Source organism: Oncorhynchus kisutch, linkage group LG19 (genome assembly GCF_002021735.2).
Source record: "Oncorhynchus kisutch isolate 150728-3 linkage group LG19, Okis_V2, whole genome shotgun sequence".
In the NCBI taxonomy this organism is placed as follows: Eukaryota; Metazoa; Chordata; class Actinopteri; order Salmoniformes; family Salmonidae; genus Oncorhynchus; species Oncorhynchus kisutch.
The window spans coordinates 51,947,286-52,229,222 of record NC_034192.2 but is presented as its reverse complement, the minus strand read 5'-3'; the positions used below and the strand labels follow the sequence as shown (position 1 = coordinate 52,229,222).

Below are 281,937 nucleotides of genomic sequence, written 5' to 3'. Positions count from 1 at the left end.
CATACCTCTCTCCCTCACACCTCTCTCCCTCACACCCTCACACCTCTCTCCCTCACACCCTCATACCTCTCTCCCTCACACCCTCATACCTCTCTCCCTCACACCTCTCTCCCTCACACCCTCATACCTCTCTCCCTCACACCTCTCTCCCTCACACCCTCATACCTCTCTCCCTCACACCCTCACACCTCTCTCCCTCACACCCTCATACCTCTCTCCCTCACACCCTCATACCTCTCTCCCTCACACCCTCATACCTCTCTCCCTCACACCCTCATACCTCTCTCCCTCACACCCTCATACCTCTCTCCCTCACACCCTCATACCTCTCTCCCTCACACCCTCATACCTCTCTCCCTCACACCCTCACACCTCTCTCCCTCACACCCTCATACCTCTCTCCCTCACACCCTCATACCTCTATCCCTCACACCCTCATACCTCTGTCCCTCTGTCCCTCACACCCTTATACCTCTCTCCCTCACACCCTCATACCTCTGTCCCTCACACCCTCATACCTCTCTCCCTCACACCCTCATACCTCTCTCCCTCACACCCTCACACCCTCACACCTCTCTCCCTCACACCCTCACACCTCTCTCCCTCACACCCTCATACCTCTCTCCCTCACACCCTCATACCTCTCTCCCTCACACCCTCATACCTCTCTCCCTCACACCCTCATACCTCTCTCCCTCACACCCTCACACCTCTCTCCCTCACACCCTCATACCTCTCTCCCTCACACCCTCACACCTCTCTCCCTCACACCCTCATACCTCTCTCCCTCACACCCTCATACCTCTCTCCCTCACACCCTCATACCTCTGTCCCTCACACCCTTATACCTCTCTCCCTCACACCCTCATACCTCTCTCCCTCACACCCTCATACCTCTGTCCCTCACACCCTCATACCTCTGTCCCTCACACCCTTATACCTCTCTCCCTCACTTTCTCACAGTTTGATTCCAGCTAGAGCAATGTATATTGTACATGTGGGGCCTGATGAGTTCTGCTGCATTAAGGGTTACATGAATACTTCACTTTCTCACAGTTTGATTCCAGCTTGGTCCTCAACGGGGGCGGTAACCCATGGATACAGGTTCTGCCGAATTGTCACCCTATTCCCAATGTAGTTCACTCCTTTTGACACAGAGCCATATAGTGCCCTACATAGTGAATAGTGAGCTATTGTATTTATACATTGTTTAATTTGACCTTTATTTGACTTGGCAAGTCAGTTAAGAACAAATTCTTAATTACAAAGACGGCCTACCCCGGCTAAACCTTAACCCGGATGACACTGGGCCTATTGTGCATCGCCCTGTGGGACTCCCAATCACGGCCGGTTGTGATACAGCCTGGAATCAAACCAGGGTCTGTAGTTACGCCTCTAGCACTGAGATGCAGCGCCTTAGTCCGCTGCGCCACTCGGTAGCCCATTCAAAACGGAACCTCACTAATCTCCCCTCGTCAGAGTCATAAGTAATGGGCAAAACAGTTCTAAACTCAATGCACAATACACAATTAAACAATTGAAAAAATTACTAAGCTTGGTTGACTCTGTGATTCTATAAAAAGTCTAACAAACATAGATTTCCAGGCAAATATATATATTTTAATCCGTGTTGAGGTTGTGTCCAACTAGTCTTAACTGCTTCTGGGACTGTGGCGGTGCTGCTGGTCTTAAACTGGGGCTTGGGGGACTGTGGCGGTGCTGCCGGTCTTAAACTGGGGCTTGGGGGACTGTGGCGGTGCTGCCGGTCTTAAACTGGGGCTTGGGGGACTGTGGCGGTGCTGCTGGTCTTAAACTGGGGCTTGGGGGACTGTGGCGGTGCTGCCGGTCTTAAACTGGGGCTTGGGGGACTGTGGCGGTGCTGCCCGTCTTTAACTGGTCTTTAACTGGGTCTTGGGGACTGTGGCAGTGCTGCTGGTCTTTAACTGGGTCTTGGGGACTGTGGCAGTGCTGCTGGTCTTTAACTGGGGCTTGGGGGACTGTGGCAGTGCTGTGGGCTTTAACTGGGTCTTGGGGACTGTGGCAGTGCTGCTGGTCTTTAACTGGGTCTTGGGGACTGTGGCAGTGCTGCTGGTCTTTAACTGGGTCTTGGGGACTGTGGCAGTGCTGCTGGTCTTTAACTGGGTCTTGGGGACTGTGGCAGTGCTGCTGGTCTTTAACTGGGTCTTGGGGACTGTGGCAGTGCTGCTGGTCTTTAACTGGGGCTTGGGGACTGTGGCAGTGCTGCTGGTCTTTAACTGGGGCTTGGGGACTGTGGCAGTGCTGCTGGTCTTTAACTGAGTCTTGGGGACTGTGGCAGTGCTGCTGGTCTTTAACTGGGGCTTGGGGACTGTGGCAGTGCTGCTGGTCTTTAACTGGGTCTTGGGGACTGTGGCAGTGCTGCTGGTCTTTAACTGGGTCTTGGGGACTGTGGCAGTGCTGCTGGTCTTTAACTGGGGCCTGTGGCGGTGCAGCTGCAGTTGCACAGCTCTGTGTCTTGGGGGCAGTGTTGAAGCTGAGCAGCTCATTATCACCTATTAGGGCTCTGTGTGCATCTCTGGTAGTGCTGCTACGGTTCACATAATGAGAGCAGGCGGACAGAGGATCCAAGGAATCTGGATGATTCTGTTACATAAGATGAAGACGGCAACAACCTCCTCAGAGAGAGTGACAGAGAGGTAGAGGCAGAGGCAGACAGCGACAGAGAGAGACAGACAGACAGAGCAGGTGGCTAACAAACACACAGTACCTCAACAGCGATATACTTTCAGGGTGGTGCCCAACAGGTGGAACAATGCCAGCATCATCATACGGTGATGCCAAGCGGTCCTGGCACTGTGTTTTGGCCTTGTTGATCTGCTCTGTGTTCTATGTTTTCAGTCATACAGTGTTAACAAAGATATATCAATCACCTCCAAATACAGGCTTCTGTGAGCTGGGAATTCAATTCCCTCTCTCTCTCTCTCTCTCTCTCTCTCTCTCTCTTTCTCTTTCCATCTCTCTCTCTTCCTGCAGTGCTAACATAGATTGTTCCCTGGGGGTATTCTGATCCGTCCAGGCCAATTAGTTAATGCTTATGTGCTTCTCATACGTAGGGTTATTTTTGTGATGCTGGGGAACAAATGAAGAAATAAACTCATCCCAAACCCTCTTCAGTACTTATTCAACTCCCTGGGTACATCCCAAACCCTCTTCAGTATTATTCAACTCCCTGGGTACATCCCAAACCCTCTTCAGTACTTATTCAACTCCCTGGGTACATCCCAAACCCTCTTCAGTACTTATTCAACTCCCTGGGTACATCCCAAACCCTCTTCAGTACTTATTCAACTCCCTGGGTACATCCCAAACCCTCTTCAGTACTTATTCAACTCCCTGGGTATATCCCAAACCCTCTTCAGTACTTATTCAACTCCCTGGGTACATCCCAAATGGCACCGTATTCCCTATGCAGTGCATTTCCTGTTAACAAGGAGAGAGGCTAGTGAAGCGTAAACCATGTCTAGTCGTGTGTGTGTCTGTGTGTAATATGGGTCCTTTCTGTTCCTTCTGCTTTCTGTTCCTGTTCTGTTACATGTTCATCATGTGTGACTTACATTCCTGTTGGCTCAGGAAGTCCAACAGCCTTACATTCTGGCACAGAGACTTATTTGGGACTTCTCCTTGGATGGGGGGCTGGTTTTGTGGCTGTTGGACTTCCTGAGCCAACGCTCACAGCGAGTCAAAATAGGTCCCCATGTGTCGGATATATGCAATACCAACACAGGCTCTCCTCGGGGATGTGTTTTGTCCAAACTTCTGTACATCTTGTACACTAATAGTTGTACTAGTTCCCATACTGACAGACACCTCGTTAAGTTCGCTGATGACACTGCCTTGATCAACCTGTTGCATGATGACGAGGAACATCATGGCCTGGTCCTAGATGACTTTGTAGAGTCGTGTGAGGAATCACACTTGGTCCTCAATACCAACAAGACCAAAGAGATGTGCATAGACTTCAGGAAGCGTACAACACCTACCTCTGCAACATCTATCAAAGGTCCTGAATATAGAAATTGTAGAGGAATATAAATATCTGGGTGTCCTTTTGGACAATAAGCTTCAGTGGAGTAAATGTACAGATCTGATCTACAAAAAGAGACTTTCTCAAAAAGTTGGGATCTTTTAATGTAGGCTGTACTATACTGACTCTGTTTTACAAATCCTTTATTGAGAGTATTTTATCTTTTTGTATTGTTTGTTGGTTTGGCAATGCCCCTGTCAGCCAGAGAAACATACTGAGAAGGATTATTACCACAGCAAGCAAGGTACTTGGAGTCAAACAGACAGGCCTGGAGGAGATCTTTAAGGTCAGGGCCCTCCGTAAGGTTTACAAAATCATTTTAGACCCAAGCCACCCCCTGTACCTGGACTTTGAATTGGTCCCCTCTGGGCGCAGGTATAGGGCACCCCTCAGCAGGAAAAACAGAACAATCATTTGTGCCAGGTGTGATATCCCTCCTAAATAGCTCAGGCGAATGTTCCCATCGACTCCGTAAGGCCAGCAGGCTAGTCTTTTATTTATTTTTTATGTTTTATTTCTTATTTCTTATTATTATAATTTTTATTGGTATGTAACTGTTATGAAAGTTGTATTGTCAATTTGGTTTTGTATTTAAACGCCACTTTAAATGTGTACATGACGCTGCAACAACATTTCCCCATGGAGACAATAAAGTCAGTAAGTAAGTAAGTAAGTTCATGTGTGACTTTGCCCAACTGTTCCTGTTCTGTTACATGTTTGTCATGTGTGACTTTGCCCAACTGTTCCTGTTCTGTTACATGTTCATGTGTGACTTTGCCCAACTGTTCCTGTTCTGTTACATGTTCATGTGTGACTTTGCCCAACTGTTCCTGTTCTGTTACATGTTCATGTGTGACTTTGCCCAACTGTTCCTGTTCTGTTACATGTTCATGTGTGACTTTGCCCAACTGTTCCTGTTCTGTTACATGTTCATGTGTGACTTTGCCCAACTGTTCCTGTTCTGTTACATGTTTGTCATGTGTGACTTTGCCCAACTGTTCCTGTTCTGTTACATGTTCATGTGTGACTTTGCCCAACTGTTCCTGTTCTGTTACATGTTTGTCATGTGTGACTTTGTCCAACTGTTCCTGTTCTGTTACATGTTCATGTGTGACTTTGCCCAACTGTTCCTGTTCTGTTACATGTTCATGTGTGACTTTGCCCAACTGTTCCTGTTCTGTTACATGTTCATGTGTGACTTTGCCCAACTGTTCCTGTTCTGTTACATGTTCATGTGTGGCTTTGCCCAACTGTTCCTGTTCTGTTACATGTTCATGTGTGACTTTGCCCAACTGTTCCTGTTCTGTTACATGTTAATGTGTGACTTTGCCCAACTGTTCCTGTTCTGTTACATGTTCATGTGTGGCTTTGCCCAACTGTTCCTGTTCTGTTACATGTTCATGTGTGGCTTTGCCCAACTGTTCCTGTTCTGTTACATGTTCATGTGTGACTTTGCCCAACTGTTCCTGTTCTGTTACATGTTCATGTGTGGCTTTGCCCAACTGTTCCTGTTCTGTTACATGTTTGTCATGTGTGACTTTGCCCAACTGTTCCTGTTCTGTTACATGTTTGTCATGTGTGACTTTGTCCAACTGTTCCTGTTCTGTTACATATTCATGTGTGACTTTGCCCAACTGTTCCTGTTCTGTTACATGTTCATGTGTGACTTTGCCCAACTGTTCCATTTCTGTTACATGTTCGTCATGTGTGACTTTGCCCAACTGTTCCTGTTCTGTTACATGTTCATGTGTGACTTTGCCCAACTGTTCCTGTTCTGTTACATGTTCATGTGTGACTTTGCCCAACTGTTCCTGTTCTGTTACATGTTCATGTGTGACTTTGCCCAACTGTTCCTGTTCTGTTACATGTTTATCATATGTGACTTTGCCCAACTGTTCCTGTTCTGTTACATGTTCATGTGTGACTTTGCCCAACTGTTCCTGTTCTGTTACATGTTCATGTGTGACTTTGCCCAACTGTTCCTGTTCTGTTACATGTTTATCATGTGTGGCTTTGCCCAACTGTTCCTGTTCTGTTACATGTTCATGTGTGACTTTGCCCAACTGTTCCTGTTCTGTTACATGTTCATGTGTGACTTTGCCCAACTGTTCCTGTTCTGTTACATGTTCATGTGTGGCTTTGCCCAACTGTTCCTGTTCTGTTACATGTTCATGTGTGACTTTGCCCAACTGTTCCTGTTCTGTTACATGTTCATGTGTGGCTTTGCCCAACTGTTCCTGTTCTGTTACATGTTTGTCATGTGTGACTTTGCCCAACTGTTCCTGTTCTGTTACATGTTCATGTGTGGCTTTGCCCAACTGTTCCTGTTCTGTTACATGTTTATCATATGTGACTTTGCCCAACTGTTCCTGTTCTGTTACATGTTCATGTGTGACTTTGCCCAACTGTTCCTGTTCTGTTACATGTTTGTCATGTGTGACTTTGCCCAACTGTTCCTGTTCTGTTACATGTTCATGTGTGACTTTGCCCAACTGTTCCTGTTCTGTTACATGTTCATGTGTGGCTTTGCCCAACTGTTCCTGTTCTGTTACATGTTCATGTGTGACTTTGCCCAACTGTTCCTGTTCTGTTACATGTTCATGTGTGGCTTTGCCCAACTGTTCCTGTTCTGTTACATGTTCATGTGTGACTTTGCCCAACTGTTCCTGTTCTGTTACATGTTCATGTGTGACTTTGCCCAACTGTTCCTGTTCTGTTACATGTTCATGTGTGGCTTTGCCCAACTGTTCCTGTTCTGTTACATGTTCATGTGTGACTTTGCCCAACTGTTCCTGTTCTGTTACATGTTCATGTGTGGCTTTGCCCAACTGTTCCTGTTCTGTTACATGTTTGTCATGTGTGACTTTGCCCAACTGTTCCTGTTCTGTTACATGTTCATGTGTGGCTTTGCCCAACTGTTCCTGTTCTGTTACATGTTTATCATATGTGACTTTGCCCAACTGTTCCTGTTCTGTTACATGTTCATGTGTGACTTTGCCCAACTGTTCCTGTTCTGTTACATGTTCATGTGTGACTTTGCCCAACTGTTCCTGTTCTGTTACATGTTTGTCATGTGTGACTTTGCCCAACTGTTCCTGTTCTGTTACATGTTCATGTGTGACTTTGCCCAACTGTTCCTGTTCTGTTACATGTTCATGTGTGACTTTGCCCAACTGTTCCTGTTCTGTTACATGTTCATGTGTGACTTTGCCCAACTGTTCATGTTCTGTTACATGTTCGTCATGTGTGACTTTGCCCAATATGTGTTTTAAATGATCTTATTAAAGTAATCAATCAATCAATATTTTTCTCAATATGCTAGAAGTTGTGTATGGTAGAATACTGTAGGTCAGCTGCTGTCTATGGTGGAATAAGCTATCTGGCTGAGCCATCTGTAAGCACTATCAATGACCTGAGGAAGGCAAGAAGAATATGCCTGAGAGGACATTGGGGGAATAGACAGACAGAGGCTTCATTAACATGGCTCACACACCCCCCACATGCACACATGCACAAGCACACACAGACAGAAGGACAAACCGCACATGCACAAACACACACCGAGGATTAGACATGGTTTAGTCGTGTGTGTGTGTGTGTGTGTGTGTGTGTGTGTGTGTGTGTGTGTGTGTGTGTGTGTGTGTGTGTGTGTGTGTGTGTGTGTGTGTGTGTGTGTGTGTGTGTGTGTGTGTGTGTGTGTGTGTGTGTGTTAGCGAGGGTGAGTGAGCAGGCAAGTGAGTGTGCATTCTTTCTTCACACGAGCGTGATGGCAATTTCAAGCATATGAGGCAGAGGTCCATAGACTGGCAGAGATAATCAGACAGAGAGAAAGGAGCAAATGTACAGCGCCAAGTCACACCCCTTGACTTTTTCCACATTTTGTTGTGTTACAGCCTGGGTTTAAGATGGATTAAATTGAGATTTAGTGTCACTGGCCTACACATAATACTCCATAATGTCAAAGTGGAATCCTGGTATTTGACATTTTTACAAATTAATAAAAAATTCAAAGCTTGAGTCAATAAGTATTCAACACCTTTTTAATGACAAGGCTAAATATGTTCTGGGTAAAAATGCACTTAACAAGTCATATAATACGTTGCATGACTGTGTGCAATAATAGTGTTCAACATGATTGTTTAATGACTACCTTATTTCTGTACCCTTAGTCCCTTAGTTGAGTAGTTCATTTCAAACACAGATTCAACCACAAAGATCATGGAGGTTTTTCCAATGCCTCGCATAGAAGGGCACATATTAGTAGATGGGTAACAAAAAACAGACATTGAATATCTCTTTCAGCATGGTGAAGTTATTAATTACACTTTGGATGGTGTATCAATACACCCAGTCACTACACATATACAGGCGTCCTTCCTAACTCAGTTGCCGGAGAGGAAGGAAACCGTTTTTAAAAATGTTATACACCCTTTTTCACCCCAATGTGGAGATATCTAATTGTGATCTTGTTTCATAGCTGCAACTCCCCAATGGACTCCGGAGAGGCGAAGGTCGAGTCATGCGTCCCCCGAAACATGACCCGCCAAACCGCGCTTCTTAAGACCCGCCCGCTTAACCCGGAAGCCAGCTGCACCAATGTGTTAGAGGAAACACAGTTCAACTGATGACCAGAGTCAGCTGCTGGACTTCAGGGAACAGAAGAGGGAGCACCCCCCTATCCACATTGACGGGACCACAGTGGATAAGGTGGAAAGCTTCAAGTTCCTCTGCGTACACATCACTGACAAACCCACAAAACATGCCACCAGAGATATCTTCACAGTCCCCAAGTCCAGAACAGACTATGGGAAGCACACAGTACTACATAGAGCCATGACTACATGGAACTCTATTCCACATCAGGTAACAGATGCAAGAAGTAGAATCAGATTTAAAAAGCAGGTAAAAATACACCTTATGGAACAGCGGGGACTGTGAAGTAACACAAACAAAGGGACAGACACGTGCATACACACACATGATAACATGCACACATGCTTGGATTAAAGTAATGGAGTTAGCTGAGGAAGAGAAGTTCAACATAATTTGTCCTGAATTTTTTTTATATGGACAGCAGTATCAAATCAAATCGAATTTGAAATCAAATAAAATTTGATTTTTCACATACACATGGTTAGCAGATGTTAATGCGAGTGTAGCGAAATGCTTGTGCTTCTAGTTCTGACCATGCAGTAATATCTAACAAGTAATCTAACCTAACAATTTAACAACAAGTACCTTATACACAGTGTAAAGGAATGAATAAGAATATGTACATAAAGATATATGGATGAGCGATGGCCGTGCGGCATAGGCAAGATGCAGTAGATAGTATAGAGTATAGTATATACATATGAGATGAGTAATGTAGGGTATGTAAACATTATATAAAGTGGCATTGTTTAAAGTGGCTAGTGATACATTTATTACATACATTTTCAATTATTAAAGAGGCTGGAGTTGAGTCAGTATGTTGGCAGCGGCCTCTCAATGTTAGTGATGGCTGTTTAACAGTCTGATGGCCTTGAGATAGAAGCTGTTTTTCAGTCTCTCAGTCCCCGCTTTGATGCACCTGTACTGACCTTGCCTTCTGGATGGTAGCGGGATGAACAGGCAGTTACTCAGGTGGTTGTTGTCCTTGATGATCTTTTTTGGCCTTCCTGTGACATCGGGTGGTGTAGGTGTCCTGGAGGGCAGGTAGTTTGACCCCGGTGATGCGTTGTGCAGACCTCACTACCCTCTGGAGAACCTTGTGGTTGTGGGCGGAGCAGTTTCCGTACCAGGCGGTGATACAGCCCGACAGGATGCTCTCGATTGTTCATCTGTAAAAGTTTGTGAGTGTTTTTGGTGACAAGCTGAATTTCTTCAGCCTCCTGAGGTTGAAGAGGCGCTTCTGCGCCTTCTTCACCACGCTGTCTGTGTGGGTGGACCATTTCAGTTTGTCCGTGATGTGTACGCCGAGGAACTTAAAACTTCCCACCTTCTCCACTACTGTCCCGTCGATGTGGATAGGCGGCTGCTCCCTCTGCTGTTTCCTGAAGTCCATCATCTCCTTTGTTTTGTTGACATTGAGTGTGAGGTTATTTTCCTGACACCACACTCCGAGGGCCCTCACCTCCTCCCTGTAGGCCGTCTCGTCGTTGTTGGTAATTAAGCCTACCACTGTAGTGTTGTCTGCAAACTTGATGATTGAGTTGGCGGCATGCATGGCCACGCAGTCATGGGTGAACAGGGAGTACAGGAGAGGGCTGAGAACGCACCCTTGTGGGGCCCCAGTGTTGAGGATTAGCGGGGTGGAGATGTTGTTACCTACCCTCACCACCTAGGGGTGGCCCGTCAAGAAGTCCAGGACCCAGTTGCACAGGGCGGGGTCGAGACAAGTTTGGAGGGTACTGCGGTGTTAAATGCTGAGCTGTAGTCAACGAACAGCATTCTTACATAGGTATTCCTCTTGTCCAGATAGATTAGGGCAGTGTGCAGTGTGCAGTATGATTGCATCGTCTGTGGACCTATTGGGGCGGTAAGCAAATTGGAATGTGTCTAGGGTGTCAGGTAGGGAGGAGGTGATCTGATCCTTGACTAGTCTCTCAAAACACTTCATGATGATGGAAGTGAGTGCTACGGGGCGGTAGTCATTTAGCTCAGTTACCTTAGCTTTCTTGGGAACAGGAGCAATGGTGGCCCTCTTGAAGCATGTGGGAACAGCAGACTGGGATAAGGTTTGATTGAATATGTCTGTAAACACACCAGCCAGCTGGTCTCCGGATGCTCTGAGGACGCGGCTGGGGATGCCGTCTGGGCCTGCAGCCTTGCGAGGGTTAACACGTTTAAATGTTTTACTCGCGCTGGCTGCAGTGAAGGAGAGCCCACAGGTCTTGGTAGCGGGCCATGTCAGTGGCACTGTATTGTCCTCAAAGCGAGCAAAGAAGTTGTTCAGTTTGTCTGGGAGCAAGACATCATGGGCCGCGATGGGGCTGGTTTTTCTTTTGTAGTCCGTGGTTGACTGTCCGTGGTTGACCTGCCACATACCTCTCGTGTCTGAGCCGTTGAATTGCGACTCTACTTTGTCTCTATACTGACGCTTAGCTTGTTTGATTGCCTTGCGGAGGGAATAGCTACACTGTTTGTATTCGGTCATGTTTCCGGTCACCTTGCCCAGATTACAAGCAGTGGTTCGTGCTTTCAGTTTTACGCAAATGCTGCCATTAATCCACGGTTTCTGGTTGGGGAATGTTTTAATAGACGCTGTGGGTACAACATCACCGATGCACTTGCTAATAAACTCGCTCACCGAATCAGCGTATCATCATTGTTGTTGTTCGATGCTATGCGGAACATATCCCAGTCCACGTGATCGAAGCAATCTTGAAGCGTGGAATCTGATTGGTCGGACCAGTGTTGAACAGACCTGAGAACGGGTGCTTCCTGTTTTAGTTTCTGTCTATAGGCTGGGAGCAACAAAATGGAGTCGTGTCAGCTTTTCCGAAAGGGGGCGGGGGAGTGCTTTATATGCGTCATGGAAGTTAGAATAACAATGATCCAGGGTTTTGCCAGCCCGGGTCGCGCAATCAATATGCTGATAACATTTAGGGAGCCTTGTTTTCAGTTTAGTCTTGCTAAAATCCCCAGCTACAATAAATGGATATGTGGTTTCCAGTTTACATAGAGTCAAATGAAGTTCCGTCAGGGCCGTCGATGTGTCTGCTTGGGGGGGAATATACATGACTGTTATTATGATCGAAGAGAATTCTCTTAGTAGATAATGCGGTCAGCATTTGATTGTAAGGAATTCTAGGTCAGGTGAACAAAAGGACTTGAGTTGCTGTATGTTGTTATGATCACACCACGTCTTGTTAATCATAAAGCATACACCCCCGCCCTTCTTCTTACCAGAGAGATGCTTGTTTTTGTCGGCGCGATGCGTGAAGAAACCAGGTGGCTGTACTGACTCCGATTGCGTGTCTCTAGTGAGCCATGTTTCCATGAAACAAAGAACGTTACAGTCTCTGATGTCTCTCTGGAAGGCAACCCTTGCTCGGATTTTGTCTACCTTGTTGTCAAGAGACTGTACATTGGCGAGTAGTATGCTCGGGAAGCGGTGCGAAATGTGCCCGTCTACGGAGCCTGACCAGAAGACCGCTCCGTCTGCCCCTTCTGAGGCGCCGTTGTTTTGGGTCGCCGGCTGGGTTCCGATCCATTGTCCTGGGTGGTGGACCAAACAGAGGATCCATTGTCCTGGGTGGTGGACCAAACAGAGGATCCATTGTCCTGGGTGGTGGACCAAACAGAGGATCCATTGTCCTGGGTGGTGGACCAAACAGAGGATCCATTGTCCTGGGTGGTGGACCAAACAGAGGATCCATTGCCCTGGGTGGTGGACCAAACAGAGGACATGCTTCAGAATTCCTGGTCGTAATGTTGGTGAGTTGACATTGCTCTTATATCCAATAGTTCCTCCCGACTGTATGCAATAAAACCTAAGATTTCCTAGGGTAACAATGTAAAAAATAACAAATAAAAACCAAAATACTGCATAGTTTCCTAGGAACGAGAAGCAAGGCGACCATCTCTGATAGCGCTCAGTCCTTGGAAATAAGGATGGAAAATATATACTCATACTCTCTCACATACACAGAGACAGAGACAGAGACAGAGACAGGGAGAGAGACAGAGACAGAGACAGAAAGAGAGAGAGACACACACTGGCATAAAGGGAGGAGCGTTAACAATCAGAATCTCCCACCTAATTACTTTCCCCCCTTCTCTGTATTCCTCCATCCCCCTTCTGCACCCATCCTCATTCTGTCCCTCCCCCACATTTACCTCACCCCCCTCTACTCATTGCCTCCTTTTCCTAGTCCTCTCCTCACGGTGCGTCGTTTTTAACAGTATCGTCATGGCAACGCTCGCTCACTCCGATCGGAGACAAATAAACAGAATTCAGATCCAAGGAATCTGGACGATTCTGTTGCATAAGATGAAGACAGAGAGAAGGAGAGAAAGCCTAAGACAGAGAGAGGTAGAAAGTGAGACAGAGAGATAGAGACAGAGACACACAGAGAGAAAGAGAGCGAGAGAGAGAGAGAGAGAGAGAGAGAGAGAGAGAGAGAGAGAGAGAATCCAACCAAAAAACAAATTGGCAACAACAAATTCAATCCCATTTAGACAACTTCCTGAACAAAATATTTCATTGTAACAGCGAAGGTGTAAACTTGGCAGTAGAAAAACCTAAACAGTATATTTGACCTCTCAGCTGACCTATCATATCTAAAAATGTCAAGCAGACAAGAAAATGAAAAACAATGACAAATGTTTTGATGAAGAATGCAAAAAACCTATGAAAGAAATTGAGAAACCTATCCAACCAAAAACATAGAGACCCGGAAAACCTGAGCCTACGCCTTCACTATGGTGAATCACTAAAACAATACAGAAATACACTACAGAAAAAGAAGGAACAGCACATCAGAAATCAGCTCAATGTAAAAATCCATAGAATCTAACCACTTCTGGCAAAATTGTAACACACTAATCAAACAACAACACGAAGAGTTATCTATCCAAAACAGAGATGTGTGGATAAACCACTTCTCCGATCTTTTCGACTCTATAACAAAGAACAATCAGCAAAAACATATACAAGATCAACTACAAATCTTATAATCAGCTATTAAGGACTACCAGAACCCACTGGATTCTCCAATTACTTTGAATGAACTACAGGACAAAATACAAACCCTCCAACCCAAAAAGGCCTGTGGTGTTGGTGATATCCTACATTCAAATATCAAATATATTGGCTCTTTTAACATCATCTTCAGCTCTGGCATCTTCCCCAATATCTGGAACCAATGACTGATAACCCCAATCCACAAAAGTGGAGACACATTTTTACCCCAATAACTACTGTGGGATATGCTTCAACAGCAACCTTGTGAAAATCCTCTGCATTATCATTAACAGCAGACTTGTAAATTTCCTCAGCGAAAACAACGTACTGAGCAAATATCATATTGTCTTTTCATCAAATTACCGTACGACAGACCACTTACTCACCCTGCACATCCTAATTGACAAACAAACAAAACAAAACAAAGGCAAAATCTGCTCATGTTTTGTTGATTTCAAAAACTCTTTGACTCAATTTGGCATTGGAGCCTGCTATACAAATTGATGGAATGTGTTGTGGAGGGAAAAACATATAACATTATAAAATCCATGTATAGAAACAAGAAGTGTGTGGTTAAATTTGGCAAAAACACACATTTCTTTCCACATGGCCAGGGAGACATTGATGCAGCTTAATAAGCCCCATCCTCTTCGGCCAGACCTGGGCCCTGACAGTAAATCTCAGTAGGACAAAAAATAATGGTGTTCCAAAAAAGGTCTAGTTGCCAGGACCACAAATAAACATTTAATCTAGACATCATTGCCCTAAAGCACACAAAAATGCCATAAAAAATTACCTAAAATTTGACATGCAATTAGGATCTGACAAAAAATACTTGAATCAGTTATAGAGTCATTTAATGGTTGTGAGGTCTGAGGTCCAACCAACAAAGAACTCACAAAATGGGACAAACACCAAATTGAGACTCTGCATGCAGAATTCAGCAAAAATATCCTCAGTGCAGAGCAGAATTAGGCCGATACCCTCTAATTATCCAAATCCAGAAAAGAGCCGTTCAATTCTACAACCGCCTAAAAGGAAGTGATTCCCAAACATTCCATAACAAAGCCATCACCTACAGAGAGATGAACTTGGAGAAGAGTCTCCTAAGCAAGCTGGTCCTGGGGCTCTGTTCACAAACACAAACAGACCCAAAAGAGCTCCAGGACAGCAACACAATTAGACCCAACCAAATCATGAGAAAACAAAAACATAATTTCTTGACACATTGGAAAGAATTAACAAAAAACACAGAGCAAAGTAGAATGCTATTTGGCCCTAAACAGAGAATACACAGTGGCAGAATACCTGAGCACTGTGACTGGCCCTAAACAGAGAATACACAGTGGCAGAATACCTGAGCACTGTGACTGGCCCTAAACAGAGAATACACAGTGGCAGAATACCTGAGCACTGTGACTGGCCCTAAACAGAGAATACACAGTGGCAGAATACCTGAGCACTGTGACTGGCCCTAAACAGAGAATACACAGTGGCAGAATACCTGAGCACTGTGACTGGCCCTAAACAGAGAATACACAGTGGCAGAATACCTGAGCACTGTGACTGGCCCTAAACAGAGAATACACAGTGGCAGAATACCTGAGCACTGTGACTGGCCCTAAACAGAGAATACACAGTGGCAGAATACCTGACCACTGTGACTGGCCCTAAACAGAGAATACACAGTGGCAGAATACCTGAGCACTGTGACTGGCCCTAAACAGAGAATACACAGTGGCAGAATACCTGACCACTGTGACTGGCCCTAAACAGAGAATACACAGTGGCAGAATACCTGACCACTGTGACTGGCCCTAAACAGAGAATACACAGTGGCAGAATACCTGAGCACTGTGACTGGCCCTAAACAGAGAATACACAGTGGCAGAATACCTGAGCACTGTGACTGGCCCTAAACAGAGAATACACAGTGGCAGAATACCTGAGCACTGTGACTGGCCCTAAACAGAGAATACACAGTGGCAGAATACCTGAGCACTGTGACTGGCCCTAAACAGAGAATACACAGTGGCAGAATACCTGAGCACTGTGACTGGCCCTAAACAGAGAATACACAGTGGCAGAATACCTGAGCACTGTGACTGGCCCTAAACAGAGAATACACAGTGGCAGAATACCTGAGCACTGTGACTGGCCCTAAACAGAGAATACACAGTGGCAGAATACCTGAGCACTGTGACTGGCCCTAAACAGAGAATACACAGTGGCAGAATACCTGAGCACTGTGACTGGCCCTAAACAGAGAATACACAGTGGCAGAATACCTGAGCACTGTGACTGGCCCTAAACAGAGAATACACAGTGGCAGAATACCTGAGCACTGTGACTGGCCCTAAACAGAGAATACACAGTGGCAGAATACCTGAGCACTGTGACTGGCCCTAAACAGAGAATACACAGTGGCAGAATACCTGAGCACTGTGACTGGCCCTAAACAGAGAGTACACAGTGGCAGAATACCTGAGCACTGTGACTGGCCCTAAACAGAGAATACACAGTGGCAGAATACCTGAGCACTGTGACTGGCCCTAAACAGAGAATACACAGTGGCAGAATACCTGAGCACTGTGACTGGCCCTAAACAGAGAATACACAGTGGCAGAATACCTGAGCACTGTGACTGGCCCTAAACAGAGAATACACAGTGGCAGAATACCTGAGCACTGTGACTGGCCCTAAACAGAGAGTACACAGTGGCAGAATACCTGAGCACTGTGACTGGCCCTAAACAGAGAATACACAGTGGCAGAATACCTGAGCACTGTGACTGGCCCTAAACAGAGAGTACACAGTGGCAGAATACCTGAGCACTGTGACTGGCCCTAAACAGAGAGTACACAGTGGCAGAATACCTGAGCACTGTGACTGGCCCTAAACAGAGAATACACAGTGGCAGAATACCTGAGCACTGTGACTGGCCCTAAACAGAGAATACACAGTGGCAGAATACCTGAGCACTGTGACTGGCCCTAAACAGAGAATACACAGTGGCAGAATACCTGAGCACTGTGACTGGCCCTAAACAGAGAATACACAGTGGCAGAATACCTGAGCACTGTGACTGGCCCTAAACAGAGAATACACAGTGGCAGAATACCTGAGCACTGTGACTGGCCCTAAACAGAGAATACACAGTGGCAGAATACCTGAGCACTGTGACTGGCCCTAAACAGAGAGTACACAGTGGCAGAATACCTGAGCACTGTGACTGGCCCTAAACAGAGAGTACACAGTGGCAGAATACCTGAGCACTGTGACTGGCCCTAAACAGAGAATACACAGTGGCAGAATACCTGAGCACTGTGACTGGCCCTAAACAGAGAATACACAGTGGCAGAATACCTGAGCACTGTGACTGGCCCTAAACAGAGAGTACACAGTGGCAGAATACCTGAGCACTGTGACTGGCCCTAAACAGAGAATACACAGTGGCAGAATACCTGAGCACTGTGACTGGCCCTAAACAGAGAATACACAGTGGCAGAATACCTGAGCACTGTGACTGGCCCTAAACAGAGAGTACACAGTGGCAGAATACCTGAGCACTGTGACTGGCCCTAAACAGAGAATACACAGTGGCAGAATACCTGAGCACTGTGACTGGCCCTAAACAGAGAGTACACAGTGGCAGAATACCTGAGCACTGTGACTGGCCCTAAACAGAGAATACACAGTGGCAGAATACCTGAGCACTGTGACTGGCCCTAAACAGAGAGTACACAGTGGCAGAATACCTGAGCACTGTGACTGGCCCTAAACAGAGAATACACAGTGGCAGAATACCTGAGCACTGTGACTGGCCCTAAACAGAGAATACACAGTGGCAGAATACCTGAGCACTGTGACTGGCCCTAAACAGAGAATACACAGTGGCAGAATACCTGAGCACTGTGACTGGCCCTAAACAGAGAATACACAGTGGCAGAATACCTGAGCACTGTGACTGGCCCTAAACAGAGAATACACAGTGGCAGAATACCTGAGCACTGTGACTGGCCCTAAACAGAGAGTACACAGTGGCAGAATACCTGAGCACTGTGACTGGCCCTAAACAGAGAATACACAGTGGCAGAATACCTGAGCACTGTGACTGGCCCTAAACAGAGAATACACAGTGGCAGAATACCTGAGCACTGTGACTGGCCCTAAACAGAGAATACACAGTGGCAGAATACCTGAGCACTGTGACTGGCCCTAAACAGAGAGTACACAGTGGCAGAATACCTGAGCACTGTGACTGGCCCTAAACAGAGAATACACAGTGGCAGAATACCTGACCACTGTGACTGGCCCTAAACAGAGAGTACACAGTGGCAGAATACCTGAGCACTGTGACTGGCCCTAAACAGAGAGTACACAGTGGCAGAATACCTGAGCACTGTGACTGGCCCTAAACAGAGAATACACAGTGGCAGAATACCTGAGCACTGTGACTGGCCCTAAACAGAGAATACACAGTGGCAGAATACCTGAGCACTGTGACTGGCCCTAAACAGAGAATACACAGTGGCAGAATACCTGAGCACTGTGACTGGCCCTAAACAGAGAATACACAGTGGCAGAATACCTGAGCACTGTGACTGGCCCTAAACAGAGAATACACAGTGGCAGAATACCTGAGCACTGTGACTGGCCCTAAACAGAGAGTACACAGTGGCAGAATACCTGAGCACTGTGACTGGCCCTAAACAGAGAATACACAGTGGCAGAATACCTGACCACTGTGACTGGCCCTAAACAGAGAGTACACAGTGGCAGAATACCTGACCACTGTGACTGGCCCTAAACAGAGAGTACACAGTGGCAGAATACCTGAGCACTGTGACTGGCCCTAAACAGAGAATACACAGTGGCAGAATACCTGAGCACTGTGACTGGCCCTAAACAGAGAATACACAGTGGCAGAATACCTGAGCACTGTGACTGGCCCTAAACAGAGAATACACAGTGGCAGAATACCTGAGCACTGTGACTGGCCCTAAACAGAGAATACACAGTGGCAGAATACCTGACCACTGTGACAGACACAAAATTAAGAAAAGCTTTATTTAATATATTTTTTAATTAACTAGTCAGTTAAGAACCAATTCTTATTTACAATGATGGCTTACCCCTAACCCGGACGACACTGGGCTAATTGTGCACCGCCCTATGGGACTCCCAATCACGGCCGGTTGTGATAGAGCCTGGAATCAAACCAGGGTCTGTAGTGATGCCTCTAGCACTGAGATGCAGTGCCTTAGACCGCTGCGCCACTCGGGAGCCCACTCTGAGTTTTGACTATATACAGAGTCAGTGAGCATGGCTCTCAAGAGAAGACAGGCTATGTGCACACTGCCCACAAAACGAGGTGGAAACTGAGCTGCACTTCCTAACCTCCTGCCAAATGTATGACCATATTTGAGACACATATTTCCTTCAGATTACAGACCCACAAAGAAATTGAAAACAAATCCAATTTTGATTAACTCCCATATTTACTGGGTGAAATACCACAGTGTGCCATCACAGCAGCAAGATTTGTGACCTGTTGCCACAGGAAAAGGGCAACTAGTGAAGAACAAATAACATTGAAATACAACCCATTTATTTCTTTAGTTTCCTTTTTGTAGTTGAACTATTTGTGCATCGTTACAACACTCTATATTGACATGCCATTTTAAATGTCTTTATTCTTTTGTAACTTTTGTGAAATGTTCACTGTTACTTTTTATTGTTTATTTCACTTTTGTTTATTATCTATTTCACTTGCTTTGGCAATGTTAACATATGTTTCCTATGCCAATAAAGCCCTTTGAATTGAATTGACACAGACAGAGACAGAGTCAGAGAGAGACAGAGAGAGAGACAGAGAGACAGTCAACCAGTGAAGAACAAACACCATTGTAAATATAACCCAAATTTATGCTTATTTATTTTCTCTTTTGTACTTTAACCATTTGTACATCATTACAACACTGTATATATACATAATATGACATTTGTAATGTCTTTATTCTTTTGGAACTTCTGTGAGTGTAATAAATAAATAAAGCCCCTTGAATTGAATTGAATTGAGACAGAGAGACAGATAGAGAGACAGATAGAGAGAGAGAGAGAGAGAGAGAGAGAGAGGGGGTGGGAGGAGTTTTAGATTGTTATAGTACTAGTCAACCCATACGTGATGTTGCTCCACTTCTCAATTGCTTGTTTATCAAATGTAAATACCAACATCTGCTCCTCTACAATATCATCTACGCCTCTACAAAATCATCTGCTCCTCTACAACGTCATGTGCTCCTCAACAATATAATCTACTCCTCTACAATATAATATACTCCTCTACAATTGAATCTGCTCCTCTACAACGTCATGTGCTCCTCTGCAACGTCATGTGCTCCTCAACAATATAATCTACTCCTCTACAATATAATTTGCTCCTTTGCAACGTCCTCTGCTCCTCTGCAACGTCATGTGCTCCTCTGCAACATCATCTGCTTCTCTGAAATATAACCTGCTTCTCTGAAATATAATCTGCTCCTCTGAAATATAATCTGCTCCTCTGAAATATAACCTGCTCCTCTGCGTTTTTACGTTTTTTTTATTAACACCTGAGTCAGTGAATCAAGCCATCTGCCGCCTCTCTGCCACTCCATTTCACATGCTACACACACATACACAACACACACACACACACACACACACACACACACACACACACAAACACACACACACACACAAACACACACACACACACACATACACAACACACACACACACACACACCACACACACACACACACAAACACACACACACACACAGAGAGAGAGAGAGAGAAACAGGCACCCATAATACACACACACACATAAAGTACAAACACTACACCCCCCAGACATGTCTCTCTCCCTCCCAAACACTACACCTCCCACACCTGTCTCTCTCCCTCCCAAACACTACACTCCCCAGACCTGTCTCTCTCCCTCCCAAACACTACACCCCCCACACTTGTCTCTCTCCCTCCCAAACACTACACCCCCCAGACCTGTCTCTCTCCCTCCCAAACACTACACCCCCCACACCTGTCTCTCTCCCTCCCAAACACAACACCCACCACACCATTCTCTCTCCCTCCCAAACACTACACCCCCCAGACCTGTCTCTCTCCCTCCCAAACACTACACCCCCCACACCAATTGCGTTAATGCTCTGGGTTAACTGCATACATTCTCAACCCATTTGTAGGTTAAAAGTTCCTGCCCCAAAATGGCCTCACAGCATGTGATGTGAATGCCTTTTTTGATCCTATTGGTGTTTGTTTCTGTGTTTGGATTAGTGAGGAAGGCTTGAAAACGTGAGGTGATTCTGGGAAACACAACAATCCTCTGTTTTAGACTGATCCCACATCAGCTTTCTGTGCAGAAAACATCAAGTGTGTCAAATGCTATCAATTAAATGTGAAAATATAAAAAATATTAACATTGTAATTTACAAAAATATAGAGTCTAACACACTATATAAGTGTGTGCACAACACAAGCACAAACAAATAAAGAAACACACACACACAGGATTGAAATAAAGGATTGAGATCATAGTGAACTGCATTAACAGTGTTTGTCATTTGAGTCTCCGGTTCATTGAAATGCACCAGAAGGAGCGTCTGATGTTGCTTGGTCCCAGATCTTTTGGTGCTGTCTCACCAACGACTTTAACAATTTCATAATAGGAGTTGGAAAGACAACACACACAGACCTGGGACCAGAAAACATTCCTTACCCCCTGACACTTCAACAGGTGACTATCCCAGAAATAAAGACAAAGGAGCACTCTGTTTCTGCATTGATCTGATTATACTGTATATTGACCAGGTTAGATCTGAATGGCAGATTTTCTCATTTGATTATTGACGTGTAGACTAGGTTAAGGACAGATCTGCATTCAGTTGTCAGAGTGTGCGCAACTGGTCGAAGGAAGTCAGGTGCAGGAGAGCAGAGATGAGTGAACACACTTTATTCAGGCAGAGGAAAACAGCCGGACGCAACTGCGTCACAACTCTCCGTCCCAAGGAAAAAGCAGGTGCACAAATGACACACACAGATCTGCATACAGTTGTCAGAGAGTGCGCAACTTGTCAGGTGCAGGAGAGCAGAGATGAGTGAACACACTTTATTCAGGCAGAGGAAAACAGCCGGGTGCAACTGCGTCACAAAGCGATAGGTCACAAATCACACACATAGGTACAAATAACAAAACCACGGGTTACAACAATACCCTGCGCAAAACCAGCCTGAAGCGTCACACACGTAACGAACAAACAATACCACACACAGACATGGGGTGAACAGAGGATAATATACACGTAGAGTAATGAGGGGATGTAAACCAGGTGTGCGGGAAAACAAGACAAAACAAATGGAAAATTAAAGGTGGAGCGGCGATGCGATGGCTAGAAGACCGGTGACTTCGACCGCCCGAACAAGGAAAGGGACCGACGTCGGCGGGAGTCGTGACAACAGTACTCTTTTAGGTACACCTGCAGATACCCTCAACAGTCTTGGTTCATTTCTAGATAATCTGTGTTGGGCTGACCCCAATTAGTCGACTGGTCGATTGTTTGGTAGTTAGGCTGTTGGTCAAACAAGATTGTTTTAGTCAAGCAAACAAATCAATATATATATATATATATATACAGTGCCTTGCGAAAGTATTCGGCCCCCTTGAACTTTGCGACCTTTTGCCACATTTCAGGCTTCAAACATAAAGATATAAAACTGTATTTTTTTGTGAAGAATCAACAACAAGTGGGACACAATCATGAAGTGGAACAACATTTATTGGATATTTCAAACTTTTTTAACAAATCAAAAACTGAAAAATTGGGCGTGCAAAATTATTCAGCCCCTTTACTTTCAGTGCAGCAAACATTGGAAGAATGCTTGGGGTCATTGTCCATTGGAAGACCCATTTCTGACCAAGCTTTAACTTCCTGACTGATGTCTTGAGATGTTGCTTCAATATATCCACATAATTTTACTTTCTCATGATGCCATCTATTTTGTAAAGTGCACCAGTCCCTCCTGCAGCAATGCACCCCCACAACATGATGCTGCTACCCCCGTGCTTCATGTTTCGGATGGTGTTCTTGCTTGTAAGCCCCCCCCTTTTTCCTCCAAACATAACGATGGTCAGTTATATTTTTGTTTCGGCAGACCAGAGGACATTTCTCCAAAAAGTATGATCTTTGTCCCCATGTGCAGTTGCAAACCGTAGTCTGGCTTTTTTATGGCGGTTTTGGAGCAGTGGCTTCTTCCTTGCTGAGCGGCCTTTCAGGTTATGTCTAAAGACTCGTTTTACTGTGGATATAGATACTTTTGTACCTGTTTCCTCAAGCATCTTCACAAGGTCCTTTGCTGTTGTTCTGGGATTGATTTGCACTTTTCGCACCAAAGTATGTTTATCTCTAGGAGACAGATTGCTTCTCCATCCTGAGCGGTATGACGGCTGCGTGGTCCCATGGTGTTTATACTTGCATATTATTTTTTGTACAGATGAACATGGTACCTTCAGGTGTTTTGAAAATTGCTCCCAAGGATGAACAAGACTTGTGGAGGTCTACAATTTTTTTCTGAGGTCTTGGCTGATTTGTTTTGATTTTCCCATGATGTCAAGCAAAGTGGCATTGAATTTGAAGCTAGGCCTTGAAATATATCCACAGGTACACCTCCAATTGACTCAAAAGATGTCAATTAGCCTACCAGAAGCTTTTAAAGCCATGACATCATTTTCTGGAATTTTCCAAGCTGTTTAAAGGCACAGTCAACTTAGTGTATGTAAACTTCTGACCCACTGGAATTGTGATACAGTGAATTATAAGTGAAATAATTTGTTTGCAAACAATTGTTGGAAAAATGACTTGTGTCATGGACAAAATAGATGTCCTAACCGACTTGCCAGAACTATAGTTTGTTAACAAGATATTTGTGGAGTGGTTGAAAAACTAGTTTTAATGACTCCAACCTAAGTGTATGTGAACTTCCGACTACAACTGTATATACATATATACATGCATACATACATACATACATACATACATACATACATACATACATACATACATACATACATACATACATACATACATACATACACACACATACACACACACACACAGTACCAGTCAAAAGCTTGGACACACCTACTCATTCAAGGGTTTTTCTTTATTTTTACTATTTTCCACATTGTAGAATAATAGTGAAGACATCAAAATTAGGAAATAACACATATGTGATCATGTAGTAACCAAAAAAAGGTTAAACAAATCTAAATATATTTTAGATTTTAGATTCTTCAAAGTAGCTACCCTTTGCCTTGATGACTGCTTTGCACACTCTTGGCATTCTCTCAACCAGCTTCACCTGGAATGCTTTTCCAACAGTCTTGAGGGAGTTCCCACATATGCTGAGCATTTGTTGGCTGCTTTTCCTTCACTCTGCGGTCCTACTCATCCAAAACCGGGTTCACAATTGGGTTGAGGTCGGGTGATTGTGGAGGCCAGGTCATCTGATGCAGCACTCCATCCCTCTTCTTCTTGGTCAAATAGCCCTTACACAGCCTGGAGGTGTGTTGGGTAATTGTCCTGTTGAAAAACAAATGAGTCCTACTAAGCCCAAACGAGATGGGATGGCGTATCACTGCAGAATGCTGTGGTAGCCATGCTGGTTACGTGTCCTTTGCTGGACCCCCACACCATCACACCTCCCCCATGCTTCATGGTGGAAACCACACATGCAGAGATCCTCCGTTCACCTACTCGGAGTCTCATAAAGACACAGCGGTTGGAATCAAAAATCTCACATTTGGATTCATCAGATCAAAGGACAGATTTCCACTAGTCTAATGTCCATTGCTCGTGTTTCTTGGCCCAAGCAAGTCTCTTCTTATAATTGGTGTCCTTTAGTAGTGGTTTCTTTGCAGCAATTTGACCATAAAGGCCTGATTCACACAGTCTCCTCTGAACAGTTGATGTTGAGACGTGTCTGTTACTTGAACTCTGTGAAGCATTTATTTGGGCTGCAATCTGAGGTGCAGTTAACTCTAATGAACTTATCCTCTGCAGCAGAAGTAACTCTGGGTCTTCCATTCCTGTGGCAGTCCTGATGAGAGCCAATTTCATCATAGCTCTTGATGGTTTTTGCAACTGCATTTGAAGAAACTTTCTATGTTCTTGAAATGTTCCATATTGACTGACATTCATGTCTTAAAGTAATGATGCACTGTCATTCCTCTTTGCTTATTTGAGCTGTTCTTGCCATAATATGGACTTGGTCTTTTACCAAATAGGGCTATATTCTGTATACCACACCTACCTTGTCACAACACAACTGATTGGCTGAAAGGCATCAGGAAGGGACATAAATCCACAAATGAACTTTTAACAAGGCACACCTGTTAATTGAAATGCATTCCAGGTGACTACCTCAGGAAGCTGGTTGAGAGAATGCCAAGAGTGTGCAAAGCTGTCATCAAGGCAAAGGTTGGCTATTTGAAAAATCTCAAATCTCAAATATATTTTGATTTGTTTAACACTGTTTTAGTTACTACATGATTCCATATACGCTTTTTCATAGTTTTGATGTCTTCACTATTATTCTACATGTTGAAAATAGTAAAAATAAAGAAAAACCCTTGAATGAGTAGGTGTGTCCAGACTGTTGTCTGGTACTGTATATTGGGCAGCAGCCTCTAGGGTGCAGGGTTGTGTAACTGGGTGGTAGCCAGCTAGTGATTGCTATTATACACTGAATGGCCTTGAGATAGAAGCTGTTTCTCAGTCTCTCGGCCAGAGCTTTGTGGCACCTGTACTGACCTCACCTTCTGTATGGTAGCAGTGTGAACAGGCAGTGGCTCAGATGGTTGAAGTCCTTGATGATCTTTTTGGTCTTCCTGTGACATCGGGTGCTATAGGTGTCCTGGAGGGCAAGCTGTATGCCCCAGTGAAGCGTTGCCTCTGGAGAGCCCTGCGGTTGAGGGCGGTGCAGTTGCCGTACCAGGCAGTGATACAGCCCATCAGGATACTCTCAATTGTGCATCTGTAAAAGTTTGTGAGGGTCTTAGGGGCCAAGCTAAATTTGTTCAGCCTCCTGAGGTGCTGTTGTGCATTCTTCAACACACTGTCTGCGTGGGTGGACCATTTCATATTGTCAGTGATGTGTACGTCGAGGAACTTGAAGCTTTTCACCTTGTCCACTGCGGTCCCATGGATGTGGATAGGGGGGTGCTCCCTCTGTTGTTTCCTGAAGTTCAAGATCAGCCCCTTTGTTTTGTTGACGTTGAGGGAGAGGTTATTTTCCTGGCACCTCCTCCCCATAGGCTGTCTCGCCATTGTTGGTAATCAGGCCTACTAATGTTGTGTCGTCCGCAAATTTGATGATTGAGTTGGAGGCATGCGTGGCCATGCAGTCATGGGTGAACAGGGAGTACAGAAGGGGGCTGAGCACACACCCTTGTGGGGCCCCTGTGTTGAGGATCAGTGAAATGGAGGTGTTGTTTCCTACCTTCACCACCTGTGGGCAGTGTCATGGAAATTCAGTACTGAGAGAGATTTGGTCATGTCTTCAAACAATCATCTTTATTTAATATCAATTAATTATTGCAATAATGAGGCTGGTCAACCCTTCACCCTTGAGTGTTGGACCGAGTAACCTAACATTTACACAAATGCAGAGTATTATATAGCTGACACTAACAATGCTCAGTCATGGTTTGTTCAACCCCCCTCATGCAGACCAAGGAGCATCATAAGTCACTCTGGCTTCATCCAGTCATTATCTGCACGTGGGTTGCTGTCTTAACCCCACCTTGACTTAGTTTCCAAGATGCAAGGATGATTTTGAGACCATGATGGATTGTTCTACCCCTAAACTATCCCTAGTAAAACACATTCTTGTCTCTGTAATGCAGTCTTTAACTCATTTGTCAGCTCAAGCCATCTCCAGTGACCATACGCCCAGATTAGCTGCAGGGAACTAGAGTGGAGACCATGAAAACACAGACACTAGTAGGACAGTAATGTCTTACTATTAGTTCAATATGAATTGTTAACCATTAATATCCAATAAATCAGGTAAATATGTAATTTTCCCCTCACAGCGGCCCGTCAGGAAGTCCAGGTCCCAGTTGCACAGGGCATGGTTCAGGCTCAGGGCCCCAAGCTTAATTATGAGCTTTGAGGGTACTATGATGTTGAAGGCTATAGACTGATATAGACCTGTGTTATACTGATATAGTCCTGTGTTACACTGATATAGACCTGTGTTAATGCATGAAAGGCTGTGTTATACTGATTTATACCTTTGTTAGTGCATGTGTTATAATGTGTTATACTGATATTCTATATATACAAAAGTATGTGGACACCCATTGAAATTACTGGTTTTGGCTTTCAGCCACACCTGTCGCTGACAGGTATATAAAATCAGACACACAGCCATGCAATCTCCATATACAAACATTGGCAGTAGAATGGCCTTCCTGAAGAGCTCAGTGACCTTCAACATGGCACCATCATAGGATGCCACCTTTCCAACAAGTCAGTTCATCACATTTCTGCCCTGCTAGAGCTGCCCCAGTCAAGTGGAAGTGCTGTTATTGTGAAGTGGAAACGTCTCAGCCACGAAGTGGTAGGCCACAGAAGTTCACAGAAGGGGATCGCCGAGTGCTGAAGCGCATTGCGCGTAATAATCGACTGCCCTCGGTTGCAACAGTCACTACCGAGTTCCAAACTGCCTCTGGAAGCATCTTCAGCACAAGAACTGTTCGACGGGAGCTTCAGGAAATAGGTTTCTATTTTGAGCAGCCGCACAGAAGCCTAAGATCACCATGTGCAATGCCAAGAGTCGGCTGGAGTGGTGTATATTTCACCACCATCAGACTCTAGAGCAGTGGAAGCTCATTCTCTGGAGTGGTGTATATTTCACCATCAGACTCTGGAGCAGTGGAAGCTCATTCTCTGGAGTGGTGTATATTTCACCACCATCAGACTCTGGAGCAGTGGAAGATCATTCTCTGGAGTGGTGTATATTTCACCACCATCAGACTCTGGAGCCGTGGAAGCTCATTCTCTGGAGTGCTGAATTAAGCTTCAGTTTGGGAAGGCCCTTTCCTGTTTCAGCATGACAATGCCCCCATGCACAAAGCAAAATAGTTTGTTGAGATCGGTGTGGAAGAACTTGACTAGCCTGCACAGAGCCCTGACCTCAACCCCATCTAACACCTTTGGGATGAATTGGAACGCCGACTGCGAGCCAGGCATAATCACCGAACATCAGTGCTGACCTCACTAATGCTCGTGTCTGAATGGAAGCAAGTCCAAGCAACAATGTTTGAAACATCTAGAGGAAAGCCTTCCCAGAAGAGTGGATATTAATGCCCATGATTTGGGAATGAGATGTTCAATGAGTAAGTGTCCACATACTTTTGGTCATGTAGTGCATATACCTGTCTTAATGCATGTGTGATTCTGTCATGCTGATATACCTGTGTTAGTCCATGAAAGGCTGTGTTATACAATAAGGCCCAACAAACATGTCCTATATTCTACGCCGTTATAGTGAAGCATACTGGATCTATTATTCTCTTCCCCTTTCATCCAGGACTTAGAACTGGGTGTTTGTTTTTCCTCAGATCTCTAGGCTCAGAAGGACCAGCCACCAGTCAACGGTTCAGTCAGACTGGTTAATGAGACCAGCTCCTGTTCTGGGGGAGTCAATGTCTCTCACCAAGAAGGATGGAGAGACACATGGGGATGATTGGGAATTTAAGGATTTAAATTAGGTGTGTAGACAGCCCGGCTGTGAGGCTCCTTCAGATCTACGGGGGGGATCTACGTGGGGGGGGTTGGATGAGTGTCCAACCTGGAGTACAGAGTTCCAGTGTAAAGGCAATGAGTCTCTTCTCCTGCTCTTTAACGCCACCTTCCCTGGTAACGCTGTTGGACTGACTTGCTTATAGCCTGATGATGGGAAGCTGGTGGGAGGAGGCAGTCGCTGTGCAGGTAGACTGGAGGAGTACAACAGGATAAGATGGTGAAGGAGTGTGAGACATCTTCAGTGTGAAATGAAGGCTGCAGCTGTAGTATGAAGACAACTGGACTGTGGCTATGCTGTTTCAATAGCAGAGTCCTCTGGTTACAAAAGATCTGGAGATGTAGTTCAAATAAAATCATCAAATCAAATGTATTTATATAGCCCTTCGTACATCAGATGATATCTCAAAGTGCTGTACAGAAACCCAGCCTAAAACCCCAAACAGCAAGCAATGCAGGTGTAGAAGCACGGTGGCTAGGAAAAACTCCCATGAAAGGCCAAAACCTAGGAAGAAACCTAGAGAGGAACCAGGCTATGAGGGGTGGCCAGTACTCTTCTCGCTGTGCCGGGTGGAGATTATAACAGAACATGGCCAAGATGTTCAAATGTTCATAAATGACCAGCATGGTCAAATAATAATAATCACAGGCAGAACGGTTGAAACTGGAGCAGCAGCACGGCCAGGTGGACTGGGGACAGCAAGGAGTCATCATGCCAGGTAGTCCTGAGGCATGGTCCTAGGGCTCAGGTCCTCCGAGAGAGAGAAAGAACGAGAGAAAGAGAGAATTAGAGAGAGCATGCTTAAATTCACACAGTACACCGGATAAGACAGGAGAAGTACTCCAGATATAACAGACTGACCCTAGCCCCCCAACACATAAACTACTGCAGCATAAATACTGGAGGCTGAGACAGGAGGGGTCAGGAGACACTGTGGCCCCATCCGATGATACCCCCGGACAGGGCCAAACAGGAAGGATATAACCCCACCCACTTTGCCAAAGCACAGCCCCCACACCACTAGAGGGATATCTTCAACCACCAACTTACCATCCTGAGACAAGGCCGAGTATAGCCCACAAAGATCTCCGCCACGGCACAACCCAAGGCAGGGCGCCAACCCAGACAGGAAGATCACATCAGTGACTCAACCCACTCAAGTGACGCACCCCTCCTAGGGACGGCATGAAAGAGCACCAGTAAGCCAGTGACTCAGCCCCTGTAATAGGGTTAGAGGCAGAGAATCCCAGTGGAAAGAGGGGAACCGGCCAGGCAGAAACAGCAAGGGCGGTTCGTTGCTCCAGAGCCTTTCCATTCACCTTCACACTCCTGGGCCAGACTACACTCAATCATAGTTAACTTCCATGGTTCGGAGCCTGCTCTCAGGCAGTATTACAAAGGTGATATATCAGCTCCTTATACTGAGATAGTGTGCTCAGATATTCTGCTCCAGCCTAATATCTCCCTGACTGTCTCATTGGGAGGGGTCTACAGGGGCCACCACGGGCCAGAAGTGTTCAGGGGCCACAGCTTCACCATCACCTGCACCGCTCAGCCACAGTACCCAGGAGGTTCCTTCCTCCTCATGTTCGCCGGGCCCAACAGAACCCAAACCCAGCAAGCTGTCAATCACTCTGCTGCCTTCCTCTACCTTGCTACAGATGACTCCTACCAATGGAACTACAGGTGTTTATGAGAAGTATGTTCTCTCTCATAACTTCTCCTATGAGAGTGAGCTCTTCTCCCTCACTACCACAGGTAATTGAGAACAAACCAGACTTTTTACTTTGTCAGAGTTTCCCCAGATGGACCTGATGATGATTTTGGGTTTCTGTTGCAGCCTCTCCTCTGACAGGTTTCACCACCACTGCCCTCTACCTGTACTTCAACACCACCACGGCCCTCTATCTGTACTTCAACACCACCAGGGCCCTCTATCTGTACTTCAACACCACCAGGGCCCTCTATCTGCACTTCAACACCACCAGGGTCCTCTATCTGCACTTCAACACCACCAGGGCCCTCTATCTGCACTTCAACACCACCACGGCCCTCTATCTGCACTTCAACGCCACCAGGGCCCTCTATCTGCACTTCAACACCACCAGGGCCCTCTACCTGTACTTCAACACCACCACGGCCCTCTATCTGCACTTCAACACCAACATGGCCCTCTATCTGCACTTCAACACCACCAGGGCCCTCTATCTGCACTTCAACACCACCAGGGCCCTCTATCTGCACTTCAACACCACCAGGGCCCTCTATCTGCACTTCAACACCACCATGGCCCTCTATCTGCACTTCAACACCACCAGGGCCCTCTATCTGCACTTCAACACCACCAGGGCCCTCTATCTGCACTTCAACACCACCAGGAGAAGAGAGAAGAGGGGGGGAGTGTGGAGATGGTGTTAAGAACACAGGAAAATAGTTATTAATTATTGATCGTTGTTATTGATTAATTTGTTATCAAGCCCAATAAAAAACATGTAAACGTGTGAAGTGTTTTGCACGATTTGCTTTGCTGTCACATTTTGAATGCTAGGTTTTGACTTTAGATTTCTGTGAGATACATATCAGCTGTGTGATTGCTTCATGTCCAAGTAACAGTTTGCTAATAAAGTTCAGTTGAATATTCCAGTTCCTCAGTCTATTTGTGTGCATGCGTGCCAGACAGTACTCATTAACTAGAAGCTATGATCCTCCTGTCCTGTCCTGTCCTGTCAAGAGAGAGAGTAGCAGCATAAACAGACAGGACTTTTTGCTCATTAGTTGTGGGGCATCCCTTGCTAACATCTCAACTATGATTAGCCTTAATATACTATAGTAGTCTGCTTTAATAATGAAGTCTGCTGTTTGAAAGAGTAGAGAAGGGCCTGTACTCTGTGCCAGTCACACACACACATACACACACTCCGTGTCCCAGCATCATCTCGGCAATATAAACAAAGGAAGACCGTCACTACAAACAATAATACACAAACACCTCCCCTATTCATCCAGCGCCCCATCGTCAGGATAACAACAAACAGACTGTCACCTTGCTGTTCCACAGCAGAACCTCTCACCATGGCAACAGGATAATAACAAAACTCAGGATACATCCTTTGTGTTTGTGTCACGTAAACAAAGCTGTGTGTGTGTGTGTGTGTGTGTGTCACTCATACAGTTACATGCAATCTTCATGCTGCTCCTAATAGAAGTTGATGTTTTCTCTGCTTACCAGACCTGCCCTGATCTTCTCCCATGTCAGTCTGGCTAACATCGCCATTGATTCAACCTTAACCTGGCCTCGACAGGCAGACAGACAGACAGACAGGCAGACAGACAAACATGAGGTTTGGACAATGATGTGACGAGAAGTGTATAGTGGCATACATGCTTTAACTGCATTCAAAGAAACACTCTCTCACACACACACACACACACGCACACACACACGCACACACACACACACACACACACAAAATGGTTTAGTTCTGGGTCTGGTTCTCACTTGAAAGACCAGTTGTTCATGTCCTCATTAATTTGTTACGTTCACTAATGCATACATTCCATTGTTCCTTTGTGGAATCCATTCATGCCCTCAGCTATATACTTCTGTATTTTATATCTGCCTGAGAGAGGGGGAGGGATGGAGAGAAGGAAAGAGAGAGGGGGGAGGGTAGAGGGAGAGAGCGAGAGGGAGAGGGAAACGAGAGAAGGGATACATGATGCTTAAAAAACACAGAGCTTAAGCTGGTAACCTTGGTCGAAGAGAGATGGTGCACACTGCCTCTTTTATAACCTAACTCACACACACACACACACACACATTGCCTCTTTTTAAACCTAACTCACACACACGCACACACACACAATGCCTCTTTTTAAACCTAACTCACACACATACACACACACACACATACACACACACAGACACACACACATACACACACACAGGCATTGATAAGTGGTTTGAAGAACGTGTCCTGCATTTAGAGTTGAATTGTTGTCCTTCCTCTCTGTCTGTCTTTCCCTGTATCCCTCTTTCCATATCTATATCTCATACTTTCTTCTTCCTCTCTCTCCTTCCTTCTCTCCCATCTCTCACTCTCTTTCTCTCTCATGCTCTCCCTCTCAACATCTCTCCACCTTTGTCTTGGTCCTCCTGGTAGTCTTGTGCATCCATATGACTCTTCATGCTGAAGATGACATATGGATGCTCCATTCTCATTGGCTACATCAAAGATCTCACAACACCAATTAGATGTGAGATCATTAGTCCTAGGGTCTAACAACGATCTTATCTACCTCTCCTCTCCGTGAACTCATCCCTGCCCTCTCCTCCCTCTCCTCCCTGTACTCTCCTCCAACTCCTCCCAGTCCTCTCCTCCAACTCCTCCCTGTCCTCTCCTCCAACTCCTCCCTGTCCTCTCCTCCAACTCCTCCCAGTCCTCTCCTCCAACTCCTCCCTGTCCTCTCCTCCAACTCCTCCCAGTCCTCTCCTCCAACTCCTCCCTGTACTCTCCTCCAACTCCTCCCAGTCCTCTCCTCGAACTCCTCCCTCTCCTCTCCTCCAACTCCTCCCTGTCCTCTCCTCCAACTCCTCCCAGTCCTCTCCTCCAACTCCTCCCTGTCCTCTCCTCCAACTCCTCCCTGTCCTCTCCTCCAACTCCTCCCAGTCCTCTCCTCCAACTCCTCCCTGTCCTCTCCTCCAACTCCTCCCTGTCCTCTCCTCCAACTCCTCCCAGTCCTCTCCTCCAACTCCTCCCAGTCCTCTCCTCCAACTCCTCCCAGTCCTCTCCTCCAACTCCTCCCAGTCCTCTCCTCCAACTCCTCCCAGTCCTCTCCTCCAACTCCTCCCAGTCCTCTCCTCCAACTCCTCCCAGTCCTCTCCTCCAACTCCTCCCTGTCCTCTCCTCCAACTCCTCCCAGTCCTCTCCTCCAACTCCTCCCAGTCCTCTCCTCCAACTCCTCCCAGTCCGCTCCTCCAACTCCTCCATGTCCTCTCCTCCAACTCCTCCCAGTCCTCTCCTCCAACTCCTCCCTGTCCTCTCCTCCAACTCCTCCCAGTCCTCTCCTCCAACTCCTCCCTGTCCTCTCCTCCAACTCCTCTCAGTCCTCTCCTCCAACTCCTCCCAGTCCTCTCCTCCAACTCCTCCCTGTCCTCTCCTCCCCTTTCTGATTACATTCTTGTCTCTTCGTCAAACTTTTTACCTTTACTTTTTCTTGGAAGAAATTTGTCCTTGAAATATGTCCTTGGAGTGTGTGTGTGTGTGTGTGTGTGTGTGTGTGTGTGTGTGTGTGTGTGTGTGTGTGTGTGTGTGTGTGTGTGTGTGTGTGTGTGTGTGTGTGTGGGTGTGTGTGTTTCTGAGCAGAAAACAGAGATAAATGAATGACGAAAACTAGAAAAACATAATGTACAGTGATTTGTGGGATGTCTACAATCTCTTAAGTGCCCAACAAGCATCTATGTCGCTCCAAACATTTAAATCTCAATCCTCCTCTCTGTCCTCATCTCTGTCCTCCATATGATTCAGATGTATAGTTTTTTTTAAATTGTGGCTATCCTAAATCAACAGGCAAACACAGGCACACCACGCAGTCGGTTTTGGAACGGTGTAAAGCTTCTAAGCAATAATCTCTCTACTGTCAGTTCATCTGTGTTCTCCCTGTGTATAGCACTGCTGCCATCGTGTGGCCATTCATAGGTATACCACCTTAAACCCCAGCTGCAGCCGTGTGGCCATTCATAGACATTCCACCTTCAAAACCCACAACCGCCCAAGTAGGCCTAACGTTTATAAAGCACCTAACTCAGTCATGCACCTTCTACATGCTACAGACCATGTCGTTTCACCACTACTATGAAACATCATGAATCAGACACTGGGTTCTTTGAGATAAATAACAGACTACTTTAATTAAAACAAGTTTAGATGTTTGTTAGGATCTTCAATGACTTGCTGCAGATTTTTATGACAGGTCATTTCTATTGGTCAGACTGACCTTTATGTAGTGAAGCTTTCAGCAATGTTAACATTTACAACACAAAGGTTAATGGGAGAGACTGAACACAGAGTAAAGATCACAGCCAGTTTCCTCTTCCGTCCACACACACACACACACACACACACACACACACACACACACACACACACACACACACACACACACACACACACACACACACACACACACACACACACACACACACATACTGTATACAGACACACACACACACACACACACACATGCTGTATACAGACACACACACACACTCATAAAAGCTTTCACAGACTTCAAAACAATCTCTACACAAAAACTACATAGAGCTGTCCCAACAGCAGAGCTTTCTTTTCCTGGCTATTAGTGGAGCCTTGTCTGGCAGCAAAACAGTTCATTCAGTCTCATTTACTATCTTTAAAAAAAACATAGCTGATATGGCTAAGGGGACGACGATATTGCATAAGGGGACGATGAGCAGATAAGAGGCCATCTCTAATTTAAATTAAGACATGAATGAGCGAGCTAGGATGGACGTAGTCAAAATAACTTTTTGTTCAGCACTTTTGAAATGTACAGCGACAGAATTCAGAATATGGGCCATTCTTACAATATTCTCCCTTATACACCAAGTCAGAACTGTAGGACAAATAAAGGGGGCATATAAGCAGACAATGAAAGCTCTTACAATATTCAATGATTACATTTCTCTAAAACAGGCTATAGGCTACATGTGCACCACAAAGTCAGAACAGTAGGCTAAGTTATGAGGGGGAAAGGGACCAAATTATTAGGATGAAGCACATGGGCTACTAACAGCTTACTACACAACATACACTTAGCATTACTTTCTACAGTATACATATCTCCCTGGCATATTACATCATTTATGCAGCAGCATACAATACATTTTTGGACTCACCATGTTGTGCTGTGCTCACTTGAACAGTAATGTAGCGCAGCAGTCCATATTATGGGCAAATGTTGTACAACTTTTGGCATTTTCTTGGTTTATGATGCTTTCAAGACAACTGGGATCTCTGAAAGGATGAATCACATTGTCAGTGATCTTCAGGTTGGAGCTCTAGAAAGAGGCCTGAGTTCCCGACTTTGAATTCCGAGTCGGAGATTGTTTTTTCCCAGTCGGAGCTAGTTTTTTTCTCCGAGTTCCCTGTTGTCTTGAACTCACTGAAGTCTGAGATTTTCCCGTTGTTTTGAATGCGGCAGAAGTCATGCTGGATTGACAGCATGGCCAATGTATTCAACCTTTTCTGGCCCATAGTGTTAAATGTTTATCCTTTTAAGCTTGGAAAAAGAGACCCTTAAACACAGACTTGGACCACACACCCACTCCACTAGCAGGCTAGTGATGGCTTTGCAACACTTGCAGTTAGCCACTGATTCCTTCCAAACCACTCATTGTTGAATTTGCGATTACCCACTTGTTGTGTAATGTTTATGTCCAATGGCTGATGAGCACTGATACGTTTTATCTATAATTTCTCTTTATTATTTATCTGCATATGACAAGGATTGAAAAGGATTTGCCAGTAAGATTGTCGATTTAATTCATGATGATGACTGCTCGCTTGCTAACTAAGATTTTGAAAGTATTATGTTAACATGATCATTGCAATCAAAGCTACGGTAGATTTAATGTGATTTTACGTCATTTTATCTGTGGCCAATGACCTTGAGCCTTCTTGGATGGGCACTTCTAATGTAACTCTATGCCAGCACCCAAGGGACTTGAATTTTGGAGATCTCCCCATGGATTTTGCAGTGACATAGTGTCCCCATGAGAGACAGAACACAGAGCAAATCACCTCGCAACTAGATAACATTACCAACCCCTACGCTCCGTATTTTATGCTGGCTGCCCCACCACCACAGAAAACACTAAGCTAAGCTGAACACCTGCATTTTGGAGCTGCCTTAAAAAAAAGAAACCATGTTTGTATGCAGCTTTATTAACTGAATGATTATTTTTAGGGACACATCTACTCATTCAAAGGTTTTTCTTTATCTTTACTATATTGTAGAATAATAGTGAAGACATCAAAACTATGAAAAACCACATATGGAAACATGTAGTAACCACAAAATGTGTTAAACAAATCGAAATATATTTGAGATTCTTCAAATTAGCCAACCTTTGCCTTTGATGACAGCTTTGCATACTCTTGGCATTCTCTCAACCAGCTTCATGAGGTAGTCAATGGAATGCTTTTCCAACAGTCTAGAAGGGGTTCCCACATATGCTGAGCACTTCACTCTGCTTTTCCTTCACTCTGCGGTCCAACTCATCCCAAACCATCACAATTGGGTTGAGGTCGGGTGATTGTGGAAGCCAGGTTATCTGATGCAGCAGCCTGGAGGTATGTTGGGTCATTGTCCTGTTGAAAAACAAATGATAGTCCCACTAAGCACAAACCAGATGGGATGGTGTATCGCTGCATAATACTGTGGTACCATGCTGTTAAAGTGTGCCTTGAATTCTAAACAAATCACAGACAGTGTCACCAGCAAAGCGCCCCCACACCTCCATGCTTCATGGTGGGTACCACAAATGCAGAGATCACCCTTTCACCTACTCGGAGTCTCACAAAGACACAGCAGTTGGAACCAAAAATCTCAAATTTGTCTCATCAGACCAAAGGACAGATTTCCACCGGTCTAATGTCCATTGCTCGTGTTTCTTGGCCCAAGCAAGTCTCTTCTTATTATTGGTGTCCTTTAGCAGTGGTCTCTTTGCAGCAATTCAACCATGAAGGCCTGATTTACGCAGTCTCCTCTGAACAGTTGATATTGAGATGTGTCTGATACTTGAACATTTATTTGGGCTGCACTTTGAGGTCCAGTGAACTCTAATGAGGTAACTCTGGGTCTTCCTTTCCTGTGGCAGTCCTCATGAGAGCCCCCTCAGGAGGGTGAAAAGATTTGGCATGGGGCCCTCGGAACCTCAAAAAGTAATACAGCTGCAGCATCGAGAGCATCTTGACTGGCTGCGTCACCGCCTGGTATGGCTAATGCACTGCCCTTGACTGGCTGCGTCACCGCTTGGTATGGCTAATGCACTGCCCTTGACTGGCTGCGTCACCGCTTGGTATGGCTAATGCACTGCCCTTGACTGGCTGCGTCACCGCTTGGTATGGCTAATGCATTGCCCTTGACTGGCTGCGTCACCGCCTGGTATGGCTAATGCACTGCCCTTGACTGGCTGCGTCACCGCCTGGTATGGCTAATGCACTGCCCTTGACTGGCTGCGTCACCGCTTGGTATGGCTAATGCACTGCCCTTGACTGGCTGCGTCACCGCTTGGTATGGCTAATGCATTGCCCTTGACTGGCTGCGTCACCGCCTGGTATGGCTAATGCACTGCCCTTGACTGGCTGCGTCACCGCTTGGTATAGCTAATGCACTGCCCTTGACTGGCTGCGTCACCGCTTGGTATGGCTAATGCACTGCCCTTGACTGGCTGCGTCACCGCTTGGTATGGCTAATGCACTGCCCTTGACTGGCTGCGTCACCGCTTGGTATGGCTAATGCACTGCCCTTGACTGGCTGCGTCACCGCTTGGTATGGCTAATGCACTGCCCTTGACTGGCTGCGTCACCGCCTGGTATGGCTAATGTACTGCCCTTGACTGGCTGCGTCACCGCTTGGTATGGCTAATGCACTGCCCTTGACTGGCTGCGTCACCGCCTGGTATGGCTAATGCACTGCCCTTGACTGGCTGCGTCACCGCTTGGTATGGCTAATGCACTGCCCTTGACTGGCTGCGTCACCACTTGGTATGGCTAATGCATTGCCCTTGACTGGCTGCGTCACCGCCTGGTATGGCTAATGCACTGCCCTTGACTGGCTGCGTCACCGCCTGGTATGGCTAATGTACTGCCCTTGACTGGCTGCGTCACCGCTTGGTATGGCTAATGCACTGCCCTTGACTGGCTGCGTCACCGCTTGGTATGGCTAATGTACTGCCCTTGACTGGCTGCGTCACCGCCTGGTATGGCTAATGCACTGCCCTTGACTGGCTGCGTCACCGCTTGGTATGGCTAATGCACTGCCCTTGACTGGCTGCGTCACCGCCTGGTATGGCTAATGCACTGCCCTTGACTGGCTGCGTCACCGCCTGGTATGGCTAATGCACTGCCCTTGACTGGCTGCGTCACCGCTTGGTATGGCTAATGCACTGCCCTTGACTGGCTGCGTCACCGCTTGGTATGGCTAATGCACTGCCCTTGACTGGCTGCGTCACCGCTTGGTATGGCTAATGTACTGCCCTTGACTGGCTGCGTCACCGCTTGGTATGGCTAATGCACTGCCCTTGACTGGCTGCGTCACCGCTTGGTATGGCTAATGCACTGCCCTTGACTGGCTGCGTCACCGCCTGGTATGGCTAATGTACTGCCCTTGACTGGCTGCGTCACCGCTTGGTATGGCTAATGCACTGCCCTTGACTGGCTGCGTCACCGCCTGGTATGGCTAATGCACTGCCCTTGACTGGCTGCGTCACCGCTTGGTATGGCTAATGCACTGACCTTGACTGGCTGCGTCAACGCTTGGTATGGCTAATGCACTGCCCTTGACTGGCTGCGTCAACGCTTGGTATGGCTAATGCACTGCCCTTGACTGGCTGCGTCACCGCTTGGTATGGCTAATGTACTGCCCTTGACTGGCTGCGTCACCGCTTGGTATGGCTAATGCACTGCCCTTGACTGGCTGCGTCAACGCTTGGTATGGCTAATGCACTGCCCTTGACTGGCTGCGTCACCGCTTGGTATGGCTAATGCACTGCCCTTGACTGGCTGCGTCACCGCTTGGTATGGCAAATGCACTGCCCTTGACTGCAAAGCACTAGAGGGTGTTGTGGACAGTCCAGTACGTCAGCGACGCCGAGCTCCCTGCCAACCAGGAACTCTGTATCAGGCAGGCAGGCTCTGAGACAGCTTCTCCCCCCAAGCCATAAGACTGCTAAATAGTCAATTAATGGTACTCAAACTGTCTGCACTGACTCTACCCTACGCACACTCACTATACAGTTTATACACACACACACTCACACACACTACATTGACGCTCCCACGCAAAACCCACACACATTCACATACACGACATACATACACACAAACACACACACATACCGACACAAAACAAACACACACACATTCACTTTAATACTCATATGCTGCTGCTAAACTGTTCTTTATTTTACTCTTATTATCGATCCTGATGTCTAGTCACTTTACCCTGCCTTCATGTACATATCTACCTCAAATACCTTATTATTATCTATCCTGATGTCTAGTCACTTTACCCTGCCTTCATGTACATATCTACCTCAAATACCTTATTATTATCTATCCTGATGTCTAGTCACTTTACCCTGCCTTCATGTACATATCTACCTCAAATACCTTATTATTATCTATCCTGATGTCTAGTCACTTTACCCTGCCTTCATGTACATATCTACCTCAAATACCTTATTATTATCTATCCTGATGCCTAGTCACTTTACCCTGCCTTCATGTACATATCTACCTCAAATACCTTATTATTATCTATCCTGATGTCTAGTCACTTTACCCTACATATCTATCTATATATCTACATATCTATATCTACATGCTTCTGGCACTCCCTGTATATAGCTCCACATTAATCTGGTACTTGTACTCCCTGTATATAGCTCCACATTGATCTGGTACTGGTACTCCCTGTATATAGCTCCACATTGATCTGGTACTGGTATGCCCTGTATATAGCTCCACATTGATCTGGTACTTCCTGTATACTGTATATAGCTCCACATTGATCTGGTACTGGTACACCCTGTATATAGCTCCACATTGATCTGGTACTGGTACACCCTGTATATAGCTCCACATTGATCTGGTACTGGTACTTCCTGTATATAGCTCCACATTGATCTGGTACTGGTACACCCTGTATATAGCTCCACATTGATCTGGTACTGGTACTTCCTGTATATAGCTCCACATTGATCTGGTACTGGTACACCCTGTATATAGCTCCACATTGATCTGGTACTGGTACTCCCTGTATATAGCTCCACATTGATCTGGTACTGGTACACCCTGTATATAGCTCCACATTGATCTGGTACTGGTACTTCCTGTATATAGCTCCACATTGATCTGGTACTGGTACTTCCTGTATATAGCTCCACATTGATCTGGAACTGGTACTTCCTGTATATAGCTCCACATTGATCTGGTACTGGTACTCCTTGTATATAGCTCCACATTGATCTGGTACTGGTACTCCTTGTATATAGCTCCACATTGATCTGGTACTGTTACTTCCTGTATATAGCTCCACATTGATCTGGTACTGGTACTTCCTGTATATAGCTCCACATTGATCTGGAACTGGTACTTCCTGTATATAGCTCCACATTGATCTGGTACTGGTACTCCTTGTATATAGCTCCACATTGATCTGGAACTGGTACTTCCTGTATATAGCTCCACATTGATCTGGAACTGGTACTTCCTGTATATAGCTCCACATTGATCTGGTACTGGTACTCCTTGTATATAGCACAATTCCTGTGTATTTTATACTTCCTGTGTTACTATTACTAAACTCTGTATTGTTGCTTAAGGGCTTGTAAGTAAACATTTCATGGTAAAGTCTACACCAAATGTATTCAGAGCATGTGACAAATAAAATTAGATTTGAAAGTGAGTTAGGAACTGTACATTTGTGTACACAATGACCACTAGAGGGCACTGCAGACTGCTAGTGTGCACGATGTGTCCCAAATGGCACCCTATTCCCTACATAGTGCACTACTTTTGAACAGGGTTCATTATTCCCCATATGACATAGGGTGCCATTTGGGACTCAGATCCATGACTCATTGATGATTTCACAATTATGGTAAACCACCAATCACCTTGCCTACCCAGGACATCCAGCATAATCACCACACATATCACAATGTACTGTATGACCCTGGAGGATACTACCAAACAGACCTGTTCCCATCCTGGAGTAGGCGGTGTGTGTGTGTGTGTGTGTGTGTGTGTGTGTGTGTGTGTGTGTGTGTGTGTGTGTGTGTGTGTGTGTGTGTGTGTGTGTGTGTGTGTGTGTGTGTGTGTGTGTGTGTGTGTGTGTGTGTGTGGGTCACCAAATGTCAAAAACCAAGGTCCTGCTATAAATGAGTCATGTCTTATTTTGATCCACTGTTTCAATGGTTGGAGAGATATGAGTGAGCAGCCTGTTCTAAAATAGACATGAGCAGGGGCCCTGTCCAGCCATGCCGTATGAAACAGCCTGTAATACAATCCTCTGGGAGATATAAGGGTTTTAATCAAAGAAGGTATGATGTCAGCTAATGGATGTAGTGTATGTGCTGTGTACAGAGGGTTCATTCCTACTGGCTGACTCCTTCTAATGGGTCTGTTCAGACACGGTACACTATTCCCTATATAGTGCCCTAATTTTGACCAGAACACCATTGGCCCTGGTATAAAGGGAATAGGGTGCCATTTAGAAGGAAAACATTCACCCATGAAGGAAAAATATTAGAAAATAGTATACTGTACAGACAAAAGACAGTATTTAGAAAAGGGCCACCTTTCCACCATATGTATTATCAAAACCAATTGAATTATTTTACTTGTGAAAAATCAATAAATAATTATATTTTGAGACATTCCAGTGTTACGTCATCTGTCCCTAACCTCAGAATGCCAATACCCCAAAATCACCTCAGTGCATTGATTAAATAGTGCATCATATGCTATCTTCATGAGCAGTTCAGCACAGCACAACAGCCTGCTGCTGGTTGGCCCGTCCACCAGTGTCTTCCCTGGAGAACATGAATATTAACTAGATGGAGAAAGAGAAGGGAGACGACAGACTTATCGTTCTCTCTCTCTCTCTCTCTCGCTCTCTCTCTCTCTCTCTCTCTCTCTCTCTCTGCCTATCTTTTAGTGCTTCCTCTCTCCCCCGCCCTCTCAGTTTCTCCCTCCTCCCCTCCTTCCCATCTCCCCTCCTCCCTCCTCCCTTTTTCTCTCTTAAACCAACACCCTGGTGCAGACCTAGACGTGCAGAAACCGGAAGACACTCACAGCCTTGTCTACCTCCATCTCTTTCCAACCTTGCCCTGGAGGATTAAAGCACACTGCTGTGTGGAACAAAGGTAAGCCTCAGTCTCTCTCCTCTCTCTCGCTCTCTCTCTCTCATCCCATTTTTATTCATTTAGCTTTGTCTCTGTGTACTGAAACAAAGGATCTGGGTTGTGGCTGAACACTGAAGTGTACTGATCTGATGGAGGGATGGAAGGATAGAGAGAATTAATTAATTAAAAGATAGATGGAGAGAGTAAGAGGTACTGTGGTAGGATTTGAGTAGAGCAGGGTTATGAAGTGAGCAAGGCAGGACTGAGTTGAGTTGGTCTGGGGCTGAACTAGGGCTGGGATGGAGCTGAGCTAGGGCTGGGATGGAGCTGAGCTAGGGCTGGGATGGAGCTGAGCTAGGGCTGGGATGGAGCTGAGCTAGGACTCGGATGGGCTGAACTAGGGCTGGGAAGGGGCTGAACTAGGGCTGAGATGGGGCTGAACTAGGGCTGGGATGGGGCTGAACTAGGGCTGGGATGGGGCTGAACTAGGGCTGGGATGGGGCTGAGGTAGGGCTGGGATGGGGCTGTACTAGGGCTGGGATGGGGCTGAGGTAGGGTTGGGCTATGAAAGGGGCAATGCTAGCCAGGAGTGCATTTTAATATCGTGGAACAGTGCTGAGACTCGGGAAGACACAAGATGGCAAGGATGTAGAGATTAGAAGGTGAATAGAGAGAGAGAGAGAGAGAGAGAGAGAGGGAGAGAGAGAGAGAGAGAGAGAGAGAGAGAGAGAGAGAGAGAGAGAGAGAGAGAGAGAGAGAGAAAGACAGAGCAGGGTAGGCAGAATGGCTGGTGTCATGTTGGAGGCAGAATGGATGGTGTCATGTTGGAGGCAGAATGGATGGTGTCATGTTGGAGGCAGAATGGCTGGTGTCATGTTGGAGGCAGAATGGCTGGTGTCATGTTGGAGGCAGAATGGATGGTGTCATGTTGGAGGCGGAATGGATGGTGTCATGTTGGAGGCGGAATGAATGGTGTCATGATGGAGGCAGAATGGCTGGTGTCATGTTGGAGGCAGAATGGCTGGTGTCATGCTGGAGGCAGAATGGCTGGTGTCATGTTGGAGGCAGAATGGCTGGTGTCATGTTTTAGGCAGAATGGATGGTGTCATGTTGGTGGCAGAATGGATGGTGTCATGTTGGAGGCAGAATGGCTGGTGTCATGTTGGGGGCAGAATGGCTGGTGTCATGCTGGAGGCAGAATGGCTGGTGTCATAATGGAGGCAGAATGGCTGGTGTCATGTTGGAGGCAGAATGGCTGGTGTCCTGTTGGAGGCAGAATGGCTGGTGTCATGTTGGAGGCAGAATGGATGGTGTCATGTTGGAGGCGGAATGGATGGTGTCATGATGGAGGCAGAATGGCTGGTGTCATGTTGGAGGCAGAATGGCTGGTGTCATGCTGGAGGCAGAATGGCTGGTGTAATGCTGGAGGCAGAATGGCTGGTGTCATGTTGGAGGCAGAATGGATGGTGTCATGTTGGAGGCAGAATGGATGGTGTCATGTTGGAGGCGGAATGGATGGTGTCATGTTGGAGGCGGAATGAATGGTGTCATGATGGAGGCAGAATGGATGGTGTCATGTTGGAGGCAGAATGGATGGTGTCATGTTGGAGGCAGAATGGATGGTGTCATGTTGGAGGCAGAATGGATGGTGTCATGTTGGAGGCAGAATGGATGGTGTCATGTTGGAGGCAGAATGGATGGTGTCATGTTGGTGGCAGAATGGATGGTGTCATGTTGGAGGCAGAATGGCTGGTGTCATGTTGGAGGCAGAATGGCTGGTGTCATGCTGGAGGCAGAATGGATGGTGTCATGTTGGAGGCAGAATGGCTGGTGTCATGCTGGAGGCAGAATGGATGGTGTCATGTTAGAGGCAGAATGGATGGTGTCATGCTGGAGGCAGAATGGATGGTGTCCTGTTAGAGGCAGAATGGATGGTGTCATGCTGGAGGCAGAATGGATGGTGTCATGTTAGAGGCAGAATGGATGGTGTCATGCTGGAGGCAGAATGGATGGTGTCATGTTGGAGGCAGAATGGCTGGTGTCATGCTGGAGGCAGAATGATTGGTGTCATGTTAGAGGCAGAATGGATGGTGTCATGTTGGAGGCAGAATGGCTGGTGTCATGTTGGAGGCAGAATGGATGGTGTCATGTTGGAGGCAGAATGGATGGTGTCATGTTGGAGGCAGAATGGATGGTGTCATGATAGAGGCAGAATAGATGGTGTCATGCTGGAGGCAGAATGGATGGTGTCATGTTAGAGGCAGAATGGATGGTGTCATGCTGGAGGCAGAATGGATGGTGTCATGTTAGAGGCAGAATGGATGGTGTCATGTTGGAGGCAGAATGGCTGGTGTCATGCTGGAGGCAGGATGGATGGTGTCATGTTAGAGGCAGAACGGATGGTGTCATGTTGGAGGCAGAATGGCTGGTGTCATGTTGGAGGCAGAATGGATGGTGTCATGTTGGAGGCAGAATGGATGGTGTCATGTTAGAGGCAGAATGGATGGTGTCATGCTGGAGGCAGAATGGATGGTGTCATGTTAGAGGCAGAATGGATGGTGTCATGTTGGAGGCAGAATGGATGGTGTTATGTTGGAGGCAGAATGGATGGTGTCATGTTGGAAGCAGAATGGATGGTGTCATGTTGGAGGCAGAATGGATGGTGTCATGTTGGAGGCAGAATGGATGGTGTCATGTTGGAGGCAGAATGGATGGTGTCATGTTGGAGGCAGAATGGATGGTGTCATCCTAGATGAGAGGAAAGTGGAGGTGTGTGGGTGCCAACGTTCCCAAAGCAAGATTCTGCCTGTGTAGCTTATTTGTCAGCTGGTCTTACAGGGACCAGCCAAGGTCAAATAACTGACACATGATGATTTCTCTCTCCCTGCTCCATCTCCCTCTCTCCCTCCCTGCTCCATCTCTCTTTCCCTCCCTGCTCCATCTCTCTCTCCCTCCCTGCTCCATCTCTCTTTCCCTCCCTGCTCCATCTCTCTCTCCCTCCCTGCTCCATCTCTCTATCCCTCCCTGCTCCATCTCTCTCTATCCCTCCCTACTCCATCTCTCTCTCCCTCCCTGCTCCATCTCTCTCTCCCTCCCTGCTCCATCTCTCTCTATCCCTCCCTACTCCATCTCTCTCTCTCCCTGCTCCATCTCTCTCTATCTCTCTCTCCTTCACAGCAACTATGTCTGACAAACCTGACCTGACAGAGATCACCTGCTTCGACAAGACCAAACTGAAGAAGACTGAGACGATAGAAAAGAACCCCCTGCCAACCAAAGAGAGTGAGTGATCATGTGTTTTAAAGGGTGTCGTAGGGGAAGGTTTGTCTCTGCAGTTCTCTCTCTGTCTCTCTCTCTCTCTCTCTTTCTCTCTCTCTCTCTCTCTCTCTCTCTCTCTCTCTCTCTCTCTCTCTCTCTCTCTCTCTCTCTCTGTCTCTATGTCTCTGTCTCTCTCTGTCTCTGTCTCTGTCTCTGTCTGTCTCTGTCTCTGTCTCTGTCTCTCTCTCTCTCTCTCTGTCTATCTGTCTCTGTCTCTGTCTCTGTCTCTGTCTCTGTCTCTGTCTCTGTCTCTGTCTCTGTCTCTGTCTCTCTCTCTCTCTGTCTATCTGTCTCTGTCTCTGTCTCTGTCTCTCTCTCTCTCTCTCTGTCTCTCTCTCTCGCTCTCTCTCTGTCTCTGTCTCTCTGTCTCTCTCTCTCTCTCTCTGTCTCTCTCTGTCTGTCTCTCTCTGTCTCTGTCTCTGTCTCTCTCTCTCTCTCTCTCTCTCTCTCAATTCAATTTCAATTCAATTCAAGGGCTTTATTGGCATGGGAAACATGTGTTAACATTGCCAAAGCAAGTGAGGTCACACATATTGCTGCTGTGATGGCACACTGTGGTATTTCACCCAGTAGATATGGCAGTTTATCAAAATCGGGTTTGTTTTCTAATTCTTTGTGGATCTCGCCCTCTCTCATAGGTGGTCAGTTCGACCGCTGTCAACCTTCCTTTAGGCCTGCAGTATACAAACACTTGTCTACTACCAATCACTGAATCAGCAACATCACTCTCTCCCTTTAGGCCCAGGTCAAAGTAGTGCACTATATAGGGAACAGGGTACCATCCGGGACAGACACTGTATCTTCTCTGCAATGCAACCACACACCACCGGAGCCCAACTCACATTCAAATCTCTATACAGGTGTGTGCACTGACATGCATGTCTTCCTGTCTTCTGTTTCAGCCATTGAACAGGAAAGGAAAGGGGACGCAACGCCTTGATGTGACTTGGTGAAGAGGCCGTGAGGAGGAAAACAGGAGAGGAGGCAGAGATGCCACCAACAAAAGCACTTTGTTTGTCTCAGTATTCTACTTGAAGTTACTTTGTATTGTATAACAGGGGGCTGTAGGGCCCTGGGAGATGCAGTAGTAGAGGAGGGTACATGGGATGCATCTCTAATGTAACCCTATTCCTTATATAGTGCAATAATATTGACCTGGTCCACTATATAGAGAATATGGTGTCATTTGGGACACAGATTGATATCTTCACAGGGGTCTATCTATCATCAGGGGAATATAGTTGTAGCCTGGCTGCCAATATTGGGCCAGAAACAACACCTAGCCCTTACTCCCTAGCCTCTACCCATTTACTCCCTAGCCTCTACCCCTTTACTCCCTAGCCTCTACCCCTTTACTCCCTAGCCTCTACCCCCTTTACTCCCTAGCCTCTACCCCTTTACTCCCTAGCCTCTACCCCTTTACTCCCTAGCCTCTACCTAGCCTCTACCCCTTTACTCCCTAGCCTCTACCCCTTTACTCCCTAGCCTCTACCCCTTTACTCCCTAGCCTCTACCCCTTTACTCCATAGCCTCTACCTACCCTTTACCCACTTACTCTCTAGCCTCTACCCCCAAGCCCTTACCCCCTAGCATGTACCCCCTTACTCCCTAGCCCTTACCCCCTTACTCCCTAGCCCTTACCCACTTACTCCCTAACCCATACCCCCTTACTCCCTAACCCTTACCCCCTTACTCCCTAGCCCTTACCGCCTAGCCTCTACCCCTTACTCCCTAGCCCTTGCCCCCTAGCCTCTACCCCCTAGCCCTTACCCCCTAGCCCTTACCCCCTAGCCTCTACCCCCATAACCCTTACCCCCTAGCCTTCACCAAATCAAGTCAGGCATCCAGGCTAAGAGAGGTCAGGGAGAGGCAGTTAACCCACTGTTCCTAGGCCATCATTGAAAATAAGAATTTGTTCTTAACTGACTTGCCTAGTAAAATAAAGGTAAAATAAAATAAAAAATTGAGGTGTTTTTATAATTCACTTTTTACTTTTCTTTATGAAATAAAGACAAAATGGTGTAATACAAAACAACAGATTTGAGTCTGACTTTCTCTGATGATTTATGATGTTTGAGAATAATATAGTAGTCTCAAAGGGGGTATGGACAGTCCCTACTGAGAATATATAGCAGTCTCAAAGGGGGTATGGACAGTCCCTACTGAGAATAATATAGTAGTCTCAAAGGGGGTATGGACAGTCCCTACTGAGAATATATAGCAGTCTCAAAGGGGGTATGGACAGTCCCTACTGAGAATATATAGCTGTCTCAAAGGGGGTATGGACAGTCCCTACTGAGAATATATAGCAGTCTCAAAGGGGATATGGACAGTCCCTACTGAGAATATATAGCAGTCTCAAAGGGGGTATGGACAGTCCCTACTGAGAATAATATAGTAGTCTCAAAGGGGGTATGGACAGTCCCTACTGAGAATATATAGCAGTCTCAAAGGGGGTATGGACAGTCCCTACTGAGAATATATAGCTGTCTCAAAGGGGGTATGGACAGTCCCTACTGAGAATATATAGCTGTCTCAAAGGGGGTATGGACAGTCCCTACTGAGAATATATAGCTGTCTCAAAGGGGGTATGGACAGTCCCTACTGAGAATATATAGCAGTCTCAAAGGGGGTATGGACAGTCCCTACTGAGAATATATAGCAGTCTCAAAGGGGGTATGGACAGTCCCTACTGAGAATATATAGCAGTCTCAAAGGGGGTATGGACAGTCCCTACTGAGAATATATAGCAGTCTCAAAGGGGGTATGGACAGTCCCTACTGAGAATATATAGCAGTCTCAAAGGGGGTATGGACAGTCCCTACTGAGAATATATAGCTGTCTCAAAGGGGGTATGGACAGTCCCTACTGAGAATATATAGCAGTCTCAAAGGGGGTATGGACAGTCCCTACTGAGAATATATAGCTGTCTCAAAGGGGGTATGGACAGTCCCTACTGAGAATATATAGCTGTCTCAAAGGGGGTATGGACAGTCCCTACTGAGAATATATAGCAGTCTCAAAGGGGGTATGGACAGTCCCTACTGAGAATATATAGCTGTCTCAAAGGGGGTATGGACAGTCCCTACTGAGAATATATAGTGCATTAGACAAATACAGAACACATATACAAAATTAGGCTACCAATAGAATAAATTTAATAATACATGATTCTTGAATGGATGGAATTATCATGGCTATAGTGGGTTTTTGCAGACAGCTTTGCCTGGGAGAGAAGTTAAATCAGCACATTCACATCTACAGTTTAGACATTTCATGAATCATAATTAATACATTTACAAGCCTGATATCACTGTAGTATTGAAAACCAGGTCAAAAACTCAGTCCAACAATCAGATACATTTATTGCCCGTATACTTCTTGGTATACACACACCTGTAAGGGAGACTGGTATCATTGATAACGAGTTCCTATGACTCTCATTCAGATCTTATTGTATTGTTTTAATGCAGGGCTGGTTCCAGGCATATATGATATAAGTGGTCGCTTAGGGCCCCCAGCTGCTAGGGGTCCCCTGATCAAGTGTTGTTTTAAAAAATGTAGGAACTCACGGTCGTCCTCCTCTTCATCTGAAGAGGAGAGGCGAGAAGGATCGGAGGACCAAAATGCGGCGTGATACGTGTTCATCATGAATTTTAATAAAGAAAACACTGAACACTGAAACACTATACAAAAACAATAACCAAAATAACAACCGTGAAGTTAATGCGAGCTGCGCTGAAACAAGCCATCAACATAGACAATCACCCACAAACAAACAGTGCAACCCAGGCTACCTAAGTATGATTCTCAATCAGAGACCTGCCTCTGATTGAGAACCATACTAGGCCGAAACATAGAAATACCCAAATCATAGAAAAACATAGACTGCCCACCCAACTCACGCCCTGACCATACTAAATAAATACAAAACAAAGGAAATAAAGGTCAGAACGTGACACAGGGTCTCAATTTAGTATTGAGCGTTAGAATAGTAGAATACACCAGGTGCTTTTCAAAATGTGGTAGTGCATAGGGCTGTGCGTTATATCATATTTTACTATATACCGGTATCGATGCACAGACCGGTTTGGGTTTTTACTTTACCTTCTATAACGGTATTTGAATGTTTGGGTTGTTAAAGTGATACGTGTAACGTCCATTTTTATAGTTTACTTCACTACTTAATTCATCTCTCTCGGCTCTCTCTCCTTGACACATTCCACACAGACCAAAGCCCCACCCCCATCACTCAAGGAGCGTATTTGTTGTTGCTTGACCATAAGACACTTGTATTCAGTCTGCATGGTCAATGCAGCACATGCAACAACGTTGATAACAACGATGCCATTTTCACTTTGCTTCTTAATATAAATCCCACTAGTGTTCTATAATATTAGTTTGTGTTTCTTACATCTGCAAACAGCTAGTTTGTCTTTTCTTAGCAAGTTGGGCCTAAATCTTGTTAGTCGTTAATGCTAATCGCTAGTTAGCTTACCAGCTAGCTAATAAGCATACTGAGTCAGAGAAAACATAATTAACTTTACAACCTGATAATACCAGTGATGGTGTACACCTAAATCAGCATGTTGTTTGTGCAACAGTATTTTCTAAATCAAAGAGGAATACGCAAAGCATGAATATGTTAGCTACATGAAGTAGCTAAGAGAAAACATTCAATGTAGTCAAAGATTATAGGGTCCCCTAGGAAACACCTCGGTTCCTACCCTGTCACAATCATTTAAAAATACAAATGATCTGAAATGAGTGCAGGAAATGTAGAAATGGATGGAAATGCAGGAAATGATTTTAGATTTAAGTTTAATTGAACAGTATAAACCAATCAGAATGGAGAAAGACCCATGAAATCACTTAGAATGTATGTGTTGCCACCCTAGGGTCACACTACTCATAAAGCAAATGTAGAATTTGTATTAATCAAAAACATAAATATAGTGTATTATACTGTTATACCGTCCATTTTTTTAAATGCTGTGATATATTTTGGCTATGTCGCCCAGCCGTAGATGTGCATCATTAGTTGTTCTCTTGTTAGGTCTGTCACTGATAGTCATTCAATTAGCCATGTCAGTTAACAATTGTTAGTTGGCTAGACTAACTACCAATCTATCTAAACTTGTAGCAATCACAATCGAATATTGACCGTGCCCAGGGGCCCTGACCTCAAGGGGGCCCCCCATTGATTTTGTTAGTCATTCTCACTCAGATCATGGCAGGAAATTAGGAAATTAGCTTAAACGGTCTTTCCCATGGAAAAATGTGTAGAATTGCAAGAAATGGACTTTAAAAGTTAAATGTTCATCTCCACTGTCAAGAGGGAGGCCACTAAAATGTTTTAAGTGCACTACTTTTAACCATTGCCCTATGGGTGGCAGGTAGCCTTGCGGAATGTTGTGCCAGTAACCAAAAGGTTGCTGGTTTGAGTCCCTGAGCTGACTAGTTGAATAATATGTTGATGTAACCTTGAGCAGTGCACTTAACCCTAATTGCTCCTATATGTCTGTTAATAAGATGTAGGTGTGGGGCCCCCCCAACCAAGCCGTGCTAAGGGCACCCAAAAGGCTTGGGCCACCCCAAGCTCATGTGTAATAGTTTGTGAGGTATGCTTTCTTTTGAACTATCTGCAGTGCTATCGCTGTTTTGGTGGAGGCACATGGGTCGCTGGCGTCGCCAGTCCTGGCACGTCTAGCCTCTCACCTCCAGCTCCCTTTATCAGTTTTATGAGTCCGTTTATCACACCCTGCACCGTAAATATAGCCTAGCCTAGTTCATTTGAGGTGAATAACCGCTGCGTAAATCACCAATCAGCACACCATGGACGCGCCTAATGAGTCTGAAACGTCAGTTAGAACAATTTAATTAAAACGCGTTTTACATGTTTATCTTAATCTGTGATGCGGGTCGATGTCCAGTGCTTTGGACCAGTCCATTGGATAATACACATCACTCAATCAACGTGTACTGGCTGTAGTGTATTGTATATTAATTAGCCCCAGAAATCCCCCATGTCCACTACTATTATTTTCTATTCCTGTTTGTATGCAATCAATGTAAAGCATGTATGTCTGTCTCTGAGAGCCATCCACACTGACCATCAGCAACACCTGAGTTAGTCCTGAGAGGAAGAGAACATGGAATACCTGTGCCGAAAGGTGAGCACATTACTAGGCTATATTAGCGTACTTATTTGATATAATTTTAAATGATCAATATGTGATGTTTCTTTTGAGTTGTAGGCATGATTTATCCATTTGTAATGAATTTAAATAATAGCCCATTGATTCATTCACGATCAATATTGATTGGTTTATTTCGCAATGAGCTTCTGTTTTTGATGAAGTTTCGATGTTTATATAGCATCTATGTAAAATAACGCCCAGATTGATGGACTGTTGTTTTACAGGTTGTTATGAACCCATAAAGCCAGTAGCGGCAAAGCCTATTTGTAAAACAGAAATGGGTTGAGATCAGCCATCAAAGATCACCGTTTAATCTCCTTTTATTTTCCTCGGCTAGGTGTGGGAAATGTAGCTTTCAGCTGCAGTGGAACAGTCAAATGGCCGATATCTAATTAGTGCGGATTATCGTCACCTGCTCGCGCCTCTATTGTCCTACAAGGACTTGGTTATTGTCTGACCGTGGAGTGAGAAGTTGTTTTAGGGGATTTTGAGTGGCTTATAGAGGATTTAACATGCCCCAGCGATCTGATTGAAATGGAAACTATAAACTAGGCCAATGGTAATCAATAGGAATCACAAATTAGGCTAATCTTTCTCTTATCAAATCAGATATGAATGTGAATTAGGCCTAACAGAAAATGACAGATACTAACGGGTGATTTGAAATAAGAATAATGTCAGTGAATATCAAGTTTACCTATCATTCAGAAGACACTTGTGCCAAATTTGTTGACATATGTTTAATCTATAGGATTGAAATTAATATGTTTTTGTTTCAACATTAGGCCTAGGCTATTTCAAATACAGGGTATTGTCAACAATATTGCATTTCTTACAGATCGCCTACATTGTTTATCGTTTATTTATTTTCACACACCCATCCTCTCCTTAGAATCCAGACTATTTTCACACCGACTTCGTTCCCATGGAATCGGCTATTATCTTATTATCGCTACGGTGCCAATGTCGCGGATGTGTGAGGCTTTATTTACATGACTCTTAGCGAACGGGGCTGAATGAATTTATGACTTTGTAGTCACCCAGCCCCCCAGATCGCAGTGTTAGTTCCCCAAGAACAGAGCTCCTACCAGGTCAGACAGACGGACAGGGCGGGAGACTCACTAGGGCATGAAGTCAGTATAGGGGACACACACACATTCAGTCTGATTATAAATACTATCTATTTTTTCTAAAGTAATATATTATGACATTTAATAAATTGGTATAGAGAATAAGCCTACCCTGAAGAGCCAAGTGTATACCTATAGGAACAATATACTCTATATAGGCCTATTCTAGTGTACTTTGAATGGAAATATAGGCTATGTTCTTACACACTACATCCGTGTATATCCAGGTAAAAGACAGCGACGTAAATGCACACATTTAAATGTTGAGCCAACAACCATATAGTATTGTTTGTAATGTGTATCCATGCAAGGGCCTATTTCACATCCAGAAATGGCTGCACGTTTAGGCCACACGTCCTAATTGAATGTGTATTGTAAGCCTATAGATCCGAACCCAATTGAATACTAATCATACCACCACTAATATTAATAATAAACTCTGCAATTTAGCACTTGATACACTTATTCGTGGGAAAAGTATATAAAGAGTGACCTCTGGGAAATGGAAGGGATGGATGGGGGGGCTGATAAAACTGTGTCTGTGCGGAAGCTTTGAAGTGCAGTTATGCACCGACGTGTTTCCCATGTGTCTATAGAACACGGCATTCAATGACATGGTTGCAGCATTTTCACAGTGAAATGTTACCAACAGAACAAATCTGTCAATCAAACACAACGACACTATAAATGCCTTTACGATCCAGTCACAGAGCTCAGTTGCATCTAGCTTACTCTTTCTCTCTCTTTCTCTGACCGCCCGCCTCAGTATTTACGCTTGGGATACTCCACGGAAGCCGTTGTTTTGGACGCAGAAGACTCATTAGCTGCCATGGGACCGTGCAAGCTGCTGACATCACTGGTCCTGTCCATGTGTTGTCATGTTCTGTACGCTACAGCATGGTACGTTTTTTAAAAACCTGTTGTCTCTGGGAGGGGGGAGGGGGGGGTCAGTTTACACGATGGCACAATTACCATGTCTTGACTGGGTTTGCTTTCTGTTTTCCATAGGTCGGTGAATAACTTCCTGATGACTGGACCAAAGGTAGCGGATCTTTATTTACTTTTTGGGCTCGTGCACTTAGACTGCTTGGTTAAAATATCCCTTATGGTTTACGTTGCAAATGTTTTCGCTGTAACTTAACGGGAAATGTGTTTTCTAATAACAACAAATGAATAGCTCAAACACGGAGGCCAAGTTGGAAAACACATAACACATTAAATGTCTGGTTCAATCCTGATAAAGTACGAGAACCTGTGATTTACTCTGTCTCTGTATCCGTATGCCCCTCAGGCCTATCTGACATATGCCAGTAGCGTGCAGGTGGGCGCACAGAGCGGGATTCAGGAATGCAAACACCAGTTCTCTTGGGACAGGTGGAACTGCCCGGAGAGCGCGCTCCAACTATCAACTCATGGACTGCGCAGTGGTGAGAATATTTTTACGATACAGCATGCTATAGGCTACCTAATCCCTCGAAATAAATGTTTTCCAATGGCAAATAGACTAGGCTTGTAGTGAGTATGTCAGAGGAAATTACGCATAGCAATTTACAAGCGTCTAATATTTACCAATGTCATCACACTTACCGTATGTGTTAACCATAACATTGACAACCATGATCTCTTTCAATTCCAGCCACAAGAGAGACGTCTTTCGTCCACGCCATCAGTGCTGCGGGGGTGATGTACACTCTCACCAAGAACTGTAGTATGGGGGATTTTGATAACTGTGGATGTGATGACTCCAATATTGGGCAGATAGGTGAGTTTATATACCATTACCATCTGACTTTATAACATTGAGGGTAGCAACCTATTTGAATTATGTGACCATGTATTATATGCTCAAATAATAGAATTGCGCACATTTACACCATTACGCACAGAACCGAAAATGGGCGCGCAGAAGACAACACTGAAATTTGACAGAAATAAGAGCAGTAATATTTGGACATGGACATAATTACATAGACTAACCCTGCCTTGTCTCTCTCCAGGTGGTAGGGGTTGGATTTGGGGGGGCTGCAGTGATAACGTGAAATTTGGGGAGAAGATGTCCAAACAGTTTGTGGATGCGCTGGAGAACGGGCACGACTCGCGCGCAGCTGTAAACCTGCACAACAATGAAGCTGGTAGACTTGTGAGTGACAGATCTCATACAGGCTATACCGCCGGTCTCATACAGGCTATACTGCCGGTCTCATACAGGCTATACTGCCGGTCTCATACAGGCTATACTGCCTTTGGTAGGCCTATATGTGTATACTGTTCGTGTAAGTTGTTATGTACAGTTGCAGGCCAATGTCATCTGTTTGGACTGGATAACTATTTTGGTTATCATTTAGATTCGTTGTGGAGTTTTTCGTTATTTTTAGCCTGTCAGATCGAACATAAACTTAAAAATGAACTATTGAGATATTATTGAATCCATAACTGACTGAAGCTCTCTCTAGGCGATCAAGGCGACCATGAAGCGAGCCTGTAAGTGCCACGGCGTCTCCGGGAGCTGTTCCGTTCAGACCTGCTGGATGCAGCTGTCTGACTTCAGAGACATCGGCAACTACCTCAAAGTCAAACACGACCAGGCGCAGAAACTGGAGATGGACAAGAGGCGGATGAGGTCGGGGAACAGCGCGGACAACAGGGGCGCCATCGCGGACGTGTTCAGCAGCATCGCCCGGACGGAGCTCATTTACCTGGAGGAATCTCCAGACTACTGTACCAAGAACAAGAGCCTGGGGCTCCAGGGAACCGAGGGGAGGGAGTGTCTGCAGGGGGAAAATAACCTCTCCCAGTGGGAGAAGAAGAGCTGCCGCCGGCTGTGCCATGAGTGCGGCCTGAGGGTCGAGGAGAGGCGGATTGAGATAGTCAGCAGCTGTAATTGCAAGTTTCACTGGTGCTGCACGGTCAAGTGCGAGCGGTGCACGCAGGTCGTGACCAAATACTACTGCGCGCGCAGGGAGAGAGTGCGCAGGCCTCAGAACAGCACAAGGAAAAGTGGGAGAAGGCCTCGCGTGCAGCGCAGTTGATTTGCGCCTGCACAGTCTGTGGTTATCTATACTTGAGGATAACTATGAAGGGGACAGTTTATTTTAATATTCTCTATTTAAAACATGTTTTATTACAGTTCATTTTATCCATGTTCATCTGTCTGGGATTGTATGTCTTGTATGTTGTTACCCAAACATTTTACACGTGATTTCTCCTGTAACTTGTTTATGATCAACATATTCTCATCCATCCCACATCGGGTGACAAACTATTTCCACTTTTGTCCCTCATTAAAAATGCACTTTATAGGCTAACATTTTGACAATCGAATAGATATGTGATATGTTCTAAAAAATATATATATTCCTTTGATAAATGTCTATCATCACAATGTTATTTTGTTAATGCACGTTTAAGTTTACTTGTCACTTTGGGGGTGTACAAGGAGAAATATGGTTGTCTAAATGGGTTAGAGGCCTATGCGTACATTCGGTGTGTCCTCTTTTATATTAATTATGACATTGTTTTAAGTGTCATTATCACGTTTTTATTTTTGTACGGGGAATTGCATATTAAATATTTGAATCTTATTTCGAGTACTGTTCAGAATTTACTTCCCTTTCCGACGAAGTTTGTCGCTTTCAATATTCTGATTCGGCAGTCTGTTTTTGTTTATTGATGGTGTTGAGGGCGAGGTCTCCACGGGAGGCTGGGATCATCTCATTAATCTGGCCGCTGGTGTCATCGCCTGAGGGAAGAAAATAAACTGTCTTGTCCTGACACCCTTTGAAGTTCCCAATAGGCGTTTCCTCCAGTCTTATTTATGTGGCCATTGTCCAATCAGCGTCCTCGGAACCCCGAGACAAAGGACAAGGTTCCCATTTGTTTCTGATTCCTTCTCTTAAATTAAAAGGTGAAAGCTGCGGGTCCTCATCACATTCCCAGATCTCTCCCTTAGTTTCGGAGGTAAAAACACTAACAATGGTCTTCTGTTCGTTCCTTTGGCTCTTGGTGCTTTTCCTTCTCCACAAAACTCTTCTTGGACATGCCTGGTAAGACCCCACTTCTAACACATTTTATTTATAACGTTTTTAGCTTTCATTTAGCTAGTGTCTCGGTTTTAAAAGGTTGTTTCAGGCTATATTTTCTTATTTCTTTCAGGGCCGTGAACAATTTTCTGATGACTGGACCCAAGGTAAGATTTGTATTCGAATTGTTTGCTTTATAAGTAATCTTAGGGAAAACAAGTGCTCCAAACTATTATGCAAAGATTCCCAAAAGGTACTCCTCCATGAGTGCACGAAACATTGATGGTCTTTCAATAGGATCGTTTCAGTAGTGCGTGATGATAAACGAATGCATAGCCTACTTTAATAGCATTTTCATCACAATTTAACGGGTATTCAAAAGTATCAGGAAATTATTAACCTCATCCAAATGTCACTTGGATGATTATTTTTTATTTTTTTAGGATATTCAATGGTGGATTTAACATGCTCTCTCCCTCTCTGTACCCATGTGCCCCTCAGGCCTATCTGACGTATGCTAGTAGCGTGCAAGTGGGCGCGCAGAGCGGGATCCAGGAATGTAAACACCAGTTTGCTTGGGACAGGTGGAACTGCCCGGAGAGTGCGCTCCAACTGTCAACTCATAAAGGCCTTCGAAGCGGTACAGAGCTTTGATACCCAATAAGTCAAATCTAATGCATAAAATGTCATGTATGCGAGTTGAGAATCCCTAACGCCTTGATCACACCTACAGTGTTATTTCGTTTTGGTTCACCAGAAGTCCATTCATTTCCAATGGAAGGCTGCGTTTGCCTTGCAGCATTGCGTTGCAGAGACCGTTGCAGTGCGTTGTGTGTCGTGCATATGTTGGATAAATCGAATGTATGAGTAGATGGCTTGACAGAAATGGTAGCAGAAGGTGAATGTTGAGCTTTTGTTGCACACATATCCAGATTATGCAGAGTACCATTTTATACATAACGTTGTAGGTGTGTTCGAGGCTTTGGCTACATAATGCATAAAAATGAATTGATAATTACCTGACATTGTGAAATATTTGAATACATATTTATACGTTTGATGTCTGTTTCTGTAGCTACGAGCGAGACCTCTTTCGTGCACGCGATCAGTGCAGCAGGTGTCATGTACACACTGACCCGCAACTGTAGTCTTGGGGACCTGGACAACTGCGGCTGTGACGGCTCGAGAAATGGTCAAATTGGTAACACACACACAACACCGAGAGAGTAGACCTGAAGGTGATAATATTCTTGCATCCTGCAATGTGTGCCCATACATGTTTTTGCTTGTCTCCTGTCCACAGGGGGGCGTGGGTGGTTGTGGGGCGGCTGCAGTGATAACTTGGACTTTGGGGAAAGGATGTCAAAACAGTACGTGGACGCGCTTGAGACTGGCCAGGACTCACGGGCGGCTGTCAACCTTCATAACAATGAGGCCGGTAGACTGGTGAGTTATTTCGCTCCATGGAGAGCTATGGCGTTACGCATGGGTTGACCATGGTATTACGCATTGGTTAATCTTGTTATTACACATTATTTGGCCATGTTGTGTGCTTCAATTCAATCACATTTGAGTTAATACCCACTATAACCCCATTTTCTCTGTGTCTGTTGATTAGGCGGTGAAAGCCACCATGAAGCGCATCTGCAGGTGCCACGGTATGTCTGAGAGTTGCTCCATTCAGACCTGCTGGATGCAGCTGTCTGACTTCAGAGACATCGGCAACTACCTCAAAATCAAACACGACCAGGCGCAGAAACTGGAAATGGACAAGAGGCGGATGAGGTCGGGGAACAGCGCCGACAACAGGGGCGCCATTGCGGACGCGTTCAGCAGCATCGCCCGAACGGAGCTCATTTACCTGGAGGAATCTCCGGACTACTGCAGTCAGAACGCCAGCCTGGGCCTTCACGGTACTGAGGGCAGGGAGTGCCTGCAGCAAGGCGAGGGCTTGAACCAGTGGGAGAAGAGGAGCTGCCGCCGACTGTGCCATGAGTGTGGCCTGAGGGTGGAGGAGAGGCGGACAGAGATAGTCAGCAGCTGTAACTGTAAGTTCCAATGGTGCTGCACAGTCAAGTGTGAGAACTGCTATCAAGTGATGGTCAAACACGTGTGTGCCAGAAGAGAGGGAGGACACGGACACAACTACAGGAGGAGATACCGAGGACCTAAATGAATGAAAAGAGGGAGGCCTGTGGTTTTATTCTATGCAAACTATTTTGATGGCAAATGTTAAATCATGAGTTTTTGTCTTATTTCAAATCTATGTTTATTCACAAAGACTGTCCTCCACGTGATTATGTGAAATGTTCTGCACTTCCCCCGTCACCCACCCACGTTTGTCTTATTGTAGGCCTATATGGATGTAAATTATATATTTATGTATGTGACTCATTGGAAATATTTAATAAACAAATATAAAATATACTTCGTTGTTTTTGCTTCAGTTATTATTTATGGGACTACATACAATTCTTCTGATGAATAAACAGTTAAGAAAATGTATTTATTTTTGCTCAATGACTGCATTTTATCCTTCTGTAAAACAAATTAGAACAACACTAAATTCACTCAGTAAAATAATAGGTGAATAGGCAGGCAGTGGTGAATACACTAGAAGGGCATTGTTACCATGTAGCCGTTCACACCTCCACCAGGGCTCAGGTTCAGCGTTGATTTAACAGCGCTTTGATGTGGACGTTGTATCGACGGCATGTTTAAGGATCGGAATGAGGATCAAGCCTTTTGAAGGAAGCCTCCTTACCGGTGTGTTTATAGGTGTTTGCCATGGTAATCCGGGACACTGCTGTGACCGTCTACGTTGTCACACTTGAAAAGTTAATGCAACTGCATCACAATAAATCAAAGTGGAACGCTACATTGTGAAGACACGACTATGGTCAGGAATGCATCTCAATGTAATTAATTGTAGCCTATTATGAAAGATAGCGAGCAGCATTTTGCGTAACCTAGCCACATGCGTGATGAAGTAATCGTCACTTAAAAGCTGCACTCCATCTTTTGGATAGATGCTACAAACTGGATGGTAGTTATCGGCAACATGGGTTTCAGGAACATTTCAATTTTTCCTAAAAAAACAAAAAACTGCATAGTAGTTTTGGAATTGTTAGCTAGATTACTTGTTGGTTATTACTGCATTGTCGGAACTAGAAGCACAAGCATTTCGCTACACTCGCAATAACATCTGCTAACCATGTGTATGTGACAAATACAATTTGATTTGATTTGATTTAAATTATTAGAAGGACATTGTTTTGATTGGCTATGAACATGCACCGACGACTATGATGCGCTCTATTTGTTGCAATGATTTTATGTGACACTAAAATAAATTTAACGGTTTTCAGAGAGATCGAAAGAGAGCATGACCAGGAGAAACATAGCAGAATACTATTCCATTGTCTCTCTCCTCTCCCCTGTAGATCACTCATTCATTCTCTCAACCCTCCCCTATTTCTTCCTCTCTGCTGGACATGCCATAAACCTGCCACTGGGTCCCTGATCAGTGACTGATGGCAAGGATATTACCCCACCCAGGGGTCTGCCTCGGGGAGGAGAGGAGGACCGAGAGGGGGAGGTCTGGCTGGTGGGAGGCAGAGAGGGAGAGAGTGAATAAGACATCAAATACAGGAAACAGGCTGAATAAGACATCAAATACAGGAAACAGGCTGAATAAGACATCAAATACAGGAAACAGGATGAATAAGACATCAAATACAGGAAACAGGCTGAATAAGACATCAAATACAGGACATCATTACAACACTGTATATAGACATAATATGACATTTGAAACGTCTTTATTCTTTTGAAACTTTTGTGAGTGTAATGTTTACTGTAAATTTTTTATTGTTTATTTCACTTTTGTTTATTACCTATTTCACTTGCTTTGGAAATGTAAACATGTGTTTCCCATGCCAATAAAGCCCATTAAATTGAATTCAATTTGAAGTGAGTGGGAAAGAGAAGGGGAGTGTGGTTGTGGAGAGGGAGGTATGGCTGTGGGAGGAGAAGAGAAGGAGGGGAGATATAGATCATGATATGGGAGGAGGCATGCTTTCAATAGTATATTTTACTGACTACCCCACTCAAGTAATGTGTTCCATTAAGACTCAATCAACCTATTAGGGACATATAACATGTCAATTAAGTCATTGTTGTAGGCCATGCCCTGTGTTTTGCACATCATGTGCAAGATTGTATCCTGTATTTTAAGCCTCATTCAGAAATAGGAATTACAACAAAAAATGTATTCAATTGCCTGAGGTGGTGCTGGACCATCTGACATCTCTGTGTGACATTAGTGACACAGCGGAGACCTGCTGAGGCCCTGGGGGTCAATCAACCAACACACTAACACTGTTCTCTAGAGGCTCAACCAACCAACACACTGTAACAATGTTCTCTAGAGGCCCTGGGGGTCAACCATCCAACACACTGTAACCTAGAGTCCCTGGGGGGTCAACCAACCAACACACTGTAATACTGATCTCTAGAGTCCCCGGGGGTCAACCATCCAACACACTGTAACCTAGAGTCCTTGGGGGGGTCAACCAACCAACACACTGTAATACTGATCTCTAGAGTCCCCGGGGGTCAACCATCCAACACACTGTAATACTGATCTCTAGAGTCCCTGGGGGTCAACCATCCAACACACTGTAACCTAGAGCCCCTGGGGGGGTCAACCAAGCAACACACTGTAACACTGTTCTCTAGAGGCCCTGTGGGTCAACCATCCAACACACTGTAACCTAGAGCCCCTGGGGGGGGTCAACCAACCAACACACTGTAATACTGATCTCTAGAGTCCCTGGGGGTCAACCAACCAACACACTGTAACACTGTTCTCTAGAGGCCCTGTGGGTCAACCAACCCACTGTTCTATAGAGTCCCTGAGAGTCAACCAACCAACACACTGTAACACTGTTCTCTATAGGCTAACTTAGGTTTCACATACTTTATTACCTATTCAGTTCACTTTTAGCCAGAGCTGGGCCCTGATTAAATGCAGTTCACAGTATAGGTAATACGGTGCCATTCAGCTGCAACCGTATGAAGGAATGTCTCAATATGGTGGAGCCTGGAGGCTGGGGGGCAGCCTTTGTTAAGACCCCCCAGGGGTATGTATTCATACCTAGACAGCCCTGCATGCCTGGGGGTTCACTGATCAGCCATCCCTCCTCTATCCCCTCCTCTCTCACCTTAGTGTGAGATACCAGACACAGCAGTGGGCTGCACGGTGGGCTGGCTATCTGTGCCATCACAAAAGTCTGCAGGCCTGGTCCACGTAGCTAGAAATGCAGTACAATAGATATTCTAATTTAAATGCTATGATCCAAGTGGGATGCTCGGCCACCATATTGGAGTGTGAAGAATATAATATGTCATTTTATTTCTATGCGTTTGGTTTTCAAATTCAGGCAAATCAAATCAAACATGCTGATAAAGACATCAAATAGAGGAAACAGGCTGAATAAGACATCAAATACAGAAAACAGGCTGAATAAGACATCAAATACAGAAAACAGGCTGAATAAGACATCAAATACAGAAAACAGGCTGAATAAGACATCAAATACAGGAAACAGGCTGAATAAAACATCATTTGAGCCATAGGCTGCGTTTAGACATTCAGCCCAATTCTGAACTTTTTCCCAGTGATTGGTCCCACTAACCAATCATATCAGATCTTTTGACATCTTGTCTTTTTCAGAGCTCGTCCGATTGGTTAGAATATCAGAATTGGACTGTCTATTTAAACGCGTAGAGACTCAGGACACAATCACATGTCATCTAATAATCACTGTTGCTGGGCAGATATTCAACTCAACCTACTATATAGTAATGGAGGCGCAAACTGTCTTTCTGTCCCTAAACAATCTTACAAGAGGAGGGTCGAAAGAGAGACTAGCAACTGTGTTTGACGACACCTATTAGTCTGAAATGTAATGTTATATCTAAGCAGGCTGAGTTACTACACATAGCAGCCAGTCTGATGCAGAGGGAGAAGACCAATTATAATGGCCTTAGATCTGGTTTCCGACATATTGATATTACAGATGATCTTCTATAACCCTTAAAATCACATGGGTAGTGATACATTTTTCCACTCATCATCAGCTTCTAAGTATAGAGAAGTCTATAGGCGTACACAGTGAAGCAGACTAGCTCTAGGTTTGCATCCAAATCGCACCCTATTCGCTATATAGTGCACTACTTTAGACCAGGGACGAGTGGGCCACTCCCTCTTCTCTTCTTTACATCCTCTGTGGCCTATAAGACTTACTCTTTTGACCGCCTGTGACAGGAAAGTTAGGGGTGACAAACTGAAGTCCACGCTGCCTCCTCCGCTGAACTGACAGTTAAATGGACACCAGGCAGCCCTGTAGAAACAGTAGCATCGTCAGTAAACTAATGCTAAGTATTTATCTGTCCACCAACAGTGGGGAGAACAAGTATTTGATACACTGCCGATTTTGCAGGTTTTCCTACTTACAAAGCATGTAGAGGTCTGTAATTTTTATCATAGGTACACTTCAACTGTAAGAGACGGAATCTAAAACAAAAATCCAGAAAATCACATTGTATGATTTTTAAGTAATTCATTTGCATTTTATTGCTTTACATAAGTATTTGATACATCAGAAAAGCAGAACTTAATATTTGGTATAGAAACCTTTGTTTGCAATTACAGAGATCCTATGTTTCCTGTAATTCTTGACCAGGTTTGCACACACTGCAGCAGGGATTTTGGCCCACTCCTCCATACAGACCAGGCACCGCTACACCACTGCATAGGGCCGATGGAAAAACAGCAGTCACACACAGCATGATGTTAAAGGATAAGCAGTCCATAAACTAGGACATAATAAGCTAGTAGGTCCCAATCATAAGAATACAAAAACACAACCATTAAGCATTCCCCAATTGAAATGTACACCTATTACTTCCCATTGCAAAAAAAGCATTCCAAGTTTAAAGTGGAACTACAGCGTTAACTACTTTGCAGATATGAAATAAACAGACAATCATAATATCATTGAAAAATATAAAATTCCCAGTTTATGCTAAAAAATAGGTTGTATTTGACTCAATGTTTAATCACGTACACTAAGGCATTGTTGGCAGAATAGATGGATGCAGTTCAATGCATGATCAATATAATTCACCAACACATTTCTTGGTAATTTAACAAATATTGCTTAGGTTGTAAATCACAGCTGGCCTGGAACATTGTTTGCTGCCTACATTCTGGATGCACTGTTTCAGTTTCAAAGACTCAATATTCTGGACAAAAAATTGACAAAAGTAACTAAGGCTGGGAATGTCAATACAATCAAACTAGCAAGGGCAATGATTACAAGTCGGTTATAACGTGGCTAATAGGCTAGCATATCTATTTATGTAGCAAGCTAAAAACACGAAGCCTAATGTTAGCTAGATAGCTAGCTGCTAGGAGGATGTCATGTCATTGGAGGAGTGGGTGAGTGAATTACTTTTTTCCCTCATATCGTTTCTCGGTGGCTATACACAGCTAGAGACGCAGGTGTCATTTGGTTAGCTAGAAAGAACTTGAATGACTGTTATCCAGTTAGCATATCTCTTGCTTTCGCAAATTCCCTCTGGCTATCTACTCCGATTTCAGAGCACTCTCATCTGAGTGTGCTAGAGCGAAGAACAACTGATGAATTTACGAAAGAGCATCACCCACTAAATATGACCGTTGTCAGTAATTTTAGGCAAAAAAAGTAATAATTAGTCAAGATCGCTCTAGATAACATGTAAACAGCCTAACCAGCTCTGCTACGATTAGTAAAATGGTCAGAGTGAAGTGTTCTCTCATTTGTGTCTAGAAGTACACTACCTGTCAAAAGTTTTAGAACACCTACTCATTCAAGGGGTTTTCTTAATTTTTACTATTTTCTACATTGTAGAATAATAGTGAAGACATCAAAACTTTGAAATAACACATATGGAATCATGTAGTAACCAAAAAAAGTGTTAAACAAATCAAAATATATTTTAGATTTGAGATTCCTCAAATAGCCACCATTTGCCCTGATGACAGCTTTGCACTCTTGAAATGTTCTCAACCAGCTTCACCTGGAATGCTTTTCCAACAGTCTTGAAGGAGTTCCCACATATGCTGAGCACTTGTTGGCTGCTTTTCCTTTACTCTGCAGTCCGACTTATCCCAAACCATCTCAATTTGGTTGAGGCCGGGGGATTGTGGAGGCCAGGTCATCTGATGCAGCACTCCATCACTCTCCTTCTTGGTAAAATAGCCCTTACATAGCCTGGAGGTGTGTTGGTTCATTGTCCTGTTGAAAAAACAAATGATAGTCCCACTAAGCCCAAGCCAGATAGGATGGCGTATCGCTGCAGAATGCTGTGGTAGCTATCCTGGTTAAGTGTGCCTTGAATTCTAAATAAATCACAGACAGTGTCACTAGCAACAACAACAAAAACACACCATACCACCTCCTCCTCTATTCTTTACGGTGGGAAATACACATGCGGAGATCATCCGTTCAACCACACTGCATCTCACAAAGACACAGCAGTTGGAAACAAAAATCTCCAATTTGAACTCCAGAACAAAGGACAAATTTCCACCGGTCTAATGTCCATTGCTTGTGTTTCTTGGGCCAATCAAGTCTGTTCTTCTTATTGTTGTCCTTTAGTAGTGGTTTCTTTGCAGCAATTCAACAATGAAGGCCTGATTCACACAGTCTCCTCTGAACAGTTGATGTTCAGATGTGTCTGATACTTTAACTCTGAAGCATTTATTTGGGCTGCAATTTCTGAGGCTGGTAACTCTAATAAATGTATCCTCTGCAGCAGAGGTAACTCTGGGTCTTCCATTCCTGTGGTAGTCCTCATGAGAGCCAGTTTCATCATAGCGCTTGATGGTTTTTGCGACTGCACTTGAAGAAACTTTAAAAGTTCTTGAAATGTTCCGTATTGACTGACCTTCATGTCTTAAAGTAATGATGGACTGTCATTTCTCTTTGCTATTTTAGCTGTTCTTGCCATAATATGGATTTGGTCTTTTACCAAATAGGGCTATCTTCTGTATAACCCCCCTACCTTGTCACCACACAACTGATTGGATCAAATGCATTAAGAAGGAAAGAAATTCCACAAATTAACTTTGAAGAAGGCACAACTGTTAATTGAAATGCATTCCAGGTGACTACCTCATGAAGCTAGTTGATAAATGCCATGTGTGCAAAGCTGTCATCAAGGTAAAGGTTGGCTATTTGAATAATCTCAAATACACTTTTTTGGTTACTACATGATTCCATGTGTATTATTTCATAGTTTTGATGTCTTCACCATTATTCTACAATGTAGAAAATAGTAATAATAAAGAACAACCCTTGAATGAGTAGGTGTTCTAAAACTTTTGACTGGTAGTGTAGCTAGCTAGCAAACTAGCCAACGTAAGCCAGTTAGCTTGGGTGCTTGGCTGGGACAAGCATGCATTGTCAGGCAAGCTGCAGAAGGACGAGAAGGCTACCGTTCCCCATCTTTCATCAGTGCAATTTTGACAGCCAACTAACTGAAAAAGTATGATAGGGTTTATCTAATGTTCCTTCGTTAGATTTGAGCTCATCTTACTCTGGCTAGCATTAGTTGTTGATCTTGTTGTTGTTGATGTGCATAACTGAGAGAGAGAGACTACCTTTTCTTGGTTGTTTGATCAATAGGACTTTAAAGTTCTATTGAGGATTCCTGTGGTGTTTACATATAGTACAGTGGGGCAAAAAAGTATTTAGTCAGCCACCAATTGTGCAAGTTCTCCCACTTAAAAAGATGAGAGGCCTGTAATTTTCATCATAGGTACACTTCAACTATGACAGACAAAATGAGAAAAAAAATCCAGAAAATCACATTGTAGGATTTTTAATGAATTTATTTGCAAATTATGGTGGAAAATAAGTATTTGGTCAATAACAAAAGTTTCTCAATACTTTGTTATATACCCTTTGTTGGCAATGACAGAGGTCAAATGTTTTCTGTAAGCCTTCACAAGGTTTTCACACACTGTTTGTGATAACATGCGTCTTGGTGAGAGGTGTAGGAGTCAGGCGCAGGAGAGAGCAGGGATGTCTGAGAAGTGTGTTTAATAATATAGTCCAGCAATACAAAAACGGCACAGACCAAAACCCCAAAACTACGCTCTCGAATAATCAGAAACTCGTGCAAACGCACGGAGGAACAAACACAGTTCCGACACTTTACATACATGTGCGTAATAGCGAAAAAACAACAAACATCAAATACACTCGAGCGCAATGCACACAAGTCTAATCCTGCACGAATTACGGCAGGTAACAGGTGCCCTATATACCCACAGAAATCAAAGCAATGAAAACCAGGTGTGAAAAGGAACACAGACAAAACAACCAGAAAAAGAAAAAGGGATCGGTAGCGGCTAGTAGACCGGCGACGCCGAGCGCCGAGCGCCGCCCGAACAGGGAGAGGAGTTACCTTCGGTAGAAGTCGTGACACTGTTGCTGGTATTTTGGCCCATTCCTCCATGCAGATCTCCTCGAGAGCAGTGATGTTTTGGGGGCTGTTGCTGGGCAACACAGACTTTCAACTCCCTCCAAATATTTTCTATGGGGTTGAGTTCTGGAGACTGGCTAGGCCACTCCAGGACCTTGAAATGCTTCTTACGAAGCCACTCCGTTGCCCGGGCGGTGTGTTTGGGATCATTGTCATGCTGAAAGACCCAGCCACGTATCATCTTAAATGCCCTTGCTGATGGAAGGAGGTTTTCACTCAAAATCTCACGATACATGGCCCCTTTCATTCTTTCCTTTACACGGATCAGTCGTCGTGGTCCCTTTGCAGAAAAACAGCCCCAAAGCATGATGTTTCCACCCCCATGCTTCACAGTAGGTATGGTGTTCTTTGGATGCAACTCAGCATTCTTTGTCCTCCAAACACGACGAGTTGAGTTTTTACCAAAAAGTTATATTTTGGTTTCATCTGACCATATGACATTCTCACAATCTTCTTCTGGATCATCCAAATGCTCTCTAGCAAACTTCAGACGGGCCTGGACATGTACTGGCTTAAGCAGGGGGACACGTCTGGCATTGCAGGATTTGAGTCCCTGGCGGCGTAGTGTTACTGATGGTAGGCTTTGTTACTTTGGTCCCAGCTCTCTGCAGGTCATTCACTAGGTCCCCCCGTGTGGTTCTGGGATTTTTGCTCACCGTTCTTGTGATCATTTTGACCCCATGGGGTGAGATCTTGCGTGGAGCCCCAGATCGAGGGAGATTATCAGTGGTCTTGTATGTCTTCCATTTCCTAATAATAGCTCCCACAGTTGATTTCTTCAAACCAAGCTGCTTACCTATTGCAGATTCAGTCTTCCCAGCCTGGTGCAGGTCTACAACTTTGTTTCTGGTGTCCTTTGACAGCTCTTTGGTCTTGGCCATAGTGGAATTTGGAGTGTGACTGTTTGAGGTTGTGGACAGGTGTCTTTTATACTGATAAAAAGTTCAAACAGGTGCCATTAATACAGGTAACGAGTGGAGGACAGAGGAGCCTCTTAAAGAAGAATTACAGGTCTGTGAGAGCCAGAAATCTTGCTTGTTTGTAGGTGACCAAATACTTATTTTCCACCATAATTTGCAAATAAATTCATTAAAAATCCTACAATGTGATTTTCAGGATTTTTTTCCTTCTCATTCCGTCTGTCATAGTTGAAGTGTACCTAGGATGAAAATTACAGGCCTCGCTCTTCTTTTTAAGTGCGGCAACTTGCACAATTGGTGGCTGACTAAATACTTTTTTGCTCCACTGTATTTGCAGAAATTAATTTGGTAATATTTTGTTGCTTTTGGTGAATGCGTTCTAATGATATAAAGTCGGGCTGTTGTAACTGCCTGTAAACGCACAGTACAGTTCAAAGTGAATGATGGCAGACTCGTGTGGCAAATGGCTTGTTTGTATAAAGGCCTACTGTAGCTCTGATTGGCTATAGCGCACCGGTCTGTGTAGACTCCGGTCCTTGACAAGACAGATGTTCTTATTCGGTTGTAGTTACGGCAGTGTCTTAATTGTCCAAACACACGGTTGCTTTCCCACCCTATATTACTATAGAAGTTTCACAAATGGCCTTAGTTTACATCATTCACAAACATTCTATGAATTTATGAAAACGTGAAAATGACCATATCTACAGTGGTCGCTTGTCAGAAACAGTTTTAAAAAGTGTCATTCTTCCTGGGGGTGTATATGAACAGATTTGAACAATATTTCATGTTGTTAAAATGCTTTCAGTTCCTTTAAAATGCAAAAATGTGTCACACACAAGTTAGTTATTTTATAAAAGATGGCTAACAACAGCAAACGCGCTCCAATAAATAACACAGTTCCACTCACCAGATGATGATAGTTTGAAAGTTAAGTTATTCTTGAAAAGGGAGAAGCTAACAAATTAGCAACAACATCTTCTTTGATAACACCTGCTGCAGCTGTTGCAAACTAGCCGACAACAAAAGCTAGCTAGCTAGACCGTGGGAAAATTACTGCTCGCTATTGGGCAGTGACCTGTTGGCCTTCAATAAGGCAGAAGTTTCTATACATTTTTGTAAAAACAACGGTCCCACCCATGAAGTCAAAATGTGATTGGTTGATTCCTCTGTCACTCCAAATTTTGCACTAATAGAGTTGAATAGCAGATGCCTTTATCTAGCTTCTGATGGCCTAGCTAACTAGATTTATCTCCACAGAGATCAGCAGTGTTAACCCTTTACTTTCCAACAAAAACTGAGATTAAATCAGAACATCTGTTACGCCCTGATCTGTTTCACCTGTCTTTTTGATTGTCTCCACCCACCTCCAGGTGTCACCTGTTTTCCTCAGTAGTCCCTGGGTATCTATACCTGTGTTCCCTGTTTGTCCGTTGCCAGTTCGTCTTGTCTGTCAAGTCAACCAGCGTGTTATTCCGTGCTGCTGCTGACCTTGTTTATGATCTTTTGCCTGTCCACGACCATTCTCTTACCTGCCCCTTGGATTATAATAAATATCAGAGACTCGAACCATCTGCCTCCCATGTCTGCATCTGGGTCTCACCCTGTGTCCTTATAACATAATTGAAAATAATATTATAATTATTATTACAACATATTATTATAATCATTACTGTATAAATCCTTAGCGTATTTTACAAATCTGAAGGTGTAGAAGGCCCATTGTTCCTCTCTGTGTTAGTAATGATTTGTAGAGTGGCTCTATTTTTCCTCAACATGCATTTTGTCACTATTCTGAATGTCTAAAGAATCCATATGTTGTTATGAAATATGAACACAGAAATACTGGACGTTTTCAACTCTTACTATGTGTTGATTTGACAAAATTCCAATCATAGACTTGAATTGGACTCGCATTTTTATGGTCTTGACTCGATCTCAGACCCCTTGTCCCCCCTCCCAGTCTCGATCTTGACTCGGTGCCCCCCGTCTTGATCTTGACTCAGTCCACCCCTGTCTTGCTCTTGACTTAGACTCGATGTTCTCCAGTCTCGGTCTTGACTCGGTCCCCCCCGTCTTGGTCTTGACTAGGTCCCCCCCAGTCTTGGTCTTGACTCGGTCCCCCCCGGTCTTGGTCTTGACTCAGACTCGATGTTCTCCAGTCTTGGTCTTGAATGGGTCTCAAACATAACACTGGTGTGTGAGTGTGCATTGGTGTGAGGGGTTGTACTGGTGTTGAGAATGTGTGTGTGTGTATTTGTGGGTGCGTGAGGGTTCGTTGGTTTTGTATGTAGGTGTGTGTATGTGCAGTTGCTCTTGCTCTTGCTTTCATTAATATATTTTTTTACTGTGATAAAACTAAGATGGTCAATTACATTTATTTAATGATCTATGCTGTAACTCTAACATTACAGAAGAGAGCGATATTCAGAATTTTCCCACGATTCAAGTCCAAAGTCAAAACTATTTGAATTCATATTCAGATAAAGTAACAATTGTGAAGCAACTGTGGTCCCTTAAATAAGTCTACCACACAAACAACTCCTTGAAAGTATTCTAATGAGACCATTTAATCGGTCCGTCACAGAGGGTGGAAATTATAGTCACCCACATATAAATACCGTTGGTTTGGACATGGTCACGTGTGCGTGTAAAGGACGTCGCGCTGCTTGCTTAGCGAGTACCACTTCAACCCATACCTGGTGCGAATTCAGGACCTCTGCCTCGCAAACACACGTGACCATCCTCCCTCAAGAGTCTTAGCCGATCGCGACACCTCAAACGCTAGCTAAGGAGGTGAAGCAAGCGGGACACTTCAGGCTGAGTACGTGTCACACATGCCCATGGGATGTGCTTCGCTGCGTGCGTGTACTGTATCAGTCAGTGGTTTATAATAACCGTGATGTGGTGTGTCTGATGCTGGAGTAAGTGTAGCCATGAAAAGGCTGTTAAATCTTCTTATAAAAAGGCAGAGAAAGAAAAAAGCATGATTTAAATGTTCTTTAACTAGACAAGTTTGTTAAGAACAAATTCTTATTTACAATGATGGCCTAGGAACAGTGGGTTAACTGCCTTGTTCAGGAGCAGTATCACAAACTTTTACCTTGTCAACTCAGGGATTCAATCCAGCAACCTTTCAGTTACTGGCCCAAGGCCCTAACCACTAGGCTACCTGCCACCCCAAAATGATGGATCTCTATATATAGCACATCTCTCGATAGCTAGATATATCTAGCTATTGAGAGAGAGATGTGCTATATATAGAGACAAGGTAAAAGTTTGTCATACTGCTCTATATATATATATATATGAAGAAGCCTGGTATTCAGAAGAGTTTGTGAGTGTGTGTGTACTGTAGTGTTTCTCTAAATTTGACATGACATTGGTACCAAGCCACACATTCACTATGAGGGTGTAGGACTGCTCAGAAGAGCCTTGGAACTGTCCCTCACCAGAAACACTCCATCCTGAAACACACACAGCTACATTGATACACACTGTGTGTGTGTTAGTGAGGCCCACCAGGGGTGGGGGATTCCTGACCTTGTTAACCCATCTGAGAGATGCTTCAGCCTGGCCTCTAGTCCTCCATACCACCCAGGGTCCATGAGTGGGGAACAATAACCAACCAAAATTGTTGGAATGCAAAAAAGAAAGAAAAAACCCCCATTGTATCTAGAATCTAGATCCACCAACACTCTAGACCGCACACACCGGTCATTACACCTGTTTTTGAATGCTGTTCAATTCATAGGCACTCTATCTATGGGTTTTTTATGCCTGGTTGTGCTTGGTCGGTTTTGTTGTGTTTGTTTGTGGACCCTAAAAGAATGCAGCCATGGCCCAAATGTTTGCATACTGCAACAGAGCCATCTAGTGGCCAGTGACGCTAATTACATGCAGTTTATCAATTCTCATCATTAAAACGTTGTTTTTTTCATAAAGGCTCAGCTGATGTAACTACTGATATACTGTAAAAAGAGTGTTTGATTGATTTATCCGCTCACCTTCCAAGTGCCTGTTTTTGTGTTGGGGACATTTGAAGGAGGGTGAGAAGGAGGAGTAGGAGGTTTACTGGAGCTGGATCTGTTGGTAGAGAAAATATTCTAGTACAATTTGTTAGGAGTATTGGCTTGATCTTCATCTCAATTATTCTCCTCTAATTCTCACTCTGAATTTACTGAGCGAACTTGAACCAGTAAAAACACAATTCCTTTCATTGTTGTCATCAAGACTGTCTTTCAATAGTAAAACTGAGAAGGGGAAGGAGCACCTTTAGACTGTTGAGGTACAGCCAAGGGGTTAATGGGAATGGAGAGGTCAAGGTTAGGTTACCCGTTAGAATAGTCTGGTGGCTTTGGGGCCTTTAGTTGAGGTGGCTTCACTATGGCGGGCTGGGGAGAGCTGAATGGACTGTCCTCTCCTGGACACCGTGGGTAGTCACCAAACAGACACAAGAAAGATAGAAGTTAGGCAACACATTGCATTCTCAACCTACTAGTCAATAGTAGCCATAATGGTGGCTATCTGTTCCTACCGAAGCTGACTTTTCTTTGTCTTTGCCAGGCAACTACAGTATATAGCATAATGGGTCTCCACACACTGACAATGCCTTTCTAATTGCCCCTTGGGTATTAATATTGAATTGAAAAGACTTGACCTGAATAAACAGACTAGGAGACTAAATCAACAGGGCAACAGACAGTTGACAGATAGTAACTTGTAGGAGATGTTAAGGTGATGGTGAGGAGGTTGTTTCTTGGAGGGAGCAGACTGTCCAGGCTTCTTGCTTCGGTCAATCAGGGGGACAGAAGGGGCTGGGGGATAAGCATTTAAAGATGTTGCAGAGGTATGATCTGATAGGTTGTTTTAACTAAGGTACCATTGAATTAGATTAGGCCCATGTCCGTCCGTTGTAGTCATTTTAATTATATGGTTTTATCTACCTTAGTTGAATGCTACCTCATAGAATGCACTGATTGTATGAGTGTCTGCTAAATGACTCAAATGTAATCTGTCCTGATTTTCTGTTCTAATTTTACATCGGTGAGCTTGATCTACCGCTAAACCAGGGTTTCCCAAACTCGGGCCTGGGGCCCCCCCTGGGTGCACATTTTGGTTTTAGCTACACAGCTGATTCACATAACCAACTCATCATCAAGCTTTGATTATTTAATCAGCTGTGTAGTGCTAGGGTAAAACCAAAATATACACCCAGGGGGTCCCAGGACAGAGTTTGAGAAACCCTGCTCTAAACCACTATCCTCCTATTCCTTATTGTCATGGTGCTGATCACATCGGAATAGTCCTGCTTTTACAATAGAAACACAAGCAGCTAAAAGACAGACAGTATGATCTCAGAGTACATGGTAAGAATGACAAAAAAGCCTGCAGCTTTGAATGACCTCTGACGGGAGGGGTCTAGCCTGGTTGTGGGAGGTTTGGCCAGCAAGAGAGAGTGACAGAGAGAGGGAGAGAGTTGGAAGCTAAATTAACAACGATTGATTTCAGAAAGAAAGGAGGGTAAGAGATGGACGGATTGTAACATGAAAGAAACGGTAGGGGTCTGATGCCACTAGATGGCACTGTTGCAGTATGCAAACATTTGGGCCATGGTTGCATTCTTCTTTTAGGGTCCACACACAAAACACTACAAAACCGACCAAGCACAACCAGGCACAACTGGTCTAGAGTGTTGGTGGATCTAGATTCTAGATACAATGTTTTTTTTCTATTTTGCATTCTAACAATTTTGGTCGGTTGCTGTTCCCCATGGACATTGGGTGGTATGAAAGACTAGTGACCAGAGGCCAGGCTGAAGCATCTCTCAGATGGGTTAACAAGGTCAGGAATCCCCCTCCCCTGGTGGGCCTCACTAACACATACACACATTGTGTGTATCAATGTAGCTGTGTGTGTTTCAGGGTGGAGTGTTTCTGGTGTGGGTCAGTTCCAAGGCTCTTCTGAGCAGTCCTACACCCTCATAGTGCTGAACCAAGGCAAGGTCTACAACATTCAGATACGTCACCAAGGCAACACATAACACCTGGGCACTGGCCTCATGGGTAGTGAGGTAAACAAACAGCCTCCTCTCTGCTCCGTCAATGGAACCCCTCACAAAAAAGAATTCTACTTCTTTTTTTCAATTATTATTGAACAGATAGTGAGAGAGAATGACAGTGGGAAAAGATAGAGGTCATGTCAAAAGTGACTTGGCCGGATGAAATGCTTTGCCAACACTGTGTCTCGGTGTCATCACCACTAGACCAGCCAGGGGAATTCAAGGGTTTTCAGCTTAGCATGCAAAGGCAATTAAACATTGGTCATCTAGTTAGCAGGCGCTTTTGTCTAAAGCAGGTTACAGTTTACAAACAGATCAGGGACTCGGACTGTAGGGTTTATTGGCTGTGCACAGATAAACACCCATTTGTTGACTTGATGCCTTAATGGCTCAGTGTAGTCAAAAACAAGATGTTCCTGTGTTTTATATACATTTCCACAATATGATATTGGAATAATATGTTGAAATTGTGAAAATGATGCCCTTTTAGTGTACGAGCTGTTTGAAAAGGCCACCTGAAATCTCAGCCTGTTTTTGTGGGATGGCGTTTTGGCTTGCCTGGTGACATCACCAGGCGGTAAATGAGTTAATAGCCCATTGCAAATTTAAGGTAGAGTTCCAAATCTCTCTGCCAATAACAGCTATTTTTCAGTTTTCCCCTCCCCACTCAGACCACTCCGACAGTCCTAGCTAAATTCTTGCTTGAGGAATTGCTCTTCCAGCTGCAAAGTCACAATAATCTATATTTAAAAAATTCCTAAAAACAAAAATTTGCATTAAGGTCTTAATTTAAGGTTAGGGTTAGGCATTAGGATTAGCAGTGTGGTTAGGGTTGAGGCTAGGGTTAGGTTTAACATCCAATTTTATGACTTTGTGGTTGTGCCAGCTAGTGAACACTCTGCAGAGTTCTTAACAATAAATGCCAACCTGCTAACACAAACAAACCAATGACTATTTCAAATCTATGCTGCTGCTGTGTTGCTGATGCAGTTTCCCAGGAGTGAAGGAGATGATAGACCACTACACACACCACTCTGACCAGAACCAGCAGTGCAGGAGACACAGTGTGTGTGTGTGTGTGTGTGTGTGTGTGTGTGTGTGTGTGTGTGTGTGTGTGTGTGTGTGTGTGTGTGTGTGTGTGTGTGTGTGTGTGTGTGTGTGTGTGTGTGTGTGTGTGTGTGTGTGTGTGTGTGTGTGTGTTCTCAATGACTTACCTTGTTAAATAACGGACAAACAAATAAAAAAGGTGTACAAGGGAAGAGATATCTGAAATAATGAAGCTGGTAGGGAGAAGAGAAGGAACCAGATTTGTATTAGGTGGCCAAATAATCAAATCAAATGTTATTGGTCACATACACATGGTTAGCAGATGTTATTGGTCACATACACATGGTTAGCAGATGTTATTGTGAGTGTAGCGAAATACATGTGCTTCTAGTTCTGACAGTGCAGCAATATCTAAGTAAAGAAATGGAATAAGAATACACAAATGGATGAGCAATGACTGAGTGGCATAGGCAAGATGCAATAGATGGTATAAAATACAGAAGATACATATGAGATGAGTAATGCAAGATATGTAAACATTATTAAAGTGGGCGGAGCAGTTGCCGTACCAAGGGTGATACAGCCCGACAAGATGCTCTCAATTGTGCATCTGTAAAAGTTTGTGAGAGTTTTAGGTGACAAGGCAAATTTCTTCAGCCTCCTGAGGTTGAAGAGGCGCTGTTGCATCTTCTTGACCACACTGTCTATGTGAGTGGACCATTTCAGTTTTGTCTGAAAACTTGCACGCACCCTTGTGGGGCCCCAGTGTTGCGGATCAGCGAAGTGGAGATGTTGTTTCCCACATTCACCACCTGGGGGCGGCCCGTCAGGAAGTCCAGGACCCAATTTCACAGGGTGCCGTTGAGACCCAGGGCCTCAAGCTTAATGATGAGCTTGGAGGGTACTATGGTGTTGAATGCTGAGCTGTAGTCAATGAACAGCATTCTTACATAGGTATTCCTCTTGTCCAGATGGGATAGGGCAGTGTGCAGTGTGATGGTGATTGCATCATCTGTGGACCTATTGGGGCGGTATGCAAATTGAAGTGGGTCTAGGGTGTCAGGTAAGGTGGAGGTGATATGATCCTTGACTAGCCTCTCAAACACTTCATGATGGCAGAAGTGAGTTCTACAGGGCGGTAGTCATTTAGTTCAGTTACCTTTGCCTTCTTGGGTACAGGAACAATTGTGGCCATATTGAAGCATATGGGGACAGCAGACTGAGATAGGGAGAGATTGAATATGTCCATAAACACAACAGCCAGCTGGTCTGCACATGCTCTGAGGGATAGGGATGCTGTCTGGGCCGGCAGTCTTGCGAGGGTTAACACGTTTAAATGTCTTACTCACGTCGGCCACAGAGAAGGAGAGCCCACAGTCCTTGGTAGAGGGCCGCGTCGGTGGCCCTGTATTATCCTCAAAGCAGGCAAAGAAGGTGTTTAGTTTGTCTGGCAGCAAGACGGTGTCTGTGACGTGGCTGGTTTTACCTTTGTAGTCCGTGATTGTCTGTAGACCCTGCCTCATACGTCTCGTGTCTGAGCCGTTGAATTGCAATTTCACATTGTCTCTATACTGACATTTCACTTGTTTGATTGCCTTGCAGAGGGAATAACTACACTGTTTGTATTCTGCCATATTCCCAGTCACATTTCCATGGTTAAATGCGGTTTCAGTTTTGCGCGAATGCCGCCATCTATCCACGGTTTCTGGTTAGGGTAGGTTTTAATGGTCACAGTGGTTACAACATCCAGTGGTTACAACATCTCCCAAGCACTTCCTTATAAACTCACTCACCGAATCAGCGTATAAATCGATATTATTCTCTGAGGCTAACCAGAACATGTCCCAGTCTGCGTGATCAAAACAACCTTGAAGCGTGGATTCTGATTGTTCAGACCATCGTTGAATAGTCCTTATCTCGGGCAAAATGGAGTCATGGTCAGATTTGCCAAAAGGAGGGCGGGGGAGGGCCTTGTATGCATCCTGGAAGTTAGTGTAGCAGTGATCCAGTGTTTTGCGAGCGCGAGTATTACAATCAATATGCTGATAGAATATAGGTAGCCTTGTTCTCAAATTTGCTTTGTTAAAATCCCCATCTACAATAAATGCAGCATCGGGATATATGGTTTCCAATTTGCATAAAGTCCAGTGAAGTTCCTTGAGGGCCGTCATGGTATCCGCTTGAGGGGGATATACACGGCTGTGACAATAACCGACGAGAATTCTCTTGGGAGATAATGCAGTCGCATTTGATTGTGAGGAATTCTAGGTCAGGTGAACAAAAGGACTTAAGTTCCTTTATGTTGTTACAATTACACCATGAGTTGTTAATCATGAAACACACACCCCTGCCCTTCTTCTTCCTGGAGAGATGTTTATTTCTGTTGGCGCGACACGAATCCCGGTGGCTGTACCGACTCCGACAGCATATCCTGAGAGAGCCATGTTTCCGTGAAACAGAGAATGTTACAATCCCTGATGTCTCTCTGGAAAGCAGCCCTTGCCCTAATTTCGTCTACCTTGTTGTCTAGAGACTGGACATTGGCAAGTAATATACTCGGAAGCAGTGGGTGATGTGCGCGCCTCCGATGTCTGACCAGAAGGCCGCTCCATCTTCCTCTTCTGAGGTGACGTTGTTTTGGGTGAGCCTCTGGAATCAGTTCAAATGCCCTGAGTGGTTCGGACAAAGGATCCACTTCGGGAAAGTCATATTCCTGGTCGTAGTGCTGGTAAATTGATGTCGCTCTGATATCCAAAAGTTCTCCCCGGCTGTATGTAATAACACTTAAGGTTTTCTGGGCTAACAATGTAAGAAATAATACATAAAAAAAACAAAATACTGCAAAGTTTCCTGAGGACTAGAAGCGAGGTGGCCTCTCTGTTGGTGCCATCTTAAGCCAATTCACCATGGAGGGTTTATTTTCATGTTATAAGGTTAACGTTATGAAGCTGCATGTTGTAAGTTAAATGTAGTGTTGTACATATTATACTGGTCGTTATTTTCATGTTATAATGCTAAATGTAGTGAAGTTGTATATACGGATCTTCACCTGTCATTTTTAGGTTGTAATCATTATTAACCTGAGAGAAAAATTGGTTTATTACAAGTGTGAATATGTGGACAATTGATGGTCCCTGTCCAGTTCTTTTGGCTCCATGCTTTCAATACACACACACACACACACACACACACACACACACACACACACACACACACACACACACACACACACACACACACACACACACACACACACACACACACACACACACACCTTCCTCATCTTCTCCCTCACTCCTCAGCATGAGGTCATGTTTGACCAGGTCACCCACCCCCTGTTCCGCTCTATTCAGAGAGGCCATCTTGACTGGGTGGCTGAAGTCACGTGATCAGGTCACACCCTCTCAGCTGTGCCCACACTGAACAGAAGAAAATATATATATTTTTTAAACACACTGTAAAATAAACATGTCTATTTGACAAAGCTGTCCTAGGTTTAAATCAAAAGGACTGAGTCTACCAAAATGTAGGGCTTTTATTTAAGAACAGTTGATTTGTTGATTAGATTAACTGCATGTGGCATTGCAGGGCTAGAACAGCATGGATTGTCTGACAATTCCCTAGGTAGGAGAGGGTGTGGATTGTCTGACAGTTCCCTAGGTAGGAGAGGGTGTGGATTGTCTGACAGATCCCTAGGTAGGGGAGGGTGTGGATTGTCTGACAGATCCCTAGGTAGGAGAGGGTTGAGAACATGTAGTAGATAAAGGAGAGGGTTGAGAAACACTGTAGTAGATAAAGGAGAGGGTTGAGAAACACTGTAGTAGATAAAGGAGAGGGTTGGGGAAGACTGTAGTAGATAAAGGAGAGGGTTGGGGAAGACTGTAGTAGATAAAGGAGAGGGTTGAGAAACACTGTAGTAGATAAAGGAGAGGGTTGGGGAAGACTGTAGTAGATAAAGGAGAGGGTTGGGGAAGACTGTAGTAGATAAAGGAGAGGGTTGAGAAACACTGTAGTAGATAAAGGAGAGGGCTGAGAAACACTAGTAGATAAAGGAGAGGGTTGAGAAACACTAGTAGATAAAGGAGAGGGTTGGGGAAGACTGTAGTAGATAAAGGAGAGGGTTGAGAAACACTGTAGTAGATAAAGGAGAGGGTTGAGAATCACTAGTAGCTAAAGGAGAGGGTTGAGAAACACTAGTAGATAAAGGAGAGGGTTGGGGAAGACTGTAGTAGATAAAGGAGAGGGTTGGGGAAGACTGTAGTAGATAAAGGAGAGGGTTGAGAAACACTGTAGTAGATAAAGGAGAGGGTTGGGGAAGACTGTAGTAGATAAAGGAGAGGGTTGAGAAACACTGTAGTAGATAAAGGAGATGGTTGAGAAACACTAGTAGATAAAGGAGAGGGCCCAGGGGGGTAAATAAGAGATACAGACATACCTATATGCCAGTCTGTCCAGACACTCAGACATGGAGTCCAGCCCCTTCAGAATGTGGTCCAGATCAGTAGTCACCCTGTTCTGTTCTCCTCTCTCTTCTCTCCATCTGAAACACCACAGACAGTCAACTAGATTACACTCAGTCAGTGTAAAGTCAACATGCATGGCCACTGATTCACATAGAAAGAAATAGCCTACATTCAAACATTCATCATCATACACTGAACAAAAATACGCAACATGTAAGTGTTGGTCTCATCTTTCATGAGCTGAAATAAAAGATCCCAGAAATTTCCATACGCACAAAAAGCTTATTTCTCTCAAATTTTGTGCACAAATTTGTTTAGATCCCTGTTAGTGAGCATTTCTCCTTTGCCGAGATAATCCATCCACCTGACAGCTGTGGCATTTCAAGAAGCTGATTGAACAGCAAGATCATTACACAGGTGCACCTTGTGCTGAGGACAATAAATTCCAATCTAAATGTGCACAATGCCACTGATGTCTCAAGTTGAGGGAGCGTGCAATTGGCATGTTGACTGCAGGAATGGCCACCAGAGCTGTTGCCAGATAATTAAATGTTTGTCTACCATAAGCCAACGTTGTTTTAGAGATTTTGGCAGTCAGTCCATCCGGCGTCACAACCGCAGACCACGTGTAACCACTCCAGCCCAGGACCTCCACATTCGGCTTCTTCACCTGCATGATTGTCTGAGACCAGCTGATTAAACTGTGGGTTTGCACAACCTTAGAATTTCTGCATAAACTGTCCGAAACCACCACCCATCTGCGCACTTGACATCCTCACCAGGGTCTTGACCTGACTGCAGTTCAGCGTCGTAACCGACTTCAGTGGGCAAATGCTCAACTGTGATGGCCACTGGCATGCTGCAGAAGTGTGATCTTCAAGGATGAATCCCTGTTTCAACTGTACTGGGCAGATGACCGACAGAGTGTATGGCGTTGTGTGGGCGAGCGGTTTGCTCATGTCACTGTAGTGAACAGAGTTCCCCATAGTGGCAGTGGGGTTATGGAATGTGCAGGCATACGCTACGGACAACAAACACAATTGCATTTTATCAATGGCAACTTGAATGCAGATTCCGAGACGAGATCCATTGTCGTGCCATTCATCCACCGCCATCACCTCATGTTTCAGCATGATAATGCACGGCCCCATGTAGCAAGGATCTGTACACAATGCCTGGAAGCTGAACATTTCCCAGTTCTTCCATGTCCTGTATACTCATCAGACATGTCACCCAATGAGCATGTTTGGGGTGCTTTGGATCAATGTGTACAACAGCGTTTTCCAGTTCCCACCAATATCCAACAACTTCGCACAGCCTTTGAGTACAGTTACATGCACACAATAATGTGATTGTGGATAATCAGATTACTATAATAGTTTGATTAAAACATTTACATGTTTTGCAAGAAGAACAATTCCCCTAATAATCCTGTTTGCATGGACACATCTGAAATCAGGCTACCTACCTGATGGCACTCTGATAAATGCAGAAAATCGGCAATCAAAAAAAACGTTCTACCACAGCAAACATGTTATTTTTGGTAAGCATATTCTGAGTTCGGACATATAAGGTTTGTATGTGAAAACTACTTTGACTGCGCTACATTCAGTTGTTCCGAAATCACTTCACTGCAATAAAGAGGGAGGCTCTCAGCTGGTGCTAGCACATGCGCAAATCAAATACACCACTGGAACGCTGATAAAAGTGTGTACATGTCCTAATAATTCAAAAGATTGCTCAGAAAACCATTGGCATATGCTTGCCTCAATTTTGACCTTACACCGATTAAGATAAGCAGAGTAAGGTGTTTACATGACTATTGCATAATCTGCCTACGTTATATGGGCATTGAATTTGTGAAGGCCAGATAGGGGAAGAGATGGGGATAAATTACTTCTCTAAAGAGAGGCATATTGGATAAACCGCTTGTGCACTCTTGCCCTTAATGAGGAATGTTATTTTTCTTGTTGTTTGTAGTGTTGTCAATAAGTCAAACACTTTGGTAATGACGTCATCATGTAATTGTATTGATTGTCTATGTATCTTTATTAGATTGTCATGTTTCCCCCACAGCCCTCTCTGTGTGAGGTCTTGTTGCTGAGACATTGATTGCCATTGCCTGGCACGCTGAAAAAGGGCTCATACTGTATGTCAATGTCAGTTTAATTAGAGGACTGCTGTCCCATTTCTGGTCTTTGGATTATGGACCAACCCGTTTCAATTTATTTAAGGTGGAGTCCAGCCGTTGTTAATCTTTTCATAATCTGCCTACTGCCACAATCCGTTTTAATATCAAATGATTAGTGTACATGTAAACATACTCATTGAAGAGGAGTGGGACAACGTGCCACAGGCAACAATCAACAGCCTGATCAACTCTATGTGAAGGAGATGTGTTGTGCTGCATGTGGCAAATGGTGGTCACACCAGATACAAACTGGTTTTCTAATCCACGCTCTACTTTATTTTTAAACATTTTATTCCCAGTCATGTGAAATCCATAGATTAGGGCCTAATGAATTTATTACATTGACTGATCTCCTTATATGAACTGTAACTTGGGGTGGCAGGGTAGCCTAGTGGTTAGAGTGTTGGACTAGTAACCGGAAGGTTGCAAGTTCAAATCTCCGAGCTGACAAGGTACAAATCTGTCATGGTACTGCCATGGTTCTGCCCCTGAACAGGCAGTTAACCCACTGTTCCTAGGCTGTCATTGAAAATAAGAATTTGTTCTTAACTGACTTGCCTAGTTAAATAAAATAAATTGTTGTGTTTATATCATTTTGTTCAGCGTACATGAAGAATGAGATAAAGGCTTTAGACTCTACAGTACCATGACTGCTGGGGGTACGACTAGGATGTGACTATCAATATGTAGAATGTCAACACGTGTATGCACATTTTACCAACTTCTTTTGGCATCCCAATAAACAAGCTGACAGTCAAAATTCGCTATTGAAGTTTATCTTATTACTTGACCAAACCACAAATTCAGAACACAACACTAAAGCTAATTGAACACCCTGTCCAAAGGTACACAACACACAACAATAACCTACATACAACAGCACCATACAACAGCCTGCTGCTCAGCTTAGACAGCATGCAGTGTGGGGCAGTGGTCGCTGCTAGAGATGAGACTAGTATACATATAACTGCAACAACATTGTAGACAAGCATACAGGACAGGACGCAGGCTACTATCTTAGGATTCAGGTCCATTTCAGAACATCAGATATTCCTGGTGAATCACAGCCAATCACATCTGTCAGTGGGATGGGGGTGGTATGTACAGGTCTAGGACACTTCATTCACATAACTTGGTTCAGCCCCTGTCCCAGTTCCTATCCCATCCCCTGCCCCTGTCCCAGTTCCTATCCCATCCCCATCCCCTGCCCCTGTCCCAGTTCCTATCCCATCCCCTGTCCCAGTTCCTATCCCATCCCCTGCCCCTGGTTCAGCCCCTGTCCCAGTTCCTATCCCAGCCCCTGTCCCAGTTCCTATCCCATCCCCTGGTCCATTCCCTGACACTGTCCCATCCCCTGGTCCTTTCCCTGCCCCTGGTTCAGCCCATCCCAGTTCCTATCCCATCCCCTGCTTCAGCCCCTGTCCCAGTTCCTAACCCATCTCCTGGTCCTTTCCCTGCCCCTGGTTCAGCCTCTGTCCCAGTTCCTATTCCATCCCCTGGTCATTTCCCTGCCCCTGTCCCAGTTCCTATCCCATCCTCTGGTCCTTTCCCTGCCCCTGTCCCAGTTCCTATCCCATCCCCTGGTCATTTCCCTGCCCCTGGTTCAGCCCCTGTCCCAGTTCCTATCCCATCCCCTGCCCCTGGTTCAGCCCCTGTCCCGGTTCCTATCCCATCCCCTGGTCATTTCCCTGCCCCTGGTTTGGCTCCTGTTCCCCAGGGGAGCTACAGATGACAGCCCTGCAGCGGAGAAACTCTTCCTCCAGCCGACGAATGGAGTCCCCCAGATCAGGACTGGTTCGCTGCACCACCATGTCATAGGCCATCCACGTCAGCTGTACTGGGAAACCACAGGGGAGATGAGGGATAGGGCAGTTGGTGTCAGTATTGGGTCGTACAGAGTCTGATTTAAAACACAAGGCGGAATTTAGATAATGGATGTGTGTAATTCCCTTTTCTAAATGTAATAAAAAAGGGTAGTAAATTGAATGGTGGTGGAGAGTTATCTCAGAATAACAATAGGTACACCATACAGATGCTTAATAAAGCTAGTTACCATACCTGATATATTTTCCACGTCTTCAATCATTCTCTCTAAATCCTTGTTCAACTCCATCATCTCTTCGCCCCAGTCCTCTTGATGGTCGCAGGATGAAGGAGAAGCGGCCATCTACAAACCCCATATATTCTCATTAAAATTCGAAACACTAACTAATAACGTTACTGTAATTGTTGCAACCAAAAGTAACCACACTGTAAATTATTCATGAACGTACCAAAATGATTGGTATAAATACGTTTTATTTCTTAAATAATTTTTATTTTCATTTCACATTCAAATACAATTACAAATTCAGTGCATTACGTTGTACATTACATGGATTCATAAAAACACGTATATGGTAAATAAGTATAAGGTATGGCCGTGGATAAACTAGTTAATACGTTTTCAAATCCGTTTTATTTTGGCGACATTTGATTGACAGGTCCATGTCGTTAGCTAGCTAAGTTCACTAGCTAACGTTAGCTAGCTGACTGCAAACCGTTGCTAAAATGTATCCAAACAAATGAAGCAGTCTGTGAGATTGTATTAAGTTTGGTTTAAATAACACAATTTCGAGTACCTTAATAAAATAAGAATCTTCTTAGTTATGAATATTTAAAAATCTAGAAAAAAATACTTACAATGCTCTAGCTAGGAGTCTCTTCCTTTTGTCTTGGTTGTTTGTTAGCAAAGATTGCGCGTGCACTGAGGAACACATTTGCGGATCGTCATGCCAATAAATAAATTATTACTTCGAACAATTTACTTAGTAAAAACATATTTTACTGGGAAAACTGCAGATATGAAAACTTTGGTAACAGATCTGCTATAAGATCTCCCTCGAATTTTATTCTGTGGAAATTGTTAAAAGTAGTCCTTGTGCATTGTTATGTGGTTTGTTAAACTTTCACATCAATGGTTTTTGTTTGGTATACAATTCAAAGTGATAAATGAGTCTCAGCATAATTCTGTTACCATGGAATTTCCCAGGGACAAATCGAACCCAGCCTGTCATGTGCTGGAGCCAATGGCCCATTAATTGATAAGCATTTGAAAGTGGATCGCCCAACAAAAATTCCTTATATTCAATAATATACGGGTTGTTCCACCTCAAAAAACACAAAAAAGAGGATTTCGACCCCCGCAATCTCAGATTGTTCGGAAATAATTTCTGTAGTTAGGATTAGTATTCCTGAAGCATGATTTTGTTTAAATATAATTTGATCTCTGAGAAATTATGCTAATTGATTGCACTCAAATTGACCATTTTAATTTATAGGATTCAGATAATATTCAATGAATATAGTACCCAACGTCTGATTTGGACCAAACATCTTCCTACCAATGAGTAAGACACGAAGGAATCCCCCCAAAATATAAAAAACCAGCCATGGACCCTCACACCAATCACACCCCAACAACCAGTATTCAGTATCGGTTGGCTCTCTATGTTTGACAAGTAGTATGAAGCTGTGGCTTATAGAATTTCTTCTCCATTCTATGTAATGTATGCCCATGTGAATCTGGAGATTTTTTTTTTTCCCCTGTTCAGAGAAATTAGTAATTGAAGTTGAATGCTGCTCCAGTTTCAACTGTTCTGCCTGTGATTATTATTATTTGACCATGCTGGTCATTTATGAACATTTGAACATCTTGGCCATGTTCTGTTATAATCTTCACCTGGCACAGCCAGAAGAGGACTGGCCACCCCACATAGCCTGGTTCCTCTCTAGGTTTCTTCCTAGGTTTATGCCTTTCTAGGGAGTTTTTCCTAGCCACCGTGCTTCTACACCTGCATTGCTTGCTGTTTGGGGTTTTAGGCTGGGTTTCTGTACAGCACTTTGAGATATCAGCTGATGTACGTAGGGCTATATAAATACATTTGATTTGATTTGATTTGGGACAATTGTGCACTGCCTCATGGGTCTCCCGGTCGCGGCCGGGCGAGACACAGCCTGGGATGGAAAACCGGGTCTGCTGTAGTGCCTTATACCGCTGCACCACTCGGGAGGCCCCTGTTTTACTTTGAATAAATTACTAACATTTCTATAAAAAAACATGTTTTTGCTTTGTCATTATGGGGTATCGTGTGTAAATTGATGAAGGAAAAAACGGATTTAATCCATTTTAGAATAAGGCTGTAATGTAACAACATTTGGAAAAAGTCAAGGGGACTGAATACTTTCAGAATGCACTGTAAATGTTAGTTACATGCAATATGCTTTGTGGACTTCACCAGACAGAGGTTGCTCTCCAGTTTTGTGATGAAACAAAGGTGTGGTTGTATTTATTCAGCTACGGTGTCTTCTTATTGTCTTGACCTATATATCACAGTCGCAAGGCATATGAACTAACCGGTTATAGAGCAAACAATGTAATTATCACAACAAATAGGTTGTAAAATGGCTTTTTCTGTCTTCCCTAGTGATTGTACCCGCTACTGATTGTGTGGTCATCCTCACGGTTCATGCCAGTCCCCCATGAAAGCAATTCAGTTTGTCCATCACTTAGCAACCTAATTCTTCAAACCAACTCTACTTTAATAGTCCAACGAGTGGCTGCTCTCTAATGCAATCCCTATGGTGCAATTCTCATATAAAGACTTTTCCTACAAGCCCAAAACTTTGATGGAAAAATGGGCTAGGGACTAAAATATTGTGACAACTTTAATAGAACCCAGCACCCTTACCATGCACAAAATACTATACCGTGTGTGTTTGGGAATTTTAACATTGAAGACCCTTAGACACCATAACATTGAAACTATTACAACTACTGTAGCTTAAAGCTGCCAGCATACTAGGTTCTGTTTGCTCCTAGCAGAACAAGGTAGGCAAAGAAAATGTCTGTGCCTCGCATACTCCCTGAAAAGACCTTCGCTTGAAAAATTAGAAAAAAACAGCAACATTACTGTTTGTTCCTATTGAGATGCCGTAGCAACAACATAGCCAGTATACAGTACACTGCCTCATAATCAAGAAATCTTTAATTAATGCAGAGGTCTTAATCACGTCCTTTTTACATCTAACTAAGATGTTTGGTGCAGTATTTCTCATGTGAAAAACTGCATGAAAACTAGTCGTCTCTCATTGAATGACAGCAAACACTTGAGGTAGTGCACTTCAACTACCAAACTTCGACTTGCCCCAGGAAAAAAATGTATGTACACGAACAGCGGAAAAAGCCCTGTGGAACACCAAAATTAACAAAAGCGTCATAATATATGCTCAAACTGTTTTGACTGGGAAGAATGTGTGGTTAATTTCTTCACCAAGAATAATCTAACAGTACCTAATCCAGACTTTTTTGAAGGGACTAACCACACACAAAGGGGGGACAAACTGAATTGCTTTCATGGAGGACAAGCTTGAATTGTGAGGACGATTTGATGTTCTACCCAAAGTTGCAAAGGAAATGTTGTGATGTATTTAATAAACACATGAGACTAGGGCCGGTTTCCCAAAAGCATCATCTTAAGGCTAAATGCATTGTTGAACAATAGGATCCCATTGTTCTAAGATTAATTTAGCCTTAACCTTAAAATGCTTTAAGGAAACCAGGCCCAGCAAAATGGATAAAAGTGTGGTGATATTGAATTGTTTTATTTCACCTTTATTTAACCAGGTAGGCCAGTTGAGAACAAGTTCTCATTTACAACTGCGACCTGGCCAACATAAAGCAAAGCAGTGCGACACAAACAACACAGAGTTACACATGGGGCTAAACAAACTTACAGTCAATAACACAATATATAGCAGGAACAGCGGCATCTACTGGTCAACACCTGGTCCTATCACACTACTTTATGGTAAATAAAGCAAGTGACTTGAATTAGTTATTGAAAAACACATTACCAGATTCACAGGGAATACATTACATAGTATGGAGAAGAAATACTCCAAGCCGCAGCTTCATACTATTTGTCAAACATAGAGAAATTATACTGTATACTGTTTGTTGGGGTTGGATTGGCGTGGTGTGTCAGGGTCCGTGGGTGTCTTTAGACTGTTTTGGGGGGATTCGTCATACTCATTTGTAGGAAGAAGTTAGTTCCAAATTGGACGTTGGTACTATATTTATTTAATATTATCTGAATCCCATAAATTTTAAATAGCCAATTTCGATGCAATCAAATTTCTTGGAGACTTAATAACATTTCAACAAAATAATGTTTCAGGAATGCCAATCTTGCCTTTCTAACGACAGAAACAATTTCAGAACAATCTGATGGTGGGTGTCATGGCTTGCTGAAATGACATGGAATACCTCATACAGAGCATTCAGAAAGTATTCACGCCGTTTGACTTATTCCACATATTGTTACGTTACAGCCTTATTCTAAAATGGAGTAAATTGTATTTTTTCCACATCAATCCACACACAATACCCCATAATGACAAAGCAAAAACAGGTTTTTAGACATTTTTTAAGAAAGAAAAAAAGAATATATATATATATTACATTCACATAAGTGTTTACTCAGTACTTTGTTGAAGCACCTTTGGCAGTGATTACAGCCTTGAGTATTCTTGGGTATAAAGTTACAAGCTTGGCACACCTGTATTTGGAGGATTATCCCATTCTTCTCTGCAGATCCTCTCAAGCTCTGTCAGGTTGGACGGGGATTTTCGCTGCACAGCTATTTTCAGGTCTCTCCAGAGATGTTTGATCTGGTTCAAGTCCGGGCTCTGGCTGGGCCACTCAAGGACATTCAGAGACTTGTCCAGAAGCAACTCCTGCGTTGTCTTGTCTGTGTGCTTAGAGCCATTGTCCTGTTGAAGGTGAACCTTCACCTCAGTCTGAGGTCCTGAGCGCTCTGGAGCAGGTCTTCATCAAGGATCTCTCTGTACTTTGCTTGGTTAATCTTTCCCTCAATCCCGACTAGTCTCCCAGTCCCTGCCGCTGAAAAACATCTCCAAAGCATGATGCTGCCACCACCATGCTTCACTGTAGGGATGGTGCCAGGTTTCCTCCAGACGTGACGCTTGGCACTTTGGCCAAAGAGTTCAATCTTGGTTTCATCAGACCAGAGAATCTTGTTTCTCATGGTCTGAGAGTATTTCGGTGCCATTCTACCATAAAGGCCTGATTGGTGGTGCTGCAGAGATGGTTGTCCTTCTGAAAGGTTCTCCCATCTCCAAGGACGAACTCTGGAGTTCTGTCAGAGTGACCATTGGGTTCTTGGTCACCTCCCTGACCTCGGCCCTTCTCCCCTGATTGCTCAGTTTGGCCGGGCGGCCAGCTCTTGGAAGAGTCTTGGTGGTTCCAAACCTCTTCCATTTAAGAATGATGGAGGCCACTGTGTTTTTGGGGACCTTCAATGCCGCACACATTTTTTTGGTACCCTTCCCCAGATCCGTGCCTCGACGCGATCAAATCTCGGCGCTCTACAGACAATTCCTTCAACCTCATGGCTTGTTTTTTTGCTGTGACATACACAGTCAACTGTGGGACCTTATATAGACAGGTGTGTGCCTTTCCAAATCATGTCCAATCAATTGAATTTACCACAGGTGGAAGTTGTAGAAACATCTCAAGGATGATCAATGGAAACAGGGTGCACCTGAGCTCAATTTAAAGTCTCATAGCAAAGGGTCTGAATACTTATGTAAATAAGGTATTTCTGTTTTTATTTTTTATACATTTGAAAAGAAAATCTAAAAACCTGTTCTCGCTTTGTCATTATGGGATATTGTGTGTAGATTGATGAGGAAAATGTTTTATTTTAGAATAAGACTGTAATGTAACAAAATGTGGAAAAAGGGAAGTGGTCTGAATACTTTCTGAATGCACTGTATTTGAAATTGGACAATGTTTTTAATGTCTGTAAAACAGTTATTCCATTCAAATGTGAGATATTTTGGCATTGCGGCTATTATTTTCAATGTGATCATTTTATCCAGAGACCCTAAGGGATCTCCTGAATGTTATCTGAGGCCCCTGGGGGTCCTATACGCCCACTTGTTGTGTGAATCGCTGGACTAGAGGAAGTTGTTTGTATGGCTGAATGGTGCAACATTCTGTGGTCTGTTTCAATACCCAGGAGATAAAACTGTAAGGTCAAGGTTCAATGTCCACTAGACTAGAACACACAGCCCTGGTTTTGTTTGTACAAACCAAACTCACCTTTATTTTAAAAAGGCAGATTTAAAAAACTACTTCTGTGCGCACTAGGGGCGTAGTGTGAGGTTTCCGTTACTACACTATTAGTTTTAGACCACACCAACACTTACTACTTTGGCACTCTCATTGTCGATAGAAGTTGTTATTCTATTCTGCGAAGGCTTTTCTGAACTTTGAAACCATACGTCTAAAACACCGGGGGGGGAAAGCAGGTGCACCACCTTGCAACTCCCCGGGGGATTAGCAGTGTGGTTACTGTTAGGGTTATTTAAAACATTTTTTAAACAAATTGTCGAAATGGGCGTGGTTTATGACTATGTGGTAGAAGCTAGTGACGACCTCCCCCGGTGGGCTGAACAGATGCCGCGTGTATGTACTAGTCGGAACTATGAAACTCTAACATTTCCGACGTGCTATCTGGTTGAACAGGACCCTGGTACGACTAGGATAGCAAGTCGTACATTTGAGTTTCCTAGTTCCGGATAGAATGTGAACGCGGCAAGACAGACCTGCGCGTGTGGCCTGTCGCTACTCACTACGTAGGCACAGAGTTTAAACTCTACTGTCTTTGACGTATGTGTCGTTTGCCTGCAACTGGCTTTCACTGTAAAAACATGGCGAGGCTTAGCGAGCATGGGATTCGTCTCAGTTCCGTATGTATTTTTTAAATCAGTTATTTATTGTACAAAAACGGGTTATGAGCTATTGCATTTGTATTCGTTATTATAGTCTATATTGGTTGTTGACGTTTTGTTTTTATTATAAAGAAAATGACTAAATATCGAAGTTGTTGTTTTTTTGCAGATGAGTCCGTCCTTCCTGAATAGTAATTCAACAAGTCATACGTGGCCTTTCAGCGCAGTTGCAGAACTAATAGGTAACAGACAACTTTAATTTTGATACTTTCTGTGTTTTTATTTCCCCTTCTGCTGGAGGTAGGAACGTTGCAAATGTGTGTGCGTAAAAACTTACTGGTGACATGGCTTCCGCGTAAAAAAAAAAAAATACTATAGACGCCATGTCTGTGGTGCGCGCTCTTCATCGACAGTCTATCATCCACCTGTTCTTTTCCCATCGTAATATGTGTCGCATATACTTAACTTTAGTTATAAAATGTAAGTATAATAAATGAAGTGCCATAACTTGGAGGAAAAAGTTCTGCCTACAGTAACTTTTATGACATGACGTCGCTTGCCAGGCATGCAGAACATATTTTTCTCGACGCAGTATCAACACCGTAACACCACTTGTAATGCGCGTAGAATGTTTTATTTTCCTGTTCGTTTTTTATCTGTAGATGTGTTTCAACCAGTCAGCGCTGAGAAACCTCCACTCTGTGCATGATCATTAGTTGGAATTGGCAAGTTGGTTGGTGCCGTGTGCATTGTCTGTTGGTTTGTAAAAGCCTACGATTTGCATGCTTGGAATAACCCCAAGTGAGATGTATACTGGAGACTTGCATTTGGTTAAAATACGCTGTTCTTGACTTGGGCAGGAGCTCATTTGCTACTGCTTGAGCTCCTGTTCCTCTTAGAATATTAGCTCCAAAGTATTGTGGAGCTCCTGCACCTGAATATAAACAGTACCGGCACCTACTTTAGTCAAGCACTGAAGATACATACTGTGCTTGTTTGGAGCAGATCACTTTTGTCAAGTCGTTGGTCACCACCTTCCAAAGTGTGTTGCGTTATGGGGATAGAAATGGTCTGCTTACATGATGATAGCTTATACTTTACAAAAACCACGTCATCAATGGTCATGAAGTTTTGTCTGCAGTCGCCTGCAAATTTCCGCAGTTGCTCTTCAACTTCATCCTGCAGCCATCACCTGAATTGTGGAAGGCAATTGTCAACTAATCATTAGGATGTTTTTGTTTGACCCACACAAATGTGACCAAAAGTAACTAAACAGGAACTAACTTTGCTGTGATTCATGTATAGTTGAACATGATATTTGAGTCTCTCTTTCACCAATTGTTAGTACAATGTACACCTATATTTACAGTTTTTGAGTGTGTGATATGGGGATTGGTGATGTATTTATTTTGACATTACATATAACCTTTTAGAAACCATGGCAACACTGACATGTTGCACCGAGCCTTCCTGTTGCAAAACCACATCCGTGTCTGACTTTCGGCTCCCCAACTTCACTTCTCAACTCAAACAAGCCCATTGTGTTGTGACTTTGATTAAAGGCCCAATGCAGCTGTTTTTATATCAATATGAAATCATTTCTGGGTAACAATTAAGTACCTTACTGTAATAGATTTCCATTAAAATAGGCAAAAATAGTTTAATCTATTTCTCAAGAAAGACTTTTGTTAGGACTGTCGGAGTGGTCTGAGTGGAGAGGGAACACTGAAAACTAGTTATTGGCAGAGAGGTTTGGAATGCTCTTGGTTATTTGTCTATTAACCAATTTACCGCCTGGAGATGTTTCAAGTTTTGTCACATACACAAATACAGTGAAATGCATTTCTTACAAACTCAAAACCCAGCAATTCAATAACAATGTAATAATAGGAATATAAATATAAGAAATATGAAGATCACAAGTAAGTATATATATATAGGGCCAGTTCCAATACCATATTTACAATGTGCATGGATACTGCAGTGATGGAGGTAGATATGTCTAGGGGTAAGGTGACTATGCGACAAGTATCCTAGTGGTTAAGAGCATTGGGCCAGTAACAGAAAGGTTGCTGGTTTGAATCCCCAAGCCGATTATATGAAATCTGTCTGTGCCCTTGGGCAATACACTTAACCCTAATCGCTCCTGTAAGTCGCTCTGGACAAGAGCGTCTGCTAAATGACAAATGTAAACGTGACTAGGCAACAGGATATAAGATACAGTTGAAGTCAGAAGTTTACATACACCTTAGTCAAATACATTTAAACAAATACATTTAAACCCAGTTTTTCATAATTCTTGACATTGAATCCTAGTAAAAAAATCCCTGTCTTCGCTCAGTTAGGATGACCATTTATTTTGAGAATGTGAAATGTCAGAATAATAGAATGATTTATTTCAGCTTTTATTTCTTTCATCACATTCCCAGTGGGTCAGAAGTTTACATACACTCAATTAGTATTTGATAGCATTGTTTAACTTGGGTCAAACGTTTCATGTAGCCTTCCACAAGCTTCCCACAATAAGTTGGGTGCATTTTGGCCCATTCCTCCTGACAGAGCTGGTGTAACTGAGTCAGGTTTGTGGGCCTCCTTGCTCGCTCACATTTTTTCAGTTCTGCCCACAAGGTCAGGGCTTTGTTATTGCCACACTAATACCTTGACTTTGTTGTCCTTAAGCCATTTTGCCGCATCTTTGGAGTATGCTTTGGGTCATTGTCCAGTTGGAAGACCCATTTGCGACCAAGCTTTAACTTTCTGACTGATGTCTTGATGTTGCTTCAATATATCCACATCATTTCCCATCCTCATGATGCCATCTATTTTGTGAAGTGCACCAGTCCCTTCTGCAGCAAAGCACCCCCACAACATGATGCTGCCACCCCTGTGCTTCACAGTTGGGATGGTGTTATTTGGCTTGCAAGCCTCCCCCTTTTTCCTCCAAACATAACAAATCAAATCAAATCAAATGTATTTATATAGCCCTTCGTACATCAGCTGATATCTCAAAGTGCTGTACAGAAACCCAGCCTAAAACCCCAAACAGCAAGCAATGCAGGTGTAGAAGCACGGTGGCTAGGAAAAACTCCCTAGAAAGGCCAATACCTAGGAAGAAACCTAGAGAGGAACCAGGCTATGTGGGGTGGCCAGTCCTCTTCTGGCTGTGCCGGGTGGAGATTATAACAGAACGTGGCCAAGATGTTCAAATGTTCATAAATGACCAGCATGGTCGAATAATAATAAGGCAGAACAGTTGAAACTGGAGCAGCAGCACAGTCAGGTGGAAGTTGAAACTGGAGCAGCAGCATGGCCAGGTGGACTGGGGACAGCAAGGAGTCATCATGTCAGGTAGTCCTGGGGCATGGTCCTAGGGCTCAGGTCAGTTGAAACTGGAACAATGGTCATTATGGTCATTATGGCCAAACAGTTATATTTTTGTTTAATCAGACCAGAGGACATTTCTCCAAAAAGTATGATCTTTGTCCTCATATGCAGTTGCAAACCGTAGTCTGGCTTTTTATGGCGGTTTTGGAGCAGTGGCTTCTTCCTTGCTGAGCAGCCTTACAGGTTATGTCGATATAGAACTTGTTTTACTGTGGTAATAGATACTTTTGTACCTGTTTCCTCCAGCATCTTCACAAGGTCCTTTGCTGTTGTTCTGACGTCTCCTTCCTGAGCAGTATGACAGCTGCGTGGTCCCATGGTGTTTATACTTGTGTACTATTGTTTGCACAGATGAACGTGGTACCTTCAGGCGTTTGGAATTGCTCCCAAGGATGAAATAGACTCGTGGAGGTCGACAATTGTTTTTCTGAGGTCTTGGTTGATTTCTTTTGATTTTCCCATGATGTCAAGCAAAGGGGCTCTGAGTTTGAAGGTAGGCCTTGAAATACATCCACAGGTACACCTCCAATTGACTCAAATTATGTCAATTAGCCTACCAGAAGCTTCTAAAGCCATGACATCATTTTCTGGAATTTTCCAAGCTTTAAAGGCACAGTCAAATTAGTGTGTGTAAACTTCTGACCAACTGGAATTGTGATACAATGAATTATAAGTGAAATAACATGTCTGTAAACAGTTGTTGGAAAAATTACCTGTCATGCACAAAGTAGATGTCCTAACCGACTTGCCAAAACTATAGTTTTATTAACAAAACATTTGTGAGTGTTTGAAAAACTAGTTTTAATGACTCCAACCTAAGTGTATGTAAACCTCTGTCTTCAACTGTAAACAGAGTAGCAGCAGCTTGTCTGCGTTTTGTGTAGAGGCAGTATTAGAGGTCGACCGATTATGATTTTAACGCCGATCCCGATTATTGGAGGACCAGTAAAGCCGATCCCGATTAATCGGACGATTTAATAATAAAAAAATTAATAATAAAATATATATATATATATATATATATTTTTTTTTTTAAGTATTTGTAATACTGACAATTACAACAATAACTTAATATAATACATCAATAAAATCAATTTAGTCTCAAGTAGATAATGAAACATGTTCAATTTGGTTTAAATAATGCCAAAACAAAGTGTTGGAGAAGAACGTAAAAGTGCAAAATGTGCTATGTAAGAAAGCTAACGTTTCAGTTCCTTGCTCAGAACATATGAAAGCTGGTGGTTCCTTTTAACATTAGTCTTCAATATTCCCAGGTAAGCAGTTTTAGGTTGTAGTTATTATAGGACTATTTCCCTCTTTACCATTTGTATTTCATTGACCTTTGACTATTGGATGTTCTTATAGGCACTTTAGTATTGCCAGTGTAACAGTATAGCTTCCGTCCGTCTCCTCGCTACTCCCTGGCCTCGAACCAGCAACACAACGACAACAGCCACCACATCGAAGCGTTACCCATGCAGAGCAAGGGAAACAACCACCCCAAGGCTCAGTGAGTGAAGTTTGAAACGCTATTAGCGCGCGCTAACTAGCCAGCCATTTCACTTCGGTCACACCAGCCTCATCTCGAGAGTTGATAGGTTTGAAGTCATAAACAGCGCAATGCTTGACGCACAACGAAGAGCTGCTGACAAAACACAGGAAAGTGCTGTTTGAATGAACGTTTACGCGCCTGCTTCTGCCTATCACCGCTCAGTCAGATACTTGCATGCTCTGTCATATATGCAACACAGGACACGCTAGATAATATCTAGTAATATCATCAACCATATGTAGTTAACTAGTGATTATGATTGAATGTTTTTTTATAAGATAAGTTTAATGCTAGCTAGCAACTTACCTTGGCTTACTGCATTTGCGTAACAGGCAGTCTCCTTGTGGAGTGCAACGAGAGAGAGGCAGGTCGTTATTGCGTTGGACTAGTTAACTGTAAGGTTGCAAGATTGGATCCCCCGAGCTGACAAAGTGAAAATCTGTCTTTCTGCCCCTGAACGAGGCAGTTAACCCACCGTTCCTAGGCCGTCATTGAAAATAAGAATGTGTTCTTAACTGACTTGCCTAGTTAAAGGTGTAAAAAATATATATATAAAATCGGTACCCAAAAATACCGATTGAAATCGGCCCTAATTAATCGGTCGACCTCTAGTCAGTATAAATGTATGTGAAAATTGAATGTGTGTGTGTGTGATTGTGTAGGGCCCTGTGACTGCGAAAAAACAAAAGATCAATAAAGATTCAAGGTTAACTCGGTCTGTGTAGCTATTTATCAATCTTATTGCTTGGGGATAGAAGCTGTTGAATAGTCTGTTGGTGCCAGACTTGATGCACTGGTACCTCTTGCCATGCAGAAGCAGAGAGAATAGTGTGTGGCTCGGATGGTTGGTGTCTTTAACGATTTTCCAACCACACCGCTTGATATAGATGGCAGGGAGCTCGGCCCCAGTGATGTACTGGGCTGTCCACACCACCCTCTGTAGCGCCATGCGATCAAAGACAGTGCAATTGCCATACCAGGCAGTGATGCAGCCAGTCAAGATGCCCCCAATGGTACAGCTGTAGAACATTTTGAGGGCCCATGCCAAACTTTTTCAAGCTCCTGAGGGGGAAGAGGCGCTGTTGCACCTTCTTCACGACTGCACGTGTGTTTGCATAATTTTAAGTGTTTAATGATTTGGACACCGAGGACTTTGAAGCTTTTGACATGCCCGTTTCCTGTAGTCCACGATCAGCTCCTTGGTCTTACTGACGTTGAGGGAGAGGTTGTTGTTCTGGCACCGCACTGCCAGGTCACTGTCCTCCCTGTAGGCTGACTCATGTCGTCAGCAAACTTGATGGAGTTGTGCGTGGCCACGCAGTCTTGGGTAACCGCAAATACAGGAAGGAACTAAGCACACACCCCTGTGGGGACAGGAATGATGGTGGTCATCTTAAAACATGTGGTGATTACAGACTGGGACAAGGAGAGGTTGGAAATTACAGTGAATATGCCTGCCAGCTGTTCTGTGTATGCTATGACAACGTGCCCTGGAATATTGTCGGGCCTTGTGGGTGTTGACCTGATTTAAAAACCTTTCTCACGTCGGCCTCAGAGAACGAGATCACCCAATAAAATGCATTGAGTTCGTCTGGTATAGAGGCAGCGTCAGGCAGATCACGGTTGGGTCTTCCTTTGTAATCCGTAATGGACTGTAGCCCTTGCCGCGGGTGGCGGAGCCTGTGTAATATGATTCCAGCTTATTCCTATATGTCACCATGGAAAGCCAAAACTCCTGCCCTTGCTGACGAAGTTCCTGTGTAGATTGTATTTTCAACCAGCAACTATCAGGAAATAACACTGATCACATTTGTTAACACTTTTACAGTGTTTGTTTCATCAGCTGTTGCACAATTTGATATTAAACACAGGAAAATATCATTTGGACTGCACAAGGCCTTTTAAGAATATAATAGATAGCAGTTCACCTACTTCACACCTTCTGGTTAAGCTATAGCAGGGTTTCCCAAACTGGTAAATAATTACAGTACACCCCTGCTTCAGGATAACTTGGTCAACTGATTTGAATAATTACAGTACACCCCTGCTTCAGGATAACTTGGTCAACTGATTTGAATAATTACAGTACACCCCTGCTTCAGGATAACTTGGTCAACTGATTTGAATAATTACAGTACACCCCTGTGAAGCACTGTGTGATGTTTACAACTTATTCTACAACAGTTTTTCATGTAGAAATGGCTTTATAGATGCATTTAATGATTGATTGACTGATTTTGTGCTGTGTAGATAATGCATCAGACCCGGGAGTGACAGCCAGGCAGATCTGGATAGATGTGGTGGAGGAGCAACAGCAGCTCTGTCTGTCCTTCACTGACAATGGCAGCGGCATGACCCCCAACAAACTGCACAAGATGCTCAGGTGAGAAACACACATGCGTACGGTTGTCTATACACACACACACACACACACACACACACACACACACACACACTGCTGTTTGATCGTCCATGTTGCAGCCTCTATACACACACACACACGCACACACTGCTGTTTGATCGTCCATGTTGCAGCCTCTATACACACACCCACACACACACACACTGCTGTTTGATCGTCCATGTTGCAGCCTCTATACACACACACACACACACTGCTGTTTGATCGTCCATGTTGCAGCCTCTATACACACACACACACACTGCTGTTTGATCGTCCATGTTGCATCCTCTATATACACACACACACACACACACACACACACACACACTCTGCTGTTTGATCGTCCATGTTGCAGCCTCTATACACACACACACACACACACACTGCTGTTTGATCGTCCATGTTGCAGCCTCTATACACACACACACACACACACACACACTGCTGTTTGATCGTCCATGTTGCAGCCTCTATATACACACACACACACACACACACACTGCTGTTTGATCGTCCATGTTGCAGCCTCTATACACACACACACACACACACACTGCTGTTTGATCGTCCATGTTGCAGCATCTATACACACACACACACACTTCTGTTTGATCGTCCATGTTGCAGCCTCTATACACACACACACACACTGCTGTTTGATCGTCCATGTTGCAGCCTCTATACACACACACACACACACACACACACTGCTGTTTGATCGTCCATGTTGCAGCCTCTATACACACACACACCCACTGCTGTTTGATTGTCCATGTTGCAGCCTCTATACACACACACACACACACACACACACACACACACTGCTGTTTGATCGTCCATGTTGCAGCCTCTATACACACACACACACACACACACTGCTATGTGAACTGTTATACTGTAATTAACCATACATAAACAACATGGGTTACTAACAGTCCCTTTTCTTTCATTCACACCATTCCTTTCTCACGCTCACTCTCCCTCTCTCTCACATAAACACGTGAAAACGCACACAATTGTTCTCTTTCTCCCCCTCATTCTATATCACACACACACACTTTCTCTCTTCACACCAATACAGACACACCTCTCCAACTAACGATGCAATCTCATCCCACCCCTTCTCTTTGTCTGTTCAGTTTTGGTTTCACAGAGAAAGGTTCTGGTAAGGGAAGCCACCAGGCCATCGGTGTCTATGGAAACGGCTTTAAGTCTGGCTCCATGCGTCTGGGTCGTGACGCTCTGATCTTCACTAAGAACGGAGGCTGTTTGACCGTCGGCATGCTGTCCCAGAGCTACTTACAGGCTATAAAGGCACAGGCTGTCATCGTCCCCATAGTGCCCTTCAACCAACAGACCAATATCCTTACACAGAGAGAGGGGGAGAGAGGACCCAATGCAGTACCATTGATGCTTTGGAAATGTTTCCAAAATGTTTGTCATGCCAATAAAGCAATTGAAGTTGAGAGCGAGGATGAGAGACAGAGAGGAAGAGAGAGTATATGCATGTGTGTGTATTATAAAGAGTGAAATAAAAAGTGTTTGTGTGTGCATCTGTGTGCTTGCCTGTGTGTGTGTGTATCCTGGTTGCTCTCCTTAACTATGTTTTACAGATGCTGGTAGTGACTGAGGACTCTGAGGCCAGTCTGAATGCCATCCTGACCCACTCTCTGATCCACACCCAGCAGGAGCTGCTGCAGCACTTTGACTCCATCCTGTCCAAGAAGGGCACCAAGATCCTCATCTGGAACATACGCAGGTCAAGATGCACACCCATTTGTAACCAGTGTGAAATGGCTAGCAGTTAACGGTGCGCCCTAGTAGCTTTTCCATCTGTGACGTCACTTGCTGAGAGACCTTGCAGTAGTTGTTTCCCTTGCCTCTTTTGTGGTGCGATGGGTAATGATTCTTCGAGGGTGACTGCTGTCGTTGTATTCAGAGAGTCCCTGCTTCAAGCCCAGGTTGGGTCGAGGAGATGGATGGAAGCGAAACTTACACACATTTGTTAATAATGAAACCGTATTGGGTATCATCTCATAAAGTAGAAGGGATCAGTGGCCCATTAAAGATTAATTACAGATAAGTATTTGATAATTGGGGCGGCAGGGTAGCCTAGTGGTTAGAACGTTGGACTAGTAACCGGAAGGTTGCAAGTTCAAATCCCCAAGCTGATAAGGTACAAATCTGTCGTTCTGCCCCTGAACAGGCAGTTAACCCACTGTTCCTAGGCCGTCATTGAAAATAAGAATTTGTTCTTAACTGACTTGCTTAGTTAAATAAAGGTAAAATAATAATAATTCTATGAAGAAGGAAGCTGACACGAGTAATGAGTTCTACAATATCACGTACAGGAACAAAGATGGTAAGCCGGAGCTGGATTTCGAGATTGATGAGTTTGACATCCGGATTCCAGAGATCCACTCAGAGGAGACCAAGAGTAGAGGCAGGAAGAAGAGCTTTCCTGGACCGCAGAGGAATGACCACACCATCCCAGAGATGGACTACTCCCTGAGGGTGAGTGTTAACTAAGAAAATATGAAGTGATGTGTTACAATGAGAATAAGTGATGAGAGATCAATTAGGATGGTTAAGAGAAAGTTCACTGTCAACTTTTCAGTCACTTTGCACTTTCAGTCACGTTTGATGATTTGAATAGGATTCTGAACAGGAAGTCCCCTCAGAAATGTCTATACATTTTTTTTGGGGCCTTTTATTTAACTTTGCATGTCAGTTAAGAACAAATTCTTATTTACAATGACTGCCTAATCTGGCCAAACCCTAACCCGTACGACTCTGGGCCAATTGTGCGTCACCCTATGGGACTCTCAATCATGGCCGGTTGTGATACAGCCTGGAATCAAACCAGGGTCTGTAGTGATGCCTCTAGCACTGAGATGCAGTGCCTCTATCACTCTCACAGGCCTACCTCAGCATCTTGTACCTGAAGCCTCGGACTCAGATCATCCTGCGACAGAAGAAGGTTCAGACCAAGCTGGTTGCCAAGAGCCTGTCACAGATCGAGAATGACGTTTATAAACCCCAATTCAATGTATCCTTCTGTAGAACTAGAATCTGTTTGTCCGTTCATTTCTTTCCAAAAACAATTATTGTGTTTATCAGTCTTCTGTAAGTAATATAACTTAATTTAACCTAACTTAATTAGCTTAAATATTAACGATGCAAAGTACTGTGGTCACTTGTACAGGCTTCAGTCTTGGCGTACGCCCATTAAACTTAACCTTAACCGTTTCTATCAGAAAGACAGGGTTAAGGTCACCTTTGGGTTCAACCGCAAAAACAAAGACCACTATGGCATCATGATGTACCACAAGAACCGCCTCATCAAGTCCTATGAGAAGGTTGGCTACCAGATCAAGGTACAGATGAATTAAAGACTAATGTTGAGTTTCTGTCAATAACAAACAAGATATATGAGATATTGCATGAGGGTTGATTTAATAGTTAAAGACAATAGTGTGCTCTTATCTTCCCTCTCTCCCTCTAAATCTCCCTCTTTCTACATCTCACTCCGTCTATATTTACTGCACTTTCTCCCCACCTCTCCCTCTACTTTTCCTTGACCTATATTTCACTCGTCTTTTTTCCCTCCCCCTCTGCTTCAGTCATCAGGTCAGAGGGCAGGGGTCGGGGTTATTGGTGTCATTGAGTGCAACTTCCTGAAGCCGGCTCACAACAAGCAAGACTTTGAATACACCAAAGAGTACAGGTAAAATGCACACACTCATACACATAAATTTGTCAGTATTATCATGAACCAGAAGAGTTGATTGTCAGATTGACATGTTATTTTAAGTTCTGGATGGGAACCTCCTCACTGTATTTGTGTGGTTTGAAACAGGCTGACCCTGTCGTCCCTGGGGCTGAAGCTCAACGACTACTGGAATGAGATGATGGAGAAAAAGGCGAGAGAACGAGAGTTCCTGGCAGCAGAGAAGAGGAATGAAGAGGAAGATTCAGATGAGGAGGAAGGGGAGGAGTGAGTTTTTATGTCGACATGTGTTGGACATCACAGTGAAAGTACAGGGTTAACATGGATGGCTTGTGGTTAAGAAAGAGGAAATTAAAAGTGTGTGTTTTAACTTGTGTGCCTATAACAAAATGTGCCGTGTTTGTACATGTGTGTAGGAGTCCAGTGTGGCTGCAGTGTGAGGACTGTCTGAAGTGGAGGCGTGTCCCAGAAGGCCACTACAGCTCTACCCCTGAACACTGGAACTGCAGCCAGAACCCCAACACCATGCTCAGGTACGACGGACAGACAGACACAACCCACTGCATTCTCCAATTACATTGAATGAACTACAGGACAAAATACAAACCCTCCAACCCAAAAAGGCTGATGGTTGATGGTATCCTAAATTAAATGATAAAATAAACAGACCACAAATTCAAACTGGCTATACTTTAACATCATCCTCATCTCTGGCACCATCCCCAGTATTTGTAACCAAGGACTGATCACCCCAATCCACAAAAGTGGAGACAAATTTGACCCCAATGACTACCGTGGGATATGCTTCAACAGCAACCTTGGGAAAATACTCTGCATTATCATTAACAGCAGACTTGAACATTTCCTCAGTGAAAACAATGTACTGAGCAAATGTCAAATAGTTTTTGAAACAAATTACCATAGGACAGACCATGTTTACACCCTCTATACCCTAATTGACAAACAAAAAAACAAAGGCAAAGTCTTCTCCGCCTTTGTTGATTTCAAAAAAGCTTTTGACTAAATTTGCCATGGGGGTCTGCTATACAAATTGATGGAAAACGGTGTTGGGGGGGGGGGGGGAGACATATGACAATATTATATATGTGTACTCAAACAACAAGTAAGGGGTTAAAATTAGCACAAAAAAAAACATTTCTTTCCACAGAGCCAGGGGGTGAGACAGGGATGCAGCTTGAGTCCCCACCCTCTTGAGCATAGTGTCTTCGGAAAGTATTCAGACCCCTTGACTTTTTCCACATTTTGTTACATTACAGACTTATTCTAAAATGGATTTAAAAAATGTAATCCCTCAGCAATCTACAGACAATACCTCATAATGACTTGTTGTATTCTGCGCATTTGACAAATACATATTATTATTATTATTATTATTTTCTTTTTTTAAACAGGTTTTTAGAAATGTTTGCACTTTTTTTTTATTGAATTCCTTATTTCCATAAGTATTCAGACCCTTTGCCAGTAAAAGGCACACAGCCCGCTTGTTTTTTTTTTCAAAAAGACTCTGACCATGAGAAACAAGATTCTCTGGTCTGATGAAACCAAGATTGAACTCTTCGGCCTGAATGCCAAGCGTCACGTCTGAAGGAAACCTGGCACTATCCCTACGGTGAAGTATGGTGGTGGCAGTATCATGCTGTGGGGATGTTTTTCAGCAGCAGGGACTGGGAGACTAGTCAGGATCGAGGCAAAGATGAACAGAGCAAGGTACAGAGCGATCCTTGATGAAAACCTGCTACAGAGCACTCAGGACCACAGACTGGGGTGAAGGTTCACCTTCCAACAGGACAATGACCCTAAGCACACAGCCAAGACAACACAGGAATCAAGTATCTGAATGTCCTTGAGTGGCCCAGCCAGAGCCCGGAGTTGAACCCGATTGAACATCTCTGGAGTGACCTGAAAATAGCTGTGCAGCAACGCTCCCAATCCAACCTGACAGAGCTTGAGAGGATCTGCAGAGCAGAATGGGAGAAACTCCCCAAATACAGGTGTGCAAGCTTGTAGTATCGTACCCAAGGAGACTCAATACTGTAATCACTGCCAAAGGTGCTTCAACACAGTACTGAGTAAAGGGTCTGAATACTTATGAAATGTGATATATCATTTTTTATTATTATTATTGTTAATAAATCAGCAAACATTTTTGAAAACCTTTTTATCTTTGTCATTTTGGGTATTGTGTGTAGATTGATGAGGATTTATATTTATTTTACCCATTAGAATAAGGCTGTAATGTAACCATGTGGAAAAAATCAAGGGGTCTGAATACTTTCCAAATGCACTGTATTAGAGGTCGACCGATTATGATTTTTCACCGCCGATACCGATTATTGGAGGACCAAAAAAGCCGATATCGATTAATCGGCCTATTTTAAAATAAAATAATAATAATAATTTATTTTTTAATAATGACAATTACAACAATACTGAATGAACACTTATTAATATATTACATCAATAAAATCAATTTAGCCTCAAGTAAATAATGAAACCTGTTCGATTTGGTTTAAATAATGCAAAAACAAGGTGTTGGAGAAGAAAGTAAAAGTGCAATATGTGCTATGTAAGAAAGCTAACTTTTCAGTTCCTTGCTCAGAACATATGAAAGCTGGTGGTTCCTTTTAACATGAGTCTTCAATATTCCCAGGTAAGAAGTTTTAGGTTGTAGTTATTATAGGAATTATAGGACTATTTCCCTCTATACCATTTGTATTTCATTAACCTTTGACTATTGGATGTTCTTATATGCACTTTAGTATTGCCAGTGTAACAGTATAGCTTCCGTCCCTCTAGTTAGCGCACGCTAACTAGCTAGCCATTCCACTTCGGTTACACCAGACTCCTCTCGGGAGTTGATAGGCTTGAAGTCATAAACAGCGCAATGCTTGACGCACAACGAAGAGCTGCTGGCAAAACGCATGAAAGTGCTGTTTGAATGAATGTTTACGCTCCTGCTTCTGCCTACCACTGCTCAGTCAGATACTTGTATGCTCAGTCAGATTATATGCAACGCAGGACACAATAGATAATATCTAGTAATATCATCAACCATGTGTAGTTAACTAGTGATTATGATTGATTTGTTTTTTATAAGATAAGTTTAATGCTACTTATCAACTTACCTTGGCTTACTGCATTCGCATAACAGGCAGTCTCCTTGTGGAGTGCAACGAGAGCGAGGCAGGTCATTATTGCGTTGGTCTAGTTAACTGTAAGGTTGCAAGATTGAATCCCCCGAGATGACAAGGTGAAAATCTGTCGTTCTGCCCCTGAACAAGGCAGTTAACCCACCGTTCCTAGGCTGTCATTGAAAATAAGAATGTGTTTTTAACTGACTTGCCTAGTTAAATAAAGGTATATAAAAAATAAAATCAACCATTAAAAAAAAAGATCTGCAAATCGGCGCCCAAAAATACAGATTTCCGATTGTTATGAAAACTTGAAATCGGCCCTAATTAATCGGCCATTCCGATTAATCGGCTGACCTCTACACTGTATGTTTCCCATGCCAAAAAAAAACATTTAATTGAATTGACACAGACTGAGACAGGGGTGAGAGGGAGGGAAATGGGGTGAGAGACAGAGAGAAAGAGAAATGGAGTCAATGAGTGTGCATGCGTTCAAGTTTTCATGAGTGTGTTTGCATGTGAGGTGGTCTTTGTTCTCATCAACTGTACTTCGTTACCTGACCTGTGGTGTGTATTTCAGAACTTCCTCACCTGACCTGTGGTGTGTATTTCAGGAGCTGCTCTTTGCCAGAGGAAGCCGAGCAGAGTGAAGCAGAGTTAACGCCAAGCTACCCGAAGAAGACCTACAAGAAGTAAATATTTTACCACCCGCCCCTACTCTCCCCTTAACCCTACTCTCATGTCCACCCTTCCCTACTCTCTCCTTCACCCTACTCTCATGTCCACCCTACCCTACTCTCTCCTTCACCCTACTCTTTCCTTCACCCTACTCTCTCCTTCACCCTACTCTTTCCTTCACCCTACTCTCATGTCCACCCGCCCCTACTCCCTTCTTCACCCTACTCTCATGTCCACCCACCCCTACTCCCTTCTTCACCCTACTCTCATGTCCACCCTACCCTACGCTCTCCTTCAACCTACCCTGCGCTCTCCTTCACCCTACTCTCATGTCCACCCGCCCCTACTCTCTCCTTCACCCTACTCTCATGTCCACCCTACCCTGCTCTCTCCTTCACCCTACTCTCATGTCCACCCTACCCTGCTCTCTCCTTCACCCTACTCTCATGTCCACCCTACCCTACGCTCTCCTTCACCCTACTCTCATGTCCACCCACCCCTACTCTTTCCTTCACCCTACTCATGTCCACCCGCCCCTACTCTCTCCTTCACCCTACTCTCATGTCTAACCTACCCTACGCTTTCCTTCACCCTACTCTCAAGTCCACCCTACCCTACGCTCTCCTTCAACCTACTCTCATGTCCACCCTACCCTACTCTCACCTTCACCCTACTCTTTCCTTCACCCTACTCTCATGTCCACCCTACCCTACTCTCCCTTTCACCCTACTCTCATGTCCACCCTACCTTACTCTCACCTCTACTCTTTCCTCTACTCTCATTTTAATGTTTGGTTTGTTAAATGTGATACGCGGTGTGTAACGTCCATTTTTATAGTTTACTCCGCTACTTGAGTCATCCCTCTCCCTCCCTCTCTCCATGCCGCTTTCCACACAGACCTAGTCCCTCCCCCTGTCACTCAAGGATTGCATTTGTTGTTGCTTGACCACGAGACATTTTCGTTCAGTCTGCATGGTCAATACAGCACATGCAACAATGTTGATGACAACGATGTTGTTTCCACTTTGATCTTAATAGAAATCCACAAGTGTTCTATAATACAATATTAGTTTGTGTTTCTTACATCTGCAAACAGGTAGTTTCTATTTTCTTAACAAGTTAAGCTGAATTGTGTTAGCCACTAATGCTAATCTTCTAGTTAGTTGGCTAGCTAACTAGCGAATAAAAGTACTGAGTCAGAGCAAACGTAGCTAGCTAACTAGCGAATAAAAGTACTGAGTCAGAGCAAACGTAGCTAGCTAATACAGCCTGATACCAGTACTAGTAGAGGCTTAAATCAGCATGTTGTTTGTGCAAAAGTATCTTCTAAATCAAAGAGGAATAGGCGAAGCATGAATATGTTGGCTATATGAATAAATATTTAATGTAGCCAAAGATTATAGGGTCCCCTAGGAAACACTGAACATCACCTTGGTTCCTACCCTGTCACAATAACTCGTCCATGCCATTTTCATTCGTAGTCATGTCAAACTACACTGGATTCAAAGTGCCCACTATTATTTTATTCGATCTATAGAATTATAAAAATCATTATATTTCCATGATTCCAAAAATTCAACCAAGTGTTTTGATCTAAATTGCTAAAAATAAGGTTAAAAATAAGGCCTAGTATTTTTGCCCATATTGTGGCAGTGTGGAAATTATCTCAAATGAGTGCAGGAAATGCTGAAATTGATGGAAATCCAGGAAATAATAACAATTAGGTTGAAGTTGAATTGAACAGTATAAACCAATCAGAAAGGAGAAAGACCCATTGAAATAATTTAGAATGTATGTGTTGCCACCCTAGGGTCATGCACTACTCAAAGCAAATGTAGAACTTTTATTAATCAAAACATAAAATGCCGTCATACTTTGGCCTTATTTTGGCCATTATCTCCCAGCCCCACCCTACTCTCTTTTCCACCTTACTCTCTCCTCCACCCTACTCTCTTTTCCACCTTACTCTCTCCTCCACCCTACTCTCTTTTCCACCTTACTCTCTCCTCCACCCTACTCTCTTTTCCACCTTACTCTCTCCTCCACCCTACTCTCTTTTCCACCTTACTCTCTCCTCCACCCTACTCTCTTTCCACCCTCCTCTCTCTTTCCACCCTCCTCTCTCTTTCCACCCTCCTCTCTCTTTCCACCCTCCTCTCTCTTTCCACCCTCCTCTCTCTTTCCACCCTCTCTCTTTCCACCCTCCTCTCTCTTGCCACCCTCCTCTCTCTTGTCCACCCTCCTCTCTCTTGTCCACCCTCCTCTCTCTTGTCCACCCTCCTCTCTCTTGTCCACCCTCCTCTCTCTTGTCCACCCTCAACTTCAGATGCACAGCCAGTTAACGTCTGCACTGGCACTTTGTTTGATGTCTGTGTGCATGGGTGTGCTTGTGTGTGTGTTTACGCATGTGTGCATTCAATGTCATGTATTTGCACTCTGTGTGCATGTCAGTTTGTGGTTTGCCGTCTGAGTTTTACATTGTTATTCTCAGCATAAGTGTGAGAGATCCGGTGTGGTCAAAACCACAGTGTCAGAGCAGACCTGACTTCCTCCTTCAGTTGAATTTTTTTCCTTATATTTATAACAGACTTTAGGCCTACTCTACTATGCTTATCTATACTGTACTCAGCCCTGTAGTTCGGTTGTTCCATTCACTTCTGTTTCCACTCTGTGTCTAAAAAGGGACCAAGGCCTGGTCAGAAAACGAGGCCGTCCGCGGAAGCACCATGTCCTCCCCCAAGGCCTGTCTGAACCGGTCCTCCTCCGCCCCCTACCCCCTGATACACCCCTCCCTCTATCTGAGCCGGTCCTCCTCCGCCCCCTACCCCCTGATGCACTCCTTTCTCTGCTCACAGAGGAGACTGAGGACAGTGAGCTGAATAAGACAGTGGATACACTGGTGGCCACTTTGGAGGATGAGAAGGACAACATGGCACAGTCCATGTCTGGGTCAGAGACATGCGCACCCACACGCGCATGCAAACGCACATACAGGTAACTGCCAAAATAATGGAAATACCTAAATAAAGTGTCTTAATAGGGTGTTGGACCACCACGAGCCAGAACACCTTCAATGCACCGTGGCACAGATTCTACAACTATCTGGAACTCTATTGGAGGGATGTGATGTCATTCTTCCACAAGAAGTTCCATTATTTGGTGTTTGGTTGATGGTGGTGAAAAACGTCTCAGTCACTACTCCAGAATCTTCCATATGTGTTCATTTGTGTTGAGATCTGGTGACTGAAACACACAGACACGCCCTTTAGACGGCCTATGCTCTGTTGAGACTCCTCTTTCAAAGTCACTGAGATCTCTTCTAGCCGTGGTAGTCAACATAATGGGCAACTGAGAATTTTTATACATTATACATGACACTGGGGCGGCAGGGTAGCCTAGTGGTTAGAGCGTTGTACTAGTAACCACAAGGTTGCAAGTTCAAACCCCCAAGCTGACAAGGTACAAATCTGTCGTTCTGTCCCTGAACAGGCAGTTAACCCACTGTTCCTAGGCCGTCATTGAAAATAAGAACTTGTTCTTAACTGACTTGCCTGGTTAAATAAAGGTAAAATAAGCATGATGGAATGTTAATTGCTTAATTAACACAGGAAACATACATTTGTGGAAGCACCTGCTTTCAATATAATTTGTATCACTAATTTATTCAAGTGTTTCCTTTATTTTGGCAGTTACCTGTACAAATACATACACACACACACAAAACAAATATAGATAGATACAAACACACACTCAGTCTCTCTTTCTCTCAGCAGAAACAAGCGTAAGTCAATATGGCCGCCCAGGGACATGGACAAGAGACCACAACCATGGGCGGAGCCACACCCGTTCGCCGACGAGGTCCAAGAGGTGCAACAACCTGGGAAAGACGTCAATGAACCACAGACACTGACTGGGCAGACAGAGAAGACCAAGGGGGAGAAGGCACTACTGGGGGCCACCAGAGTAGGCCCTTCCCAGCCCAGCTCCAGCCTTGCCTGGCCTCCCTCCCTCCCCTCAGCCCAGACGGTGGTGGTGTCCCCCCTGAGTCGTCCGGAGGGCCCCTGGCCCCGGGCTCTGACCCTTGAGGGGGCTGGATCAGACAGGGGAGCCCTGGTCCAGAGACTGGCTGGACTGGAGAAGGAGGCTCAGAGGCTGAGGAGGATACTGGGGTCCACTGCACTCCCAGCGACGCCAGACAACATGGTGATGACAGAGGCTCCCCCTGGGGATAAGGCAGCTGCTGGGGTGGGGGTGGAGACACCGTTGGCCATGGTAACCAAACTGGACCAAATGGAGGTAAGTAGGTTTAACTGTGAATTTCCTAAAGGTCTGATTGTTTTACAAGATTAGGGAAATCAAAAGACGTACTCTCCCCATTAGGATACATGAAGAACATTATAAAATGGTTATTTCCAAGCCTTCTTATTGGTTTAAACTTGTATTCTAGCTGTACATTTTTCTGAATTTAAACTTTTATAGAGAACTCTATCCCATTACCTCTCGTTTCTCTACAGTGTGAGAGCTCCGCGTTCCCCAGTGGCCCTGGGGTTCTAGGGCTGGTTGTGGATGGCATCCAGCCCCAGAAAGAACAGCCTGAGCTGGGCAGACTGAGGAGGGAGAAGGCTGACCCCCAGAGCAGGCTGAGACAGACTGACAGCCCAGTGACCAGGGACCAGAGCTCCCGGTGTGTTTACCCACACAGAGACAGAAACACACACAGAAAGACAGAAATACACACACAATCCATCGGCTCTCTAGCTTTGCATTCTGTTTAACTTTCTACTCTCTGTATTCCCCAGCATTGTGCTGGAGAATCTCCACAAAATCCGAGGGAACGTGGTGGCTCTGCTGTCAGCCATCCTACCCCACCTGGACCTGCAGGGCATCAGCCTGGACACGCCAGACGTAGACAGCATCCTGCAGCAGATCATAGATGCCAACTCACTGTCTCCACTCTAGAACCCACTCTCAGTGCTCTAGAACCCACTCTCGGTGCTCTAGAACCCACTCTCAGTGCTCTAGAACCCACTCTCGGTGCTCTAGAACTCACTCTCTGACCGCTAGGAACTCACTCTCTGACCGCTAGGAACTCACTCTCTGACCGCTAGGAACTCACTCTGCATTAGTACTTATTCTCACCAGTCTACAGTCGTGGCCAAAAGTTGAGAATCACACACATTTATTTTCACAAAGTCTGCTGCCTCATTTTGTATGATGGCAATTTGCATATACTCCAGAATGTTATGAAGAGTGATCAGATGAATTGCAATTAATTGCAAAGTCCTTCTTTGACATGCAAATGAACTGAATCCCCCAAAAACATTTCCACTGCATTTCAGCCCTGCCAGAAAAGGACCAGCTGACATCATGTCAGTGACTATCTCGTTAACACAGGTGTGAGTTGTTCTTCCTCTGTCATTGTTCTTCCTCTGTCAACCATGGTAACCTGCAAGGAAACACGTGCCGTCATAATTTCTTTGCACAAAAAGGGCTTCACAGGCAAGGATATTGCTGCCAGTAAGATTGCACCTAAATCAACCGTTTATCTGATCATCAAGAACTTCAAGGAGAGCGGTTCAATTGTTGTGAAGGGCGCCCAAGAAAGTCCAGCAAGCGCCAGGTCCGTCTCCTAAAGTTGATTCAGCTGCGGGATCAGGGCACCACCAGTACAGAGTTTGCTCAGGAATGGCAGCAGGCAGGTGTGAGTGCATCTGTAGGCAAAGACTTTTGGAGGATGGCCTGGTGTCAAGAAGGGCAGCAAAGAAGCCACTTCTCTTCAGGAAAAACATCAGGGACAGACTGATATTCTGCAAAAGGTACAGGGATTGGACTGCTGAGGACTGGGGTAAAGTCATTTTCTTTGATGAATCCCCTTTCCGATTGTTTTGGGGCATCTAGAAAAAAGCTTGTCCGGAGATGACAAGGTGAGCGCTACCATCAGTCCTGTGTCATGCCAACGGTAATGCATCCTGAGACTATTCATGTGTGGGGTTGCATCTCAGCCACGGGTTACCACAATTTTGCCTAAGAACACAGCCATGAATAAAGAATGGTACCAACACACCCTCCGAGAGCAACTTCTCCCAACCATCCAAGAACAGTTTGGTGACGAACAATGCCTTTTCCAGCATGATGGAGCACCTTGCCATAAGGCAAAAGTGATAACTAAGTGGCTCGGGGAGCAAAACATAGATATTTCTGGTCCGTGGCCAGGAAACTCCCCAGACCTTAATCCCATTGAGAATTTGTGATCAATCCTCAAGAGGCAGGTGATTATGCATTGATTAAGCAAGAATGGGCTGCCATCAGTCAGGATGTGGCCCAGAAGTTAATTGACAGCATGCCAGGGCAGATTGCAGAGGTCTTGAAAAAGAAGGGTCAACACTGAAAATATTGACTCTTTGCATCAAATTCATGTAATTGTCAATAAAAAGCCTTTGATACTTGTAATTATGCTTGTAATTATACTTCAGTATTCCATAGTAACATCTGACAAAAATATCTAAAGACACTGAGGCAGCAGACTTTGAATTAATATTTGTAATTCTCAAAACTTTTGGCCACGGACAGTACTGTAGGTAACATGTTGTTTCTTTGCTCATACCAACCTGGAACCCCTGTCTATGGTGCAATGTCCACAGCACATTATCCACACACTGACTTACATTGTAACGGATGACCCTCCAATAGCCCTACTGACTGTCACATTGTAAATACTTTATCTCCAGTTGACCCTGCCACAGTTCAGATGTGTTATACTGTACTCACTGAGTGTGAGATGTTGTTGAAAAGTTGTAATACTGTCCTCCGATCAGCTTACTATGCTGTAAGTTTTACCTTCACCATATGGGAAGGATCCATATTGGTAAGCAGCGGTCTCTGCTTCAATTATCCTTGTGTCATTCAGAGACCATGGCTTGTGTGAGAGAAGCATATTACTGTGTGTTTCATCATTGATTTTGTTTTTAATATGTTTAATTGTTTTGTCATTTTAATATCTGAATGTGCCATGAAAAATTCAAAATACTGTAAGCCTGAACTTAACCAGCCCTGTCGTTACAATGTTTTACTGTTTCTTTGCTTGGATATCTTTTTTAAAGAAAATCAATCAGATATCAGAATTGTGTGATCTTTTGTCTGACTTGAGTGGAACATGCAACATTTTTGTTCTAAACACCTTACCCCTCTTGTCTGAAGCAAGTTGTCAAGTGTGTTTGAATTCAATCAATGGAAAGTAGCTCACAAAAGTTCATCAAATTCTGCAGTAGACAATATTGACCACAGGGAGGCAGAGTGGCCATTTTTACTCTCTTTTACTGTGAGGAGCTCTGAAACAGACATGTTTCACCATTCCCAACTCACCAGTGATGATTTTAGAATGTAAATCTTGTTGGGGCAAAATAAACCAAGTGGGCTGCATGCCAAGAATGCCACTAAACAATACATTAATTGCACTATAACGGTGACCGATGAGGCCCACAAACTGTTAGGACAGCTTTACGTAGGCCCTAACAGCAGAATCCCAACAGTAGTCCCAACACCTTACCACTGTCTTGTCTGGCAAATGAAGCAGTTCATTCAGCCTCATTTACTGCCTTTAAAAAAACAGCTGATACGACTGACTCGCTTAAACAAATATGGTTTCTACTGGCAATTGAGATGTACAAGCTATGGCATAAGGGGACGACAAGCGGATAAGAGGCAATCCATAATTTCGATTAAAACATTAATGAGCGAGCTAGGACTGACATAGTCAATATAACTATTTGTTCAGCACTTTTGATATGTAGAGTGGCAGAATTCAGAACATGGGCCGTTCTTAGTGTTCTCCCTGTACACCAAGTCAGAACAGTAGGATAAATAAAGGGGGCATATAAGCAGACAATGAAACTATTACAATATTCGATGATTACATTTCTCAAAAACAGGTTAAATGCTACATGTGCACCACCAAGTCAGAACAGTAAGTGAAATTAAGAGGTGAAACTAGTCCAAATTATTAGGGTGAGGCACATGGGCTACTAACAGTTTACTGCACAACATACACTTAGTATTACTTTCTTAGCTACAGTATACATATCTCCCTGGCATCCTTTATGCAGCAGCATACAATACCTTTTTGGACTCGCCTTGTTGTGCTGTGCTCACTTGAATTTTAAACTTGGAAAAGAGACCCTTAATCTTAGACTTTGGACCACACAACCACTCCACTGAATAGCATGCTAATGATTGCTTTGCAATGCTTGCAGTTAGCCACTGATTCCTTCCAAGCCACGGAATTTGCAATTTCCAACTTGTGTAATGTTTATGTCCATTGGCCGATGAGCATTGATACGTTTTATCTATAATTTCTCTTCGTACGATAAGGATTAAAAACAATTTGCCAATCGATTGTCATGATGATGTCTGCAAGCTAATATTTGAAAGTATGATGTCCAAGATATAACATGATTTTACATAATTTTATCTGTGGCCAATGACTTTGGATGGGCACTATAATGTAAATAACTATATGGCAGCACCCAACAGGCTTGAATTTTCTAGATCTACCCTTAGACTTGGGGGTGACGTAGTGTCCCCATGAGTGACAGAACACTGAGCCAATCACGGCGCAATGCTCCATATTTTCTGCTGGCTTGCCCCACCACCACCACAGAAAGCACTGAGCTAGGCTGAAACACCTGCATTTTGGAACTGCCTTAAAAAAGACTATGTTTGTATGCGGCTTTATTAACTCAATGATATATATATATATATATAAACCATTGTTTGCGAATTGATATGTGACACGTATTAATGCAAAAATAACATGCAAAAACAGGCAACCCCCACAAAAAAAATTATCTTTTTTTTTTTGCAAAGAATGTGGGGCTCTGCCCCACCTGCCCTGAATGACTGGTCGCCGCTGTACAGATCCCACACATACACACACTCTCTCTCCCTTTATCTCTCTCACTCCCCCCTCACATTTATACACACTCTGTCTTTCTCTACCTGTGACTATCTCTCTGGTTAGGAACTTTCCCTTTAAATATCCCCCCTAACGGAAAATAACGGTAGTAAGTTGCCTGCTACGGTCCGGGTATCTGACTTCTCGACCACCAGTGAATTGACGTTCAGTCAGACAGGTGCGTGTGCCTTGCGATGAGAACGCTGTTGATATCCCTCCTCTGCGTCCTCAGCGGGGTGGAAGAGACCTTGGCCGTACCTTCCACGAGAGAGTTCTATATCGCCGCGGTTGAGATCGGTTGGGACTATCTCTATTGGGGCAGCGCTGACCCCGTATCAGAACAAAGGTGAAGTTCTCTCCAGTCATTACCTAATATCTATCCCTTTTTTTGCGTCAATTTTGTTGTAGGCTTTTCTATTCAACTAACAGTTTCAAATGTATATCACCATGCAGCCTATTTGATTTGTTTTCACGTTTTAATCATTGATTTTTAAGCCTTTTTTTAAATATCCATGTTGATTATGAATTTGTAGGAGGAGGACCAAGGAACCCACTCAGAAATACATAAAAGCTGTTTATAGAGAATACACTGATTCCACATATTCAGTCCCCAAGCCTACACCAACATGGGCAGGTATGTGTACTAACTTCATTCATTCATTATTAATTACTTTAAGTATATCTTTAGAATTATATGCTACCACACACACGCACACAGAGAGAGAGCTGAACAGAGTGCTTTGTGTTGCAGGTATCCAGGGTCCGGTGATCCATGCCCAGGCCAGTGACAGGGTGGTGGTGCACTTTAAGAACCTGGCGTCCCAGCCCTACAGTATCAGCCCTGTGGGGGTCAGCTACTGGAAACAGTCTGAGGGTAATGTCTTTATGTCTACCTACTACCTTACTACTGGAAACAGTCTGAGGGTAATGTCTTTATGTCTACCTAATAGCTTACTACTGGAAACAGTCTGAGGGTAATGTCTTTATGTCTACCTACAAGCTTACTACTGGAAACAGTCTGAGGGTAATGTCTTTATGTCTACCTACTGCCTTACTACTGGAAACAGTCTGAGGGTAATGTCTTTATGTCTACCTACTAGCTTACTACTGGAAACAGTCTGAGGGTAATGTCTTTATGTCTACCTAATAGCTTACTACTGGAAACAGTCTGAGGGTAATGTCTTTATGTCTACCTACTAGCTTACTACTGGAAACAGTCTGAGGGTAATGTCTTTATGTCTACCTAATAGCTTACTACTGGAAACAGTCTGAGGGTAATGTCTTTATGTCTACCTACAAGCTTACTACTGGAAACAGTCTGAGGGTAATGTCTTTATGTCTACCTACTGCCTTACTACTGGAAACAGTCTGAGGGTAATGTCTTTATGTCTACCTACTAACTTACTACTGGAAACAGTCTGAGGGTAATGTCTTTATGTCTACCTACTAACTTACTACTGGAAACAGTCTGAGGGTAATGTCTTTATGTCTACCTACTAGCTTACCAACTTACCGTAAACACTAAATCTGCATATCTACCTACTAACTTACCGTAAACTGTAAGCCACTGTCACATCCTAGCACTGGTGTTATAAAGTAGACTGAATCCAATAAAGGGCTTACCCCCTATTTACTGTCTTGAATTACGTGAACAAGTGTGTGTGTGTGTGTGTGTGTGTGTGTGTGTGTGTGTGTGTGTGTGTGTGTGTGTGTGTGTGTGTGTGCGTGCATCTGCTATGTCAGTCTCTGTGTGTACATGCGTATATTCCTAGCAATATATCTCTTTCTCTTTAGGGGCCGGATACGATGACGCCACGTCAAGCCAGGAGAAGGAGGATGATGCTGTCGCTCCAGGAGGATACTACAAGTACGTCTGGGACATCAATCCTAATGACGGTCCGACCTTGGGAGACCCAGAATGCCTCACCTACTCCTACTCCTCCCAGGTGGACACTGTACAGGACTTCAACTCTGGGCTCATCGGGGCTCTGCTCATCTGCAAATCAAGTTAGAGACACAACTTTATTCCTGCCATGTTACTCCCACTCACCTTACAGTCAGATACTCCACAACTTTATTCCTGCTATGTTACTCCCACACACCTTACAGTCAGATACTCCACAACTTTATTCCTGCTATGTTACTCCCACACACCTTACAGTCAGATACTCCACAACTGTATTCCTGCTATGTTACTCCCACACACCTTACAGTCAGATACTCCACAACTTTATTCCTGCTATGTTACTCCCACACACCTTACAGTGAGATACTCCACAACTTTATTCCTGCTATGTTACTCCCACACACCCTCCACAACTTTCTCTCTATGTATCACACTCCCCTTACAGTGCAGTCAGACCCACTGTGACATATATTTGCCTGGTAAAGGAGGAAATTAATGTGGCTGCTGGACTTATAGCTGACTGGGACTTATAATGTGCTCTGCTCTCAGTCATCCAGTGATCATGTCCTACCTAATGGAAGGTTTTGTGAATAGAAGGAGGTCTGAATCACATAATCACCTTACTAAGTAGGGATTGTCAGTAGTTTACTGCACATGATGAAGCTTAACACCCAGACTGCCACATCGCCTGATTATTAAACAAATGAGCAATTGGACCAAACAAGTAATTTCACCACATGCCTCAATTCACTAAATGCGTAAGTTCACCAAATGTACCCTGTGATATTCAGAGTTATCAACTAATGTGTTATCTATATTCTCTGCTTCCCTTGGGTTCTCACAGCTGCATTTACAGATAATGGAGTTCGGAAAAGCAGAGAGTTTATTCTGCTCTTTGCTGTTTTCGATGAGAGTAAGAGCTGGTACGGAGAGGTGGGGAGTTTCCGGGAAAGATTTAAGAAGGCCAGTGCAAGAAAACAGTACCACACTATCAATGGATACGTCAACTCAACTTTACCAGGTCAGGAGCTAGTTTAGCATGTTACTGTATAGAGTCAACAGAACAGAGTCCTGTTGTCAACTATGCTGTAGTAGAAGACTCAAAAATATGTTTTTGTGTGGGTTGGTTGTTTGGTATGTTTGTAGGTCTGACGATGTGCCAGGGACGAGACCATGTGTTCTGGCATCTCATTGGAATGGAAACGTCTCCAGAGATCCACTCTATACAGTTTCAGGATCACACTCTGCAGGTACATCAGATAATTCAAGTTTACATCAGGCTTCACTTAAAGTTGTCAACCAATCATAATTAATGATCATATGTGACAAACAACCAAGATTTTCCTTTGATAATTTTGCCAGTTCAGTTGTTATAAGTCAGCAGGTAGGGGTGGCAGGTAGCCTAGTGGTTAGAGTGTTGGGCCAGTGACTGAAAGGTTGCTAGTTCGAATCCCCGAACTGACAAGGTAAAAATCGTTCTGCACCTGAACAAGGCATTTAACCCACTGACAATCAACCAAGATTAGGCCGTCATTGTCATTGTAAAATAAGAATTGGTTCTTAACTGACTTGCCTGGCTAAATAAAAAATAAGTTTTTTTGTGAGAATGTGTAACCAGTTCAGCAGCATTTCAGTCTGAGCCTAACTCTACCCTTGTCATTCCAGGTGATGGCCCACCGTAAGGTTACTGTGGAGATGACCCCTATGACCTTTACCACAGCGGAGATGAAGCCCAGCACTCAGGGGAAGTTCCTCATCAGCTGTCAGATCCAAGAACACCGCCACGGTAAGAGAATGTTCTCTCAAAGTTGTGAAATAAAGTTTTGATCAATTTCAAAGTTCCCAATTTGATTTGACACTCCTGTGTGAGGTAACAGAGTACATTTGTACATTTGAGCCAGAGTAGCATGAATTATTATGTGGTTGAGAATGTGCTATAAGGTGTTCATATTGCATCTATAAGGTGTCTTGTGAGTTGCTATAAGGTCTCTGTATGTTTTTGTTCCAGCGGGTATGAGTGCATTCTTTAAGGTAGAGGACTGCCCAGAGCCTGTGACGGTGCCCGGTCCTGACGTGCGTCAGGTCCAGCAGTCTGAGGATAAGGAGGACTATGAATATGGAGATGACATGTTTGAGACCTTTGTGTTTAAGCCTGGGAAAGATCAGGCTGTGGGGCGCTCCCGAGGGGGGAAGATCAAAATCTGGCTCCATTACATCGCTGCTGAGGAGATCATCTGGGATTATGCACCCCACCTCAGCCAGGGAGACAGGTAGGAAACCCCACCTCAGCCAGGGAGACAGGTACGAAACCCCACCTCAGCCAGGGAGACAGGTAGGAAACCCCACCTCAGCCAGGGAGACAGGTAGGAAACCCCACCTCAGCCAGGGAGACAGGTACGAAACCCCACCTCAGCCAGGGAGACAGGTAGGAAACCCCACCTCAGCCAGGGAGACAGGTAGGAAACACCACCTCAGCCAGGGAGACAGGTGGGAAACCCCACTTCAGCCAGGGAGACAGGTAGGAAACCCCACCTCAGCCAGGGAGACAGGTACGAAACCCTACCTCGGGCAGGGAGACAGGTAGGAAACCCCACCTCAGCCAGGGAGACAGGTAGGAAACCCCACCTCAGTGAGGGAGATAGGTACAAAACCCCACCTCAGTGAGGGAGACAGGTACAAAACCTCACCTCAGCCAGGGAGACAGGTAGGAAACCCCACCTCAGCCAGGGAGACAGGTAGGAAACCCCACCTCAGTGAGGGAGACAGGTACAAAACCCCACCTCAGTGAGGGAGACAGGTACGAAACCCCACCTCAGTGAGGGAGACAGGTACGAAACCCCACCTCAGTGAGGGAGACAGGTACAAAACCCCACCTCTGTGATGGAGACAGGTACAAAACACCACCTCAGCGAGGGAGACAGGTACAAAACCCCACCTCAGCCAGGGAGACAGGTACGAAACCCCACCTCAGCCAGGGAGACAGGTACGAAACCCCACCTCAGTGAGGGAGACAGGTACAAAACTCCACCTCTGTGATGGAGACAGGTACAAAACCCCACCTCAGCCAGTGAGACAGGTACGAAACCCCACCTCAGTGAGGGAGAGAGGTACAAAACCCTACCTCAGTGAGGGAAACAGGTACGAAACTCCACCTCAGTGAGGGAGACAGGTACAAAACCCCACCTCTGTGATGGAGACAGGTACGAAACCCCATCTCAGCCAGGGAGACAGGTACGAAACCCCACCTCAGTGAGGGAGACAGGTACAAAACTCCACCTCAGTGAGGGAGACAGGTACAAAACCCCACCTCAGCCAGGGAGACAGGTACAAAACCCCACCTCAGTGAGGGAGACAGGTACGAAACTCCACCTCAGTGAGGGAGACAGGTACAAAACCCCACCTCTGTGATGGAGACAGGTACGAAACCCCACCTCAGCCAGGGAGACAGGTACGAAATCCCACCTCAGCCAGGGAGACAGGTACAAAACCCCACCTCAGTGAGGGAGACAGGTACAAAACCCCACCTCAGTGAGGGAGACAGGTAGGAGAGAGGGTAAAGGGGCGACAGGGAGGGAGGGAGGGAGGGATAAAGAGGGAGAGCGATACAGGGAGGAAAGAAGAAATAGGTGAAGGAATGGGTGGCAAAGGTGGGAGAATGGGAGTGAAAAGGAAATGGAAAGGAAGAGAGAGGGAGGGAGGACCGAGAAAGGGAGAGTGTCAGAGAGACTGTGTATAGTAAGAGTACAGATGGGAGGGAGGACCGAGATAGGGAGAGGGTCAGAGAGACTGTGTATAGTAAGAGTACAGATGGGAGGGAGGACCGAGATAGGGAGAGGGTCAGAGAGACTGTGTATAGTAAGAGTTCAGATGGGAGGGAGGACCGAGAAAAGGAGAGGGTCAGAGTGACTGTGTATAGTAAGAGTTCAGATGGGAGGGAGGACTGAGAAAAGGAGAGGGTCAGAGAGACTGTGTATAGTAAGAGTACAGATGGGAGGGAGGACCGAGATAGGGAGAGGGTCAGAGAGACTGTGTATAGTAAGAGTTCAGATGGGACGGAGGACCGAGAAAAGGAGATAGCCAGAAAAAGACTAGGACAGGAAAGGGACAGATAGCATTGCTCAAAGTTCATGATACTAACGATGCTGATACTACCCTCCCTCCATTGTCTCTGTGTTCCAGTCAACTGTTATCGGAATACTTTCCCAGGGGGCCTCATCAGCTGGGTCATGAATATAAGAAGGTGGTGTATGTAGAATACACTGACCAGACCTTCACCACGAGGAAATCACCTGTTAAAAGACTGCTGGGACCACTGCTCAGAGGACAGGTGGACGAACACTTCCAAGTGTGTACCACAATCAACAAAACAAACAAACAAACAAACAAAAAGCATGTAAACAAAAAATATGTATCTGAATAGATAGTAAAGAAAGTAAAGGTCATTCTCATTGCTTCTTCAGATAGTGTTCAAGAACCTAGCAAGTCGTCCTTTCAACATTTATCCAAACGGCCTCACCAAGATTTCTCCACTGCGTAAAACAGGGAATGGTAAGATAAACAAAAATGTGGCATTATGATAAGATAATATTACTGGCTATGCATTTAGGTTTAAAATCATAACTAAGTCCTTCGTGGAATATGGTCATCATATGTGGTGTGTTTATATGTTGGGGTCTGGAGAATCTCATAAAAAGTGATTTTATAGTAATTGTATTAGTCTAATAGTCATTCTATTACACTAATATAATCTCTTAGTCTCTTAGTCATTCTTGTTCCCCCCATGGTGTCTATGTGTGATTGTGTAGAGGGTGAAAAGGACCTTCGTTCACTGGCTGTACCCCCCAATGGGACATATGGGTACATGTGGAAACTAACAGCAGAGGACGGGCCCCTGGAGAGAGACCCACAGTGTCTGACCCGTCTGTACCAGAGTACCATCAACCCTGAGAGAGACGTGGCCACTGGCCTCGTAGGACCCCTCCTCATCTGCAAGAAGGACTCCATGGACACCAGGGGGCGGCTGGTGAGAATCGCCACTTCATATGTCCATAATGACACATGGGTTGTTTTTTCGGACACAGATTAAGTCTTGGAATAAGAATAACGTCCAATGGAGAATAGAGATGTGTCCGGGAATCTGGCCCAATATGACATATCAATACATTATCTCTCCTGCAGCTTGCCCAAGTCTCATACACTGATCACTTGGATCTTGCTGTTTGTAGCAGTGTGAGAGTATGTGAGATGTTGTGGTTATCCTAATCTAAGATGTCCAACTTGCAGGTGGGCCCAGATAAAGTGAAGCAGTTGATGTTCGCTGTGTTTGATGAAAACAAGAGTTGGAACATCAATGACAACATTCAGAAGTACAGCAGAGACCCCTCCATGGTCAACCCTACAGACCCTGACTTCTACAACTCCAATGTCATCTACAGTAAGTGGGGTTTTCCTGCCTGGATATCTTGTAGGCTAGCTTCCCTTATTTCTTGATGAAGGTGGTGATACCTCCTTCATGTCTGCTCTGTCACCCCTCCTATGTTTTAGATTTTGATCTGGATCTCATTTTTGTTTACAGATGTGAACGGGATAATGTTCAACGGGCAGATGATCCAGGTGTGTAAGGATGACGTGACCTTCTGGCACCTGGCCAACGTGGGGACACAGAGCGACTTCCTGTCCGTCTACTTCACAGGAAACCCGTTCATGAGGGACAATGTGTATGAGTCCGTTCTCACACTCTTCCCAATGTCTGGGGAGACTGTTACCATGGAGACCGAGCTAATTGGTAAGGTCAAATGACAATGTTTGTTTGTCAGCCATTGCTGTTTTTGATGCTGCTAAATTTGTGTTCAGTATGCATAAATTAGAAGAACATTTTTGAAACAGAGAGGTGCTACAGGTCCATTAGGAACACAGGTTTCACTATGGTGCGCCCTACTAAAACCTGACCCTGACCTGAGAGATTTTTTTCTGAAGTGTTGTGAGCTGATGTTTATTTCATCCTCAGGTGAGTGGGAGATCAGTGCTTTCGACAGTAGCCTGAAGAGCCTTGGCATGAGCGCCCGCTACTCCGTCCTGTCTTGTAACATTGACCTGCTTGTGGACAACGAGGACCTAGAGTACGGCCTGGAGGACGTTCTGCCTGATTACGTAGACCAGTTTTTCAAACCGAGATCCCTCCGCCCCCGGCTACAGAACAGGACCGTAGCCGTCAGAGTCTGCAAGAAGCAACCCGGTTTAAACCAGAACACAACAACACCGAAAACAAGAAATTACACAGATAACGAAGTCTCCATCGGAGAATCTGGGGACCACGGGTCTGATAACAATGTCACATTTAAGGCAGAGGACCAGAGGTCAATCTGTGAGGTCAGGTATGTGACCGTGTTGTCTGCTGACGAGGAGGGCAACCTGCTCTCCCAGGGAGGGATCCCCACAGACGTTCTGAAGCAACTGGAGAAGGACGGAGAGTGGAAGGCTTCAGAGACCCAGGAGGGAGGGGGTCTGGGTGGGGAGCAGGGGGGGAAGAGACAAAGACGCCAGGCCAGGGTAGAAGGAGGAGAGGATGGGGAGGAGGTAGAGGAGGGAGGTCTGGGCAGGGAGCAGGGGGGGAATGGAAGACAGAGACGCCAGGCCAGTTTGGAGGGTGGAGAGAGCAACAAGCTAGCGGAGAACTGTGAGGAGGAGGTGCTGAAGGAGTGGAAGGGTCGGGTATATGGGGAGGCGCTGGAGCAGGAGCAGAGAGAAGAGCAGAAGGTGGAGGTGTTGGATCAGCAGGAGGAGCAGGGACAAAAGGGGGAGTTGGATCGAGATTCACATCCTCTAAGCACATATCACACAGATAAGGACCCTCTATTCTTGGAGTTAGATGGATGGAGGGATCTAGACCCTCTGAAAAACACTTTGAAAGCGCTCCCGGATCAGCTGAAGGTGCAGCAACAGAGGGAGGAGCAGAAAGCTGGGGAGGTGCATCCCCTAAACAACAACCCTCACACAGATCCAGACACCCCTCTACTGGATTTGTTGGATCTAGACTTCTCCAATGTCTCCAATGACAATGAGACGGCTCCCAGGAACGCAGTGTCTCTGGAGTATGATGACTATAGTGAGAAGGACACTGGGACAACCTACATGGGGACAGAGGACAACCTGGACCTGAGGACCACAGATGGACATTACCGCAGCTACTACATCGCTGCACAGGAGATCACATGGGACTATGGGATCAGGAAACCACATCAGCTCATAAAAACAAGGTAGTGTTTGGTTTTTGTAAGTATCTGGTTTCTTGGACACTTATGTTTAGTCTTTGAGCAGCACTTTCAATTGAGAATCTCAATTGAATATGCTTTTTAGTCTAGAACTAGACTTAATCTGTGTCTGGCCCCATCTGTTTGACTATACATTTTTTTTTTTTCTATGGAGAATCTAAATTGAATATGCCTCTTAGTCTAGAACTAGGCATAGTCTGTGTCTGGCCCTATCTGTTAATGAAAGAAATCCTGTTTCTGATTGATCACCTCAAGCTGTCTAGGCAAGTCAGTTAAGAACAAATTCTTATTTTCAATGACGGCCTAGGAACAGTGGGTTAACTGCCTGTTCAGGGCCAGAACGACAGATTTGTACCTTGTCAGCGCGGGGGTTTGAACTTGCAACCTTCCGGTTACTAGTCCAACGCTCTAACCACTAGGCTACTCTGCCACCCCTTTTATCAGGCTATTGATCAACGGCAAGCTGTCTTTTATCAGGCTATTGATCAACGGCAAGCTGTCTTTTATCAGGCTATTGATCAGCTCATCAACTCCCAACTGTTCCCTCCCCAGAGAGAGGCGTAGGGGAATGAGGAAGTTCCTGATGGAATATAAGAAGGTGGTGTTCAGGGCCTACAGTGAGAGAGACTTCCAGATCCCTGTCACCAGAGGAGAGCTGCAGGAACATCTTGGACTCATGGGTCCTATCATTAAAGCTGAGATCAACGACCTCCTTACCGTGAGTGGAGATCAGTGATCATCTTATTAATTCACTGATGTTCAAATCAATTCATATTTTGGTGGCCTTAGCTCAACTACTAGTAACCTCGTCAAGGTGTTTCGGAGTTCTTGGTGTTATGGCTAAGGTGTTGGACAGTTTCAGGAACCATGGTTTGAATCCAGATTGCATTACCCCCTGAATTCACTGCAATATTATTTTCATGGCATATTCTCAGATATCAGATTGTGTATATAATTCTGTTAAACATTCACTTGATCTTAACCTTGACCTGTTTTTATTGTCTCGATGCTGATCTTGATCTTGACCTCGACAGGTGACCTTCAAGAACATGGCGTCCAGGCCGTACTCCCTGCACCTCCATGGAGTGTATGATAAGACCCAGGGTGATGGATGGACCCAGACCCAGTGGGGGTCCTCCAGGGCTGGGGTGGCGGGGGTCCCTGGGGAGGCGGTCCAGCCTGGGGAGGTCAGGGTCTACACCTGGAGGATCACCAGGAAGCAGGGGCCCACCGCTGCAGAGTTTGACTGTAAGGCCGGGGCCTACTACTCTACACAGAATAAGGCAGGTGGCACTGTCAACATTTCCTCTACCTGTATATTAAAAAGCTAGCTCATAGTTAGGCCTCATAAGTGTCTTTTATTTTCGTTAGACAGCTTATCAATGTTTTGACATGATTTTCCCTGCATGCACTTTGTTGTTCTGGCGTGCGTATTTGACTGTGTGGCTTTGTGTTCTGTTCTCACCCCTCAACAGGTGAAGGACCTCCACTCCGGTCTGATTGGCCCCTTAGTAATCTGTAAACCAGGCACCCTCCACCCCCAACTGAACCTACAGCCCAACCTACAGGAGTACGCCCTCCTCTTCCACACCTTCGACGAGACCAAGAGCTGGTACCTGGACGAGAACATCCGTCAGTACTGCATCCCGCCCTGCCAGGCCCGGAGAGATGACCCCTGGTTTCAGCTCAGCAACAAGTTTGCAGGTAGAGTTACTCAGACTCCCTCCTAATGTCAATACTAGTTTCATAATAAATACATTTAAATAGATTTCTAGTAAATTTCTCTGTTTGTTTAGGTTCATACTCATATCTGATCGATTGTTTGGGTTTGAGATTCATTTCTCTGGAAAATATTTCCTTGTGACCGTAGCGATAAACGGCTACGTGGCAGAGACACTTCCTGGTCTGATGGTTGGCCAGCACCAGCAAGTCAGGTGGCACCTGCTGAACGTCGGGGGCGACGGGGAGTATCACACCGCCCACTTCCACGGTCTGCCCTTCAGCATTCACAAGGAGCAGGAGCATCGCATGGGGGTGTACAACCTCTATCCTGGTAAACACACACTAAGAAACACACAAACATGCAAACACAACCACAGTTACCACACACACAACCACGCAAATGCACACACACACACGCACACACACACACACCTACTGTACACACACACACATATGTACATGCCCACACAATAAAATAATAGTCAATCATAATGAATCAATCAAGAATGTCATCTATCCCACCTTGGTCTCTGTCCCACTCTCCAGGTGTGTTTGGCACAGTGGAGATGAGGCCGGCCACAGTGGGGACCTGGATGGTGGAGTGTACAGTAGGAGAGCACCAGCTAGCCGGCATGAGGGCTAAACTACTGGTCTACAACCCACGTAAGTAGCCTACCACATCTCCCAAACCATGTAGGTACCACACCTCACAACCCATGTAGGTACCACACCTCACAACCCATGTAGGTACCACACCTCACAACCCATGTAGGTACCACACCTCACAACCCATGTAGGTACCACACCTCCCAACACATGTAGGTACCACACCTCCCAACACATGTAGGTACCACACCTCCCAACCCATGTAGGTACCACACCTCACAACCCATGTAGGTTCCACACCTCCCAACACATGTAGGTACCACACCTCACAAACCATGTAGGTACCACACATAGTTAACTCACAACAGCTTTACTCAGTAGACTGAGACAGAAGTGTGAAATATGTTATTTGGAATGTCTTAGAATGACATTGTTGGTTATTTGTTGTGAAATGTGGACAATACAAATAGAATGTAATTTCCTGTGATTACCTGGCAGGATGCATCCAGCCTCTGGGGTTGAGGTCAGGAAGAATAGACGATTCCCAGATCACGGCATCAGACCACATAGGTAAGCAAGTTTCAGCAATGCAAGAATGTACCCACAAGAATGTAACTACACACCTCTCCATCATGATAGCTGATGTGTGGCAAGCGTTTTTGACAGAAAAAAGGCTGCTTCACATTGGTGGTGGAAGAGGTGTGTTGCTCCTTGCTATGTAAAAGCACTTTGAACACTTGAAAAGCATTATAAAAATCCAATAAATTATTATTATTAATTTATTTCATGTCAGGAAGTAGGCTCATACACTGTATATGCATAAGTAAGCCTCTAGAATGGAGAAATGTTACCATGATGAATCAGTGACATACTGTTTATGAAAACACAGTATACTCTACTCTGTTTTAGGTCTGCATACAGTTAGCCAGTGGGATTGAATGCATATATGTGTTGCCAGGTAACTGGGAGGCCAGGCTGGCGAGGCTGGAGCTATCTGGTTCTGTCAACGCCTGGATGGGCACGAATCAGAAATCATGGATCCAGGTTTAACTCTAAACTTCCTGTTCTTCTATGAAAGATCCTTGTAGATTGAAAGGCCATCTGGTTTAGCTGCCCCTGTCTTTTGCATGGTTGGGGTCCATTCCATTTAAATTCAGTAGATCTATGTTTTCCTCAGTTCACTTCCTGAATTGACTGAATTGAAATGGACCTGGCCCCAACTCTGGTCTCCTATTGTGTCTCCTATGTAGGTGGACCTCCAGAGACCCACTCTGCTCCATGGGATTCAGACCCAGGGTGCCAGAGCCTCTCTGGGCCTGAAGGACTACTTCATCGTGCACTTCACCCTCTCCTACAGCTTAGACCAGGAGACCTGGACTAACTACAAGGGGAACAGCACCACGCCATCTTATGTCAGTACCTTACATGTACCTTAACCATCTGTACCAGTACCTACTGGCTAGTACTGTACCCACAAAGCATGAGCTTAATTGTGTACCATACAAACCAGAAGTCAGTGAGAGCAGGTAGTGAGAGTAGGTAGTGAGAGCAGGTAGTGAGAGCAGGTAGTGAGAGCAGGTAGTGAGAGCAGGTAGTGAGAGCAGGTGCATGTATCCTTTTGTTACTGTAAATGTCATCAATGCTTAAAATATTTCTGAGTAACTCTATGCATTACTGTGGTGTAGCTGTTCTTAGCCCCCTAAGGTTGATGTCTGCCCCCGCAAAAATATCAAATTAGCAAAAGACAAAAATCCCCATAAAAATATATTTGTTTTTTGCATTGGATGCGTCTCAATACATCACATCCGCCTATGTCTCAAAATACACCTCTGCTGTCTTCAACCAGGATCTCAGCGATGACTGCCTCATTGCCTGCGTCCGTAATGGGTCCGTGGTCAAACGACCACCCCTCATCACTGTCAAACGCTCCCTAAAACACTTCAGCGAGCAGGCCTTTCTAATCGACCTGGCCCGGGTATCCTGGAAGGATTTTGACCTCATCCCGTCAGTAGAGGATGCACTATTGCTCTTTAAAAGTGCTTTCCTCACCATCTTAAATAAGCATGCCCCATTCAGAAAATGTAGAACCAGGAACAGATATAGCCCTTGGTTCACTCCAGACCTGACTGCCCTTGACCAGCACAAAAACATCCTGTGGCGTTCTGCATTAGCATCGAATAGCCCCCGCGATATGCAACATTTCAGGGAAGTTAGGAACCAATATACACAGGCAGTTAGGAAAGCAAAGGCTAGCTTTTTCAAACAGAAATTTGCATCCTGTAGCACAAACTCCAAAAAGTTAAAGTCCATGGAGAATAAGAGCACCTCCTCTCAGCTGCCCACTGCACTGAGGCTAGGAAACACTGTCACCACTGATGAAGCTACGATAATCAAGAATTTCAATAAGTATTCCTCTATGGCTACCCCTACCCCGATCAACAGCTCTGCACCCCCCACAGCAACTTGCCCAAGCCTCCCCCATTTCTCCTTCACCCAAATCCAGATAGATGATGCTCGGAAAGAGCTGCAAAATCTGGACCCCTACAAATCAGCTGGGCAAGACAATCTGGACCCTCTCTTTCTAAAATTATCCGCAACAATTGTTGCAACCCCTATTACTAGCCTGTTGAACCTCTGTTTCATATCGTCTGAGATTCCCAAAGATTGGAAAGCTGCCGCAGACATCCCACTCTTCAAAGGGGGAGACACTCTAGACCCAAACTGTTACAGACCTATATCTATCCTACCCTGCTTTTCCAATCCCACCGTACCTTCTCCGCTATGCAATCTGGTTTCCGAACTGGTCACGGGTGCACCTCAGTCACGCTCAAGGTCCTAAACGACATTATAACCTCAATTGATAAAAGACAATACTGTGCAGCCGTATTCATCGACCTGGTCAAGGCTTTCGACTCTGTCAATCATCGCATTATTATTGGTAGACTCAACAGCCTTGGTTTCTCAAATGACTGCCTCGCCTGGTTCACCAACTACTTCTCAGACAGAGTTCAGTGTGTCAAATCGGAGGGCCTGTCCGGACCTCTGGCAGTCTCTATGGGGGTGCCATAGGGTTAAATTCTCAGGCCGACTCTTTTCTCTGTATACATCAATGATGTCGCTCTTGCTGCTGGTGATTCTCTGATCCACCTCTACGCAGACGACACCATTCTGTATACTTCTGGCCCTTCTTTGGACACTGTGTTAACTAACCTCCAGACGAGCTTCAATGCCATACAACACTTCTTCCGTGGCCCGCAACTGCTCTTAAATGCAAGTAAAACTAAATGCATGCTCTTCAACCGATCGCTGCCCGCACCTGCCCGCCTGTCGAGCATCACTACTCTGGACGCTTCTGACTTAGGATATGTGGACAACTACAAATACCTAGGTGTCTGGTTAAACTGTAAACTCTCCTTCCAGACTCACATTAAGCATCTGCAATCCAAAATTAAATCTAGAATCAGCTTCCTATTTCGAAACAAAGCATCCTTCACTCATGCTGCCAAACATACCCTCGTAAAACTGACTATCCTATTGATCCTTGACTTCGGCGATGTCATCTACAAAATATCCTCCAACACTCTACTCAGCAAATTGGATGCAGTCTATCACAGTGCCATCCGTTTTGTCACCAAAGCCCCATATACTACCCACCACTGCAACCTGTATGCTCCCGTTGGCTGGCCCTCGCTTCATACTCGTCGCCAAACCCACTGGCTCCAGGTCATCTCCAAGTCTTTGCTAGGTAAAGCCCCGCCTTATCTCAGCTGACTGGTCACCATAGCAGCACCCACCGATAGCACGCGCTCCAGCAGGTATATTTCACTGGTCACTCCCAATTCTTCCTTTGGGCGCCTTTCCTTCCAGTTCTCTGCTGCCAATGACTGAAACAAACTGCAAAAATCACTGAAGCTGGAGACTTATATCTCCCTCACTAACTTTAAGCATCATCTGTCAGAGCAGCTTACAGATCATTGCACCTGTGCATAGCCCATCTGTAAATAGCCCACCCAACTACCTCATCCCCATATTGTTATTTATTTAATTTTTTGCTCCTTTGCACAACAGTATCTCTACTTGCACATTCATCTTCTGCACATCTATCACTCCAGTGTTTAATTGCTAAATTGTAATTATTTTGCCACTATGGCCTATTTATTGCCTTACCTCCTTAATCTTACTTCATTTGCACACACTGTATATAGACTTTTCTATTGTGTTATTGACTGTATGTTCGTTTATTCCATGTGTAACTCTGTGTTGTTGTTTGTGTCACACTGCTTTGCTTTATCTTGGCCAGGTCACAGTTGTAAATGAGGACTTGTTCTCAGCTGGCCATTAAAAAAAATATCTAAATAAAATAAAATAACTAAATAAAATGCCGTCACAGTGAAAAGTGACAGAGCTATAGCGGTGTTTGTCAGACCATGAGACATCCAGGAAATCGGTCTTCTCACACAATCATCTGTAGCATCCGAACGGTTTGGCCTGCAAACTATTATTACCCCTCTATGGAAAGATGAGAATCTCACGAACACGATGTTATTGCTCTACGAACTCCACTCGTCTGAAGTTGGTACAGTCGATCTACCAACTTCTGTCTGTAGCGTCCGAACCGTTTGGGCTACACACTAATATGTGTGCAAAGGTGATGCCTCTCTGTGGAAAGATGAGACTCTCACGAACATGTACATGTTGGTTGTTCTGCTCTAGGATGCCCACAGGCCTCATAAGACCCCAGGTACCATTTAAAAATATATATTGTTTAATGCCAAAAATATATTAAATACCCCCCCAAAAAGTTTCCTGATATTTCCTATATCTCTCAGATGTAGGACAGACACTTCAGAACAAGCTTAATTAGATTTTTTTTTGGGGGGGGGACTATCTGTTGTTCAATGTAGTGAATCTGTTATTCTATGCATTTGTATGGGCTACTTCAAAGGGTCTTAAAATTCAAAATCAAATAGCTAAATGATCCTTGGTATGACCTTCTTAAAACAATTCCATATAGATTATTATAAATTGGGTGGTTCGAGCCCTGAATGCTGATTGGCTGACAGCCGTGGTATATCAGTCCATATACCACGTGTATGGCAAACATGTATTTTTACTGCTCTAATTACATTGGTAACCAGTTTATAATTACAAAACACTGCACCTCTGGGGGTTGTGGTATATGGCCAATATACCACGGCTAAGGGCTGTGTCCAGGCATCCGTGATGCTTCATGCGTAAGAACAGACCTTAGCCGTGGTATATTGGCCATATACTACACCCCTTCGTGCCTTATTGCTTAAGTAGAACCCCTCCTCCGGCTTAGTAATAATAGGGGAATCCAGTGTGAGGAATATGTGAACCCTTTATTTACATGTTGTCCTGTACTCTTAAATTGTATGTTCTGTTTCTCCCTCCTGTTAGCGCTCTTAAAGGGGCACACACTCATTTAACATGAACATCACAAATACTACAATGCTACCTCTTGTACTTACTATTGACTTCTGTTTATTTCAGATATTTAACGGTAACCTGGATGGCTCAAAGGTGAAGGAGAACCATCTGTTTCCCCCAATCCTCGGGCGCTACATCAGACTGCAGCCTGTCACCATCCAGAGGAACCCTGCTCTTCGCATGGAGCTACTGGGCTGTGACCTCAACAGTGAGTCCCTGTGTCAGTTAGGAACACCTTTGTAACAGCTTGTAACAGCTCAGATTACGTTTAGTGGTGGTGTAGGTGGTGTATGTTGAGAGGTACATCAGCAGGTAGTCCGTGGTTAGGGGCCAGGGGTCAGGGACCGGGGGAAAGGAGGAGGTGCAGGGACGGTCAGATCTCAGGTGCTGGTGAATAGAATTCCTGAGAGAAGGAAGAAGGAACACATGAGAAGATGCCTGCAATTTCAATCTAGGATCTTTGTGTGTATGTGTGTGTGTGTGTGTGTGTGTGTCAGGCTGCTCCTTCCCCCTGGGTCTCCAAAGGAGGTTGGTCCCAGACAGCAGCTTCCGAGCCTCCTCCTTCCTGCAGACCTGGAGGCTCTCTTGGAGCCCCGCCCTCGCACGCCTCCGCCAGGACGGCAGCGCCAACGCATGGCGCCCCAAGGTACACACATTCACAACACACACACACATACACACACAGTCAAACCACATACACTTTCCTGCCATCCCCTCCCTCTGTTACTGTATTATATTATCAGTTAAATACCAGATATAAGTTATATTAGCTATATTACTTTCTTCAAAAGACTAGTAGAAAGTCCACATCATATCAATGTTTTAGCAATGTGCAAATAGTTGTAGTACAAATAGTATGGGAAGATAAATAAACATATAAATATTGGTTGTATTTACAAGCTGCATCCCTGTCTCACCCCATAACCCTTTGTAAATAAATCTGTGTGTTTATTGCCAATTTTAAATGCACATGGATTTTATAATGTCATATGTTTTTGCCCGAACACCGCTTTCCATCAATTTGTATAGCAGAATATTTTGCCAGTACTGCTGTGGAACATCCAGGTGCACTTTTGCAGACTTCAGACGTGCAGCAATGTTTTTTTTGGACAGCAGTGGCTTCTTCCGTGGTGTCCTCCCATGAACACCATTCTTGTTTAGTGTTTTACGTAACAGAGATGTTAGCATGTTCCAGATATTTCTGTAAATCTTTAGCTGACACTAGGATTCTTCTTAACCTCATTGAGCATTCTGCGCTGTGCTCTTGCAGTCATCTTTGCAGGACAGCCAGTCCTAGGGAGAGTCGCAAGAGCATGCGACAGCTTTTAGAGATACTTTTGTAACCCTTTCTAGCTTCATGCAAGTCAACAATTCTTAATCTTACGTCTCCTGAGATCTCTTTTGTTTGAGGCATGGTTCACATCAGGCAATGCTTCTTGTGAATAGCAAACTCAAATTTTGTGAGTGTTTTTTTAGGGCAGGGCAACTCTAACCAACATCTCCAATCTCGTCTCATTGATTGGACTCCAGGTTAGCTGACTCCTGACTCCAATTAGCTTTTGGAAAAGTCATTAGCCTAGGGGTTCACATAATGTACTTTTCTAACCTACACTGTGAATGTTTAAATGATGTATTCAATATAGACAAGAAAAATACAATCATTTGTGTGTTATTAGTTCAAGCACACTGTTTGTCTATTGTTGTGACTTTGATGAAGATGAGATCAAATTGTATGACTAATATATGCAGAAATACAGGTCATTCCAAAGGGTCACATACTTTTTCTTGCCACTGTATATGTTTTTCCTGTTTGCTCTTTGTTATTGAGAAGAAAAGATGTGCTTTATCCATACATCTCCATTTCGGATAGATAGCTCTTTTTGTGTTCCAATTTTCCTAGAAGGGGTTCGGTTCTATGGATTCTTGAATTACATTGAGCTGATTTCTTAGGGTATTTATGTATTGTTTTAGTGTTTCACCATAGTTAAGGTGTAGGCTCAGGTTTTCTGGGTCTCTGTGTTTTTGGTTGGATAGGTTCCTTAATTATTTTCTCAGGGTTTTGCATTCTTAATCAAACTATTTGTGATTGTTGTTCATTTTCTTAGCTTCTCTGCTTGACAGAGGCTGAAAGGTAAAATATACTGTTTAGGTTTTCTACTGTCAAGTTTACACCTTTACTATTACAGTGAAACATTATGTCCAGGAAGTTGTCTGAAAGGGATTGAATTTGTTGTTGCCTAATTGTTTTTTGGTAGGTCTCCACACTACTTTCCTTCCATCTATAGTGTTTCTTTATAGTATGCAGTTTCCTCAGCTTTGATGTCTCATGATTGAGTATTTCTCTCTTCAAGTAAAGTGTGATTTTGCTGTGATCGGATAGGGATGTCAGTGAGCTGACTGAACGCTTTGAGAGACTCTGGGTTGAGGTCTGTGATAAACTAAGGGATGTACCTACCATAGAAGTCTCCTTGAAGCCTACCATTGACTATGTACAGACCCAGCGTGCGACGGAGCTGCAAGAGCTGTGACCCATTTTTGTATGTTGTTTTGTCATAGTTGTGTCTAGGGAGGCGTATTGGGGAAGGAATGCGGTCACCTCCAAGTAGGTGTTCTCTCTCCCTCTTTCTCGTGGCCCCTCTCCATTGTTGGGGCAGCAGGTAGCCTAGTGGTTAGAGTGTTGGACTAGTAACCGAAAGGTTGCAAGGTCGGATCCCTGAGCTGACAAGGTAAAAATCTGTCATTCTGCCCCTGAACAAGGCAGTTAACCCACTGTTCCTAGGCCGTCATTGAAAATAAGAATTTGTTCTTAACTGACTTGCCTAGTTAAATAAAGGTAAAATAAAAAAAATAATTGTCTCTCTCCTTCTTTAGCTCTCTCTGTCTTTAGCTAATCACATTTACTGCCTTCCTCTGAAAACACTGGACAATGGTGATTTTCCAACTTATCAGACTGGTGTTACTTTTAAGGGCTGTTATGTGAGCAACACTTGTAATTGGTAGATAGAGGTCAACTGTGCCAAGTGTTTTCCGAAACTGAATAGTCAAGGATAGGTGGAGAAATAATGTAGAATCAGTGACCAATATCTATTGCAAGAGTGATCTTTTATGAGCTTGATGTTCTTTCCCTAGAAGACACTCTAGGAATCAATCAAGAGATACAATTGTTTGTAATGGTCACATGCTGTGGTAGAAGTGTTGTAAATGAGTTTTTTTTCTGTGTCAGTCTCTATTTTCTTCCGTCCATTGTTTTAAATCTTGTTTTTAATACTTGTTCCTGCCAAAACCAGCATCTGGACCTAGACTCACTGCTGTGCACAGTGTCTCTCTTAACGTTTTGCACCTGTTATAACCCACCCCCCTACCTCCCTCTCTCCTCCAGGTCAATAACCCCCATGAGTGGCTGCAGGTGGACTTCCTGGTTATGAAACGCATCACAGGGGTTGTGACTCAGGGGGCGTGGTCTATTCTGACTCAAATGATGGTGACAGAGTTCTCCGTAACCATTAGCGATGAAGGTCACTCCTGGTCCAACGTGGTTGACGAGGAATCGCAAAGAGAGAAGGTATCACACATCTCATTATCTTCAGATTTATCACAGGCTACGTTTCAGTACACACACACACCTTCCTTAGCATGCAGGGTCAAATGTGATTTGAAACCTCAGAGAAGTTAAGATTATTAAAGGTAAAATGCTACCAGACAGATTTACAAAACCTGATGTTGTAAAGAGTGACAAAGCTGTAACATGTTTAACTTTGAGTTTCCGAACTGTGATTTATGCGAGCCAGCTCTGTTTGACTCTGGCTCCTCCTTCCTACCAGATGTTCTTGGGGAACAGTGAGCCAGATGAGGAGATGCTGAACCTCTTTGATCCTCCTCTGTTTGCCCGCTTCATACGGATCCACCCCAGAGGCTGGGTCAACGACATAGCCCTGCGCTTGGAGTTCGTGGGCTGTGACACCCAGCAGCGTCTCTGAGAAACAGAGACAGGGCAGGGGACCCCACTGTGCAGCTCCACACTCAGGCCCACCTCATCGTCATCTCTTCCCTAGAGAATATTTAATGAGCATATCAGTGATGTAATGATCATGAAATAGTCATGTCATTGATGAACAGAGTAAGTGAATGTAGGTAAAAGGTTTGTTTAGCTAGGTTCACGGTCATATATGATATTATTTAGATGATATAATGTTGTAACTGTCTATTGATGAGCTTCAGCTGAGAACAGTTTTGTCTCATTTACAATGTATACTGCTACTAACACTATGACTTCTGACATTCCAGCTGTGATCAACCACATGTAAATAGTACAATATAATTATTATTTTCTGTCTGGATGGATGTATGCACAGTATACTGTATAGTACTGTACATGCAATATATCATATGCACTGAGGGGAGAGGGACTGAGTTTATATTGTTAAATAAACAGAGGTCACTGTTGCATGGTTTCAGAGGTCAGTGTTGCGACACGCACACACACACACACACACACACACATCCATCCATTCTCCCATTCTTTTTCTTCCTGTCCTGTTCACCATCTCCATGACAGCAAACAGTTCTCTCTTTGTTTTTGTTTAGTTCCTTTGCTCCAGCCCAGGGGGATACTGGCAGTGGCTCGGTGTTTCTCTATGATTAGGGAGGGTGGTTTCACCTTCCTTTAGTTCATTCCCGTCTCTCCAGACTGTTATTCAGTCTTATCCACTTGTGACAGTCTCTCAAGCCATTTGGCAAGTGTGATTGATATGACCATTGTTCCACTCGTAAAGAAAACGAAGAGTAACGATATAAAGTTGACAATAAGCTTCTTCAGAAATCTCTAATCTATACTGAACAAAAATATAAACGCAACATGGAAAGTGTTGGTCCCATAATCCATGAGCTGAAATAAGATCCTAGAAATGTTCCATACGCACAAAAAGTTTATTTCTTTCAAATGTTGTACTCAAATTAGTTTACATCCCTGTTAGTGAGCATTTCTCCTTTTCCAAGATAATCCATCCATCTGACAGGTGTGGCATATCAAGAAGCTAATTAAACAGCATTATCATTACAAAGGTACACCTTGTTCTGGGAACAATAAAAGGCCACTCTAAAATGTGCAGTTTTGTCACACAACACAATGCCACAGATATCTTAAGTTGTTAGGGAGTGCAGGAATGTCCACCAGAGCTGTTGTCAGAGAATTGAATGATAATTTATCTACCATAAATCGCCTCCAATGTAATTTTAGAGAATTTGACAGTATGTCCAACCAGCTTCACAACCGCAGACCACGTATAACCACACCAGCCCAGGACCTCCACATTCGGCTTCTTCACCTGCGGGATCGTCTGAGACCAGCCACCCGGACAGCTGATGAAACTGTGGGTTTGCACAACCGAAGGTTTTCTGCACAAACTATCAGAAACCGTCTCAGGGAAGCTCATCTGTGTGCTCGTCGTCATCACCAGGGTCTTGACGTGACTGCAGTTCGGCATCATAACGGACTTCAGTGGACAAATGCTCACATTCGATGGCCACTGGCATCCTGGAGTAGTGTGCTCTTCACGGATTAATCCCGGTTTCAACTGTACCGGGCAGATGGCAGACCGCGTGTATGGCGTCGTGTGGGTGAGCGGTTTGTGTGCGGTTTGAGTGCCCCGTGGTGGTGGGCGGTTATGGTATGGGCAGGCATAACCTACCGACAACAAACACAATTGCATTTTATCGATGGCAATTTGAATGCACAGAGATACCGTGAAGAGATCCATTGTTGTGTCGTTCATCCGCTGCCATCACCACGTTTCAACATGGCACAAGGATCTGTACACAATGCCTGGAAGCTGAAAATGTCCCAGTTCTTCCATGGCCTGCATACTCACCAGACATGTCATCCATTGAGCATGTTTGGGATGCTCTGGATTTATGTTATTACAGCATGTTCCAGTTCCCGCCAATATCCAGCAACTTCGCACAGCAATTGAAGAGGAGTGGGTCAACATTCCACAGGCCACAATCAACAGCCTGATCAACTCTACAAGAAGATGTGTCATGCTGCATGAGACAAATGGTCACCCCAGATACTGACTGGTTTTCTGATCCATGCCCCTACCTTCTTTTTAAGGTGTCTGTGACCAACAGATGCATATACTGTATTCCCAGTCATGTGAAATCCATTGATCAGGGCCTAATGAATTATATTTCAATTAACTGATTTTCTTATATGAACTGTAACTCAGTAAAATCTTAGAAATTGTTGCGTTTATATATTTGTTCAGTGTAGTAGAAAACAGGGAGAGAAATACAGCAGTGTGAGAGAGAAAGAGAGAGACCGCAGTGTGTGTGAGAAAGGGAGTACCATGAGCAGTGTGTTTGTGGACACTGGGCACATAAATCCTCTCGTTATCAACGTCTCACTGAGGAAGTTGACCACAAAGCCGTGCTGTTTGGTTTGGATGGTGAGAACAGACAGACAACACTGCTGGACAAATGTTGGCAAAAACATACCACTGGCCACAAACTGGTTGAATTAACATGGTTTCCACATCCTTTCAACCCCAAAACTATAATGTGATGACGTTGATTCAATGTGGAAAACTGATTGAATTTGAAAGTAATGGCATTTCCTATTTTTTTCACCTAACTTTTAACCTAAATCCAATGACATGGTGACATTTTTTGTTGATTTCACATAGAATTATTGTTCCTTGACAAGTCAACCAAATGTAAATCAAAACTAGACGTTGAGCTGACGTCTGTGCCTGGTGGGATAACAGACAGACAGTAGCACAACATGTCACACTTTATCCCTGACCAAACAATAACAGAACACAATCCCTATCACAATGGGAACAATGAGTTTTTGCTCCAATAAAATCTTATTAGGTCTTAATCATACTAATGTCCTGTCCAGGGGGTGTACTTGTACATCAAGCTCCCTCATGCCACAGAAACAGGACAGAGGCCCTAACTTGCCCCTTTGGGCCGTTGTGGTTCAGACAAGGCTTAATTACTTTACTTAGTCATGTAAGTAATGATGACTGTTATTACTTGGAAAACCCTCCTTCCTATGGGTGTGTAAGTTAGTTTGTAACAACAATATAGATCATGTGACACCATCAAAGGAGCTCCAGGTCCTCTAGTGTCAGATTGGTATGAGAGAAGTTTCAGAATAGGAAGGAAGTTAGTAGGTGTGACTCATACCACTGGGGACTACTATGGCCACACTCTTATCATTTATCTTACATCTCTTCCTCCTGGAACCACAGACCCCATGTCCACACAACAATAACTCTAAGGACCCTGAAGCGCACACACAAGTTTCTACTTTTGGTAATTTAAGTATTTACAGATGGTCTTTATGGTAAAGGAAGTAATGGGATTTCCATGTAACTGATTATTCTGCGTAGTCTGGTAGGAGTTTCCACAGTACGTAAAATGAGCCAAATCCCTGAAGGTAGATTTCACAATGTGGCAAAAAATGTATGGTTATGCAATGAGATGGTTCAGTTGATCTGTGTGTGGTAATACTGTACTAAGGCATAGTAGGTTTTTATTTTATTTCTCCATGCTCCATTACATAGTGAACATGACATGTGTCAAGTTTAGCCGTTTTTGTGTTCAGTAGGACTACTGTGTTCTGAAGCGGAGACGGCTCCCTCATCTGGAGACGCTGTGCTGGTGCATCAGTTAGCTACTGTGTTCTGAAGCGGAGACGGCTCCCTCATCTGGAGACGCTGTGCTGGTGCATCAGTTAGCTACTGTGTTCTGAAGCGGAGACGGCTCCCTCATCTGGAGACGCTGTGCTGGTGCATCAGTTAGCTACTGTGTTCTGAAGCGGAGACGGCTCCCTCATCTGGAGACGCTGTGCTGGTGCATCAGTTAGCTACTGTGTTCTGAAGCGGAGACGGCTCCCTCATCTGGAGACGCTGTGCTGGTGCATCAGTTAGCTACTGTGTTCTGAAGCGGAGACGGCTCCCTCATCTGGAGACGCTGTGCTGGTGCATCAGTTAGCTACTGTGTTCTGAAGCGGAGACGGCTCCCTCATCTGGAGACGCTGTGCTGGTGCATCAGTTAGCTACTGTGTTCTGAAGCGGAGACGGCTCCCTCATCTGGAGACGCTGTGCTGGTGCATCAGTTAGCTACTGCTGGGTCCCTACTGGCCAACCAACCTATTCTTCCAACAAGAGCCATCTATACTGAACAAAAATATAAACGCAACATGTAAAAAGTGTTGGTCCCATGTTTTATGAGCTGAAATAAAAGATCCCAGAAATGTTCCTTACTCACAAAAAGCGAATTTCTTTCAAATAAATTTTGTGCACAAATTTGTTTTACATCCCTGTTAGTGAGCATTTCTCATTTGCCAAGATAATCCATCCACCTGACAGGTATGGCATATCAAGAAACTGATTAAACAGCATGATCATTACACAGGTGCACCTTGTGCTGTGGACAATAAAAGGCCACTAAAATGTGCGATTTTGTCAAACAACACAAAAAAATTTGAGCCAGAGTGCAATTGGCATGATGACTGCAGGAATGTCCACCAGTGCTGTTGCCAGAGAATTTGATGTTCAACTATCTACCATAAATGATCTACCATAAATGATCTACCATAAACCACATCCTAAGTCATTTTAAAAAGTACAACCGGCCTCACAACTGCAGACCGTTTACACGTGGTCTGCAGTTGTGAGGCCGGTTGTACTTTTTAAAACCACACCAGCGCAGGACCTCCACATCATGTTTCTTCACATGTGGGATCGTCAGAGACCAGCCACCCAGAAAGGAGTATTTCTGAATGTAATAAAGCCCTTTTGTGGGGAAAAACTCATTCTGATTGGCTCCCCAGTGGGTGGGCCTATGCCCTCCCAGGCCCACCCATGGCTGCATCCCTGCCCAGGCATGTGAAATCCATAGATTAGGGCCTAATGAATTTATTTCAATTGACTGATTTCCTTATATGAACTGTAACTCAGTACATTCATTGAAATTGTTGCATGTTGCATTTATATTTTTGTTCTGTATATATATATATTTTTTTTTATATTTTTTTTATTTCACCTTTATTTAACCAGGTAGGCTAGTTGAGAACACCTTTATTTAACCAGGTAGGCTAGTTGAGAACACCTTTATTTAACCAGGTAGGCTAGTTGAGAACACCTTTATTTAACCAGGTAGGCTAGTTGAGAACAAGTTCTCATTTGCAACTGCGACCTGGCCAAGATAAAGCATAGCAGTGTGAGCATACAACAAAGAGTTACACATGGAGTAAACAATTAACAAGTCAATAACACAGTAGAAAACGAAGGGGGGGTCTATATACAATGTGTGCAAAAGGCATGAGGAGGTAGGCAAATAATTACAATTTTGCAGATTAACACTGGAGTGATAAAAGATCAGATGGTCATGTACAGGTAGAGATATTGGTGTGCAGAAGAGCAGAAAAGTAAATAAATAAAAACAGTACGGGGATGAGGTAGGTGAAAAGGGTGGGCTATTTACCAATAGACTATGTACAGCTGCAGCGATCGGTTAGCTGCTCAGATAGCTGATGTTTGAAGTTGGTGAGGGAGATGAAAGTCTCCAACTTCAGCGATTTTTGCAATTCGTTCCAGTCACAGGCAGCAGAGTACTGGAACGAAAGGCGGCCAAATGAGGTGTTGGCTTTAGGGATGATCAGTGAGATACACCTGCTGGAGCGCGTGCTACGGATGGGTGTTGCCATCGTGACCAGTGAGCTGAGATAAGGCGGAGCTTTACCTAGCATAGACTTGTAGATGACCTGGAGCCAGTGGGTCTGGCGACGAATATGTAGCGAGGGCCAGCCGACTAGAGCATACAAGTCGCAGTGGTGGGTAGTATAAGGTGCTTTAGTGACAAAACGGATGGCACTGTGATAGACTGCATCCAGTTTGCTGAGTAGAGTGTTGGAAGCCATTTTGTAGATGACATCGCCGAAGTCGAGGATCGGTAGGATAGTCAGTTTTACTAGGGTAAGCTTGGCGGCTTGAGTGAAGGAGGCTTTGTTGCGGAATAGAAAGCCGACTCTTGATTTGATTTTCGATTGGAGATGTTTGATATGAGTCTGGAAGGAGAGTTTGCAGTCTAGCCAGACACCTAGGTACTTATAGACGTCCACATATTCTAGGTCGGAACCATCCAGGGTGGTGATGCTAGTCGGGCATGCAGGTGCAGGCAGCGACCGGTTGAAAAGCATGCATTTGGTTTTACTAGCGTTTAAGTTTTATAACCCCATTCACACACACAGGAGAAAGCAACAGAAAGTCATAAAAAAAACATTTGTGCAGCATTTTGGCAACAACCCTGTTGTGTCTATTCACAGTCCCCTGCTCCCCACCACTGTTCTACTTAAAACCCATTCACTCAAGCTATTCATCCATCTATCCATCCCAGTACAGGCCAGGCTCAGACCTGCTTTGCCTGATTGTAACCCACCAGAGAGGGGTGCAGCAGGGTAGTACAACATGCCTGGCTGCCGGTAGTTCTAAGAACTGAACAGAATTCTGGTGGTTCTTTTCTGGGGCATTCAATGGAACGTGCTCGCTAACTCATGTTTGATTGGCCGATTGGCTGCTGAGTGAGTAAAGTGGGTCAAATGGGAGAGCGGGGAGCAGAGGGAGAGAACATTGCAATCCAAATGTCACCCTACTCCCTATATAGGGCACCCTATGGGTCCTGGTCAAAAGTAGTGCACTATAAAGGAATAGGGTGCCATTTGGGCCACAGTCAACAGCTTGCCGCCTGGCTGCACTGAGCGGTGTTCATATGGAAATATATGGCAGTCAGGGGTCGGATAACATAGGCATAATTTAATTTCCCGAGTCATATTGAGAACGAGCTAAAACAACATCACATAACACATTTATGGTAATAGCTACTGTCGGACCTAACTAAACCATGTGAATATGAGAATATAGCAGTTAGTCACAGGGCTGGCATATACACTGTTTCCCAATTAGTCAGAGCGAACGCAATATCACATCCTTTATGCAAACACGGCAATTAGTCAGAGCGAACGCAATATCACATCCTTTATGCGAACACGGCAATTAGTCAGAGCGAACGCAATATCACATCCTTTATGCGAACACGGCAATTAGTCAGAGCGAACGCAATATCACATCCTTTATGCAAACACGGCAATTAGTCAGGGGGTGGCTAAAATACACCATGATGCTCAGCCTCAGTGAATTTCGCAATGAGTCCCACACACATGTTACAGGCAGTATGTTCTATCCAGAGGCATACAGTATGACGCAGTGGATGGCTTTACTCAGCTGGCCAAAGAAAACTCATGCAGTTCTCATCATATTAAACATTTATTGTTGGTTTAATACAAAACAATAACAAATTGTGTTTTACTACAGATCCAAAATAACTTCACCAAAAAAAATTACGTTTATCCAGCAGCATAAGTCTTAATTTCAAACCTTGTGATTCCTATTGTTATAACATTTCTTGAAAAAATACAACTAAAAATATATCTGAAAAGTGGAGGTTCAGGAACAGATTGCTGACAGTTGGTAGAGAGTCTGAGGTGAGAGTTGTGATGGAAATGTAGGCAGAAACATGTGCAAAAGATAACAGAGGGAGAGATTAGTTAAAAGATTAAACAAGAGCAGCAGTCAGGGTGATGTACAGTCTACAGGTGATACAGTCAGGGTGATGTACAGTCTACAGGTGATACAGTCAGGGTGATGTACAGTCTACAGGTGATACAGTCAGGGTGATGTACAGTCTACAGGTGATAGTTAGGGTGATGTACAGTCTACAGGTGATACAGTCAGGGTGATGTACAGTCTACAGGTGATACAGTCAGGGTGATGTACAGTCTACAGGTGATACAGTCAGGGTGATGTAGTCTACAGGTGATAGTCAGTGTGATGTACAGTCTACAGGTGATACAGTCAGGGTGATGTAGTCTACAGGTGATACAGTCAGGGTGATGTAGTCTACAGGTGATACAGTCAGGGTGATGTAGTCTACAGGTGATACAGTCAGGATGATGTAGTCTACAGGTGATACAGTCAGGGTGATGTAGTCTACGGGTGATACAGTCAGGGTGATGTACAGTCTACAGGTGATACAGTCAGGGTGATGTAGTCTACAGGTGATACAGTCAGGGTGATGTAGTCTACAGGTGATACAGTCAGGGTGATGTAGTCTACAGGTGATACAGTCAGGGTGATGTACAGTCTACAGGTGATACAGTCAGGGTGATGTACAGTCTACAGGTGATACAGTCAGGGTGATGTAGTCTACGGGTGATACAGTCAGGGTGATGTACAGTCTACAGGTGATACAGTCAGGGTGATGTAGTCTACAGGTGATACAGTCAGGGTGATGTAGTCTACAGGTGATACAGTCAGGGTGATGTAGTCTACAGGTGATACAGTCAGGGTGATGTACAGTCTACAGGTGATACAGTCAGGGTGATGTACAGTCTACAGGTGATACAGTCAGGGTGATGTAGTCTACAGGTGATATAGTCAGGGTGATGTAGTCTACGGGTGATACAGTCAGGGTGATGTAGTCTACAGGTGATACAGTCAGGGTGATGTACAGTCTACAGGTGATACAGTCAGGGTGATGTAGTCTACAGGTGATACAGTCAGGGTGATGTAGTCTACAGGTGATACAGTCAGGGTGATGTAGTCTACAGGTGATACAGTCAGGGTGATGTAGTCTACAGGTGATACAGTCAGGGTGATGTAGTCTATGGGTGATACAGTCAGGGTGATGTAGTCTACAGGTGATACAGTCAGGGTGATGTACAGTCTACAGGTGATACAGTCAGGGTGATGTAGTCTACGGGTGATACAGTCAGGGTGATGTAGTCTACAGGTGATACAGTCAGGGTGATGTACAGTCTACAGGTGATACAGTCAGGGTGATGTAGTCTACAGGTGATACAGTCAGGGTGATGTAGTCTACAGGTGATACAGTCAGGGTGATGTAGTCTACAGGTGATACAGTCAGGGTGATGTAGTCTACAGGTGATACAGTCAGGGTGATGTAGTCTACAGGTGATACAGTCAGGGTGATGTAGTCTATGGGTGATACAGTCAGGGTGATGTAGTCTATGGGTGATACAGTCAGGGTGATATACAGTCTACAGGTGATACAGTCAGGGTGATATACAGTCTACAGGTGATACAGCCAGGGTGATGTAGTCTACAGGTGATACAGTCAGGGTGATGTAGTCTACGGGTGATACAGCCAGGGTGATGTACAGTCCACAGGTGATACAGCCAGGATGATGTACAGTTGAAGTTGGAAGTTTACATACACTTAGGTTGGAGTCATTAAAACTTGTTTTTCAACCACTCCATACATTTCTTGCTAACAAACTATTGTTTTGCCAAGTCGGTTAGAGATTAACGTACTTTGGTGTGAAAAGTGCAAATCAATCCCAGAACCACCTTGTGAAGATGCTTGAGGAAACAGGTACAAAAGTATCTATATCCACAGTAAAACAAGTCCTATATCGACATAACCTGAAAGGTCACTCAGCAAGGAAGAAGCCACTGCTCCAAAACCGCCATAAAAAAGCCAGACTACGGTTTGCAACTGCACATGGGGACAAAGATCATACATTTTGGAGAAATGTCCTCTGGTCTGATGAAATAAAAATAGAACTGTTTGGCCATAATGACCATCGTCATGTTTGGAGAAAAAAGGGGGAGGCTTGCAAGCCGAAGAACATCATCCCAACTGTGAAGCACAGGGGTTTCAGCATCATGTTGTGGGGGTGCTTTGCTGCAGGAGGGTCTGGTGCACTTCACAAAATAGATGGCATCATGAGGCAGGAAAACTATGTGAATATATTGAAGCAACATCTCAAGACGTCAGTCGGGAAGTTAAAGCTTGGTCGCAAATTGGTCTTCCAAATGGACAATGACCCCAAGCATACTTCCAAAGTTGTGGCAAAATGTCTTAAGGACAACAAAGTCAAGGTATTTGAGTGGCCATCACAAAGGCCTGACCTCAATCCCATAGAAAATGTGTGGGCAGAACTGAAAAAGCATGTGCGAGCAAGGAGGCCTACAAACCTGACCCAGTTACACCAGCTCTGTCAGGAGGAATGTGCCTTGTGGAAGGCTACCCAAAAAGTTTGACCCAAGTTAAACAATTTAAAAGGCAATGCTACCAAATACTAATTGAGTGCATGTAAACTTCTGACCCACTGGGAATGTGATGAAAGAAATTAAAGCTGAAATAAATCATTCTCTCTACTATTATTCTGACATTTCACATTCTCAAAATAAATGGTGATCCTAACTGACCTAAGACAGGGAATTTTTACTAGAATTAAATGTCAGGAATTGTGAAAAACGGAGTTTAAATGTATTTGGCTAAGGTGTATGTAAACTTCCGACTTCAACTGTACAGGCTACGGGTGATGCAGCTAGGGTGATGCTCATTCTAAGGGTGATACAGTCAGAGTGATGTACAGTCTACAGGTGATACAATCAGGGTGATGTACAGTCTATGGGTGATACAGTCAGGGTGATGTGCAGTCTACACGTGATACAGTCAGGGTGATGACCAGTCTACGAGCGATACAGTCAGGGTGGTGTACAGTCTATGGGTGATACAGCAAAAGCTATATAAGAAGAGACTGTAGGTAGGGTAGATAAGTGGGGTCAGAAGTATAAAGACAAGGGATACGTCCAAAATGGCACCCTATTCCCTATATAGTGTATATATAAAAAATACCAAGGTCTATAGGGCTCTGGTCAAATGTAGTCCGCTATATAGGGAATAGGGTCCCATTTGAGACACAGACATGGTGTACACCAGCCCAATGATGTAATAAAAAGAGGACTGCATCTGACAGCCCTGTCTCACACACACTGGGCTGGATTGGACAAAAAAATGACATCTTGACAAAGGAAAATGGGAGAAAACTCCCAAAAGATCACTCGGGTTCAGAATGCTATGGCTGCTATAGGGTGAGATACAATTAAAACATCAACAATATTAGGAAACATACAATTTAAAAATGTAGTTATTTAAGCTGTGTAAATATGTAGATTTATGATGAGATTCTACTCTCATAGTGTACATGTAAGCCTATGTGACCCGATCTGTGACCGTTCCTTGAACTGGTACTGGGCCTAGACATTTAGGGTGCAATCTGCACTAGTGCCCACTCAGAAAACACTGTCCCCGCTGGGCCACCAAGGCTGCAGAGACAACAGGACTTTGAATAGCCAAACATTGGTTAAGCAAACAACACCATGAAGGCTGCATGTTTCACTATCAGTCATTAACCACTCCTGTCCAAATATGTTTCTATCTCAGTAGTTAAAAATCAAATATCTCAATACCCCATCTCATCAAAACACAAACAGAACAATGACACGTGCCAAACTAAACAAGAGAATGATCAAAAGTACATCTTGTAGTGTTTGCTTACAACGAGCAAACAGAACAGTTTACTCTGCATCTCTACAGTATAAGGATGCGTGGTGAGACAGGAGCATAGCCTGGTAGACCAGACTGAATGCTGCACTCACAATGGTTGAATCTGGTTTAACCAGGCTAGAGCCAGCAAGCTCTCTGACCAACTATAGGAGAACGATCAAAATGAATTATCAAAAAGTACATTTTGTATTACAGCTTGCTGATCAAACAAGGTTTCCTCTTTCCATCTATAGTCTAAGGATGACAATGCACGGTGAGCTAGCGGGCTCTCAGAACAGCTGTAGGAGATATAGGAGCAGCATGGAGGTGGGATCAACAGAAGAGAGAAGAGACGGAGGAACTTAATGAGGTAACAGTCAGAGTAGTCCACTCAGTCTGCAGCCTTAAAGGAGGCAAGGACCATAATGATCATATCTATATTATATGGCAGGGACTGAACTGTCAGAGGGAAGGACATTTAGAGAAGCAGGAAGGAAAAATAAAGACTTTCAAAAGTATGGATCACAGCCAGATGTGGGAGAGGGAAGGCAAATCTCAGAAATCTGAGTGCACACACACACATAGACACACACACAGTGAACGCACAGACAGACACACACACAGGTGGAGTGAAGCATTGTAGTTTGAGAATAGGGTTTTTGGCAGTATGTTCAGCTCCGTGGCGCTGAAGCTAACAGCTGTAGTAAAATAAAATAGCAACCTTTTCATTTCACTTGGAAGTATGATGTCATGATTTGAAGAATGCCAACATATTTAACTAGATTACTGAGGTATTGACGTCCTCTCTCTGTTTCCCTCTCTGTCCTACATTAGGCCTAGAATGTGTCCCAAATGGCATTCTACTCTCTTAATAGTGCAGTACTTTTGACCAGTGACCATAGAGCACTATATAGGGAAAAGGGTGAGATTTGGGACACGCCGATTCAACCATTCTGTCATGCGGAAAATGTCATCTCAAGGAGGTAAGTGGTCCGTTTAACATTTAAAAAACATAACATCAACTGCAATTTAATGAATTTCTCTACTAGAGTGAGAATCTCCATGAGGCAGTATCTGGTTATTACCGTGACGACGTATGAACCCAACAAACAGTATGCTGTCATCTGAAGATAAGAAGCAGCAAACTCATCAACAAAGATGTTTGATGTGGACCAGGCTGAAAAAAAGGATATAGCCAATGAGTGCATGTATGTAATGGCAATCATTCTGTGGTCTGTGGCCCAATGCCCTAACTAACACACACACACAGCAAAAACGATGGCCTTTCAATTCAAAATTAAGCTCAATGCCCTTAAAATAGATTTAGATTGTTTGCAAAAAATCTGGCAGACTAAAGGTTATTTTTCTTTCTAATAAACTGCCAGTGTCTTATTTCTCAACAACTGTATATCAGTGGATAATAATAATTATCATATCAGTGGATGATAATAATTATCATTATTAGCACCACTAGATTTCAGACCACGGACCATCGAGATCTATGGCTCAATTCTTGACTGACAATGGGGAGAATCCTAACTTTCATTTATTAAGTAAAACTTTCACTTAAGTAGAATTTTCACGTAGTCATACATTGACGTCAATGGGAGTCTCAAAGTGGAAGTCAGGATTCACCCCCATCTGAATAACAAGATCACAATGCCATTGTAAGAAACAGACGGTAAAAACGAATGAAAAACAGTAGAAACTTAAAACAATAAAAACAAATCTGCAGAGTAAATAAAAATTTGGCAAAACATCTCAGAGAGGTGTATTTAGTTTCAATTCAAATTTGATTGACTTAAAGTCTTAGAAATATAACTGTTAAAAAAATAGATTTAAGACTACAAAGTGTGAAGCTGGTAAATAATCTGTTGTGTTTGGTCTGGCGCTCTCCATCTGTAGCTCCATCTGTAGCTCCATCGTGGCACGGGTTACATATGGAAAAACTGCATAAGGACGTATGTGGTTGAGGTGACTGTTTTAGTGGCTTTTCCAAGGGGGAATCACCATGGAGACCTATCGTATAATACACAACTGAAACAGATATGTGTTCTTCCTTGGTCTATCATAAACAAAATAAACTGAGACTTGTAAAATGTAACTGCAATAAGTCGTCATAATAACTGAAATCTTTCCTATGTCATTCCCTAGACCTATCTAATGAAACACCTAGAGACAGAAGGAACCTATGAAACAAAGTGTGAGATGCTTGTGGTCTAGACAGAGTAGAACAAAGTACTCCATTCAATTACTCTACTACTATTTATCTTTCTGAATAATCTGTCATTTAAAAACCTACTGAAGCATATTAAATAATTGACATACTCTGACTCCAGACACTATAGGATTTAAAAAATGATTTCTTCCAGGTGCCCGGCTCTGAATGGTACACACCTATTGTGTGGATTCCCATTTTAGATGAGCTTAAAGCCACAGGGAAAGAGAACACTGTTTTGGATTGTGTGACGCCCAGATCCTATGATAATGCCAATTGTCTCTTCGTTCAAGGTTGGTCAGCGATGTGTTCCTCCTTTTCTTCAGAGGGCAAAAAACCTTCTCCCCTTCTCTCCTTGACCACAGGGATCCCTATAAGGAACTAAAGGCATTCAGAGAGGAGGGGGCTTCCTATAGACAGGAGGAGGGTTCCTATAGAAACTGTGTCAGAGGTTGAGAGGTACATCAGCAGGTAGTCCGTGGTTAGGGGCCAGGGGTCAGGGGAAAGGAGGAGGTGCAGGGACGGTCAGATCTCAGGTGCTGGTGAATAGAATTCCTGAGAGAAGGAAGAAGGACAACATTAGAAGATGACCATAATTTCAATCTAGGATCTTTGTGTGTATGTGTCTGTGTGTGTGTGTGCATGCATGCCTACGTGCACACACACACACACACACACACACACACACACACACACACACACACCTCCCTTCTCATACCTTAGTGTAGTGCTACTCAAATGTGTGTCTCCACGTCGGTGTATCCAGGTAGCATTTCTCCGTTAGAGCAGCCCTTGGGGCCTCCTGCCGGGGGCAGCATGTGATCTGTGCTGGGGTCCTCCGGCCCCCCACCCTGGCCCTCAAGGGCTCTCTGTTGCCGTCGGTGTATCAGGGGCACAAAGAACAGCACCATGCCCCCCACGATGGGAGGGCCCCCTGCCAGGTAGAAGGCCACATTGTAATCACCACAGTAGTCATGCAGGAGTCCTGGGGGACAAGGGAGGGAGAGGTTTCAGATGTAGTGTATGGAACCACTACTCGTTATTCAAGAGAGAATCACTGAGCGAATCAATTGTATTTCCTTGATTCCTTGTGTCCACTCTCAACACATCTTTCTCAAAATTCATTGGTGGAGAAGATCTGAGGGGAGGCGCTTTAGATCTTTAGCTCCAATGTGCCATGAGATTCACCCACTATCTTGGTGATTCAAGTTGTTTTACCTGTTTGTCTTTTCTTCTTCCAGGAACTAGCTCAGAACTAATAATTAGCGGTCATAAACATCTCTAAGAAGATAAGTCATAGTTTATTAGTCTCGAGGGCTGTCAGGTGGTACAGCATCAGCATCTCTAATAAGTGTGAGAGGTTGTTCAAGTCGGTTTAGTGGTTTGCCTGTTCTTCCAAGAAACAATATAGTGCAGTCCTAAATGCTGCTCTGTATCTGTGAAGAGTGAATGTGGACTAAGAAGTTCCAGTCAGACGCTTTATTATTATATGGTAACCATAGAAACCACGAGTACCACTAGATTGGGGAACATTTTGTAAAAGAAAACCCTCAGTAAAGTGTATCTAATGTGTGTCCAGGGTGATGGGCAACACTGGCCAAAATACTCAGTAAGGAGCTAGCTAAGTGGCCCTGCCATAAACAAGAGCTGGAAACGAGGTAGATAACTCATCCAACATCTGGCACTAAGCAGAGAGAGAGATTCAGCCAGGCCTCACAGGACGTAATGTCAATACAGAACACTGAGGCTCTGAGAAGGAGGACGAGCCGGGAGACAGACCTGGGTTCAAATATTATAAAAAATCTTTCAAATACTTTATCCGTGCTTGATTGAGCTTGCTTGGCGTGATTTAACCAAAGGAATAGTTCACTAGAGTGCAGCATGCAAACTCCGCCCATCTGTCACTCAGGGCAGACTCAAGCAAAGCTCAAAGTATTATTATCATTTTGAATCGAATACTATTCGAACCCAGGTCTGTAGGGAGGTGAGCAGACAGACTTATGTCCAGTCTGGGTGCCCCTGCTGTAGGCTGATGGGGCAGGATTCCTCCTCCTCACTGTGACCTCTGGAGTGTATTCAGCCAGAGGAAACTATTCTCAATGTTGCACATAGAAATATAATGTATGAAATGACTCCTATTCAACATGACTGATGATATTTGTTCTACGTAATACATTTCTATCAGAATCATTGCATCACTCTGAACAGCACCCTGGTGGTCTGAACAGGAATGTGGGGAGTGGCGGTGGAGCCTGAAGGGTGGCAGTGGAGAGTGGCAGAGTCCCAGAAAATGCAGCCATAGTGTCAACAACTCATCGCTAAACTATCCGCTATCCGAGACTACTACTCCAACTGTATCTTATTCCCTCTGTAACAAATCACCAGCCCTGTAACTGGAACTCTGCCACTTTACTCAGTGTGCATCTCACATTTCACCCTATTCCCTACATAGTGCACTACTTTTGACCAGAGCTCTATGGGCCCTTGTGAAAAAGAGTGCACTGAATAGGGACTAGGGTTCCATTTGGGATACACATCATTCTATTTACTCTGTAGACCAGCTCCATTCAGAGCCAAGACCAATGATGTACATAAACACAGTGAATATACGTATGTATATGGCTGAGACATGTCAGCTCAACGGCATGAGAAACACAAAATACATTATCCTAATCCTACCCTGTTTAGAAATCCCTATGGAATGTGGGTATCCTCAAAGGACTTATATGGAAACACTATGCTAGCTACAGAATTGACTTTTCTCGATTGGAAGGAATAGGTTCCTGTTGAAGAGAAAGCAACCATCTTTTTATCACCTTGGCTTCCACTCCAAAGTTGAGATGATGCTCAGCAGCGATTGCCTGTCAGATAGCAGTTAACCATCTCTTTATCACCTTGGCTTCCACTCCTAAGTGTTGAGGTGATGCTCAGTAGCGATTGCCTGTCAGATAGCAGTTAACCATCTCTTTATCGCCTGCCATTTAAAATCTTTGATGACAGTGTTTAGTAACCTGAGGAACCGATAGTACTCACCAGCGATGGGGGGTCCTGCAGTCATGGGCAGGGCCATGAGTCCCAGTAGGTATCCTATAGCCTGGGAGGCCTGCATGGGGCCAACCAGCTCAAAGGCTATGGGAGCCATGATGGTGATGAAGCAGCCGTCACACAGCCCCAGGAACACACACACCACAATCAGCCCCTCGAACACAGTGCACTGGGGGATCATCATGGACATCAGCCCCAGCACCATGAACGACACCGACTAGGGGAGAGAAGAGCAGAGACAATATAATAAACACATAATAATGAATTCCATTTAGCAGACAATTTTATCCAAAGTAACTCACTGTCATTGTGTAACGTGTCAGAGAGTCTTAGGAGTCTTAGGTTAATGTTGTCCAATACATCTCTCCTGACTAATACCTTGTCCCTTATACACTCTTCCACTTTATATAGAAACTACAAAGTAACCAACCAAGATGGCAATATGGCAACCAACGGGTCAAATCCATATCAAAAACTTTCAACCAATTCTATTAGTTCCATTTTACCAGGTAAACTAAATGAAGCTCAACAAGTATTTGACCAATGGATTTGACCAGAAATAGTAATAGATTTGAAGTTTTTAGTAGCCATCACCATTAATGGAAAAAACTAAGGGGATGTGGCTGATGTGCTAACCCATATTTAAAATCTGAATTTGTTAAAATTAAGCTGACAATGAGATGCTGAAGAGGGTTACCTCACCTGCATCCAGATCTTCTTGGCTCCGGGAATGAGGTCTCCTACTTTTCCGAAGAGGAGGCGCCCCACGCCAGATGAGGCTCCTATACACACCAACAAGATCCACTCTTTCTGGGTCTCCTTGAACTGCTCTTTCACAAAGTTCATCTGGTGGCAAAGAACAAGCGGAATACTTTCATGTCCATTTTTTTCAGATTTGTATTTGTATTTATTATGGATCCCCATTATCTGATGCCAAGGCAGCAGCTACTCTTCCTACGGTCCAGCAAAATGAAGGCAGTTATACATTTAAAAAACATTACAATACAGTCATAACAGATTTCACAACATATTAAGTGTGTGCCCTCAGGCCTCTACTCTATTACCACATATCTAAGAGAACATATATGTGTACATGTGTGTATTGTGCGCATGTATCGTGTGTGTGTATGCATGTGTCTGTGTTGCTTCACAGTCCCCACTGTTCCAAGGTGTATTTTTAGCTGTTTTTTAAAATCGGATTCTACTTCCTGCATCAGTTACTTGATGTGGAATAGAGTTTCATGTAGTCATGGATCTATGTTGTACTGTGCCCCTCCCATAGTCTGTTCTGGACTTGGGGACTGTGAAGAGATCTCTCCGGTGGCCTGTCTTGTGGGGTATGCATGGGTGTCTGAGCTGTGTGCCAGTAGTTCAAACGGACAGCTCAGTGCGTTCAACATGTCAATACCTCTCATAAATACAAGTAGTGATGAAGTCAATCTCTCCTCCACTTTGAGCCAGGAGAGATTGACATGCATATTATTAATATTAGATCTATATGAACATTCAAGGGCCAGCCGTGCTGCCCTGTTCTGAGTTAATTGCAATTTTCCTAAGTCCCTCTTTGTGGAACCTGACCATTAGTCCAGGTGTGACAAAACTAGGGCCTGTAGGACCTGCCTTGTCGATAGTGCTGTTAAGGTAGAGCAGCGCTTTATTATCGACAGACCTCTCCCGATCTTAGCTACTGTTGTATCAATATGTTCTGATCATGACAGTTTACAATCCAGGGTTACAGGTAATTAAATCTCCTCAACTTGCTCAATTTCCACATTATTCATTACAAGATTAAGCTGAGGTTTAAGGTTTAGTGAATGATTTGTCCCAAACTTTATACTTTAAGATTTTTAAATATTTAGGACTAACTTATTCCTTGCCACCTATTCTGAAACTAACTGCAGCTCTTTGTTAAGTGTTGCTGTCATTTCAGTCACTGTGGTAGCTGAGTATATAGTGTTGAGTCATCCGCATACATAGACACACTGGCTTTACTCAAAGCATGTCGTTAGTAAAGATTGAAAAAAGTAAGGGGCCTAGACAGCTGCCTTGGGGAATTCCTGATTCTACCTGGATTTTGTTGGAGAGGCTTCCATTAAAGAACACCATCTGTGTTCTGTTAGACAAGTAACTCTTTATCCACAATATAGAAGGGTGTGTAAAGCCATAACACTTATGTTTTTATAGCAATAGACTATGATCGATGATGTCAAAAGCCACACTGAAGTCTAACAAAACTGCCCCCACAATCTTTTTACCATCAATTTCTCTCAGCCAATCATCAGTAATTTGTGTAAGTGCTGTGCTTGTTGAATGTCCTTCCCAATACGCGTGCTGAAAGTCTGTTGACAATTTGTTTACTGTTAAAAAGTATTGTATCTGGTTAAACACATTTTTTTCAACAACAGTTTACTAGGGGTTGGTAACTGATTGGTTGGCTAATTGAGCCAGTTAAAGGGGCTTTACTATTCTGAGGTAGGTGAATTACTTTTGCTTCCCTCCAGGCCAGAGGGCACACACTTTCTAGAAGGCTTAAATTCAAGATGACGGAAAGGTGTCTTGTTGCTTTCAAACCAAGCCCCCTGGAAACATACAAACACTGAGGGGTTGGAAGCAGCCAAACAAAACAGCAAAAAAAAAGAAAAACACTGAATTACGCCTCAAAGGTGTAGTCATTTCTTGCATGTGATCATGGATTCTTTCATGTGTGTTATTCCCATGTTGAAATCACCTTACATCGAGGACATTGATTTCGATCTTGGTGAAGGGATTTCAATGGAGAAACTGTCACACCCTTAACTGTTTGATCCGTAGTGTGCTTGTCTCCACCCCCCACCAGGTGTCTCCCATTTACCCCCATTATCCTGTGTACTTATACCTGCTTTTTCTGTTGGTCTGTTGCCAGTTCATCTTGTCTTGTCAAATCTTACCAGCGTGCTTTCCCGTATCTCTTGTGCCTGTTTTCTAGTCCTCCCGTTTCTGACCATTCTGCCTGCCCTGACCCTGAGCCTGCCTGCCGTTCTGTCCCCGATTGATGCTGCCTTGGATTACTGACCTCTGCCTGCCCTGGACCTTCCGTTTGTCTGCCCCCTGTTTTGTAATAAACATCTGAGATTCAAACGGTCTGCCTCCTGTGTCTGCATTTGGGTCTCATCCCGAGTCGTGTTAGAAACTGGAATTTGTTCTTCTTATAACATTCCAAACTTCCATAACCATTCTTTGGAATAACAAATGTTTTCATCCACGTCCTCCTCTCAGAAGACCCGTAAACAGTGAAGCAGGAAGGGGCGGAGCTATAGGTGAATAATTTCCCTTCTCTCCTCTCCACCCAACACCTGAATCTGATCCAAAACACAAAACCCTCTGAAGTCCTTTCCTGACCAGAAGCTTCTCTCCCCTATCAAGTTCATGTGAAATGTTTCCTCTGCTTTGATACTGCACTACATGGCACCAGAATAACATCAAGGGCCATAGGATACCCATGTTTAGGGCTGACCTAAAGCAAAGAGCTTCCTGAGTCAGTTTAGCAGCATGGGCGCTCACACAACAAAAGCCGGTGGCTTTGTTTACATCTGGGACTGGTTCTGGGGCCTGAGAAAACAGGACAGGCAGTGGGGAGGCTGCCTAAACATCTAAGATGTAGCGGAACGTCACACTAGACATCTACCGCCCCCTTCTCTTCTCTCCCTCCCTCCCCCCCATCTCTGTCCCTTTTTTCTACTCCTTCCCTCCCTCCTTTTTTCCTTCTGTCCTCCTTCCTCATCCCTCCAGGAGTTTTCATAAACATACTGCTGTGACAAGGTGTCTCCTTGATAGTCCTCACATCACCATGCAACAATGTCACTAGCTACTTATTTTAGATAAGTGGGTTTGTCTGACACAATATGACAACCTAACCCAACACACAATGTAACCTAACACACACACAACAATATTACAGATTTCCTCTGAAGTTGACTTGAACTTTTGGTTGGAAAATTTAGTTTTCCAACATACAGTAAAATGCCATTCAAGGTGACACTAAAAGCAGTAAGGGCGACATTATTTCCCCTCGCAAAAACAGCAACATTCTAAATGGAAATGGAAAGGATACACATCATAAATTGTGCTGCAGATTATTATAATTCTATCATTATAATTTCACTCACAGCACAGGTGTCTCTGAAAACGGTGCCCTAAATACAACACAATGAGATGTGAACATGGTAAAGAACATGGTAAAATCTTCAATAAATTATATTGATGGTCCCTGAGCCCTTACCAAGTGGATGTAGGGCACAAAGTAACCCAGCACGGCCGTAGCAACCCCGAACGCCCACACCCGGTAGGTGACGATGTGGAACACCTTCAGGTTAAAGGCCTTCCTGACCTGGATCAGCGCCCTGCTCCAGCGGCTGCCACGGGCAGTGGCTCCTTGCTGAGGCGTTGACCCGACAGGGCCCCCTGGTCCTGGTGGTCCCATTGGAGCTCTCTGGGGCAGCAGGGGTCTGAAGGTCAGGGCCAGCAGGGCCTGGACCTGTTTTGTTGATGAGATTGAAAATGAACACTTGTTCAAAGTCGAATTTAACCTTTACTTCAACGAGTCACATCATTCAAAAAAAATTCTGTAAGATGTAAACAAAAAGGCAGTGTCATGGATGATCACATCACAACAGTACCAGCATGAAGAGGCTGAGGATCTGGAAGGTACTTCTGAGGCCCAGCGGCTCCGCCACCTTGGTGAGCAGCACTGGGAGGCCCATGGAGAACAGGCTGCTGCCAGCCGTCACCACGCCGTTGGCCAGGCCAAGCCGCCGCCGGAAGTAGTGGCCCAGGATCACCAGGGAGGGCTGGAAGGCAAAGGACGAGCCACATCCAAACAGGATCCCATAGGTGAAATACCGCAGGCTGAGGGACCTGGGTGGGCAGGGGTAGAGGTACAGTTGAAGTCAGAAGTTTACATGCACCTTAGCCAAATACATTTGAACTCAGGTTTTCACAATTCCTGACATTTATTCCTAGTAAATATTCCCTGTCTTAGGTCAGTTAGGATCACCAATTAATTTTGAGAATGTGAAATGTCAGAATAATAGTAGAGAGAATTATTTATTTCAGATTTTATTTCTTTCATCACATTCCCAGTGGGTCAGAAGTTTACATACACTCAATTAGTATTTGGTAGCATTGCCTTTAAATTGTTTAACTTGGGTCAAATGTTTCAGGTAGCCTTCCACATGCTTCCCACAATAAGTTGGGTGAATTTTGGCCCATCCTCCTGACAGAGCTGGTGTAACTGAGTCAGGTTTGTAGGCCTCCTTGCTCGCACACGCTTTTTCAGTTCTGCCCACAAATCTTTTATATGATTGAGGTCAGGGCTTTGTGACGGCCACTCCAATACCTTGACTTTGTTGTCCTTAAGCCATTTTGCCACAACTTTGGAAGAATGTCCATCATTGCCCATTGTCCATCCACCCAACACATGACCAAGCTTTAACTTCCTGACTCAAATCTTGAAATGTTGCTTCAATATATCCACATAGTTTTCCTGCCTCATGATGCCATCTATTTTGTGAAGTGCACCAGTCCCTCCTGCAGCAAAGCACCACCACAACATGATGCTGCCACCCCCGTGCTTCACCGTTGGGATGGTGTTCTTTGGCTTGCAAACCTCCCCCTTTATCCTCCAAACATAACGATGGTCATTATGGCCAAACAGTTCTATTTTTGTTGCATCAGACCACATTTCTCCAAAAAGTATGATCTTTGTCCCCATATGCAGTTGCAAAGCGTAGTCTGTCTTTTTTACTGTGGATATATACTTTTGTACCTGTTTCCTCCAGCATCTTTACAAGGTCCTTTGCTGTTGTTCTGGGAATTATTTGCACTTTTCGCACCAAAGTACGATCATCGCTAGGAGACAGAACTTGTTACCTTCCTGAGCGGTATGACGGCTGTGTGGTCCCATGGTGTTTATACTTGTGCACTATTGTTTGTACAGATGGACGTGGTACCTTCAGGCATTTGGAAATTGCTCCCAAGGATGAACCAGACTTGTGGAGGTCTACAATTTGTTTTCTGAGGTCTTGGCTGATTTCTTTTGATTTTCCCATGATGTCAAGCAAAGAGGCACTGCTGTTGAAGGTAGGCCTTGAAATCCATCCACAGGTACACCTCCAATTGACAATTGACAGAAGTTCTAAAGCCATGACATTTTCTGGGATTTTCCAAGCTGTTTAAAGGCACAGGCAACTTAGTTTATGTAAACTTCTGACCCACTGGAATTGTGATACAGTGAATTATAAGTGATATAATCTGTCTGTAAACAATTGTTGGAAAAATGACTTGTGTCATACACAAAGTAGATGTCCTAACCAACTTGCCAAAACTATAGTTTGTTAACAAGAAATTTGTGAAGTGGTTGAAAAACAAGTTTTAATGACTCCAACCTAAGTGTATGTAAACTTCCGACTTGAACTGTAAGTAAACAATGCAAAACTAGTTGTAATTATAATGGGTGACGAGGTAGCATTCTCAGTACTGTGCGATGTTCCACACTACCCACACTAGCATAACATAGCACCTAGAATATATATCAAATAAATCACTTCCTTATAAGCAGTAAGTTAGTGTCAATATGGAACAGAGCCTGTGACACCTTAGCATGAATGTGTAATTCTCAGGTCACTGAGGGCAGGAGGTGTAAATGATATGAGAGGCAAAAGGATTGGCAAAACATTCAAGGAGAGTTCTAAAGATTGAAGGGTTCTAGAAGGGCTCTAGAGGAGATGGGTTATAATAGTTATAGAAGGTGTGGAGTGTTCTAATGATTCTAGAAAGTTTGGAGGATTCCAGAAGGGCTCTAGAACAGAAGGTTCTCTTACTTTGCGAAGGCAGTGCTGAGGAGTCCGATGAAGGCCACGGTGGCCCCGCCCACAGCTGTCTTCCTGCAGCCGAAGTGATCGGTGAACATGGAGACCACCGGGGAACAGAAGAAGATCATACCCATCGCCAGGGCCCCCACCCAGGCTGGAGGGAGGTAGGAGAGGGGGAGGGAGGTAGAGACAGGTCGGGAAGAGGTAGGGGTGGAGGTAGGGTGGCAGGGAGGGAGGGAAGGAGGGAGGGAGATTGAAGGTTGTGTGAGATGGAACAGGTAAGAAAAAGAGGAGGGCAGGTGGAGAGGGGATGGGGACAGAGAAAATGGTTAATATAATCCACACATGAATACATGGTTATTTTCAATATTGACACGCTCAAAAGGTGCATTCGGAAAGTATTCAGACCCCTTGACTTTTTCCAATTATTTCTAAAGATTGGAAAGCTGCCGTGGTCATCCCCCTCTTCAAAGGGGTGACACTTTATACCCAAACTGTTACAGACCTAAATCCATCCTGCCCTGCCTTTCTAAAGTCTTTGAAAGCCAAGTTAATAAACATTTCACTGACCATTTCGAATCCCAAAGTACCTTCTCCGCTGTAGAATCCGGCTTCCGAGCTGGTCATGGGTGGACCTCAGCCACGCTCAAGGTACTAAAAGATATCATAACCACCATCGATAAAAGACAGTACCGTGCAGCCGTCTTCATCGACCTGGCCAAGACTTTCGACTCTGTCAATCCCCGCATTCTTATCGGAAGACTCAACGGCCTTGGTTTCTCAAATGACTGCCTCGCCTGGTTCACCAACTACTTCTCAGACAGAGTTCAGTGTGTCAAATATGAGGGCCTCTTGTCCGGACCTCTGGCAGTCTCTATGGGGGTGCCACAGGGATCAAATCCTCGGGCCAACTCTTTTCTCTGTATACATCAATGATGTCGCTCTTGTTGAGGGTTATTCCTTGATCCACCTCTACGCAGACGACACAATTCTGTATACATCTGGCCCTTCTTTGGACACTGTGTTAACTAACCTCCAAACGAGATTCAATGCCATACAACACTCCTTCCTTGGCCTCCAACTGCTCTTAAATGTGAGTAAAACTAAATGCATGCTCTTCAACCGATCGCTGCCCGCACCTGCCCGCCCGTCTAGCATCACTACTCTGGACGGTTCTGACTTAGAATATGTGGACAACTATAAATACCTAGGTGTCTGGTTAGACTGTAAATTCTCCTTCCAGACTCATATTAAGCATCTCCAATCCAAAATTAAATCTAGAATCGGCTTCCTATTTCGCAACAAAACCTCCTGCACTCACGCTGCCAAACATGCCCTCGTAAAACTGACTATCCAACCAATCCTAGACTTCGGCGATGTCATCTACAAAATAGCCTCAAACACTCTACTCAGCAAACTGGATGCAGTCTATCACAGTGCCATCCGTTTTGTCACCAAAGCCCCATATACTACCCACCACTGCGACCTGTATGTTCTCGTCGGCTGGCCCTCACTGGCTCCAGGTCATCTATAAGTCTATGCTAGGTAAAGCTCCGCCTTATCTCAGCTCACTGGTCACCATAATAACATCCACCCGTAGCATGTGCTCCAGCAGGTATATCTCACTGGTCATCCCCAAAGTGAACACTTCCTTTGGCCGCCTTTCCTTACAGTTCTTTGCTGCCAATGACTGGAACAAATTGCAAAAATCACTGAAGCTGGAGACTTACATCTGCCTCTGTAACTTTAAGCATCAGCTATCTGAGCAGCTTACCGATCGCTGCAGCTGTACATAGCCCATCTGTAAATAGCCCATCCAACTACCTACCTCATCCCCATATTGTTTTTATTTACTTTTTTTGCACACCAGTATTTCTACTTGCACATCATCTGCACATCTATCACTCCAGTGTTAATTTGCTAAATTGTAAATACTTTGCTACTATGGCCTATTTATTGCCTTACCTCCTTACTCCATTTGCACACACTGTATATAGATTTTTCTATTGTGTTATTGACTGTATGTTCGTTTATTCCATGTGTAACTCTGTGTTGTGGTTTTTTGTCGCACTGCTTTGCTTTATCTTGGCCAGGTCGCAGTTGTAAAGGAGAACTTGTTTTCAGCTGGCCTTCCTGGCTAAATAAAGGTGAAATAAAAAAATGTATGGTGGTGGTAGCATCATGCTGTGGAGATGTTTTTCAGCAGCAGGGACTGGGAGACTAGTCAGGATCAAGCGAAAGATTAACAGAGCAAAGTACAGAGATCCTTGATGAAACCTGCTCAAGAGTGCTCAGGACCTCAGACTGGGGTGAAGGTTCAGCTTCCAACAGGACAACAACCCTAAGCACACAGCCAAGACAATGCAGGAGAAGGCTTCGGGACAAGTCTCTGAATGTCCTTGAGTGGCTGAGCCAGAATCTGATCGAACATCTCTGGAGAGACCTGAAAATAGCTGTGCAGCAATGCTCCCCATCCATCCTGACAGAGCTTGAGAGGATCTGCAGAGAAGAATGGGAGAAACTCCCCAGCTTGTAGCGTCATACCCAAGAAGACTCAATGCTGTAATCCCTGTAATCCCTGCCAAGGTTCTTCAACAAAGTACTCAGTAAAGGGTCTGAATACAGTTTTTTTTATACATTTTCAAAAATTAATAAAAAATATTTTTTGCTTTGTGATTATGGGGTATTGTGTGTAGATTGATGAGGGGAAAACACATCTAATCTATTTTAGAATAAGGCTGTAACATAACAAAATGTGGGAAAGGTCAAGGGGTCTGAATACTTTCTGAAGGTCTGTGATTCCTGGACAGTCTATCTAAAGTACAACATGTCTGTTACCTGTCTATGCCCTGTCCGCAACATATTTACAACCTGTGTACAACCTCAAACTTTCACAAGGAACCCGTTGACAACATCCAGAAGCCCACGTGTGTGTCCTGCAGAAGAACACGTCAGCACGATCTAACCTGTTCATTTCGAAATGGTGCTCAAAACCACAGCAGTAAGTTTCACCTATTTATAGACATGTTGTAACTGATATCCTGTATAAAACAGTAAGGTTCACCTATTTATAGACATGCTGTAACTGATATCCTGTATAAAACAGTAAGGTTCACCTATTTATAGACATGCTGTAACTGATATCCTGTATAAAACAGTAAGGTTCACCTATTTATAGACATGTTGTAACTGATATCCTGTATAAAACAGTAAGGTTCACCTATTTATAGACATGCTGTAACTGATATCCTGTATAAAACAGTAAGGTTCACCTATTTATAGACATGTTGTAACTGATATCCTGTATAAAACAGTAAGGTTCACCTATTTAGACACATGCTGTAACTGATATCCTGTATAAAACAGTAAGGTTCACCTATTTATAGACATGCTGTAACTGATATCCTGTCTAAAACAGTAAGGTTCACCTATTTAGACACATGTTGTAACTGATATCCTGTATAAAACAGTAAGGTTCACCTATTTATACACATGCTGTAACTGATATCCTGTCTAAAACAGTAAGGTTCATCTATTTATAGACATGCTGTAACTGATATCCTGTATAAAACAGTAAGGTTCACCTATTTAGACACATGCTGTAACTGATATCCTGTATAAAACATGCAGTAGGCTTCTCAATAAGGCTCATCTGCTTGTAGAAAAATGCTGTACCCTCATTATACAACCTATAGAATAACCATTGATCAATAATAATATCATGCTGTACCCTCATTATACAACCTATAGAATAACCATTGATCAATAATAATATCATGCTGTACATTTGTGCACAGTAGGGTTAACCTGCACTGCATAGAAACATGCAGAATCCTTAGTTGACCTGTATAAAACACGCAGTAGGCTTCTCAATATGACTTATCTGCATGTAGAAACATGCTGTACCCACCTTATGTAACCTGTTTAATAACCACTGATCTGGGATAATAATAAAATAACATGCTGTACCCACCTTATGTAACCTGTTTATTAACCACTGATCTGGGATAATATAAAATAACATGCTGTACCCACCTTATGTAACCTGTTTATTAACCACTGATCTGGGATAATAATAAAATAACATGCTGTACCCACCTTATGTAACCTGTTTATTAACCACTGATCTGGGATAATATAAAATAACATGCTGTACCCACCTTATGTAACATGTTTATTAACCACTGATCTGGGATAATAATAAAATAACATGCTGTACCCACCTTATGTAACATGCTTAATAACCACTGATCTGGGATAATATAAAATAACATGCTGTACTACCAACACATCTATTGGTCTGGGGGTGTTTCCAAGCGTATGGAAGTCCGACATAATAACGGCCATCTTTAAATCGGGTGATCCTGCTGACGTGAATAACTACAGGCCCATTAGTATACTACCTGTGGTGTCGAAGGCTGTTGAAAAGTGTGTAGCAGAGCAACTCAGCAACAGCCCCTACACATTACACTCCATGCAGTTTGGCTTCAGAGCGAAACACTCCACAGAAACGGCCAACTGCTTTCTTCTGGAAAATGTGAAGTCCAAGATGGACAAAGGGGGCATTGTTGGGGCTGTGTTTCTGGACCTAAGGAAGGCTTTTGATACTGTTAACCATGAGATTCTCATCACAAAATTGTCAAAGTTCAACTTTTCCCCCGATGCCTTGAGATGGATGAAATCATACCTTGAAGGCAGAACTCAGTGTGTCAGAGAGAACAATGAGCTGTCGCCCACTCTTAGCTATGATGTGGGCGTGCCCCAAGGGTCAATACTGGGGCCCATCCTGTTCAGCCTGTACATTCATGATCTGCCTTCTGTCTGTACTGGGTCTGAAGTTCAAATGTATGCAGATGATACAGTGATATATGTGCATGCAAAGAGCAAACAACAAGCTGCACAAGAACTCACTACTGTAATGGTCCAGGTTACAAAGTGGCTCAGTGACTCGTGTTTGCATCGCAATGTGAGAAAAACTGTCTGCATGTTCTTCACAAAGAGGGCAACTGATGCTACTGAGCCAGATGTCTATGTGTCAGGGGAGAAGCTCCAGGTGGTATCTGATTTTAAGTACCTTGGCATCATACTTGATTCCAACCTCTCTTTTAAAAAGCAGGTGAAAAAGGTAATTCAAATAACCAAATTCAACCTAGCTAATTTCCGATTTGTACGAAATTGTTTGACTACAGAGGTAGCAAAACAGTACTTCAAATCTATGATACTCCCCCACTTAACATACTGCTTGACTAGTTGGGCCCAAGCTTGCTGTACAACATTAAAACCCATTCAGTCTGTCTACAAACAGGCTCTCAAAGTGCTTGATAGGAAGCCCAATAGCCATCATCACTGTTACATCCTCAGAAAGCATGAGGTCCTGAGTTGGGAAAATCTTGTGCAATACACCGACGCATGTCTTGTATTCAAGATCCTAAATGGCCTGGCTCCCCCTCCACTCAGTATCTTTGTTAAACAGAAAACCCAAACATATGGCAGCAGATCCACAAGGTCTGCCATGAGAGGTGACTGTATAGTTCCCTTAAGAAAAAGCACCTTTAGTAAATCCGCTTTCTCTGTGAGTTTCCCATGTCTGGAATACACTGCCATCAGACACACATAACTGCACCACCTATCACACTTTCACAAAAAACATGAAGACATGGCTAAAGGTCAATCAGATTTGTGAACATGGTCCCTAGCTGTGTATTGCCACTTTCCATGTTGTCTGTAGCTTGTGAGGTGTGGAAACACTGTCGCTTTTATGGATTTTGTCTTGTTGCTTTTTGTGCCATGTTGCTCTGTCTGTATGCTACGTCTTGCTTGTCCTATGTTGCTCTGTCTGTATGCTAGGTCTTGCTTGTCCTATGTTGCTCTGTCTGTATGCTACGTCTTGCTTGTCCTATGTTGCTCTGTCTGTATGCTAGGTCTTGCTTGTCCTATGTTGCTCTGTCTGTATGCTAGGTCTTGCTTGTCCTATGTTGCTCTGTCTGTATGCTAGGTCTTGCTTGTCCTATGTTGCTCCGTCTGTATGCAACATCTTGCTTGTCCTATGTTGCTCTGCGTATGCTCATTGCTCATTGATTGTCTGTATTGTAATTGTTTTTAATAACCTGCCCAGGGACTGCGGTTGAAAATGAGCCGGCTGGCTAAAACCAGCACTTTTACTGAAACGTTGATTAATGTGCACTGTCCCTGTAAAAATAAATACAACTCTAACTTTGGCAGTATGGTTAACCTGACCTGAATAGAAACATGTTGTATCCCACCTTATGTAACCTGTACTGTACACCAACTAGAGCTGAGCCATATCGTGATAAATTGCCTGAATTGATGCAATAACGATAAATAGAATGAATGTGAACCAGTTTTTAAAAATGACTATAACTACTATTATATTAAATTGTTGTGGCCAACAATTGTCCTATTAAAAATCACCAGTGGTGTAAAGTACTTGTGTAAAATTACTTTAAAATATTACTTAAGTAGTTTGTGTATCTGTAGTTTACTTTACTATTTATATTTTGTACAAATTTTACTTCACTACATTCCTTAAGAAAATAACATGCTTCATTTGTAAATCATATCGGAGTGTTGGTGTGTGCCCTTGGCTATCAGTAAATAAATAAATAAACACGAAAATGGTGCCGTCTGGTTTGCTTTATATAAGGATTTTTTTATGATTTATACTTTCTTTTGATACCTAAGTATATTTGAGCAATTACATTTACTTTTGATACTTGAGTATATTTCAAATGAAATACCTTTTGACTTTTACTCAAGTAGTATTTTACTGGGTGGCTTATTCTTGAGTCATTTTTATTAACGTATCTTTACTTTTACTCAAGTATGACAATTGGTTACTTTTTCCACCACTGACAATCCCCCATATTAGCAAACTTATTTCAATTGAAACTAGATATTTCTCTTGTATAGGCTACTTATCTTAATGAACAATATCAGCAAAATGCCTGCAATAAGTGATCGGTGTCGATAGTTTTCGGTTTATCGTCCCAGCTCTAATAATAACCATGTTTTTTAAAGCAACTTTGAGATTCTGTTTGTAATGAAAAGCACTACATAAATAAAATCCATTATTATTATTAGCTAAGACAGCAAACTCAGCCATGGATTGAGATCCAGGTCCATGCTGTACTACTGTACCCAGTAGGGTTAACCTGACCTGAATACAAACATGTTGTACACCACCCTCCTTATTTCACTTAGAAAAGAACAATTGGTCAATGATAATAACATACGGTGCTACTGTGCCCAGTGGGGTTAATGTGTTCAGACTACTGTGCAGAGACATGCTTTACCCTCCAGGGCAAACCATCCCTGGTTCTTAAGGGCCAAAGGTAGATTTAATATCTCCAGTCTGTTCTGGGTCCAACAGAAAGGGACTGCATCCCAAAAGGCACCCTATTCCCTATATAGTACACTACTTTTGACCAGGGCCCATTGGACCCTGGTCAGAAGTAGTCCACCATATAAGGAATAGGGTGCTATTTGGGACGTGTCCTGGGTCACTGAACATGCCCACTGGTTACACATTAGAACGGACAGTCAGAGATATTGCCCTTGGCAGCCATTCAATGTTTCTTCTTCCCCGGCCAAAGCAGTAAGCAAACATGACAGCTGGATATTTGCCAATATGACAGGTGACACTGGACCGCGACCCAGGTTAAAGTAAAATATAGATCAGTTAACTTTTTACAATGTAGGAGACTTGGAGAATGTACTGTTGATAAAAATATATGGTTAGACCTCTCTGGGGTTACTGATGATAGAACATGAGAAGAAAGAGACTGTTATTCATCCAACATGTTTTCCATACAACATGCTGTTTTACAATAAAACTTCCAGTTAGTTAGTGTTTGTTTTAAGACAAAGGGCTAACTGTAACTCACATCAGCCAAAAGGAAGCCAACCATGCAGAACGGACCAGTGGAGGAATAAAGACAGACTGCATCTGAAGATGCACCCTAATCACTATATAGTGTACTACTTTTGACCAAGGCCCTGGGAATAGGGTGCCAAGGGAATAGGGTGCCATTTCAGAGGCAGGCACAGAAAGCATATAGTAGAAACCCTTGTTGCTTGACCAACTCCACAGCCCTTCATTCCATCCAGCCCGAGCCCTATAATCTTCTCAACATCTTCACTCGCCCACCTTCCACCCCTCCATCTCATCACACCCTCCCTCCACCTCTCTCCCCTCATCCCCCACTTCTCTCCCTCTCTCGCAGCAGCTCAGGGTCTTAATAATAAAACAGCCAGAGTGCACTCATAAAGAATTAGGTATGAACGCTTGAAAAGAAGAACGAAAGAGAGTGAGAGAGGGGGAGAGGAAACACACAGGGGGAGAGGAAACACACAGAGGGAGAGGAAACACACAGAGGGAGAGGAAACACACAGAGGGAGAGGAAACACAGAGGGAGAGGAAACACACAGAGGGAGAGGAAACACACAGAGGGAGAGGAAACACACAGAGGGAGAGAGAAACACACAGAGGGAGAGAGAAACACACAGAGGGAGAGGAAACACAGAGAGGGAGAGAGAAACACACAGAGGGAGAGAGAAACACACAGAGGGAGAGAAACACAGAGGGAGAGGAAACACACAGAGGGAGAGGAAACACACAGAGGGAGAGGAAACACACAGAGGGAGAGAGAAACACACAGAGGGAGAGAGAAACACACAGAGGGAGAGAAACACACAGAGGGAGAGAAACATACAGAGAAGCGAGAAACACACAGAGGGAGAGAGAAACACACAGAGGGAGAGAGAAACACTTTCTAGTAGCATGATCCAGTAGCAGTGACAGACACATAGTGACAGGCTCTCTTTCTCTCCTTCTCTCTCTCTTCCCTCCTCTCAGGCCCCTGACTGCATGATTATTCCTCAGATGCCAGGGGGGAGGCTGTTAGCTATTTAAAGAGACAGTGACCCCACGGAAGACACTAATTGTGTGAGATAAGTCGGTGATGACAACATTGTTTACGAGGCCTCATTAAGAGAATCACAGCGCATGTGCTCCAAATGACACCGTATTCCCCATTTAGTGCACTACTTTTGGTATGCATCATGGGTATCTGAACACACTCACAAAAGACAAGAGAAAACAATGATGAAAGAAATGAAAGTGGAGCAGCAAACAGCAATACATTGTTATTCTATTAGAATCCTATAACTAACTACTAAATAATGAACATCTCATGATATCATATTCATTATTACAACTATGATGTAAATAATACCATTCACAATTGTTGAATTTAAATGATCAGAGTATTGCTGCTCGGCTAAACTGAAAACAAAGAGTCCACTTTCTTCTTATCCTTCGTGCAACTCTGTTCTCTCCCCCTCGCTGAAAAAGCAGTCCTACTAGGCTTAGCACAGTTGCAGTATAGTGTAAACAGGTTGTTCAATGTGTTGTTCAATTGGCCTTAATGCAATGTGAGGACGTAAGCTACCTTGCAGCTTCTGCTCAAGGCATTAACTGGTCCCAGCAAACCGGGAACATTCCCAGGACATTAGCTAATATTCCCAATAAGTTATAGTTAGGGTTTTATCCAACATTAGGATGATAACATCAAGAGTTGGAACCAAAATTACACTACATCATCAAAAGCATGTGGACACCCCTTCAATTTAGTGGATTCGGCTTTCAGCCACACCCGTTGCTGACAGGTGTATAAAATCAAGCACACAGCCACGCAATCTCCATAGACAAACATTGTCAGTAGAATGGCCTTACTGAAGTGCTCTGTGGCTTTCAGCGTGGCACCGTCATAGGATGCCACCTTTCCAACAAGTCAGTTTGTCAAATTTCTGCCATGCTAGAGCTGCCCCGGTCAACTGTATGTGCTTTTATTATGACATGGAAACGTCTAGGAGCAACAACGGCTCAGCCGCAAAGTGGTAGGCCACACAAGCTCACAGAACAGGACTACCGAGTGCTGAAGCGCGTAGCACGTAAAAATCTGTCCTCGGTTGCAACACTCACTACCGAGATCCAAACTGCCTCTGGAAGCAACACCAGCACAATAACTGTTCGTCGGGAGCTTTATTAAATGGGTTTTCATAGCCGAGCAGCCACACACAAGCCTAAGATCACCATGCGCAATGCCAAGCATCGGCTAGAGTGGTGTAAAGCTTGCCACCATTGGACTCTGGAGCAGTGGAAAAGCGTTCTCTGGAGTGGTGAATCACACTTCACCATCTGCCAGTCCAACGGACTAAATCTGGATTTGGCGGATGCCAGGAGAACGCTACCTGCCCCAATACATAGTGCCTACTGTAAAGTTTTGTGGAGGAGGAATAATGGTCTGTTGCTGTTTTTCATGGTTCGAACTCAGTCCCTTAGTTCCAATGAAGGGAAATCTTAACTCTAAATCAAAAACATTGTCATTGTAGACGATTCTGTGCTTCCAACTGTGGCAACAGTTTGGGGAAGGCCCATTCCTGTTCCAGCATGACAATGCCCACATGCACAAAGTGAGGTCCATATAGAAAAGGTTTGTAGAGATCGGTGTGGAAGAACTTGACTGGCTTGCACAGAGCCCTGACCTCAACACCATCAAGCACCTTTGGGATGAATTGAAACAACGACTGCGAGCCAGGCCTAATCGCCCAACATCAGTGCCCAACCTCACTAATGCTCTTGTGGCTCAATGGAAGAAAGTCCCAGCAGCAATGAACCAACACCTAGTGGAAAGCCATCCCAGAAGAGTGGAGGCTGTTATAGCAGCAAAAGGGGGACCAACTCTATATTAATGCCCATGATTTTGGAATGAGATGTTCAATGAGCATGTGTCCACATACTTTTGGTCATGTAGTGTATTTTCCAATCGTTTGTTCTTAACAGAACCCCTATTTTTTACATTCCATCCCACTGTTCTGACCAGCTAAAGAAAGGTCTGAGCCAGTTGGAAACAAAAAAACATATGTTTATATTGTTGTTAACTTCTGTTCCTTTTTTAACCTTTGAAATCAAGTTTTTATTTTTATTTTTTACATTAAGCTCAATAAATTACTTCACCAATCAGTGTGGATAGAGCAGGCAAAGAATTAAAAATGTCAAACCTTTTTGTAGTTAATAAATCCAACGTGAAACGTGATCACTAGGCCTATAGTACCCTTAACTAGCATTGAAACAGTTTATCCATTCTTCTCTAGCTAATTAAAAATCTCTCTCGCCATTTTCTGAATCAAGCTTGTAACGACAGTACAGTAGCCTACTGTATCTTCAGGAGGGGGAGGAGCCTAAAAACACAGGCAAAGATTTTCAGCTTGCAGGCAGAAACTGGAATACGTTTCTGAATGACGGAGTGAGGGCTTTGCATAGGTGCTTTGTTGTGTTATTTCCTGGGACTAGAAAAATATGCCTGGAATATAAAATTATGTTATTAACCTGTTGCCATGCTTTTAAAATAATGGTTCTGTTCTGGAACAGTATGGATCACTTTTGGTCCCGGTTCCAATTCTGTTCCTTGAAAATTGACATTATTTTCCAGTTTTCAGTTCTGTTTCTGGAACCAGTTCTGTTCCCTTTTTTTAATGAAATATCATTGGAATGTTCTCCTAACATTTACTAAAATGTTGTGCACAACCACCACAGAACATTCTGCTAAGGTTCTTATTAGATTTCCAGGTAATGTAATAACAGAATGTTTTATGGGAATATTCTTGCAACATCAGACAAATGCTTTATACAAAAATGGTATAATCTTCAGCACAACTGGACAGCTTTTGTGTTTTATAACTTTTGTACAACCTAATGAATGTTCTGGGAATGTTCACAGAACCAATTTTGGTTTGCTGGGTATACACTATTTTCTGTGTGCATGAGTAGGCTATATGCACAGATGCACACTGAAGTGTGCTTTTTAAACAAATTGCTCAATGGGTCTAATCTGTTGCTTAGCTTAGCTTCAACACAAAAAAAGCAGTCCTCGGCCTATAAGGACAGTTACAATATAGTGAACTCAGAAACACGTTGTTCAACGGGCCTAAATACACTATGAGGAGTGAAACTACCTTGCAGCTTCTGTGCACAATTAAGAGGCCTAAAGCACAGACACAACAAGTATTTGATTGGGTCTAAAATGTGTAGGAAGTGGAGGGAGTGGACTGGACAAAGGGCCCTGATCCGATTGAGATCTATTCTATTCCACAGCCTTCTGGAATGCCAAACACACTACATTATTCCTTAAGCTGCAAGTTGTTAGGATTTATAATGTAGCTGGTCGCTGCTCTAGTCTAGAGAAACTACATAGATGGTAAAGTATTGGAACAAGCTAATTACTCATGGGTAAATGATCAGGCATGGTAATGATAATGTATTGTCTTACAAAGTGAGTAGTCTTGACCGAGCCAGAACGGGCCTCAAGGCCTGTTATTTTTTATTGTATTTTGCTAGCATGAGGCAGCTTGATGTATAGCTAAACCCCCTAGCGTCCTGCTAGTCTATCGAACAGTACTGTAATAACAGTATCTTGTTCAATAATGGAAACAAATGATAACTATACATGAAAAATGGAGATTAAATCTGAAATCGAATTTCCTTTAAGTGGAATATGTTTGTCAGGTCCCAATGAACAAAAAATCATAAACAGAACCTTCAAACGGGTTCAAAAGGGGCCTCGAGTGGAATATTTCTACAGCCTAGAAGGATTAGAGAGAGACCGCATTCAGATGGCCGTTGAATAGATATAGTTTTGAAATTATGGACCAACTGCCAATTTTAGGGATAGTTCCACTACTGGATACAACTGTATTCTATTCCTATTTAACTGACCATAATACTGTACTGTAGTGCAGTGGTTCACAACCTTTTTTGGTTACTGAACCATCAACTGAATTTTGCTCCCTGAAGCTCCCTGAGTACCCCTGAAGTACCCCCTCATGTGCATTTTACCACTAACCCTATGGACTCAGGAGTCTTTTCAAGTACCCCCTGTGGGTAGGCCAAGTACCCCCAGGGGTCCTAGTACCCCTGGTTGGGAACCACTGCTGTAGTGTACTGTACGCAGGAATGTTATGCGCAAACTAGTGTCGATATTTTAAGCATTAAGTGTTTAAATCTTGGTCAACATGTGCAAGATATCTGAGGCATTTTAAACGTTTCCCTCAGTCTGTAAGTCAGATGAGCTATTTCTTTTTCATGGCAAATAAAATGTAGTAAAATGTGCTGAGCCAGCAGGTCCGGACAGATGGAGTAAGAGGATTCTTGTTTGTTTTTCTGTAAATGAATGGCGCCAGACTGTCATGTTTGCTCTCTATTCATGTTTCAGGCTGTAGGACATCTCGAGGGAATCAAGTCCCCAAATACAGCCAACATAAAATGCATTTCCGGTGGTTGAATAAAGACATAACTTGCTAACAGTAAACAACCCTTATGAGCATGGCCATAACAGTTCTTATAGAATCCAGAAAGCTACAATAACAGGACACACAACCCCTCAATAAATCCCTGACTCTCTACTGGAACCCATAGCCATTCCAAGCCTTGTGAGTCACAAGTCTGTATCTCTTTTAGCAACTCCCTGACCTGGGATCACATACCCCATACTGTATGTCCATCACCCTCTCAATCTCTTTCCTCCCCTCACTCCCCTTTCCTTGCTTCTCTCCTAACCCTTCCTTCTCCCCTTCAGGTAATTAATCACTGGTCAGTTTGCGATTTGATAAGTGAAAGCAAAGTTTACACCATTCTGCATTCACCAAGACAACGCTCTCAGATTTACAGTGGGTATGTCCCAAATGAAACACCATTCCCTATTCGGTGCCCTACCTTTGACTTGAGCCCTATTAGCCCTGGTCTAAAGTAGTGTATCACAAAGGTAATATGGTGCCATTTGGGATGCATATTGATATAAATTGGCATTAATCTTGCCCTAGAGGCAGAAATTAGCCATTTCTGCTAGATGGTCCAGCTGCAAATTCAAAATGTGATATATGGTAAAAATTTATTAAACCAAAAATGTGCTTTTTGGTCTTAATTTGAGGTTAGGGTTAGCTGTGTGGGTAGGGTTTGGTTTAAAATCAGATTTTATGACTTTGTGGCTTTGCCGGCTAGTGAACACTCTTCAGAGCTGCCTCCAGGGCAAGATTCATGACAATAAATGCCAACCTGCATTTGGGACGCAAACGGTGTTAACTTCAAGGAACTGGATGTTCCCTCACTCCTTCCACCTCTCGTTCTTTTCTTACATGTCCCTCCCTCACTCCCTTCCTTCACTTCACCGTGGTACCTCCATAACTCGCCGCCTCAGGCACTCCTTTGTTGATTCCCCTCTCACCACCTGGTTCCGATCATGAAACTATTGTTTTGTTGAAAGGATTTCTTCCATCATGACATGTGGATCCTTCTACACACTTAACCTACTGTTGTTGATACCCCCAGATAATCTCAGGCCATTATTTGTACCTGTGTAATTACATAGTAATAATCTAAACATGACGCCTGTTTTGTAGAGATCCGGACTCATTGATCAAAACAAGCACCCCTGGGAAGTGATTGGTACCTCATTTCCCTCCTCATAGCTCTTATGAGCAGAACTAGTGTGTCTTAGTGTAGATATATTTTTTAACTGGGCCTGGGATCTAACAGGGCAATGGGCACGGATTTCACAGAGTTCACATCAATGTCAATTCTCCTTCATGTCTCACTCTAGAGAAGTATTTGGAGTGGGTATTGGCCTGGGCACTGCACTCAGGGTGGGCTCAGCTGAGAGATGTGATTCTGTGCCAGGCAGTCAATAAGCCCCACAGGAGGTTGGTGGCACCTTCATTGGGGAGGACGGGCATGTGTTAATGGCTGGAGTAGAATAGGTGGAATGGTATCAACAACAAACACATGGTTTCTTTGTGTTTGATGTTGATGCCATTCCATTTGCTCCGTTCCAGACATTATTATGAGCCGTCCTCCCCTCAGAAGCCCCTTCTGCACCGTACTCTTTCCCGGGGCGAGCTAGTGGAGCTGGGGGATCTGACTACAGCTCACTAGTCTAATTCCTTTTGATATGAGAACAGCGGACGCCTTTTTCAAGATTAGAAATCAGGTTACTGACTGGACCCAAACATTTAAAAAGTCTTAACGAAGGGAAAATAAGAGAGGGAGATGTCTTGACACTCGCCATCCAATTAAACTGGGGTCTTTGTTTTGGGAGGGAGGAAAGACCTCTCCCCTGGATGATGGCCTAAAAGTTTCAGTTGAAAACCAGAGAACGTGTACACTTCCATAGCAAGAATGTATACAGAGGTAAACATATCTCATCCTAAAAATGAACCTAGGCCATCGTCAGACCCTTTCTGAGAATTGAGAGAGCGTTAGAGAAAAGACAATTGGATTTATTTTTAGCCACAAACATGTTCCATCCTAATGCCACAAACATGTTCCATCCTAAAGCCACAAACATGTTCCATCCTAAAGCCACAAACATGTTCCATCCTAAAGCCACAAACATGTTCCATCCTAAAGCCACAAACATGTTCCACCTTAAGCCACAAACATGTTCCATCCTAAAGCCACAAACATGTTTCACCCTAAAGCCACAAACGTTAAATCCTAACAATATAAGTGGTTGAGACAACTCAAGTAGAGGTCGACCGATTAATCGGAATGGCCTATTAATTAGGGCCAATTTCAAGTTTTCATAACAATCAGAAATCTTTTTTTTTTTTTTTTTTTACACCTTTGTTTAATATTTATTTAACTAGGCAGGTCAGTTAAGAACACATTGTTATTTTCAATGACGGCCTAGGAACGGTGGGTTAACTGCCTCGTTCAGGGGCAGAACGACAGATTTTCACCTTGTCAGCTCGGGGGATCCAATCTTGAAAACGTACAGTTAACTGGTCCAACGCTATAACAACCTGCCTCTCTCTCGTTGCACTCCACAAGGAGACTGCCTGTTACGCGAATGCAGTAAGCCAAGGTAAGTTGCTAGCTAGCATTAAACTTATCTTATAAAAACAATCAATCATAATCACTAGTTTACTACACATGGTTGATGATATTACTAGATATTATCTAGCGTGTCCTGCGTTGCATATAATCTGACTGAGCATAAAAGCATACAAGTATCTAACTGAGCGGTGGTAGGCAGAAGCAGGCGCGTAAACATTCATTCAAACAGCACTTTCTTTGCGTTTTGCCAGCAGCTCTTCATTGTGCTTCAAGCATTGCACTGTTTATGACTTCAAGCCTATCACCTCCCGAGATGAGGCTGGTGTAACCGAAGTGAAATGGCTAGCTAGTTAGCGCGCGCTAATAGCGTTTCAAACGTCACTCGCTCTGAGCCTTGGAGTGGTTGTTTCCCTTGCTCTGCATGGGTAACGCTGCTTCGAGGGTGGCTGTTGTCATTGTGTTCCTGGTTCGAGCCCAGGGAGGAGCGAGGAGAGGGACGGAAGCTATACTGTTACACTGGCAATACTAAAGTGCCTATAAGAACATCCAATAGTCAAAGGTTAATGAAATACAAATGGTATAGAGGGAAATAGTCCTATAATTCCTATAATAACTACAACCTAAAACTTCTTACCTGGGAATATTGAAGACTCATGTTAAAAGGAACCAGCAGCTTTCATATGTTCTCATGTTCTGAGCAAGGAACTTAAAAGTTAGCTTTCTTACATGGCACAAATTGCACTTTTACTTTCTTCTCCAACACTTTGTTTTTGCATTATTTAAACCAAATTGAACATGTTTCATTATTTATTTGAGGCTAAATTGATTTTATTGATGTATTATATTAAGTTAAAATAAGTGTTCATTCAGTATTGTTGTAATTGTCATTATTACAAATAAAATAAAAATTATTTTTAAAATTGTCCGATTAATCGGTATCGGCTTTTTTGGTCCCCAAATAAATCGGTATCGGTATCGGCGTTGAAAAATCATAATCAGTCGACCTCTAAACTCAAGGTCTCACGATGAGTGTCTGTGGTGGCACCTAAAGCTGTTAAACATTGAAACACTAACTGAGCTGCAGCTCAATGATAACTGAGCCGTGGACAGACTATAGCCTCACCTATACCACAATGCCTGTCCCTCATCCCTCCTCACCCACTGTGAAACATTTATAGTAGTGCAAACTAACCGCACGTAAATGGCCTACATCAGGGCCTGTATACACTAACAGCCTCAGCTTTCCCTTAAAGATCATAATGAATTAGATCACATGAACAGGATGGGACCTGATCCTAGATCAGCACTCCTACTCTGACACGCTTTGTGACGGCCTTGATGTAGTGAGGCAAAAGAGCGGTGTGTGTGTGTGTGTGTGGGTGTGTGTGTGTGTTATAAAAGAAAAGCCTGATAGTAATCCTAAACAGATTGGGGGTGAAGATTGAGGCCACAATATAGTGGCACACACTAGTGCCTTTGTCACATGGAAAATAAATTAACAACATGAGCGGAGAACATAAGGACGCATGTTATCCAGCAGTATGAATGAATTAGAGCCGTGACCAGAAAGTTAATGTAAGGCAACTCTGGTGCTATATGGCCTGGGTATAGTCTATACATTAACTTGAAGTAGGCTGAAGTAGACTGAAGTAGGCTGAAGAGTCTTCAGACACATGATGCTGAGACTGAAGTAGTAGCCTAAATTCTCTGACACATCTGAAGAGCAAAGACGGATATGATCAATAATCAAAAATGTCATTCATGTTTAACTTTAATAATATCTTGAGACAATGCTGGGCATTCTTCTATACTGAACAAAAATATAAACACAACATGTACAGTGTTGGCCCCATGTTCCATGAGCTGAAATAAAAGATCCAAGAAATGTTCCATATGCACAAAATGTATCTCAAATTGAGCACAAATTTGTTTACATCCCTGTTAGTGAGCATTTCTCCTTCGCTAAAATAATCCATCCACCTGACAGGTGTGGCATATCAAGAAGCTGTGCTGTGCTGGGGACAATAAAACGGCACTCTAAAATGTGCAGTTTTGTCACACAACACAGTGGCACAGATGTCTCAAATTTTGAGCGAGCATGCAATTGGCATGCTGATGGCAGGAATGTCCACCAGAGCTGTTGCCAGATAATTTAATGTTCATTTCTCTACCATAAGCCGCCTCCAAAGTAATTTCAGAGAATTTGGCAGTATGTCCAACCAGCCCCGAAACCACACCAGCACAGGACCTCCACATTCAGCTTCTTCACCAGCGGGATCATCTGAGACCTGCCAGCTGATGAAACTGAGGAGTATTTGTCTGTAATAAAGCCCTTTAGTGTGGAAAAACTCATTCTGATTGACTGGGCCCTGGCTCCCCAGTGGGTGGGCCTGGCTCCCCACCTCCCCAGTGGGTGGGCCTGGCTTCCAAGTGCGTGAGCCTGGCTCCCCAGTGGGTGGGACTGGCTCCCCAGTGGGTGGGCCTGGCTCCCCAGTGGGTGGGCCTGGCTTCCAAGTGGGTGAGCCTGGCTCCCCAGTGGGTGGGCCTGGCTCCCCAGTGGGTATGCCTGGCTCCCCAGTGGGTGGGCCTGGTTCCCCAGTGGGTGGGCCTGGCTTCCAAGTGGGTGGGCCTGGCTCCCCAGTGGGTGGGCCTGGCTCCCCAGTGGGTATGCCTGGCTCCCCAGTGGGTGGGCCTGGTTCCCCAGTGGGTGGGCCTGGCTTCCAAGTGGGTGGGCCTGGCTCCCCAGTGGGTGGGCCTGGCTCCCCAGTGGGTATGCCTGGCTCCCCAGTGGGTGGGCCTGGCTCCCCAGTGGGTGGGCCTGGCTCCCCAGTGGGTGGGCCTGGCTTCCAAGTGGGTGAGCCTATGCCCTCCCTGGCCCACCCTTGGCTGCGCCCCGGTCCAGTCATGCGAAATCCAAAGATTAGGGCCTAATAAATGTATTTCAACCGACTGATTTCCTTATTGGAACTGTAACTAAGTAGAATTGCTGAAATTGTTGCATTTATATTTTTGTTCAGTGTAGTTCTGGGTTAATTTGACCCTTCTCTCTTACCTTCAACAGTAAGTCACCATCAGTAGGCTAACTTTATTAACAGGTGCAACAGTTACAGGACAGACTCACCTACTTTAAACTGCGACGTATTGTCATTGGGGTCTGCGTGGTCTTTCACCAGCATCATGTGGAGGATACCGAAGGAGTTCTGTATCCCGAATATGGATCCATTACACCAGGTAGCAGCGAAAACAACTAACCAGCCGAACCCGCCCTCGGGTGGTACGAACCCGGGGCACTGCCCTGGCATCGGTGCCGGGGACTGAGAATCCGGGGACACACCGGGTTTACAATCGAGACATCCAGCCTCGATGAGCTGGATAGTACTGTCCTCATGTGGAATCTTGCATTCGCTATCTCCCAGGTCCTGTCCCTGGTTCTTCTGTGCTTGCTGGTTCTCTCGGTCTTGGGGAGAACCACCGTTCTGCTCAATTTCAGAGTCAGCAGTAGCCTCATCACAGTTTTCGGTCGGCGGCTCTCCGCTCGATACTTCCTCCTCGGTCCGATTTTCTCCTTTCCCGTTGACCCCCATTTTATCCTGTCCAGTAGAGGGGTTACTGTTGTGTTCTGGGTGCATCGCTCATGCATCAGACAGCGACAGTAGCCTATTGATTGACAAGGTCGGTCTATAGAAAATAAAAAGTAGGATTCTTTCTGCTCTGTTCTTCCAGTAATTGTAGGCAAAGTCAAGTCACAGCACCAAATTCAGTATCCGAAGTGCTGAAGTGCTGCTATAAAATCGGTTGTATAGTGAAAGGACAGGCACGTTTTATTTATTTATCATGATTTAAAGCAGGTGTCCACGCTGCCTATTTACAGTGGAAATGATGACGCCGGAAAATATTTCACTTTTGCTTTCCTGCTCCGTGAAAAATGTAAATCAACCTGTGAAAACGTCTGCTGCTCGCCAACCTCAACTCAATCTCGTCCTCGCGCTGCAGAGTCACCGCTGTCCACATCGTGTAGCCTAATCTGTAAACAAACGAGTGTCGGCTCCTCCTCTTTCATGGATTTAATGTTACATTGGAATATGTGAATCTCTCGAACCGGGGTTTTCTGTGCAAACACAGAAAATAACCTTCATTCAACAATTGCCCCCGCCTCCACGACCTCCGTCACCAATGACCGAGCTCAGGGATGGATTAAAAATTCCTGCAGTACGAGATTACGGAAAGACTCGAATGTCGCCCCACCCCTTCTGCTGTCTCTGCCATACGCTACACGAACTACATTGGAAGGCGCAGCCGCAACTGAATGAATGATGTTGATGGAATGGGCCAGCATTCTCCATCAAAATATAGCAAGGTTGGTTTATTGATACAATGTTGCAATTGTCGAAGGATACAGTTTCCCGCGAAAAAAGTGTCAATGTAACAATTTTGTATCGGGTGTATCGCAACTGATTTAACTTCACTCAGCCATGATGCAGCCTATTTTATCAAGTTTCAAGTTTTAATGTCACACGCACAAGTACAATGAAATGCCTTTCTTGCAAACTCAAAGCCCCAAAATGCAATAAACAATAGCATTGTATTACTAGAAAAAAACGAGAAATAACAATAAGAAATATGAAATACACAATAGTAAGTAAGTAAGCAAGCATTCTATATATAGGAAATATTTAATAAGTCAGTTCCAATACCATATTTACATGTGCAGGGATACTGGGGTGACGGAGGTAGATATGTATAGGGGTAAGGAGACTAGGACACAGGATATAAGTGAGTGGATGTGCAAGTGTGCAGGTGTGTAGAGTCAGTATAAATGTATGTGTATATTATGTGTGAGTGAGCAAATTATGGAGTGAGTGTGTGTGTGTGTTGGAGTGACAATGTGTGTGAGTGTGTAGGGCCCTATGAGTGTGCATAGGGCCCTACACATAGAGACAGTGCAAATACTGAAATAAAAGGTCAATAAGATACAAGGTAACTCGGTCCATGTAGCTATTTTGTTAGCTATTGATCAGTCGTATTGCTTGGGGATAGAAGCTGTACAAGAGCTTGTTGGTGTCAGATTTGATGCACCAGTACTTCTTGCCATGCCGCAGCAGAGAAAATAGTCTATGGCTTGGGTGGTTGGGGTCTTTGACGATTTTCCAGCTCTTCTTTTCACACAGCCTGATATAGAGGTCCTGGATGCAGGGAGCTTGGCCCCAGTAATGTACAGCGTTGTCCGCACAATCCTCTGTAGCACCATGCAGTCGAGGGCAGTGCTATTGCCATACCAAGCAGTGATGCAAATAGTCTAAATGCTCTCAATGTTACAGCTGTGTAACCTTTTCAGGATGTAAAATCTAATCAAGTCCAATTTTATTGGCCACATACAACAGTGAAATGCTTACTTACAAGACCTTAACCAACAATGCAGTTGTTGGGGGGGGGCAATGCAAATAGTCTGGGTAGCCATTTGATTAGCTGTTCAGGAGTCTTATGGCTTGGGGGTAGAAGCTATTTACGAGCCTCTTGGAACTAGACTTGGTGCTCCGGTACCGCTTGCCTTGAGGTAGCAGAGAGAACAGTCAATGACTAGGGTGGCTGGAGTCTTTGACTATTTTTAGGGCCTTCCTCTGACACCACCTGGTATAGAGGTCCTGGATGGCAGGAAGCTTGGCCCCGGTGATGTACTGGGCCGTACGCACTACCCTCTGTAGTGTCTTGCAGTTGGAGGCTGAGCAGTTGCCATACCAGGCAGCAATGCAACCCTTCAGGATGCTCTCGATGGTGCAGCTGTAAAACCTTTTGAGGATCTGCGGACTCATGCCAAATGTTTTCAGTCTCCTGAGGGGGAATAGGTTTTGTTGTGCCCTCTTCACGACTGTCTAGTTGTGCTTGGACCATGTTAGTTTGTTGGTGATGTGGACGCCAAGGAACTTGAATATCTCAACCTGCTCCACTACAGCCCAGTCGATGAGAATGGGGGTGTGCTTGGTCCTCCTTTTCCTATAGTCCACAATCATTTCCTTTGTCTTGATCACGTTGAGGGAGAGGTTGTAGTCTTTGCACCACATGGTCAGGTCTCTGACCTCCTCCCTATTGGCTGTCTCATTGTTGTCGGTGATCGGGCCTACCACTGTTGTGTCATCAGCAAACTTAATGATGGTGTTGGAGTCGTGCCTGGCCGTGCAGTCATGAGTGAACAGGGAGTACAGGAGGGGACTGAGCACGCAACCCTGAGGGGCCCCTGTGTTGAGGATCAGCGTAGTGGATGTGTTGTTACCTACCCTTACCACCTGGGTGGCAGCCCATAAGGAAGTCCAGGATCAAGGTGCAGAGAGGTGTTTAGTTCCCGTGTCCTTAGTTTAGTGATGAGCTTTGAGGGTACTATTGGTGTTGAACGCTGAGCTGTAGTCAATGAATAGCATTCTCACATAGGTGTTCCTTTTGTCCAGGTGTGAAACGGCAGTGTGGAGTGCAATAGAGATTGCATCACCTGTGGATCTGTTGGTGCGGTATGCAAATTGGAGTGGGTCTAAGGTTTCTGGGATAATGATGTTAATGTGAGCCATGACCTGTCTTTCAAAGCATTTCATGGCTACAGACATGAGTGCTGCGGGTCGGTAGTCATTTACACAGATTACCTTCGTGTTCTTGGGCACAGGGGCTATGGTGGTCTGCTTGAAACATGTTGGTATTTCAGACTCAGACAGGGAGAGGTTGAAAATGTCACTGAAGACACTTGCCAGTTGGTCAGCGCATGCTCGGAGTACACGTCCTGGTCATCCGTCTGGCTCTGAGGCCTTGTGAATGTTGGCCTGTTTAAAGGTCTTACATCGGCTGCGGAGAGCGTGATCACACAGTCGCCCGGAATAGCTGATGCTCTCATGCATGTTTCAGTGTTACTTGCCTCGCAGCGAGCATAGAAGTTATTTAGCTCATCTGGTAGGCTCGTGTCACTGGGCAGCTCTCGGGTGTACTTCCCTTTGTAGTCTGTGATAGTTTGCAGGCCCAGCCATATCCAACAAGCATCGGAGCCGGGGTAGTACGATTCGATCTTAGTCCTGTATTGATGCTTTGCCTGTTTGATGGTTCGTTGGAGAGCATAGCGGGATTTCTTAGTTAGTCCTGCTCCTTGAAAGCGGCAGCTCTAACATTTAGCTCAGTGCGAATGTTGCCCGAATGTTGATAAAGCCAGTGACTGATGTGGTGTACTCCTCAATGACATCGGCAGAGGAATCCTGGAACATATTCCAGTCTGTGCTAACCAAACAGTCCTGTAGTTCAGCATCTGCTTCATCTGACCACGATTTTATAGACCGAGTCACTGGTGAATTCTGCTTTAATTTTAGCTTGTAAGCAGGAATCAGGAGGATAGAATTATGGTCAGATTTGCCAAATGGAGGGCGAAGGAAAGCTTTGTACGCGTTTCTGCCTTTGGAGTAATGGTGGTCTAGAATTCTTTTCCCCTGACATGCTGATAGAAATTATGTAAGCTTCCCTGCATTAAAGTTCCCAGACACTAGGAGCGCCGCCTCTGGTGAGCGTTTTCCTGTTTGCTTATGGCGGTATACAGCTCACTGAGTGCGGTTTTAGTGCCAGCATCGGTCTGTGGTAGTATGTAGACAGCTACGAAAAATACAGATGAAAACTCTCTAGGTAGATAGTGTGGTCTACAGTTTATCATGAGATACTCTACCTCAGGTGAGCAAAACCTTGAGACTTCCTTAGATATCCTGCACCAGCTGTTGTTTACATATATGCATAGGCCCCCGCCCAGTGTCTTACCAGAGGCTGCTGTTCTGTCTTGCATAGAGTGTATAACCCGCCAGCTGTATGTTCTTAATGTTGTCGTTCAGCCACGACTCGGTGAAACATAAGATATAAAAATGTTAATGTCCCGTTGGTAGGATAAACTTGCTTTCGGTTCATCCCATTTATTTTCCAGCGATTGAACGTTAGCTAGCAGGACAGAAGGCATGGACAGATTAGCCACTTGTCGTATAATCCTCACAAGGCACCCTGATCTCTTTCCGCAAAATCTGAGTTTCCTTTCACCAGCGAATAACTGGGATCTGGGCCTGGTCGGGTGTCTGTATTATATCCCTCCCGTCTGACTGATTGAAGAAGAACTCTTCGTCCAGTTTGAGGAGAGAAATCGCAGACCTGATGTCCAGAAGCTCTTTTCAGTCAAAAGAGATGGTAGCAGCAACATTATGTACAAAACAAGTTACGAACAAAGCGAAAAAACTAACAAAATAGCATGATTGGTTAAGAGCCAATAAGACGGCAGCCTTCCCCTCCGGCGCCATCACAACAAAATTTGCGGGCCCATGACTGACTTTTTCAATCTCCTGAGGGGGAAGAGGCACTGCCGCGCCTTCTTCACGACTGTACGTGTGTGTTTTAATCATTTTAAGTCTTTAGTGATTTGGACACTGAGGAACTTGAAGCTGTCTACCTGCTCCACTGCCGCCCCGTCGATGTAGATGGAGGCGTGCTCGCCCCCCTGTTTCCTGTAGTACATGATCAGCTCCTTGGTCTTACTGACGTTGAGGGAGAGGTTGATGCTCCGGCACCACACTGTCAGGTCACTGACCTCCTCCCTGTAGGCTGACTCATCGTTGCCGATGAGTGATGATCAGGCGGTGATCAGGCCTATCACCGTTGTGTCGTCAGCGAACTTGATAATGGTGTTGGAGTCATGCGTGGTCACACAGTCGTGGTGAACAGGGAGTACAGGAGGGGATTAAGCACACAACCCTGTGAGGCCTCTGTGTTAAGGGAAAATATCAGTATCCACAGTATCCATCACATCCCATACATCTGCATTTTAGACCAGAATAAAATGCTGTCTAGTGATGGAAATTGAGGCTTGTAAAGCAGGCTTCTTCTATGACTGCATTTAAAGAGTTAGCCCCTGTCAAACCTCTTGGCGTAATGGTTAATGTATTGGCTTGACAATAGATCTGTGCTCGATGCTTCGATTTCACTACAACATACTTCCATAGTTGGTTTCATTGACTCTTCCCTTTAAGTGGGCAATTAGCAGTTGCTATATCCATTTTTGGACTAATAAATTAATGAAATGTCTCATGAGCTTAGTTCAAAGGTCATACACCATCAGAATCCAAAATAAGAATGTTTTTTCAAAGTAAATGTAAACAAACATTATACAGCCTCAAAACATGGTTAAAAGTAAACTATAATTTTGAAATCATGGATGGTCCGTCCTTGCGTCCATAACTATATCTGAATTTGAGAGTGGTTCCATTTCTCCAGCCCCATCCCTCAGCTTTTTACTGAAACAGGTGAGGGGAGTACGCTTTGTTATTGTTTCTACTGCTCATTGCGGCTCTAAACTTCCCCTATTTGACACATTTTTAGCTACAACTTCCAAGTCCATTGGAGAGGATCAGCTTGAGCAAAGAGAGGTGTAGAATCAGTGATCTACAAATGGTATTCCCTACCAAATAATAGGCTTTGTGCAATTCAAATTATTAGAGCTACACCTCCCCACCAAATGCTCACACAACCAGACATTGATTGATTGAAGACAGCTTGTGTCAATTACAAATCATTTCCTAGGATTTTCTACCTGCAGCAAACCTAGTGGACAATGCTGAAAATAACAGTAAAAAAAACAAAAAAACAACTGGCCATAATCATAGGCCACAGCTGTGACGCAATAGCTCACTTTCACCATTGGATGGGGCCAACATGTAACAGTTGACCTATCTCAGTGTATGGCTATAGATAAGTGTCCTTTGTCTCTCCTGATCTTACAGTCCCTCTGTCTCGATGCACTGATGGCTTTGTTTTATAATCATAGATGCCTATATTATAGGATTTGTCTCTGTGGGAGCATCATCCCACTCCTTAATGAGGCCCTATAAATAGATGATTGAGGAGTTCTGTTTCTAGAACTTTCCGGCAGTTCACACATGTAATGGGTCAAAGGTCTTTAATTTCCCTGAGAGGTGGAGGCTGGGGTCGGGTGGTCTCCCAGCAAAGAAAAGACGGAGACATCAGCAGCGATGTATGATGCATGCTGTCTGGATCAGACTGGAACTGATTGAGAAAGGGTGGGAGAGGGTGAGTGGGTGACAGAGGGGGTAACTGGCAGAGAGAGGGGGTGAGTAGGAGATAGAGGGTGGGTGAGTGGGAAAGAGAAAGAGGGTGAGTGGGATAGAGGGTGAGTGTGAGAGAGGGAGGGTAAGAAAGAGAGGTTGAGTGAGTGTGTGTGAGAGAGAGAGAGAGAGAGAGAGAGAGAGAGAGAGAGAGAGAGAGAGAGAGAGAGAGAGAGAGAGATGATGAGAGAGGTAATGTAAGTAGTGTTCAGCATGCCTGAACATGCAGCAGCCAGCGAGGGGTGAGGTGGTGCTGGCAGAACCATTATCACACTGCTGTGACTCACATCACATTCTTTTCCCTCAGGGTTCTGAAAGTTACAGTTTGTTCTATGTAATTCAATTCACTGGTTTATGCCTGTCAGTGGAACAAAAACAAATCAAGAGTCCCTGTCTGTATTCCATAGCTGATGTCTGTGATCCTGGTGTGATTTTCATTGGAAGCAAACTTCTTCTATCAAAAGGTGACACCCTCACCCTCATACCTGTAGTCATTGGCACACGGTGACGCAGTGGGGAAAATACTTTCAGACAAAACAATATTTTGTGTGACACACTGTGCTAGACAGTCTCCTGAAGGGACATGCATGGTTTCATCTCAGGGTACGTGACCAGACAGCATCTAGCAATGACTGTCCCTGACAGTCTAGACTCATGATACATGATAAATTATCCACTTAAAAGTACTTGTTGGCTATTTATCAATGTGAAAACAAATGGACTGAATAGGTGTTTATATTTTTAAGGAAGTGTTCAAGGCCTGCTACATTAGCAGTACCAACATGCACATATCCAGTGATCCCTGCTGGTAGATATTGTCTGACATGTGCCACGATTCTGTCTGCGCTCCTGTTTACATCTGCCTCCTGTTTCCATCTGGGTCCCTGTTTCCATCTGGGCCCGTTTCCATCTGGTCCCATGTCCATCTGCTCTCCTGTTTCCATCTAGTCCCATGTTTCCATCTGCTCTCTGTTTCCACCTGCTCTCTGTTTCCATCTGGTCCCATGTTTCCATCTGCTCTCCTGTTTCCATCTGGTCCTCTGTTTCCATCTGTTCCCCTGTTTCCATCTTTGTTCCTGATTCCATCTGGTCCCATGTTTCCATCTGCTCTCCTGTTTCCATCTGGTTCTCTGTTTCCATCTGTCCCCCTGTTTACATCTGGGCTCCTGTTTCCATCTGTCCCCCTGTTTCCATCTGTCCCCCTGTTTCCATCTGACCCCCTGTTTCCATCTGACCCCCTGTTTCCATCTGGGCTCCTGTTTCCATCTGACCCCCTGTTTCCATCTGTCCCCCTGTTTCCATCTGGGCTCCTGTCTCCATCTGACCCCCTGTTTCCATCTGTCCCCCTGTTTCCATCTGGGCTCCTGTTTCCATCTGACCCCCTGTTTCCATCTGTCCCCCTGTTTCCATCTGGGCTCCTGTTTCCATCTGACCCCCTGTATCCATCTGACCCCCTGTTTCCATCTGACCCCCTGTATCCATCTGACCCCCTGTTTCCATCTGACCCCCTGTTTCCATCTGACCCCCTGTTTCCATCTGGGCTCCTGTTTCCATCTGACCCCCTGTTTCCATCTGACCCCCTGTTTCCATCTGACCCCCTGTATCCATCTGGTTAGAACCAGACTCAGGTAGAAGTTAACAACAAAATAAACATGAGGAAATGCTGAAGGTAAAGTATGTTTGTGTATGTTGTCAGTGTTCTTCCATTCTTGTCAGTGAGAGATGTCATGTTAGCATCATTTATGTGATGTCATGTTAGCATCATTTATGTGATATCATGTTAGCATCATTTATGTGGTGCCATGTTAGCATAATTTATGTGATGTCATGTTTGAGTTTGAGTTTATTTTTATTTTTACAGGGACAGTGCACATTAATCAACATTTCAGTAAAAGTGCCGGTTTTAGCCAACCGGCTCATTTTCAACCGCAGTCCCTGGGCAGGTTATTAAAAACAATTACAATATAGACAATAACAACATAGAACAAGCAAGACATAGCATACAGACAGAGCAACATAGGACAAGCAAGACGTAGCATACAGACAGAGCAGCATAAAACAAAAAGCAGCAAGACAAAATTCATAAAAGCAACAAAGTGTTTCCACACCTCACAAGCTACAGACAACAGACAACATGGAGTGGCAACACACAGCTAGGGACCATGTTCACAAATCTGATTGACCTTTAGCCATGTCTTCAAGCATTTTGTGAAAGTGTGATATGTGGTGCAGTTATGTGTGTCTGATGGCAGTGTATTCCAGACATGGGAAGCTCTCACAGAGAATGCAGATTTACTAAAGGTGCTTTTCCTTAGGGGAACTATACAGTCACCTCTCATGGCAGACCTTGTGGATCTGCTGCCATATGTCTGGGTTTTCTGTTTAACAAAAATAATGAGTGGAGGGGGAGCCAGGCCATTGAGGATCTTGAATACAAGACATGCGTCGGTGTATTGCACAAGATTTTCCCAACTCAAGAGCTCATGCTTTCTAAGGATGTGACAATGATGATGGCTATTGGGCTTCCTATCAAGCACTTTGAGAGCCTGTTTGTAGACAGACTGAATAGGTTTTAATGTTGTACAGCAAGCTTGGGCCCAACTAGTCAAGCAGTATGTTAAGTGGGGGAGTATCATAGATTTGAAGTACAGTTTTGCTACCTCTGTAGTCAAACAATTTCGTATAAATCGGAAATTAGCTAGGTTGAATTTGGTTATTTGAATTACCTTTTTCACATGCTTTTTAAAAGAGAGGTTGGAATCAAGTATGATGCCAAGGTACTTAAAATCGGATACCACCTGGAGCTTCTCCCCTGACACATAGACATCTGGCTCAGTAGCATCTGTTGCCCTCTTTGTGAAGAACATGCAAACAGTTTTTTTCACATTGAGATGCAAACACGAGTCACTGAGCCACTTTGTAACCTGGACCATTACAGTAGTGAGTTCTTGTGCAGCTTGTTGTTTGCTCTTTGCATGCACATATATCACTGTATCATCTGCATACATTTGAACTTCAGACCCAGTACAGACAGAAGGCAGATCATTAATGTACAGGCTGAACACATCATAGCTACGAGTGGGCGACAGCTCATTGCTCACTCTGACACACTGAGTTCTGCCTTCAAGGTATGATTTCATCCATCTCAAGGCATCAGGGGAAAAGTTGAACTTGGACAATTTTGTGATGAGAATCTCATGGTTAACAGTATCAAAAGCCTTCCTTAGGTCCAGAAACACAGCCCCAACAGCACCCCCTTTGTCCATCTTGGACTTCACATTTTCCAGAAGAAAGCAGTTGGCCGTTTCTGTGGAGTGTTTCGCTCTGAAGCCAAACTGCATGGAGTGTAATGTGAAGGGGCTGTTGTTGAGGTGGGCAATCAGTTGTTCTGCTACACACTTTTCAACAACCTTTGACACCACAGGTAATATACTAATGGGCCTGTAGTTACTCACGTTAGCAGGGTCGCCTGATTTAAAGATGGCCGTTATTATGGCCGACTTCCATACCCTTGGAAACACACCGAGACCAATAGATGTGTTGGTGACCTTAGTAATGGGGCCAATGAGTGACTCTTTGTAGTTTTTAAGAAAGGTAGAGTCCATCCCAAACACATCTTTGGCTTTAGAGTTCTTTAGTGAGCTAATCACCTTGTTCACCTTTGACTCAGAAACCTCCCTTATGATGAAGACAGGATGAGTGTCATTCACTAGCACTGAGCCCAAGAAACAAGTGGAGGGGTTCTGTGTCAGTACCCTGACAGAGTCAATAAAGTAGGAATTGAAGGCTATTGCTATTTCGACTGCATCCTGTGTTAGATTGTTATTCACCATGATTTCTAGTCTTTTTGCAGTGTTACTATGGTCTTTCCCTGTTAACTTTTTTAGATTCTCCCATATCAATTTAGAATTTCCCTTTGCTTCACCAATTATGTTAATAAAAAAGTTTGCCTTGGTCTGTCTGATTTCTTTCATCACCTTATTTCTCAACATGGTAAACCTACGTCTGTCATGCTCTAATTTAGATTTTAGGGCTATTTTTAGAGCATAATCTCGTTCTTTCATCAATTTCCAGATTTCTCCATTTAGCCAAGGAAGAGTGCTCTTTTGGCCAGGTTTGGATTTGATTTTCTTTAGGAAGCCATTTATTGTAGTCTGGATTGTGGATAGAAAAACCTGACTATCAGCTTCCACGTCTGTATAGGACAAGAGATCATTCCAGTTTATTCCCTTAATTGCTTTTTCAAAATTATTTAATTCACTCTTAGGTATTCTGAGTTGATCCGGCTTTCTAACAGTAGAGAGGTTAAACCTGCTCTTAGACAGCTTTCTGGCTATAAGTGTCAGATTATGATCAGACAGCCCAGTAACCATATTGAATGATTTAGTCACTCTCTCTGGTTTATTACTGAACACAAAATCAATCTGTGTTTTAGAGCAACAAGTCACCCTGGTTGGCCCTTTAACTAGCTGTGTAAGGTCAAAGGTATTAGTGATCCGTTTGAGGGTTTTCCTACAACACTTGTCTTCATAATTAATGTTAAAATCTCCCATTAAGATGACCTCTTTCCCAAAATCACATTCCCTAAGCATGGTATTAAACTGATCAAAAAACACATTTTTGGTGGAAGGTGGCCTATACATTCCAATGAGGGTAAAAGACATTTGGGGAGACAGTGTAACGTTCAGGCCGATACATTCTAGTTCATTATCACATGACCACTCAATTTGTTTACATCGGATATGTTCTTTAATGTAAATCATCACACCCCCTCCTCTTCCCTCAATCCTGTCTCTCCTGAAAACATTGTAGCCAGGCACAACCAAAGCAGCACATGGAGAGTGTTTATGAAGCCATGTCTCTGAGAGGCAGAGAAAGTCAAGGTTGTTAGCATGTTAGCATCATTTATGTGATGTCATGTTAGCATAATTTATGTGGTGTCATGTTAGCATGATTTATGTGATGTCCTGTTAGTATGATTTATGTGATGTCATGTTAGTACCTATAGTCTCACTTCATGATACATACATTCCAGTGGCGATCAGTGCTGTTTAAGATTTTTTTTCATAAGTATGACCTTATTTCTATTACAGCATATTGGATGACTCATTCACATTCCATTCTCCCAGTTCAATGTAACATCGATAGGTTTAAGCTACTACAAGATACTCCAATTTTCCCTATACCCATCATGAGATTGCTACAACCTAGCCTATGAATGAAAGTTTACAAAATAGGTGCATACAGGTTGAGAGACAAATTTGAGGTGACAGACAATGACATTCAATACCGCCACTCTTGCCTGCTTCTAGCTGTAATCATCAGTCCAATAGTTGCAAACAAGAGTTTCTATTGGACAAATTCAGGTATGTTTATCCCCATTTTGTTCCATTTGCTTTCGTTTAAGAAACGTTTTTCAACAGAATCAGGGAATGAATACAGCCCTGATCACGCGTAAAAACAGTTCACTCTCATAACAGCCACGTTGTATTCCTTCTCTTCCCTTCACTTGTGGACTTCAATGCACAACACATCAGCTGTATGTGACCAGGTGAAAAAAACTTTCCAAGCCAAACCGCTACACACAGCCTACATCGTTGTCACCATATTAGCTTAACGTCATAGTCAGCATAGCTAATAGAACTAACGCGTTAGTTAAACTCGCTATAATCATGCAGTAACATTAGTGTACAGTCAGTAAGCAGTTACACCAGCGGGCCCCGGTGGCAATAAGTGAGTAATACCAAAAGCTTACCTTGACTTGGAAGAGTTCCAGTGCTGTTTTGGAAAATCAAAGCCAGCTAGCTAACATAGCATCCCTCTGTTTGAGCAGGGTGTTTCAGTAGGCTAAACTAGATAACTGCATTTGCTAGCTAAGCAAGTGAAACTGAAAGTGAAAAAAAAGACAAAATCTCTCTCTTTCTCTCTTGCTTCTCCTTCATTTTGGAAGAAATTCATTTGTTCAAAACTGTTCAACTATTGTCTTTCTCTCTCTTTGAGTCACCTACTCACCACATTTTATACACTGCAGTGCTAGCTAGCTGTAGCTTTTGCTTTCAGTACTAAATTCATTCTCTGATCCTTTGATTGGGTGGACAACATGTCAGTTCACGCTGCAAAAGCTCTGATGGAGGACGTCCTCCGGAAGTTGTCATAATTACTTTGTATGTCTTTGGAAGGGGGTGAGAACCATGAGCCTCCTAGGTTTTGTATTGAAGTCAATGTACCCAGAGGAGGACTGAAGCTAGCAGTCCTTCGGCTACACCATGGTGCTACCCTACAGACCTCTGTACAGGCTACTGTAGACCTTCTTTGGTGACGTGATTATATTTAGTATTGTTTTATCTAAAAAGTATTTTATCTAAAAAGTATAACTTTTTTAATGTTTTAAGATTTACATTTTTATGAAATGAACTGAGGAGGGTGGTCCTCCCTTTCCTCCTCTGAGGAGCCTCCACTGATACATTCCATTTCTTCATACATTAATTATTTACTTGAATTTCAGATAAGCCCCTGCATAACGCCCACTAATAAAGTTACAACTTGTAATATTTTGGGCTTAAGGTAACATGTTGGGGTAGTATTAGATAACTACAACTTATAGTCAAGATGAAGTGTCATGTTGTGGATTGTAGTAGTACTAGATAACAATAGCACTTCAGGGTATGTGAGGTGTTGTGTAGCAGTAGTATTTGGGGTGTAGTACAAGACAAAGGGGAAGTATTGTGTTTTGGGGTGAAGGACAAGACAAAGGGGAAGTATTGTGTTTTGGGGTGTAGGACAAGACAAAGGGGAAGTATTGTGTTTTGGCGTGTAGGACAAGACAAAGGGGAAGCTAGGTGACTCCTGCTCTGATTCTGGTTTCCTGTCTCTCTGTCTTTCTCAATCAGATGCTATTACTTCTATCATGTCCCAGCTTGTCCACCTTGCCAGCTCTCCTCCATATAAGGACTGGAGTCAAATCTCTGTCCTCCTCCTCCCCTCCTTCAGGTCCGCAACAATGCACACCATGGGGATTGTGACAATAAACATGCATGCTCAAACATTCACTCCCTGTCTCTCTCTCACTCACGCACGCAAGCATTCACCCTCACACACGCTGACACACTCTCGTACACACCTGAATGTGAGTATGTGGGTCACATGCTTTAATATGATCTGATGCCAAACTCATGTTCTATTCACATACATTACACATAGAAATACATGGGCACTTTGTCATACAATGATGTCATGAACAGCCAACACACAATATACCTACAAAAACACACACACTAACAAGCCCACTCAAGCTTACCTACTGCTACTGAAGAGTAAATTGGTATGCAAGGAGGGACACAAACAAACAGTACACCCTCCCCCCTCCTGAAAGAGCCAAGGAGACCTAGAGAGAGAGAGTGAAAGAGAGAGAAAGAGAGAGAGAGAGAGAGTGAGAAAGGGGCACAGAGGGGAGAAAATTAGGGTGTGTTAAAAGGGAGGGGAAAGTTTGGTGAGAATAAAAGAAGACGCTGATGTAGAGAGAAAGAGAGCGAGAATGTGAGTTAAGAAAAGCACAAAGAAGAGTGAAGAGCAGAAAGAGACATTAGATATCTTATTATTCTTCAATTCAGGTATAGTAAAAGATCACTACTGGCATTGGTTTGTTTTAGTTTTCTTTCAATTGGTTGCTATGGTGATACATTTGAGAGCATGACTGTTCTAATCTTTCTCACAACAATTGATTAACATAACGATTAACATAGTCAACGTCAACTCAGATAAAGTCCTCCAACAACTTTAATCATTTAGATTGATGATGTGTTATTCTATGGATGAAAGTATGTGGAAACTAAAAGGAGGACTAGCATATGTTGAGAGTACAGTTTGGGTTCCCACAGATTTGTCTGGCACCCTGCCAACTGAGAAGAAAGCACTAGCTGGTGGATACTATTTTTTTACTCCTTGAGAATCAGCCTTATTAGTTTATCTCTCTGTGAACCGGTTGTCCTACAGTACATTATCTCTCTGTGAACCGGTTGTCCTACAGTACATTATCTCTCTGTGAACCGATTGTCCTACAGTACATTATATCTCTGTGGACCGATTGTCCTATTGTACATTATCTCTCTGTGAACCGATTGCCCTACGGTACATTATCTCTCTGTGAACCAGTTGTCTTCACAGTACATTATCTCTCTGTAAACCGGTTGTCTTACAGTACATCATCTCTCTGTGAACCAATTGTCCTACAGTAAATTATTGTTCTGTATCTTTCTGTCTGTTGTATCCTGTGTCTGCTCCTGTACGGGTTCGCACGGTAATAATGTGGTAGTTAATTCCTACTTGTGGTTATAATCTTTCCATTTCTGTCCCACAGAGATGACGTCATTCTGCTGGAATTGGGCAGCTCTGCTCCTTCTACTAGTACTGACCCCTGACCTGCTTCCCACCCACCTCATCAACACCCAACCCCTCCTCACACACGCCATTCCCACCTCCCCAACGGTCACACACCCCAAGATCCAATATGTTACCGGTGTGGGCTTTGACTACGATGAAGATGACTACACTGAAGAGAACGCTTCCCATTCCCCTCCCAATTACAGCAAAACCTCATCAGCTTCTACTCTGGTTCCGATGCAGCCCAAGCCCTGTGACTACCACCCCTGCCAGGACAACCAGATGCCCTGCTCCCAGCTCTCTGCCCAGACTGGGTGCCTCTGCCCTGGGCTAAGCGGAGTAGACGAGCCCCCTCACGCGCCACACCTCCAGAAGCTAGTGCCAGGCACTGATGGAGGGGCAGAGGTACGGTGGTGCGCTCCAGCCTCTGTGGTATCTGGATACCGGGTCGTAATCGAAGATCGAAAGGGAGCGCCTCTCCAGTTCACGGGTGATTCTCGGAGCGGGGTGCTGGGGGAACTAGAGGCAGGTGTCAAGGTGTGTGTGGAGGCAGTGAACATAGCGGGAACCAGCGCCCCCTCGGATCTCTCCTGCCTGCGCTACGACCCCCCTGAGGCCACCAACCTGGCCCTAAGGGTGGGGGTCATCGGAGGGGGGCTGGGATTTCTCCTGCTCCTCTCCTTGGTCGCCCTGGTCCTCTGGAGGCGACAGACGTGTAAAACAGGGGAAAACTCTGCCGAGGGGCTGGGGAACCCCTCCTACAGCACGGAGGGAACGCTGTGATACAATTCTGTGTAGCAGAGAATGTAAGAGTAAATTAACTGGGATGGGACAGAGACTAAACGGCTTCCCTCACCAGTGACTCACCAGCACAGTGCTCAGGTTGTTCAAAATCCTGCACTTAGGAATATGGAAATTAGTAATAACTTTTGACTTTTGTGGACTAAATAACCCTAACAAAAGCTTAAGAAGCTTTGTAACTAAAGAGATTGCAGGTTGTTTGCTGGCAAATTAACTTGTGTACAGTGGTGATTTTAACATGTAAATCTTGGTGGGGCAAAAAAATGGGATGTGCATGCCAGCAAAGCCATTACACTACACGACACAAGACTAAACAATACATTAATTGCACTATAACGGTGACAAACGGTACCCATAAACTGTTAGGGCCTACATAAAGCTGTCCCAACAGCAGTCCCAACGTCTCACCACTGCTACACCTGGCTATCAGCGGAGCCTTGTCTGGCAGTGAAACAGTTCATTCAGCCTCATTTACTGACTTAAAAAAAACATAGCTGATATAGCTGACTTGCTTAAACAAATGCGGTTTCTAATGACAATTGAGATGTACAAACTATGGCACAAGGGGATGACAAGAGGATAAGAGGCTATCCGTAATTTCGATTAAGACATTAATGAGCAAGCTAGGATGGACATAGTTAATATAACTCTTTGTTTAGCACTTTTGAAATGTACAGCGACAGAATTCAGAACATAGGCTGTTCTTACAGTGTTCTCCCTGTACACCAAGTCAGAACCATAGGATAAATGAAGGGGGAATATAAGCAGACAGTGAAAGCTCTTACAATATTCAATGATTACATTTCTCTAAAATAGGTTATAAGCTACATGTGCATCACCAGAACAGTAGGTGTAATTAAGAGGTGTAAATAGACCAAATTATTAGGATGAGGCACATGGGCTACTAACATCTTACTACACAACATACACGTAGTATTACTTTCTACAGTATACATATCTCCCTGGCATATTACATAATTTATTACATAAATAATAAACAGACGTTTTGAGCGCGGCACAAATTATTCTTCATTGACAGCATAGCCAATGTTGAATGTTTATCATTTTAAACTTGGAAAAGAGCCCCTTAATCCCAGATTTCATTGACAGCATGGCCAATGTTGAATGTTTATCATTTTATCATAGCCACTCTACTGAATAGAAGGCTAGTGATTGCTTTGTAATGCTTGCAGTTAGCCACTATCACTGATTCCTTCCAAACCATTCATCGTTGAATTTGCGATTTCCAACTTGTTGTGTAATGTTTATGTCCAATGGCCAATGGCCGATGAGTAGATTATCAACTTGATTCATGATGATGACTGCTAGCTAAGATTTTGAAAGTATGATGTTGACATGATCAGTCCAATCAAAGCTACTGTACATATAACGTGATTTGACTTCATTTTAAGGGGATGACTTTGGCCAATGACCTTGAGCCTTCATGGATGAGCACTTCTAATGTAGCTCTATAGCAGCACCTAAGGAGCTAGAATTTTCTAACTCTACCCTTAGACATGGCGGTGACGTGGTGTCCCCATGAGTGACAGAACACTGAGCCAATCACGGCGCAACGCTCCGTATTTTATGCTGGCTTGCCCCACCACCACAGAAAGCACTGAGCTAGGCTGAAACACCTGCATTTTGGAGCTGCCTTACTCAAGAAAACAAAAAAAAGACCATGTTTGTATGCAGGTTTATTAACTCAATCCTAGATCTTTTTTTACATTGTTTGCAGACTGATATGTGACACGTATTAATTAATTAAAATAACATGCAAAACAGGAAAGTCTCTTTTTTTTCTAAAAATGTGGGGTTCAAAACAGGTGGAGCTCCTGCCCTGAATGACGGGTAGCCACTGCTTGTGTACCATTCGATCATGACAGGGAAGAGTTATGGCAGTCGGATTCATGTGTAGAATAAATAAAACTGACTTATGAATAACAAAAGCAATTGTTTTTAGAATAAAAGTGTTTACATCATGAGTTTGTGTGACTGATTGTTTTTAATGGAAGGAACATAATATGTTGATGCAACTCAATGAATATTGCTGGAAGTAATAAAGTGATGTCCTATAACAGTAATGCAACTTTTATTTTGAAACTTGAGTAAGATGAACCGTTGAAGATGAAGAATCGGTCTGATTGGCTATAGCTACAATACTGTCATAAGTCCCTCCTTTTTAAGAATTTCGTCCAATGGTTACCGCTCAAAAATCTTCTTGGAATGAATGAGGAAATAATGTGGTACATAACAATCAATATTCCATTCAAATACGCACCAGGAAACAAGATGGCAAACTCAGGTAAGTGCAAATGCCACGATTGTATTCTGCATTTACCTTCTTTGTGTAGTTCGCAGTGCTACTAGATCGTTACTGATCATCTGTCATCTGTCTTTGTGAGCTATAATACGACAATATACATTGGATCAAATGTCAATCGTTGATTTGATAGGCTATGTGGGGTTTGAAAGTGGCTGGGCATGGTATCGTACCGTACAGTGACTCAGCACTTTTCTACTGTAATATTTTGGTGCAACTTCTGCATTCTCACTGTCTGACTCTGTAGTAGAATACATGTTATTTTCTTACAAGTTTGTTTCCTCAAAGAGAGGTTATGGTTAGTACCAGGAAGCAACATGAAGTTAGCTGTGAATCACCTCTCCACAGATAAGGATATCTCCTACTCTGACCTTAAGGCCCTCCTGACCAAGAGCAACAAGGGTCTTCTGGTGGTTGATGTAAGGACAAAAGAGGAGGTAGACAGAGGACACATTCCAGGATCAATCCATATTCCAGGTGAGCTTCAGTCGGAGTCCTGTAGTAAAATTACACTCTCCGTTTCAATTGGAATTTGCTGTCCAGAGTCCAAAACTTTGGAAGCATAATGAACCCCAATTTATATGGGTGTAATTCAGCCAAATATGAGCAAGAAAGGTTTGATTTACTGTTGTCATTGAGCTACTTATTTAGGTATATTTATTGCGTTCTAAATGGAGTCGTATTGCAAACTTCCTGTGTCTCCTCTCCCAGTTGATACAGTGGAGAGTGCCCTAGCGCTGGACCCTGCTGAGTTCCAGGCCAAATACGGGGTGCCCAAACCCCCCCTGGATGCCCCTGAGCTGGTGTTTCACTGTCAGATGGGCCGGCGAGGAGGCGTGGCCACAGACAAGGCACGAGGCCTTGGATTCCAAAAGTATGAGTGTACATTTTGACAATACTGCTCTGTATACTGTGTTTGATGCCTTGGGATACTTTTGTAAATGATGACATCTTCCTACTCTCGTTTCAGGGCCGTCAACTATGCCGGAGGATACCAGGAGTGGTCTGAGAAAGAGGGGTGATAAGTTGCATGATTAGCCTGCATTATGAAAGCAGAGCATAAAAACGCACAAATGATGCTCACATTCTGCTGAAACATGAAATTACTAGTATATTTGTTATAACAGTTTTCAATCACTTGCCTTTTTGTAGCTTTTATTTGTTATTACAGATGTGTTCTATATGTTTTAAAATAAAGAATATATTATTATTTTTAACCGTGTTTTCCCATAGAGCTCCACTTTCTCCAGTTTTTTCAAACCCGTACTGCTGAAGCTGCACTGTGGCACATAGGGCTTATCCAGGTGATGCACATCTACATCCCATAGACATAGAGGGGAAACCCCCGGGTTTGCCTGATGGTTGAAATGAGTCCGTTATCGTACATGTTGTGTACCGTAGACGGGTGTGTGCCTTTCCAAATCATGTAGTGTGTGTGTGTGTGTGTGCATGATGGTGAAATGCCTTTGTTATCAAATCCCTGAGTGAGTATTCTCCATTATTAACCTCTCCACTAATTTAGCGTAAAGGGGCACCGTAAAAGATCCTCGTCTGAGACTGATTGGTTAACATAGTGGAATTTAGTGATCGTTGCATCTATTGGCTTGGCAATTGAAAAATATGAAATATCAGTATGATGTTGATTAACGTACAGTACATTTTGTAGGTAGAGGAATAGCCTCAGAAACACACAGCAAGTTCCTCATACTTGTCTTATATACAGTGATGGAGGTTTGGTTTTGATTTGCACACAGACGCTAGCATATGTGCTCAAGACAGGAAGTCAAGTATATCCCAACATAAAAGCCTGCTATCTATTCTCACTGGTTTTTTTTTAATCAAAAAGCATTTTATGTAATTGAAAGAATAGAGAAATTGAAAGAACACATTTTGATTTTACATTTTTATCTCCCAAGTTGTTACAGACTTCTGAACATTACTACTGTCCCCAATGCTGACTGCTCTATTGGTAAATATAAAACGGATCCAAACTTAAAGTAGTAATGCCTGTATGGTTAGTTGTGTTTGCATGTTCTATTTGAACATAATTTCACTACATTGAAACAGTAGTATGCTCTCTGAGTGACATATACTGCAGTCCTCTCTTTTACGGTGTGGCAGACACACTACTAGAAGGCATGGAGGACCCAACATGACATCAAGCTATAACTGAATACATATTTCTCCAGTTCAGTGTTGTCCTATAACAACGTTACCACTCACAGGATGGATCAAATCTCTCTGTTTGACCTGACAAAAATGTATTCATCTTGTTAAATATCCTTAAAACTGGTTTATTTAGTTGGATCAATGTGTAATATGTAAATATTTGCTTAAAAACCACAATACTTCCTATTGTTCTCCCAGTTTATTTTGATTTTGTTGGAATCAAATACATCAAAAGCGAAAACACACATTAGTACATGGATGTCTGAATTTGAGGGATAAAATGCTTTAATAACAGTGCTTGTGGTAACAACTTTAAAGGCCCTTAACAAACAAACCAAGGCCTGTCGCTATGCAGCTATGCTGTCGCTATGCAGCTATGCTGTTACTATGTAAGTGCCCTCTTCAGCCAAGAGGACTCAATTCCCTGAAGGTCCTCTATAGTCACCTGCACCACCTACACACGTAGGCCATGAAGAAGAGTGTTTATACTCAGAAAACAACAGAGCACTTTTAGAAGCCAGAAGAAGAATTCTATAATGTATAATAACATTTAAATAGTAAATGCAATCATTACTGATATAACCCATTATAAACTTTGTGTGAATATCAACCCAAGTCAAGAGCAGAACCCATAGCAAAGGTGTTTGCTTCAAATACATATTTGACCTTTAACCTCTGTGTCTGACCTGTGCGTGGCATGGGTCAGGGTAGTCACAGACGTCCTCTGGGAACACAGCGCGCATCAACTGCTTCAGCTCTGACGGGTAGACATAAGTGGGATGGCCACCGTCACCCTTCTGGCAGCCCACCCCATGGTGATACTGTACAGGGTAAAGGGGAGATGTATGGGAGAGATACAATTGGCCTACAGTTAAGTGCAGTGCTCACTGGTCAAACATCCCTGACCTCAATGCATCATTCATTCACACTAACTCACACACACACATTTATATTTTAGTCAGTTAGCAGACGCTCTTATCTAGAGTGACTTACAGTTAGTGCATTCATCTTAAGATGGTTCGGTTGCACAATCACATATCTCAGTCATAGTACGTACATTTTTCCTCAAAGTAGTTATCAGCAAAGTCAGTGATAGTGAGGGGAAAAAAGTCAAGTGTGAGTGTTAGTTAATGTGGAGTTGGGGGAGGGGGGGCTGTGGGATGCTCTTTGAAGAGGAAAGGTTTCAGATGTTTTTGGAAGTTGGGCAGGGACTCTGCTGTCCTAGCTTCAGGGGAAGCTGGTTCCACAATTGGGGTGCCAGGACAGAGAAGAGCTTTGACTGGGCTGAGCGGAAGCTTCCCTTCTGTAAGGGAGGGAGGGCCAAGAGACCAAAGATGGCAGAACAGAGTACTCAGTTTGGGGTGAAGGGTTTGAGCATAGCCTGAAGGTAGGGAGAGGCCATTCCTCTTGCTGCTCTGTAGGCAAGTACCATGGTTTTGTGGATGTGAGCTTCGACTGAAAGCCAGTGGAGTGTGCCGAAGAGCGGGTGACATGGGAGAGCTCGGTAAGGTTTAACACCAGGTGGGCTGCAAGATTGATGGCACAAGCGAGGAACCCAGGCAACAGCAAGTCCAGACGGGAGATGACAAGTGCCTGGATTAGGACCTGTGCCGCTTGCTGTGTGAGGTAGGGTCGTACTCGCCACCTCTGGTCTCTACTGATGTTGTGGAGCATGAACCTGCAGGAGCGATATTTGCAGAGAATAACAGGGTGTTGTCCAGGGTCATGCCAAGGTTCTTTGCACTCTGGGAGGGGGACACTGTGGATTTGTCAACCGTGATGGAGAAGTCTTGGAGCGGGCAGGCCTTCCCCAGGAGGAAGAGCAGTTCCATCTTGCCGAGGTTGAGCTTGAGGTGGTGTGACGATATACACGCTGAGATATCTGCCAGGCAAGCAGAGATGCGTTTCGCCACCCAGGTGTCAGAAGGGTAAAAGGAGAAAAGTAGTTGAGTGTCATCCACATACAGTGCATTCGGAAAGTATTCAGACCCCTTGTCTTTTTCCACATTTTGTTACGTTACAGACTTGTTACGTTACAGACTGAAATTGATTAAATTAATTGTTTTCCTTATCAATCTACAAGTCTTCTTGGGTTTTAGACATTTTTGCAAATGTGTATATATATATATATATATATATATATATAAAAAACTGAAATACCTTATTTACATAAGTATTCAGATCCTTTTCTATGAGACCCATAATTGAGCTCAGGTGCAGCCTGTTTCCATTGATCATCCTTGAGATGTTTCTACAACTTGATTGGAGTCCACCTGTGGTAAATTGAATTGATTGGACATGATTTGGAAAGGTACACACCTGTCTATATAAGGTCCCACAGTTGACAGAGCAAAAACCAAGCCATGAGGTCGAAGGAATTGTCCATAGAGCTCCGAGACAGGATTGTTTTGGGGCACATATCTGGGGAAGGGTACCAAAACATTTCTGCAGCATTGAATGTCCCCAAGAACAGAGTAGACAGAGTATTTAAGAACATCATTCTTAAATGGAAGAAGTTTGGCACCACCAAGACTTTTCCTAGAGCTATCCGCCCGGCCAAACTGAGCAATCGGAGGAGAAGGGCCTTGGTCAGGGGGGTCACCAAGAACCTGATGGTCACTCTGACAGAGCTCCAGAGTTCCTCTGTGGAGATAGGAGAACATTCCAGGAGAACAACCATCTCTGCAGCACTCCACCAATCAGGTCTTTATGGTAGAGTGGCCAGACCGGAGCCACTCCTCAATAAAAGGCACAAGACAGCCCGCTTGGAGATTGCCAAAAGGACTCTCAAACCATGAGAAACTAGATTCTATGGTCTGATGAAACCAAGATGGAATTTTGGCCTGAAAGCCAAGTGTCACGTCTGGAGAAAACCTGGCACAATCCCTACGGTGAAGCATGGTGGTGGCAGCATCATGCTGTGGGGATGTTTTTCAGCAACAGGGACTGGAAGACTAGCCAGGATTGAGGAAAATATCCTTGATGAAAACCTGCTCCAGAGCGCTTAGGACCTCAGAGTGGGGAGAAGGTTCACCTTCCAACAGGACAATGACCCTAAGCACACAGCCAATACAACGCAGGTGTGGCTTCTGTTTGAGTATCTAAATATCTTTGAGTGGCCTAGCCAGAGTCTGGACTTGAACCCGATCGAACATCTCCGGAGACCTGAAAATAGCAATGCAGAGAAAGAATTGGAGAAACTCCCCAAATACAGCTGTGCCAAGCTTGTAGCGTCATACCCAAGAAGACTTGAGCCTGTAATCACTGCCAAAGGTGCTTCAACAAAATACTGAGTAAAGGGTCTGAATACTTATGTAAATGTAATTTCTATTTTTTTTTATTATTATACATTTGCACAAATTTCTACCAATGTGTTTTGCTTTGTCGTTATGGGGTATTGTGTGTAGATTGATGAGGAAAAATGATTATTTAATCAATTTTAGAATAAGGCTGTAACTTAACAAAATGTGGAAAAAGTCAAGGGGTCTGAATACTTTCCAAATGCACTTTAGCAATGATTGGAGAGACCATTCAATGTATAATCAAGCCGAGTGACTTGGTGTATAGAGAGAAGAGGAGAGGGCCTAGAACCGAACCCTGGGGGACACCAATAGTGTGAGTACGTGGTGCAGACAGAGATCCTCTCCATGTCACCTAGTAGGAGCAGCCTGCCAGGTATGATGCTATCCAAGAGCGTGCAGTGCCTGAGACACCCAGTCCTGTAGAGCCTGACACCTCAATCACACCGACAGTGTCATTGCATTTTGGCACACCAGAAACACATTCATTTCCAATGGAACGCTGCATTTGCCTTGCAGCATTTCGTTGCAGAGGCAGTTACAGTGCGTTATGTGTGGTCCATAGGTTTGATTAATCAAAGTATGCATCAAACTATATGTGTAGACAGCTTGACAGAAATGGTAGCAAAAGGTGAATGTTGCCCTTTTGTTGCACACATATCCAGATGATGCTGCGTACCATTTTGCGCAATGATGCTGTAGGCCTACAGCTGTTGTCTGCAGTAATCATGTGCCAGTAAACCCGAGTCATACTGTTAGCACTGAGGCGGTTTGCCCTAGTAGGAAGTCCACTGTGTGCAGCTCAACCTGTGCTATCAGCTCAAACATAAATATCACTGGCATGTCTACCTCTGATAAACTTCCAAGTAAAACAATAAAAACAATATGCCCAGATTAACATATGTAGCCTAAGAAACAATGTTCATGAAATCGGTAACTTGCTAGTAACAGATAACATCCATATACTGAAACTCACTTAGATAATACCAACAGGGGTAGCAGTTCGCCGTGCGTGGTCACACATGTACACACAGATTTTGGGTTATAGATGTGTGGTAGTAGAGTAGTGGCCTGAGGGCATACTCCATCATAAATACAAATACACACAATTAATGCTGTGATACGATCAGCATCTCCCTCACCAGTTTCCGCTGAATACATTTGTAGGCCTTTTTTCGCCGTGCGTGGTCACTCCTAGGACGCGAAGCAGCGCGGAGCAGTGGTGCCACCCACAGAGGTATTCTGCAGGGAGTAAAGGAGAGAAGCAGTTAAGGATGGAAATTAGAGGAGTAATTAGACTACACAATACACATGGACAGACCAGAGTTGCAAGAGTTGGCCTATAATGAAAGCAAATCACCATTCGGTAGTATATCAAGTTTTACCCAAATGCCTGGCAGTGAGTCATGTAGGTGTCCATGGTTGTCACGGAGTAAGCGTGCATTTTCATATACTAATTTAAAAGCATGTTATTGTCCCTTGACCCTTTGATGACCCACACGAATGATAGGGCTGATTTTAAAAATTTATGAAATCACCCCTGAACACAATGTGTCATATACAAATTAAACTATTCTTGTCTTAAATAAACTCGGGATATGTCATTTGAAAATATTGCAGCACGAGATAACCGGATGCGGGACAGCAAGATGTGCCTCGCACGTGCCTCAAAACCGAAGCGCATCAATTTGTGGCGCGAGATTTGAATCCGAAAGGATCAAAGGCGCCGTGCAAATGTTTTGAAGTCTGTCAAGCCGCATTCACCCACACCTGTCTCATCTCTGCTAGGGACGGAAACTCTCGGTGAAGATGATGAAACATATACAACAGGTGCATTTTTTGAAATATAAACCGAAATTGACAGATTTCTCTTGTCTAGTTAGCTAACTAGCCACAGTTTTCACTTCCATGCGGCTAGCTAGCTAGCTAGCTACCGCCACACAACTAATCTCTAGTACGGGTTATTTTCTTCAGCTATCACAATGTGTCTTTGAGTTGACTTATCCCAAATAATAGTTTGTTTTGTGTTAGGTTTTACAATCACTGATGTTACTTGCCCGTTGGGGGAGAGAACGGCTAGAAAAGTCCTTAGTCGTAGATGGAGGGGGACTACTGGTCCTGTTGTGGGCCGCGCCGGGCCAGCCACCCAGCGGCCAGGTGGTCAACTGCACAGGTATGGACAGGTCTGAATTACCTAGAAGCTTTTATAAATCATAAAAAAACATCAGGTTAGACTAGCCGTGGGTCTAGCTAATGTGTTATTTGTACAGTTGCAGTTGCAGGACCCTGGTGCTCAGGAGTCACAGTGGAAGAAGTCCAACAAGGTGGGTTCTGAACTAGGAAGGGTATGAATCATTTAGACACATGGTAGTACTTGTAGTACACAGAAGGTTACGGTAAGTTGTTCCTGTTTTGGGTTGACTTAGGGTCACACACACACACACACAATCAACTCACAACTGTGCCCACAGCTTTGTGCATAGGCTCTTTAGGTGTATGTGAGAAGTCATGCCCTTTAATGTGTCTTGGCTTTCTGTCTGTTTTCCAACTGAGTTCCTGTGTTTATCTTCCTCTCTAATGGATTGTGTTAGAGTTCTGGAGGAGACTGGGCCCCTCCCCCTGCCCTGCCCCTGACCCAGAGGAACTATGTGCCTTCACCGAAATCTATGGCCCTCTCCACTTCCTTCTGTCCTTTCAGGTGGGTGAACTACAGTACCCACCAGGCTTAGCCACACGTACACCTGTTAGTCAGCATGTCAGTTGACAATAGACAAGAGAGTATCTCCACAAAATAGTGTACTGCACAATTTTAATTTTAGTCACCACACAGAGCACAGTGGGCAAACTAAAGTAACTAAATGGAAAGGTGTGACACTTGAGTCGGGTATGTGTCCTTTATTCTCCAGATCAGTGAGGTGAAACTGGACAGGTGTAAGGTGTGGTCACACACAGAGGGCTTCTTGCACAAACTGAGCCTGACTAACGCAGGGGTGAAAATTCACCTCAAATTTAAATTGGAAGGAGAAACATACCAGAGAATTTTTAGGTATATTCTATTATTACTGCCACTGAATATATTTCATGTGTGTGTATTGTGGAATAATATTATGTTATTAATGTGTTTTACTCTGTTTTTTCTTAGTGGGAAGGCAGAGAGACTCACCCTGAAGGACCAGACTGTGATCATGGACGTTGCTTCTTCTATCACGCAGTCAGCATTACTCCCATGTCTCTTGTCATCGTATAGGTTGGAGAAACAGTTGACCTCTTTTATTCACAGTACATCATATTGTAATTATGTGCATGTGGTGTGTGTGTCTGTGTGTTGGTCCTGCAGGCCTCCCATGTCAGTAGGAGCAGGCCCGTGGTGCCAGCGAGTCCACCCTGTATTAGGAGGTGGGTTACCTCTACTTATCCCGCCTGAGGCCATGGAGAGAGGCCTGTATGGGGAGCTGCACCTCCTACCAGTCACTGTTCTCACCCCCTGTGTGTTGCAGTACCCCAACCTGGCAACCAGAGTCACACGCATACAGATATCCTTTATCTATCTATCACACACTGTGTGTTATGTATTCATATCCCCTTGCCTTTGGGGCTAGTTGTTTAGATAAGGCCATTTGAAAGATGTCTGAGTAGTGACAGTAGACCCTTATTCCTACTGAACCATCAGTCTTTAACCCCAGTGGTACGTGCTGCTGTACAGCCCCAGTAACCTTCCCCTGCTGGGGCCCTCAGCCTTCCTACAGCAGCTGCCTGCCTGTCTGGCCCTGGAGGGGCTGGGTCTCTCTGGGCTTACCTGTACCCTAACACACTCCACCACCTCAGGTGCAAGATAAGCAAAATATTAAATAATATATCAAATTTGATTTGTTTATCTAGTAATGATAAAGTGTTTTATATATATATATATTTTTAAATCTAAGTATATTGTTATAACATAGAAACAATGTAAAACATGTCCTGATACACAGGTTAAATACCTACTCCTTGCAGTGTCAGGTTTGGACAATTGTTTTGCAAATACTGTTCAGTATTTGCATTCACCAATGACTATATGGGGCATGAACTACATTTCCATAATTTAGCATTGAGTAGGCGTGACTATGCAAAGACGTGTTCAGTGCATGTTGCCTATTATTATCATCAGCATGACCTAAATATTTAGAAATGATGACATCCAGTCCACTGAACACAGCTTGTTATGTATACAGTATTATGTTCCGACTAGGGCCTTGCTGACAAACTCATTTATTGTGTGATGACGCTAACAATCCATCTGCTGATTTCAAACAGCCATTCTTTCAACACTGTCTTACATTAACATTACTTTGCTACCACCTTTCAACAGATCCACTCTGCAGTGACACTGTGTACAGTATAGACAGAGCACAGTGTCAGGAAACTGAGCCAGAATGGATCCCCGCTGTGGATCAGAACCTCTCTCTGTTCCTGTTCCTCCAGCACAGTGACCCCTTCCACTCCCAGCTCTCTGACTTCATGGGTGAGGAAATAAACTCAACAAACAAAAGCTCTAATTTAAGTACCCTGACTGATGAAGCTGTGGTTCACTCAAGGAGAAAATGAGTATATTTCTTACCACAGGATTGTTTCACTCAGTGTCACAATATGATTTAACAGACAGTTACAGCTCACTGTGCTCAGGAGGTAGGAAGCAGACCACAGTCAAACTCCTGTTTGTCTCTTAGTTAAAATAATTGGAGTGGAGGTTCAATTTAAAACCCAACGTTGCATTATAGTGTACGGATGTTATAAGTAGTCAAAAGAACAACACCGTTGGAGTGGCATATTTGTGATTACCCATAAACCACATGCTTGACCTGTCAGCACCCTTTCTTTAGAAGACCAATTCAGTGACCTCATTGTTATTTTAATTGTGCATTCTGACATTCAGAGCAATTGTGGTTCACTCCAGGGTGACATTGAAATATCAATTTACAGTGTCTCATCTCATCACAGTGGTTTGGCTGAAAGTTTCATGTCTTCCTGCAGCCAGCGAGGAGCTGTTAGAGCTCCACCTGGAGGATGTGTTGAGGTACAACAGGGAGGCGGTGACAGCAGCCCTGAACACACTGCTGCAGAGCACGCTGAAAGACCAGCAGCTGAGAGACAAGGCAAGTGCTCTGTACTTGGAGTTTATACACACTCACTCACTTACCTATGCAGGCACGCACACACACACACACACGCACACACACACATACACAAAGTAAAACACTATGTACTCTGACTATACACATTGCACAAAATTCACTATCAGAGATTCTCTTCTAATCATTATGTGTATGGCATTTCCCAAACACGACTTTCTGTCTCTCTGCATGTCTCTCTGTCTCTCTTGCCTGTCTGTCTCTGTCTGGTTTTCTCTCTGTGTGTCTGTCAGTCTCTCTGCCTACCTGTCTGTCTCTCTGTCGATATGTCTGTCTCTGTGTGTCGGTCTGCCTGTCTCTCGGTCGGTCTTCCTGTCTGTCGATCTGCCTGCCTGTCTGTCGGTCTGCCAGGCTCAGGAGAAGATGTGCTCTGCCCTGGGTGTGATGCTGAGATCTATAGGCTGTGTGGTGAGCAGCAGCACCAACATGGAGTTCAGAGCAGCCTGTCTGGACCGCATGATGGTAGCTACATAACTACTGCAATAACTGTACTGTGAAAGAGCCTAAACAATACATTTTGATCGATTTCACAGTATATGACTGGTGACTCACTGTGTGTGTGTGTGTGTGTGTGTGTGTGTGTGTGTGTGTGTGTGTGTGTGTGTGTGTGTGTGTGTGTGTGTGTGTGTGTGTGTGTGTGTGTGTGTGTGTGTGTGTGTGTTAGGTGCAGGACACCTATGAGCTGTCAGCCTCTCTCCATGAGTCTCTACAGAGAGTCACAGCTGGCCGTGTAGTGCCTAGTGGCAGGTGTTACTGGGGACAGGTCAGTGGGATGTGAATCCAGGGTGTTGAGTTGAGTCCAGTGTATTATACTAGGGCCCTGTGTTTTGCACAATCATGTGACATAGCAAGATTGTATCCTGTATTTTAAGCCTTATCCAGAAATTTGAATTAGACCAAAAAATAAAGTAATTGTCTGAGGATGGTGCTGGACCATCTGACATACAAAGAAAAGGGGACAGTGATGAACAAGGTTTAAATAAAGGTTCAAATCCAGGCATGCCACTTATGATACAGTATTTGTGGAAGTCCACTAATAAATTATGCCATGTAAACATTTCATTTTATAATATGTTGTGTTATGATAAGTGGCCAAGTCTAACACTATGGCTGTGTTACTGCTTTGAAATGTGCTGGACTTGAGTTCAGTATTATAAATACCCTTGTAGCCGTGGCTAGGGTATGTGAGCATATGATTTACTAGTCCTGTGTTTGCCACTGTGTTTCTTAGGCGGACACGCTCACCTGCAGCAGACCTAAGAACTTTGCAAGTGGGAAGGAAATCTGAACATGCTGATGTTTCGTTCTCTTGTACTATAACAGTCAATTCATTGTATTTGTTTTGTATTATATATTGTGATATTTATTAAGTGCGATATAAATATGTATGTTTCTATGATGTGAATGTAAATTAAAACTGGAAGACACAGCGAGACAATTTTTTCTATTTCTGTTTTCATGTATTTAATGTATTTAAACATTAAGCGTCACTATCAAAATAAACAGTAGATGGCAGTGCAGCTTGGCAAATACACCGAGCTCCTCGTTTTGTAGCTCTAGGGTTTGATCTGTGACGTCTAATCCGGCCGCCAACATCTGCGACGAAATTTCGCGGCAAAATCGATGAGAATACGGAAAGGTAATGGTAGTTTCCCAACTGCTATTATTATTAATCAAGTTATTGTTGGTTGTCGTATAACTGTTAGCTAGTTAACTTTTAATTGTTCGAGTATTTGCGAATCATAATGATGTCGGAAGTGGTAGCAAGGCTGTGAAAATAGCTAGCAGGCTTATTAACTATCACAACATTGTTCTTGGCAGTAGTTGGCTGGTGTATCTTGTTTTATTTGTAGTTTTTTTCCCCCCTATCAGATATTCCACACGTTAATTGGCTCAGTTAATTTGTAAAACAATGGCATTAGTAAATGCAGATAGAATCAAATCGGAGCTGAACACGTTCGACATTGATTGTGGAGACGACATATTGGACAAGAGTAAGTGCAATTTTCTTCCCTCGGTCTTATCCCATTAAGCTAACAAACGAACTTGCTTTGCTAATGTTTTGTTAGCCAAATGACCAGTGATCTTGGCATACTTACTACTTATTTTCCAGTGTTGGAGCAGTGTCTGTGCAACAGGTTGCAGGGGGATGAGATAGTCCTGGAGTGGGTGGCTTTCAGCACCACCAAGGGAGGCTTGAAACTTAGTTTGAACACACTGGAGCAGTTTGAGCATGAGGTGGGAGAAAGACACATATGACCCCTTTCTCACTCACACACTCGCTTGGTCTTCATTGTTGAATGATCTTGCGCTGCTGCAGGTTCTAAACAAGAAATACAAGGCCAAGCCGTCCATCGCAAAGCGAGAGGAATCACACAACAGAACCAGGGATATCAACTCGCTGCACGACCTGTATCCTCTACAGTTTATACACACACAATCTCTATCTTAGTGTTAAATGTTTCGCTTAGGATTGCTTAAGAAATATTTTAGTGTGTGTGTTTATATGTTTGACAGTTTGAACAATACAGGACTCTATCTGGTGCTGTCCCTTAACTTTGCCTTTCCAGAATCAAAGCAGAAGAAGAAGAGGAGAGTCTTCTGGACTCCTATTCGACCCCAGCTAAGGTATTTTACACACACTCACTGGACAGTTTATTAAGTATAACCATCTAGTAACTGGTTGGACATCCCCTTCACCGCCAGTGGTGTGCCTAATAAACTGTCTGTTGAGTGTATGTCTCTGTTGATATGTGTTGTACAAAGCATTATCTCTGCTCTGTGTTTTTAGGGTTCTCAGAAGCGTGCCCTGACCACCCCAGAACACCCCCAGTCTAAGAGGAGTGCAGCTCTTATAGCCAGTCCTAGCCTGCTGCTGTGCTCGGCCAGCTTCTTCCCCAGGTACACCACACACAACTACATACACTATATATACAAAACTATGTTGACATCCCTTCAAATTAGTGAATTCTGCTATTTCAGCCACACCTGTTGCTGACAGGTGTAAAACAATCGAGCACACAGCCATGCAATCTCCATAGACAAACATTGGCAGTAGAATGCCCCCACTGAAGCTCTTACTTTCAAAGTGGCACTGTCATAGGATGCCACCTTTCCAACAAGTTAGTTCGTACAAATGTTGCCCTGCTAGGGTTGCCCCATTCAACTGTAAGTGCTGTTATTGTGAAGTGGCAATGTCTAGGTGCAGCAACGGCTCAGCCGTGAAGTGGGAGGCACACAAGCTCACAGAACAGGACCTCTGAGTGCTGAAGCGTGTGGCTCGTAAAAATTGTCTGTCCTCGGTTGCAACACTCACTACTGAGTTCCAAACTGCCTCTGGAAGCAACTTCAGCACATTAACTGTTAGTCTCGATATTCATAATTCAAAAGGCACTTCCACATCTGAGCTGTTTTTTTTGCAGGTGCATGGTAACAGTTGAATAAAATGAGAAAAAATAAGAAACGTGCACACGGCTCTTGATAGTATGACTGCTTTTTTTTTAGGCTGATACTTAAAGCTTATTAAAGAGCCAGTGATACTATCAAGAGCAGTGTGCACGTTTCTTATTTTTTCTCATCTGGAAATTCCTGAAATGGGTTTCCATGGCTGAGCAGCTGCGCACAAGCCTAAGATCACTATGCGTAATGCCAAGCTTCAGCTGGAGTGGTGTAAAGCTTGCCACTATTGGACTCGAGCAGTGGAGTGGAGGAGGAATAATGGTCTGGGGCTGTTTTTCATGGTTCTGGCGCGGCCCCTTAGTTCCAGTGAGGGGAAATCTTAACGCTACAGCATACAATGACATTCTAAACGCTTCTGTGCTTCCAACCTTGTGCCAACAGTTTGGGGGAGGGCCCTTTCCTGTTTCAGACCTCAGAGGTCCATACAGAAATGGTTTATTGAGGTCATTGTGGAGGAACTTGACTGGCCTGCACAGAGCCCTGACCTCAACCCCATCAAACACCTTTGGGATGAATTGGAACGCTGACTGCAAGCCCGGCCTAATTGCCCGACCTCACTAATGCTCTTGTGGCTGAATGGAAGCAAGCCCCCGCAGCAATGTTACAACATCTAGTGGAAAGCCTTCACAGAAGAGTGGAGGCTGTTATTGCAGCAAAGGGGGGGACAAACTCCATATTGTTGCCCGTGACTTTGGAATGAGATGTTTGATTAGCAGGTGTCCACATACTTTAGGTAATGTAGTGTACATGGATACACCGCTACAATCATCTGTGAACACACACACACACTCACCCTTGCCTTATCCCCAAATGTGTCCTCCTCTCTGCAGTGTGACCCCTTCTCAGAAGTACAGTCAGCGTGGAGGTCGGGGGGAGGTGGTGTCTACATTTGGGGCCGTCCAGGGCACACGTTGGGCAGGGAGGAAAGGGCAGACGAACGGGGTTCAGCTGGAGCTCCTAGAGGGATCAGAGGACTCTTTGATTAACAACTACAAGTACATGTTTCAAAGGCTGAGGGACGTCCGCAACGGTAGGCAACAAAACTACAACTGCGATAGTTATTTTAAACATCCTACTATTGGATTATAGTAGGATTGTGATGACACAGCTACTTCCTTATTCCTCATCTTTCATTCATCTTGACTGTTAGATCACTAGTGTTGTTTTTGGACTTTCTATTTCATTTTTTTATGTGCCGATGTGAATGTTGTCTTTTGTCTTTGCCAGTGTTGACCGAGAAGATTGAGGAGCTGGGAGAGGAACTGAGGACAAACTTCAACATAGAAGAGTTCTCACCTGTGTCTCTTCCTGCTCAGGTACTTACAGGCAGCTCACTGCCTACCAGTCACTCTCACACAGTATGTTCCCCCTGTTACTTTCACTGCTGTGTGGGGATGTGTGTTAATTTCTCTTCTCTCTTTCTGTCTGTAGGACAGTGTGATTGTCCTGGGACAGGTGTGCTGTGACAGTAATGGGAAGCTTAACTCTCAATCGGTGCTGTTGGAGGCAGGGCCTGAACAGGGTGGACGGCAGGTGCCAGTAGACCTGTCTGAACTCAGAGACTACTCACTCTTCCCTGGACAGGTGGTCGTCATGGAGGGGATGAATACTTCAGGGAAGAAGTTTGTGGCATCTAAACTCTTTGAGGTCAGTGGGATTCTTCTAAAACACCTTTGTTTGATTTCCTGGGTCCTGATCAAGCCCATTCCAGGACTAAAAGCTCTGTTGGAGATTCTCAAGCTGACCAGTATGACTTTTAAGTTCTTGTTTTAATTGTTTGATATTTTCAATCTCTTAGGGTGTCCCTCTCCCATTCTACTCAACTCCCATCAAACAGGAAATGGACATGGACATTCCTGATGGTAAGGAAGGGAACTGAGTATGCACCACACACACTTACACACCCTAACGTCCCTGCTCTAACACAGTACCAGAGCAACTGATGGTAGTGGGGGCCTGTGGCCCCTACACCCCCTCTGACAGCTCTCTTGACCCCCCCCCCCCCCCCCCCCCCCAACGTCCCTGCTGTCGCGCAGTTCCAGAGCAGTTTTTGGTGATGGTGGCCTGTGGTCCCTACACCCCCTCTGACGGCCTGACCTTTGACCCCCTGGTGGACCTCATCAACGTCATCGCCAGGGACCGCCCTGACGTTTGCATACTGGTCAGTAGAATTTGCATGTTTTCACGAGGTCACACTCAGTCACTGACACACTTTTTTGCTCTTTGGCTGAAGTTTGTATGTTTGTCCCTCACATCTCCTCTCTAACCCACAGCTGGGACCCTTTGTGGACTCCAAACATGAGCAGATAGAGGTACCTTTTCATTCTCTTTGTCTTGGCTACTGACTCAAGTTATTTTTCAATATCTAGTATGTTGACTTGCATTGTCTATCAGAAGTTGATTGTTTTTTCTTTCTTTGTGTGTGTGTGACAGAAATCTCTGGTGACGGAAACGTTTGATGCCATCTTCTCCAGATGTGTGGGAAGCATTGTGGAAGGCACCAAAGGGTAAATATGACTTTATATTTACCTATTTACCACACTGTTACTACACCCACACTGCTTCATTTGACCCCCTACATACCAACCGCATTAGCTCAAACTCTTCCCTTGCTGTTGTAAACACAGTTCTGCTTCCTCCTCAGAGTTGGATGTCGGTTGGTGTTTGTTCCCTCCCAGAGAGATGTCCACCATCACTTCATTTACCCACAACCCCCTTTCATCCTGCCGGACCTCAGCAAGGATGACGCAAAGGTGAAATGGCCTGCATGATGTCATTCAGAACTGAGACACCTGCTGTCACTCAGAATCTAGAATGTTTTATCATACAAAAAGTATTCGGTCATAGAAAAACAGCATGCCTTACTTCAATGTTACATTTGTTTCTTTTCATTGGCTCTTCAGCGTATGACCCTGGTGCCTGACCCCTGCACCCTGCTCATCGATGGCGTGACCTTTGGCCTGACCTCTACAGACATCCTTTTCCACATGGGAGCAGAGGAGATCAGCTGGTGAGTGCATGTGTGTTCGGTTCCAAACCTCTACATTGTATCTCGTTGGTGTTCACAGATGTATGTTGCTTAACATGACTGCTCCTTCGATCAAAGTGTTTGAGGTCCTACTGTTCTTTGTTTCAGTGCCTCTGGCTCGGACAGATTCTCACGCATCTTGAAGCATATGTTGACCCAGAGAAAGTGAGTGAGCGCAGGGACAGAGGGGTCTAAGGGATTGATTGATTTTATTTTTTTACAATTTAAAAACACAATACAACCACAAATGTGGACACAATGCATAACATGTTTTGTCTAGGATAACACAAATAACTTATTTCCATTATGTTCAAAAATATCAAACATGTTACACATTAGGAGATAAAAGCTGAATTGTATGTGACATCACATGGCCAAAATAATGGGGGGAGTGTTTAGCTTAAAGGGCATAGATTCCACACACTACTATCCTGTGTCCACACAGTAATTATGTCACTTTCTGGCTATTGTTCTTGAACTCGTTTGAGGGCAAGAATAATTAATTTCTTCCCTGTTCTGTGTTCAATATATAGCTACTACCCCTTGTACCCGCCTGTGGAGGAGGTGAACATGGACTATGAGAAGTTCCAGGGTTACGGCCAGATGCCCCTCAGTCCCGATGTGCTCATCGTCCCCTCCGAGTTACGCTTCTTCATCAAGGTGAACAACATAGCTGGTTCACACAGTGGAAACACTCTCTCTTTGCATCTTTCTCTCACACTCACTCACTCTCTCACACACACACACACACACACACAAATATTTACAATGAAGCTAAAAAAATATATATTTTTCACAGGATGTGATTGGCTGCGTGTGTGTCAATCCTGGACGCCTGACCAAGGGCCAGGTGGGAGGGACTTATGGCAGGCTGCTCATCCAGAGGAGCGCCCCATCGATAGATGGGAAGAGAGTCAGTCCCTGTGTGGCCGGCCAAGTGGTCAAGATCTAATCTGATTGAAGACTGACTGAAGATTGATTTCTCTCCCCATCGCTCTCATCTTCATATTAGATCATTTTGTATTCTACAATGACTATTAATGTAGCTAGCTGCTTACTGTAATTTAATTTGATAATTTGCTCAGTCCTGTATGTGTTTGGTATTCTACTGAATCACTCCTTATTTTACAGTGGAGTTTTCCAAAGACATGATGATATTGGGCACTTCAATGATTATCAGTCATCCATTCTGATTCTCACACTATTCTTGTCAATAAATAATTATTTCTCAATCTGCTTATTGTTGTATTTATTTTCAGTTGCCATTGTTCAAACAATGATTTTTCCACTGCAATGTGTTCAAGTTTATATGAGAATGCTCAAAAGGGGACCTTCTATTTTGATAAGGTGGAAACGTATCTTGAATCCAGCTACACGCGCAGGCGCAGTGGATATTTTGACAACTGCACTGAGCAAACATGGCGGCGGCCGTAGATAGTGTTGTGAAAGTGTAAGTTGTACTTTATTTTTTAAACGAGTAGGTGCATTATACACTTTAAGAGATTTATGTCCCGACGTAGGAGTTTACAATGTATTGGAAACTATGTAGAACATGACTTTTCCCAATCTTTACAGCAAAGCGTTGGCTACACGTAGCTAGCCAACTAGCTATAGCTATTGTTTCTCTTGCTAACCAGCTTGCAAGTTTAGCTAGCTTATGTTAGACAGCGTTTCAATTGAACACGATTGTCATTTTAAGTTAGTGTAATCTGTTTGATTACAAGACGGTAGTTCATAAACGGTCTACGAAGATTATGGTTTAAATATAAATTGCACCTAACGTTAACTAATAGCTACGTAGCTGGCTTTATAGATAGGCCCATCTTTCACTGAGACCAGCGTAGCTAGCTTGCCAACCATTGAAGCGCAGCCTGTCTGCGGTTCTTCATTGTCTACCTGCCGTCTCTGTATTGTTCGCTATAGTAGCCAAGTGTTATCCTGTAATATTACAGTGAACGGGTGGGTCCTGTACAACTATACAGGATTATTCGTTTTGAAAAGGTTAGAATAACGACGGATCATTTCTAGTCTAGCATGAGTGTGTTTTCTTGTTTCAGGCTCGGGGAGCAGTACTACAAGGATGCTATGGAACAGTGCCACAGCTACAATGCTCGTCTGTGTGCGGAAAGGAGCATCCTTATGCCTTTCATCGACTCTCAGACGGGTGTTGCTCAAAGCAACTGCTACATCTGGATGGAGAAGAGACACCGGAGTGCAGGTCTGTAGCAAAGACGTGTGCACACATTCACTCCCTCAAAAGCACACTTTAATGATAAACATTTATTCATCTATGTTTTGTTCAGGCATGGCTCCTGGTCAGCTGTATAGCTATCCGTCTCGACGCTGGAGGAAGAGACGGCGGTCCCACCCTCCTGAGGACCCCCGTTTGGCCTTCCCACCTATCAAATCAGGTACATTTCCTCATCCTATGGGTTTTTATCTGTTCTTTATATGCCAGAGGGCGCAGTGCTGCCTGTTAGTCTTCTGCCTCCTCAGTTTTGAATAAGCCTCTCGGTCTCTGTGTGTAGCGGAGCTGGAGCTAGGTCTGAAACGGGATGTTGTGGGAACGGTGGACGGCAGCAGCCTGGAGGCCCTGCTGAAGGGGGAGCCCCTGGAGAGGAGGGGCCCGCCAGACCCCCGTGCCCCGGAGGACAACCCAGCCACACCTGAACCCGTGGCCGCCGCAGTCTCCAGCCACACCTCCTCTGGACGCATCCGCAAGGTTAGATTAGACCTCCCTAGATCAATGAACCAAAGTTTTTTTTTTTAAGTACATTTTTACAAATGAGGCTCCAGATTCCTAATACCCTTTACAAAAAGGTTTGCGTTGTTCCCAATGCTCTGTCAGTGCACCTGTCTTATCTTGAACTCTGCTTTCAGAGGGTGCTGGACCACGATGACTACCTGGATGATCTGGATGATGAGGACTTTGAGGATGAGACCCCCAAGAGACGAGGGAAGGGCAAGTCCAAGGGTCGTGGAGTGGGAAATGGAAAGAAGAAAATGGAGGCAGCTGCTGCAGCCTTGGAGGAGCAGGACAAACCATACGCCTGTGACAGTGAGTATACATTTATTTCATGTAAATTCTGTTGTGTGATGACTTACTCCATAATGCTGTGTGTGTTTGCAGTCTGTGGGAAGCGCTATAAGAACCGTCCGGGCCTGAGCTACCACTACACACACTCCCATCTGGCGGAGGAAGAGGGGGAGGACAGAGAGGAGATAGAGTCCCCTCCCCCCCGGCGCCAGCCTGAGGAACACAAGAGTGAGTCATTGTCTGGAATGATAGCAGCTAGAATCATGAGTCACAGTCTACTATAGAGCTGGTCACATTTCTATTATAGATCTAGAATCACTCCTGCTTATCTCATGATACCAGACCTGAGTCAAATGCATGTCTTAACAGTTTACTACTTAATTTACAACAATGGAATCAATAGAATAGTCCCAAAAGTGCATACCCAAAGCTAAATGAAGCACACCTCAAGAGCGAGTCAAACTATTACAAAGTTAGTCTCGCTACTGTAGTTTCAGTGGGATGTTGGTCTTGTAGGGCAGATTGAGTGTATTGTCTTTCATTCTCATTGTTCTACGTTTCCTCTCTTATCCCAGCTCCTAAGAAAGGCCCTAACGGTCTGGCCCTGCCCAACGATTACTGCGACTTCTGTCTGGGAGACTCCGCCCACAACCAGAAGACCGGCCAGTCAGAGGAGCTGGTGTCCTGCTCAGACTGCGGACGCTCGGGTAGGAACCTCCCACCAATGTCCCACATTTCCATTAAAGGGATAGTTCAGGCAAAATCTATATTTGGGTGGAATTACCCTTACCTTAAGTTATCTGAAGGCCCACGGTGACAGAATCAACAATAATCCATTATTTATTTCTGCCACAGCCAGGAGTTAGCATCGTCAAAATTCATGAATGTTAACAACCGAACTGATGTTAGCAGTGCTGCACTGTAACTCCTTAGTCTGGCTCTGTTTCAGTGTTCTGTGGATGTATTTCAACCTTTATTTACCCAGGTTGGTAAGTAATTGATAACAGACCTGTGACTGTCACCCTTCAGGTCACCCGTCCTGCCTGCAGTTTACAGATGTGATGATGGCAGCTGTGAAGACGTACCGCTGGCAGTGTATCGAGTGCAAGTGTTGCAACGTCTGTGGTACATCAGAGAACGATGTGAGTGCTGCTCCACCTCTGCCTTTTCATACTTCTCCTTTTCGTTGTCTCCTCACACTCTGTTTCTGTCTGTTAGGACCAGTTGCTGTTCTGTGATGACTGTGATCGAGGATACCACATGTACTGCCTCAAGCCTCCTATGACTGAGCCCCCAGAAGGTATGACAGTTTAACCACAACTCCTCTATGACTTCAATGAAGCCCACATTTACTATGATGATGTTGTACTTGTGAGTTTACCTGTATTAATCGCTCTGTCTCTAGGGAGTTGGAGTTGTCACCTTTGCCTGGCGCTGCTGAAGGACAAGGCATCCATATACAAGCAGCAGAGCCCCACCACAGAGGATGAATAGCGGTTAGTTATCAGTGTCTTTGGGGCCACCCCAGAGTAACCCACCCTGCCCTCAGCCAGGGGACCCCACCTTACCACCTCATTCAACGACAGTAGCCCTCACCCTGGTCCACACCCCCCCCCCCAATGACCAGGAGGTAGGGTCTGGTTGGGGACTGGAGAGGAGGGAGTCCACTCACGACCCTTGCTGTCTTTCCTTCTATCACGGCTGTAAACTCACCTGGACTGTTACATACTCTGCAGAGACCACCGTAACCCTGGTAACCACTCTACAGAGTTCACATTAGAAAAAAAGGATTCTCTCGCTAACTATTCCCCAGCTCAACTTCTCCCGTCTCCTTTATATGGTGTGGACTGCGAAGATGGGCAGTGTGCTTAATTTGTTGCCAAATTATCTATTTTTACTTAAGTGTATGGATTTAAGGATTTCAAAATATGATCACATTGAGGGATATTAATAGTGGACTTTTGTAGTGAAGTTTTGTCTGTGTACTTCTTTTGGATGTTTTAACATTTATCTCAAAGTTTCTGCAACGACAAAACATTTTAAGGAACCTCTGGTGCCAAGGTCCATATGATGTCCCAAATGACACCCTATCCGCTTTACTGTGCACTTCCTTTGACCAGGGTCCAATAGGGTGCCTTTTGGGAAGGTAACCATAGTCATTCTATCGTGACTGAATCACATCTTACTGCCGGGTCTGATTTTCAACCTAACATTATTGAACATTTGTCAGCTATCATCTTTATGGTTTATGTAGCTGTTCATATCTGTGCCACAATGAGAGAGGCACATTGCATGCAGACTTGCACCTGTACTTGAGTACGACTGCACACACACACACAATTCTTTACTTTTTTTATAATCACTTGATATTCCATGGGGCAGGGGATTTTTTTTCTAGTTGAATTTTGTAAAGTACCGGTATATATTACTCAATTCCAGTACTGTATGACTTTTTCTATTTGTTTTTAGTGACATTGATTTCTTCCTTTTGTGATGTTCTCCATAGTGTTTTATGGTAAAATGTATTTTTTATTTACTTTTTTTGTATTGAAACTGCCCTATTAAAATGTCCATGTATCCGCTAACTGTCTTAGGGAAGTGGACATTCCCAAGCTTCTGTTCATACATCAGCAATAGGTACCTCCATAACTTAAACTCAGGGAGGGGTACATTTAAGAGGGAGACTGCAAAAGGAATTATTGCACAGACTGTGGTATTTATTGCACTCACTCATTCTCTAAACAGAAACAATGCTCTGAAGTATTTACAGCAATGAAAACAGTGCAATCATCAGTCCAACAGTGAGTGAATAAAACATGCTAAATGCAACATGCAACAATTTCAAAGATTTTACTGAGTTAGTTCATATGAGGAAACTAGTCAATTTAAATAAATTAGGCCGTGATCTATGGATTTCACATGACTGGAAATAGACATGTATCTGGTCACAGATACCAAAAAAAAAAAAATGGGCCTCACAATGGGATTTAGGATCTCATCACTGTATTTTTATGCATTCAAATTGTCCGTAGCTTATGTCTGCCCATACCATAACCCCACTGCCACCACACAGCACTGTTCACAACATTGACATCAGCAAAATACCATAGACATAGTCTGCTGTTTTGAGGCCTGACTGATATACTGACAAATTCTCTAAAATGACGGAGACCGCTTGTAGTAGAGAAATGAACATCCAATTCTCTGGGCATTCAACATGCCAATTGCACTCCAAAACTAGAGACATCTGTGGCATTGTTGTGACAACTGCACATTTTAGTGGCCTTCTGTTTAATCAGCTTCTTGATGTGCCACACTTGTCAGGTGGATGGATTATCTTGGCAAAGGATAAAATGCTCACTAACAGGGATAAACCAAATTTCAGAGAAATAAGCTTTTTGTGCATATGGAACATTTGTGGGCTCTTATTTCAGCTCGTGAAACATGGAACCAACACTTTACATGTGTTTATATTTTTGTTCAGTCTACATGAGTCATCCTACAAGCATACAATTATATATGATTAGCAGAGTATGGTTACTGCTGTGGCACTCCTACAAGCAATACAATATTGGGTCTTAAAAGGTCCAATGCATTGTTTTTATCTCAATATCAAATCATTTCTGGGTAACAATTAAGTACCTTACAATGATTTTCATTTAAAACAATGGTCAAAAATAGGTTTGGAAACTCTTTGTAATAGGTCTTAAGTAATTTACCAGGCAGGCCAAAACTCCATCCCACTGTCTTTTCAAACACCTCTTACACTAAAAGGGCATTATCATACTGTTGAAATGTATTATTCCAAACGCAGTGTGAAAATATATATAAAAACAGGAAAATCAAGTTTGACTGCACTGGGCCTTTTAACACTTTCACTCTAAAGAATATGATTCATCATTGTCATCAAGTAACTAAACTGTAGATAGAAATTCAATACATTATAAATTCATTGTGTGAAGTGGATGTTCTCGACTGGTCATCTTCGGATATCACACATTTCTCTAGTTGCTCTGTATAAAACTATGTAAAAGATCCAGTTTGAAACATTATTCAAAGATAAAATGTGAGGTTTCCCATCAATAACAATATTCATAAATGTCTCAAATGCAAATGAACCGTAACTAAATACCGTACACATACAACTGATAAATAATGTCAACAAGTGAAAACATCACATCAAATAGTATCATAATAATCATACTAAAATGTCTGGGAACCTGGCCTACAGTCGCTGGAAGCCGACCGAGCAGAGTAGGAAGATGACATAGAGCATCATGAGACAGAGACCCAGTCTGCGGTCCAACCACCAACGGTTCAGATGAACACTCAGGACCTGCAGAGAGTGATAGAGAGAAATGGAGAAAGAAGTGAGAGGTGGACAGAGAAGATTAGAGCAGCAGAAAAGTACTATATACAGTCAGATATGGTTATGCAAATAACTTTAAAAGATATTACAGTGATACTCACAGTGAGAAACACTGAACCCAACAGCAGAACAACTGAATAGACCAGGCCTTTACTGTTGATATACACCTGCCAACCATAAAAACACAACCTCTTTATGTAGATGCACATCTGGCAACCTCAAAGACACAATACCTAGCTTTTTGGTTGATGAACATTTGTCAACCAGAGCCACACAGAAACGAATCAACACGCAAAAAAAATCTGTCCCTACCACTGATCCGTAGTCGACCACCAGAGTGCGCAGGAACCAAGGGAACCCAAGTCCCAGAAGCACATCGAAGATATTACTGCCAATGGAGTTAGAGACAGCCATATCCCCCATACCTACAATACACACACACCAGTCAAAACAAGGCCTACTGTTAGAGACAGCCATATCCCCCATACCTACAATACACACACACACACACACACACACCAGTCAAAACAAGGCCTACTGTTAGAGACAGCCATATCCCCCATACCTACAATACACACACACCAGTCAAAACAAGGCCTACTGTTAGAGACAGCCATATCCCCCATACCTACAATACACACACACACCAGTCAAAACAAGGCCTACTGTTAGAGACAGCCATATCCCCCATACCTACAATACACACACACCAGTCAAAACAAGGCCTACTGTTAGAGACAGCCATATCCCCCATACCTACAATACACACACACCAGTCAAAACAAGGCCTACTGTTAGAGACGGCCATATCCCCCATACCTACAATACACACACACACCAGTCAAAACAAGGCCTACTGTTAGAGACAGCCATATCCCCCATACCTACAATACACACACACCAGTCAAAACAAGGCCTACTGTTAGAGACAGCCATATCCCCCATACCTACAATACACACACACCAGTCAAAACAAGGCCTACTGTTAGAGACAGCCATATCCCCCATACCTACAATACACACACACACCAGTCAAAACAAGGCCTACTGTTAGACAGGCATGTCCTTCATACCGTACAAAACAAACAAAAAAGTTAACGTCACAACACACACAGATTAATTAGAATTTGACTACCTTGTCGTGCGACGATCAGGCTGGCCATACAGTCCGGTACGCTGGTGCCAGCTGCCAGGAAGGTGATGCCCATCACCACCTCAGGGATGCCCAGCGTGTAACTGATAATGGTCACCTGGGAGCATAGAGGGCATTTGGTGACAGGGTTATAATAAAGCTGTTACATTCTTATCAACATGATCAAATCCCATTTGTATGTGTAGGAACATGTGTTTGTTTTTATGTGTGAGCTTGTGTATGTGTGATCTGTAGTCATACCATCCAGACCATGAGGTAGGAGAAGACTGCGATCCAGAGTGTGGAGGCCAGGAAGGTCAGGAGGTACCAGCGGCTCCAGCGAGGCAGGACACAGTTGGGTACAGTGCAGCAGAGCAGCAGGCACAGAGGCCATGACACCAGCCAGCGCACACGCTCACAGTGCCCTCCTGAGGATAGAGGGAGCAGCACCTTGGTTTTTCAATCATCAATCACAAAGTGCAAGAGTAGTCACAAAGAGCTTTACAGTAACCTGACCTCAATCTACGAAGAGCTTTACAGTAACCTGACCTCAATCTACGAAGAGCTTCACAGTAACCTGACCTCAATCTACGAAGAGCTTTACAGTAACCTGACCTCAATCTACGAAGAGCTTTACAGTAACCTGACCTCAATCTACGAAGAGCTTTACAGTAACCTGACCTCAATCTACGAAGAGCTTTACAGTAACCTGACCTCAATCTACGAAGAGCTTTACAGTAACCTGACCTCAATCTACGAAGAGCATCACAGTAACCTGACCTCAATCTACGAAGAGCTTCACAGTAACCTGACCTCAATCTACGAAGAGCTTCACAGTAACCTGACCTCAATCTATGAAGAGCTTTACAGTAACCTGACCTCAATCTATGAAGAGCTTTACAGTAACCTGACCTCAATCTACAAAGAGCTTTACAGTAACCTGACCTCAATCTACGAAGAGCTTTACAGTAACCTGACCTCAATCTATGAAGAGCTTTACAGTAACCTGACCTCAATCTACAAAGAGCTTTACAGTAACCTGACCTCAATCTACGAAGAGCTTTACAGTAACCTGACCTCAATCTACGAAGAGCATCACAGTAACCTGACCTCAATCTACAAAGAGCTTTACAGTAACCTGACCTCAATCTACAAAGAGCAAGAAGCAGCAGCAAGAAACCTTGAGGAACCAGGCTCAATATCATCAGAATATAGCAACAGGTTCCTTGTTTGTAAATGTGTTTGTAAGGTTACGCTCACCTGGCACTATGAAGGGACTGAAGGAGACCTCCTCTTCTTCCTCTAGCTCCTCCTCTTCGGGCTGTAACCCCTCTGTGTTCCCCTCCGTCCCCCCATCCCTGTCTCCGTCCCCCTCCAGTGGCTGCCTTTCACTGTCCCCCGCTCCACCGTTCTCTATTGCCCATGATGCCCCCCCATCTCCCCTCTCCTCCCCTGCCCCACTGTTCCCTATTCCCCATGTGGCCCCATCTCCCCCCTCCTCCCCATCGTTCTCCTCCTGGCCCCGAACCCGGCTCAACCTCTGTCTCTGTGAGTGAGAAGGTCAGAGACAAACTTTATACGTTTTACAGTTTTTATTTGTTAGAGTATGTCACAACTCGAGCAGGAGAACATCCAGCAGCACAATGTTGGCTTTCAGCATTCAGCCAGAACAGAATAAAAGGGATGAAACAAGCATAGTGGGTCTGTGTTTGTGCTTTGTAATCGTGCATCTGGCAAAGGCATGGGAGAGTTAGGAAATATGCAATGCATGTGTGTAGGAGGGCTGTGGCGGTGATGGTCAAGCAAATAAGTGTCAGTCTCACGGTAATTTACAGTTAATTAACATAAACACATTTAGCATCTCCTGGCTTCCACACATAGCCTACAAGCCACTGATGCAGACCTTTGGAACATCTACATTTTGAAAGTCTAATAAATCCATGTAATATAGCCTACACCATAACAATAAATCCATTATTTATTTTAGACCGGTCTAAAGAAACATGATATGAAGAAAATGTAGTCTATTTCAGAAGAACAGAATAACATACTCGGAGTTGTCCTTATGTTAGGTCCTGATGTGGCTATGGCATATGGCTGTGGGCTACACTAGTTCATTTAGCAGACAAAATTTGCCTGGAATTCTGTGTCATTATTTTATAGTATGAAGAATACAATAGAACAAAGCTGAATAAAATAGAAAGGATATTTTATCCAAATGATTTGAGGGAGTGCCGACATGCAGCTATTATGTGTTGAGAGGTTAACAAAGAAACAGGTCCTCCGATATGCTTCATTTAGTCTCTCATTCACGATGAATGTTCCATTAGCGGAAAACACCATTATCAAAAGTGACCACAAATGTGATTATCCATGTAATGCTTTTATTATGAAGGTGCATTTATATGGTGAAAATTATCTTCCCCAAACTTGAAACTCAGGCCATGCATACAGTATGTGTGCCAGTTAGGCTTTACACCCTTTGTAAAGTGGATTAATGTGCTTAATTTTAAATACGTTTTTGGCCACTTTAGTTGTGATACAAATCTTATTGAAACATATAGGCCTATGGGCTAGGCTACATGAGGTGTGATACTAACCTTATTGAAACATATAGGCCTATGGGCTAGGCTACATGAGGTGTGATACTAACCTTATTGAAACATATAGGCCTATGGGCTAGGCTACATGAGGTGTGATACTAACCTTATTGAAACATATAGGCCTATGGGCTAGGCTACATGAGGTGTGATACTAACCTTATTGAAACATATAGGCCTATGGGCTAGGCTACATGAGGTGTGATACTAACCTTATTGAAACATATAGGCCTATGGGCTAGGCTACATGAGGTGTGATACTAACCTTATTGAAACATATAGGCCTATGGGCTAGGCTACATGAGGTGTGATACTAACCTTATTGAAACATATAGGCCTATGGGCTAGGCTACATGAGGTGTGATACTAACCTTATTGAAACATATAGGCCTATGGGCTAGGCTACATGAGATGTGATACTAACCTTATTGAAACATATAGGCCTATGGGCTAGGCTACATGAGGTGTGATACTAACCTTATTGAAACATATAGGCCTATGGGCTAGGCTACATGAGGTGTGATACTAACCTTATTGAAACATATAGGCCTATGGGCTAGGCTACATGAGGTGTGATACTAACCTTATTGAAACATATAGGCCTATGGGCTAGGCTACATGAGGTGTGATACTAACCTTATTGAAACATATAGGCCTATGGGCTAGGCTACATGAGGTGTGATACTAACCTTATTGAAACATATAGGCCTATGGGCTAGGCTACATGAGATGTGATACTAACCTTATTGAAACATATAGGCCTATGGGCTAGGCTACATGAGGTGTGATACTAACCTTATTGAAACATATAGGCCTATGGGCTAGGCTACATGAGGTGTGATACTAACCTTATTGAAACATATAGGCCTATGGGCTAGGCTACATGAGGTGTGATACTAACCTTATTGAAACATATAGGCCTATGGGCTAGGCTACATGAGGTGTGATACTAACCTTATTGAAACATATAGGCCTATGGGCTAGGCTACATGAGGTGTGATACTAACCTTATTGAAACATATAGGCCTATGGGCTAGGCTACATGAGGTGTGATACTAACCTTATTGAAACATATAGGCCTATGGGCTAGGCTACATGAGATGTGATACTAACCTTATTGAAACATATAGGCCTATGGGCTAGGCTACATGAGGTGTGATACTAACCTTATTGAAACATATAGGCCTATGGGCTAGGCTACATGAGGTGTGATACTAACCTTATTGAAACATATAGGCCTATGGGCTAGGCTACATGAGGTGTGATACTAACCTTATTGAAACATATAGGCCTATGGGCTAGGCTACATGAGGTGTGATACTAACCTTATTGAAACATATAGGCCTATGGGCTAGGCTACATGAGGTGTGATACTAACCTTATTGAAACATATAGGCCTATGGGCTAGGCTACATGAGATGTGATACTAACCTTATTGAAACATATAGGCCTATGGGCTAGGCTACATGAGGTGTGATACTAACCTTATTGAAACATATAGGCCTATGGGCTAGGCTACATGAGGTGTGATACTAACCTTATTGAAACATATAGGCCTATGGGCTAGGCTACATGAGGTGTGATACTAACCTTATTGAAACATATAGGCCTATGGGCTAGGCTACATGAGGTGTGATACTAACCTTATTGAAACATATACGCCTATGGGCTAGGCTACATGAGGTGTGATACTAACCTTATTGAAACATATAGGCCTATGGGCTAGACTACATGAGGTGTGATACTAACCTTATTGAAACATATAGGCCTATGGGCTAGGCTACATGAGGTGTGATACTAACCTTATTGAAACATATAGGCCTATGGGCTAGGCTACATGAGGTGTGATACTAACCTTATTGAAACATATAGGCCTATGGGCTAGGCTACATGAGGTGTGATACTAACCTTATTGAAACATATAGGCCTATGGGCTAGGCTACATGAGGTGTGATACTAACCTTATTGAAACATATAGGCCTATGGGCTAGGCTACATGAGGTGTGATACTAACCTTATTGAAACATATAGGCCTATGGGCTAGGCTACATGAGGTGTGATACTAACCTTATTGAAACATATAGGCCTATGGGCTAGGCTACATGAGGTGTGATACTAACCTTATTGAAACATATAGGCCTATGGGCTAGGCTACATGAGGTGTGATACTAACCTTATTGAAACATATAGGCCTATGGGCTAGGCTACATGAGGTGTGATACTAACCTTATTGAAACATATAGGCCTATGGGCTAGGCTACATGAGGTGTGATACTAACCTTATTGAAACATATAGGCCTATGGGCTAGGCTACATGAGGTGTGATACTAACCTTATTGAAACATATAGGCCTATGGGCTAGGCTACATGAGGTGTGATACTAACCTTATTGAAACATATAGGCCTATGGGCTAGGCTACATGAGGTGTGATACTAACCTTATTGAAACATATAGGCCTATGGGCTAGGCTACATGAGGTGTGATACTAACCTTATTGAAACATATAGGCCTATGGGCTAGGCTACATGAGGTGTGATACTAACCTTATTGAAACATATAGGCCTATGGGCTAGGCTACATGAGGTGTGATACTAACCTTATTGAAACATATAGGCCTATGGGCTAGGCTACATGAGGTGTGATACTAACCTTATTGAAACATATAGGCCTATGGGCTAGGCTACATGAGGTGTGATACTAACCTTATTGAAACATATAGGCCTATGGGCTAGGCTACATGAGGTGTGATACTAACCTTATTAAAACATATAGGCCTATGGGCTAGGCTACATGAGGTGTGATACTAACCTTATTGAAACATATAGGCCTATGGGCTAGGCTACATGAGGTGTGATACTAACCTTATTGAAACATATAGGCCTATGGGCTAGGCTACATGAGGTGTGATACTAACCTTATTGAAACATATACGCCTATGGGCTAGGCTACATGAGGTGTGATACTAACCTTATTGAAACATATAGGCCTATGGGCTAGGCTACATGAGGTGTGATACTAACCTTATTGAAACATATAGGCCTATGGGCTAGGCTACATGAGGTGTGATACTAACCTTATTGAAACATATAGGCCTATGGGCTAGGCTACATGAGGTGTGATACTAACCTTATTGAAACATATAGGCCTATGGGCTAGGCTACATGAGGTGTGATACTAACCTTATTGAAACATATAGGCCTATGGGCTAGGCTACATGAGGTGTGATACTAACCTTATTGAAACATATAGGCCTATGGGCTAGGCTACATGAGGTGTGATACTAACCTTATTGAAACATATAGGCCTATGGGCTAGGCTACATGAGGTGTGATACTAACCTTATTGAAACATATAGGCCTATGGGCTAGGCTACATGAGGTGTGATACTAACCTTATTGAAACATATAGGCCTATGGGCTAGGTAGGCTACATGAGGTGTGATACTAACCTTATTGAAACATATAGGCCTATGGGCTAGGCTACATGAGGTGTGATACTAACCTTATTGAAACATATAGGCCTATGGGCTAGGCTACATGAGGTGTGATACTAACCTTATTGAAACATATAGGCCTATGGGCTAGGCTACATGAGGTGTGATACTAACCTTATTGAAACATATAGGCCTATGGGCTAGGCTACATGAGGTGTGATACTAACCTTATTGAAACATATAGGCCTATGGGCTAGGCTACATGAGGTGTGATACTAACCTTATTGAAACATATAGGCCTATGGGCTAGGCTACATGAGGTGTGATACTAACCTTATTGAAACATATAGGCCTATGGGCTAGGCTACATGAGGTGTGATACTAACCTTATTGAAACATATAGGCCTATGGGCTAGGCTACATGAGGTGTGATACTAACCTTATTGAAACATATAGGCCTATGGGCTAGGCTACATGAGGTGTGATACTAACCTTATTGAAACATATAGGCCTATGGGCTAGGCTACATGAGGTGTGATACTAACCTTATTGAAACATATAGGCCTATGGGCTAGGCTACATGAGGTGTGATACTAACCTTATTGAAACATATAGGCCTATGGGCTAGGCTACATGAGGTGTGATACTAACCTTATTGAAACATATAGGCCTATGGGCTAGGTAGGCTACATGAGGTGTGATACTAACCTTATTGAAACATATAGGCCTATGGGCTAGGCTACATGAGGTGTGATACTAACCTTATTGAAACATATAGGCCTATGGGCTAGGCTACATGAGGTGTGATACTAACCTTATTGAAACATATAGGCCTATGGGCTAGGCTACATGAGGTGTGATACTAACCTTATTGAAACATATAGGCCTATGGGCTAGGCTACATGAGGTGTGATACTAACCTTATTGAAACATATAGGCCTATGGGCTAGGCTACATGAGGTGTGATACTAACCTTATTGAAACATATAGGCCTATGGGCTAGGCTACATGAGGTGTGATACTAACCTTATTGAAACATATAGGCCTATGGGCTAGGCTACATGAGGTGTGATACTAACCTTATTGAAACATATAGGCCTATGGGCTAGGCTACATGAGGTGTGATACTAACCTTATTGAAACATATAGGCCTATGGGCTAGGCTACATGAGGTGTGATACTAACCTTATTGAAACATATAGGCCTATGGGCTAGGCTACATGAGGTGTGATACTAACCTTATTGAAACATATAGGCCTATGGGCTAGGCTACATGAGGTGTGATACTAACCTTATTGAAACATATAGGCCTATGGGCTAGGCTACATGAGGTGTGATACTAACCTTATTGAAACATATAGGCCTATGGGCTAGGCTACATGAGGTGTGATACTAACCTTATTGAAACATATAGGCCTATGGGCTAAGCTACATGAGGTGTGATACTAACCTTATTGAAACATATAGGCCTATGGGCTAGGCTACATGAGGTGTGATACTAACCTTATTGAAACATATAGGCCTATGGGCTAGGCTACATGAGGTGTGATACTAACCTTATTGAAACATATACGCCTATGGGCTAGGCTACATGAGGTGTGATACTAACCTTATTGAAACATATAGGCCTATGGGCTAGGCTACATGAGGTGTGATACTAACCTTATTGAAACATATAGGCCTATGGGCTAGGCTACATGAGGTGTGATACTAACCTTATCAAAACATATAGGCCTATGGGCTAGGCTACATGAGGTGTGATACTAACCTTATTGAAACATATAGGCCTATGGGCTAGGCTACATGAGGTGTGATACTAACCTTATTGAAACATATAGGCCTATGGGCTAGGCTACATGAGGTGTGATACTAACCTTATTGAAACATATAGGCCTATGGGCTAGGCTACATGAGGTGTGATACTAACCTTATTGAAACATATAGGCCTATGGGCTAGGCTACATGAGGTGTGATACTAACCTTATTAAAACATATAGGCCTATGGGCTAGGCTACATGAGGTGTGATACTAACCTTATTGAAACATATACGCCTATGGGCTAGGCTACATGAGGTGTGATACTAACCTTATTGAAACATATAGGCCTATGGGCTAGGCTACATGAGGTGTGATACTAACCTTATTGAAACATATAGGCCTATGGGCTAGGCTACATGAGGTGTGATACTAACCTTATTGAAACATATAGGCCTATGGGCTAGGCTACATGAGGTGTGATACTAACCTTATTGAAACATATAGGCCTATGGGCTAGGCTACATGAGGTGTGATACTAACCTTATTGAAACATATAGGCCTATGGGCTAGGCTACATGAGGTGTGATACTAACCTTATTGAAACATATAGGCCTATGGGCTAGGCTACATGAGGTGTGATACTAACCTTATTGAAACATATAGGCCTATGGGCTAGGCTACATGAGGTGTGATACTAACCTTATTGAAACATATACGCCTATGGGCTAGGCTACATGAGGTGTGATACTAACCTTATTGAAACATATACGCCTATGGGCTAGGCTACATGAGGTGTGATACTAACCTTATTGAAACATATAGGCCTATGGGCTAGGCTACATGAGGTGTGATACTAACCTTATTGAAACATATAGGCCTATGGGCTAGGCTACATGAGGTGTGATACTAACCTTATTGAAACATATAGGCCTATGGGCTAGGCTACATGAGGTGTGTGACTGACTCAAAAAAGGCATTTTTTTCTTGCCTTAAGATGGGCATCACAAGTGATAATATGTAATTGACAAGTGATAAGCTAATATGGTCACCCATCAGACTATCATTGATTTTATTTTTGTCTTTACAAAAACGTGTAAAATTAATTTTGATTTAGAATGGACCATTATCATGCACCTGTCTCGTAACAGGGGCAGCGGAAAAATACATGTTATCTCTGCACTTAAATAGCAAATAGAGGACACTTTTCCTGCGATTCATTTTCATGCCAGCAGGTAGGCTATATTTCTGTTGTAAAGAGAACCAATGTGCTTAATATTAGCTAAATATTAGGAAAGTTGAGAAATAAATATAGTAGACCTAGCCTATAGAAAGCAGATGGGATCCTCCTCTTTTTAAGAGGCCATCACTCTGTTTTCTCACCTATAAAAATGATGCGTAACATGAGCTCATGAAGTGTTTAATTATATTTTTGATTATATTTGCATTGATGTCAGAGTGATTAGAGGGACAAGAGAGTGCTGAGTACCAGGCAGTTAGCAAGTTTGGTAGGCTACTAATGACCAGCAGAGCTTGGAAAAGCCTAATTACCGTGACTAAACGGTCACATGGAATTTGACTGCCTTCATTACTCGTGACCGCTGGTGTGGCGGTAATACGGACACCGCAACAGCCCTACATGTGTGTGTTCTTTGCACTTCTATAATAACTTCTATAATAACCATGCATCTTTCCATGCTAAGGTGTGGAGACATACTGCTGTGTGTGTGGTGTGTGCTCGTGTGTCCTGTGTACCTCATTGATGACCATGCGTCCTGCCATGCGGAGGCGTGTGTAGGGGGGGAAATGTGGGGTGATCAGGAGATGGAGGCTTGCCTCAGAGAAGCTCAGCTGGTGAGGGTGCAGACTCATCAACTCATCCACCATCACTACTGCAGTCTCCTGCCCTGCACACGATTCTGAGAGAGAGATGTTGGAGGAGGAGGTGGAGAAGAGGGAGGAGGAGTAGATAGGGAGGAGGAGAGAGAGAGACGAGGAGAGAGGAGGAGAAAGGAGAGAGGGAGGAGGTGAGCAAAAGTAGGTTTTCAACTGAAAGAGCTACTTTATGTCTGTCTATTTTAGAATCATGATCCAATGGGATATGTTCCATTTGATTGAAAACAATTTGAAGCAATGTGGATATAAGTGTGTGCGTACACACACACAAACAATAGGTGGTAGAGACACAAACCGACCTCTCTTCAGCAGCACCATGTCTGTGTCACAGTCGACTCCCCCATGCCCCACTGCGGTGGTCCGTCTCAAGGTACTGAAGCAGGGCTGGCCCCCTCGACCACAGTGCCTCTCCACCCAGCCTGACAGGGGTCTGTTGAACCTACACAAATCACACACACAGTAAAGCAACCAACATCTGTCCTGGATAGATACCTTGCTTGTGCTTATCTGAAGTAAAATGTTGTGGGGTAAGAAGGGGAACTGAACAAATAGTCAACTATAAGAGGCACAGACAAAGTCAGTAACCTACCCCATTATGATAATGTAGCAAGTAACCTACCCAATGATGATAATGTAGTCAGTAACCTACCCCACAACAATAATGTATTCAGTTACTCACTTCATGATAATAATGTAGTCAGTAACCCAGCTCATGGTGATAATGCAGTCAGTAACTCCCTTCATGGGGATAATGTAGCCAGTTACTCACTCCACGATGATAATGTAGCCAGTTACTTCATGGTGATAATAGTCAGTAACCTACCCTATGATGATAATGTAGTCAGTTACTCACTTCATGATGATAATGTAGACTAGATACATGGAGATCAGTATGATGGTCTCCCACCTACAACAGAGAAAAACTGTTTAAAAGCACAATCTATATCTATCACTGAGTTATAAATATGTAGAGAACCCAGTCTTGTTAATGGTCCAATGTCCTTACCAAATCACTTTGTCATCATAGATCACCACAATCAGCATCAATATAGACAGGATGTAGTAGAGAGAATCCCGAAGCAGCGGCCACCAGCTCAGCGAGATAGGCTGAGAGAGAACACAACATACTGCTGAACAACACTGCCTGTCTAAATCGAAATCCTACCATATTGCTTTCACCCGTCTCAAAAAAGTTGAGTAACCTGTCCGGCAAATATCCCACAAATGCCGATGATGACGAGGATGTTGAAGACAGCCGATCCCACAATGGTGCCTACCCCCAGGTCACCTTTCGTGATGAAGACACCTGGGAGAACAAGAGGAGGTCAACAGCAGTGCATATTGATCCAATCAGTCCAATCGGTATGCATTTGCAGGCCCCTTCTGGTGACCTGGGCTATGTTCAGAACAAAAACGTTGTGGAACTTTGCAGATAGATATCCCATGACTAGAGCTGACATGATTCCTTATTCTATATAGCAGAGAAGTATGTTTGTTCTACATCATAGATTTCTATCTGAACGTTGGCCAACGTTTTGTCCTGCTGAACGCGGCCCAGGAGCAAGGATGTAGAATACTGACCAATTAAGGAGGTGAAGAGCTCAGGGGCGGAGCTCCCAGCCGCCATGAATGTTGCCCCGGCAACATCCTCACTGAGTTGAAGATTCTAGAAAAGAGGTTAATGGATAAACTAAGAGGCTTTGTAATTAAAACAAATGTCAAACAGTGAAGAGGCAATCAAAAAGTAACGAGGGAAACAAACTGCAGGTTGGCATTTATTGAGATGACATATACTAGACGCAGCAATGCAGAGTGGTCACGAGCTGGCACAGCCACAAAGTCATTAAACCTAACCCAACACTTGACCCTAACCTTAAACACACTACTAACCCGAACCTTAAAATATTAATATTTTTACAATATAACCAATTTTGACTTTGCAGCTGGCCCATCTAGCAGAAATGGTTCAGTTCTGCCTCTAGGGCAAGACTCATGACAATAAATGTCAACCTGCAAAGAAACCAACAGAAGTGGGAAGGTGTTTTTATTGTCACCTCTGATATCTTCTCCAGTGATGGAACAAAATAGACATCACAGACTATAGCCAGGGCATAGAACATGTAGATCGCCTAGAAAACACAGGAGAAGAAACAGCCTGTCTGTGGACTGAGTTGGATGACATAGTGATTGTTGGGGTACTGTTACAGTAGAATGGTGTACTATGACAGCATTGTTAAACAACGCAGTAAGCTACATAGAGATCCTGTTAAATGACTATATATGCATTCTAATTCCTAATGACATGGTAGGCCACTCACACAGACTGCATGGAGAAGAACTGCTCCTTTTCTCCTCTGCTCTGGAGAGAAAATATCTGCTGGAAACTCGTGGATTGCTGAAAGAGAGGGAGAGGAGAGAGCGATTGAGTGTGTTTTCTGAAGAAGGGTTCCAAATCAAGGGAATAAGACAGTTTGTTGCGCTCCAAAACTCTAGCAGTTCTTGAGATTTGAGATCATGTGACCATGTGAGTGTTCCATATCATCCCCTAGCAACAGCCACACAGTTCCTGGTTTAAGTGGACTCTTTAGGATATACAGTGCATTTGGAAAGTTCAGACCCCTTGACTTTTTCCACATTTTGTGACGTTACAGCCTTATTCTAAAATGGATTAAATTATTTTTTGTCCTCATCAATCTACACACAATACCCCATAATGACAAAGCGAAAACAGGTTTTTAGAAATGTTTGCAAATGTATTAAAAATGTAAAACAGAAATACCTTATTTACATAAGTATTCAGACCTTTTGCTATGAGAATCGAAATTGAGCTCAGGTGCATCCTGTTTCCATTGATCATCCTTGAGATGTTTCTACAACTTGGAGTTCACCTGTGGTAAATTCAATTGATTGGACATGATTTGGAAAGGCACACACCTGTCTATGTAAGGTCCCAGAGTTGAAAGTGCATGTCAGAGCAAAAACCAAGCCATGAGGTCGAAGGAATAGTCCGTAGAGCTCTGAGACAGGATTGTGTCGAGACACAGATCTGGGGAAGGGTACCAAAACAGCATTTAAGGTCTCCAAGAACACAGTGGCCTCCTTCATTCTTAAATGAAAGAAGTTTGTAACCACCAAGACTCTTCCTAGAGCTGGCCACCCGGCCAAACTGAGCAAACGGGGGAGAAGATGACCAAGAACCTGACGGTCACTCTGACAGAGCTCCAGAGTTCCTCTTTGTAGATGGGGGAAACTTCCATAAGGACCACCATCTCTGCAGCCCTCCACCAATCAGGCCTTTATGGTAGAGTGGCGAGGAGGAAGCCACTCTTCAGTAAAAGGCACATGACAGCCTGCTCTGAGTTTGCCCCTGAGCTCTTCACCTCCTTAATTGGTGAGTATTCTACAACCTTGATCCTGGGCAGCGTTCAGCAGGACAAAACGTTGGCCAATGCTCAGATAGATTTCCATGATGTAGAACTAAAATACTTCTCTGGTATATAGAATAAGGAATCACGTCAGTAGCCATATCTAGGAAAACCAAAGTTCCAAAGGCTGGGCCAAATATAGTATATAAGAATTGCTACAAAGGGCACCTAAAGACTCTCAGACCATGATAAACAAGATTATCTGGTCTGATTAAACCAAGATTCAACTCTTTGGCCTGAATGCCAAGTTTCACGTCTGGAGGAAACCTGGCACCATCCCTACGGTGAATCATGGTGGTGGCAGTATCATGCTGTGGGGGTGCTTTTCAGCGGCAGGGACTGGGAGACTAGTCAGGATTGAGGGAAAAATGAACAGAGCAAAGTACAGAGACCCTTGATGAAAACCTGCTACAGAGTGCTCAGGTCCTCAGACTGGGGGGGGGGGGGGGGGGGGGGGGGGGGTTCACCTTCCAACAGGACAACGAGCCTAAGCACACAGCCAATACAACGCAAGAGTGGCTTCGGGACAAGTCTGTCAATGTCCTTGAGTGGCCCAGCCAGAGCTCGGACTTGAGTTCAATCAAACATCTCTAGAGAGACCTGAAAATAGCTGTGCAGCGACGTTCCCCATCCAACCTGACAGAGCTTGAGAGGGTCTGCAGAGAAGAATGGGAGAAACTCTCCAAATACAGATGTGCCAAGCTTGTAGCATCGTACCCAACAAGCCTCGAGGCTGTAATCGCTGCCAAATGTGCTTCAGCAAATTACTGAGTCAGGATTGTGTCGAGACACAGATCTGGGGAAGGGTACCAAAACAGCATTTAAGGTCTCCATGAACAGGGTCTGAATACTGAATACTTATGTAAATATGGGGGGGTTGACAGTATGGGGGTATTGTGTGTAGATTGTGTGTAGATTGAGGGGGTAAAAACCATTTAATACATTTTAGAATCAGGCTGTAACATAACAAAATGTGGAAAAAGTCAAGGGGTCTGAATACTTTCCCAAATGCACTGTTTACAACCTACCTCAGACCCCTTGGCCTGGACCCTAAACTCATTCACATTGGCCTACGCACATGCTACACACACACTAACTTAAGCACGCACACCAGACGTGACAAGAAAAGTGGGCGATACTAACAGGGTAGCATTTAAAAAAGCTCAGAATACACTCTGCTAACAGTTCTAGAATTTAGCATTTAGTTGCCTAGCAACACGGACCTCAAAGGCGTATTAATGAGGGGTTAGGCATCAGTCTGAACCCCAGTAAACCCCAGCCAGACTCAGTAAGTATAATTTACGTCATTTGTGATTATGAAATATCAAACTGTCGGGGAGCCAAAACAAACCCAGGCAAAACATAATTCTCAAGCGGCCACTGGGCAAGCCATCCTTTGATCTGTCAGTATCAGACAGCTGGTGTTCTCGTTTGCTTGTAGCCTACAAGCATGTAGGTTACTCTACTGCACAAAAAATACAAATCTACAAATTGAGTCAGCTATGAACGTTACAGCAGTAAAATGACATTTTAATTTACATAAACAAGTTCAACAATATAGGCCGCCTAATGCGGAGCAACATTAGTGGTGTTATCTGGGCTCCCGAGTAACGCAGCGGTCTAAGGCACTGCATCACTACAGTCCCTGGTTTGAACTCAGGCTGTATCACATCCGGCCGAGTCCCATAAAGCTCAGCGTCGTCCGGGTTTGGCCGTCATTATAAATAAAAAATGTGTTCTTAACTGACTTGCCAAGTTAAATAAAAAAATCTAGCAACCCATAGCAACTATAGGGTTGCAATAGTAAACCCCACATCCAAGAAGAAAAAAACAATTAGCCAACTAGCAACTGCATGAACATTTATTTGGCTGGAGGCTAATCACCCGCCCGTAGGCTATGCACATTTGCAAGCAATGCGTGTGTGTATCTATCCATTTGCTAGTCAGCTAAATTAGCTAGCTGACTTGCTTCACTTACCAGTAGGCAGAGCTGGCATTCGTGATTAGTGTCCAGCATTCTGCTAGCATTGCTCGTGCTGAGAAGTCTGAAATATGTTCCAACTAGCAAGTGTTGCACTAGGAAAATATTCTCAATCCCTCGCTGAATGAAAATCGCCAACAATTCCAGTTCATTCAAACTCAAACTAGCAACATCAAAGTAACTTTGTAATGACAGACCGACCAGTGTTTTCAAATCTGCGGTATTGCATATCATCCACTGTAGCACAGACGGACTGACAGCCAGGAGCCAATAATATTAACCGTTACAACATGCATTTGTCTGCTAAATTACACGTTGATTCTGTATCACTCAACTCTCATTTATGAGTCTCGTTTGTATTAAGAGAGACATACACTATGTGGACATCCCTTCAAATGAGTGGATTCGGCTATGTCAGCAACAGGTGTATAAAATCCAACACACGGCCATGAAATCTCCATAGACAAACACTGGCCTTACAGAAGCTCAGAACCTTTCAACGTCATAGGATGCCACCTTTTCAACAAGTCAGTTGATCAAATTTCTGCCCAGATAGTGCTGCCACGGTCAACTGTAAATGCTGTTATTGTGAAGAGAAAACATCTAGGAGCTTTCTAACCTTTATTTACCTAGGCAAGTCAATTAAGAAAAAATTCTTATTTACAATGACAGCCTATGGGACTCCCAATCTCAGCCAGACGTGATACAGCCTGGATTCAAACCAGGTACTGTAGTGACACCACTTGCACTGAGATGCAGTGCCTTAGACCACTGCACCACTCGGGAGCTACAATAGCTCAGCCGAGAAGTGGTTGAATGCCGAGTGCTGAAGCACGTAGCGTGTAAAAATAGTCTGTCCTCGGTTGTAACACTCACTACTGCATTCCAAACTTCCTCTGGAAGCAAAATCAGCACAATAACTGTTCGTTAGGAGCTTCATGAAAGGGTTTCCATGGCTGAGCAGCTGCACAGAAGCCTAATTGTCGGCTGGGGTGGTGTAAAGCTCTGGAGCAGTGGAAATGCATTCTCTGGAGTGATGAATCACGCTTCACCATCTGGCAGTCCAATGGACGATTCTGAGTTTGGCGAATGCCAGAAGAATACTAACTGCCCCAATGCATAGTGCCAACTGTAAAGTTTGGTGGAGGAGGAATAATGGTCTGGTGCTACTTTTCATGGTTCGGGCTCGGCCCTTTAGTTCCAGTGAAGGGAAATCTTAACGTTACAGCATACAATGACATTCTAGATGATTCTATGCTTCTAACTTTGTCACAACAGATTGGGGAAGGCCCTTTCCTGTTTCAGCATGACAATGTCGCTGTGCACAAAGCGAGGTCCATGCAGAAATGGTTTGTCGAGATCGGTGTGAAAGAACTTGACTGGCATGCACAGAGCCCTGACCTCAACTCCATCGAACACCTTTGGAATGAATTGGAACGCCGACTGTGAGCCAGGCCTAATTGCCCAATATCAGTGCCCGACCTCACTAATGCTCTTGTGGTTAAATGGAAGCAAGTCCACGCAGCAATGTTCCAACATCTAGTGGAAAGCCTTCCCAGAAGAGTGGAGGCTGTTATAACTACAAAGGTGTCCCCCATTTGTATTAACACCTGTGATTTTGGAAAGAGATGTTCGACAAGCAGGTGTCCACATACTTTTGGTCATGTAGTGGAGCTAGATATTTAGTGTTGATGTGTTGCTGTAGTCGTGGCGGGATCAGAGAGACATTTAGAACATGTGCGATAGAAATTATCACTAGGCCTATGCCTCATAATATCCTGGAGAAATCTGACCTGCAATTTGTTAATAAAACTGCTGGAGTTATAATTCGTAAAACCTTCATTTGTGTCACTTTGAAGTGATCCAAATGGCAAATTCATCTTTCATCAATACATTTCAAGATATATTAAACCTGAAGAAAAAAAAAAACATTTTATTTGCGACTTACTGAGTCTGGCTTTAAAGAAATGATGAGAGCCCGCCAGAGAGATTGACAGATAGGCTAGAAACACTGGATGAGTGAGTGGGAAGCAGAGGAGTCATGCACAGGTAGAAAGACAAGACACTAATGATCCAAGAGTATAGGAACAAACAAAAACACTTGTGCACCAGCTCTGGGTGTTGTAGGAGTGTAGGAGGTGTGGTTCTCCTCTTCTCTCTCCTGCATTAGTTCTCTCTTAGACCACGGGAAGTCACCAACAACATCACTGGGGCTTGGAGAGTCTGTTAGGATAGAGCAGCATAAATTATTTCCTAAAATATATTAGCCTATTTAATATTATGTGTTTATTAAAATCACATTGTTTTTAGGGGAGGCCGGGGTAGGCCGTCATTGTAAATAAGCATTTGTTCTTTAACTGTCTTGCCTAGTTAAATAAAACATTTTGAAATAATAAGAATTTAATAATGAAACAGGTGTGATAATTGAATAAACCACTGATATTTTATGTATGAATGAAATAAATAACGCGACTCTGGGGGAAACGCACCTGTTACGTCTAGGAGCTGCATGAGCCAGGTGGCGGTGATCATCCCGACTCCACAGACACCGAGTCGCCAGAAAAGCCGCATGCGCTTAGGTCTCACCGCCGCCTTCATCTCGCCGCTGTTCCCTCAGCTCAGAACATGTCGGTCACCATCGCAGCGTCGGTTCTCCGCTTTATATCAGATGATCAGGTGGAATCTTTTTCATGCACTCTCAGGGAAAGCTAGTTCTTCACGTGCAGCCATGGATTTGTATTGTCAGCATCCCTGCACCCATTCTTTCCCACTCTCTGTCTTCAGAAGCGCAGCATCTTCCGCGGGCATCTGTCCGTTCCTCCACGGAACCGAGGAAACAGGCGATGGGCTTTTTGATAAATAATTAGTCTCGCACACACTAGCTTATGGTTTTAAGCGTCACATCTTCGCAAGTCTGTACTATTTCCATAATTTCACACTCCTCCCATCATGTCTCCTTCGCTCCCAGTCTGTTCCAGTATCTTCATGACTCCGTCACGAGGGGTGTTTACCGTGAGCTCTTGGTGCCACCATCAGTGAGCACGACAATTGGGTGGGGCGCACCAACGAGCGAGCTCCAGTCTCAGGGACTAAATATGTATTTATCAACATGAGGCATGTTATGTTACGCCATTATGTCATTAATAATATAATATAAGACACACAACACAGACACAATTCCAATAAATAAATACTTTTTTTCTGTTTATGAAAATGCATCCACAAATACGAGCACAAAATAATTGTTGCAGGAGTAGCACTGACCAATAGGGTACTAGGGGACAACTGGCTCCCTAGGCAAGACAAAAAAAACTACAATAGTCCCAGTATGCAAAATTCAGTTGAAATGAGGTTTAATTTAGGTTCTGAATGAAAGGTCTAAATACTTTTCTGGAAGTTGAAATCAAGTACATTTTTGGTTCTAGGTGAAAATTGAGAATATATAATTCATAGATGTCTGTTTGGGCCAAATCAAGGCTGGTCCAGACCAAATCTGAACCAAACAGGCATCTATGATTGGTTTAGATTTGGTCCTGACCAAAAACAAACGTTTGTGGACGTGGAAATCAAAGCTGGTCCAGACTGCACCAAAAAAAGACCTCCAGTCTGGACATCACCAAAAAAAGATGTCCAAAAGGCATCAGTGTCGTTCTGTGCTTATTGTGGTATAGCCTACAGTGTAGCTGGAAATGTCATTTTAGGAATGCCCATCTACGTGGTAGGCCTACCGTTTGTAAAATACACAAAAAAGACGTCTGTCCTAACGGGACTGAAAAGAGGTCCAAAAGACATTGGTGTCGGTCCGTGCTTAATGGGGTGCAGCCTACCATGTCAGCCTGCAATGGCATTTTAGGATTGCCCATCCATTTGTAAAACAGGCAGTTGTATTGGCTTTATTTATCCTGATTCCTGTGACTAATCAATTTTGGCAATTTAAGCTCTGAATATCAGCTACCCAGTCGCGACCCGTCATTCAGGGCAGGTGGGGCAAAAAAATAAGGCTTGCCTGTTTTGCATGTTATTTTGTCATTAATACATGTCATATATCAGTTTGCAAAGAATGTAACAATTATATATATTTTGAGTTAATAACATGGTCTCTTTTTTTGGTTTCTTGAGTAAAGTAGCTCCAAAATTCAGGTGTTTCAGCCTAGCTCAGTGCTTTCTGTGGTGGTGAGGCAAGCCAGCAGGAAATACGGAGTGTTGCGGCGTGATTGGCTCAGTGATCTGTCACTCATGGGGACACTACGTCACCAACAAGTCTAACACGGAACCCAAACCGGCTGCGCGCGTGCACCAACATGCATACATTTATTTTGTCCCCCCACACCAAACGCGATCACGACACGCATGTTAAAATATCAAAACAAACTCTGAACCAATTATATTAATTTGGAGACAGGTCGAAACATTTATGGCAATTTAGATAGTTAGCTTGCACTTGCTAGCTAATTTGTCCTATTTAGCTAGCTTGCTGTTGCTAGCTAATTTGTCCTGGGATATAAACATTGAGTTGTTATTTTACCTGAAATGCACAAGGTCCTCTACTCCGGCAATTAATCCACACATAAAATGGTCAACTAAATAGTTTCAAGTAATCTCTCTTCCTTCCAGGCTTTTTCTTCTCTTGACTTTATAATGCGATTGGCAACTTTCATAAATGAGGTGCATTACCACCATTGACCTCGTTCATCTTTCAGTCACCCACGTGGGTATAACCAATGAGGAGATGGCACGTGGGTACCTGCTTCTATAAACCAATGAGGAGATGGGAGAGGCAGGACTTGCAGCACGATCTGCGTCAGAAATAGAACTGGTATCTATTTTAGCTCTTGGCAACGCAGAAGTTCGTCGGCGCACGCGAGCAGTGTGGGTGCAATAATTGAATAACATAGATTTCTAAATGTATTTTGCAACACTCGCGCATGTGACGTGAGTGGTGTGGTCAGACTTTAAGGGTAGAGCTCAAAAATTCAAGCCCCTTGGGTGCTGCCTTAGAGTTACTTTAGAAGTGCCCATCCAAGAAGGCTCAAGGTCATTGGCCACAGATAAAAGGACATAAAATCACGTTATATCTACAGTAGCTTTGATTGGACTGATCATGTGAAAATCAAACTTTCAAAATCTAAGCTAGCCGTCTGCATTCTGTTGCTGTACATTTCAAAAGTGCTGAACACATAGTTATATTGACTACGTCCGTCTTACTGTAGCTCGCTCATTGTCTTCATCGAAATTACGGAATGCCTCATATCCCTTGTGTCGTAGTTTGTACATCTTAATTGACAGTAGAAACCACATTTGTTTAAGCAAGTCAGCAATATCAGCTGTGTTTTTTAAAAAGTCAGTAAACGAGGCTGAATTAATTGTTTCGCTGCCAGACAAGGCTCCGCTGATAGCCAGGTGTAGCGGCCATGCTTTACACCTGGCTACCCCTACCCCGATCAACAGCCCTGTACCCCCCACAGCAACTCGCCCAAGCCTTCCCCATTTCTCCTTCACCCAAATCCAGATAGCTGATGTTCTGAAAGAGCTGCAAATTCTGGACCCCTACAAATCAGCCGGGCTTGACAATCTGGACCCTCTCTTTCTAAAATTATCTGCCGAAATTGTTGCAACCCCTATCACTAGCCTGTTCAACCTCTCTTTCATATCATCTGAGATTCCCAAAGATTGGAAAGCTGCCGCGGTCATCCCCCTCTTCAAAGGGGGAGACACTCTAGACCCAAACTGCTACAGACCTATATCTATCCTACCCTGCCTTTCTAAGGTCTTCGAAAGCCAAGATAACAAACAGATTACCGACCATTTCGCTATGCAATCTGGTTTTCTAAGCTGGTCATGGGTGCACCTCAGCCATGCTCAAGGTCCTAAACGATATCACAACCGCCATTGATAAGAGACATTACTGTGCAGCCGTAATCATCGACCTGGCCAAGGCTTTCGACTCTGTCAATCACCACATTCTTATTGGCAAACTCAACAACTTGGTTTCTCAAATGATTGCCTTCTCCTGGTTCACCAACTACTTCTCTGATAGAGTTCAGTGTGTCAAATCGGAGGGCCTGTTGTCCGGACGTCTGGCAGTCTCTATGTGGGTGCCACAGGGTTCAATTCTTGGGCCGACTCTCTTCTCTGTATACATCAATGATGTCGCTCTTGCTGCGGGTGATTCTCTGATCCACTTCTATGCAGACGACACTATTCTGTATACCTCTGACCCTTCTTTGGACACTGTGTTAACTAACCTCCAGATGAGCTTTAATGCCATACAACACTCCTGTGGCCTCCAACTGCTCTTAAATGCAAGTAAAACTAAATGCATGCTCTTCAACCGATTGCTGCCCGCACCTGCCCGCCCGTCCAGCATCACTACTCTGGACAGTTCTGAGAATATGTGGACAACTACAAGGTGTCTGGTTAGACTGTAAACTCTCCTTCCAGACTCACATTAAGCATCTCCAATCCAAAATTAAATCTAGAATAGGCTTCCTATTTCGCAACAAAGCATCCTTCACTCATGCTGCCAAACATACCCTCGTAAAACTGACCATCCTACCGATCCTCGACTTTGGCGATGTCATTTACAAAATATCCTCCAACGCTCTACTCAACCAATTGGATGCAGTCTATCACAGTGCCATCCGTTTTGTCACCAAAGCCCCATATACTATCCACCACTGCGACCTATACACTCTCGTTGGCTGGCCCTTGCTTCATACTCATCGCCAAACCCACTGGCTCCAGGTCATCTACAAGTCTCTGCTAGGTAAAGCCCCGCCTTATCTCAGCTCACTGGTCACCATAGCAGCCCCCACCCGTAGCACGCTCTCCAGCAGGTATATCTCACTGGTCACCCCCAAAGCCAATTCTTCCTTTGGCCGCCTCTCCTTCCAGTTCTCTGCTGCCAATGACTGGAACAAACTGCAAAAATCACTGAAGCTGGAGACTCATATCTCCCTCACTAGCTTTAAGCACCAGCTGTCAGAGCAGCTCACAGATCACTGCATGTGTACAGAGCCGATCTGTAAATAGCCCATCCAACTACCTCATCCCCATACTGTATTTGTTTATTTATCTTGCTCCTTTGCACCCCAGTAACTCTACTTGCACATTCATCTTCTGCACATCTACCATTCCAGTGTTTAATTGCTAAATTGTAATTACTTCGCCACCATGGCCTATTTATTGCCGTACCTCCCTTATCCTACATCATTTGCACACACTGTATATATACTTTTTCTACTGTATTATTGACTGTATGTTTGTTTATTCCATGTGTAACTCTGTGTTGTTGTATGTGTCGAACTACTTTGCTTTATCTTGGCCAGGTCGCAGTTGTAAATGAGAACTAGTTCTCATCTAGCCTACCTGGTTAAATAAAGGTGAAATAAAAAATAAAATAATGGTGTAGCGGTAGTAAGGATTCATTCCATGGTGTAGAAAAGAAAGCTCTGCTGTTGGGACAGCTTTATGTAGGCCCTAAGAGTTTGTGGGCACCGCTATTCACCGTTATGGTGCAAGTAATGTATTGTTTAGTGTTGTGTTGTGTAGTGTCTTTGCTGGCATGCATCTAAAAAGAAATGTGTGAGTTTTCCCCACCAAGATTTACATGCTAAAATCGCCACTGCATGTAGCCTATAACCTGTTTTTGAGAAATATAATCATCTAATATCGTAAGAGCTTTCATTGTCTGCTTATAAGCCCCCTTTATTTATTCTACGGTTCTGACTTGGTGTACAGAAAAAACACTGTAAGAACGGCACATGTTCTGAATTCTGTCGCTGTACATTTCAAAAGTGCTGAACAAATAGTTATGACTACGTCCATCTTAGCTTGCTCATTAATGTCTTAATCGAAATTACGGATTGCCTCTTATCCACTTGTCATCCCCTTATGCCATAGTTTGTACATCTCAATTGTCAGTAGAAACCACATTTGCAAGTCGTATATACATGTAGTTATTACCATGCATGAGATTCCCACATTGTAGCCTGTACATTTAATATATTCACTGTTCAAGTAAGTACTCTACCTTTGCAAATAAAAGTGCAGTTCAGGTATGAATGTCTGAGATTCTTTTTCAGTCATATCCAATACCAGGAGTATCAAATTCCAGTCTTTGAATGATGCTGTGTCTGCATGTATGTATTACAATTATTACAAATTCAACAGTATTTACCAATCCTGGTACATCAATGGGTACACATTGTAACTATGCAATAGACTAGAAACATTATTTAATTAGTTAAAGGCTGATGTTTAATTCACATATACAGAAATATAATTTAAAAAACAGTACACTACACTTCATATGCATCATGTAAATACTCTAAAACCGGTTCATCTTAATATCTAATTTCCTTCATCTGCATTGATCTGATAAACACAGGATAGGTGTCATCAAATGAGTCTTAATTTCAACCAGTAGAGAAAGTGAAACGCTTTATTGAAAGAAGTTCATTATCCAAGTGTTATAAATACATAATACTTGCATTATAAATATTATAATTGTAATATTATATTTATAAATACAAGTATAATCTGCACTTAAATGCACATCTGGTGTGCATTTTAAAAACAGAGGAAGAAAGAGGTGGCGAGAAAGGTATAAAAGACAAAAAGGGAACAGAGAAGCAGGTTAGACCGTATATGATTAATGAATCACAGTGTTACCCTAATATTCTTTGTTCATCACAATTACATAATAATGTCTCTAGCTTAGTCTCCTAACCAGCCTTAGGCCCCCAGTCGGCCCGAAGGTTATCTTAAGAGCGGGTGAGGTGGCGATGACGGGACTAGGGGTTGGCATCTCACATCAAAACATACCTGCAGACGAGAGACAGATGGAGAAAGAGAGAGCATGTTTAAGCCTTGTGTTTTTTTCTTTATTCTAACACTGTCAGTCATCATAATCATCAGGAGGTGAAATGCATAACTGGCCTTGGATCATTAATTCTGGGACTACTACATCTCTATCTGTATTTCAATGTAAAGCATATCTATAATAATACTTCCTGTTGACCCGACCAAGTGACCTCTCACCTCTGATCATGTTGTGCCCTCTATGTAGCCTGTTCACATCTGATATAACCTAGAAGATTCAGGGAGAAGGGGAGATAGGGATAAAGTGAAGTACTTTATGCTGAAAAACACGCACAGACACACAAGGACAAATAATATAGCGTAGTTATAGAAATAATGAAGTGTCTTACTATTCTCCATGGTTGGCCCTCATGCCTATTTGAAGTTGGGAAGGAGCCACAGTTATACACCTGAGCCTGCTTACTGCACAACACAATTCATCAATCAGATTGATACGCGAGTGTGTAGGTGTGGGTTATAGGGTGTCTAACTGTTAAAATAGCCTGTTTTGTTTTTGTATAGACATCACACCTTTACCTAAACAGCATCCTCAACTGAGAAGTAGAAATCAAATGGAGAGAAACTGGGAATTGAATAACTGCAGTTGACATAGCTAAGTAAATTGAAGAATACTCTTATTGCAATGTGGATGGCTCTTAAAATAGCCTTTGGTTGTGCATAGTGTAGTCTATGGTTTTGCCAGGAGACAGCACCCTCTTTGAAGAAGTAGGAGGTGAAGATCTCCCGCACACAGATTGCCTCTCTTTCTGCGTTGTTGGACCCCATCCTTGAAACATTGTGCAGAGCAGCAAACTTCTCCTCTGGCACACAACGGCGAGCTGCAGATCCCCTCCTGGGCCTTGTGTCCATCCTCATGAAGTTGTGCAGGACACAGGTAGCCATCACACACCTGAATTCCCCCAGGAGGCAGTCCGAGATGGTCATGGTCACCCAACCTTGCAGTGTCCTACACGGTAACTGTAGGCAATCGTTTTGAAGCAATCTCCAGTTACAAGGTATCTGTAGGAATATGAACGATAATGTCATTAGTAATCATTATCACTTATAACATCATGATAACATTGGATAGATGCAGGTGCACACACATGTGCATGTGTAGCTTGTGACAATAGCAGGATAATATCAAGGATGGCATCACAAATGAATAAATAAATACCACTTGAAGCTTGATGATGAGTTGATCATTTGAATCAGCTGTGTAGTGCTAAGGCAAAAACGTGCACCCCTTTGAGTTCCCAGGACCAGGACTGAGAACCACCATGCTTCATTGGGACCTCTTCATCTGCAGACAGGCATTCACAGCTCTCTGTATCAGAGGACGGAAAACCTCACAAGAAACAGATTTCATTACACTCAAATTAGACAGGCACTGAATATTATGTTACTATTACCTCCGTCCTCACTTCTGGGGACTGGAACTACACAAAAGTACCTGCCCTATCCAAAATTACTCCCTCACTTTGACAGTTGGGGCTGCTATTCTTTCACCCTCCTCCATGTCTTTAGCTAGCTACCTACAAATGCATTTGGAGTTTGTTTTTTACAGTGATAAATACATTGATAGCTAGATAATATGAAGTTAGCTAGCTAAGTCAATTAAACATCACCATCTGCCTATGTAAAGTTGACTAGATCGCTAGCTAGCTACGTTAGCAGCTCATTTGAGTTAGCCTGCACTATAGCTAGTTAGCTAATAATACATCTGTTCTTTTACATTTTCAAAATGTATATACTTACTTGAATAGGTTCTCCCCAGCCATGTGGACGATTGGAAACAGGGCAGAAAAGTTTGTCACCAGTGTTTTAGAGCATATTACTATTTACCTGTGAATAAATTCATGAAATGGAGAATGGATTAAACTATTGACCCATATAATAACCAGACCTTCAGACAAACTTGCTGCGCTGAATTCTTGACGCACAATCGAACGTGCTGCCACATGCTGCCAGAAGAGAGCCACTGGGCGGCCTAAGCAGCACATGGCGATTTACCGCATGCTAGTGTACACGAGCTGTCCTGCCTAATGAGCAGGCTGACCCTGGCGCCTGGCACCTACTACCATACCCTGTTCAAAGGCACATATTTTGTCTTGCCCATTCACCCTCTGAATGGCACATATACACAATCCATGTCTCGATTGTCTCAAGCATTAAAAATCCTAATTTGACCTGTCTCCTCCCCTTCATCTACACTGATTGAAGTTAACAAGTGACATCAATAAGGGATCACAGCTTTCTCCTGGATTCACCTGGTCAGTCTATGTCATGGAAAGAGCAGGTGTTCTTAATGTTTGTACACTCAGTGTATATCTGGGGAAGGGTATAAAACCATTTCTAGAGTGTTGAATGTTTCCAAGAGCACAGTGGTCTCCATCATTGGAAAATTGAAAAAAAATGGAACTACCCAGACTCTGCCTAGAGCTGGCCATCTGACCAAACTGAGCAACCGGGCAAGAAGGACCTTGGTCAGGGAGGTAACCAATAACCCAATGACCACTCTGACAGAACTACAATGTTCTTTGGCTGAGATGGGAGTACCTGCCAGAAGGACAACAGTCTCTACAGCCATTCACCAATCTGGGCATTTTGAGAGAGTGGCCAGACGGAAGCCACTCCTAAGAAAAAGGCACGTGACGGCATACCTGTAGTTTGCAAAAAGGCACGTGAAAGACTGAGATCATAAGGCAAAAGATTATGTGGTCTGATGAGACAAAAATGTAACTCTTAGGGCCTCCTGGGTGGCGCAGTGGTCTAGGGCACTGCATCGCAGCGCTAGCTGTGCCACCCACCAGAGACTCTGGGTTTGCACCCAGGCTCTGTCGCAGCCGGCCGCATCCGGGAGGTCCGTGGGGCGACGCACAATTGGCCTAGCGTCGTTGGGGTTAGGGCGGGTTTGGCCAGTAGGGATATCCTTGTCTCATCGTGCACCAGCGACTCCTGTGGCGGGCCAGGCGCAGTGCGCGCTAACCAAGGTCGCCAGGTGCACGGTGTTTCTTCTGACCCATTTGTGTGGCTGGCTTCCGGGTTGGATGCGCGCTGTGTTAAGAAGCAGTGCGGCTTGGTTGGGTTGTATTTCGGAGGACGCATGGCTTTCGACCTTGAGGGGCCAAGCCAAAGTCTATTTCAAATCTGTGGAAAGACTTGAAGGTTGCTGTTCCCTGCCGCTTCCCATCTAATTTAACAGAGCTTGAGAAAATCTGCAAGGAGGAATGGGAGAAAATCCCCAAATCCAGATGTGCAAAATGGATACAGCCGACTGTAATCGCCACCAAATGTGCTTCTACAAAGTATTGACTCAGGGGTGTGAATGCTTACAATCTGTACATTAGATATTTCTGTATTCAATTTTCGAAAAACATGTTGTTTTCACCTTGTCATTATGGTGTATTGTGTGTAGATGCGTGAGAAAAATATATACTGAACAAAAATATAAACGCAACATGTAAAGTGTTGGTCCCATGTTTCATGAGCTGAAATAAAGATCCCAGAAATTTGTTGACAAATTTGTTTACATTCCTGTTAGTGAGCATTTCTCATTTGCCAAGATAATCCATCCACCTGACAGGTGTGGCATATCAAGAAACTGATTAAACAGCATGATTTGATTCGATCATTACACAGGTGCACCTTGTGCCGTGGACAATAAAAGGCCACTATAAAATGTGCAGTTTTGTCAAACAACAAACACAATGCCACAGATGTCTCAATTTTGAGCGAGCATGCAATTGGCATGATGACTGCAGGAATGTCCACCAGTGCTGTTTCCAGAGAATGTAATGTTAATTTCTGTACCATAAGCTGCCTCCAATGTCGTTTTAGAGAATTTGGCAGTATGTCCATCCGGCTTCACAACCTCAGACCATGTGTAACCATGCCAGCCCAGGTCTTCCACATCTGGCTTCTTCACCTGCAGGATCGTCAGACTAGCCACCCTGACAGCTGATGAAACTGAGGAGTATTTATGTTTGTAATAAAGCCCTTTTTGGGGAAAGACTCCTTCTGATTGGCTGAGCCTGGCTCCACAGTGGGTGGGCCATGCTCTGATGTGGGTGGGCCTGTCCTCCCAGGCCCACCGCTGCCCAGTCATGTGAAATCCATAGATTAGGCCCTACTTAATTTATTTCAATTGATTGATTACCTTATATGAACTGTACGTCAGTAGAAATCGTTGAAATTGTTGCATGTTGCTTTTAGATTTTAGTTACGTATATACGAACTCTGTAATGGTCTTAAAATCCCCAATGGCCTCATGGAAACATCCCTGAGCAGTTTCCTTCCTGTCCTTCAGCTCAGTTCAGAAGGATGACAATATCTTTGACGTGTCTGGGTGGTTTAATATATCATCCACTGCCTAATTATTCACCTAACCATGCTTAATGAGATATTCAATGTCTGATTTGTTATCGTTACCCATCTAGAAATTACTGCCCTTTTTTACAAGGCTTTTCACTGGTAGTTTTTAATCTGTGCTTGAAATTCAATACTTAACTGACAGACTTTACAAATGTTGTATGGGGGACAGAGGAAGGGTTAGTCATAAACAATCATGTCAACCCATTTATTTCATACAGAGTCCATTTAACTTTTGATGTGATTTGTTTAGCCACATTTTACTCCTGAACTAATTTAGGCTTGCCTAAACAAAGTACTGAATACTTATGCAACAACTGACTATAGTTATTTCATTTTGTATTAATCTTACAAAAACATATCATTTTTCACTTTGACATTACAGAATATTTTGTGTATATTGTTGACAAAAAATATGACAATTACATATATTTGAATCCCACTTGAAGAACAATAAAATGTGAAGAAATCCAAGGGTTCTGAATCCTTTTCAAGGCACTGTATTTCCACAATATGAGGTTGGAATAATACTGTGAGAATGTTGAAAACACCCTTTCAGTTTAAGAGCTGTTTGAAAAGACCGCCTGAAATGTCAGCATGTATTGGCTGGATGGAGTTTTGGCCTGTCTGGTGACATCACCAGGTGGTAAATTAGTTAATAGACCAATAATAAAGAGAGTTCCAAACATCTCTGCCAATAACAGCACATTTTCTGTTTTCCCACTCAGACCACTCCTAGACAGTCTGAGCAAAATGATTGCTTGAGAAATTGCTCTTGGTAAAGTAACTATTTTTGACCATGTTAAATGAAAACAATCACAGTAAGGTACTTGATATTGAGCTAAAAAAATGGCTGCATTGGCCATCCCTCTCAAACTTGAACAACATACCATGCTGCAATTAACAATAAATCTCTATGTCTCTGCAGCTGAGGTAAAAACACAATCAATAGGCCTTCAATTAAACTCAACATAAAGTGAAAACATACTCAATTGCCAGTTTATTAGGTACACCCATCTAGTAAATAAAGGTTAAATAAAAATGTCAAGTACCAGGTCGGACACCCTTTTGCCCATTCCATCTTATCCCAAAGATACTGTATAGAGTTGAGGTCTGGGGACTGTGCAGGCCACTGAAGTAAACTGAAATCACTGTCATGTTCCAGGTGATGTTTTTCCACTCCTAAATTGTCCCGTGTTGGTAATCGAATGCCCACTGGAGCCCCTTCTTGTTGTTTTTAGCTGATAGCAGTGGAACACGGTGTGGTCGTCTGCTGTAGTAGCCCAATCCATGACAAGGATCTCTGGGTTGTGCCTTTCGAGTTGCCGTTCTGCACTGATGTACTGCGCCGTTATTGGTTTGTTTGTACTGCGCCTGTTAGCTTCCACGATTCTTGCCATTCTCCTTCGACCTCCTCCACCACCGAGCTGTTTTCATCCACAGAATTGCTGCTTACTAGAAACTCCTTGTTTGTCACACCATTCTCGAGAAACCCTAGACACTGTCGTGCATGAAAATCCCAGGAGGGCAGACGTTTCTGAGATACTGGCGCCGACGATCATAACACACTGAAAGTCGCTTAGGTCACTCATTTAGCCCATTAGAACAGTAACTGAATGCCTCGATGCCTGCTTTATATAGCAAGCCCTGGCCACGTGACTCATTGTCTGTAGGGGTGATCCACTTTCATGAACGGGGTGGTGTACTTAATAAACTGTACGCCAAGTGTACATGTCTGGTTTGGCAAGGCAGGTTTTGTAGGTAAATAAATCAAAGGCACACTCAATCAGGACAAATAACAATGAAAAGAGTGGACATCAACATCATTATAAAGACTTGTTCCAGCACTAGTAAGTGTGGGGGATCTCCTTCCAAATCAACAATCCTACCTTCACAGCAAACCTCAGCAAGAAATCAATACAGTACAATCAATGAACAATCAAAACATTTATCATTTCAGTGGACTCACATTTCAATGCTTATTTAATTGTTTTAACTGCTGAGGCAAGCAAACCAATAAATACATGCTTTCTCATTTAGCTGATTGACTTGGATGGATCAAATAATGTCGGCACATATACAATGGGTCAAAGTACAGAGCAACCTTGAGATACTGCAGCTACACCTGCCGTCCCACCCACCCTCTCACTGACTCAGCAAACAGGGAAAGCAGTGGGTGAAGAGGCTTTCAGATTTACAGTCAAACTTCTCCACGAAGCCACACCACCCGCCTGCACTGCAAGGTGTCACTGCCATCCTCACACACCTGTGTCCGTCACATTACCAGGGTTACCGTGAGCGGTTGGGATCCGACTCCAGTGACTCTGTGACCTGGAAATGGATGCCGTCCCCAGGCAGTGGGGAGGGGATGAGTGGGCAGAGCCAGCAGATGTACCAGCGGGTACCCAGGCCGTGCCGCAAGTTGCCCAGTAATCCCAGGTTGTAGGGCCTGCGGATGGAGTACCACTCTCTGGTGGTCTGGCCTCGCAGAAGGAGGAAAAGGTGGAAGAAGAGGAAGGCTGCCACCAGCAGGAAGCCCAACACACAGGTGTCTGCGATGAAGGCAAAGGCAAAGGCCCGCGCTGTCACCTGACCTGGAGGAGAGGAGAGAGAAGCGAGAGAGGGTCAGATAATAGTACAACGCTTACACACAAATACACCTTTACCTGTATTGCAGACACACAACCTTTATCTCTCTCTCGCTCACACACACACCTCTCACTCGCCCGTCTCTCTATCTCTCCCTCTCTATTTCTGTCACACACCCTCCCCCTCTCTCCCTCCCAGTCTAACCAGAGACGAGCATGATCCAGGGCATGAGAAGTAGCAGGATGCTGTGCAGCGTGACTCCTTCCTTCAGGATGATGATGAAGACCTCAGCGTTCATCACTACAGCGTACAGCAGCCCCGTCCACATGAACAGCAGACAGCTGAGGAAGTAGCGGTAGTTACGGAAGCCCACACACTGGCCGAAGAACACACAGTGGTGGTCTCGTCTCAGAACACACACCTTACAGTCATAGCAGTGTGAGCACCGTGGGGGAGTGTGGGTCTCACATGTGTAGCAGTACCTGTGGGTGGAATAGATGTGTGTTACAATGTAAAAACTGCAGGTATAACAGCGTCATGAACACTGGGGAAATAATATTTGAATAATGAGAACAACCTCTTGCCCCATAAGATTTTTTGAATACCACCAGCCTATTGATGAGAAAATACCTCCGGTCATCATTGCATTGTCTCAACACACATGTGATTCAACCAGTCTTAACAGTTTGTTTGTCCTAATGATGAACCATTATGTCTGTTTAGATTACCTCCAGCCTTGTGCCATGCCTTCTGAACCCAGGAACACTCCTTGAATGCTGGTGCTGGTTTTCAGAAACAGCGAGGCATTCCATGTGATGTTGCCAAACATGAAGTACTGCACGAGGAGGTGCAGAGTCTTCCACACGGTAGACCACTGGGTCTTCTTCTGGTCCGGTTGGAGCGGCGCCTCGACCAGGACCAGGTAGCTCACCTCCGCCGTGATGGAGAACACGAGAACGGTGTTCAGAACGATAGGCAGGTGGAGACACGTCTTCTCCACGCGATCCCACACCCGACCTGCGAAACTAAACCATGTCATGGTGCCTTGTCGGTCTTGTGTTCTCTATGCTTCCTTGTTGTCGCCACTGTTTTGATTTTAACTAACACGATATCTGACAGGCGACTGAAAAGTGGTGTGTGTGATCTGATGCTGACGTTAGCGATTTAGTGAGTAAAATACACTAAACTACAATTTGTTTGTTGTCATTAACATTAATCGGTGTGTGGATAAGCGCTGGTGGTATTTTCACCAAATGCGTCTTCATTAATTAAACAAATGAAGTGGAGCTGTCAGTGTATCCTGTGTTACATGAAAAACCGTCCCCCATATCTTAACATAGCGCGTAAGTGATCCGTGTGAAATGACTAAAGGACTGTACTACAACAAAACATTGTTACGTGCATTTACAGTAAAATAAAATGTCCTAAATATGAACGTTTATTATTTACTATCAGACATTCAAATGACATTACTTTCATTTTATTGAGGTTATTCATTAGTGTAACATTATTTGTCCTATATATTTTCTTACTCATAGTGAAGACAGCAAAGATACTAAGGTTTCTCCAATTCATCTGTGATGACAGTAATGTCAATATCCCATGTTCCTCCCCCTATGAGAGAGTAATCCAACTAACCCTTAATCCATGTTAATCCCAGGCGGCTGTTTGTGAGCCTTCGATTTCAAAGGTTTGTGGTTCCTGTCATGCCAGTAGTGAAAAATAAATTATGTCTACCTGGTATATGGACGGTGCCAAGGATAACCGAGGTGTTTATACAAAACAGGGACCGGAAGGACTGCTACAGAGGTGAGAGCGCAAACCAGAGAGAACCTCTCATGTATCCTTTTATTTTAGATAATACAGGGGTTGAATGATTGCTGTGACTACTAGTATGATATTAAAGTTTTTTTTTTTTTTACTTGCTTTTTTAACACTGTTATTTTGATTATGAGAAGTATATTTTAGTTTATTGTACAGTATGAAAAAAGACAGAATCTATCCACCACCAGGGGTCATTGTCGCCTGTATGATGGAGTAATCCATGTCGGGAAGCACTGGAAATTAGTACATGTTCAGTAGGTCTGTTCTGTGTGTCTTCCTCCCCACAGTGAGCGCAGGAGGATAACGCTGCAGAGTGACCTTGTGACCTTACAGAGGGATCAGCGCCTGTGAGTGAGCAGTGTACTTTTTATTTGGGAATCAAAATATATAAGAATAAAAGACAATGTGTGTGTGTGTGTGTGCGTGTGCGTGCGTGCGTGTGCGTGCGTGTGTGAGTGCCGGCGTGCATGCCGTCTGTGCAGTTGTGTAAAGTACTTAAGTAAAAATAAGTACTACTTAAGTCGTTTTTTGGGGGTATCTGTACTTTACTATATATATGTTTGACTACTTTTAATTTTACTTCACTACATTCATAAAGAAAACAATGTACTTTTTACTCCATACATTTTCTCTGACACACAAAAGTGCTCGATACATTTTCAATGCTTAGCAGGACAGGAAAATGATCCAACATACACACTTATCAAGAGAACATCCCTGGTAATCATACTGCTTCTGATCTGGCGGACTCACTAAACACACATGCTTGGTTTGTAAACGATGTCTGAGTGTTGGAGTGTGCCCTTGGCTATCTGTAAATTAAAACAACAAGGAAATAGTGCCGTCTGGTTTGCTTAATATAAGGAATTTGAAATTATTCATACTTGTATGAAACTACATACTTTGTTTTATTTTTAAAAACTTTTGATACTTAAGTATATTTAAAAACAAATTATTTTAGACTTTTACTCAAGTAATATTTTACTGGGTGCCTTTCACTTTTACTTGAGTCCTTTTCTATTGAGGTATTTTTACTTTTACTCAAGTATGACAATTGGATACTTTTCCCACCACTGCGTCTGTATGTGTGTGCGTGCATGCCTATCTGTGTGTATGTGTGCAGTAGCCGGGCTGTGCGGCTGCAGAGCCGGTGGCAGGAGCTGAGTGAGAGAGAGCGTCAGGCCCAGCAGCAGAACAGGCAGCTGCTGCAGGAGTTTGACAGAGCCCAGGACACTCTGAGAGACATGGTCACCCGCAACGCCGCTATGAATACCATAAAAGTGAGGACACCAATATGAAAGAATTAAATGAACACACATGGCATGCACCACCCGCATGTGGAATGGTAGACATCCACCTACCTCCACACCTTGACAAACACAAACACTTACATACAATCTTCACCATTGTCCCTCTCTGGGCCCCCAGATGACCCTGATCCCTAACTGTGACCACTGACCCCTCTAGGTGGAGTATGAAAGGTATCTGGAGGAGAGCTTCCCTCGCTGGCAGCAGCAGCTCAAACAGAAGACACTATCTGCCCAACGCAAGGTAGGCCTACCCTGCCGGACACCATAACAACAAGTAATTTATTAGATGTTTACAGATATCATATGTGATGTGATTTGAGACACACCAGACACACTAGGTTAATCCTGTAGTTTCTTCCACAGCGATTGGAGCAGCACCTGAAGGAGTGCCTGAGGAGTATGGAGGAGGACAATGCTGAAGAGAGGGGCTCCAGACCCCCCATTGGAGCCCAACCTCCACTTTCTCCATGTAACACCAACACACCCTTATACAGTTCACCTTACCTCCCACCAACATACCTCACTGTCATTTCTCTTTCTTTAGGTCATGTCCAACAGCTCCAGAATGCCGCTGCACACCACAACCAAAATGGCCACCAGGACTACATCCAAAATGGCCACCATCATCCCAGCATCCCTTCAATTCAGTCCTCCTGGTTGATTCATGCTCGTTCCCAATGGGTTGATTCCCAAACCAGAATGCACTCCAAACTCAAACAAAGAGACATGACTCACCAACCCGCTCACCCCCTCCACCCCTATGACCCCCAGTTCCTCTACCCCCCTCAGCCTTACCCTGTCCAGCACCCTCAGTCCCTCTACCCCCCTCAGCCTTACCCTATCCAGCCCCCTCAGTCCTACTCTAACCCCAGTAAACACCACATTGTGATCCAGCAGGAGGCACCACCGACAGGGTTCCCCATGCAATGGGCTGCTGGAGTCGCCACGGCTGGGCTCCATTTCAGGGCCCCAGTGGGCCTTCAAACTTCCTGGACAAGCCCTGCCATGCCGGATACCCAGGGATGGAGAATAGTACAGGATGTGGCGGGGGAGGATCTGGGGAGGGTGGCCAGTGCAGCGACTAGTCCTGAAGGAGGGAGCAGTGTGGGACACAGACAGAAGAGAGAGAAGAGCAGCGATTTGGCACATGAGCTCGACATCAAACCAGGTAAGAACTGCTTCATATAATCTAAACGTGCCTAACTGTACACTAACCAACAATGAACCAGCAACTAAACCCAAGCTAACTGTCAACTCTGGCCACACTGGCCCGAGCTGACTGCGAAATGTAATTGTTGAACTCATCATAACCCAAATCTGTGTGTGCGTTTGCAGTGCGTCTGTTGAGTGGACATGGAGAGAGCAGTGAGAGTAGCAGAACCTCCAGTCAGGCCAGTAAAGACAGCGTCAGTAGCAGGGAGAGGAGGAAGAGGAAGGAGAAGAATGGAGGAAGAGCAGGACAGAGCGCAACAGACAGGTCCTCTGCAGGATCCGGGGAGGTGGTTATTCCTGAGGCTTCAGTATCTTCTGCCTCTGTGGTCCAAAGCTCAGAGAATGATGGGACATCGGTGGTAGGGAGAAACAGGAGCAGGATGAGTAGGGGACTGGCTAACCTATTCAGTGCAGAGGAGTCAGGAAGTCATAGAGACGAATCAGGGAGTGATAGGGAGTGGTCGGTGAGTCAAAAGGAGGAATCAAGTCAAATTCAAGAATCAGGGAGTCATAGGGCAAAGGCAGTGGGTCACATGGAGGAATCAGTGAGTCATAGGGTAGAGGCAGTGAGTCAAATGGAAGAGTCAAGAAGTCAAATGCAGGCGTCAATGATTAAAAAGGAGTCAGTGAGTCATGGGGAGGAAGTAGCCAGTGACAAAGAAGTAGGAGATAATGCCATGGAGGCCACAGAGGGAGAAGAGGAGAGTCTGGTTGGACTCAGTGTGGAGGAGGGAGCAACAGGAGAAGAGGAGAGTCTGGTTGGACTCAGTGAGGAGGTGGGAGCAACAGGAGAAGAGGAGAGTCTGGTTGGACTCCGTGTGGAGGGGGGAGCAACAGGAGAAGAGGAGGAGGAAATTAAACATGACAGAGAGGAGGGGAGGGAAACAAAGGAAGAAGAGGGAATGGGAGAACATGAAGGCGAAAAAGAGCAAGGAGAAGATCAGGATGAAGGCAATGAGGCACACCAGAGAGACAGAGAAGAAGGAGAGGAGGAGGAGGAAGAGGAAGAAGTCCAACCAGAGAGTGAGAGCGTTTCTATAAGGGAGCACACTGCAGAGGACGAGGAAGACAGGGAGAGGGGAGAGGAGGAAGCAGAGGAGGCACAGGACTCAGAAGGGCAGGTAGAGCGCGAGGAGGTGGAACGGGGTGATAGAGGCATGGAGGAAGAGAGCGAGAACGAAAGAGAGGAATCACACACTTCTCAGAACGGAGAGATAGAAGAGGAGGATGTGGGAGTTGGGAATGAAAGAGATGATAATGAGGAGGGGTCAGAAGGTGAAGAAGATGGTGGCGAGGAAGAGGAAGAGGAGCAGCGTTGTCAGGATGCTGAGGAAGACTCAGCAGCAGGGCAACCTGAGGATGAAGAGGAGAGAGACTCTGACGACAGCATCATCTCACCACCAGAACACAGGTAAAACACACTGATGATGATAAGACAATGACGATGATGAAGATGGTGATGATGATAAGGACAATGATGATGGTGATGATAAGCACAATGATGATGATGACTCAATTGTTATGATTCTCAGGTCATCCAAATGCCTGGCAGAGGTAGCGGAAGAGGAGGAGGAAGAAGTGATCGGTGATAATGATGAAAATGATGATGGTGAAGATGATGAAGATGACAAAGTGAAAGGGTATTTATGGTCTGTGGATCCCTTTCCAGATGAGGATGATGATATTGAAAGTCTTCTCGCTCCACAAGCAAAGTCTCAGGAAAAACAGTGAGTGTTGTTATTTCTTTGACAAATTACTATCTCTGGACATTTTTCTAAAAAGGATCTTTGTTTCTTTTAAGAGAGAAAGAAGAAAAGAAAAAGACAGTGGTCCTTGTCAAACCCAAAGGTAAGATCACTGCAGACTGCACTTAGGCATCCATAGATACAACTTAAAAAGGTTAGCTACTCGCACTATTTATAACCTAACCTGTACTATCTGTCTTTTCAGCCATAGATGAAGACTTGGACAGTTTCTCTGAAGTAAAAGCACTTCACAAAAAGAAAGGGGCTAATCAGGACACAGACTCAGAAGAGTTTGATCACTTCTACGACTGACAAGCCTTGTGTTCCAGCTCACCTAAAACCTCAACAAGATATGAGTGACTGCAATTCTAATGCCAGACTTCTAAATCCAGAACACTTGAACATGAAATCCACAACACTTGAACATGAAATGAACATTCCTTATCTAATGTCAAGATGCACCGAATGTAAATCATTAGCATTTTATTAAAAAGAGAATATTGAAAATGCTGTTTTGAGATGGAGATATAATTACCACTCCAGCACAGTAGGGGGCAGCATACCCCAAATGAGTTGAGACTGCACGCGCCAAAAGCATATCTTTCTGTGGTGATTTACTTGCCCTCATGGAAATTGGAGGAAAACATTAGAAATCTGGACCGTTGAAAGGTAAATATTGAGATATGCAGCAGAGAAACTGTCCAAGTCTTCAAAAATGGCTGAAAAGACAGATAGTACAGGTTAGGTTATAAATAGTGCGAGTAGCTAACCTTTTTAAGTTGTATCTATGGATACCTAAGTGCAGTCTGCAGTGATCTTACCTTTGGGTTTGACAAGGACCACTGTCTTCTTCTTTCTCTCTTAAAAGAAACAAAGATCATTTTTAGAAAAATGTAGAAGTCTGCTTCTACACCTGCATTGCTTGCTGTTTGGGGTTTTAAGCTGGGTTTCTGTACAGCACTTTGAGATATCAGCTGATGCAAGGAGGGCTAAATAAATACATTTGATTTTGATGTGTATTTATGGTTGAGTCGTTACTGTATAGTGTAACTGTGTTTTTCAGGCCACATACTGTATCGGTATTCTTAACCAAATGTTTGAAATTTGTTTGCGAAAGTGCCTTAGAAAATCTGTCTGAATGCTGAGCAAGGGAATCAGTCCATTGTCATTGACTAGACAAGCTAGCTAGCTAGCTAACGATAAACCAACGTTTGACCAATTATACTGTTATCATCGGGTTGACAAGGATTTATTTAAGTCCTTTTTGAGAATTCGCTGCAGTGCATTCATTTTCCGTAAAGGGGTATACTATAAAGGCAGATCAATGACTTAGCCAGATAACTTGCCAAAAATATTCTGAAACGTTTTATTTTTTTTAGAAAGTTACGTTTGAAATTGGCAACAACCAAAGTCACATCTAAAGGTAGCTTTCTTAATTACCCCAAAAAAATACAAATTAATTTCTGGTTGTTTATCAAAGTTAGCTGGCTAACTCATTGATCTTGCTTTGTAGTATTTATTTAACTAGGCAAGTTAAGAACAAATTGTTATTTACAAACACGGCCTACCCCTCTGGTCGTGGGTCCCCATGCACTTCTTGTGTTGTGTTTTCACTTCGACCGAGGAAGTAACTTTCTACAGCCGCTAAAGATAAACACTGAATTCACCACACCATTTACTTCCATCGAAGTGTGATACCTAAGTGTCCATACAGAGAACATGTTGGTATCTATAATAGTGAATATGGGCCATATACTTGTTTTGGACATTTTGCCACTCTCTTTCAGGATGTCATCCAATTGCCATGTGACCACATTACAGCTGGACTCAGTGAGCCAGGCAGAATGCCCCTCTGTTCACCTGCTGCCCTGTGAGATAGAGCATGACGGGCCTGCAGAGGTGTCCCAGTTCTTCACAGCCACCATCAAAGACCAAAAACATGGTACATAGAGGCAGCAATAGCTGCATGCATTCTGTACATAGACTGCGGAAGACCAACATCTGATGTCACAGAGTGCTGTGTGTAGCCTACTGTCAATACAGATTACTTTAATACGGCTTGTGTGTCTATTCCACATTTTCCACAGAGAAAACGGTGTCATTCAGGGGTCGTGGGTTAAAAGGTCAGGAGGTCAGCTGTCCACAGGGCTACACAGGCCTGGTGCTGAGAGAGGTCAACAAATCAGGCTCTGACCAGGAGGTAAACCGTAAACACTGCCAAAATCATCACTCTCTGGCCAACATCCACATAATCTACTGTAGCAGGTCAACAACTCACAAAGAATGCTGTCAGAATCTCCTCTAATCTATCTGTAATCACCAACCAATGTCCACAAGCTCTTGCCACTGGGCAACAACTCAAAGAAGATGGCTATAATCTGTTTTTAAGCTGTGAACCCCACATACCAACCAGGAAATATGAAACTCTTCCTTTTCCATTGTCTGCAGCAGGAACACATACTGTATAACACGATATTGCATATTTAAACTCTTCACACACTGACAGTAATGCTATATGTGAGGTAATGTGTGTGTCCAGGACAGGACTGTGAAGGTGTCCTCAGTGTTCCATAAAGTCACCTACTGGAACCTCGAGACTTCGCCCAACTCTGATGACGGCATCGTCATGGCAATGGCCTGGCCGGATCTGGCAGAAGCGGTGTGTGTGTAATACAATAATTTGTTTTACTCCATTAATCAAAATCTAATTGTATTTGTCACATGGACGAATACGACCGGTGGCCATTTTTACCGTGAATGCTTACTTATGAGCCCTTTCCCAACAATGCAGAGTTCAAATGTACGAAAAATTGCAAAAAGGAAATAGTAACACAATAAAATAACAAAAACGAGGCTATATACAAGGAGTACCGGTACCGAGTAAATGTGCAGTGGTACGAGGTAATATATAAATGTAGGTTAGGGTAAAAGTGACTAGGCAATCAGGATAGATAAACAGTAGCAGCAGCGTATGTGATGTGAAAGAGTGTGAGTGTAGTATGTGTGAATGTGTGGGTAGTTTACAGTGAGTGCATAGAGCCGGTGCAAGAGAGTTAGTGCAAATAAAAAGGGGGTCAATGCAAATAGTCAGGATATCCATTTGACTAACTGTTCAGCAGTCTTATAGATTGGGGGTAGATGCTGTTAAGGAGCCTTTTGGTCCCAGACTTGGCGCTCTGGTACCGCTTGCCATGCAGTAGCAGAGAGAGAAGAGTCTATGATTTGGGTGGCTAGAGTCTTTGAAAATGTTTAAGGCCTTCCTCTGACACCGCCTGGTATAGAGGTCCTGGATGGCAGGGAGCTCAGCCCCAGTGATGTATTACCATACATGGCCCATGGGTAATAACACATTATTCATATTTGACAGATACATGGGCCGGTGGATGACTGACATGGAAGAGGCCAAAGCAAAGAAGATCAATCCCTGCTCTACCCTCCTTTTCATGCTGAAGACTGCCTCTAAACACATTTTGGTTGTGTTTTCAGTAGCCATTGCTTAGTTTGTAAAAATAGGAATAATGGACAATGGGTAGAACACTCCTCACAGTCCCTAGTGTTGTAGTGGACACTGTCTATCTTTTACAGATCCATAGGGGTGAATTGTGCTTGCTGCTTCTTGTGACTAATGTTACTATTGTACCATGTTCTTTTTGTTGTATTTTTCTGTCATCAATTATACTCATATTATAGACCATTGTGATACAGATCGTGTTGGAAGTCATTTATTGAACAGTACTCCAATGGAAGTATGTTAGACTGAAGAAATGTGTTCTATTCACAGCAATGAAGTAGTAGTGATATTCAGCCAATCGTAAAAGTTGGCAACAATGGAGACTTACAGGTAGAAGTATCACAGACCATTACGCTATTAGTGTTGACAAAAAACAGTACCCTTGACAACTGCCAATTTATCTGGAATATATAACATAGTACAGTACACAAAGTATTTTGGCACTGAGGTCATAGTAAGACAACTGGTACAATATATAAAAGACAAAAGTCCTGAAAGTCCCATTTAAAATAGCTAAAACACCACTAGCCAGCACCAGCTTGTTGACTGAGCACCGGGCCCACTCAGTCCCGGGAATGGGCATGTCTGAAAAGACCATCCTAGTGGAGGGAAACACGTATCTGACATATCCCAGATCATTTGGAAGTGCCCCAGACCGTTTGGAAGTGCCCCAGATCATGGGAAGTATCCCAGATCATTTGGAAGTATCTCAGATCATTGCCATGGACATGCAAGACCAGGATGTCTGGTGTTGGAAGGGGGAAGGCATAAATAATGTGTCATTCTCCGTAGCATGGAGAAGTATACAGCTAGCTGTGTGTGTTAGCTGTGTGGAGGCTGGCCCTCCTCGGTGTCTCCTTTACTGCGTTTGGCTGGGAGGCTGGAGTCATGAGCCTTCCTAATGTGGCGGTACAGGTCACCTGACTGCGTGTAGCTACGGTAACAGTAGCGGCACTCGTAGGGACGCTCACGTGTGTGCACGATGGCGTGTCGCCTCAGGGTGTACGCGCACGAGAACGTCTTTCCACAGACACTGCACGTGGGGACGTCCTCGACATAGTTCCCCATGGAATCCTGGAAGTAGACGGGCTGGTCGGAATGTTGGCCCACGGAGGGGAAGAGGGAGGACGGGAAAGGGGGAGCATCAGAAGAAGTGGAGCTGGGTCCGGAGGGGGAGAAGGAGAAGGAGAAAGGCTCAGAGGGGTGGGAGTGGGTCATCTGGAGTGAGGCGTGGTGGGGGTGAGGAGGGATGAAGTGGGGGTTGTTTAGTTCATCTATGTCTTTATTATCGTCGTTAAACTCATTCCTGTCCTCTACCTCCATCATCCCTCGTTCTCTACCCCCATTCATTCCTCTCCTTATCATCACCCCTTCCATCTCCTCAAACTCCTCATCTGAGATCACTATGGCCTCCACCTTTACCTTCACCCCTTCCCCCTGCTCCACCTCCTCCACTCCCACAGTCCCCATGTCAGAGTGTTCACTAGCCTCCTTGCTCTCCCTCTCTGACCCCCCATGCTGCAGCCCGTCAGGCCTTGACGGGGCTGAGGTTTGGCCCTGATGGGTTACAAGGTTCAGGTTGGGAGGTGAGGTGAGGAGTGAGTGTGGAGGCTGTATTCTAATCTGAGGGTGTGTGTTGATACTGAGACCATGCTGCTGGCATTGCATGCCTGGTGTGATTACTGTGCTCTTGTTAGAGACAGGGTCATGGCTGTCCTGTTCTGGGCTGGAGGAGCTGCTGTGGTCAGACTGGGTCAGTATCCCCACCATGGAGCTGGAGCCATCAGTCTGGGTCACAGGTACCACTGATGATGCTGATGAAGAGGGCTGGCGATGGTGGCTGCTGAGATTGTATGACTCTGTGGAGCTGCAGGGGCTGCAAAGAGCCGAGCCCCCCTGAACCTCTCTCTGACCTCCCAGCCTGAGAGAGGGACCGGAGGAAAGGGTAACCAGCTCACCCACATGAAGGAGGGCGTGGTCCATGCCCGGCTGGGTGGTGTCGGCCATGTCAGGACTCAGAGGGGCGTGCGCATGAACCTCCACCCTCCTCTCTGACCTCGTATAACAGCCCAACTGGCTTCTCTGCATCGCTACTGACGCAGACTGAGACACTGACATCGCCATCACTTTGGCAGCTCCTGTTGCCACCATGCCAACTCCGGGTCCACTTGCACCCACCACCGCCACTCCACTCTCCTCCGGGCGCGTGCTGTCTGCCTCAGCTGGTGGTGGTCGGTGCTGTAGCCGTCTCTTACACACCCGGACCACCTCGTTCATGTGGAGGAAGCTCGCCGCTGCCAGCACGTCCTCTGCTGGGGGAGGGGCCTCAAGCCGCAGCACACCCTCGTACATGAAGTCTAACAACAGGCCGAACGCCGCCGCCGTCACGATGTCCCCGTCCAGCGTGACCGAGCTGGCCCCGGTGCCCCCTGGGGGATCAGAGTAGAACATGTGGAAGAATGGAGAGCAGGAGGCCAGGACAGCACGGTGGGCCAGGAAACGTGAGGAACTCACGAAGACGGTGCAGTCGCACAGGAACCCACGCTGACGCTGAGAACGCAGGCCTGACAGGAGCTGCAGAGCGTGCCGGGGGAACTCCATTACTGTAGAGAGAGAAGGGAGACAGAGAAAGAGCGAGGGAGTGGAGAAGAGAGAAGGGGGAGGGAGAGAGAAGGAAGAGAGAGAGTGAATTACAAGGAGATCTGATGGATAGGAAGACAGAGAAAGAAAGAACCAGTGAAGCACCTACTGGAATGTGACAGTGTGCTCCCTCACACTGGCAATCAGTCTGTTTCAGAGAAGTCCGGTTGGACTGCCTCCCTTGTCTCAACAGACTGTTGCCATGGTTACTCCATGGATTAGCATTCTGACTGAAGTTACCCTAAAAAAACACGCAATAGTCTCTACTAGACAATGCTGTTAGTCCTTTTGACGGTAGGAGGATGGAATGGGTTGTTAAACCGACTTTTGCGGCGCTGGTAGGTTGTGCAAGTGTTTGTCACGTGTGAATTGCATCAGTATTGAAAATAAAAACCGGAAATACCAACCATATACTTGTACAGACCAGTGTATGAAAAACGGGCTAATAACACTTCCCTGTGGCTATTTTGTCTCAGATTACCTCCTACATAAAGTCAAATTAAGTGGACAACAGGTAAAATAAGTTAAAGGGGAAGTTTATTCAACATTCTGACTGTTAATAGCCTGCCCGGGAATACTGAGTTTACATAGAGTGCGTAAATGTTTCACTCTAGGATTCTAATTGAGGATATCGCCTCGCTAGTCTTCAGGCACTGGTTACCCTCCTTGTGTGCATGATAAAGGCAAGAAAATATATCCGTAATTTTCAATAGCTACACATTGTTATTCATCAATAGAAAACAATACAGTTTCTTAGTAGCGAGTAAGTGCACAATAAACACAAATGATTCATGTATTTGAATATTTACCAGTTATGCGAGGTTTATAGCTATTTGATACTCGCTGGACCAATATTAGCAAGCTAACTGGTAGCTTGCTAATACTGAATTATGACAATTTTAGCCCGTACATCTCTAAATAAACATATTTCAGATCACTTGATAAAGCCTTTATCGGGACATGTACCAAAATGTAGTTGGAAACACCATTGTTATATTTAAATCTATCATTAGCCAGCTGCTACAAGATATTCTTACCTGCTAAAAACGTAGCCTCTTTTCTTTATTGACACAAAACAAAGGGACAAGCCCATTACTGGCACCTACTGGTTGGAGTCTGAACAAAGTGCCTGCTTTTTTACATTTCGTGCAATTATTTTTAACTATATATGTCAATCTATATTTTGCCAGTGAGTTCTACCACAGTAATTTATTGTGCTTCCGTAAGAACATTCAACATTTGCGCTTTTAATGTGCAAACTTTTCTTTAGTAGGCATGGCAGTAGGCAGGCCGGGCAACATAACGTTTTAATCATTGTGGTAGCTTGCTGTGTAACTTAATGTTATGAGAGTTGAGAGAGATCCATTCCACATTGAACCGACAGAAAGAACTGTACTGTAAATGGACAGTGGAGGAAGAGGACGTGGAAGGGGGAAGTCAGGTAATCGTGAAGAGGTGAGAAAATAGACTGACGTTAGTCCTCTTTGGGATGTTTCATATTTCTGTCTTTCGCTAGCCCTTCTCTAATGAATTATTCAAATGAAAATCAGAACTAGGACACTCGGAAATGTCCGACTTGTTAACTAGTTGTAGTTAATCACGTGCCGCGTTCAAAGAATTAGCAAGTCGTACGAGTTTCCTTGTGAACGTGACATAAGACTAATTTGAGGACGTTTATTATATTCTAGCAAGTAGCAGAGTACTGGAAGCCTCTCGTTTTGCAAGTCTATATTGAGTGGTGGTGTTATAGTTAGCTGGTGTGAGTTACCACCACAGACTCGCACATAAACAAAAATACAAAATGTTTACTATAGAATATTACAGTACTTACTATAGTGAACTGTAGTATACTGTAGAATACTATAGGCCTACCACAATTAACTCAATATACTTAAAAAGGACTAAAAACAAATTGATAATGAACCTTTATTAATACAGTTTCTCGACTGTCCAGCTCGCTAATAATCACTAGACAGTCAGGGAGCATCGGCAATTCCAATAACGATGGACAATTTATAGAAAATGTTGATGGCAAAGAAATATAAACAAACCCGTTGAAGACTGAATGCAGCCCCCGTGGGAAAATGAGTTCAATATCGCTGTACTACAGTAATGTCAGAGAAAACACTAGAGTAAATACAACAGTATTGTACAGTTTGCATATAACACTACAGTAAATACTAAAGTATTCTACAATCTACAAAAATACTACATTAATTACTATAGCATATACTACAGTTCTTTTACTACAGTATTTGTACTGTAGTTCACTTTTAATACTATAGTATATTACAGTAAATACTACAGTATTCACTGTAGTGTTTTTGCAGACTTTAGTGAATACTACTAAAGTAAAGTCCGTAAAAACACAAAAGTGAATACTATATTATTTATACCATGGTATACTGTAGTATTTTGTTTATGTGGGTAATCACAAGTGTGCATGTGTTGTCTTTCAGGACAAGGATGCTCGCCTGTCCAAGTCTCTGTCCTTTGCTCTGCACTATGGAGCCAATCAGATGGAACTTCACATAAATCCTGTTATAAAAGCATCTTATTTAATCCCACTGTTCCATCATTTCATATTGCTGCACTATAAACATGATATGCACCCCTACAATCTTTACTCCTCATTTACACTGAGTGCACAAAAAAGTTTGGATTGATTGATTGATTTTGTCCGGGGGAAAAAAACATACATACCACTAAGATGACCGGGATTGCACCGTAAAGTTGGGGATTTATTTCCATTGTGGTCCCTTTTTTTTTTTTTTACATAAATACATAAACAATTACATAGAGACGAAAAAATGCTGAATCTCCAGATGAGTATGATGTGGTTTTAAGTACAATTCTTACAAGTTTGTTTGGCTGGTAGCTTATTCCTTAGATGTTTGTGGCTGCACACAACCATCCCGTGTCCCCCCCAAAAACACAACCCTTCCTTGTGTCCCCCCCCCAAAAACACGAAACCCTCCCCTCTGTCCCCCCCAAAAACGCACTACCCTCCCAAAAGAAAAAAGAAAAGGTTGGCAACCCTCCCGTGTTTTGAACCACCCCTCACCCCAGTCCGATCTGTCCCTAAGCACTGTGAAATTATTTGTTGCCCAAATAAGGAGGGCTTTCTGGGAAGGCTTAATAGCCTACTCCTAGCTTTACAAGCATGCTCAATTAATGATTTCTTTAAGTGCTTTAAGTCCTGGGATATGCTTAATCTTGGTCTGGGAAACTTGCCATAGAGCCTCTCATAGATGGGCTTACTTTGATGTCTGTATCCTCCCTTTGCTTCAGGCATGAGGAGAGACTGTGACCTGGCCATATTCACTGATGTCCCCAAAGCCTTGTCTGATAACTTAAAGTATCAGAGTGCTGTCATTGTCTAAATGCATAAGTATTTTTCTTTATGTGTTTCTGGTTTTTGTGCAGAGGCTATCCAGTCCTTCTGGCTGGAGAACGGTGTATTGCTGACACGTGGGGATACTGAGGGGGAAACTACTTCCCCGCCCTAAAACTAAGACCCACATGTGAGTACCTCACACATGACACACACTCACGAAGGGGAGGATGTTAGATGGGATGGATAGAGATGGAAGTGAATATTTACAAATGATATAAATCATCTGTTTTAGAGAGTATTCTGCCACTGGAGTAGGTGAAGAGGCTTATCTGCGCTTCGGAGGTAAAAGACATGGCTGAGTTTGTCATCAGACAGCTGTCGATTTCCAGTTCTGTCTAGACTGTTTCCATGGAAACGGATACTGTTCGGAACCAGAACCCGAAGACTGAATGAAGACTATGAGTCTGAAAACACCATCAACAACAGCTCTATTACCATACAGGCCACAGTACAGGCACAGAGACTGACGGGTGTTCCTGATAACACTGTCACATGACTGGAAGACACAAAAGGATGCTATCTATCACATGGGAAGCAGAAGGCACAAGCTGTGGTTTTGTCAACGGACAGTCTCAACTGTTCCACAGAGATAGGAAAACACACACACACCGCATGCCTTCCTGTGGCTTCCTGTGCATTTAGCAACATTTCTGGAAACTGCCACCATACTCGAGGACATTCAACCATCAAGCCAAATGCCTCATAGGGAAATTAAAACGGTCAACTTTTTTATGTATGTCAATAAACATATTTAATTCTGGATTTCAGAATTGACAATTCATTACATTGTTAATCATTTTCTATAACTTTCTATTCATGGGTCACCTCTTCCTTGATTTATTGAATAGTCAACTGCATGTCTGTTAGGATCCCAGCGTGGACTGGTTGTCATTTCTCTTCAAGGCTGCTGCAGCTGCACCCTAAAACACTCAAACTGTCCACTGGTGTATCTGCTGTATGGATATATAGATTGCTTCTAGAGCTATAGCTGCTATATATTACTGGGTGAGGGTGTCAAAGAGCCTCGTGGCCTCCCGTCAGCTTGTGGAAGAGCTCTTCGTTGAGTGTGTCACTCTGCTCGCGGCTGCGTGTCGACATGAAGATGTAGCCTCCAATGAACTCATGGACGATCTTACAGTCAGCCGTCACACAACTGAACGCTATGTTCACGTTCCCATCGAACTCTATGGCCACCTGTGGGTTAGTAAAACAAACACAAACACACACACACACACACACACACAAAAGACGAGCAAAGCTAAATGACCAGGAAAAAGGGATACAGAGTTCAGTGTGTATTTGGTGATGCAGATTCCTAAAGGAGATTGTGTGCAGAAAAATGTGAACATTTTGATTGTTTGATTGACGGGTCTGGTCACCTGTCGTATGTCCCAGTTGACGTTCCACTGCCTCATGTTGTTGTAGCGCCAGGTCTTGACCACTTCTCCCACCCCCAGGTCGATACGGATCAGGCGGTTGGGGGTGATGCCCAGCACCTCGTCCTTCCTGCTGCCCTTAAACCTGAACGGGTCAGAGACCATCCATTAGACTCAACTTTACCACAATTTATCCTTAGACCAGCCACTAGACTCAACTTCACCACAACTTATCCTTAAACCAGCCACTAGACTCAACTTTACCACAACTTAACCTTAAACCAGCCACTAGACTCAACTTCACCACAACAACTTAACCTTAGCCAGCCATTAGCCTCTCACTAATCTTTGGTGATAGACTGTTAACATCAATGTAAATTGTGGTAACTGCCCAGCTAGTGCACGCAAGATTTGATTCTAGGTACCGAGAATAGCCTGCTGTGAAATGTGTGATACACTGGGTTGCCAGATCCGCCTTACCTCACCACCACCAAGGAGATACCAAAGTCAGGCAGGGCCTGCCAGATCTGGAGGAAGCGGAGGAGGGCGTCAGTCAGGGAGAGCTGAGCCACGTTCTGATATGCCTCCAGGATACGAGGGGTCAACTGGGCAAGGCCAGCGAGAGAGAGAGGGTAATGTGGGGTTAGAAGGAAATAAAATGGTCTCAAAAATGACTCAACTGTGTGGTACTATGTTGGACAACTGCCAAAATAAAGCACACACTTGAGTAAATTAGGGTTCTGGCAGCTCTATTGTGAAGTGTAATTTTCCTGGCATGGGTTAGGTCCTCTCATCCCTTTAGAGGGTCAGGTAAACGCCAATACATACACAGCCATTCTGAGTGATCACCTTCAACCTATGGTAAATCATTTCTATTCAGGATGACAACACCCCCATCCTCAGGGCACGAGTGAACAAAGGATGGTTTGATGAGCATGAAAATGATGTAACCCATATTCCATGGCCGTCCCAGTCATCAGCTCTCTGAGCACTTAGGGAAGATTCTGGAGCGGCGCCTGAGACAACGTTTTCCACCACCATCAACACAAAACTAAATTATGAAATTTCTCGTGGAAGAATGGTGTTACATCCCTCCAATAGAGTTCCGGACACTTGAAGAATCTATGCCACGGTGCATTGAAGCTGTTCTGGCTCAACGCCCCATTAAGACCCTTCATGTTGGTGTTTCCTTTATTTTGGCAGTTACCAAGCTCTACTTGGTACCTGTTTGGCCTTGTACTTCTTGCTGTAGCGTGGAGAGACCAGGCTGTGTGTGTTGATGCTCATGCTGTCATCTGTGTGTGTGTTGGGGTTGGTCTGCTGCATGGCCAGGAAGGATCGGATGCTCTGGACTTCACTCTGGAATGAGCTGTCTGCCAGACTCTTCCCTTTAGAGGCCAGACGACACGCTGCCATCCAACTGGAATACTGCTCCTCCTATAGATAGATAGATAGAGAGAGAGAGACTACAGTTATGGGCAAGATCTTGGACCTTATAGTGGATCTTATCTACACTTTCAACAAATATTGTAAGAAATGTAGTACTCACGTATCTCGCAGTTTGTGTGTGTGTGTGTCTGTGTTTGTGTGTGTGTAACCCACATTTTCACAGCGCAGGTAGACCTCGTTCATGCCCTCTGGAGCTGGGATCAGAAGTTTGATGCAAAACTTTTGTCCAGCAACGTTCACATCTGGAGCAGCCTCACAGCCTGAAAAGGTGAAAGGTTATTGTACTGTGTGTATAAGGTCATTGTACTGTTAGTATAAGTAGGTGAAAGAGACTAAAGACAATTGATCTAAGGGAGAACATCAATTGCATTTCCTTGATTCCTTCTCCTCTGACCTTCTCATCCAATGGGTTTTGGGAAAGAGGCCAGGAGAGAGGATGCAATAAATCAAGGAAATGTAATTGAGATTCTCCCTCCGTGTCTGCTTCATACCTTTGAGGTTGATCTGTTGAATGGGTTCTCCCAGGCTCTCCTCTTTGCTCTTATAGTAGGAGATGGAGGCATCCTTAAACTTGAACCAGTACTGCTTGTATCCCTTCAGAGTCAACCTCTTGGGCCTCAAACAGAAGTACACTGTTATTACTGCTTTACATGCTGTGGGAATGACTTTGTGGGTGTGTGGGTGGGTGGGTGGGTGTGTGGGTGGGTGGGTGGGTGTGTGCATGTGCTGATAATGAATGTTTGTGTGTGCACAATTGTGTGTGTTCCAGTCTAAAAATTGTGCAGGGAAATGAGGAATCAGACATTTTTTCACACAAATGTCGGATCTTACCGGAATATCTTCAAATAATCATTCAGCTCTGGGGCGGTCAGGTTCTCCTGTGTGGAAGCCAAAGCAACATGCAAATGATTCCTTGTTTGACATCTGCTTTTCAAATAGGCATGGGAAATAATTCTGGCATCTGTGTCGATAAAAAATATATTATAATTGAATTCTACTTAATTTAACCTTTTACTGCAGGGGGCTAAATCAGAGTCACACCGACAGTTTATTGGTGGTCTTAAACAAATCTACTTTGAAACTAAAGTACACACCTCCAACACAAGGTTATGGTCTTCAAAAAAAGAAGCATGTCAGATATTTGAGTTTGCATCCCAATATTACACTTTATATACATCACAGAAGATAACCAATCCGTTTGATTTAGAAACACCAGAGGGGATTTGGTCATTTGACTACAGGAAAGGGCTACGCTACTTTATTTATAATTCAAATACATAACTGAAATACATATCATATTTTGACTCACAATACAATATATTTGTCACGCCCTGGTCTTAGTATTTTGTGTTTTCTTTATTATTTTGGTCAGGCCAGGGTGTGACATGGGTTATTTATGTGGTGTGTTTTGTCTAGGTGTTTGTTGTAGAATATGGGATTGTGGTTAGTGGGGTTGTCTAGAAAAGTCTATGGTTGCCTGGAGTGGTTCTCAATCAGAGGCAGGTGTTTATCGTTGTCTCTGATTGGGAACCATAGTTAGGCAGCCATATTCTTTGAGTGTTTCGTGGGTGATTGTTCCTGTCTCAGTGTTTGTTTGCACCAGATAAGGCTGTTTAGGTTTTCACGTTACGTTTATTGTTTTGTATTGTTCGTGTTTATCTTTTATCATTTTGGTCCGATCCCTGCTATACCTCCTCTTCAGAGGAAGAGGAAGAAGAAAACCCTAACAATATTGTGGGAAATAAAGAGTCATAATGTTCTGACCAGCATGTCTTGGGGGCTGCTGTTCGCCCCGTCCAGCTTGACCTCCAGGCACTGTAGGGCTGAGTCCAGGTCATCCATGGCCGGACTAGAGGTCATCGTCTGGGGCTCCGACAGGGACAGCTTGTTGATGTGGTACTGGGGGGGGGGGTTGAAGATGGCAAGAGAGAGGTAGTCATAGTTATACTTACAGCACATTAGAACTAGGACAACAAGGGCCAGTTACATGTCAGTACGTAATTGTGAACATGTTACATCTGGTTTAAAATGACAGCAGCTCATTTTGACAGTTGATGCTCTCTTTTGGTGAATGCTTGATGGGGTTCAGGTATTAGAATGAAGGCACATGTCTAGGAAGTATCCATTCTGTGTACCTGTATAGCTCCAAACAGCAGCATCTCCTCCTCAGTACAGTCTATGTCCTCCAGTAGGATGGCCCAGCGAGCCTGCTCATACATCTGGGTCAGACGCACCGCATCATACTGAGAGAGGGGTTGGGGTGAGGGGGCAGAGAGAGAGAGAGAGGGGTGAGGGGGCAGAGAGAGAGAGAGAGAGGGGTGAGGGGGCAGAGAGAGAAAGGTGAGGGGGCAGAGAGAGAGAAAGGTGAAGGGGCAGAGAGAAAGAGGTGAGGCGGCAGAGAAAGAAGGAGAGACAAAAGGGAAAGAGAAGAAAGAGTGAGAAAATATGAGAGAGAGAGGTCAGAAGAGGTCACAGAAGTGAGTCAGTGAAACCCAGATGGTTAGATTCCAGAGTAGAGTTCACACTTCTATTTTAGAGCCTATTTCTAATTCAACTATCACTTTCCATTCGGTATATCACTCACTCACTCACTCTCACACACACACACGAACACACACACCTTGGGCTCCAGGTCATGGAAGCAGTAGTATTTGAAGCGCAGCCAGAGTCTGTCATTCTCCTGAACTCCCTGCTCCATCAGTGAACGAGAAGAGTCCAGCCACCTGAGATGAGAGAAAGTACTTAGAACGAAGGACGACGACAGAGTGAAGTGAAGATCGAGACAGAGAAATGTGTGTGTGTGTCTACCTGCTGTGGATGTGGGCCTTGTCTACCACACTGGCGGGGCGGTACAGCTTAGCGATGGCCTCTGGGGCAGGAGCAGGCTGGGAGACTGACAGCATCTTGTACACCTTCTCAGTCTTAGGGGAGTCAGCGAAATGGGCAGGCATTCCATTATACAAGCAGGGGCGGGACACTGGGTAGGAAGGGAAACAGGACAGGGCCAATATTGGGTCAAATAGTGAAGATATCTAGATCGTACTACTACTGCTCTAGTACTGCTGTTACTGCTACTACTACTGTTACTACTACTGTTACTACTACTACTACTGTTACTGCTAATACTGTTACTACTACTGTTATTGTTACTACTACTACTACTACTGTTACTGTTACTACTACTACCACTACTATTACTACTACTGTTACTGCTAATACTGTTACTACTACTGTTACTACTACTACTACTACTACTATTGTTACTACTACTACCACTACTATTACTACTACTACTACTGTTACTGCTAATACTGTTACTACTACTGTTACTGTTACTACTACTACTACTGTTACTACTACTGTTACTGTTACTACTACTGTTACTGTTACTAATACTGTTACTGTTACTACTACTACTACTGTTCCTGCTAATACTGTTACTGCTACTGTTACTACTACTACTACTACTGTTACTACTACTGTTACTGTTACTACTACTGTTACTGTTACTAATACTGTTACTGTTACTACTACTACTACTGTTCCTGCTAATACTGTTACTGCTACAGTTACTGTTACTACTACTACCACTACTGTTACTACTGTTACTGCTAATACTGTTACTACTACTACTGTTACTACTACCACTACTACTACTACTACTACTGTTACTGCTAATACTGTTACTACTACCACTACTACTACTACTACTACTACTGTTACTACTACCACTACTACTACTACTATTGTTACTACTACTGTTAATGTTACTACTAATGTTACTGTTACTACCGCTACTACTACTACTACTGTTACTGCTAATACTGTTACTACTACTGTTACTGTTACTACTACTACTACTGTTACTACTACTGTTACTGCTAATACTGTTACTACTACTGTTACTGTTACTACTACCGCTACTACTACTACTACTGTTACTGCTAATACTGTTACTACTACTATTACTCTTACTACTACTACTGTTACTACTACTATTACTCTTACTACTACTACTGTTACTACTACTGTTACTACTACTACTGCTACTACTACTGTTACTGTTACTACTACTACTGCTACTACTGTTACTACTACTGTTACTGTTACTAATACTACTGTTACTACTACTGTTACTGCTAATACTGTTACTGTTACTACTACTATTACTCTTACTACTACTACTGTTACTACTACTGTTACTGTTACTACTACTACTGTTACTACTACTATTACTGCTACTACTGTTACTACTACTACTGTTACTACTGCTGTTACTGTTACTACTACTACTGTTACTACTACTACTACTGCTACTACCACTGTTACTGTTACTACTACTACTACTACTAATATTACTGCTACTACTGTTACTGCTACTACGGTTACTACTACTGTTACTATTACTGCTACTACTGTTACTACTACTGTTACTGTTACTACTACTACTGTTACTGCTAATACGGTTACTACTACTGTTACTGCTACTACTACAACTACTGTTACTGCTAATACGGTTACTACTACTGTTACTGCTAATACGGTTACTACTGCTGTTACTATTACTGCTACTACTGTTACTACTACTGTTACTGTTACTACTACTACTACTGTTACTGTTACTACTACTACTACTACTACTAATATTACTGCTACTACTGTTACTGCTACTACTACTACTACTGCTACTATAGCAATTACTTAGTTACATAAGCTTTATTCTAATAATTAGTCAGACATAACGATGCAGGTTCTGCTCGTCATATTGTGATTGGTCAGCTGAGGGTCGATGGGGACATGATGATGTCATAATGTGTACCTGAGGTGAGAGGCACTTCTGTGAGGTCATACAGTTCCTCTGACAAGTCTCTAACTTTCTTCCTCTTCTTCTCCTCTACAGGTCGCAGCAGGGACAGCTCCTCTGGCCGTCGGATGTCTGGAACCAGAGAGGAAGAAGAAAGAATGGAGGGATGGGTGAAAAAGTGTTTTGTGGAGTGCCAAACTTTCTTTCACTTAAAACTTTAATCAGGTCATATGGTAGATTGTGGATTCCTTTGTTATGTTGATGTGAAAACAAACTTCTTGGAAAGAGAAAATAAAGTAATTGATTTCTGAACTCACTCAGCATCTTGCAGATGCCCAGCACAGTGCGGAACACAGGTCCAGAGAAGCAGACCCGGAGCCTGAGGTTCAGTCCGTTGGGCAGGCCCAGCCTCAGGGGCTTGTGCTGGGGCATGAAGATGAGCCCGGCATCTGCCTGGATGCCACACTTCTCAAGGGTCCAGGCCGTTCGCAGGAGCCACTGCTGCTTCTGCTCCCACCACAGGGCATGATCCGACCAGTCGCGCTTTACCTCTGCACAGGGGAGGAAACTGGTGAGCCCTGTGACACAACATGTCCGCCATGCATCACCCACACAGTCAGTGCCTTGGGATCTACTTGTGGTGGATCATATGAGTGAATATCACCTCTATACAATGCTGTGTAGGATAGGGAGATTGCTGGTCTCCACCATACAGTGTGCACTATCTGAATACGTATGTGTGTGTGTGTGTGTGTGTGACTCACGTGACTTCTCCACCAGTTTGAGGATGACCCCACCTATGTGTAGGTCAGAGGTCACACTGACAGTGATGGGTGGAGCATCAGTTCCCAGGTCCTCCACCGCAACTGACAGGTCCCACGCTGCCATACTGAGAGAGAGAGAAATAGAAGGAGAGAGAAAGAGAGAGAGAATAGTAAGGGAGAAACAAGTGTTGGGTTGGGAAAAATAATGAGAGAAAGAACGTGTGAAGGGGAGGACAGAAAATGTGTATGTATGTCACATGAAACACACTTTCGAATCCCAACCTCACGTCCCACACAGACACACACCCTGGATGACCGGGTTATTCTGACAAGTTCACTATGACAACACACACACACCCTAGATGACCGGGTTATTCTGACAAGTTCACTATGACAACACACACACACCCTGGATGACTGGGTTATTCTGACAAGTTCACTATGACAACACACACACTTCCTATTTCTAACTTCAGCAATCATTCTGGATGCATACTTCCGCTTTCAGACCCTACCCAACCCTACCCGACTCTACCCAACCCCATCCTACCCAACCCAACCCCATCAAATGTCCAACTGTGTGTGTGCACAGGAGGTTGGTGGCACTGAAATTGGGGAGGACAGGCTCGTGGTAATGGCTGGAGTGTAATCAGTAGAATGGTATCAAATAAACCAGGTGTTTGATGCCAATCCATAAGCTCCATTCCAGCCATTATTATGAGCCGTTCTCCCCTCAGCAGCCTCCACTGGTGTGTGTGTGTGTGTGTGTGTGTGTGTGTGTGTGTGTGTCTTGTCAGTATGGTAATAACAACATGGTGTAAGGTTAAGCACTCTGTAACTTGACTAGTTGTCTTGTTCTACTTACAGCAAAGGAGTCAGAGTTTTGGCCCATCGATAGAATAGAAGCCTACTGCAGTCATATACTGTTCACATCCATCCCTCTGTCCCATCCTCCAACATCACAATCGACCAGAAAGACAACTCTCTATCTCTCTCTGAGACCCCGGGCAAAACACTCTCACACAAACAACACAGTCCGTCTCGCATTTGCTACACACTCTTGTGCATCTTACCTTCTCCACCGTCCAAAATGCAGGGGACTCTGGCAGCTTCTTTAAAAAAAGACCCACTACCCTTCTTCTGTTTGTTCTGTGAAACTACCCTTCTGGACTCATTTGGTGAAACCTGCCTATTCCACTTCCCCTCTCTCTCTGTTGGGTTGGGTCTTGAGTTGTGGTCTATGTATGATATGTGGTGCACATGTCAGTGCTGAAAAGGGTGTTCCTCCTTTGTCAGTTTCCGGCCACCGGAAGTGTGAGTGACAGTGACACTGAATTTAGCTCTATGTGTGTGTGTGTGTGTGTGTGTCAGTTATAATGACCGTATGTCAGTCTCATTGGTTCTGTAGCAGTCTGGCAAGGGTGGGTAGGGGAAGGGAGGGTCATGTGATCCATAAAGTAGACCAGGGTTCATCAACTAGATTCAGCCGCTGGCCGTTTTTTTTTTCATGGGCAGATGGTCAGAGGGCCAGATCATCTGTAGACTGCAAATTGACCGCAAGAAGCCCAAACAGATGTAATATTTGACTAAAACATACTCATTTCAAACCTGGCTTAGTGTCTATCTATTATGAGTGGGAATACTTTGGAACAGATTTCCCAAATTAAAATCACTAGGAGCTGATTTTCTGGTGTTTTTACAGTCTTTTAATGTCGAACAATATAAAAAATGTAAAAAACTTTATAGAGCTCAGAAAACTTGGCCAAATAAAATCCCCCGCAAGTTGGGGAACCACCTGCAGTAGGCTGTGTGTCAATTGACATGTGATGGACACACACACACAGTCTTGTACAGCTAACCTTGTGGGGACACACAATTCAGTCCCATTCAAAATCCTATTTTCCCTAACCCTAAACCGTACTATTACCCTAACCCTAGCTCCTAACCCTAAAACTAACCCTAGCTCCTAAACCTAAAACTAACCCTAGCTCCTAACCCTAAAACTAACCCTAGCTCCTAACCAGATGTAAGAGAAGAAATCAGTACTGCCCTGCCCACTTCATTGTTGAGATCAACAAGGCCTATGGTGTCATCACTACCGTGTCTCGCCACCTTGGCCTGTATGAGGGCAAGGTTCTTGGCAGTCTGGCGAAGTACACTTCCAAGCAAGGGCTTTGGGATGGAAATGCAATATGGCAGTCGTGCCAACATATCTCATCAGCCACCTGGTGGAAGGGACTTTGTGGATCTGAGGCTCTTTCCCCTGTTGCCTCCATCATCCTCCAAATCCCACCAACATCAGCCGCCTCAGAGCGCAACTGGTCCTTGTTTGGGAACAAACACACCAAAGGACGCAACAGGCTGACAAATACAAGGGTTGAAGAATTGGTGGCCATCTGGGCAAATTTGTGGCTTTTTGAGCCTGACAACGAGACATCCTCAACAAGGTGGAAAGTGACAGTGAAGATGAGGCCTCAGTCTGATGTTCACGAGGTGGACATTGAGGAGGTCCAGGGAGAAGACATGGAAGACTGAGAGGAAGACAGACTATCATTTTACAGATGTATGTTGAAAACATTTTTGGGAGATGCGATGGATCAATATTCCCTTTCTTTTGCAGTTCAGTGAAATCATCCCATGTGAAGAGTCAACTCATTTAATTAAAGTTAAATTCGTAACTAAATAGTTAAAAAAAATATATATTGGAAGGATTTAATCATTTGCAATTACGTCTACTATGATAAGGTAAAAGGTTTATGTTTCTGTCTCCATATTACATGGTAAATATATCCAATGCAAAAAACTTCTACATTTAAATGGTATTAATATTAATTTGCATATATTTCCATTAATTCCCATATTTTCCTGTTAATTCCCATATATTCCCAGAAAGTTTCCACCTCTGAATATTCCCCAAAATGTACAACCCTGGCAGTAGCTAAGATGGGGAGAAGTCTGTCTTTAATAAAGCGATGCTCTGCCTTCTTAACAACACTATCAACAAGGCAGGTCCAACAGGCCCTAGTTTTGTCGCACCTCAGTCATGTGGTCAGGTGCCACAAAAAAGGACTTAGGAAAATTGAAATTGGCTCAGAACAGGGCAACATGGCTGGCCCTTGGATGTACACAGAGAGCTAATATTAATAATATGCATATCAGTCTCTCCTGGCTCAAAGTGGAGGAAAGATTGACATCAACACTACTTGTATTTATGAGAGGTATTGACATGTTGAATGCACCGAGCTGTCTGTCTAAACTACTGGCACAGCTCAGACGCCCATGCACACCCCACAAGACATGCCACAAGAGGTCTCTTCTCAGTCCCCAAGTCCAGAACAGACTATGGGAGGCGTACAGTACTACATAGAGCCATGACTACATGGAACTCTATTCCACATCAGGTAACTGATGCAAGCAGTAAAATTAGATTTAAAAAACAGATTTAAAAAAACACCTTATGGAACAGCGGGGACTGTGAAGCAACACAAACGTAGGCACAGATACATGCATACACACACATGATAACATACGCACTATACACACGGATTTAGTACTGTAGATATGCGTTAGCGGTGGAGTAGGGGCCTGAGGGCACACAGTGTGTTGTGAAATCTGAATGTATTGTAATGTTTTTAAAATTGCATAAACTGCCTTAATTTTTTCCTGGTCCCCAGGAAGAGTATATGCTGCTTTGGCAGGAGCTAATGGGTATCCATAATAAATACAAATACACTAGATGTAATTAGGCTACAAATTACGTTACAGAGTAACCATGCCGTTCCAAGATGTAATTCTAGCTGTTGGCCAGTAGAGGAAGGTGAATGACAGACAGAGAAACAGTAAACTCGATCAGCTCAACACAGAGCTCCTGACACGTTGGGCGACTGGCTAAGCGAGCAGTGTGTAAAAGCAGCGCGTCTTGTCGGATCGTGTTTCGGAGGACCTTCACCTCTCCCGAGCCCGTTGGGGA

At 43.9% G+C, this 281,937-nt stretch overlaps 18 protein-coding genes and 2 long non-coding RNA genes across 29 annotated transcripts; 13 read left to right on the top strand and 7 right to left on the bottom strand.

Moving 5' to 3' along the window:
- Window positions 1–42,575: 42,575 nt before the first annotated feature.
- tmsb2 (thymosin beta 2) lies at window positions 42,576–47,035 on the top strand. The gene is made up of 3 exons (XM_031796987.1): window positions 42,576–42,770; window positions 45,927–46,031; window positions 46,970–47,035. Exons 2-3 carry the CDS (start codon window positions 45,932–45,934, stop codon window positions 47,005–47,007), a joined length of 138 nt encoding a protein of 45 aa, XP_031652847.1. The 5' UTR covers window positions 42,576–42,770; window positions 45,927–45,931; the 3' UTR covers window positions 47,008–47,035.
- Window positions 47,036–51,861: 4,826 nt separating this feature from the next.
- Window positions 51,862–56,978, top strand: LOC109910186 (protein Wnt-8a-like). Its single transcript, XM_020509323.2, has 7 exons — window positions 51,862–52,240; window positions 54,164–54,297; window positions 54,406–54,439; window positions 54,689–54,824; window positions 55,034–55,159; window positions 55,395–55,537; window positions 55,851–56,978. Exons 1-7 carry the CDS (start codon window positions 52,220–52,222, stop codon window positions 56,424–56,426), a joined length of 1,170 nt encoding a protein of 389 aa, XP_020364912.1. The 5' UTR covers window positions 51,862–52,219; the 3' UTR covers window positions 56,427–56,978.
- Window positions 56,979–57,553: 575 nt separating this feature from the next.
- LOC109864728 (protein Wnt-8a-like) lies at window positions 57,554–59,743 on the top strand. The gene is made up of 5 exons (XM_020452634.2): window positions 57,554–57,583; window positions 57,918–58,056; window positions 58,492–58,617; window positions 58,720–58,862; window positions 59,035–59,743. The coding sequence occupies exons 1-5, from the start codon at window positions 57,569–57,571 to the stop codon at window positions 59,590–59,592; spliced, it is 981 nt and encodes a 326-aa protein (XP_020308223.1). The 5' UTR covers window positions 57,554–57,568; the 3' UTR covers window positions 59,593–59,743.
- A 13,191-nt stretch (window positions 59,744–72,934) lies between these two features.
- LOC109910187 (uncharacterized) lies at window positions 72,935–80,793 on the bottom strand. Its single transcript, XR_004204197.1, has 4 exons — window positions 80,479–80,793; window positions 79,376–79,462; window positions 73,271–73,358; window positions 72,935–73,021 (listed from the first exon to the last, which is right to left on the bottom strand). It is a non-coding gene; the product is annotated as an uncharacterized LOC109910187 (long non-coding RNA).
- Window positions 80,794–83,357: 2,564 nt separating this feature from the next.
- syce3 (synaptonemal complex central element protein 3) lies at window positions 83,358–92,077 on the bottom strand. 2 transcript variants are annotated; one of them, XM_020453040.2, is made up of 4 exons: window positions 85,714–85,810; window positions 85,380–85,443; window positions 84,756–84,864; window positions 83,358–84,534 (listed from the first exon to the last, which is right to left on the bottom strand). In XM_020453040.2, the coding sequence occupies exons 3-4, from the start codon at window positions 84,862–84,864 to the stop codon at window positions 84,362–84,364; spliced, it is 282 nt and encodes a 93-aa protein (XP_020308629.1). In that variant the 5' UTR covers window positions 85,380–85,443; window positions 85,714–85,810; the 3' UTR covers window positions 83,358–84,361. The 2 variants fall into 2 exon arrangements, with proteins under 2 accessions (XP_020308629.1, XP_020308628.1); XM_020453039.2 differs by lacking the exons at window positions 85,380–85,443; window positions 85,714–85,810 and adding an exon at window positions 91,834–92,077.
- Window positions 91,262–113,509, top strand: LOC109864946 (MORC family CW-type zinc finger protein 3-like). Of its 2 annotated transcripts, none has more exons than XM_020453038.2 (16): window positions 91,262–91,514; window positions 91,666–91,738; window positions 98,683–98,815; window positions 99,976–100,196; window positions 100,448–100,595; window positions 101,188–101,350; window positions 101,757–101,885; window positions 102,094–102,213; window positions 102,460–102,563; window positions 102,696–102,833; window positions 102,983–103,099; window positions 106,333–106,410; window positions 109,079–109,390; window positions 110,170–110,692; window positions 110,911–111,080; window positions 111,196–113,509. In XM_020453038.2, the coding sequence occupies exons 1-16, from the start codon at window positions 91,437–91,439 to the stop codon at window positions 111,353–111,355; spliced, it is 2,667 nt and encodes an 888-aa protein (XP_020308627.2). In that variant the 5' UTR covers window positions 91,262–91,436; the 3' UTR covers window positions 111,356–113,509. The 2 variants fall into 2 exon arrangements, with proteins under 2 accessions (XP_020308627.2, XP_020308626.2); XM_020453037.2 differs by having other exon boundaries at window positions 110,167–110,692.
- Window positions 113,510–115,346: 1,837 nt separating this feature from the next.
- LOC109864950 (coagulation factor VIII) lies at window positions 115,347–136,746 on the top strand. The gene is made up of 26 exons (XM_031798001.1): window positions 115,347–115,692; window positions 115,880–115,980; window positions 116,098–116,220; window positions 117,141–117,353; window positions 118,097–118,273; window positions 118,399–118,502; window positions 118,918–119,038; window positions 119,261–119,522; window positions 121,432–121,597; window positions 121,713–121,800; window positions 122,058–122,275; window positions 122,536–122,686; window positions 122,828–123,037; window positions 123,260–124,508; window positions 125,076–125,241; window positions 125,558–125,806; window positions 125,999–126,227; window positions 126,394–126,576; window positions 126,792–126,908; window positions 127,350–127,421; window positions 127,810–127,895; window positions 128,102–128,263; window positions 132,366–132,510; window positions 132,800–132,948; window positions 135,682–135,864; window positions 136,124–136,746. Exons 1-26 carry the CDS (start codon window positions 115,541–115,543, stop codon window positions 136,277–136,279), a joined length of 5,232 nt encoding a protein of 1,743 aa, XP_031653861.1. The 5' UTR covers window positions 115,347–115,540; the 3' UTR covers window positions 136,280–136,746.
- A 6,867-nt stretch (window positions 136,747–143,613) lies between these two features.
- On the bottom strand, window positions 143,614–179,907 carry LOC109864951 (monocarboxylate transporter 8). The gene is made up of 8 exons (XM_020453047.2): window positions 178,865–179,907; window positions 159,843–159,987; window positions 157,641–157,878; window positions 157,244–157,498; window positions 153,688–153,831; window positions 152,974–153,202; window positions 150,659–150,925; window positions 143,614–150,495 (listed from the first exon to the last, which is right to left on the bottom strand). Exons 1-7 carry the CDS (start codon window positions 179,370–179,372, stop codon window positions 150,675–150,677), a joined length of 1,770 nt encoding a protein of 589 aa, XP_020308636.1. The 5' UTR covers window positions 179,373–179,907; the 3' UTR covers window positions 143,614–150,495; window positions 150,659–150,674.
- Window positions 179,908–193,236: 13,329 nt separating this feature from the next.
- Window positions 193,237–197,023, top strand: LOC109864864 (LRRN4 C-terminal-like protein). The gene is made up of 2 exons (XM_020452880.2): window positions 193,237–193,468; window positions 194,215–197,023. The coding sequence occupies exon 2, from the start codon at window positions 194,217–194,219 to the stop codon at window positions 195,018–195,020; it is 804 nt and encodes a 267-aa protein (XP_020308469.1). The 5' UTR covers window positions 193,237–193,468; window positions 194,215–194,216; the 3' UTR covers window positions 195,021–197,023.
- A 188-nt stretch (window positions 197,024–197,211) lies between these two features.
- Window positions 197,212–198,583, top strand: tstd1 (thiosulfate sulfurtransferase like domain containing 1). The gene is made up of 4 exons (XM_020509379.2): window positions 197,212–197,343; window positions 197,710–197,838; window positions 198,073–198,235; window positions 198,332–198,583. Exons 1-4 carry the CDS (start codon window positions 197,265–197,267, stop codon window positions 198,381–198,383), a joined length of 423 nt encoding a protein of 140 aa, XP_020364968.1. The 5' UTR covers window positions 197,212–197,264; the 3' UTR covers window positions 198,384–198,583.
- A 5,905-nt stretch (window positions 198,584–204,488) lies between these two features.
- top6bl (TOP6B like initiator of meiotic double strand breaks) lies at window positions 204,489–209,430 on the top strand. 2 transcript variants are annotated; one of them, XM_031797212.1, is made up of 13 exons: window positions 204,489–204,659; window positions 204,861–205,002; window positions 205,100–205,153; window positions 205,421–205,527; window positions 205,736–205,875; window positions 205,972–206,040; window positions 206,167–206,362; window positions 206,519–206,654; window positions 207,178–207,330; window positions 207,840–207,961; window positions 208,349–208,459; window positions 208,662–208,760; window positions 209,229–209,430. In XM_031797212.1, exons 1-13 carry the CDS (start codon window positions 204,639–204,641, stop codon window positions 209,283–209,285), a joined length of 1,407 nt encoding a protein of 468 aa, XP_031653072.1. In that variant the 5' UTR covers window positions 204,489–204,638; the 3' UTR covers window positions 209,286–209,430. The 2 variants fall into 2 exon arrangements, with proteins under 2 accessions (XP_031653072.1, XP_031653073.1); XM_031797213.1 differs by lacking the exon at window positions 205,736–205,875 and having other exon boundaries at window positions 204,524–204,659.
- Window positions 209,431–209,497: 67 nt separating this feature from the next.
- pola2 (polymerase (DNA directed), alpha 2) lies at window positions 209,498–215,716 on the top strand. Its single transcript, XM_031797211.1, has 18 exons — window positions 209,498–209,636; window positions 209,870–209,991; window positions 210,111–210,235; window positions 210,318–210,409; window positions 210,568–210,625; window positions 210,789–210,898; window positions 212,287–212,486; window positions 212,684–212,772; window positions 212,888–213,103; window positions 213,255–213,318; window positions 213,493–213,617; window positions 213,730–213,768; window positions 213,890–213,963; window positions 214,101–214,209; window positions 214,360–214,466; window positions 214,593–214,649; window positions 215,018–215,144; window positions 215,284–215,716. The coding sequence occupies exons 2-18, from the start codon at window positions 209,910–209,912 to the stop codon at window positions 215,434–215,436; spliced, it is 1,827 nt and encodes a 608-aa protein (XP_031653071.1). The 5' UTR covers window positions 209,498–209,636; window positions 209,870–209,909; the 3' UTR covers window positions 215,437–215,716.
- A 116-nt stretch (window positions 215,717–215,832) lies between these two features.
- LOC109864953 (zinc finger protein ubi-d4-like) lies at window positions 215,833–220,350 on the top strand. 3 transcript variants are annotated; one of them, XM_020453050.2, is made up of 10 exons: window positions 215,833–215,934; window positions 216,542–216,702; window positions 216,788–216,895; window positions 217,013–217,206; window positions 217,365–217,542; window positions 217,615–217,749; window positions 218,097–218,228; window positions 218,551–218,663; window positions 218,740–218,821; window positions 218,927–220,350. In XM_020453050.2, exons 1-10 carry the CDS (start codon window positions 215,903–215,905, stop codon window positions 219,013–219,015), a joined length of 1,224 nt encoding a protein of 407 aa, XP_020308639.1. In that variant the 5' UTR covers window positions 215,833–215,902; the 3' UTR covers window positions 219,016–220,350. The 3 variants fall into 3 exon arrangements, with proteins under 3 accessions (XP_020308639.1, XP_020308638.1, XP_031653070.1); XM_020453049.2 differs by having other exon boundaries at window positions 217,365–217,749; XM_031797210.1 differs by having other exon boundaries at window positions 215,865–215,934; window positions 216,542–216,895.
- Window positions 220,218–241,220, bottom strand: slc24a6a (solute carrier family 24 member 6a). Of its 3 annotated transcripts, XM_031797207.1 has the most exons (16): window positions 240,603–241,211; window positions 240,223–240,336; window positions 235,026–235,102; window positions 234,762–234,836; window positions 234,289–234,373; window positions 233,910–234,013; window positions 233,714–233,814; window positions 233,561–233,614; window positions 233,007–233,146; window positions 232,567–232,730; window positions 224,283–224,568; window positions 223,284–223,450; window positions 223,026–223,140; window positions 222,203–222,315; window positions 221,992–222,057; window positions 220,218–221,857 (listed from the first exon to the last, which is right to left on the bottom strand). In XM_031797207.1, exons 1-16 carry the CDS (start codon window positions 240,709–240,711, stop codon window positions 221,747–221,749), a joined length of 1,881 nt encoding a protein of 626 aa, XP_031653067.1. In that variant the 5' UTR covers window positions 240,712–241,211; the 3' UTR covers window positions 220,218–221,746. The 3 variants fall into 3 exon arrangements, with proteins under 3 accessions (XP_031653067.1, XP_031653069.1, XP_031653068.1); XM_031797209.1 differs by lacking the exons at window positions 240,223–240,336; window positions 240,603–241,211 and adding an exon at window positions 238,111–238,565; XM_031797208.1 differs by lacking the exons at window positions 220,218–221,857; window positions 221,992–222,057; window positions 222,203–222,315 and adding an exon at window positions 222,388–222,900 and having other exon boundaries at window positions 240,603–241,220.
- Window positions 241,221–251,540: 10,320 nt separating this feature from the next.
- zdhhc24 (zDHHC palmitoyltransferase 24) lies at window positions 251,541–256,187 on the bottom strand. Its single transcript, XM_020453051.2, has 3 exons — window positions 254,664–256,187; window positions 254,140–254,417; window positions 251,541–253,940 (listed from the first exon to the last, which is right to left on the bottom strand). The coding sequence occupies exons 1-3, from the start codon at window positions 254,972–254,974 to the stop codon at window positions 253,636–253,638; spliced, it is 894 nt and encodes a 297-aa protein (XP_020308640.1). The 5' UTR covers window positions 254,975–256,187; the 3' UTR covers window positions 251,541–253,635.
- On the top strand, window positions 255,634–263,728 carry LOC116354963 (glutamic acid-rich protein). 2 transcript variants are annotated; one of them, XM_031797205.1, is made up of 13 exons: window positions 255,634–255,744; window positions 256,047–256,106; window positions 256,883–257,039; window positions 257,227–257,310; window positions 257,433–257,538; window positions 257,614–258,237; window positions 258,405–259,692; window positions 259,814–260,008; window positions 260,083–260,129; window positions 260,232–260,695; window positions 261,814–261,968; window positions 262,114–262,685; window positions 263,394–263,728. In XM_031797205.1, the coding sequence occupies exons 1-10, from the start codon at window positions 255,665–255,667 to the stop codon at window positions 260,336–260,338; spliced, it is 2,748 nt and encodes a 915-aa protein (XP_031653065.1). In that variant the 5' UTR covers window positions 255,634–255,664; the 3' UTR covers window positions 260,339–260,695; window positions 261,814–261,968; window positions 262,114–262,685; window positions 263,394–263,728. The 2 variants fall into 2 exon arrangements, with proteins under 2 accessions (XP_031653065.1, XP_031653064.1); XM_031797204.1 differs by having other exon boundaries at window positions 257,433–258,237.
- rnaseh2c (ribonuclease H2, subunit C) lies at window positions 261,815–262,697 on the top strand. The gene is made up of 3 exons (XM_031797254.1): window positions 261,815–261,968; window positions 262,114–262,226; window positions 262,566–262,697. The coding sequence occupies exons 1-3, from the start codon at window positions 261,815–261,817 to the stop codon at window positions 262,695–262,697; spliced, it is 399 nt and encodes a 132-aa protein (XP_031653114.1).
- A 4-nt stretch (window positions 263,729–263,732) lies between the features above and the next one.
- On the bottom strand, window positions 263,733–267,277 carry LOC109864956 (zinc finger and BTB domain-containing protein 3-like). The gene is made up of 2 exons (XM_020453052.2): window positions 267,215–267,277; window positions 263,733–266,140 (listed from the first exon to the last, which is right to left on the bottom strand). Exon 2 carries the CDS (start codon window positions 266,136–266,138, stop codon window positions 264,360–264,362), a length of 1,779 nt encoding a protein of 592 aa, XP_020308641.1. The 5' UTR covers window positions 266,139–266,140; window positions 267,215–267,277; the 3' UTR covers window positions 263,733–264,359.
- LOC109864959 (uncharacterized) lies at window positions 266,707–270,353 on the top strand. Of its 2 annotated transcripts, none has more exons than XR_004204168.1 (3): window positions 266,707–267,632; window positions 268,637–269,701; window positions 269,807–270,353. It is a non-coding gene; the product is annotated as an uncharacterized LOC109864959 (long non-coding RNA). The 2 variants fall into 2 exon arrangements; XR_002251516.2 differs by having other exon boundaries at window positions 266,717–267,632; window positions 269,604–269,701; window positions 269,807–270,348.
- LOC109864958 (fermitin family homolog 3) lies at window positions 268,906–279,271 on the bottom strand. Its single transcript, XM_031797206.1, has 15 exons — window positions 279,041–279,271; window positions 277,968–278,092; window positions 277,521–277,754; window positions 277,219–277,335; window positions 275,208–275,376; window positions 275,020–275,122; window positions 274,535–274,642; window positions 274,164–274,298; window positions 273,231–273,277; window positions 272,891–273,015; window positions 272,553–272,659; window positions 272,175–272,387; window positions 271,431–271,555; window positions 270,954–271,095; window positions 268,906–270,768 (listed from the first exon to the last, which is right to left on the bottom strand). The coding sequence occupies exons 2-15, from the start codon at window positions 278,089–278,091 to the stop codon at window positions 270,589–270,591; spliced, it is 1,929 nt and encodes a 642-aa protein (XP_031653066.1). The 5' UTR covers window position 278,092; window positions 279,041–279,271; the 3' UTR covers window positions 268,906–270,588.
- Window positions 279,272–281,937: the final 2,666 nt, after the last annotated feature.

Excerpts from the sequence above, each read along its gene's own strand:
- LOC109864950 (XM_031798001.1), top strand. The coding sequence starts at position 115,541 with ATGAGAACGCTGTTGATATCCCTCCTCTGCGTCCTCAGCGGGGTGGAA. Across the intron at positions 118,503-118,917 it reads TTCAGGATCACACTCTGCAG|GTGATGGCCCACCGTAAGGT; the intron begins GTACATCAGATA and ends TTGTCATTCCAG. Across the intron at positions 122,687-122,827 it reads CAACTCCAATGTCATCTACA|ATGTGAACGGGATAATGTTC; the intron begins GTAAGTGGGGTT and ends TTTTGTTTACAG.
- LOC109864951 (XM_020453047.2), bottom strand. The coding sequence starts at position 179,372 with ATGCACCCAGAACACAACAGTAACCCCTCTACTGGACAGGATAAAATG. Across the intron at positions 157,879-159,842 it reads CTCAGCACTGCCTTCGCAAA|GTCCCTCAGCCTGCGGTATT; the intron begins GTAAGAGAACCT and ends CTGCCCACCCAG. Across the intron at positions 153,832-157,243 it reads TTGTGCCCTACATCCACTTG|ATGAACTTTGTGAAAGAGCA; the intron begins GTAAGGGCTCAG and ends CTTTGCCACCAG.
- syce3 (XM_020453039.2), bottom strand. The coding sequence starts at position 91,881 with ATGGCGTCTATAGTATTTTTTTTTTTTTACGCGGAAGCCATGTCACCA. Across the intron at positions 84,865-91,833 it reads ACGCGGAAGCCATGTCACCA|ATGGCCGCTTCTCCTTCATC; the intron begins GTAAGTTTTTAC and ends TGGGGTTTGTAG. Across the intron at positions 84,535-84,755 it reads AGACGTGGAAAATATATCAG|TACAGCTGACGTGGATGGCC; the intron begins GTATGGTAACTA and ends GTGGTTTCCCAG.
- tmsb2 (XM_031796987.1), top strand. The coding sequence starts at position 45,932 with ATGTCTGACAAACCTGACCTGACAGAGATCACCTGCTTCGACAAGACC. Across the intron at positions 46,032-46,969 it reads CCCCCTGCCAACCAAAGAGA|CCATTGAACAGGAAAGGAAA; the intron begins GTGAGTGATCAT and ends CTTCTGTTTCAG.
- LOC109864953 (XM_020453049.2), top strand. The coding sequence starts at position 215,903 with ATGGCGGCGGCCGTAGATAGTGTTGTGAAAGT. Across the intron at positions 216,896-217,012 it reads CTTCCCACCTATCAAATCAG|CGGAGCTGGAGCTAGGTCTG; the intron begins GTACATTTCCTC and ends CTCTGTGTGTAG. Across the intron at positions 218,664-218,739 it reads GTGGTACATCAGAGAACGAT|GACCAGTTGCTGTTCTGTGA; the intron begins GTGAGTGCTGCT and ends TCTGTCTGTTAG.
- LOC109864956 (XM_020453052.2), bottom strand. The coding sequence starts at position 266,138 with ATGGAGTTCCCCCGGCACGCTCTGCAGCTCCTGTCAGGCCTGCGTTCT.
- top6bl (XM_031797212.1), top strand. The coding sequence starts at position 204,639 with ATGATGAAACATATACAACAG. Across the intron at positions 205,154-205,420 it reads AGTGGAAGAAGTCCAACAAG|AGTTCTGGAGGAGACTGGGC; the intron begins GTGGGTTCTGAA and ends GGATTGTGTTAG. Across the intron at positions 205,876-205,971 it reads ACATACCAGAGAATTTTTAG|TGGGAAGGCAGAGAGACTCA; the intron begins GTATATTCTATT and ends GTTTTTTCTTAG.
- rnaseh2c (XM_031797254.1), top strand. The coding sequence starts at position 261,815 with ATGTCATCCAATTGCCATGTGACCACATTACAGCTGGACTCAGTGAGC. Across the intron at positions 261,969-262,113 it reads CATCAAAGACCAAAAACATG|AGAAAACGGTGTCATTCAGG; the intron begins GTACATAGAGGC and ends CATTTTCCACAG. Across the intron at positions 262,227-262,565 it reads AATCAGGCTCTGACCAGGAG|GACAGGACTGTGAAGGTGTC; the intron begins GTAAACCGTAAA and ends GTGTGTGTCCAG.
- zdhhc24 (XM_020453051.2), bottom strand. The coding sequence starts at position 254,974 with ATGACATGGTTTAGTTTCGCAGGTCGGGTGTGGGATCGCGTGGAGAAG. Across the intron at positions 254,418-254,663 it reads GGCATGGCACAAGGCTGGAG|GTACTGCTACACATGTGAGA; the intron begins GTAATCTAAACA and ends TTCCACCCACAG. Across the intron at positions 253,941-254,139 it reads CTGGATCATGCTCGTCTCTG|GTCAGGTGACAGCGCGGGCC; the intron begins GTTAGACTGGGA and ends CCTCTCCTCCAG.
- pola2 (XM_031797211.1), top strand. The coding sequence starts at position 209,910 with ATGGCATTAGTAAATGCAGATAGAATCAAATCGGAGCTGAACACGTTC. Across the intron at positions 213,104-213,254 it reads TGGCATCTAAACTCTTTGAG|GGTGTCCCTCTCCCATTCTA; the intron begins GTCAGTGGGATT and ends TCAATCTCTTAG. Across the intron at positions 214,467-214,592 it reads GGAGCAGAGGAGATCAGCTG|TGCCTCTGGCTCGGACAGAT; the intron begins GTGAGTGCATGT and ends TCTTTGTTTCAG.
- slc24a6a (XM_031797207.1), bottom strand. The coding sequence starts at position 240,711 with ATGAAGGCGGCGGTGAGACCTAAGCGCATGCGGCTTTTCTGGCGACTC. Across the intron at positions 223,141-223,283 it reads CCTACCTCATGGTCTGGATG|GTGACCATTATCAGTTACAC; the intron begins GTATGACTACAG and ends CTATGCTCCCAG. Across the intron at positions 221,858-221,991 it reads TGGGTTCAGTGTTTCTCACT|GTCCTGAGTGTTCATCTGAA; the intron begins GTGAGTATCACT and ends CACTCTCTGCAG.
- LOC116354963 (XM_031797204.1), top strand. The coding sequence starts at position 255,665 with ATGTCTACCTGGTATATGGACGGTGCCAAGGATAACCGAGGTGTTTAT. Across the intron at positions 255,745-256,046 it reads CCGGAAGGACTGCTACAGAG|TGAGCGCAGGAGGATAACGC; the intron begins GTGAGAGCGCAA and ends TCCTCCCCACAG. Across the intron at positions 256,107-256,882 it reads TTACAGAGGGATCAGCGCCT|TAGCCGGGCTGTGCGGCTGC; the intron begins GTGAGTGAGCAG and ends GTATGTGTGCAG.
- tstd1 (XM_020509379.2), top strand. The coding sequence starts at position 197,265 with ATGAATGAGGAAATAATGTGGTACATAACAATCAATATTCCATTCAAA. Across the intron at positions 197,344-197,709 it reads AAACAAGATGGCAAACTCAG|ATAAGGATATCTCCTACTCT; the intron begins GTAAGTGCAAAT and ends ACCTCTCCACAG. Across the intron at positions 197,839-198,072 it reads AGGATCAATCCATATTCCAG|TTGATACAGTGGAGAGTGCC; the intron begins GTGAGCTTCAGT and ends CTCCTCTCCCAG.
- LOC109910186 (XM_020509323.2), top strand. The coding sequence starts at position 52,220 with ATGGAATACCTGTGCCGAAAG. Across the intron at positions 52,241-54,163 it reads TGGAATACCTGTGCCGAAAG|TATTTACGCTTGGGATACTC; the intron begins GTGAGCACATTA and ends CGCCCGCCTCAG. Across the intron at positions 55,538-55,850 it reads ACAATGAAGCTGGTAGACTT|GCGATCAAGGCGACCATGAA; the intron begins GTGAGTGACAGA and ends AGCTCTCTCTAG.
- LOC109864958 (XM_031797206.1), bottom strand. The coding sequence starts at position 278,091 with ATGGCAGCGTGGGACCTGTCAGTTGCGGTGGAGGACCTGGGAACTGAT. Across the intron at positions 275,377-277,218 it reads AGAAGTGCCTCTCACCTCAG|TGTCCCGCCCCTGCTTGTAT; the intron begins GTACACATTATG and ends CTTCCTACCCAG. Across the intron at positions 272,660-272,890 it reads TCAACAGATCAACCTCAAAG|GCTGTGAGGCTGCTCCAGAT; the intron begins GTATGAAGCAGA and ends TCACCTTTTCAG.
- LOC109864864 (XM_020452880.2), top strand. The coding sequence starts at position 194,217 with ATGACGTCATTCTGCTGGAATTGGGCAGCTCTGCTCCTTCTACTAGTA.
- LOC109864728 (XM_020452634.2), top strand. Across the intron at positions 58,057-58,491 it reads TCATAAAGGCCTTCGAAGCG|CTACGAGCGAGACCTCTTTC; the intron begins GTACAGAGCTTT and ends CTGTTTCTGTAG. Across the intron at positions 58,863-59,034 it reads ACAATGAGGCCGGTAGACTG|GCGGTGAAAGCCACCATGAA; the intron begins GTGAGTTATTTC and ends TCTGTTGATTAG.
- LOC109864946 (XM_020453037.2), top strand. The coding sequence starts at position 91,437 with ATGTGTCGTTTGCCTGCAACTGGCTTTCACTGTAAAAACATGGCGAGG. Across the intron at positions 102,564-102,695 it reads GAATACACCAAAGAGTACAG|GCTGACCCTGTCGTCCCTGG; the intron begins GTAAAATGCACA and ends GGTTTGAAACAG. Across the intron at positions 102,834-102,982 it reads GATGAGGAGGAAGGGGAGGA|GAGTCCAGTGTGGCTGCAGT; the intron begins GTGAGTTTTTAT and ends ACATGTGTGTAG.